This window comes from Chelmon rostratus, chromosome 23 (genome assembly GCF_017976325.1).
Source record: "Chelmon rostratus isolate fCheRos1 chromosome 23, fCheRos1.pri, whole genome shotgun sequence".
In the NCBI taxonomy this organism is placed as follows: Eukaryota; Metazoa; Chordata; class Actinopteri; order Chaetodontiformes; family Chaetodontidae; genus Chelmon; species Chelmon rostratus.
This window is the reverse complement of record NC_055680.1, coordinates 8,388,108-8,676,465: the sequence shown is the minus strand read 5'-3', so window position 1 is coordinate 8,676,465 and position 288,358 is coordinate 8,388,108. Positions and strand designations below refer to the sequence as shown.

The window sequence follows — 288,358 nt, the reverse complement described above, 5'->3', positions numbered from 1 at the left end:
AGCTAGGTAACATCTGTCATGGACTTTTATTTGAACATTGCTACAATATTTTTTTTTCTGTCTCTCCAGCAAAGACATGTTATCTAACAGGGGTCACGGTGAGGTCCTTTGCCTGGTGCTGGGAGAGGAAGTATCAAAGCAGCTAGTCTGGCAGAGTGCCCTCAGGCCCCCTGTGTACCACTCTGACTGTCTGATCCAGCCAAAGAACATGGCCCCTCAAAGGGAATTTGGGTTCATATCCAGGCCCCGTTGGCTTTGAGCTAACAGTGCTAATGAAACAATAAAGACCCTGAATGAACTCTGGCAGATTTAAAAGTTGGAACATATGAGGACTAATGAAAGAAAGGAAAATTCCATAAACCTATTAGGGTCAATCAGGCCATAATGTGATGTCAATGAATTGTGCTGCAATCATTTTGAGATATTAACAGGAGCGAGCAAAAATGCATATTTAGAAACAGGTCTCTCGGTGGGGGCTGGTGTGGAGCTTAGCCAAGTTAGCAGGGTGGGTGTGATTTACAAGGCCTGAGACAGACAACAGCTGACTAACAGGACAAGGAAGAGAGTGAGTGGCTGAGGACCATCTGTGATGTGTCAGCATCCCCTCCTTTTTTTCCCTGTGCTCTCTCAGAGCATTAGTGGCTAAATCCTTTGTGCTGGCATGCAATTACGCCGGGGTCAGACTCCAGACTCCAGATCCCCTCCACAACACTATTGCATTTTTAAGCCGCTAAGTCCATGTGGCAATTCACAATTTGATGACGCTGATCTGCAATGTTGGCAAGCAAGCGTAACAATATCATTCTCGCAAACAAAAAAGGGATGCAGTTTACAATGCTTTCTTCTGAGAAAATCCCCTCATCTTTACGGTCACGTGTGCTGTTGCCAAGAGAAAGCCAGAAGGAGAAAGCAGCTGGATAACAAAACAGCAAGGAGGCCGTGTTGTTGGGTTGCAAGACTGCCTGTTACTGTTGAAATCAAAAGATTGTTCAGCTATCAAATAATCGCTATGATTCCATCCAGTTCTTCAGGTTCAGAGTCTGGCTGAAAACATTCATTTCTGTGGAATTTTGGGATCACTGCTACAGCTGGGAACGCCAGCAAAACAGATGTACTCAAGGTGTCCTGCTGTTTACATGGCCTACTGCACTTGCCTGGGAAACCGTCCATGTACTGTGATTGCATGGATTAGGCTGTGGTTCAGTGGCATTTAATGTACTATTTAAACTGCACCAAGCGGTGTGCAATAAAATTTCACTGACATTCCCATGCTAAGTGGAAAGCATAAAGCCAAGGTGCTAAATGGGATAAAAGAAAGTGCATTTGTCTCATATGCATACATATCTGTTTCCATTTGCTCAATGTGTGAGCAGCTGTGCTGTGTGTGCGACTATATATCCATCTTTTAAACACTTTTTGAGTATAAAGACACTCTACTCATGTAAATCACCTGTCTCTAATCTTATTTTAGCATAAAGGATCACTCCGAGGAAGGTCCAAGAGAGGTGCCTGTTGGGGCCAGCTCTTACCCGCTAAAAGTTATGAGTTAAGGCGAACAGAGAAGTGACCTGACTTCATTTCAATTATTCCAGCTGCCAGAGTGTAAAACTCCCACAGGAAATAGAAAATCTGCCTCTATGCAGACCATGAAAGCAAACACTGCCTGGGGTTTCATAAATCGTACATGCAAAATTTCCTGACAGCCCTTTGAAGTTTTGTTGCTGTGACAAAGACAAAAACAAAAAAACAAAAACTCTACACATTTCAGCTCGAAGGCTGTCAAGTCGAGATTTGTAGTTCTCTGCGTTCTGCTGTCTGGGGTACTTCAAATTCCCGAACTACGTGGGAAGAAAGAATGCAAAAAATGTCAAGTTTTCAACAATTTGATCTGTCAGTGGCTGGAACTCCAGAAAAGTCATCATAAATTCTTAAAAATCCTTCAGAATAGCCTTTGTTTCTGTGTGTATTGATATGACAGGCATGGGAACATTAACGCAAACCAGAGGTATCACACCAGTCTCTAGCTTGTTGAGTGGCATCAATAGAGGGGCTAAGCTGAGTCTCATCACATCTCTCAACATGCTAGCTCATGGACACACTTTGCAAACAAACACAACGGATAACAAATCCATTAAATCGGATAAAGGATAAAATTCACCATGATCCCCCTTTTTTAAAAATCTTTTTCTGAACTTTGCATCACAAGCATTGTTTCAGATAGGGACACTATCTTAGTACAATCTATGATCATATGGGATTTTATGAATATGAGGGCAAAGTTAAGGAGACAACTCTTCTGTTTATATCATTATAACTTTGAGGATGAGTCCTAACAGCCACTCAAGTGTGTTTCTATGGGCTCTTTATGATGACTGTGGGGGCCAATCAGGACAAATTGAAAAAAAGGTGTGATTTACTGTCAAGATAGCAGGTTGAAGTTCACCGATCTCCTGAGAGCTATGACCTGTCACACTCTTATCGAAAGGATGTTCTGCTGCCATTTTGCTATCATGCAGCACGATGAGATTTATTCACAACAAGGACAAAAGGTTGTCATTAAGTAACTAAGAAGGGCCCCGACCCTAGACGCACCTTCTTTGATGCAACAAACGGTCATAAGAGTGAATGCCTGTGGTCAAAATGTAAACTGAACTCCTCACAACAGCCCGCCCACATCTGTGTGCTTTTAGAAAGGATTTTGGACTTTAATGGACTACTGGAATCTGCTCAGCCTTCTCTGAAACTGCAGCTCAAGCCAGACTACCACTGCTGACTTTAGGCCAAATTGACTTTGGACACATTTACTGCAGCTTGTCAATACAATTTGCAGACAGCTGGGCGTAAATATCCTGTACGGGTTTTAAAATAGCTACTGAAGAATAAACCTCAAAGGACCTCAAAGGCAGGTTCAGGTTTAAAAATTAATTATTTGCCATACAAAAGCATTCAAATTAATCAACACTAACTTAAAATACAGGTGCAGATACTTTCAAAATACAAAAATCTACAGAAATTTTCCAAATCAAAGAGGGGGCAAGTGATTGAATGTGGTTCAATGTTTGATCTGCACACACACATGTCATATCTCCCTAAAGGCACTAGGGGGCAAACTGCCTGAGTGAGTAAATAAAAGCATTACTGCGTGCACTTCATATAAAAATGCAACACTCTACAAACGCCTTTGTACTGAGTCTGGGTTTGTCCAATCGACTCTGAACATCATAACTAATTTATGAGTCTAAATCATTTCAGGGGAAATGCTTTATAAAGAACTGTACAAAAATATATCAAATATGATTTATTGCAGCATTGAATAAATAACCACTCCTGACACGGAAGCATTTGTCGCTTTGCCAGGGATTCTATCACATGAACCGCTCTGCATGTGCAGATGCTCACAGGCAAATGACGAGACCAGCATTCAACACTATGCATTTCTGCTTCGGTTTCCCCAACTCACTGCACTTGTATGAGAGCTATTTTTAACTCTGAATAAAACTAAAAGACAGATACAACTGTAGCGGCTGTTTCTCTGCTGTATTTCATAACTCTTTGGGACCCTGAAATAACTGAAGTGCTACAAAACGGCATTTTCGTTGCATCATGTTTGAATACCACCTTCTGACAGGCCCAGTCATGGCATTTTCTGCCCGGCTGGGCACAGCTGGGTGGCCCCTACATGCTCACTCCTCTCCGCCTCTTATTCAGGATTAACTCAGCGTATTCCTGCTGAGGGAATTAGTGAGGCATTTTTCGAGATATTTGTTAATTTAGAAGATATTTTCTGTGTGCTGATACTGTGTAACACAAGCAAGCATGTGCTAGATAAAGAATGTGAAGGGTGTCCAGGCGACAAACCCCCTAGAGCTATTCATGTCATCTAATCTCCTTCCATCCTGTCTGGAAGATAAAAATAACTGTTAATGCAACTATGCAACATGACTCATATTCTTGTTTTTATACAGATTTTTGTTTCTTACAGAACAGTAGTTATGTCCAAACTGATTCTTCCCCAGATTTTGTATCCCCACTGATCTAAAAGTTGTACTTTCTGGTGCAAGAGGAGATTATTCACTGCATGAATAAAGTCCATGACATTTTGTTTTGTATTTTTTTCCACTATTTCTCATTTTTCCTTTTTTGTGTGAAGGAGGATTTATTCCTGACGATGAAGTTGAAAGTGTTTCACTTAGCATTGAAGGAGATAACCAATATCATTTTGAAAGGCCAGTTTTCTACTTTGGTTGATGTTTCCTTTAACCATGGACATTTCTCTACGTGCTGCGTAACATAAAGTTTACTCAGGAAAAAGGTCAAGGCGAGCCAGTGAGGAACCAACGCACACTTATTTCCATACAGTATCCCTTCAATCAGGCTGTGACCTTAACACTACTGATGGAACAATAAATCAAGGAAATTGCTTAGTACTATCTTAATGTTTCAGATTCTTACAACACACGGAAGTCTACTGGGTCGAGGAAATTTCTTTAATGCCAGGGCCCAGCCTTTGTTAAAGACTAATACTTAAATTTGTGACTTATTTCCACAATGTCACACATAAAAAAATCTATATTTTTTCTGGATTTATATGTGGAAATTACAAAAATCATGGCTCAATATTTTACATTTTGTTATGTTCTAATGAAACCCCTATCCTTCACTAAAGCAAAGTTACTGGTGTGCAGAAATAAGAAATTATGCTAAGTGTGAGAGAGTTGCTTACCAGTGGAAAATGTAGGGTGCAATATGTCAGCATTCAAATCATCACTTCTTCTCTGAGGGAAGTGATCCCTGAAATACAAAATAAATTCAATTACTCATGCATTGTGGATCGCCACAAGATATTTCAGCTTGATCTTTTACCAACCACTTAAAAGTGCTAAGAGGGACCTGTGCTGTGAGCAAAAAAGTGGAAATACTCTCACAACCTCAGTCTAAACATGTACTTCTATCATGAATGGCTTACCGTGGTGTAATCTGATATGAATTCATGCAACATTCTCTTCAGCACATGTACATCTGTTTTTCTTTCCTTTTGCTGTTAGTAATGTTTACTATGTGGCACTATGTGTGGTGTCCTTTTTTTAAGTATCTGCTATCAAATGCATCAAAATGTTGTAATAAGCCAAATGAAAACTGGTGGGAAAAAAACAAAATAATATTCAGAAGTTTCTACATTTTCAGTGGCTTCAGAGTCAGAGTCACAGAACATCTGAACTATATGTTGAAGAATTATTAATCAAAGGAGCACTTTACCAAAATACTTTCAAGAGATAGGCTTGAATAATGCACTAGCAGTTGAGGAAGTCAGCGATCTGCTGGATCTCCCCTTTGAGTACGGGAGCTGTCAGCTAGTGGGGATCATTATCTCCAAACAAGACCTGTACTACAAAGCCAACAAGTGACAGCCCAGCATAATAAGGCTGGTGCATCTGCCTTGTGTGCATTTATGTTAAATGGGTCTTGCTATTCTTAGAACAGTTTGTTTGTAATGTTTAATAATTTAAAAATGGCAGCACTTTTGAGACTCAGATCCTTAAATGAGTCGGGCATGTGATGACAAAGCAAGCATTGTGCCGCAGGCATCACACAGCAAAAATTGTGTGATGATTTCTGCGTCATACTTTGCGGTGCCAAGATTTTGCATCTTGGCTTGTAAAAATCTAGATCTAATGTCCATTTTACCTTGTCAGGTGCAGCTCAGGTATGGGCCGCAGGTCCTTGGAAGAGAGGTTCTCCACCACAGGTGAGTCAAGATTTGCTGAGCCGTTGCTTAGTCTGTCACTACTTTCATAACCAGATTCAGTTCGCTGGATCTTCCAGTTGTCATTCCGGACTTTCAGAGTTGCTGAGCCCTTTGACCGGTCCTTGTCGCTGTAGCCGCCCCGGCCATCTGAGTCCAGGGAGCTCCGGCTGCCGCCAGTTTCGTGCCTCTGCTCATCCTCATAGATAGTCATTAGGCTCTTGGGTTTGCGTTCTTCTCGGCCTCCCCACGTAAAATCTCTGTCCTGCTCTCGGTCACGGGAGGGCGACTGACTACTGGGTCTTCTCCGGGGGCTGTGCTGCCTTCGCTCTTGACTTATCGAATTACCACCGCTGCTGCCACTTAAAACGCTGTCCACATTTAGCGCTTCTCGCATGGGCTTCCACGGGCGGCTGGACCTGCTGCGGCTGTTCCCCCCACTTCCAGGACGCTCTCGGGAGTCTTGGCTGCTGTCAGTATCGTATCCGTTGGAGAGCTGGTCTAATCTCCGGCTGCGGTGACCACTGCTGTTGCTGGGCACGCTCGGCAACACCTGGACCCTCGTGTGAGAGCGAGGGGGCTCATGTGAGGACCGTCCACCAAGGTGAGGTGTTCGCTCAGTCCGACTGGGACCTTTTCCTTGGCTGCTGTACAGCCGAGTTTCCAGGTGTTGTTTGAAGCCATTCTCCGGAGGGGAGGCAGAGCGGGAGTAGGTCCTGTCCTGACCTGGATCTGGTTTTAAACACAGGAAGAGAGCTTAAACTATGAGAACAGCAAAACACACTTTGAACATATGCTTTTAATCAATGATTCAAGACTGTAAAGCTTTACAATATATCCACTTAACTTTCCTCTCCTCTAAACAGCAAATCAAATTTGGTAGCAATTAAACATCTTTTGTTTAAAGAGTGTTGTACACGAGGGAAATATCATTTGATCGCATTTCCTGGTCCTGATGCCAAAAGATAGTGCTAAATTTGACAAAACCAAAAACAGACTTTCATTGACACCAAGACACAAAGCTGTGCTCTCAAGCAAGGTGCAGGTTGGGCAGAAAGTGAGGGAGGGGCATGACAACATCAGGGTTACTGATACTTGTGTCTGCGGATGACAGCGAGGTGTAAATTACGACCGTCAGGAGTCGATTTTCACCCCTCGTGTAAACAGAAGCTAGCCAGCTCACGTACAGACATTCATGCAGATACTGATGATAAAAGGTTCCACTCTGGTGGTGTATTTTGTCTGTACATGCATTTCCAAATGCCATCTGACATGTCTGCACATGATAGTGTGTTACGGATGTGTGTCTGCTACTCCAAGGACACTTCCAGCCATAATAGCCACTTTCAAAATATATGGCCAGACATCCTTCCAGGAAACTGGTGTCAAACTATACATGCGCCCACACACCCTTATTTATCTACAGGGCAGTGACATTTCCGAACAGAGCTCAATTGTCTGCAGAGGTTTTGTTTTAATTTTGTGCAGAAAATCAAAAAGATCATTCTATTAAATTTTCATGGAAAATGTGGTGTTATAGTTGGAAAAAAAGCATCAGTACTCGTACAAGTATTTTTCCATGAAAGTAAACTTGTCTTGTGCGAGTCCTCATTTAATTGGAACTTTCATCTATCTAATGCAATTTAATAACTTTAAGCTGACAATGCTTTAATCAGTGGCTGCATGCTTTGTACTGGAGGAATCTGATCTGTGGCAATGTCATGTTTGAAGGTAGAAAAAGTGAATATAATGCTACATATAACTGTCAGTCCTTGGAAATATGCCCACAAGAGATGGCGCCCCCATTGCTTTGGATTTTGCTGACTGTGCGACAGAGTTAAATCATTTTAAACGTTTTTGCTCGTATATATGATACCGGTGTGCTTTACAGAGTTTCAACAGTACACAAGGCCATGGATCATTTTGGAAAAACAGTAACATGTCTCCATCAGTGAGAGAGATACAGTGAAAGATACATTAAAAATACCCCGGGCTTAACTCACAGTCCAGTATGAGCAGCAAAGTTGCCTAAGCTTTTTTCCTTCCTGGAGAAGACTTTTTAGCCAAGCGCTAGCCAGGCATGAGCCACGCTGCTGTGAATTGTTACATTAACTGTAGTGTCATCTCCAGCGTCACCATTCATCACAGCAACGACACTAGCCTCCTTTAGCCTACTACTATCAATCATAATGAGACGTGAGCTCACTGCTAACACAGGACGCGGCTGTTGACACAGTGGATTGGGGAGCATGTTGCAATTCTCCATAATCCCTTCACTGATACTTAATTGAAAGTAGTGACGAACTAAAAGAGTATTAAAGGAGTGGACCAATCAGCCTACTTATTAGAACCAACACACACACTTGACTTGTGTTTCTCACAAAGGAGGGGACATGTGAAAATAGTGGGAGGAATATGATTTTAAATTCAGCCTATAATTAAATGATACAGCATTCATCACTGTTTTGTTGGATCTGCTTAGTCCACAGTGTATGTTTGTTTGTAAATGCTTCTCTAGACCACAGAGAGGGGAACCAATGGCTCTCAATATGAGAGAGTGGGATGAAGGCAGGCTCCAACAGACGTCAGCACTTAATCCCCTTACTGACACATTGCTCCTGAACTGGCGGTTACATAAGGGCTGGGGAAATAAAAGGCTAGGATTTTTTACCTTAAAGCCTGGTAATTCTCATGTGTGTTTATGTGTGGCGCTGCATGTGCTGTCCACATTTATACATCCACTACCTATCTGCGACCAACCTCTGTAGCGTGACTCCAGCCTCCGTTGACCGCTCCTGTCAGGCTCTCTTCTGGATGGATGCATCCCACGCACCTCTCCTGCTCTCTGGGCAACTTCTCGAGAAATGTCCCTGAAGCGACTCTTGGGATCGCTCGTGCCAATTTTCACTGCAAAACAGAAGAGATATTCCAGCATGTAATTCATGCTGATTTTGTTTTTCAATCTCACTCGAACCTCTGCAGAATCAGGTGGGGACTTCCACCACTGCAGAAACCATGAAAAGTATTTTTGTCTCAGTGTTCATATTGTCACTACATCCTTTTCCTTCTCACTGGTTTCCAACTCCAGTACCCCCCAAGGCACAGAGCAGTTGCTGAGTGTGTAGACAGAGGTGAACTTTACAGAACATCATTGTGCTGTAAAATATTTCCGATGTATATGGTCGATTTTCTGCGACATTAAGGGGAAAGGCAGCAGGGTGAAAACATGGACACACAGAGGCTTCTCTGTCCCGTCTCCAGCAGTCATTCACTTTGAAACGCAATGATCAGTCATGACACTGGAAAACGTGGACATACTATGGTTCTGTTAGCTGTCTGATATTTCAACAGGAATCACTGTGAAGACGTTGACATATTTAAAAAAAAAAACAAAAACATCTACATGTTTTTAAGACTATATTTTTGGGACTGCATAAAAAAATGTGTAGCGATTCACGACATGATGAATCAGAGCTTTGAGGTCAATAGTGGTGCTTCCAGAAGCTCTGAGCATCTCCTGGCATTTTATTGTATTGACATTTGATTTCCCTCCCTACACCACATCTGAAGCAATGAGCTTTCAAGCGAGGGGAAACAATGACACACAGATCTCAAGGACCTTCACAACAATGGGAGGTGGAATAATATCAAAGGAGATGCAAGGTCAACAATATTGTCTGCTCCAACAACATTTTGTTTCTGTCTTTCCAGTAAGGCCATTTGCTTATCTTAACAAATCTCTTCTTCTCAATTTACACTCTCTTCCTTACTTGCACTTAAGCATGTGCAGATTTGGGCAGATTTTTGTGACCTCTCTCTTCAACAAGGGCCCCTAATCCCTTCTGTATTACTAACATGGCCAGATTTAGTTTTACAGCAAAGACATTTAATTATCTCTTCCTCTGCTCGCAATGCCAGATTCGTGCTTGTCACCACTCTCTGTGGACACAAATATTTAGAAATTAAGCAGTCTTTCAAGGCTAAAAACTACAACCACCACATAATATGACACATTTCTCCTATTGCATGTGTTTCTCTCTTGATCACTGCTTCTACAAGCAAATATTGTGTGTTTAAACCGTAGTTTTGTTTAGACAGTTTGTTTGTCATGTTGGAACAATTCGTTTAAAACACTCTAGCATATCGTACACAAATTACAGATTTCCAGCTCCTCAAGACTTGATTAAAAGACTTAAAATTGAAACTTCTGCAGTGTGTTCCTCCACGTCCTGGGTTACAAATCCCTGCATTCTGAACAGATTCATATGTCCTCTCTTACCTGGTCCCCGCCCTCCACTGGTCTGAGCACTGCCCCTGCTGAAGGTTGAAGGGGTCTTCTGTTTGAAAGAGCCTTGACCCAGCAGAGTGTTCAGATTCTCCCTGGTGAGGTCCAGCTTCTTGGGAGCTATAACTGGAGAATCAAAGCCTGCAGAGGAGAAAAACGGACACACAAAACTTTAAATCTTCAAGATATGGCCATACATGCAGGATTGCCTTTTTCCAACAAAGACCGTAAATATGACAAAACACAAATTTGATCCTGACAAATACACAGACTGCACCTGAAACTCTGAAACAGAATGTAAATTACAAAATCCACACATGTTCTCCTTGGTTTTTGCAGGATCATCCAGTTTGGTCCAGCGCCCTGTCAGCTCTGATAGGCAGTGAGCGGCTGCCACAGCTTGGACCTGGGGCACGGCCAGCATGGAGAGTTGGAGGAGGATCTTTAAAGGGGATAAAAACCTCCCCAACCAAACAAATCCAGGGATATATAATCCAAACAGCAGAGATGTTCAGCTGTTGTCACCAACGAATTTTCATTACCGCCTGCAAAGGCAACTAACATGATCTGGGATTTTACACGTCCTATAAAGAGCTGTTTTTTCTTTGCTGGGGTTTCTCTCAATTTGACTGCATTTCATTTCAAGTGATTTGTAAATGAAGCAAATTTTGATTTACAATTAATTAAATGCATGCTGAGGGAGTAAAAGTACGACCTGAGCAAAGCACCAGCATCGCAAGAATTAAAATACTTTACATCAAAAAACATCATGTCTACACGTAAGATTACATTCATCTTAGTTAAACATTTACCTCCAGCTGGGTGAACAGAGGCTAAACTCTGAGCTTGCATTCAACCAGTAGTCCTTCCTCAACTTTCTTCACAGTTCTTCTTTTATTCCACTGACATCCTGCACTATTTTTACGACTACAAAGACTTAAAAAATAAGTGGCTTCACACATCAGCTTCATATTACTGGGTGTTTTACAACATGGCATGATAATTAAAAAGGCCACCTGGGATGAGATTATGGTTCATGAATGCAAAAGAAAAACACAGTACAAATAACCAAGATGGATGCATCTCTAGGGAATTTGCTGTTGTCATTTCAATAGAAGGGCACTAAATCAACACCTCATCTTACTAGATGCAATATGATGCCAACAGAGCATCTACAGTGACACAACTGATGTTAACTCTGATCAGAACGTTTAAATATCATCATGATGACCACCCTTCTTTTTTAGGGTCCTCGTTAAGTAAAAATTGGCACTGTTAAAATAGTGAACGTATACAATACAAAACCAAGACTCTGAACTCTATAAGTTTTCAGTTTTAAAGGAATGTTTCTTTGAAAAAAAATGAAAAAGAGAAAAAAAGGCCAAATTTACACCATTTTTAAATGGCAGAAAATGCAAAAACATAAGTTATTGTTTGATTTTCAAATTTCCAATTAGCAAATCCAAACTTAAAATAGAGATATTCCATCAGGATTACTTCATTCTTCATGTCTCAAAATGCACTAACCAGATCCTGTAAAAAACATAAAAAATGGCGCTCCTCAGCACAACTGGGGTGCCTTGACTGGCCTACAGTTATGTGACAACAATTCAGTGAAAAGTTAACTAAACTGCAGGAGGAGCCAGCAGCCAGGAGGAGAGGACAAGAGATATCATTTGCACAGGCTGTAAAAAAGGAAATATTTCAAGAGCATCAAAAGCCTACAGCATGTGCAGCCCCCAGTTTTTTTCCAGTGTTGGTAACAATTGTGGCCACTTGGAAACGAATACTTATATCTCCTTTTTCTTTTTTGGTACTTTTCTCTTCTGTTTTTTTTTTTTTTTTAGGATTTATGGCTTTATAACTGTGTTATACTGCAGGTAATACATTTCATACTGTACAGTTCAGTACAGTTCTCCCTTCCAGCCATGATTGTGCTGTTTCCATTGCAGTGTGGGACTGACAAATGAAAATGAAAAATGAGCCCACAGTGAGGAAAAATTAGACAGACGCAAAAAAACACACACAAACTGCTTTGGGTTCAGAGGGTTAAAGAAATTCAAACTCAATCATACTTTGCACTTCTCCATTGATTGGGGTCTTGTGTTGAGAATGGTTGCTGTTTTGTCTTGAGGCATCATCTGCGGTGATAGCGCTGCCGTCGGGGTTGGAGTAAAAGAGGAGGAGAGGCTGGAAGTGATCTTTGATACATTTGCTGACCACATCTTTCCACCTGGAGCCGATCTACAGCAGGAGACAAAAATAAGCCGATCAATGCACATGCATGTGAAGATTTCAGCACATTAGACCTCTGCACCTTTACGTGTGACAATACACAAACCCCTCAAAAAAAGATTTAGTGTGAAGATATTAAAGAGGATTTAAAACATTGGCTCTTCCTAATGGAGAATCAAGCGAACCTGGTCTAATTCAATTTATAAAAGGAACCAGACTGTGCATATAACAGGATAATTTGCTTTCTTGCGACCCCATCTGTTTTCATTTTACAAAGAGGTATCACAATTTTTCTGCTGTGCAACTGTGATCTGATATAAAGCATTTTAACTTCTTATGAACTGAGCACTTTGCACTAATACCCAGCTTCAGTGGCATCATGAGAAGGTCACAATCCAAGTCAATCCTGAACTAAAAATTATGCGCCAGCTTTCATGCAATCCACTGGCAACTTCAAAACAAAACCTCACCTTTATTGTGACGGGCTAATTTGTGAATGAATATAACACGCTGAGGCCAAATCACACAATCACATTAGCTTAGCTGTGTAAGGTGCGTGTCTCGCCACAGAGGCACCACAAAGGCAGGCTGCAGGCTAACAGATGCTTGTGTGCTCCTTAATTAAGCAAATGATGGTGGTGGGGGGGGGGGGTGAAGAAGAAGGAGTACAAAGCAACACAAAGGAAACACAACAGAAGGATTGTTGCAGAGATGGATATAATTTTATGTAAAAATAAACAGATTGTGAAGGATGAAGGAATATAAACATGCATGCTTTCTATATGTAAACCACTGCAAAAAAAAGCCCAATGCTTTGCAGCCTTTCACCACAAGGCCGCAATGATCTTTGCATCGACTTGTCTGTTGTATTGGCTCCATCATCTAAATGTAGCCTCTATGTTTTGCCATTACCTAACATTTAATATTGCATCAGTTTTAAATAACAAACAGATACATGTGATTCCTATATCAGGTGTTTAGATTTCTGTCAGCAACAAGAACAAACAATGCCACTCACAACTGTAAAGGCATCTTTGTCACGATTTGGAAGTAACTGTATGTTATCTGTACTTCATCAACAGCATTAAACCGAGAATTTCCTATGCACTGGAAAAGCAGTGATCAGGCTACACTACAGCGGTCAATTAGCAGCTGGGACTTGGGGAGTCACAGAAATGCTGGCAAGTTTCGACCCAGGTATAGACTTGGCAGGCACCACTGAGCACTGTAGCTCCTCCATCTCAGTCGGGGAGGGTGGGTAGACCTGCACACGCAGCACAAGCTGCTGATGGATTGACACAGAGCCAGCCAGCCGCTGCACCACAGTCCCTGAGAAAATTGTGAGGATGTGGTACAAAAGGCATGCTCACATGTGCACACAATGGAAATAAATCCAGTGTTTGGGGAAAAAAAAAAGGAAAGAACAAAAGAACGGATTTACAGCCTATATACACTGTATACACACACAAGCACTAGCCTGCAAAAAAACAAACAAACAAATAAAACCTGTTTCTCATAGACAGATAGCATACACACCTACATATTAGACTTTAGCATTCTCACTGACCCTTCAACTTTAACCAGTGAGGGGATCTGGTTAAGCTTCACATCACTACTGCAGTACACTTGACGGAGTGGGACAACTGCAGTAGAAATGTGGGCAGCTGTTGGGAGGGTTAGCTGACTCTTCAGTGGCATAAAGACTCATCAACCCAGAGGCTCATGAAGCCAATCGATGTGGACCTTATTGGGCAATAAAGAGGCTTGGTGGTGGAGATACGAGACTGGATATTGCGACTCTTTGCTGCTACTTGTATATAAAAAAAAAAAAAACCAAAAACATTTTGTCAACTCAAAACAGCACATTATTATGAACAGAGTTGTCCAGATTTTAAATTTTGGTCGATCTGTACGCCAACAACCTGATGCACAAACTGTGAATATTTTAGAGGAACATTTAAACACCTTCTAGGAACATTCCACTAGAAGTTAGCCCTTTTTTGTTGCAACATGCAATATAGAAAACTGAGATAAAGCCTTTAAATCATTGAGTCCATACACCCCTTCATAAACCCATGAAAACAAAAATGTGTAAGCAGAAGGTGAAGTCTTTGAATTTCTTTAATTGTCTGACATACAATCGAAAATCCAAATTCAAATCACCATGATATATAAGAAAACACAAAAATCATCAAATCCCCATGTTTAAAGGAGCTGGAACCAGTAAATGGGTTTTTTTTTACAACCTGTTTATCTGCTAATTCTTAATTGGCAAATGATTTCAGGATGAGTGCACCCCTTCTCACCTCTTTCACTGTGGCGTCATCAAAGAAGACCCATTTGGAGGACTTGGTGTGGAAGGCGAAGGCACAGTAGTGGCGACTGGAGTAGCAGATCATCCCCACGAGCTGCAGCTCTCCCTTTTTGGCATGCTCATCTGTCACCCTGTAGAAGAGCTGTGTCCACACACAGACACACACAGACACACACAGACACACACAGACACACACACACACAAATATAAATACACTAATGAATTATCAGCATCAACGCGACAGTAAGTGGGCTGGCATGTGAGCGATGTTCATAAGGAGTTGAATCAGTTACTCCATCTGTTTATAGATTAAGGTGTGAAGAAGTGAACTAGCACTGATTTGATAATCAGTGCAAATAATGGCTGGTCATCAGTGCTACCATAGCAGTACTTAACATCTTGACTAATCCCACAGTAGTCCACAGTATTCTTACTGATGGCCTAAATACTAATGTACAGTGGTATCTCCAAATGGAATGTCTTTCATGAATAATGAAAAATATCAGCAAAAAAAGAATAAATGAAATAAATAAAAAGGGTACAGTGAGACAGTCACTGAGTTCTCCCTCCCATGTTTCCTGCACAGCCAGCTTTCTGTCTCCCTCTCACTCTGTCAAACAACAGATTTCAAAGCTAACGATGGGGGTGGAGGGCTCCCTTTAACACTCAATAAAGTCACATGAAAAACCCCCTAATGAATCAAGGCTTTTGTAGCACACTTGTTGGAGGGGCGGCGGACAAATTCTTCTGACGGTATGCTTTGAAACCGTGCGAGAGGGAGCTGTCAAATAAAGGGTTTGAATACTTCAATAAAGAAGTTATGTAATGTGTGGAGTGTATGAGCACTGCCCTGCTCTGAACTACACTGATTGATTTTTTTTTTTTTTTTTTTTTTTTGCTTGTGAAGCTCATCCAGCACAGTGGATGTGAACAGGCTACTGAGGAATATTTAGGAAGTCATGCGCCTATTTTTCCACATGTGAACACTGCAAACAGCCTAACCACATCCATGTGTGTGCAAAGATGGGGTTTCATGGGTAGAAAAGGAGCAACGCCTGCCCACATTTCTGCATGCTTAAGATCAAGAATGTGTGAATATAAACACTGCAACAAAAGCAGTCTTTAACACATGTTTTTTCCCCCCATCTCAGTGACGTCTATCCAGCCCACGGACTATTCCCTCGGACAGGCATGCGCACGCACACACACACGCACACGCACACACACACACACACACAGTCAGGAAAACACAGAGATGAGGGAGGGGCTTTTTGACAAGCTGACCAAGGCCAGCAGGGGCTTTTTGATCAGTGGCGCGGGCCAACTGGGCATTGGGCGTTGACTGCTTACGCAACGGCCCCGACTTACAGAGAAATAAATCCCCACTTTATTTCCCACATATGTTCAATTGCACCAAAATAAACTGACCCTAACACAGCAAAAAAACGAAACGGCAGCTGTGTGAATGTGAAAATTCCAAAAAGGATTCGGAAAACCTGAACTATGTCTGCAGAGAATTTTTTATATCCTGTTGGAAATACTTCATATGAAAAGGTCAATGAAATGTGTGTACATTTAGTCTTGAAAAACGACTTTTTTAATCTTTAATCTGAGAATCGGTGACATTTTCTCTGTATGAAAAACATCCCGTCACTCTGTTGGTTTTCATGTTGGAATTCCACAAACTACAGGACACAAAATAAAATTGGAGGAATTAAAAAAAAGTGCAAAGTGTGAAAATCACATAAAATGTTGACTCACTGCAGAAAGACTGAGATGGGGCCCCAGCGATCGGATAACGTCCTCTGTGAGGTCTGACTGGTCAGAGTCCCAGACGAAGCCTATGGTAACTATCTCTGGGGAGTTCATGAGGACTCGTCTGATCCTGATCCTCTGCCCACAGTTGCTCTGGAAAAGAAAGACACAGAAAAAGGCCAAAGTTTTTGTGAATCCCTACACTTTACTCAACAAAGGATGGAGTCTGTTTGTAGACACAGGCTTCTGCAGGACACTGGACACTCTTTCAGGGAACGTGAACAATGTGTTTATTAAAACACTTTGCACAGGCCACTTACTGGACAGTTGCGAAGGTCCCCAATCGTACTTGCTGCTTGTAACAGTTCCCCAAATGACTCGTGTCTGCGTTGAAGCATCTGTTGACTGAGAAAGAAGAGACGCATTGTCAGCAGGACAGAACAAGTGAGCAAGAGAAAAGGAGACAGAGACAAATAAAGATTAAGGCATGTGGAGAGAAATAAAAACTGTTGTGTGGAATGTCAGCTAAAAAGTTAAGTTATGGCCTTGTGACAAATGTGCAGAGAGCGACATGACAAGCGAAAACAGAGTGAAGCTGTACAGATGACAACAGGGGAAGCAAAGGAAGTTTCATATTGCCTGTGCCCTACCAGAGTGCGGTGGTGGAGACATAATGCACCAGCTCTGTAAACGGCAGTGGGTCGGAGGATGCCCCACAGCTACGGCACACAGACTGCAGAGAGAGTCAGAGACAAAAAAAAAAATCACTCAAAAAAAAAAGTAACAAAAAGAGATACACAGGTGTTATTTCAGCACGCATACCTGCTGTCAAGCACTAATTATCAAGTCAGCATGTCATTTTCCAAAAGAGCGAGATGAGAAATAGTCACAGTAAAAGACCTAAAACCCTTGTTAATTTGTAATGACATGCTTGTCTTGCTGCTTTCCTTGTGCTCAGTTATAAACTGTGGGCTCTGCAGCATCCTTTTAAGTCACCAACTCAAGTGATTGACATTATCAGGCATCCAATTTCCAATTTCATTTAGGAAGTTATCAATCTCCCTCTGACTGGGGCAATACTCATGTAAAGCCCTTGATAATATTTGCTGGATTGGGTGGCCTGAAGTTGAGGTGGAACAAAATCCACTGACTGTGCCCCTAAGGGATTTAGTCCAGAGGCGTATTATCTGTTTGATTCCGAGATAGAACTGGTTTGGGACAGGGACAGAGTCAGTGATGGGCATCACAACCACAGGGAAGGGTGGTGTGTGGGTGGTGTGTGTGTGTGTCTGTGTTGTGCTGGAATTTATGTGTACACCATCTGTGATTTATCTGGTACTGCTGCTGCTGCACTACGGTATCTGACCAGAATCACCCTCCTTATTCCACTGGGGCAACCCAGTATCAAAACATGACGGATTGGATTTCTACTGTCTCAGACAGTGATTCATGCACCTGTCTGTGTTTGTGTGTTTGTGTGTGTGTGTGTGTGTGTTGCTTAATCCTAATATTGGCTCGGGTGGTTAGGCTGTCCACACATTACTGTAGAGGCTGTGCAAACTAACACTCTATGAACCAAAACATTTACAGCAGAAAACAGGAAGGCAAAGTATCAGCCTGAATTTACTTATTTCTAACACCACACTTTTAACAGATGGGCGCAGCAGTAAAAAAAACGAAATAATAACATAATACCATGGCATTTCATATGTTTTCTAACCCCCTACTGACCTGCTCATACAGTGACATGGCAAACTTCTGATGCGTGATGCAAGACTTTGAAGTGCAGGCGTCTGTCTCCTCCGGCACAATGTGCAGGTGGATCCTCTCCAGTATGTTCTCCTATGACACAACAGGACATCGATCAGGTATGGGACAAAATATTTCCAACTCTGTTCCTGTGGAGTTGTCTCTTGACGGAGATATACGCTGATATAAGTATTTCTGAGAGCAAAACTGCAGAACGGTGGCACACACTGTTGCATGCCAAGAGTTCAATTTTAGAAGTCATGTTGTAAACCTGACAGCAGAAGGAATGCATTTAAAGAGACGCTCTACCCCCTTTTAGCTCCCACCTGTTTCTATGGAGTGCTTGTGACTTTATGAAATATTAAGGCTGCAAGGTAGGCCTGCAAAGGTTACAGGCACAACTTCACAGCCTGTTACTCTGACACTGGCAAACTCCTCACATAAATTCTACACCAGCTTGCTGCTGCCAAGGCATTACATGGTGAATGCTCAAGGGCGAAGATCTGTGTGGGATTTTGAGAATTAAGATTGTCTACAAAAGATAGCAATTGTGGCATGCAAGCTTCAGTCTTAGATGTAAAAAGTTATTGTTCAGTTTGTGTGAGGGGGACTTGTCAGAAAAAGAAAAAAAAAAAAAGCACCAAAGTTGTTTTCTGTGCAGCAGATTCATTATGTGGTAGGTTTCAAAATGACTTAATCAGGATGCATCTGTGTTGTCTGGGTATACTGTCATTAAGCAGAAGTGATCAAAATCACAAGAAGAAAATAAATAAATTAAGCTAAAACAAAACATGGTTGAAAAACGAAGGATAAAACATGCTGCAGGACCTGTTTTATATTTGATGGTTCGTGTCAAAATAAAACAAAGGCAAAAAAAGACATGAAAATTACACTGCAATTACACGATCTGGACAAACAATGTGTGCCAAAAAGAGCAGAAAAAATGGAACTGATGTGTAAAAATGATGAAGGACGCATGAAATCGACTTTAAAAAAAGCACAGAAATGATGCGACATAATACGGTAGCACAACACAGAGAGATTCAAACACAACTCCGCCGCTTATATAACCTGTCATGATGATATTTAGCGGCAATGTGGCAGGGGTTGATGGGAGGGACAGAAGCTCTTTCAGTGACCTCGCCGAACAGTTTGTTGCAGTGCATTACCCCGAACTGTGTGGCAGGGTAACACACAAACATACACACACATCCCTCTCTCCATACGCTAGTCTCCCTCCCTCAGGACAGCCGGGTTGCCACAGGAACTTACAAAGCACTCTGCGGCATCGTCCATGAAGCCCAGCTGGAAGCGCTGCTCGTCCTTAAAGGTCTCTGCCAAGGCGTGACGCAGGTTGTCAGAGGGCAGGGCGCGCTCCCGACTGTGCTGGAACTGGGAGAAAATACCCTGGAGAGGAGAACAAGAACTTGATTGCACACAGACAATGGAACATTTTGTTTATTAAAGGCATTTGTGTCACCCTCACCACTCAATACACAGTCTAGACATGTGACCCAAACAGATGCCACATTCATGATGACAAACTTGAATTTTTTAAACATTGGCCCCACCCAGCCCTCCCACAACCTGCAACAGTAAAGAAAATGGGAAAAATAATAAAGACAAGAATTAAAAATAAATAAATATCAAATAATACAAAGATCATACAAGGCAACATGTCAGAAGCACCATTTGCTAGCAGAGATACTGGGCAAGGGAACCCTGAGCATGGTCGCACAAACCAGATTCCATATATTACATAATTGTCGCTCATACAGTGATACACAAACCCACAACTAATTGTGAGGGTAACATATACGTTGCCCCTCCCAACATATACGTATGAGATACAACATAAAAGTTGGGAGGGGCAGACGAAATGAGATGGTAAGGGGTAGAAATATGAAGCAGAAAAATAAAATGCAAAAAGACAAATAAGTGAATTAAGAAATAAAATAAAATTTTGCAAAATTTGCAAGTTGTTTGGAGTCTGTGGCGATAACGTGATTCAGAGCCTTGAGCAGCTCCTCGCCCGAAGGACGTCTCTGAAGGGCATCGAAGAATGATATATGATATATAACAGTTGGCACTTTGTTACAAATTTACCAATTGAACCCCCAAAACGAGTATTTAACTTTCTTAAGCTTGAGAAAAAACATCACATCTTCAAGCCAAGTATAAATGGAACGAGACTGTACAGACTTCAACATAAGAGGAATTCGGCGACGAGCTGGAAAAGTAGTGAAGCAACAATGTCTGCTTGTTTAGAATTTAACGAGACAGAGCCTTGGGGACGGCTGAGACGGCTATTAAAGGGCATGGCTGCGGGTTGATCTCAAGAACATCAGAAAGGGTTTCAAAGATTGCATGCTTTGGATTGTATCCTACCTTTAAAGCACAAAAGATGCATGATTCTCCCAGACAGAAGTGTCCAGGTAGCTGCCTCAAGCTGCGTCTGAAGATGTCCAGCTGCCAAAGTACCTACACAAAGGAAAGAAGAGGAGGTTAGCTCGATTCTTAACTGCAAAACACTGACCTTGACTTAACAGCATTTCTCAGTTATGGCCTAAAACAATAAAGCATAAGAAGAAAGACATTTTTTCAAGCAATTATGTACAAACACTTAACAGGCTTAGATTCTCTGTTACGCATTGTATTTCAGCATCAGGAAAGAGGCTCCAAGGTCATGAGGACGAGGAGTGGGCAAGAGGAACAAGTCCCTCATAGAAACAAAGCCGAAGGTAATGATCATCTTCAACCAGCTCATCGGTTGTCTCACCCTCTGAGTCACAGTCACAGAGAGTGACCTCACTGTGGGGCTGACTGCAATCATGAACTAACTCACCAGGCCAGTATCCCAATAGTCAAAAGCAACCTTCAACTACATTAATAAACTGTTGGGAAGCTGTGACGAATTTAGGCAGTGACTAAGCTTTGAAATTTCTAAATAAATGGAACATGGTGTACAGCTCCTGGAGGGACACAGCAACAAGTGAATAAATAAAGCATGTGCCAAAATAATAGGAGTTAGTTATTCCAGTAAAGACCACCTTAAAATACAATTTTCTGCAATATAAATATGATGCAACAAATACTTATTTTTCTGCCAAACACAATTTTTAGTCAAACTTCTTTTTTCTAGCGAATATAAAGTCAGCTGGTCCAGACATGTTCATTGTCCCCACAGGATGAATCCTACTGGATTCGGTGATCTGGTGACTTTTTTTCTTCGATGCAAATGTTGATACTGGGTCAGCCCGGGTTTTGGGTTTGAGTAAAATATCTTAACAAACAGATGGTTTCCATGAAATGTGGGACTGACATTCATGGCCTCCTCTTGATGAATTTTAAAGGTTGTGGTGGTCTCCAAACCTTTCATCAAGCCACATCAAACTAATTCCAGTCATCATTTACTGTACTTCACTACTTTATACTGGCATACTGATGACAGCATTTAGACCAAAGCACCGCTCTTTTAGCTAGCACGCTGCTAGCATGGGAGCATACTCTCAGTCTAATTTCTTTTTGATAAGAAATAGAGTTTTTGTCTTAAGCTTTATCTTAGATAGGCTGTATGTACTGTATTTTGATGAGGACAAAAGTACAGGAACACAGAAAACAGTAATATAAGACACTCCAAAACAGCACTATACACAGCTGCAATACAACCCGATTTTTAATATGAGATAATTTTAGAAACAGAGTAAGTCAAATTAGAAACTGCAACTCATTGTGGTTCATATTAAATACACCTCCACATACTGACTAATGTAAGTAAACCCATAAAGACGTAATTCTAGTAGGTAAACAACAGAGGGCAGAGGTTTCCTTGATTCCTGCTCACATCCAACATACTTTTAATGCCTTCATTGCTGACTGTATTGACTGACGGCTCATAACGGACAGCTTAATCATTTCAAGAAATGCCACATTAAATCCAACCACAACCAACCAAAGCAACAGGACAGACCTACCTGCACAGCACTGTTGAGGAAGCAGCTGTTCTGGCCCGGCTCGTTCAGCAGTCCTTTGGTTGGGGCCAGAGACAGCATGCTCCCAGGCTGGTACGATTTCCCCAGATTGCCCCCTGGCTTCCTGAAGAACTTGACCCATGCCATTGGATAGTGGGGTCTGCCTTTAGACAGGTTGGATAGCCAGACGACGACAGGTGGGGAGGGTTGTTGGTGCTGGGATCAGATCCCTCTGCCCCTGAAGGAGTGACTCCCCAACAGTCTGGGGCTAAGTTATTCCACGAGCTGCAGCAGCTGCCCTGCTACACATGGGCTTCTAGTCCATTTCTGCACCTCATGTAGAAGGCCCTCTCACTTTTTCTGCTACTTGGTTTTTCCAGGAAAAAAAAAAAAAGTCAACACAGAAAAAACTACAATCCAAGTCTTTGTTTTGGGACGCCTTTGATGATCAGCCGTCGGATACTTCTGATAAGGTGCGTTTTGACTTCGGAGGAAAACGCTGCAGTCATCTTGTAGTCTTGATGGGTCTGCACAAAGCTTCACAGCAGCTTCAGAGGGGCTTGTGTACCCCTGTAAGCAAATTCTGCCACATGGTCCTACTGAAGATATTCAACTGCAGCCAACTGTCCCTCTGAGAGGCTCATCCACAGTAAAGTTTTATCCAGGCTGGACACGGCTGGGCTGTGTAAGAGAAAGACAGAATGAGATTAAATGAGATTTTAGACAACATTATGGAATTTATGATCAGTCACTACTTTTTCTAGTGTGTTAGCACAATTGTTTTATAGTAGGTTTAATCGCTCCTCTTGCTGGACAACATTTTTGTAGTCATTTTATATTAAGTGATTCTGTAACAGAGAAACAAACTGTCCATCTCAGACTACAGTCTTCACATCTGTGCTCATTCTAGATTAGATGTCAACTGGACATTTTAGATATGTAAACAAGGTTTATACATTAACTTTCACAAACACCCTTTGCACTGGAGGCGTGTCAAACTAAAGCTGGCCCGAGGTAAAGTTGCACAGTAACATTCAGGCGGATTCAATTTCACTTTGCTGAACAACAGACAAGAACAGCCAAGAGACATTTAGAAGGAACAAAGATAATTCCTGACTCCACACCACCATATTTTAAGTGCTTTGCAGCTATAGCTCCAGATGAGAGCCCAAACTGAAGTTGCTGGTCAGCAATTTGTGGCTTGAGATTTTAAAATTCCCAGATAAAAATACTGCTTCAAGTCTTTTGTCAGTTTTCCTGGCATTGTCATCCTTTCCAAACTCAAATACAAAAGAGTACTGACCTGACCTAGTTTTAACACAAGAAGAGGAGTGGAGGACATTATAACAAACCACTGAAGATGCAGTTCAATTTCTGAAACGTGCGGCCCATGCAGCTTTAACAACATGGCAAAAAAGACCAACAAAATCTGCGGTAAACATGCAGCGTGCACCGATGAAAGCAGCTCTGAACACAGACAACAGGTTTGATGGATGAATATGTTTGTGCTGAGTAAGGCAGTGGAAGCTGTCTCCAGGTTATTATAACAATGAATGCCCCAAGAGGTGCATATAGTCATGGCCTGAAAGTGTGAATGTTTATTATGATTTTTATAGGATATTCTTTTATGTCATTCTAAATGACAAAAAAAGCAAAGCAGATGTACTTCCAGCAAAAAAAAAACACACAAAGAAGCAACAATGAGCAAGAGTTCCTTGGTGATACACAGTGATTCATTCTCTTTTAGTCTTCAACACCTTAAAAAAAACAACCTCAAAGAAAAAAACCTCAAACATTTTGTTATTCAGGGTGAGAACAAAAAATACTGCCCTACTTTGCACAAACAATGAAACTTCCCTCTTGTGACAGTCTCCAGAAGCGCACAAAGTTTCAGCCAAAACCAGTTGGACGACATTTCCATCCTGGTATTTCAGGAATCCTCGGTGGATGACGATGTCGCAACGCTGAAACTTTACAGCAGGTTAATGGTGCAGCCTGAAGTTTAGTATTTATTTACATGGAGCATTTACAGTCATCTTCACATGATTTAACGAAACATGCTAACGTCTCTGCCTCTGTACTGTGCAACTGGACTCCATAGCAACAGCATTCCAAAGCAATCACTTAAGCTCACCGTTGCTTAAGAGCTGCTGTTTTCGGATTAGTTTCAGGGCTGGAGGGCCGAGTGGAAAACTGTGCACTGCGCCTATACAGCCCACCTTTACCAGTGACAACACATGGCCTGACAAGCTGGAACTATCTCTATGTCCCATCATGAGTCATCTCCACGCCATGTGAACATGTGATGAAATAGGAAAAACCATATCTCTTTAATCCATTATTCTTTAGTAATATGAACAACACTATCATCCTTTATTATTTATTATTATTATTATTATTATTAAGAATCACTCCACAGTTAAAGAATAGCATCTAATTCTATTTTTAAGGGAATACGATGCAGGATTTTTTCTAAAAACACAATGTATAGACTCATGCAAAAGTGTGTGTGTGGGTAGATTTTCTGCCCTCTGCCCACATTTTTGTATTTTCTTCTTATTTTGCTGTGGTCAGGATGTTTCTGGGCTGCAACCTTTGGGCAGTGGGTGTGTAGCCCCCAGCCAATAACTGCACACAGGTGAGGTTGGGCCTTTAATCAGCTAGCAACCAGGTACCAGACCATTAGCAGGCACACATCCAAGAGGAAGCTACAAAAATGGCAGACACAGCGCTGTAAACTGCTTGTTTACAAATAGCAACCAGCAATTCCGGCACAGTATACCTTTAAAGATCTTCCACATCAATTTGCCAGCAAGCAAAAACAATACATACACACGTCCACATTGTTCAACATCAATTTGATGGCACGGACAATGAAGCCAACGCATGTTCTGTACTGTGACATTGCTGACAACAGCGAGAGTCAATACGGCTCTGCCTTTCCGGTCCCAGAAAGTTGATTGCATTATGTTGGTCCACTTGAAAAACTGCCAGCCTCACTTATGTTAAATTTATCTTTGAGTCCGAGCAAAATTGGCACGTGCTGACTACAGTTCAATGACCTAATTTTGAAAGATTATGCTCTGTTGCTTAAGGGCAAAGAGCAACATTTCTCAATTCAAAGAAAAACAATATTATATATTTCCTTTAAACATTTTTGCCTTTCCTTAACAATAACCAACATTACCTTCAATGTCATTGCATTCTCCTTTGTGATAAGATGAAGCCATTGTTGAAGAGAACTCCCGCCCACATCCCAAAGAAATTAAAAAAAACATTCTAGGCTTATCGGATTAAGCATGACACCTTTCGTCTGACAACATCAAGTGATGGGGACCATGTGGTGTTTGCATGGTCGGACTGGCATACATTTTTAGATGTGGACTGGCTGAGTTACAATCCAGAGAGGTGAAAGTGGCACATATCGTACCCAACATGTGAGAAGGAGAGAGTGGTGACTTGGAAAGAGCCATGTTCACTGTCTGCACAGGTGGCCATGCTGATATCAACAGGCCAACGTCTCCAAAACTGAAAACAGATCCTTCATAATTGAGTGCAAGTGCATGCAGCCATGTGAAATATCCACCTCCTTGTTCTCAACCGAGGTGGAGACAATGACTCAACTGGCTGGTCACAACATTGTCAAGGAGCCAGGTTTACGTCACTACTTAATGTAAGCCAACACGGCTGTTGACACCCTTCCGTTTCAAGTCTTGACAGGTTCAGTTTTCTTCAGGCTGATCCAAGTTTGTCCTTATTAAAGCTGAACCCCTAAACAACATGAGCTCATCTTGATAAGATAGTTCTTTGTTTAACACGGGTCTCTGTGGGCCAGTCTCGCAAAGCAAGCAACTTTCTCATGTTCTCTTTGGGTTGTCTGGCTTTAATAAACCTAACATCGGCGATCCAGGATAACACATGGCTCAGATGACAATGGGTTTTTCGATTCTGTTATGACCTCAAGCACATGGAAGAAGCGGGGTTCGGTCGCACGCAACACTGACAGATCAAGAGCCTTGTATTTGACATGAGATAAGATGAAATCATTGATCCCCGTGGGGGAAATTAAGTCATGTCTGCAGCGACAAGGAATATCCAATGAGGTAAAAGAGACTCTTTGCACTCAGTGTTGTAATCATGTCATGAAAATGCTATAATGTCTGAAAATTTAATAAAATTTGGACTCTTGTGGCAGCAGTATTCTTAGTATTACCATGTGCAATTTTTGTAAAAATCTGTGAATTTCTGGCAGTATATTTTTATGGCTATTTTTGCACAGTTATTGCAGCAATGCATACTCTAAATATATATTTTCAACTTTTTTTTTTCTTTCATATAGTCACTTGTATAATATGTACACATATATAGTGAACTTTTATTTTGTATTTTGAATTTCTCTGTTGTTATTTTTCTTTCCAACTGCTATCACATGCAGCTGTAATACCCAAATTTCCCCAGCTGGGGATTAATAAAGTTTTATCTTATCTTATCTTTTTTTACATTATTACATTATCCGTCCAAATTATTGCATCATCAGTTTTGAGAAGGAAAAAAACACCTGAAAGGTATTATATTATTGGTAAAATATTATTACAATACCAGTCAGTGTATTTCATTACATTATTGTTCAGATTATTAGATTATTGGCTTGTATGACATTGTTTAATCAGGTTTTGTGCAAATCTTGTATTTACTACATTTTCAGGGACAATGTTCCAAACAGGTGTTTCTGGAGGATTCCACAGCTTTCCCAGGCTTTTATTGCTCCTGTCCCAACTTGTTCGAAACGTGCGTCAAATTCAGAGTAAGCTGATATTTACAAAAATCAATGATGCTGATGAGGTAAAACATGAAATATATTGTCTTTGTGCTGTTTTCAATTCACTATGTGTCCATGTTGTTTTATAGATGTTATGTTTTACACCGTGTCTCTTTCTTTTTGGGAATCGGGGTTGTCAGGGGGGTCCCCGAATTAGTAGTTGCCATTTTACATGTCAGCTGAAAATGAGTGAAAAAGTAACAAAGCTACAACAATTAACTGTTAGCTACAACATTATTTCTGCTGTTGGTGTAGAGAAGAAAACAAGACTCAATAAAGGTGTTTGTGAACAAAGGTTTGCGTGAATAAGCTAATGGAGCTAATTTTCAGTGTGTAGATATTCCTCCTTTTATTAAATTAAACAGATAATCACAGCACAGTGGGAATACTGTGTATTAACATAATCTAATTTATTCTATGGAACAATTACTGTGTCTAATCACAGAGACATCCTGCAGTCTGTCCACCGGGCCTGCAGTGATGGGGTATTACAGAGCAACAGGCTGCACTGTACAACATGAAAACATGAAAAGAGAGCATATTTTATTTATTACTGATACTGCTGAAAACTGTCTAACTGAAACTCATAAGGAGCCCTATATTTAGAGCAGAGGGGAAAGCTGGTTGCACTGCAACCATCTGTTATATTTCCAATATAGATCAAATTGTCATGGAAAGTGGAGTCTTTGTTCCACTTCAGTGTGATCCAACGAGAATGATGACTGACACAGCTGAGTGGTAAGAAGGTGGTTCTTTTGATATATTTTCTTTTTAATAAATTTTAATTCTAAATAAAAAAATGTTCCTTGCAAGTGTGGTCTGTGGCATTATTTACTGAAACAGTGGAACCTAAATGCTGGAGATAATTTCCATGTTAGCTGGCTAAAATACATTAACTCTGCTTCATGAGACAGACTATATCTTTAGCACTGTACAACAAAGCAACAACACAAGACACATGGAGTAGAATAAAAATCTCAGTGTTACGAAGATAAGTTAATAATAACTTAATTACCAACTTAATGAATAAAGGAAGGTATAATGAAACTCAATAACAATTTAATAACCCTTAATGATGCTGCAAGCTATTTATGTCATTCCCATATGTGTTTCTGTGCCATCACTAAATAATGTCTAACAATTAAAAAAAGGTTCCAGAAGAGCAGCAACATTGATGCCAAACTGCAACTGTCACTATTTACAGACAAAAAACAAAACCAACATCTCTCTCCCTGCATTACTAAAGTCTTGCCAAAAAAATGTAGTGTAGATGTAAGCAAAAGCAAAACAAAAGAAGCGATTTCACTTTTTCTCTCAGGGGCACAAGTACAGGAAGTCCAGTCTTCCTTTATAAACAAAGGCTCACTCAGACTTGTCAAGCAAACTCCAGGATTGACTTTTTTTTTTTTTTTTTTACCCCTCCTTGTCATCTGGAAAATGCTAAGGCTAGCATCTTGGAGCAATCAGGCAAAGAGTGTGTTGTGCATCAGCACCTTGACGAGCTGAAGGGAGTCAGGGAGATGTGGGCATGTTTGGTGTGAAGGCACGGGGAGTCGGATGCTAGAATTTATCTATTAGCGATCTGCTGATGGATAGCCTCATTGAGAATGATTCAATTAATCTCCTTTATATGGTAATGAAAACAGCCACTGATGAATCAATTTGTGGGAAATTGAGTCACTCTAATTCAATGTCTATAAAATGTGAACATAGAAACACACCGTGGGAACGGCACGAGGAGAGAAGAAGCATTCTGTGTATGTGTACACAAAGACGCCTTTGAGGGGACAATTTACCACACTAATTAACAATTAATTCTCTCGACATCACAGTTCTTTCAAACACCCCAATCACAAACAATTGCTCATAGATAGCTTTTAAATGAATTTTCATCCATTTTTTCTTGTAAAACATAACAACATCACATGTCCCACAGCACAGTACAACTTCTGGCTCTCTACAACTTCTCAAATTCCAGGAGTTAAATCGAGGTACAGTCTCTTTTTCTCCCTGCAGATCAATACATCTTTTCGTCAAGCTGGCGCATTATCCATCTGCATGACAGCTGAGAGTGTTGCTGTTACTCCTAAACTCCTCAGCTCCCTGTTGATGAATGATTTTCCTCACTGAGGGTTGCGTTCAACAGCATCTCCAACTCCCGTGGGTAGGAAAGTGTTGTGCATCATTTCTTTCACTATTTTTAGCCTTTTTTTTTTTTTTTACTTAAATGAAGCAACAGATTTGTAAATCATAAACTTCTGAGTTTTGTTGAGTCATACTTTGTGTCTTGTAACAGCTGTAAAATGGAACAAATAAAATCTACTCTCACACCTTCACATAAGCAGCCCACACAGACAGTTTTTTTTAATGTAAACCACACGTGAACTTGAACTGCTGGCTGACAACATAATTAGACAGGATATAAAATTAGACTGTTGCTACAGTACAGAAGAAACTCTGTTTTAAGATACAAGATTTTCTGAGCAACTATTCCCATAACAGATAATGTGTGATCCATCAGCTACACCTGAAAATCACCTGGCTGATGTTGAGCCACAGTTTGGGAAAAAAGGAAAAAGTATCCTAATGAATGGAATTAAAATATGCTGAGCAAGGTAACATATATTGTGTTTGTGGGTATTAACTGCATGTTCGAAGGCTGCATTACCCCAACTGCCATACGCACCTGACTGAAATTTACTTCAGTGTTTGTGTCTCCGCCCAGTGAATTTAAAAGCATTTACTGGGACACATAAATGGACGATTGCTGAGATGTTTTTCGAGGTAGCCTTGGGTTTAAAAAAAAAACCCTCTATTTTGGATGCAGTCATGCAAATTTCTGAGAAGTCTGACTCAGATGGTAAATGTAGGAATGAAGTCACATTTTTTATAGAGAAGTTAGCTCTCCCACTCAGACTTCCACTTCATCTGCGTTTTTTTTTTTTATTACAAAGTGGGAAACGTAAGTATCGGACATTAGGACATAAACATTTTTCTCTACATTTCCTCCCCACTGTCAACACCATGTTCTAATTTTCTATGATTTAACACTTTGGCTTGCCACAGTTCTTCTGTCAGCCTGTTTATTTTAATTGGGAGTTGGGGCTGGGCAAACACACAAAAGTCTGAAAATGTACAAAAGCCTGAGCACAAGCAGCCACTGCGTGTACGAGAAGAAGCAATAAAACAAGGCCCGGCATGCTAAAAACCTAGTATAACTGTGAAACTTGACTGTAAAACTCCCTACGGACTGCAGACGTGGTTTAAGGCTTGAGGCAACAATGCAGCGGCGGTTTCCTGTGTGGCCTTCCTGCTCAAAGGCTCGCCGCTTTCCAGCACACGGTCACCGCGCTCAACCCTGTGAAACTGAACAGGTCACCCACACCACGCTGAGTCACCCATTATTCCTCACTGCGTCCAAGAGAGGAAAAAGGAGAACAAAAGCACATGTTCCAGGATCCCATGCTGAATAGAATCTGACTGAAATATAACATCCTCTCCTGTTCTCTAATGATTGCTTCCTTAATGTCGCAACATCTGACAGCAGCTTGCCAGCAAATATCAAGTGTGGTGACCTACAACTCTGTCCCTCCCCCCATTTTCACACTAAATGCAAAGTGGCAAACCCCTGGGTCAGGATTTTCAGCAACTGCCGCAACTTCCATCAAAAGCAGATGAACACATTAGGAAAACTCCTCATAAAAGTACACTTAGTACAAGCTCTCATGCCCGACATGCAAACAAAGAGGTGACAGCAGGGTTACTCTCGAAACTGGTTCTTCAGCATGCCTCCACATTTACTTCACCATGTTTGTCCTGAAGGAAAAGTTCCACAACCATCAACACAAAAGATGAGTGTGCATGGCGTTTCTTAGGGGCAGATGATCTCACTGCTTCATCATCACTGTGCTGATAAGCCTGAGGTCTGCCGCTCAGGGGGTCTTATCACAGGAATGAATTAAAGTGCACAGGGTGCACTGATAGGGCACTGCAAATGAGCTCCTATAAGCTCAATATACAAAAAGAGAGTCCAAAAAAAGAAAACTAGACTAAATGAAAGCTCTCAGTACACTCCAAAACACAACAGGAGACTTGGCAGCTAGCTTAAACTGTGCTTGTTTATCCTGAGGTGACACAACACTATAAAAGATAGAGGAAAGCTGATATTTAGACGGTGGAAAATTACACGAAAAGCATAATTATGAGCCAGTAAACTCATATTTCAACTGAATAAGAAAATAGGGTTGCAACAGAAACTGAACAAGAGAGGAGTAATTTTAGCTAGCTACGTTTTTTAAATATTTCATGAAAAACCGACACATATGAGCTCGCTGTCAAAAACAATGCGACGGCGGACGACTTCCGAAAAACGCCTTAAATAAGTTCACGTTAGATTAAATAAGATCAAAATACAAAACACGGCTTCAGGGGTTTTAAACAGATCCAAACCATATTCTGTGTCTTGACAAGTGCGCTAACGAAGGCTACGAGACCGAGTACAGGCGGCTAAAGCTAGGCCTACCTGGTGTCCGACTTACCTGAGCTCCAGGCGGGGCTCCATTTCCGCCCCACGTACTGCCGCAAAACACACACACCAGGAAAGTTTGAGGAACTGCTTGTGTGAAACTCACATGAAGAGCCACTCACCTACGAGAGAGAAATGACCCCAAAAGTGCGGTAATATCCTCCGGTGAGAGCGAGAGTTGAAGTATTTTGGCTGAGTTTCGGGGGGGAGGAAACTGTGAAGCCGGAGGAGTCGCTGGTGAAAATCTCCTTCGCTAGAAACTAAACCACCGAGCTAAAAAAAAAAACAAAGTCTTGTCTTTCCGGCGCTGCAACTTCACTCTCTCCGGCTGTTGTCGGCTTTCTTTTCTCTCGGAAACCTCACTTCGGACGCAGCAGCCGTCTCTGTCCACTTGCGGTATATTCCGGTCTTTGGAGGCGTGCGGTTCTGCTGCAGTTCGCTGACGCGCGGCGGTAGTGAGCAATGGTCGCTCGGTCGACTTCGGCACCTGAAATACTGGATTAGAGATGTTTTCAGAGCGGAGATGTCAAACCCCGCCTCTTCAACAGTGTATTTACTGCAGTCTGCCATGCTACTGTACACCGCTGCCACAGCGACAGCGCGCACACACTCACACATACACACACTCCAACACTTGCAGAGCGCCAAGTCTGCTGGCAGGCTCGTTAATGTCGCTCCACGCTGCAGCGGTTTGCAGTTTGCAGCCCACTATAATGCCTACTGTTTGTTTACAACAATCCTGCTACAAAACTGCACCACATACATACTTTGAAATTGTTTAAAAGAAGCTCGCCTCTCACAAAAAAAATGGAAAATCACTTAAATTATATTTGGATATTGGTGATAGATATTTTTCGATTTTTTTGCCTGCACCCAGGGATGTAAAACAAGCAGTAAAAGCCAGCGACAAACAATAGAATATCTGCATGCATACATTTGCAAATAAAGTATGCATTGCAGCAGTGTGGTGGCCAATGAGTAAACATGCGTTTAGGGGTGTTAAACATTTACCTGCATGGTTATACCCCAACAATGTGCTGACAGCTATAACGCTGACGCTGATGAAGAGAGTGGAGGAAAGTGATGTAAGGCTCTTGTTGCCCAAACACCATCTGCCTGATCCTGTTATGTAAAGAAAGAGAGATGTACAATTAAAGCGAGAGACTACTGAGTGTAATAGCCCGATCGTGTTTCAAGGCTTGAGGCCCCCAGTGAGCTGGCCACATTTTTATCTGAAAAAACATTAATTTTAATTACATTAATTAAAATAAGTAGTTTGGATCACCTCCACAAGAGGGCATATTATAGTGGATATATGATTATGAGGCCATCAACTATATTTTTGATGTTCCATTCATTTATTTCCAAAAATATCTATACTGCAGGTAGTCACATTTCGCTTATGCCATGACTCTCAGCTATCTTGATTATCAATGAAAAATATAGCCAAACAGCAATTTTGATACAGCCAACATGACTGATTGCATGTTGGCTGTATCAAAATTGCCCCCAAGCGTCATTTTTGCTAATTCCACACTGTTCAAACATTTGACCAATTCATTTGCAACGTCTACCTAATTTAGACTGTTGGAGGAAATTTGTGTCACCTTCTGCAAAACCTTTGAAATAAGTGTAGATGCTGAATTAGATAGAATAATAATCAGCTCTTAAATCAAGCCTGCCAGTTATTCTAACCGGACCGTGTGTCCGACAAGCTTTGTGATAAAGGAAAAACCGCCTGCTTTCCAGCAAAAATCAGTCATGAAGGCTGAGGAAACTGTGTGCAGTGATCGAGTGCGCGGTGAGGGGTCACAATATATCAGTGTGGTCCAGCCTTTCCCCAGGAAGTACTTGAAAGGGTCCATTGAGGAGACAATTTCCCTCTCTGCACATTTCCTCAAGGGACATAATATGCTTCCTTTTGAAATATAAAAAAGTGAAAGAGAGCGGTAATAATCAGTTTGAGTGATGTGAGCCTTGGTGTAAAAGTGTCTAATTTACATTGTAACCTCACACTGACTCACTCCTCTTAAATAACCTAGCAAACTTTAAGGCATTCTGAAGGGTTGGTGTTAAGATTTTTTGGGTTTTTTTTGGTAACTTTTTAGATTTAATTAACAAAAAAGACAGTATTTTGTTATCAGTGTGGTACTCTGAGATCACATCGAGATGATCCACTTTATGATGTTGGACATTCCCACCCTGGCTGTAGGCCTCCTCGCTTTGAAGTGCTGCCACTGAATATACTCCCCATAAATTATGGATCAGACAGCTCAAGCAGATCAGGTCTTTAACAAGTTCCACAAATGTAAACTTTTCTTTTCTGACCTTGGTAGACAGCTTGCAATCCAGCCGCTGAATCAGACAATTTGTGCCCTGTCAGCATTGCTGCCTTACTGTGAGCCAAAAGTCTAAAAATGTCTGTATCATTCCACTGACACATCATCGCCTGGCTGCCATGCACTTTGAATGACTTCTGCAGTCATCTTCTCATTGGCTTTCTGACATGATTTATTCATTTTTGCCCCTTTATGTGTCCACTTCTTTGCTTGTTTTGTTAACTCTGAAAGTATTTCAACCAGATTATCTTGCTGGATGTGACTTTAAGATTAATTAGCGAGACTCTGCCAGCTCTGCAAGGAGACACAGTAAATGTCCCGCTGAGCACCGGTGCCGTTGCCCTGACTTCTCACCTTGAGAAAGCCCCAGTGAACAGCAAGAGATCTGCTGAACACAGTGGATAAACTCAGCTCAAATGACAAACCTGCGCCCTACGTTTGCCTGTGGTGCCCTTTTTTCTGTTTCAACAACAACAACACCAGAACATATCAACTCTGAGCAGCACTTTGAGTGTGCTCTTAATGTATTTTCACTACACACGCTACCAGTGCCTTTTTTCTCTTATAGATAGATTCATTGATGATGTTGATTGGGTCACTGGGCAGCTGTACTCACTGTAACCCAAAGGTTCTGTGCCATTTGAAGGGATATTTTTAGCACTGTTGTCTGGTTTTTCAATCCATACTTACTGTACTCTGTAACCCTGAGACACAATGGCAAAACAGGGAAACAATTTAGAAACTGACTTTGTGATAAGTCTGTCCTTTCAGTGTGCTCTGCAAAATAAACTACACAAGGCTAAAATGTATTAGAAATAAATCAGATAGATCACAAAGCTGGAATCAACTCCTTAAATATTTTCTTACTAACTTAATCTGCTCCTTTCTGAGCCTGGGAAATAATAAATGCCCTAGTTTGTGTACGCGCACGCAAACCCAGATGTGTGTGATACCATGGGAAATGCAAATAATTCAAACGGAACAGCTTGCACAAACGAAAAGTAATGTGAGGACGCAAGTTGTCCTGCACATGCACACAAACAAATATTTGTAACAATACATTTGTGTGTGAGATTGTCAGTCATGGTTCCTCAACTGAAATGAAAACGCCCCTTTTGTCTATTTCTGCAAAAACTGCACAAAGTGGAATAACTGAACAAAGCAGAGCTTGCAATGTTTCCCGTGAACACCATTTGTTGTGTTGCTATTGAATTACAACTAATGAGATAGTGCACAGTAGTGAATGCCCTGTTGTTACATAAGAGATTAGGCATGCTCCAACGCCACGATGGGGGCCATAGGAGGCGACGCCTCTGAAGCAACTCGCGCTATATTTAACCGGGGATTAAAATAAGGTAATGATGAGTTTTGTGGAACGAAACCGCTCCTCAGGTTTCGAAAGAGCGATTAAGTCAACGGGTGTTGGTGAGGACTTTTTGTTCAAGCACATCTGTCATCTGGACATTCATTTCAGTCCAGTCAGATTTCAAAATAAGGGCCTGCAGAAAACATAGCTCAAAGAATCACTGATAAGATGCAACAAAGTAGCTTTTGCATCTTGTCTACATTGTATGTCTCTCACCAGAATGGTATTTGTGTGCTATCATGATGACTTTGCATTACCACAGACACAGCATGGGTGTATTTCATAACACTCTCCTGGAGCAGGTGAGAGATTATGTCCATCCAAGAGGAAAAGATTCAATTTGTGTGCATTTATTTTCCTTTTTGTTCATTTGTAGTAATTCACCTTTTCTTTCTAACCCTGCCGTAGGACTGTGCTCATTGTTTTACTGCAGAAAAGTGGATGACATAAGCATCATTTTTTGGCAACTGCCCGTGTTACATTAATTCTGGAGTGCAGCCAAAGCGGTGACTGTGATATATTTCACTGCTGTGTTTGAGTATCCGTGGTAGCTGCAGCGCACAGGAAAAGCATGCTACCACCTCAGTGCTGTCTGTTAGGGAAAGTAATACCTTTCACTGACTGGAGATAAGACACATTAATTATTCTTTCCCCAGAAACATCATCAAAAATGGACTACTTCCTCCTTATCTCCACATTAAGGACATTTAAAGCTATTTTCTGCACTTTCAAATATTAGATGAGTTTTACCTGTCACCTAAAGGTCTCAGTGTGACAGTTTGTTTGCTCACTGGTTGAGTTGGCAGTTGTAAGTTAATAATTCTTCACTGACTATTAACCAAAGAGAAGAGGTTAACATATATTGACCAGCCAGGAATATAGATGAGCCCCCTGAGGTAAAAGTCAGAGGCTGGATTACTGTGAGAGAGCACAGCTATAATTGGTCTCCAGGGCTTTTGCAAGTAAACAGGAACGCAATTTTGAGTGTTCATTTGTCCAAACAGGCTAATTACTGGCCTAACTGTGTGCACCCTTCCATACTCGGGTCACTACAGTGGTGGCTTTTCGTGTACTACACCACCCTGCACTGGATGTAAATGAGTGCACGTTGCTCAACAATCATTTTCTGTCTTTATTTGTGCAAAAAAAAAGAGAGATTAATTCATGTACTCACCTTGTGATCTCATCCATCTCCCTCACAAACTTACACACAAACGTACTCATCATTGCTTATGGATGAGTGCGTGCGTACGAAGGCATCCACCTTCGCACACCCTGCTGACACTTGATGGATTGAGCATTTTTTCAGAGCGAAGCATAGTTCAACCCACTGCGTCATTTCACCTCATTTCGGGAGAGGAATGTGTGCCCCCGTCCCCCTTCACCTCACCTCGTCGACAACCCGACACCACCCTACTGACCCCTGAGATGCTTTATTTTCACTCATATTTTTAGATATCCCATTGCACTTTTCCTGTGAGAATGCCCACCTGCTGCCCACATCCATCAGGCCAGGCAAGTCCGTCATGTCATTGGATGAGGGAGAACTAAAATGCTGACAGCCATTTATGGATTTTTATGTTGGGTTGGGTCACTTCAACGCAACATCACAAGCAAATACCAGCTTACCAACATTCATGGTAGGAAATCATCTCCCAACTAAAAAAGTATGGATTCCTCAGAGGTCTGTCTGCTAAAACCTTTGAGAGAACTATATGTCTCCGTCTGAGTTCAGCTCATTCAATATATTTGTTTTCTCACCTCGTGCATACTTCAAGCAATCCTTCTGGATTATTGGCTGGTCAGGTGGCTCAACCTTTTAGCAGTTGTCTGTGTCAGCAGCATACTGCACACTCAGTGTTGCAGTGCTGTGTGTGCAGATGGAAACCCGAGGGACTCCAGCTTTAAAACATGACAGTGAATGCAACAGCAGCAGAGTCCATTGTTAACTGCTGATAAAGACGCTGAAAGCCAGCTGCTCAGTTTCAGACTGAGCTGGGTCACAGGGTGCAACAGACGAGATGAATGATGAAATCGAATCGAACTTGACTCTCACCTCTTGCACCTGTTGAACACAAGAAAAAACCCCAGCATGCTCCCATCTTGTCAGGCTTCTTCTTACACAACAAGTGGTCCCTCCAATCTGAGATCCATATCAGGTGTTTGTGTGCTGTTTCTCCCTCATTGCATTGTACTTGAGCTCACTGAGGCTCCACCTCAGTTTCGTCGACGCTCTTATCCACACGGATTGAGAGGGACTAAGCATGACAGGTTTCCTGTTCAGGGACACTGCAAGAGTCGCAAACCTCTCTCATCCAGAGCAAACAGCAGACCTCACAGCCTATAATCCAGTGTCCTGTGCCTACTGTGCCAACGCATGCCAAGCCAAACACGCCTGAGGGGAAACTGGTTGCATTTAGAGACTAATAATCGAATCGTCTGGCTCCCCGACCCTCAGCCTACGCTATTGTCTCTGCCAATAATATTTCCGTTGCTGCATTTTGATAATGGCTACAATCAAAGTTCAAAGAGAGTTCATGCCTGCCCTTGATAAACACTGCTCAATATTGACTGTGGTACTTGGCAGAGCTACTGGCACTGTCGGATGCTGGCCGCTGTACACACCATTCTCCCGAGGAGTCTGGCAGGAGGGATTCAATAGGACTCCAAAAGGGAGTGGCACCGGGAGCCGCACATTCCAAAGGGTCTCCGACAGAGGCGAGGAATGCTGATGGTGGACTCAGTCACATGGCTGAAGGAAAGGCATTTCCTAATTCATTTTTGGAGACAGAGAAGACTTCAGTATTTTTTTTACAAAATCAAACAAATCTCTTCCTCAGGCAAAGCGGTTTTCCAGAGTGGTCAAAGCCAGAGAAGCATTCCCCACGCTCAAACACAGTTCTCGTGAGAACTGCAGTGCAAGTGTTTAGAGCAAACGTTTGGACTTTCATTTCAAATCTGTAGTTATTTGCAGGATTATGTTGCATCTTCTGTACTGTTTATTTTAATTCCACCACTGTGGCTCAAAGTGTGAATAAAACCTTGAAAGACTCACCTGCTGGTGTAAAAGCTTTAATGAAGGCGATATCAAACATGTCCCTGGCAAACAGAAAAACAAAAGACCCTGGTTTATAGGACTAGTTCTGTACAGGAGCACACTGTGTTGATCACATGGTTTGCAAACCAGGCCCATAACTGACTTATCTGATGTCATACTGGATATCTCAGTCATACATCACCCAACCGTGTTATCTAACACACTGTTACAGTGATTGACAACTACACCTAGAGTGGGATCTGACCCCTCCTCACTGAAAGCTCCACTCTGTCCATTAGTGCGTGTCTTGGTATGTGCCCTTCCTCATTTGACCTTTAAAATCAGGGTTCTCGTGACTGCACATCAGTGGTGGAATGTATATATAGTGTCCATTAACTGTACTTGAGAACAACTTTGAGGCAACATTGTACAACAGCTTCACAAATATGAGGATTTCCCGCTTCTCCTTTTTTTGTCATTTTGAATAATTTTTTAGTTTTGGACTGTTGTTTGGACAAAACAAGCGTTGTTAAGGGGTCCCTTGTGACGGCATTTCTCACTATTTTCAATAATTTTACAAACCCAAACAATCAATCGATTGATGCAGAAAATAATCAGAAGATTAATCCATGATAATGACTAGTGGCAGTCTAAAATCAACCAAATACAATAATGTCCTGCTTTTAAGTTATTGCATGAGTAATAATGATCGACAGTCAGAGGGGACATTTTCTGCATTGAGAACTTTTAAGTGCAGTTTCCTCAGTACTTACATTTTATGCCAAACCTGCAGTTACTAGTAGCAACCTAATACTCAAAAAGGTCAAAGCACTTTTAATCTCTGGTCACAGGTGAAATGAGTGGATAAGCGCTTTTGTGGCTTTAACCTTGCAGCAGGTGGACTGAAATGGTCACTGATTACACATAGAGAGGATGATAATGTAAATGGGAAAGTAAAAGAGCTGGAAAAGGGGCTGGGAAATATCTGACCTCCTCCAGTGCCTCAGGTTATCTTCAGCTATTCAAAATATCTCTGTCAGCCAAGAAGCAGCAGTAAGTTTGCAAAAGTAGGTTAATAGACACGTGCGTACAAACATCTCAAACGCGGCCCTTTGACATTACTCATTATCATCAATTAGCACTGCAGCAACAAGCTAGCATGTCAGCTTGATGATACTAGCTGTAGCATGCTGGTGTAATACCAGTTGTTTACTAAATTCTAATCTATTTCCAATGAAGCATAAATGACATAAATAAGTTATAAATTCAAAATATTGCAAATACAAGTACTCAAACACTTCACTGAAGTAAAAGAATGAACTTCTCTCTTCTTTTAGCTGAACTGAAAACACCATTAAACTACTGTGCCTTGTCTGCGCATCTCTTGCAAAACCTGCTGGCAACTTCCAGCCAGTCAAGTCTGTTTGCTTGGGCCTGTTATCACTGAGATAAATTCCTCAGTGCTGTAGTAATAAACATACAGACAGATAAGGAGCGGGCACAGCTCATCAAGCAGCCCTCCCATCAATCCCACTCCTTTGACTGGGCATAGCCAAAAGATGAGAGACACATCAGTCAAGCAGCTCACGTCAGTGAAGCAGATTTGATTTGTCAGGCGGTGTAACCTTGAGGCGTGTTACAGTGGCTCACATGTATCTTTGGCCTCTCACACGATGCGATAAGTGATGGGTTTGCATACGACTATAACACGCAGGCGAAGCATCATTCAAGTGCGCCCTCGGTGTGGCTCAGGCCAACTCACTGTGAAATGATTACCTGAGGGCATGTTGTGGAATACGTTACGGATTGCGTCTTTGTCCAACAACGGAGCATCGACTTTTTTTTTTTTTAGTGGCAGAAAATGAAATTCAAGCAAACAAAATAAAAAAAGCTGACAAAAATAACTTGAATTCTACGCCATTTTATTGAGCAAAAACTTGCATCTGCAAGATAAAATACTCTCATGCACATTGATATACAACAAATTCCATTTATTCCTGCAGTGTCTGTGCCTACTGTACAGGATGATTCATTTATTTTTGAGTTTAGTGCAATAGTCAACATCCCTGGAAAACCAAGAGTGCTACATTCATGGCAACTTGAACCAGCAGCGCCCAACAGGACACTTTCTCCCGCCCTGATTCTGCTTTGACCAAAACATTATGCTGCTCGCCACGGCTACGGAGCAGCAACTAAGTAGACAGCATCTCTGTGTGACCTCATTATGGGTTCAAAGGTCGTCTGACTCAGGGATGAGCGCAGGCTCAAGGGAAATGTTAGGGAGCAAGAGTGGACTGCCCGCTGACACCCACCCCAGAGCAGATCTGTTGAAGGAGGGTCGATTTTCGACTGCGTCCCCCTGGAGCGCGGGGAGGTCCGGGAGCGGTTCCACCTGGAGGGTCTTGATGGGAACAGGTTTGGGTGCCTTGCTGAAGCCACCGAACGGGGTAGCCACCCTGCAGGTGACGGAGTGACAGTGATTTAACAGCAGTCATCATGTGCTTGTGAGAGGGACGGCAGTGACATTTGAAGTGATGCAGCTAATTAAAGCTCAGCAAAGACTTTGACCAGGGGACATATTCTAAGAGATAGCTGTTTTGAGTACATTGTACACTGTAAGTTAGATGAAGGACAGTGAATGTTTTGCTCACTCAGCATTTGTATGCATATAATAAATTAAAGCAGGACTATGTCAAATTTGAACATCAAAAACAATCAACATTAATGAGACAGTTTTCTGACTTCATGAATTACTGTATATATGGTCTAACCTTGACATAAATAACAAATAAATAAAATTGCCACTTGAGTTCACAGTGGTAGCTGTTAACAGAAATGTATACAGGCTCACAAAAACAAAGATTCGTAGTTGTGCTTCTATAAATTTTGCAGCCATTTTTATGTTGTTCATGACTTGCTGGTCCACCTGTAAGACTGTTACCTGTTGAAACTTTTGTATCCTGGCAGGTCTGGTCGGGGCTCCGGTTCGGGCATGCAGGTGATCAGAGTGTCAGCCAAGGTCGGGTCATTGGTGATGGCCTGCTCCCACGGTGAGTGGTAGGACTTTGGCACAGCTGTAGTGTTGAACTTCTCTGGGGGGATGTCTTTCAACGGACCTCCGTATCCTGGGTGGGTTTACAAAGGAGATAGTGATTGAAAATAGGGCTTTCATCTGTCAAATAAACAGGCAATGGTTTTTGGGGTTTTTCAGTTCTTTTAGTGTGCAAAATCTTTTTATCTATGTTTTTCAGTTTTCCTGTATTTTTCTTGTATCAGAGTTGGGCAATTCCCCACACTTGGTTGGTAATGAAGTGAAACTGAACCAAATTCAAAACTATTTCTTAAACAGTAACAAGCAAACATGCTGCCCAAAGAAAGCTGATCCTCCCCTTGATTTCCTTTCGTGTAAAACGATCACAGAGCAGTCAGCTGGTTATGAGTAAGCTTGAGTAGGAGTGCATGCACTTTGCAGATGTCTCGTCATATGATTTCTGGGTCGTGAAGTTAACAAAATTACACTCTTGTTGCCATTTGGAGATTTAAAACACCGCAATGCAACACATGCAATTTAAGCAGTCGTTTTTGTAACATTGATTTCAAGGGCCGAGGTGTGTGATGTCTGTGTGTGTTTGTTACGGCCCATGTTGTGGAGACAAAAATCTGTTTACACAGTCACATTGTGGGGTCCCGCCTTCTTTAAATATAAGGAAGGGTTTTTAGGGTGAAGACTTAGGTTAATGTTAGGGTTAGGGTGAGTCTCCAGGAAATGAATGTAAGTCAATGAAATGTCCTCTGAAGCGATGGAAACGTGACTGTTTGTGTGTGGCCATGTATTACTCATGTTGTGGGGACATAAATCTGTTTACACAGTCATTGTGGGGACAAAACACCCCATAATGTAAATCATCTCAGAAAGAGAGAGATGAGTCAAACCCTTACACTAACCCAAAAACAATAACAGAATCAGTCAGAATGGCATATTTAAACCAAACTGTTAAAATATTAGTAACATTAAATATATCAATACATATTTCTATTGACATGTAACTCTTATCTGATATCAGATCTAACTCAGTCTGAGGGTGCAACATTGCAATACCTTCCACCGTTGTTTTTTTTAGCTCTTGTTAAAGTTCACAGCAAAACAAATCAAGAGGCAGCTTCCCTATGTTTCTGTGTGTGTGTGTGTTCTGTATGTGCATGCCTGCATGTATGTCTCCCCGCGTAGTCTATGTGTGTTGATGGGAGAGGCCTATCCAAAGCACTATCCTTCAAACCCAGTGCTTCACTCAGGGGGGCTTGCAAGCTCAGGCATTGCATAACACGTGGCGTCATGACACGTCCTAACCTCTCACAATGAACAATCCCCCTTCCTGAGTTTATGTTTTGCCCTGAGGAGGAAGCAGGAGAGACCAAACAGACCTGTGGGGAAGTTTACAGATTTTGGGGGGAATCTATTACAAAACATTGTATAAAAGATTTTCTAAGGGCATGGGCGATTGTTCTCTTGTTGGCTGACTGGATATTTTTGTGGGAGAGGACTGTCACACACCCAGCAACCCGACATAGAGATGAAAGCGGGAGCCCAAAAAGCCCTGATAGGACAGAGAGAAAGAGAGGCAGGCTTGCTTATAGCTCATAACAGGTTTTTCACATATACATATAACTAAAGACACATTTCATATTTTTCTGTGCTTTGTTTTGAAAAATGCACAAAAAATTGAAATGCAAACCTACAACAGTACATTTTTAGAAAGATTTAACGCTATTACATCCTATGGTAAAATGTTCATTGACTGCTATAACTTTCCACTCTGTCAGCATATTGTCTGCCAATTAGAATCCAAAGTGTTCACTGTATATCACTACACCCTTGTTAAAACATTTTTCTGCCAGTATAGGAACATGGAACATGCATCCGTTAGTGGATGAGTGTGCTATTTTAAGAGTTCTTACCATTTGATACCTAATGCACTTTGGCCCGATTTCTGTTACAGCTGGAGTGACTTCATTCAGACACCGAAGGGTGGTGGCTGGTCTGGAGCTCCAGAAATAACACCCCACCCCGGTGTAGTCGCACTCATCCCTAAATCAGTATATCGGTTTTGTGTCAACTGGGCAGAACTGAAACATGAGGGAGGATGTGACTGATGGTATCAGTGGCACGAGAGGCAAACAGGAAACACTTCCCGTGGGTAAAACTCAACAATCTTTGAAAAAGATGGTCAAAGCTGATTGTGAACGACCAGTGGTACAAAAAAAAGAGAGGGGAATGAGAGAAAAAGGGGAATGTGGAGGAGCAGACGTGAAACAAAGGGGATGAAGATGGTCGGAGTGAGAAAGGAGGCAGGTGGAGAGAGGGGGAATAAAAACGTGTAATCACATTCTGCCTGAGGCCAACAGATTCCAGGCAAGAAGAAAATGTTTTCCTACACGATCAAAGCCTGCGTGAGTACAAACAATGAAAAACAGTTGAATCCTTATCAAAACACAGCACATCCAGTGCTTTGTGGAGAGCACATCCACACAGTCTATCCACCGTTTCTCATGAGCTGTGCAGTACATTCAGTGTGTTGGTATGTTTCAAAAAACTGCACAGCCAAAGAGGAAGATCAGTCTGCAAAAAGTATACCAAACTCTGCCAAAAGTCTCCAAGATATAACAGTGATAATTGTAGATAAAGAGACTCAGTAGGGTCAGTCATTTGTACAGAGGTCATCTGGTTTGTTGTTCCAACTTTAGCTTTGGAATATCACAGCTGCATGTTTTTTTTGTCCTTAAAATGTTTTGGTGTTCCAGTACATTGTTTTTACCAGCAGGGTCGGAAATTATGTTTGTTTCCTTACCTGCCACTGTGGCAGCCAGTGAACATTTCTACCAGCCAGATTTTTAAGAATGTATTACTATGAGAAAAACCTGTAGGCCATGGTGGCAGATGACCTGCATTTTTTACCTGCCACAAACAACATTTACCCTGTATTTGGCACGTGGCAAGAGCTAATTCCATCCCCTGGGGTTCCCTGGTTGGTGGTGTTACCTACCCGGGGCGATACTGTCTGGATTTGGCACCATTCTCGTATCTGGCGTGTCAGACAGCACTTTAGGTGGTTGGTCGACACCCGAGTCGCTGTCTGTGGCATTCTCGTTTTGAGAAACCATTGCGTTCTAAAGGAAAGATGTAAGAGGTATGTTAATCCTTGAGCCATTGTTGATATAAAAACATTGATTATAGGAGCTTTAAGGATGTTTCATTCATGTTGGCCTCACAAAGACCAACGTGGACATGCTACACTTGATTGATAAAATCATGATGTCAGCTACCAACACAGAGGAGACAAGTCCTGAAAGTGCTCAGAAAAAATGGAACATTGAAGATCAACATTTCCATGACAACTGAGCAAACTACATCTGCTCAGGAGGGTCACATCATGTGATTGAAAGCTCCCACAACAGCTGTTATGGGTAATTGGACCACAAACTGGGCTCTTTTTTTGAAAGAATGGCAAAAATAATCAGCAAATCTTTTTTCCTGACATATTTAGATTTACTAAATCAAAATGTAAAATGTGATTTGCATGCACAGTAAATTGATTTTATATGTTATCCAACAACGATGCAGAAGTAGCAGAAGTGTGTCCATTTTTTCTTTAATATTAGAAACATTGCTTTGTGGGCCGGAGAGAAATGGTACTGAGGTTCTGAGGCCCAAGCATCCAGCTTTCATCCCTCTGAAACATATTTACGATGATCTACTCCAGGACTTCCCCAGGAAATGTTGACAACTAGAAACAAAATCCCTCCGTTGCCCCGAGCGATAAACAAACCAGAGATATGTGAGTCCTTCTCACTTCAAAGATGAGGGGAAAAACTTCCCTGGAGAATAATAATTATTTTATCTACGGACTTCAAGAGGGCAATTAAAAGTAGACAAGGGCAGCACACAACTAAATGAAAGAGGATATAACGAGTGCTGCTGATTAATTTGATATAACAAAGAGATTCATTCAATTTACCTGAGAACTTCAGTGCATAAATTGCTTTATGTGTGACCAGGTCAGGCTATAAGTACTGCTGGGGAAAGAAAATGCAGCGTTGGCACAATGCCCATCTATACACAAAGGGACATTAACACAGCTACTTATGACCAGCTGGAAGACTTTCACAACCACTATTCTGCGCCGCTCCACGTCTGAAGCACGAGTCAAATAAACACTTCAAGCGCTTAATCTTTCCCACATAGTCTTTGTCAGGAAGTAAGGTATTGTGCGAATGTTTTTCATGTGATGGAGGGAAAAGATGTGGGGAAAATGGATGACTGTGCATGATGAAAACACACTCCAGCAGTGTGACAGTGTTACAATAACCCCTTTATCAAAGTGTGTTTAATGGCTGGCTGTATCCATATCAATCAACCCTTAATTTAGCTGTAATTTTAAAAGAAATACTTGAACATTTTGGGAGATACAATTACTTGCTTTCTTCCTGAGAATTAGAGACAAAGATTGACATTACTTTCATGTCTGTATGCTGAATATGGAACGAGGAAGTAAAACAAGTTTTTATTTGATACACTTTGGTTTTTGTACAGATTAAACAAATGAGGGCCTTCAGATGTCCTGGAAGGTGAATATTTTTTACCTATGGGCAGAGCAAGGCTAGCTGTTTGCCCCTTCTTCCAGTCTTTGTGCTCAGCTAACAGTCTCCCATTGGCTCTAGCGCCACACTTTCATGTACATTTCCCATGACAAACTATTTAGACAGAACTGACTTGATAACATGAGCTCTTTCCCAGTGTTTTTCTCTGTGCTCATTCATGCATGATTATTAGATCACAGTCTCTGCTTACATTGAGCTGCTTGTTGTTTTCATTCTGGGTGCTCTCAAAAGTGTACTTTTCTGAGCGTCTCTGGCGCATTTTGAAGAGACGGGAGCCTCGGTTTGAGGCAAAAGACAGCTCCTCCAGCATGATGTCCTTGGGCACGCTCACTTTCTTCCCAAGATCCATCTCTATATCTGGACACAAGGAGACAAACACGAGACTAAAGAGCCTGTGTGTACAATATAACTTGTAAATAATGTCTGACAAGACATATTTGTCTTCTTATTTTCTATACTCCCACCGATCAAACCTCATTGAACACAAATTATATTCACACCCTGCTGGAAAAAGCCCTGCACATGGATTGCTGACTCGGTATTCCTGCCAATATGATGAACGAGGAATTATCTTCCCTCGTAATCCACTCATGTCCAGTGCTTGTTTTGTGGTTAGCGCCGCGTGCTAGCTACTGCATGCTGATCATGGAGATGTCACAGGCCTATATCCAAGTGTGAGACACACAATTTGCCAGAATATCTTTCAGCTGTCACTAGCCTTCAGACCCTCCCAATGCCAGCCACCCAGTTGTCCTCACCCTGAAATAGCGCGTTCAAAGGACAACGACAAAGGGATTAGTTACTTTGGCCCATAAAAGTATTCATTTGCTTATTTATAGTCATAGAAGGGAGGGTTGGCAACTGCTGCAAATGGTGGGCTCACACCCCCTACAAAGTGAATGTGGCAGTGTCCAGTGTATGTGTGTGTCAGGCAGGGTGAGCTGGTGTTTACAGTTACATTAATGTCTGAGAATCAAATGTGCACTTGAAGTTATGGTGCTAAAGCCGTGTCTATGTTTACATGTGTGACAAAAAGAGAACGCAGAGGAGTGAAAGGAGCAGGATGTGAGGAGAAGGAGAGAAGGTGAGATGGAAACAGAAGCAAAGAAAGGATGCAACAGGAGAAAGAGGGAGAAACTGAGAGGTTGGAGGGATTAGAAAACAAGGAAGTGAAGAGGGAATTATGTTGCTACCTTCCTGGCCTTGAACCTCCCTGCAGATTGCTGCCGCCTGCATTTTCCTCTCCCTGGTTGTCATGGTGGAGAACTGTGACATGGCTGCCCCTGGGGAGTCAGGGGGGTGAGGCAAAAAGTCACAGGAGACAGCACACATCAGTACAGCCTGTTCACATTTACAACGAGACACAAAAGCAAGACAGCACGGCTGCATGTTGGCTATCGATTGGCCGACATCAAGCATCCTCACAACACCCACCGAAGCAGATAGAATTTATTGGAGCAGTGAAAAGGGCAAAGTTTGCACATCCCTTTAAATAACCTTGGGCTGCTAAACGCTAAGCACATGCTCTTCAGACGTGGCAACCAGCTGTGTCAGGGGTCTGGGGATCAATGTGTTTGAAATTACCCAAGTGGGCTGAAAGGACACAGATAGAGAACATGGTGCTGTCACAGCAAACACATGAGACAGCAGATGAAACAGCACACGGCGGAAAGTTTACACCGAGATGTCAGTGAACACAGCACAAACGTTTCATTCCAGTCCAACATACTTTTCCCAAAGTTTCTGGATGGAACAAAGGAGCACTTCATAGCAAATGCCGAATGTCTTTTCACCATGCAAATCACTTCATCATTTGGAAATCATTGGTTTCAGCTCAGTAGATAAAAGGCAAGTTAACAGTTTCATTTTAGCTTCAGCAAATAAACTTCAGAATCTTGTAATACGTTTTATATCTTTTTTAATATACTGAGCAAAAGAAGAGGATAAAACATGTATTGTATACTTGCTACCGTTAAAACAGGGTATTCGCTACATAAATTTGTCAAGCTTTAAATCAAAAAGAAGATCACATGCATTTATAAAAACCATATTAACATATAAAAAATAAAGTACATTCAGGCAAGCTGTGAGTGACAGTGAAATGGCGAGAGAACAACCGTTGGTGGTCGTGAGAATCATGCTTGATTCAAAGTGCAAGTGTCATGTTAGAACTGGACAGCACACCTGTGGAGAGCCTTAGTGATGGCTTACCTGTCCTGACGGACCCTCAGGGGGCGGGTTTCCCGTTGTGCCTGTCTCCTCGGGGAAGGAAATCGGAAAGGTGAGAGCTGAGAGGGTCAGACTGGGTGGTGCGACCCGTGTGGGTGCTCGCGCTCCCCGACACTGGGGCTTGTCGTGGGTGGAGGGGGCTGCAGCCTGGCCCGACTGACTGAGCGACTGAATGAGTGGGTGGGTATCAGTTTGTTCTGTTGTCATTGGTATTTAGTTCACAAGCGGAGGGTAGACTAAATTTAGAGCACAGCCACTACTGCTCTCTTTTCCCTCCATCTATCTCTCTCGCTCTGCTCGCATTATTGCAGTAGCTCAGGATGGTCTACATGATTCCCAACCTGGAGTACTTTGTACTGAAGGGTACTTTTGCAGTTACCAAAACAGAATTTCTGATTTCATTAAAAAACAAAGGCCTATATCCACATCTACAGTACAACACCTGAACAAACTCGTGATTAAAAGTGTTGGAAAACGGGTTAGTAAGTGAACAGAAAGAGTTAAATGTTATGAAGAATGGTTGAGACTGAACTGCTGAAATGGTTTAAGATCTAAAAAGTTGACACAGATAGCTAATAGTAATGATAACTTAAAGTGCACAAAGCAATGGGTATGTTTTAGGCTGAAAAGTGTGCTGAAAGTAGGGATGCATTGCTGAAAAAGTTCAAGAGAAATGGTTGAAATAGCAAAAAGTAGTCTAATGAAAAAATAACTGTAATAGTTCACTAAAAAGAATGGATAAATGGCTGAAATTGCTAAAAAGATAGATAGATGATGGAAACAGATAGATGGTTGATAAACACAGCTGAAAGTATGGATAGATAGCTGGAATAAATAAAGTTAATGGATAAACAGTTGAAAAAGGGTCATGGATATCCGTGGTTAAACGTATAAACTGTTGAGATAGCTTGAAATGTAAACAGTTGAAATAGATAGCTGAACGCATTGGATAAATTGTTGAAATAGCTAACAGTAATGGATAAACAGTTTGCTAAAAGTAGGGGATTAAAAGTTGAAACAACTTAAAATAATGGACAGTTATAATACTAAGCTAGAAGTAATGGATCCATGGTTAAACACTGAGCTTCTGCCAATCCAAGTGGTTGTAGCACAAAGGTAAACTTGACCAACCAGCTCTCAACATTAGATCATTTGTATAACATCCAGTAGATATCAACATTGATATTGTTATAAATGGATGAAAATCAACTGACAGTGACGTATTTGGAACATGATGGGTACTTGACTTAGCTGGGAAACACTGGTCTTCATGCTTCACCTACACAAAGAGCAGTAATCTGTTGCAGTCTTGCAACACTGCAAATATACATGAATTAAAAAGCGTCAAAGGCATGAAAACCCTCTTAGAGACCCCTGACAAAGCTTGAACAACAAAAATATAGTCATGTCAGTTGCGATTCCCTTTATCTGCGCTCCAGTATTGCAGTGCACAGCCAACAATAAATATACTCAGTGACATCCGGCATGGGAACATGGCTCCCTCAGGGCCTGCAGACCAATCAGATACTATTTGTTTTAAACACCATCATGTGATACAGAAGAGGCCAAGGCCTAATAGGATTCATTCACCTTGTAACCCAGTTACTATGTTTTAATTGACCTTGCTAAATTAAAATTGCCCCCTGTATATTTCTTCACTTGGTGAAATAGACAAATAAAGTTAGACAGGTTTGGTTTGCAACACGTAGGGCAGGAAAGCATAGAGTTGGATTGTTAAAAGCAGCAGTTCATTGGCACACTGTAATGCCTGGCACAGAGAAAACTATGCCAGGAACCCCACACGCTAAGTGAAATATTTTAAAACTACATGCACTTTTTGATTCACACTCCAGCGTCGCCTTTTTAATAGCATTTGTATCCTGCTCGCATTCTTAAAATCTAAATTAGTCTGGAAATAATTTCTGTTTATCATCTCCCTCACAGCCCCTATCTGTCATTCTCTAATGGTTCAGCTACAGTAGGTACCCACTGTTATTATGTAACTGGTGGTCACCATGGGAACAAGTCCCCACCAACCCCTCCCAACCCCCTCCCCTGGGTACAGCGCGAGAGACAGCACATCATACAAAAAGCTTCATGGGATGGTACAGCAAGCAACAAATGGCCCAGAGCCAAGTATTTCATGCTTGGAATAGAGAGCAAAGAGCACAAACACACGGCGCAAATTGTGAAATAGTGCTATTTGGTTGTATTTATTTTGTAAAATGCTTGATGTGAATCCATATCTGAATTAGTTTGGAACAGAAATTGATTACTGGTGTTGTATTGTGACCATTATAAGTGTTGTCTGAATGGAAGCAATACAGCGTAATTATCACAGATACACCACAGTATGTCAGGATGCTGGGTGAGTCAGCTGAGACACAACACAATGCTGTGTGATCAATCTTATTTATGTTGATGAGACTGCTCGGTGAGAATCGCATTAGGACATTACGTATACTCTGTGGAAACAACAACAGCCTAGCTTTAATCTTCTACAGCAAAATCCCAAACCAAACACAAGCCACAAACCCAATACATGCTGTAAGCAATTCTCCCAGCACCAGCAAACCTGTCACAAACTAAAACAATTTTTTGTACTCATAATCAACATTCCTCAATTTCACTTTTACTCCCAACTACAGCTGAGTCCAAAAAACTTGAGACACTGTGGAAAACATCTTTTTTGTTTTTGTGTAAATACAACATTTAAAGCACATTTAAAACAAGTTGGGACAGGGGCAACAAAAGACTGGTAAAGTTATGGGATGCACCAAAAAACACCTGCTTGGAACATTCCACAGGTAAACCGACATGACTATATGAAGGACATCACTACACGGGCTCAGGAACACTTTGGAAAGCCATTGGTGGAATAGCCTCTACCATGCAAAGTGAAGCATCTGAGATAGACAGACTCAACATGGAAAAGTGCGATGTTTTTGGATTGTTTTTGGAAATCAGGTCTTCTTGGATAAGAAGGAAAAGAACCATCCAGATTGTAATCAGCACAAAACTCAAAAGCGAGCATCTGTGCTGGTATGGAGGCGTGTTCGGTACCCTTGACATGGGTAACCTGCACATTTGTGAAAGCACCATTAATGCTGAAAGGTACATCCAGGTTTTGATGTAACATATGCTGCCATCCAGACAACGTCTCTTTCAGGGACTTATTTTAACAAGACAATGGCAAAGCGCACTCTGCACGTGTTGCAACAGAGTGGCTTCAGGGTAAAAGGTTGCGGGAACTATACTGGCCCGCCTGCTGTCGAGACTTGCCTCCCACTGCAAATGTGTGACACATTATGAAGCACACAATGTGACAACAGATGCCACAGACTGTTGAGAAACTGCAGTTATATATCAAGCAAGAATGGGAAATAATTTCACTTTCAAAACTTTAACAGTTACTGTCCTCAGTTCCTAAACGCTTGCTGAGTGTCGCAAAAAGAAAATGTGATGTAACTCAGTGGTAAACATTCCCCGTCCCAGCTTGTTTGGAACGTGGCATCAAATTCGGAATGAGCGTATGTACAAAAAACAACAAAGTTTGCCAGTTTGAACATAAATATCTTTCTTTTATATTGTATCAAACTGAATGCAGGCAGGAAAAGATTTGCAAATCATTGCATTCTGCTTTTACTTAGATTTTACATTGTTATTGGAATCAGGGTGATAAAACTCCAATATCCTTCTACAAGCTGTTTTGTTGTGCTGGAATGTGACAATTCAAAGGAAATAAGTCTTGGGAAACTATAACGGTCCAAAAAGATGCCCTATTTTCTGCCTCTCATCTTCCCCCTCCCTCTGAGTAATTAACGTCCACATGCTAATGCACTAATTAAAATGCACCTGGTAAGTAAGTGGATTAATCTCACTTATGAGATCTTACATAACGACGTGTCTGCCCACAACATGCCGAGTTATAGCACTAACCTTTCCCCAAGTCTGAAGCCTCACGTCTGATGCATCTCTAATTGTATTCTGACAGTGAAATGATTTCCTGATCTGAGAACACCATCCTCATGGACTGCTGAAAAAAAAAAAAAAAAAAAAAAGCCCATCCTCCCAAAAAAGTGCACAATCACTGCAAGAACCAGCATGCTAGATACGTACATCCACAGCAGAAAATCAAACCAGCATGAACGGCAAATTCACCCACAAGCTGACAACATTTCAGGGGACAATCCCCGCTTGCAACTTACTGTTTGATGGGAAGGTCACCGATTCTTCCTCCTTCTTTGCATCCTCACATATTTCTGTTCTCAGGATGGCATTATTACCTGTTTTGTATATTCTGAAAGGGTCGCTGAACAGTCAACAGCTGCAGTTAACTCCAGATATACTGCTACTCTACATTCTCTTTCCACATATTTTGCACTCAACATGTCAGACTCATTATATCCATGGCCCGGGCCCACTTCAGTGTTTTAACCTAGCTAGAAAGCTGTCAGTTAAATGTTAATGTTAAAGTGATAAACTCGTTTCACATTTGATTACGGCATGCAAAGATCTCATCTAATGTATTTTGAACTAAAGATTTCAGAGCAAAATGTATAAAGCAATTAAAAAAATGATATTAGCAAAAGTGGGAGAAATCCAGCAATCTATCATTCATCAAACAATCATTTATCCAAATGTCCTCTTCATTGTGAGCTAACTCACCATTTTTTTGTTTGTTTAGAGATTGATGAATTAAAAATGCTCTAACTGCACTTGGATGTGTTAAGGAATGGAGTTGGATTTGACTCATTTTAAGGTCACGCAGGTGGAGCTGCATCCTACCGCTTCCAACTCCAAGTGTTGCTGGTGCACACAGACTTGTAAGTTTGTTTTCCCAAGGGCCTCTTGTACTCGGTGTAGGACACTGAGGGCCCCACATTCGCTTGTGCTGCAGACCTCTGAGGCTGCCACTGTCTGGGCAGGGACCTGTAACCGGCATTAGAGGCAGGGATGGAGATGGTGCTCCTTGTTGGGGACACAAATGATGGCAGCGGAGCTCGACTCTGACTGCGGCTTTGGCTCTGGCTCCACGTGTGGCTGCCTGTTTTCTGCGGGGCTTGGTAAGAAACCTTGGCCTTCCACTCTACTGGCGGCTCGGGCAGCATTTTGCGCTGGGCTGCCAAGCGGACGTTTGAAGCAAGGGTTTGCTGGAGGTTCTGGAAAGCAAAGGCTTCATCCACCAGGCCCAGGGGATGCCGGGAGGCGGCCTCCCAGGGCGTAATGGGTTTGTGGACCCTCTCCAGCCAGGATGTCTGCCTCAGTGGGGGAGTTTCGGAGGCCCGAGCCGGAGGCTTGGGGGAAGAAGAAGCCGAAGCTGACTTCTGGCCTGTGGATGGTACTCTGGCTGGTGGGGAAAGGGAGTAGCTCCTGCCAAGTGCCTGTAAAGAAAGATCCAGACATGTTTATTTTAGTAAGGGTTCATTTTTGTTTGGCTGACTAGCCCTCAGGCCAAATCAAATCAACTTGGAAAACACTTGGAAATAAAGTAGCTCTTTGTCAACACATTTCTTTTAAGTGCTATAACACGCTAACATTGTATCTCATGTGAAAAACATTCTGTTTTGTTGTGTATAAATATACAAACCATGAAATAGCCAGTAAAATAAATTACTGTTAAAGCTGTTAAAGGCTCTATAAAACTTATTATTTTAAACTTTGTGTGGACTTAATTGTCCATTCCACAGTAAGCCTCCTTAACCCAGTGCTTTAGCATTTGTCCAAACAGAGTGAACAGCCCTCTTATTTCTTAGAACAACTGGCTTATGAGAGAGCATGGGCTTCCCAGAGTAAGCCACATTCAGCTCCTTGACAGTGGATCCACCTTTGCTGGACAGCAATACACAGCAAAGTGCACTTGAGATGGTGAACCTGCTAAAAGACACAAAATTCCCATTCGGATGCCTGGCCAAGGGTTATGTGAGGTGACAAGGCACGTCTGCACCGTTACTTGAGTGTGACTTTAACATTCTGCTGGACATGACAGACATGCAGCAAAATCAGTGCTAGTGCTGCCATCATCTGGTGAAAGATGTGTAAGGTCAGCAGATGACAAGAGGTGGCAAAAACAACAGAGCAGGAGCAAGTGCGGTCATTTAAAAAAAAAAAGGGAAAATGTAGCTGAATGGGTCAAGGGGGAATATATTTTCTGCTGACTCAGGTAGCTGGCCTAAAACACCTGTGGCAGCTTTATCCTGGATTAGGGCAGACACAAGAATCTATGAGTAGATTAGTAGACAGTCTAAGGTCATATTTTCGTTCCACTGAAGCAGATTGCCCAGATGACTATATATCTGCCTCACATTGTTTATGTGTATTACCTAGCTGCCATTCTGCAGAATTTAACATTTAGTATATCTCATAAATGGGGCCAGAGCAGGTTTTTTTGAGTTGGTGTCTGTGACGGTGTGTATTGAGACTGATGCTCAAAATAGTCTACATGTGCACAAGTGTTATGGCTCTGTTTATCTAGATTTATGGTAAGGTTTTCTTTGGGGTCCTAGCTCTATCAGTAATATTTGTAGAGTGGAAGGTAGGTTGAACTATATGTAGAACATCTGTCCGGCCTTATTCTGAATAAAACTTAGACAATGTATAGCATTAAGTACCAACGTTTAGTTGTTTCAGCATACATTTACCATTAATGTGTGGTCTTTGAACTTACAGAAAATTCCCCTTTTTGCATAAATAAGATGTTTAAACTGATTTCTGTCTGAATAATACAACCATTTAAATGCAAATTGTGTTCAGAGGGCATTGGGAAAACAAGTAGTGCCGAGATAGAGATGCATTTATAAGCCATAGCAATCAAAACCTACAGAAATCTACCAGCTAAAGACACCATTTGCTATTAAAACTTCCACTTAACAAGTCACAACCTTTTCTGAAAATGCATGACACACCATGGATATACATTTCAGCAGGGGCCCACTCACTTGACCTGCAGAATTATCCGATGAGGTCGCCTGTATTCAGTGAAGTCACCGATCTAATAATACCCTTCACAAATGCATCATCAGGTGGTCATGCAGCAGGAATGTGCTTCACAAGCATTCACCTCAATCGCTGTAAAAGTAGGTGATTTGGATAATGAGGTGTTTCTGGCTGATGTTTACAGGCTCTTTACATCTTTATATATTTGATGGTGCTTGCACACAAACTGACTGATCCCTAGCTGAAATGTTTGCCTGAGCAAATACAGAAAAACTTTGTAATTATTTATAGTGCAAGTGGAGGGGTGGTGAAGATCAGCAAGATGGAAAGAAAAGAGACTAGAAATAGAAGAAACCCAAAAAGCATGCTCAAAGGACAAAAGAAAGGAAAGCCAAACAAGGATGAAAGACATTTTAATGGCACTGCAGTGAATCATACAGAAAGTGCACTATGAAGAAAAACACACAAAGGAAAAGGAAAAAGAAAAGAACATGAAGAACAAAAGCAGCCCTGTACCAAAAAATATATTTGTGAAGATCACCAGGCTGGTTGTCCTTTCAATAAATCTCTTTTGTTAATCATTTATCATCTATTTATATGAAACAAAAGCAGGAGAAGATGCGTGGAAGAGTGAAACTAGTAGAGTGAGCAATGTTATATAGTTTCTGTTATCAGAAAAAGGACTTTTTATATCCTTTGATAAAGTGGTTTCAGTGACTTAAGGTGAAATTTAAGCCTACTATCTCTGGACCTCTGCACTCCCTCCCATGAGGCAGTTTAAATATAGTTGCGAACATGATGCAACAGCTGTTAAAAAGCTTAAAATAAAATCAACCCACTGAAGTAGGCGCTCTGGAAAAGACACTGAGGAAAGCCACTGAAGAATAAAGTGTCTCTTAATCAAACATTTGAAATTCAAGCAAGGCAGTGTTTGCTGTTGCTATGTATGTATTCCTGTATTCTCCAGCCTTCACTTGAAACTCCAGAGTTGTTACATAATCTCTGCACTTATGACATCGACATTGCAAATTTAGCCTTCTGCTTGGTATCATTACACCCCACAGACCCCGACCTCTTTCCTCACTACTTAATGTTTATTTTTACTTTATTCATTTCATTGATTTATTTTCATTCAACTTGTATTTTAGCTGTTTTTGTTTGTTTTTATCAAATAAGACACATTTCACATTTTCTTCTTTTAAAAAATCAACTTCCTATTATCACTGTCACATTTTTATCTCACTCCTTTATGACTGAACATCATGCTCCCCTACATTCTTATACTGCCACCAACTTTAGATTCATTTACTTAAAATTAGATTAATTTCTAATTATTTTCCATATGCATCATTTCCTGTGAACATGTCAAAACGCACATGCTTTAAAAAGATATGCATTTTGACATGTTCACATGGCTCATTTTCTTAAGCTGTTTGTGATGCCATTTGCATCAGCTCGAAAAACTTTGAAAACCTTCAGAGTGGGTAGAGGTGACAAGAGTCATTGCAACAGCAAGTTTATATGCTCAAAATAGTCCACTTGGCAGTGGCCTGCAAGAGCACCAACCCTTTGACTCAAGCAGACACTAAGCATGTCATGAATCTACACCAGGATCACTCTTCGTCAACTGCCGTGGGCTTCCACACCTGAGCAGAGCTCTTTTTAGCTGTAAATTTAGGTTTAGGAGCAGCTACAGTGTTGCCACCTGATGCAGATTCAGGTCTTGCAGCTACAGGAAAACTAGGTGCAACGTAGCTACTGGGAGGCTGTGGCTGGTAAGGTATTGAGGGAGTTGCCAAATAGGGAGGGCTGTTGGCTGGTTGGTAAGGGACCTGCGTTGCCTGTTGGTAGGGAGGGTTTGGAGACTGAGGAGCTTGGGGATGATAAGCAGGTGGGGCAGGTTGCTGATACTGTTGGTTATATACTTGCTGGTAAGGACCACCAGGAGGCTGCTGATAAGGGTTGGAAGGAGGAGGATAAACTGGATTTTGCTGATAGTGGCCATCATGCATCATAGGCTGCATGGGCATTCCATAGGCTTGCTGGGGATATGGGGCATTAAATGGTACAGCTGGCTGGACAGGGGGTATTTGCTCATATCTAATTGGTTGGTTTTCGACAGGAGGGTTAGGAGGAGGTGAACAATTGGGCTTAGGTGCAGGGGGCTTGGCAGCCTCTGCTGCTGGGCCAAAGGTAAAGAGTGAGGAATTGAGTTGATAAGGTTGATGCTTCATAACATCTATAACATTGAGGGGTTTAGGGGCAGGTTTTTGCTTCTCTTTGTCTTTTTTCTTGGCTTTAATTGAAGGACTACTTGGAGGGGGCTGCTTTGTTGCTGCTGGGGGATAAGAAGGAGACTGAATAGGATTATATGCCCGTGAAGGTGGAGCACGTACGTTTGGTGTATATTTCCATTCATTTGGTAAGGAAGCAGTTGGCGATGTTGACCGGCTCTCCTTGTTTGCTTGCACAGTCTCAGAGTCCACAACAAACTTCTCCATACGAGACTGCCTCTTGGCAAACATATCAGCTCCTTTCCCTCTGACGGCTGGCATCTCAAAAGCTGAACCTGGGGATGATGGGTTTAAGACAGTGGCCATTGGGTTGATGGGTGATGAAGCTCTTTGACTAATAGTAAAAGAGTGCATTCGCTGTGGTGGGGGTGGAGGGGCCCGGTTTTGTGGCGCATTTTGCGGTGGATGCCAAGGTTTTGGAGATGGATTTGTGTTCACCATTGACGTGGAAACATTCACAGGTGTTTGCTGTGACTGTGGTGCCCAAGTATTCACAGGTGTCTGAGGCTGTGCCTGAGCTGAAGGCCATGTATTCATTGGGGGCTGTGGCGAAGTCTTTGAAGTCGATTGTTGCCAATTTGGCTGTGGTGTGGGCTGGGGTGGAACTGGTTGAGCCCAAGGTGGTTGATGTTGGGCCTGATTTTGCTCTTGGGCCCAAGAACTCATGGGATGCTGACCATGTTCTGAAGGGTGCTGGGTCCATGAAGGTTGGGACTGAGCCTGGGCAGGAACTGGCGCCCATGGATTCAAATTGGCTTGGGGTTGTGCAGGAGGTTGGGCTTGGGCTGCTTGGATCCAAGGTGGCTGGACTTGGGCTTGAGTTTGTGACGGAGGCCATGCATTAATTGAGGGTTGCTGTTGAGGCTGAGCAGAGACCCAAGGTGGTTGAGGCTGACCTGGTGCTTGTGCCTGTGGCCATGCTTGTTGTGGAGTCTGATGCGGTGATTGCTGAACCCATGGGGGTTGTTGCTGGGATTCTGGAGGAACCTGCTGAACCCACGGGGGTTGTGCTTCAGATTTTTGCTGGGGTTGTTGCACCCATGGTGGCTGATGCTGAGAGTGCGTTTGTGATGGCTGTGCCCATGGGGCCTGTGGCTGATGCTGCAATGGTTGGTCTTGAGGTTGACCCCAGGTTGGTTGCATTTGCTGCATACTTGGCTGCTCATGAGAGTGTGTCCAGGGTGGCTGTGATTGTGTTTGCTCTTGAGGCTGGGCCCAGGATGGCTGAGCACTTGTCTGGGCTTGTGTGTGCTCTTGAGGCTGATTCCAGGATGGTTGGTTTGGAAGGGTCCAAGTATTTGTAGGGGGTTGAGGCTGTACTTGAGTCTGTGTAGGCTGACTTGTCACCCAAGGTTGTTGTTGTGGGGATTGACTTGGAGGTGGTTCTTGGGGTTGTACTTGAGATGGATGCCAAGAATTGGTAGATGGCTGCTGTTGTGCTTGTGTTTGTGCTGCAGCCCAGCTTGCCACAGGAGCAGGCTCAGGCTGCAGTGTAGAATTCATACGACCATATTCTTCCTGAGCTGTCACTTGCAGATGCTGTTGTTGAGATTCAGGCTCCAGGAGGGGCCATGTGTGCTGCTCCTCTGTGGTATTGCTGGCAGGAACCTCCTGGGGGGCAGGAGGGGGAGAGGGCTCAGGGGCAGGTGCAGGGGTTGGCTCTAGTTCTGGAGCAGGGGTAGATTCTGTAGTGGGGGCTATAGCAGGTGTGGATACACTATTTTCAGCTTGTTGAGGCATGTCCTGGTTGGTCACTTCTATCTGTGGGGACCAAGGAAGAGAATTGGGGTTAATCACCGGCTTCGGAGCCACTGGTGGAGGAGTCTTGTGTTTAACTGCAGACTGGAGGAAATTACACGCCTCAGCCCCAAGGCTAAGGTAGTCTTCTTCAGGTCCTGACTCAAATCCCAACTTCTTATCACTCCTGTTGAGGAGGTTTAGCAATGCTGGGTTAGGTGATACTTTTGGTGCTTCCTTAAAAGTGAACATAGGCTTGCCAGAGGTTCTTTTCCTTGCATCCATCAAAAGGCCAGTTTTAATAGCAGGGGTAGAAATGCGCTCATCCCGGGAAGCTATCTGCTCTCCTTGGCCCACAGAATCATGATTGGTCCCACTCATTGCGGGAGAATAAGGGGTAGCCGCCATGTTTTCGACCAAGAAAGGCTTTGCAGTACGGTTGCTGAAAGAACTCTGCATTTCACTGGTTTGATGCTGCACTGTGCCATTGATGTTTGTAGAGTAGTGCTGCATTTGCTGTTGCGCTTGATGATATTCTTGCTGCTGCTGATACATTTGCTGTTGCTGATAATGCTGCTGTTCATACTGCTGCTGCTGATACTGTTGTTGGTATTGCTGTTGTTGGTAGTTCTGTTGTTGTTCATAGTACTGCTGCTGGTACTCTTGTTGCTGTTGGCTTTGTTGGTGTATATTTACATCCATGTAAGCATGGCCCTCTGTTTTGGACTGCATGTAGGACTGTTCCACTGTCTTCTTTTCAGCTGCTAGTACTCCTTCTACTGGCATCCCATGGCGCCTCAGCTCCTCATGTTCAGCAGAAATCTCATCCATCCTTTGACGCCGTTGGGCAAACATTAGGGCACCCTTGCCCTTGGTTTCAGGCAAACATTCCATCTTTGTTTTGTTGTTCAGGTTCCTTTCAATCTCAAGGAGACCCTTATCCCAGTTGATAGTTAGCACACCTTTGCTACTCTGAGCATTAGTGAGGAAATGCTTGTCTATTTCAGAATCGTTAGGAGCCACAAGGGTAAATTCAACAGTATGGGTTTCTTGTTTGTCGCCTTCGTTTTCTTCGTCCTCTTCGTCACTGTACTCTGGTTCGTCTTCTCCTGTGCCGTAGCTGACAAGTGTGTATTTCTTCGCCCTCTGTCGATGTTTCTTGAACATCAACAACCCCTTGTTGTTGGGGTTGGGCGGAGCAGCCGTAAGAAGGAGAGCAATACGTTTACATTTGGACTTGGCCTCCTTCACCTGCTTCTCAGACAGACTCTCACTACGTCTGAGCCCTGTATAGAGAAGAAAAAGAGAAAGAGAGTCCAGTGTTTAAAATACAGGTTCCTAAAGAGGGGAATCAAAAGCAATCTTTCTCTCGGATGGATTTCACCTGAAATTATCAATATTAATTGCATGTTTTTAAACAAAAATTATTTTTGAACTTTCTTTCCTCCTTTGTCTCCATTAGTAACTGTTTTGTTTGTACCACTCTTTGGTCACTGACTTGAGACAACTTCAAGGCAGTCCTTTTACACTGCATCTGCACTGATAATGTAGATGTAGTTGACTAAATTACTTTTAATAATTAATGTAGAAAGCTGCTTTTAATATGTTCCCATCCTGAATATGAGTCGAAAAGATGAAATTATATTCCATCATATGAACCCCACTTTGGTGTAGCACTCTGAAGAGTAAAAATAGAACTTGCAGACATTACATGGTGAGAGATGGCAAAATTACATTTGAAAACAAAGTTAAGCAAGACACAGAAAAATTTGTTTCAGCATGTAATATTGCACTGGTTTTAAAGATGCATCCCATGTTCTCAGTTAAATCAGAGGCAGAAATGACAACAGACTGACAAACAACGAATACTGTATGCACTGTTTAACTGATCTGAACGCAGAATAAACATGCTGTAAAAAAAGCTATGAACTGGCTCCTTCACATGCAAAGCATTCAAATCTATATATTCTTAGTCCATTCTTAATATTTATCGACCAATAGCTATGTAGTTTTCTTCATTATCAAATTTGTTCATTCAATTGAAGATAAAATGTCAACCCATAAAGCGATCATGAAATTCTCTGACCCATGTCTAATATCCTAAATTGTTCACAGACAATGAACCAAAGAAAGATTAAAGATAGCCTGCATGCAATAAATCCTTATCTGTAAGTTCGCAAGCTGTCCACTTAAAACCTTCTGTTCTTCTTAAATCTGTCACATTTGCCAACACCTTGGCCAATCCGATAATGGACGTTAGACAACAAACCCACTCTCAAAATATCCAACAACTCAAGGCAGTAATAAAATAACACATAGGATTACTTTTTTATATTCCTGCAAGACTAACCTGAAGGTGGAGGAGACAGCGGGAGTGAGCAACGGACTCACTTTTTTAGCTCAGTTAAAGCACCCAGTTTGAAAGGATCAGGTAACGGGCTGGGGGAGCACATGCTGGTGTCTGTCAAAGGGCTACTTCTGCAGGCATCATCAGCGTGCTGGTGTTATATTTATGTCTTCAACACAGCTCGGACGAACGCCTCGGTATCCATATTCATTGCCAAGCCTCTTCAGATGGATAGTTTAAGATGTTTTAAAAAGTGTAGTAGCTTCTCACACATGTTCAATTCATATAGTTTTTAATCTCTTTTTCTTTTGATTCTTCATATGCAGCATTCGTTGACTGTCACCATCGCATCGGCACTGTGCCTCCCAGCTATCACTTTGATTCTGTTGTTATTCAGGTTAGACCCGGATGTATCTGCTTCCATTCAAAGGAATGAGCACCCTCCTCCAACTGCAGTGACAGACACATACTATTTTGAGGAGCGCACACACACTGGACATCAGGCTTTGGAATGCACACATGTTGTTGGCAAATGCAATTTAGTGTTGACCGATTAGCTTGCAGATTCCTCCTCAAAGAATTGATCCTTATTACCCACACACTCACACACAAAGAATGAATGCAGACAAGGACATTACTCCATGGCACAGATGGAAATGGGACATAGGTACTTACTGGCGTGTCTTGCCCGATGCTTGTTGGGTTTGTCTGGATCCCCCTCAGAATCACAGTCCTGCTCTTCTGTTGGTGTTGCCTCTTCTAAGGGAATTCCAAATGAGACAGTAAAAGACCCAGGAAGCCCCTCACAGTGCCCTCCTCCTTCTTCTCCCTCGCTTTGGTATCCAGCACCTCCACTGACCCTGGGGCCTCCCACGCTGAGGATGCCCCTCCCTGCCCCTGATGCTGCAGGCTGCTGCAAAACCACCTCCACCTGCCCCAGCATCAAAGGGGAGCTGAGCACGACTCCGTGCTGCCCAAGCGGCTCTCTGGCAGAGCATGGCACGCTGCTTGACGTCGTGGTGGAGTGGATCGTCTCAGTGGCCTCTCTGTTTGAGAGTTCTCCCTGGATCCCAACAGCATTCCCAAGAGAGGTGCAGCCAACATCGTCTAAGGTTTGCTCTGAGAAGGACACCTGAAGCTCAACCATGTCCCCAGGAGAGAAGCATCGTTGCACTTCTTCATAATTTTCCTGAAAACCAGGTTCCCGGCCTCTCTGATTGCCAGATGAGGGACGATGTAGCTCGGTGCAAAGCAGCTTCGGTCCCTTGGGAAACACTGAGTCGCGGTCCAGCTCCCCACAGCAGGGCTCATCGTGTGACTCAGATATGTAGAGCCCCCTTGGGCTTTGGGACCTGTGCTTTGGGGAGAAGATGTGGAGTGTGGTGCTCTCTAAAGCAGCACCAGAAGAGTCCCTCTGACCAGAGTATGTCTCTTCTGATTCAGAGTCTTCTGGGGGGATGGTGCAGTATCTTTCAAAGGAGAGGGGAGAACAGGAACAAATGAGAGGTGCAAGTGTTATTGAATCGATAACCAATATTTATCATGAATAGCAATAAGTGATAATGTCACCATTCAGTTTTTGGGCCTGTGCATTTAAGGATAAGCGACTTACAGACAAAATATCTACACTGCCTTTTTATCATCTGATTTTTTTTATCATCAAACATTTCTTTCTATTTTCCAGACACAGCGTAAGGCCGGGGTTGGCGTTCACACAAATTGTTTTTGCTCATTAAATTACAATACCATTTGAATGAGCAGTACATCATCACTGAGGAATGGGGCCATTGGATTGTTGAGGATGTAAAGCTCGTCTCCCATTGCTCAAGTTGTCAAAGTAATCAAGTAGATTTAATCTTCATGCAGCAAGCTAAATGAAAGGGCCAGGTCACTGAAGAGGAAAGTAATCACGCTTCAACATCACTCTGCCTAATTTCCACTCTCAAGGTCAGCAAGGAATAGCATAGCAGAATGTCATTAACTCTCACTGCAATTATTGAATTTAAGTCAATTAGACCCCAGTGACTAGTCCATTTGAGTGACATGTCATAATATATTTTGTTGCTGAGGTCATCTGCTTTCCAACTCTACAGAGACAAGATTCTATAGTCATGCAGTCATATAAACAACAATCCTGCACTGTGCTTACATCCCTGTTATAGCACAAAGAACACAATTTCAGACAAGAAGAAAAGAACTATAGATTTAATACTTTAGGTTTGACTTTAATATGCCTTCAAAACAGCTGTATATTACTCTGCAGTTTAAGTGTGGGCACATTAAGGCATATGCAGCAATATTTGAGGACATGTCACCCTGATAAACACACTGCCAGTGCCCACTGAGTAATGGCTGAGCAGCTGCATGTCAATCAAGACCTAAATGTGTAGCACACTGGCCAAGCCAGTTGGAAGGTCAGCGTAGCTGACACACATTAACTCACCAATACACACAGAGACATAGATGCACATATCTGCACAGGCAGTCAGTTGTTCACTGAACGATGCAAAAGGGCACAGGTCATAAAACAACATGCTATCTAAATGCTAATACAGTGGAGCAACAATCATTTAGCATTGTCCAAGGACATACAGTACTGCATGGCTCAGTTGTCATAATGCTTAGATATTGAGAGTTACTGAATGTACAGACAGATTTTCAAGCCTGGTGTTGTGTTTGCGTCGTGTTTTCTACAAGTCACAGATTTTCTATGGCTACAATGCCACCATCATTAATTTAACAGGCCATAAATGGTGCTACCTTTTCACAAGGAGCTGCAGACAGTCGATTGACGTGTCGATGAGCGCAAAGGCTCGTAAAAGGGTGAGATCAGCACACGGCTCTCCGTTGAGTGACACCACCTCATCTCCTTCCTGCACTCCAGCCAGGAAGGCACGGCCCCCTTCTTCGACCTGTGAAAGACAAAATCTTCATGAGAAAAACTAGACAAATATATATTACATGCTGGGTCAGTGTCCATTATCAGCATAGGTAAACTCCTCACTAAGTATCACCATGAGGTAACACTATAACCAGCTGCCAGTGACACAAAAAACACAAATGGAACCCACAGATAAAGATCAACACAGTGGGGATGCCCCAGGTGTGAGCATGTCGCTATAACCTTCGCAAACAGCCGAGCTATCGCAGTGCTTCTATTTAAAGGAAGTCAAAATAAATCATCTTTAAGATGTTGTCAGTTGCGAGGAAGGTCATAATAGAGAAACTTCTTCCCTGGGTCAATGTCACAAACATTTTTAGGCTATAAAAAGAAGCAAAAATACATGATGCCTCCTCATGAGAATAATATGAGAAAAATCTTTTTCCATAAATACAAGAGTCAGCCTGCAAATTATATTAATGAAAGCAAAAGAGAGGAAGACTGTAAATAAACAGTGGTTTAGCACAAAGCTAAGTGCAATGTCAAGGGTCTCTACAGATAAAATAAGGCTGGCTTTGATTGCTGAATATGTCATACCCTTCAACGTGTATGAAGTTCAAGCCAGGCCAAAGCGAAGTACACCAAAAGTGAATCAGGTGAAAACACGTGTTCAGACTGGCTCATTAGTATTTGAGACATATTAAATGAAGATATGGAGGATGAGGTCTTTTCCCAAAACTAACCAGAAACACCTGGAAATGAATAGAAGAGTATATGATCAATAAGTCACTGTAGAGTCAAGCAGCAGTTTGCACAGTTCACTTTTCAAAGTACAACCAGTGCCACTGACATTGAAGACATGGATTAGGTATACCTTGTATTTTAGCCACGCAGCTGCATATTGTTGCTGTCGGCCAGCTCTGTGCTGAACCATTTAAAAGGCACCTCTTTACACAGTTAAACTAATGACTGATGGTTTGGTTCCCTTGTAATTGGTTCTTGAGGCCCATAAAATGGTTCATTAATAAGAGGATTTAATAAGGAGAAATACCCCATAAATTTTGCACAAAAGGCCACTTATACAGCTCGGGGAATAAATGAGTCCTTCAGTACCATGCAATTAGAGGATATGCTCTCAGGAAATATGTTAACATATTTTGTTCTTGAGATTGGTAATCACTTCATGTACCAATACTTTTTGGGCACCATGACAGCTCAAGTTTAATTCTTGTTGTGTATAATCTCGCTCTCTCTCTCCTAAAGTCAAAAAGTCATCATCTTAAATATTCTTAAAATATTGGAAGGGATAATGTTCCATAACTCAATTTCATTCACTGTAACAAGGCCATGTGTCTTTGTTTTGGCTAATTCCCCAAAGGATTAATTTACAAATATACACAGCAATGTTTCTGATAGATCAGAGTCAATACAGGCTAACCCTTGATGATACTGAAAATGAGTAAATGACCAGTTTGCCATCAATAATGACAATGCCCTTTTATTGCCAGGCCAGCATTCACTTCAAGTTGATTTACTTCATCACACCATCGCTAAACAAAAACAGCCTCCTAGGTTTCTTATATATTAAAGTTACTGTGACCCAGAAAGCCCTACTGGCAAGCAGCAGACACATAAATTGTGGAACTGGAAAGAGCTCAGAGCTCAGGCATTTCAATACTGTGGTTATCCATCTCCATGTTTATTTTAACAGCACAACACACGGAAAGTCTGTGTTGCTCTCTCATGTGGTCCAGTCATGGGGCTAATGCACCAGAAAACTGAATGTTGAGTGCGTGGGGATATCACAACAAACAGTCCTTTCCACTCTCTTCTACTTTCTTGATGGAAATATTTAAAAACTGGAATCAATTCTTGCATCTCTGCGGACATGTGTCTCAACTCGAGATATATGCAGTAAAACAATTTTATCACTAGATGGCGCCGTGCACACATACATCTTTTACTGCTGAGGGAAGAGAAGGAGAATCCCTGCATGTCCATAACATCAGAGTTGGCAAAGACCGTCAGAAAGAATGTCCAAAAAAACAAGCAAAAAAAAACATTTGTGCACCAAATGCAGCGGACAGATTTTGCATTAGAACCCATCCTGATTCAACACTTCATCATCTGTCTCACATACCTTTGATGCTTGTTGACTTTTGTTCCATGACTAGCATTTCAAAGGCACACGCAAAGTTAATTTGCTCTATTTTTTGCATCCATCTAAAGCACATGCTCCAACATATACAACAAGGTGAACTAGCATACCTGCTTGTACAGAACCTTAAACACATAAGAATGAGTCTAGCATAAGCAACACCACTGGCAATAGAATGGGCCTACTTTGCTGTATATACAAAGTATTTTATCATTTACTTTATAGAGCTGGTAGCTTTCAGACAAAGCCCTTCTGAGTTTTAAGAGTTAACAGAGTGCAAACAGGCCCTATAAGGCAGCCAGTGTGGCTGCCTATTGGGGACTCACTCCTCACAACAGGGAGGATGGTTTGTGTGGAACGCCACAGCAACCGCTCCTGCTCCAAAAAAGGAGGGGAAACATTTGTCGTTGTCTCTCCTCGCAACGCAAAGGTACACAGACAGCCAGGCAACGTTCAAAGGAGGCAGATAGCGTCTCAGTCCTGTTTGTCCTATGCTGCTTGGAAAGAGAAACACAGCCTGGAGTAACTGTGCAGGAAAGGATAACAAATAAATGCTACAGTAGGTATCAGAAGAGAGGAACATAAACAGCGCTGGCCTTTTATTTCCTCAAATAAAGTGCTTTCCAAAAACACACTCTGCCCTGATAAGGAGTATTTATGTCATCATGTGGGGCCACAGTTAGACAGCAGTATATAGACATGTTATCTTCGGTTGCCCATTTTCAAATTATCTCTTTAATAGGCTTAAACACAAGAGAAAATCACAGGAAACACAGGGCTGCATAATGCGCCCACATAGCTCCCAGCAATTCCTGCCCTTCACAGCTTTAAGCAATTACGTTTTTACATTTCAGGAAAATATTTTCCAGCTGCCATGCAGGTAGCACTCACACCGTGCAGGAGGATGATCGGACTTCATTCACTCATCTGCTCCTCTTTGTCTTAGAGGGGAGGTGGAGAAACATTTCTGGAGCGAGAGAGTTCAGTACTTCAAAAGTTTATGACATTTATTTGTTAGGGAGCATTTAAAGAAAGAAATTTTCACTGTTTAGCTTCTGGCTAATTCTGATCTGCATTCCCTGGGCATACTACTAATGCAATTAATACAAATAAAAACTTCAAAGTACAAACATACATTCCCGCCTGCTGCCAGCTTATTGCAAAAACATTGTGTTACGCTGAATTACATTCTATTTGGGTGTTTCGACAACATTTCCAGATCACTTAATTCATTCTTTACTTTAATTTGAGCTGAGGCAACTTTGCTCAAACCTTACCTAACTCTGATTTTATGAAATGGATTTATTTTGGAAAGAAGCCCACATTATGTAAACACTACATTAAAATTACAAGTTAATATGATTCATAAATGGCTGAAGGCACAGATGTTCACTGTCACTTCTGTCTCGACAGAAATCGACACATTTTTAAGATAAAATGAAGGATTAAGTGTTCCTTTATGACTTTGTATTATAAATATATCATTAAAAATAACTTTTTGGTTCGCTGATAAGTACTCCAGATGAAAACAAGGCTTATCACATGACAGGTGACAGTTTGGAGATTCATGGTTTTCACAGGACAGTGATGCCTTTTTATCATATTTGCAATACTATACATCCATATGCATACAAATCACAATGTCACTATTACTATACATTATCCTTTTTTTCCCTCCATAATCTGCTGAATCACAACCAAGACCAGCTGGGCCTCACTTTGGGAAAGAACATTCACAGCCAGGTACAACTCAAGTCCATGTCATCAAAATATGAAGCCGTTGGAGTGTTGGCCTTAATTTATTGAGATTATGTGAGATAAAAAAGGGGAACAAAATGAGCACAGTCATCATCTGAGGTCACTGCTTTCTCCCAGCACCAGGATTTAGATGTTTTGCTGAAAAAAAAAGCAATGCCAAAAACTCCAGTGAGAGGGAAAGGGAGCTGTGAAGCACTTTGTTTACTCGGGCAAAACGGCACTGAATGAATGCAGCAGCCGCATTTTGCTGATTGCTTGGCAGCTTAATAAGGTTCCTATGGTGCGCTATTAGGACTGAGGCATCTGCAACAAGAGCCCTTTTTGCTCTGCGAAGGGTAAGATAACCCTGATGAAAGGTCCAGCTATGACTGTAATTTAATGGAATGAGGAAAATATTTGGATATGTTCTTATTAGACTCTGAAAAGCCTCAGACTTGCATTAAGACTTCAGATTTTTTTGTTGTTCATTGCTCCATAACTGATCTGATGCATGTTGACATTCCACATACCATGATGGCATATCTTAGTAGGCAGCAAGCCAAAACCTCCTGTTCAGTTTGTTAGGCTTCAAGACATTTCTTTTTTGGAGTACCTGCTGAGTATTAGTCTTTTTTTGCCAAGTTATCCAAAACAACCATTATGCTGTTACCATAGCTGTGATTTGGTGTATTTGTGGGTCAGGACTTGTAAAATTTTGTATTCTGCAGTTTCTGTAGCTTTAAAAATAAAGTGACCTCATCAACTTTGTACTCAGGCCAGGACTCCAAATGAGAAGAAAAATACTGCCCTCCCTTATATGGAAAGAACCTTTTTAGAGTGGATGCCCCATGCCCTTCCACTGTACTGCCTGTCAGTACACTGAACAATCACTTTCTCTCAAGAAACAAAACACAGTTTCCACTACACTCAACAGAAGCTTGAAGAAAAACACATTTTATCTGACGCAGGAGAGCCTCGAGGTTAAGAGTATTTGTCATGATCTTGGTATGTTTGCTTTTTTGACTTTTAACTAACAGACTTGGCTCTCTGTCCTTCCTACAAGAAGAGTTTGGAGGTATGTTTAGAGTTATGCCTTCCAGATGAGGTGGACTAAAACTCCCAGATGTCCAAGTCGGAGGCATATGCATCATATGTAGCGACTTCACTGTAACAGGCCAACACTTAAATGCATTGAATCACAAGCACCTCATGCAGCACATGAAAACACTTACTCAAAACTTGACAGTTCAGTTTCTAGAGAAAACTGGAACAGGTGGTAGAAGTTGGGGGCATTACCCCATGTGGAGACTTTCACAGTTGTTTTCCTGACTAAACTCATGGTTTGTGCTAATTTTGGTTTAGCATTTTGTAACAGTTGTGTTGGCTCTTGCTCAATAGTTTTTCCATACAGTGTATAGACTTTGTGGGGGGTTGTATAAATGAAATTTAGCATGCTTGGAAAGTTTCTGTAGACTGAGAGGAATTTGTTTGTGTAAAAACTTTGATTGGATCTCAAAGACATCTGTTGCTCACATTTGAGTCCTTTTTGTCCTTTGTTTATGTATTTTAACACAACGTATGTTAACATCTTCAACAGAGACCTACAGTATAAGGGTGTGAAATGATTCTCACTGATTTTATGCTTTTATTCCAACCAATCACATCATGATAAGTTATTTAGTCTCTTAAAATCAACTAGCCAGATGTTTATGGGCTAATTTGAAGCTTTAGTGGATGTGTATCCACTTGCTCAATTATAAGACAGGATTTCATGCCAGCAAATGTGGAAATAATATGTCTATTCATTCAAAAATCACAATAAATTCACAAATGAACTTCAGAATTGTGGCTTTAATTGTTTGAAACGAGCTAAGCGCTCGTCATTCAAATGATCTATTGATGCTTCCAGAGTGCCTTCTTCTGCTGGAGCTTTGATGTGGTAGGAATGCAGCTGAAGAGAAACATTTACGTTTTCTCTACATGGAGGATGAGCTGATGAAGGATCCGTGCAGCCTGAGTACTTCCGAACATGCATTGCTATACCATATATAGACTGTCAGCAGCTCTTCAGAGTAAAGCCACCTGGCTTTACCTCTCTCAGTGCACATTTCCATCACAACTATCTGTACTTCATTACATACTGCATTAGTCTGACATTTCTACTTGAGCATTTTATATATCCAAATGTCTTTGAAGGCGAATCTGACAAGAGTGATTATATGAGGAGCAACCTGGAATAAAACATCAATTTGGAGTTTATTCTATCATCTATTCACAAATTCTCATGAATTGTAGAAGTACGTTACTGTAGGCCTACTGAAGCACAGTATCAGTGACTCTGCAATATCTGGTGATATAATGCACAGAATGAATGGAACATGCAAAGTCCTGGAGATAAGCTATTGTACAGTGCATAAAGTGAATGAATATATGCACTTCAAAAAGCAAACAGAAAGCAAACAGTGTGTGTCAGAAGGATACTATCAGAGGGCCTATCAGGTTTATTGCCAAACTATCAGGATAAACAAATATTATGGAGCCAGAGTGATTATAGCATAACCTATAATTTGCCTAACCTCATTTCTGTCATTTATTTCAGTGTTCTTTTCAAGGGATATCTGCACGGTCATAGCTTAGTGTTCGCTGACTTTTCTTTTTGTTCTTCTGCATGTTCCTGCATTACGCACGCACCTTTCCCTCTCCGGGTTGGTGACTCGTCTGAATTACGCTTTGCTCTCTCGCTTTCAGTCTTCCTGAGTGATAACAGATCGCACTGGCCTCAGCTTCACACTCTCCCTTGGCCTTGACCATATAAGGGTCCCGAGGAATCTCGCACCAAAACACGGCCAACGCACACAAAAATGCAGCGACACGCACCGCTCCGAAGAAATCCTCTCCCACCAGTTTGTCCAACGTTTTCAAAACTCTTTTTTTATTTTTGGAACTCTGAATTCCTCAACAAAACTCATTAAAAACTGATACCATAGAAATGGAATTTGTAATCCAAACTGGGTAATTTCTAAGATCTCCACAGTAAAATGAATATAACGTTCATTAGGCTTTGTCAGGACCAAACATCTGACATTATCGTGTTAGATCTCAAATTAACACCTTATATTAATACATCAACACCTAATATGAGGACAGACAGATACCTGGGAGACTAGGAAAGGTCTGTAGGTGTCCCCCTCTCCCTCTCTCAGGCTGAATCCCCAGGGCGCACCACCACGCAGCGTCACGCAGATGTAATCCCCGGTGCCCATGCTGCGCACAGCTCCTCAGCCAAACCTCGCGATCATCGAGCCGTCAGCCGGACCAGCCGCACTTTGTAGAAACCACCTCCACCGCACCGCTGTATAATCCCCATCACCATGAGTTCTGCCTGAGTCCAGCCCGCTCCAGAGACGTCACGGCGCACGGACCCGCCTGCAGGCGTTGCATGCAACTGGTTGGTGAATGCTTGGACTATTTTACTCCATGTCTGCCTGAGCAACATCATCACAATTCTTCAACTTCAGCAGAAAAAAAGCCATAAAAGCCATAAAAACCCTGATAAATACTCCAAAGAGCAAATCCATGAGAGCTATAACCTTTAATTTAAAGATGTAACATGTTATTGTGCATTAATGCAGGTACAGCTACAATTCTTATCTGTGCTTGTTATCTCTATTAGCTGAGTGGTTTGGTTTTATAATGACTCCGATAGAGTGAGTGTGCTTTTTCTTAAGTGGCATCACTGTAGAGTAAACTACTATCAGGACCTAGGCGTCCAAATTAACTTAATTATTCAATTACATATCATGTAGCCTAGTAGTTTCCTCTCACTACAGAATGATCTAATGTTAGTTTCAGAGATTGCAAAAAAGCAGATTTAAAGATACTGAGCATCTCATCAATAATAATACGATTTAATTTGTGTGTAAATGTAGAATGTGATTTCTTCCACGGGTAGTCTCATATCCTCAAATTTTCAGGGACTATATCCGACTGGTATCTACATTCTTGGTCAGTACAATATGGGCTATAGGTTTTGTAACCATCTGACTTCTCCTGTCATTTGCCTTATCAATAGATTTGAATAATTCTGGTGTCAGTTTCTTCTGTTTGTCCTCATCGTTTTATCATAACAGAGAGTGATAACTGCTCTGCTCAGGGCTCAGGTGGTGATGAAACATTTGTGTTATCGGGGCCGCACAGGTCCACATCCCCTGTGCTGACGTGTATGGGTTCCCTCTCTTTCACGCATGCGCACAGCGCCTGACACGACTCACAGCCCCATCAAGGTAGCTGAAGACACCCCGGCCAAAGCCAGAAATTCAACTATACACTCTTCAACATAAAAGCATATTAGAATGCTTTTGCGCAAATACCTGGGTGTCCACAATGTCAAAATTGCTTTTCTAAGTCCTCAAAAACTAGTCCTGATAATTGGGTAGTGTGTTTGTGTGATTCGTATTGTGTAATAACATTTAATCGCCGTTTATGCCTTTATTTTGACATGGGCAGCCGGAAGCATCGTCTCTTTTCTCCGCATCGATCGACCCTGGTGATTTTCGCCGCGTCGCAAGCGTAGCGACCGGTGCTCTAGTGGAGTTTGACGTGGCACTCTGCTTTCACTGACGGCAACACAGTGAAGAGGACTCAGCCCGATATCCAGGTAAAGACCGTCAGGACAGTATTTATAAATGTTGCTTATACAAATGTGTGGTCCTGTGTCAGACACGTCTCTATTTAACGGTATTTGCGTTAGAAGTGAACGCGCCTCTGGTGTAAAGGAAAAGTTTGTTGTAATTTCCGCGTAGCTAGCAAGATGTTTTCTATCAACATGCGATCAACACTGAACGAGGAGCCGCGCTGTCATGTTACTACACTATTTTGAAAAGGTGTTTAGCTGTGCTATGAGCAAAATATTAAATTACAAAGAGGACAACGTGTGTGTCCGTTTAGCTAGACGTAAACTGATGGACGACAGGGATGCTCAGATGTTTAGCCATCATAACGGTCTTTGACGTGGCAATTCTCGGGAAGTGGCAGATACAGTTAGCTGTTTAACTGAACAGTTAACCACGGCTAGTTCATTTTCTTTGGGCTTTTTGTGTGGCTAAAATGTGTTAAATGTGTTTGTTATGTAGTAATAAAGCGCTTTCACGGAGTTGTCAGCGCGCAGCTGTTTTTGTGGACCCAGCTGTGCCGAAGTTGGACTTGTTTTAAAAGGTTTGACACCCTGAAAAAGTCTACGGGCCCATTGCTTTTATAACACATCATTTACTGCGGAAGACAGCAAAACCCATGAACAGCCTTTAGGCCACAACACAGAAAGTGAAATGGTGCAGTTGACTCCATGTGTTTTTGAAATGGCCTTAAGTACAGGCCTGTAGGAGTGATCATATAGCCACAATTATGCGAATGTGAGGGCAAACACTGCAAACTAACTAACCCTACTTCATTAACTGTCAATTAGTGTAGTTCTGACAGCAAAACAAACTCATGCAGTCACTTCAAGATCATATTAGCAAGGATAGGCCTGCCTTATCTCTCTTGAAGCAATATCAAAGGTCCATGTGACAGGAGTGTTGATGATTGCATGAGGTCAAATATCAGTTGTTGTTGGTGTGGTTTTGTAAACATGCTAGATTTATGAAAGAAATAGATTTAAGAGTTACATTTAAAGGGTGGATGCAAACTGTCCAAAAATGGCAGGTTTTCACTAGGAATATTTGTTTACATCTGACAGCAGACTACCTACAGAATAAAAAAGGTTTGTAAAAATTGTAAAAATTATGCAAACTTTAAACATTCTTCTTTCAATTTAACAGGTTGTCAAGACTCATTCATCTTGGCATGAAAAGACAGTAACAGTCATCAACATGAGTCAACAGGGTTATGTTGCGGCACCCCCGTACTCCCAGGCCCAGCCAGGGATGGGGGGCTACCAAGGTGGATTTGGGACTGGCCCTGCACAGCCCCTCTACGGGCATTATGGGGGACCACCCCAAGCATTCGCCGCCCCGCCAACGGGTAAAGGACTTCTAATCTTATATTTGGATTTATTTTCAAATAGGGCTGCAACTAATGACTATTTTCATTGTCTGTTAATCAGCTGATTGTTTTCTCTCTAAATCGATTTGTTGTTTGGTCTAAAAAAAGTCAGAAAGCGGTGAAAAATGTTGATCAGCTTTTCCCAAAGCCCAAGAGGACATCCCCAAATGCCTTCTCTTGTCTACAACCCAAAGATATTCAGCTTACTATCATAGAGCAGAAAATAAAGCAGAAAATATCCACATTTAAGAGGCTAGAATCAGAGAAATTGTACTTTTTTTTCCTAAAAAATTGCTCAAACCAATTAATTGACTATGAAAATTGTTAGCAAATTAATATGATATTTGACAACTAATCGATTAATGGACTCATTGTTGCAGCTCTATTCTTAAATAACATGGTTGTTAGGCTTCCATGTAAAAAGTTCAGTCTTGCCACTGAGCAAGTTCAATCAAATGTAGCAACAAGTGCCCTTTCTCCACAACAACAATAGGAGCTCACATTTCCCAGGCTTTCAGTTTTGAAGTTTCCTGTTTTGGGCGACATCAAAATTCTCAGATAACAGGCCTCAAGTGAGTGCTTTGCAGAATATGAGTAATGGCTGCTAACATGTATTGTATTTGTATTATATTCTTCATTATATTTTATCTGTCATGGAGATCGTAATTCAGGTGCTATACCACACGTTATATGCCAGTGGCACAAGCAAAGACCCTGTAGCTTTATTTGCTTTATTTTAAATGTCACTAAAATTTGGCAACAGACTTTACTTTGTCTGAATATACTGTGCAAAAGTTTGGATCTACAATCATACAGTGAAAAAACAAACATACTGCATATACACTGCTGACATGGTGTCTGTTATTCACTGTAGCTATGATGAAATCACCAGTTTCTTCTGCTGCCGGCATGCCTCCACCTCCAGTGTCCACTCAGTACAATCCAAATATCCAGCAGAATGGCGCACACCCACAAAGGTAACAATCTTCACTAACAGCAACTGTTTGGCACCTCTAATTTTCTCTCTGAAATCAACATAAGGAGATTATGAATGTGCAAATGTCATATTTGAAATACACAAAGAAAGATATGCACAGATGATGATTCATAAGAGGGCACTATTATTTTTTGCTGTCTCTTTTTTAAGTGAAAAGTTTTTTAATCAGCAGGGATGAGATGCACTGAATGAGATGCAACGATTCACACCATGTTGGCAAAATTTCATACTGCATGTTAAACACATCGTGAGGCCACACTGTACCTGCTGTGAATTAATAGCTGTTATATTCTTTAGATACCCCGCTCCACCAGCTGCTTCTGCTGCTTATGGGCAACCTCCGCAGTCTCCATACAACACCATGGCCTCTCCGGCCCCGCCTCCAACTCAGCAGCTCACCAATCAGATGAGTGCTATGAACTTGGGCAACTATGGTAAGTTTTCTATACTTGTTACAAATCACAGCAGACAAGTAATTGTTTTTATTGATTGTAGTATTTCAGTGGAAGAAATTATATTGGGATTAGAAAAATGTCAGCCAGAATATACTCACCAGATTGTATTTCTTCATTTCATTTCTTTATTGTGTAGCCCCAGGTCCCATGCAGAGCCCTCCTCCCCCATCGAGCTCTGTAGCCCAGCAGCCTTTCCAAACATCCCCTCCTCCAGCAATGGGCCAGCCACAGATGCCTCCAGGCATGCAGTCACCCCCAGCAACCATGCCAATGGCGGGCCCACCAATGGGAGGCCCACAAATGGCAGGCCCTCCAATGGCAGGCATGGGTAGACCCTTCCCCGGACCACCTCCTCCAGGCCCTGGAGGTTTCCAGCAGCCTAGTCTCGGAGGTGCTGGTCCACCAGGATATCCACAGCAAGCAGGTAGCTGTGACGCTGTAAATAAAACAATGTTCAGCTCCCACCAGTCAAAAGATGGACCTGAAAGGGATATTACATCTTTTTTGACATGAGATTATATAAGTTACTTACTCGTACTGTTACTGATACATGGTCATTAGCTCAGTGTGTGGATTCTGTGGTCAGAGGAGTCTTCTGCTCGACAGACAGAAATTAACAACAGCAAATGGAGGAAGTAAATCAAAAGATTTTAATATATCAACCACAACACAGTAAAAAAACTGTGTCACAGAACAATTTAGTTTGTTGAACATTTCTGTAATACATAAGAACGTGGCAGAAGAATCAGTCTTTGCAAGTAATTAGATTAGCAGTTAGATTAGAATTTATTGTAAGGTTTGGGACTCTGCTTCACCCAAATCTGTCTCTTCACATTGCAGCCAATAAATATAATTTAATAGCCGGCATATACTGTTTTAATGTACAGGTCAGTTTGGGGGACAAATGGCTGGGCCCCAGCCAGGCATGCCAGGGGCCTTCCCTGGAGCAGCAGCCGGACTGGCTGGACCACCTCAGAAGAAACTGGACCCTGACTCTATCCCCAGCACAGTGAGTAGATGACTAATCCTCTTCTGACTGCATACCTTCACAGACCAGCACACCACATATGTCATTCCACATTTTCTCTCCTGAACCAGCAGCTTATTAATTGCCAAAAAAGTGTCCGGCAAATGCATGTGCATCTTTTCTTTTGAGTATTTTCAGTGATGTTGTTAGTTCTATGGTGGGTAATGTAAAAGGTTTAGGCCAACTAGGATTACAGAAACATGCTTGGAGATATTTGTCCTCACATTTAGGCATATAATCAAGCAAAAGCAGCCATAAACTTGATGAACATTGCATGATTTCTTTGCCATGTAGTAAAGCTGTCACTATTAACTCTTGAGGAGTCAGATTGTACTGTAATGCATAACTTTTCTGCTTTAGACCCAGGTGATTGAGGATGACAAAGCAAAGCAAGGGGGGCAGGTCTTCAACACAAACATTAGAGGACAGGTTCCACCTCTGGTCACGACTGACTTCACAGTCCAGGACCAAGGTAACTCGAAATCCCCTGTTTAACTAATTTATTTATTTTCAATATGTACAGTGTACTTGCTTCGGTTGACGACAACAGATTCAAATTTCTATTTCATTTGTGGTTTGCACTTCATAATTTATCAGCCTTTGCCTGTGTAGACTTTCCTTGATAATTTTAATGACTGACTTCTGATGTCTGGTAATGGTAAATTAAACATAGAGAATAACAGTCCACTTTTCTTTCTCAGAGAGTGGTAACCTTCTTTTTGCTAATCCCAGGCAATGCCAGTCCCAGGTTCATACGTTGCACCAGCTACACTCTACCCTGCACCACCGATCTGGCCAAACAGTGCCAAGTGCCCCTGGCTTCCATCATTAAACCCTTTGCCAGTTTGCCAAAGAATGAGGTAAGTCACTTGAAGCCAGTTGCCCTATCTGAAAACAAAAGTTCAAATAATGTCAACAATACATAATTACCTGCTAAGACTGAACAGATTCGTAGCAGCTTGGTTGTGAAAAAGCACATTTTCCTCATCCAACTCATGCAGGGAATAATAAACGCTAATGCATACCACCGTCTCCCACAGACTGAGAATTTATTTGTGGTGGTCAGCCTTGTGTTGGGAAGCATCCATCACTTGAGTAGGCTGTGATACAGTGTTGTGTGCAGAGTTCTGATTTTCTTCCCGCTCTGTGTGTTTACACATTAACTCATGCTAATATTTTCGGCCAATCTGCACTTTTCGCATGTTGATGCGATTGCAAATCATGCAATACAAAAAATCGTTGTGGCTGCACCTACATTCTGTAAATGGGATACTGGCATGTGAAAAAATTAATCCTACACCAAAGCTCTGTCCAAGTCATCTCAAGAATGACTCATGAAACTTACATGCATACAAGACGCATGTGTTTTTCTGCATTAGGAACTCCCAAGTATTGCATTTCTAATGGTTTTTGTTATGTTTTCCTATTTGAATCACAGTTTTAGATATCAGGGTTAAAAACAGCTGTAGCCTTAATTGTGATTTCTGACTGTAGCATGTACCTACAGGATAGAGATCGGTACATTTGCTTTGATTTTATTTATTGATTATTAAAAAAGAAAAGTAAATTTGGGGCAGTAGAAGATGCAACTACCAAAGGTGCTTTATTTCTCTGTGTACTAGAAAACTTCATTTGTCCTGTGAATGACCTCCTTTTGGATCATATGTGATCCAAGAATCCTCAGATATTTCCTCCCTCCACCCGACTTGTCCCAGGCACCAGTTGGCCTTTTTAGGCAATGTTAGCTTTCTCTCATCTGACTTTAGGCTAATTAGCCAATGTCAGACGTGCAGAGACCACTGAAGAAGAAAGGAGGTTTATACAAAAGGGATTAAACTTGAGTGTATTGCACTGTCGGTTGTGATTGCATCTAGTGCAACGTGGTGCATGATCACGCTACAATTAAACCAGAATAGTAAAACTTAAACCACGCTCTGAGTTTGTTCATAGGTCAGAGGAGTGTGCTGTTCCGTTTGGATGCTATATGCATTGTTTTGTCAGCCAACAGATTTTGTTCTCTGCACTGGGTAAACAGCCCTAAGATAACATAAACACTTTCACTCTCCATCCTGAAGTCTCCAGTCTAATAATAAACCTGCCTGCTGCTTTGTCTGCATGTGTTTCATGGTAGTTGAGTTCATTAGAAGCAAACGTTTTAGATTAATGTTGCGCCAAAGCCTGCATACAGTACTCAGTGACTGTGCTGTAGTATGTGTATTAAACAGCTTCAGGCTCAGCATTTACATTCCACGACAGTGAAATGTTCTGTATATGAAGGTGCAGTGTGTATTCTTTGGGTGCCATGGAATCGGTACAGTATGTTCAAGAGTGTGGTACAAGTACAGTAAATATTGCATGGCTGAAAACATGGGCAACAACGAAGCGAATGTAGGCACGTTATCCTCATTCTCTAAAAAATGAAAAAAAAAAACATTATCCATATGTTGTATATGATCCATGCTTTTCTGAAAACAATGAAGACCGTCGTGAAGGTCTTATAGTTGTTAAAGATGTTGATTTCCTTCTGAGGAACACAGTTATGTGATTTTTTTTTTTTTTAATTGAGGAACGTTTGTTGAAAACCTGATCATAATGTCTGTGTGTGTCCCTGTGTAGACTCCTCTATATGTTGTGAACCATGGCGAGACGGGCCCGATCCGCTGCAACCGATGCAAGGCCTACATGTGTCCCTATATGCAGTTTATTGATGGAGGGCGTCGCTACCAGTGTGGTTTCTGCAACTGTGTCAATGAAGGTACTGCACAATTAAAAAATCCTTAACATGACAAGCGGCCAGCACAACGATACATCATACTAACTTAAGAAATCAAAAAGAAAAAGAAAACGGGAGCATTGAACTACAACCCTGATTCCAAAAAAGTTGGGACGCTGGTTAAAACATTAAAAAAACAGCATGCAAACGAACTGTGTTCACTGACAGTTTTACAAAGTGCTCCTGAGCCCATTTAGTAATATCCTTTACACAATCATGTGTTTCACAAAGTGGTAAACCTCGCTTCAACATTTAAACATTAAATATATTCTCTCTGTAATGAGTGTAAAAAGGATTAGCAAATTATCACATTCTGTTTTTTATGTTTTACACACTGGCCCAACCAGTGGAATCAGGGTTGTATGAATATAATGTGCACAGATCTATATTCAGTTGTATTTCTTTGTCTTACCAGTGCCAGTCTTCTATTTCCAACATCTGGACCACATGGGCCGGAGGGTGGACTTCTACGAGAGGCCTGAGCTTTCCCTGGGGTCCTATGAGTTTGTAGCCACCATGGATTACTGCAAGGTACAGAACAACTACTAAAGCTCTGTCAAGTGCAACTCAGTACACATGATACAGAGTGGATGAAGGAAGAGACAAGAGACAGGCACTTAAATTCAGGGATTTGTTTGCTGGTGAGAAGTTTATGTATCGATAAGTTGTCACTGAAGTCTGATCATGTATGGTATTTTTCAGCACCCTACATTATTCATCACAACCTGACTATATTAAAACTGAAGCACAGGAAGTGGTCAGCTCAGTTTTCTACGGGTGCTTTTGCCTGATTAGTGCGTTTTATTTGGGCTGGTGTGAAAGCTGTCAATCAGTCCCTGCGGCGGACCAAACAACCGGACAGAGACCCTTGAGAGGAGAAGGTCTTAGTCTGATCCGAAACAAAGAGTGGAATAATTTGTTTGTGTTGAGAACGTGATCCGACCTTGATCTAATCCAACTACTAGGCGTACACTGCAAGATTGTGTGAAGATTTTCCCGTAGCCAGGCATGTTCTGCATGGCGGGATGCAGATTAGCAAATTTAATACTTGCTAGCAACCAGCCCAGGAATGAATTGAGATTGGACTTGGACTGATACAACGCAGAATGTTGGATTCGGCTGGTGGACCTTCTTCCTGTGTTCATGTTCCTGCTCATGCCCCAGACACATCTGACCACTGAGTGAAGTGACGTTCTCATGCGGTTTTAGTGCTGCATTTTGGCTCGCTTGGATTTTTCTCTGTGAAAAGAAAAGTTCACCAACATATCGACTGATTTAGAGCGTCGCAAACATAATAGGTTTGAAAACTCTTTAAAAAAAAACAGCGATACCAATCAGCTGCATGTCCCCATGGAGGCTGTGGCTGTTGAGAACAACTTTAGAGGGTCAGATTAAGCTGGCAAAGTTGAGTCACTCCACTGGCCTACTTCTGCTCTGTTTATTAAGACTTGGAAACAACCTCTGCAGGCCCGCTATTAAACAAAAGCCTGCAAGGTGAGTGTCTTGCCATGGGTTATAACTGTGGAAACATAACAATGTCTAACTGTCAGTCCCCCTCACACACACCCCATTGCCCTCCTTTCAGGAATTCTTTATGGACGTGGTTATAAGCTAGCAGAAATGGAAGACATATCTGGTATTAGAGATCTAATAAGAGAAATGGAAGGTGGATGGCATCAGGGTCTTATGATTAAGACCTTAAATTAGAGGATACAGTACTGAAAATAATAATTTGTTGCTCAGGACTCGTTAGTTCAAGAGCTTACGTTTGCCTAAGGAATATTTTTCTCATTTCCTTTTGAAATTAGGTATTTTATGCTTCATTCCTGTCAGGCCATGTTAGCCTGGAAAGATTTTAAAATAGCAACTAACTCATTTCACCTGCTGCCTTCTTCTCACACAGAACAACAAGCCCCCGAACCCTCCTGCCTACATCTTTATGATTGACGTGTCCTACAACAACATTAAAAGTGGGCTGGTGAAACTGATATGTGATGAGCTGAAGACTCTGCTGGAGAATCTGCCCAGGTACACACAAGAAATCAGAAAAACATACACACTCCCGCTGCACAGGGACAAATATAACATGTATAATCTGTTAATCGTCTCGAATGCTGTTATTACGGTTCAAATCCAACATATGGCTTGCCAAAAAAGGACTTCCCTCAAGTCTTCAATGCCAAGCCAACTATTTGTTCTCATCAACTGAATATTTGTGCATGAAGTTTTGCAAATGCTGGGTATCGGTTAGGGAGGGCGCCAAGCCTGCCAAAAATGGAAAGTATTATCATGCAGGCTCTCGTCTTTGACAGGCATCCAAAACAAAAAGCTTTGTTGTGCAGACAACACTGGTTTTGTGGTAAGCATGACTCCGGAAGTCAGCTCTTGATTTATCACAGAGGAGAGGATGATTTACTCCAACCCTGCTTACTTAAAATAACTTGGAAATGTTCTTTTCCTCTCTCCACCTCATTAGGTCCAGCAGCAATATATCCATATTTGTCTGCTGCCATGACATCATCCTTAAAACACTTAAAGCGTACTCCAGATAAGCCACCTCTTCAGCCGTGTTCGAATCTTCACTTTTGTTTTACAGGCAGTAGATTAAAGCATTTGCATACCCAGCATTTTTATAAGGTTCATGTAAGTCTGCAGTATTTTCTAAAATGCATGTTTAATTCACTCAGGATAAAGCTAGAGCCTAGTTTAAATAAATGCAGATGTAGACAAAGACATTTTATCATCACTGGTATTTTTTAATCACCGTCTTGCATGAGAAAGAACAAAATAAACCCCTCCACACTGAATCTGTTATTTCCAACAGCACCTGTGACTAATGTTCGGAGAGGAGCTGCTGTTGACTAATTGCATATTTACTTTAACTGGTCTGAGCCACATTACATGTTCCTTCGAGTGTCTGGGTGATATAAGAAGAGAGTCAGTGAGGGCAGTGTCAGTAAAGAATGCTTTGAAATGACTGTGATGATGGAAGGTTTTGATGTATGGTTTTGGTTCAAGCTAGCTACCAGTTCCACACCCGGACTCAGAGTGTTCTGGGAAACATCAGCGGTTTTCATGTCTTTATTTCTTCAAGTGGCACTTATCTGCAAGTCAAAAAACATTTGTTGCTGACGTTTTATTTCATAAGTCAGAGATTTTCCAGGAAAGGACTCTAGGATTTGAGACTAATTAAAGATTTAAGACCGCACTTTCAATGAATTGCTAGTTTAACATCAAGAGTCTTTTAGTCCGTGCACAGGAGGTCAGCTGAGCCTGCAAAAATGTGAAATTTATCTTTAGATAACCATACAATTAAACATATATAAAGGCTAAAGTTTCAAATAATAAATGGATTTATATTTACTTTGGTTTAAATGAAGCTGTTCTTTCAAGGAAATTAGTATTTTCCTTATAAGTAGTACACATACACAAAGCTCTTTCCAAAAAATTTCAGAAGAAATTATGCAGCACGTTGACTCTAATCCAAACTAAATTAACAGACATGACTCACAAGTAAATGGCTTCAGTTGTTTGCTTCAGCGACCAACATTTACTTGGACTTTGTAAACCTGCAGCGGCAGATTCTTTCCTCTTCCTGTGGATCGCCACTCAGGACATTTGCTTCACTATAATAAACAAGTCCATCTTGGATGTTACTCCGCTCTTTGATGAACGTTGATACTCGGTCATTTGACGTGGTTGGGAAATGGCCCGTATATTTGGTGAAATGGTGCTTGAGTGGGATGGGCATCCCGAAGAAAAGTGCCAATTTAACCAAGTTATTTGAGTAACAGCATTTGTGCTTCTAGAAGGGCGCTGTTAAGGTGGTCTTAGACATATACAAAAGGCCCAGAAATGCAGAGACATGACAGCAAGCACAAACGCATCTTTGACACGTCGGACAAATTTTTTTTTATACACTGCACACATGCAGCCATTGTCAGTAACAATGAACCACTAGACGCATCCTGGAACTCACTGACGCTCGTTCTCCCTCGCCAGAGAGGAAGGTGCGGAGAGCTCTGCGATTAAGGTCGGCTTTGTCACCTACAACAAGGTCCTCCACTTCTACAACGTGAAGAGCGCTCTGGCTCAGCCTCAGATGATGGTTGTGTCAGACACGGCTGAGATGTTTGTCCCGCTGCTCGACGGCTTCCTCGTCAACTACCAGGAATCGAAGGCCGTGATCTCCAAGTAAGATGCAACCTTTCGTGAATTAGTGGAAGGACTGGCCCATGCATTAGAGGGAGAATTAGGCATGTTTACTCCACAAATACATCAATGTTTATTTTTAAATCAGTGGACGGGAAACTCTTTAATAATGTTAACATGGCTTCCATTGAATATTTCAAGAATAGTCTTTCTTGAAGTGAAAACCAAAGCTTGACTAGGACAAAACACTGAATCAATACTGAGTCTTTTACTTAAAACTACCAGGCCATAATGCTGTCCCTCTCCTCTCCAGCCTCCTGGACCAGATCCCTGACATGTTTGCAGACACCAACGAGAGCGAAACGGTCTTTGCCCCTGTCATCCAGGCCGGCGTGGAGGCATTCAAGGTGAGCCACAGTGTGACATCTGTCAACATGAAGTGGGAGAGGAGGGGCCTTCTGCTACCTCTCTGGGTCATGTGCACGGCTGCCATAGGCTTGGATGGAGACCATTCCAATGTCATTAGCACAATTGGAAGCCACGTTTGATTGGCAGCATTGCCTTCAATCGAACGTGCTGGTGTCTTTTAGTTTTTACCTCGATACTCATCGACAAAATGCAACCGCCGCCACGAGATGATTTCAGTTTGTCAAAATATTTCAAATGTGTCGCTGAACTCGTTCAACCTATCAACTCAGCAAAGTTTCTTTTTTCTCTGCCTGATATGTTTGTGTTTACTTTGAAGTCCAACAAACTTTCCCAGTGATATGAGGTCAGTCTTTTGGCGCACAGGAAAGGAAAAGTTCACACACAGCTTCCCTTTAATTGGAAGCAGTCGTGACATTACACAACAGCAAAGAGTCTGAGACTTATTTATTTGCTCGTGCTGATTCATGTTCATATTTTCATTTTGGGTATTGCTTCAATCTCTAACTTTTCTTTATCAGTTTATTTTGCCACACAGGGGAGCACTCTGTAAATAAATCTGATCCTCTGCAGGAGTGGGAATCTGCACCGTGTGACCTCATGATTTCACTGTGAAGCAATAAACAACGCGTCAGGAAGGAGCACGCTACACACCTTCGTGTGATCGTTCTTTTTAAGATCTTTTCTCGCTCTCATCACTCTCTCCCCTCCAGGCAGCAGAATGTAGCGGAAAGCTCTTCATCTTCCACTCCTCCATGCCAACCGCCGAGGCTCCCGGTAAACTGAAGAACAGGGATGACAAAAAGCTGGTCAACACTGAGAAAGAGAAGGTGAGTCCAGGCCTTACCTGCAGCAAGCACTGGAATTTGATTTTTCTGTACGATTTTAAAAAAGCACAACTGCATTTCATACCAAGTCAATGCCTTGTTTGTCCCGCAGACCCTGTTCCAGCCTCAGAAAGCAGTGTACGAGCAGCTGTCTAAGGAGTGTGTGGCACAGGGCTGCTGCGTGGATCTCTTCCTCTTCCCCAGCCAGTACGTGGACTTGGCAACCATGGCTGATGTCCCATCGCACACCGGAGGCTCCGTCTACAAGTACAACAACTTCCAGGTGCGACATTGTGCATTCAAACCTGTTTACAGGCCTCTCATTGCCCACACAACGATTCTACAAGCAGACACATAAAAGATATGGACAATATGCTCGTTTTTATTTCTTGTCATTACACGGAGAAGTCATAATTTAACACAGGCAGCCTAATAAAAGCTAGTTGTATCCACATGATGACTTTGGCGCAGTACCCACAGTCTATTATAGACCTGTCCCATAGGAATGGTGGAACAAGCATGGGAAAATGCCCCAAACTGTACAATCACACCACATACTGAGGCAGTACAATCCACTTTCACACACATGGTGAAAACCTACACTGAAATACTTACCTAACAGCACAACACAGGCATTAAACATGACAGTGTCTGTGAGCTACAGCATTTTATCCTTCCATAAAAACTGATTTAGTGTTCGTTCATTTTTTACTTTTTCCCTAACCGACGTTTTAGTAAATCAACTCTTGGTATTAGATGAAACGTCTTGTGTTAAGGTGCATTTATGAGTCCCCAGGCTGCTTTGCATTGTCATGGGGCCAAATTGTGACAACACTGCCATCTGCTGGATGAAGCTCAAATAATATTCACGGCTGATGTCCTTGATGTTGTCAGGTGGAGACCGACGGGGAGCATTTCCTGAGAGATCTGAGGAAAGACGTGCAGAAGAACATCGGATTTGATACCATCATGCGTGTTCGTACCAGTACGGGTAAGACAGAGTACATGACATACCCAAGACTATCCATGTGCTACAAGGAGGTACCTCTCAGTATTTTACACTTTTGTGCGTGTGTTCCCTAAGGCTTCAGAGCCACAGACTTCTTCGGAGCCATCCATATGAACAACACCACAGACATAGAGATGGCAGCTGTGGACTGCGACAAGGCTGTGACCGTAGAGTTGAAGCACGACGACACGCTCAGTGAGGAGACTGGGGCGCTCATGCAGGTATGTGCCTTTTAAAAATGCTCATTTTGTCTTGTTTGGATTGAATCCCAGAGGCTGGGTGATAACTTATGTTTGCACTCTGTTTCCCAGTGTGCCTTGCTGTACACCACCATCAACGGGCAGCGACGTCTCCGCATCCACAACCTCAGCCTGAACTGCAGCTCGCAGCTGTCTGAGCTGTACAAGAGCTGCGAGACCGACTCACTCATCAACTTCTTCGCCAAATCAGGTGTCCTTCTTTACGATAGTGTCTCCAGTTTATCTTTGATTTAAAGTTTGCACTCGACGCACAGATTAGTTCACTGTAGCCAAACGCATAAAAGATGTATTTTTCCTCCCGTGATGTATGAACAGTCCCTTATTTCAGGAAGGAGTCATTCCATACAGTCAGCTCTTTATTTGGGGTGTAATGGAGTGCAGACGTAGCCTGCTGATGTACTGCAGTGTCATCCTGACCTTTGCTGAATTCACCCCATGCATCACTCAATAATCTACTCATGCTCACAGACTTATGAGTAAAAGCAGAATGAGTTGTGGGAATAAGGACCACATGTTTCACATAAAACACATGAGCTTTTCTGTAATCTGCACATAGCGAGCACATCACTTGAGTACAGCTCGATGAACTGACCTTCAGTTGCCTTCTTTCATCGTTCATCCTTTGTGTTTTACTCCCGGACTTATCCTGAGCCGCCGATTAGGACCCCGTGCTCCCCTCCTTTTAACCAACCTTTTCTCATGCCCACTCAGCTTACCGCGCCATATTGAACCAACCTCTCAAGAATGTGAGGGAGATCCTGGTCAACCAGACAGCCCACATGCTGGCCTGCTACAGGAAGAACTGTGCCAGCCCCTCCGCTGCCAGCCAGGTCAGCGCAGGACAGCATCTGGAATGAAATGTGTTGAATTTAAGCTTTTGATTTCGTCCGCAACGATTTTACTGTGCCGTCTCTAAACCTTTTCACGCCTGCATCCACATGCAGCTGATCCTGCCTGACGCCATGAAGGTGTTTCCAGTCTACATGAACAGCCTCATGAAAACCGCTCCCTTGGTCGGCAGCACGGAGCTCTCGACAGATGACAGAGCGCATCAGAGGCTGTCGGTCATGGCCATGGGGGTGGAGGACACACAGCTGCTGCTCTACCCACGCCTCATCCCGCTGGTAGGGGCACGCACGCACGCACACACACAGTACATTGCTGAGATAAATCCACTCCAAGTTACAAAAGTTATATGGTTTAAAGAAAAGAATTTGTGTAACTTACTTAAATGACTGCACATGCTTTTTGAACCTGCCCATCTCAATGGGAACGCTGCAATCTGCTTCATGCGTTCTCATTTCTTTCAGCACAACATGGACGTGAGCAGCGAGGCCCCACCTGCTCCGCTGCGCTGCTCGGAGGAGCGTCTGACAGACGCTGGCATGTTCCTGCTGGAGAACGGCCACTCCATGTTTCTGTGGCTGGGCCAAGCGAGCCCGCCAGACCTCATCCAGAGCATCTTTAACCTGCCCTCGCTCGCCCACCTGCAAGGACACATGGTCAGAATAACAGCACTCCGACCTCAGCATATTTCGAAACCAAACGAAACAGTATCTGTTTTTAGAGGCGTTATTTTGTTACCTCTGTGGTGCCTGGAGGCATTACAGCATGCTCAGAGAATGTCTGAATGTCTGGGTGTTTACTTAGGCAATATGTCAAAAGTCCACTTTTTAGAAATAGACACTTCTTAACTCAGGAAAGTCTGAATATGGAATAAAATGTTACATCTGACCATGATTTGATCTAACATGAATTATTTGATACATCCAGATATTAGACCAGTTGAACCTGTAAAATGAGTTCAAACATTAATTTTCAAGGCAGAGCTCAAACGACACTTCAGCATGTGCTACAGGCACACAGGAGAAGAAAGCAGAGCAGAAATGTGTCAGAGCAGGCACACAGCAAGGAGAAGGAACAGCTTAATTTAACGAAATCTCAACTTTGAAAATCAAGGCTGTTTTTTTTTCCCATCCTCAAATCAGGACATCATGCTGCAGCATTGTTCTTTCATGCCTCTACGTGTTCTTATCAAGGCTTATTTTAGACTAAACCAGCTTTCCAATTGTGTTTTTCAGCCCGCTCTGCCAGAACTGGACAACCCATTGTCAAAGAAGGTGCGATCCATCATCAGCGGCCTGCTTGAAAAGAGGCCGAACTCCATGAAGGTAAGATCTCAAGAGCAGCCAAACCAAACGATTTAATGCTGCAGATAACATGTAATTGAAGCCAAATGCTGCGCGGCGTTGAATGATCTCTCCCTCTAGTGGGGCAGTTAAATAACTGCGCCCTCCAAACTCATGCGACAGCCTCCTTTAATATGTGTGACTGCCATGTTGCTCTATAAACCAGCTAATCATAGCCCAGCTCTACAATGTAAATCTACAATTACTGTATAAAAGGCTAAAATGTGTAAAAGTTGAAAACAGAACACTTTTTTTTTGGAAGAAACTTTATAATTTAACTGTTGTTGGTACGTTTCATTCGTGTTATTTAGCTCTAGAATCACATTTATTACTCTAAATCCATAGAGGACCTTGTTTCTAATGAAGCAGTCTGAACAATCATTAGTCACATGTCAGTGTGTCAACAGCAGCATGAAGGTCTGTGTGTACGTGGGACACAGCTAGCACAATGTAAAACAACTAGTAACTAGCATTTGTACAGGAAACAGATCACATTTGCTTACTTTTTCCCCCTCTCAGCTCCAAATCGTGAGGCAGAAGGACAAACCAGAGATGCTGTTCCGTCAGTTCCTGGTGGAGGATAAAAGCCTGCACGGTGGAGCTTCCTACATGGACTTCCTTTGCTACGTTCACCGAGAGATCAGGCAGCTGCTCACTTAACCCGCGACGCTTGGCCTCGGCTTCCCTTCCCCGACCGGCCTGGGAGAAACGCGACATCTATCTAACGGACCACGCACAAATCTCACAGGGTCAGTCTCACTCTGCTCCATTTGAATTCTTTAGGACGGTCCACAGAAAGAAACTTGTGCGAGTTTGACAAAGACAGAGGAAGAATGGAGTGACCAGGAGGAGCCGTTTGAGATTTAATCCTGAGAGTCCAAAGCTGCCTTTCTGACCCGCTTTAGATAACACACAGTATGATCTTCAAATAACCACTTGTCAGATGAGGAACTTCCAAGTAAAACTGGAGACATGAAGTGGACAACACATCCAACATGTCCCACAGATACGTGTGTGTGAAGAACTGTGGAGACCGGAATGACATCAGTGTCTGAGGCTGGAACGCATTTTGGCACAAGGCCCACTGGCACAAGCAATACAGCATATTTCTCCACTGTGCAAGCCTTTTTTTCATTTCTCTTTGTAGATTAAGTGTCAAGACAAGGGGTTATTTGTGGGCAATACTGTAGATGTTGACTTTGAAACTCAAAAATGTCCGCCCGTCTTTGTTATACGTAAGTTTCTCCCATGAAAACTACATATGTAAGGAGTCTCAGTAACTCATTTTAAAATCTTAACTTCTTTTTTAAACAAGCTCAAAAGAAATTTTACAGTATTTAAACAGCATACATATAGAGGTTTCTACATTTTATCACACTTTTGCTGCCCAAGTGGAAAATGTACTAAAATAAACATTTCAATGATGTATCCACATTATCAGGTACTTCATAATTTAGCAGAAACTGTCCTTTTTCAAAGGAGGTAATGGCACATCCAACTATCTCAGATTTTTCTCTTCAGTCATGAAAAGAAGATCCGGCACACTGCCTGTACTCAGCATCACAATTCACTGATCGTACCAACGTTGCATCAAGAGTGTTCGTCACGGGAGTTAAACACGCTAGGCAAAGGTGCGGGGGGACCAAATCATGAGTATGATCAGTCGGTTGTGATGCTGAGCAAGAGCAGTGTGCGGGATCTTCTTTTGGTAAATAAAATAAAATCTGCTGCTGCCACAACTGAATTCATGCAGTGCATTTGTGTGACACATGCTCCCAACAGAAAAAAACAATCAGATTCTTTGAGCATTTACAGCAGAGATTTGATTTTCACACTGTGCAGTGATGCAGAAAACATTTTGTTTGGTGTTCTGAGATTAAAATGAAATGAACACAGCTGTTGCTCTGCATAGAAAACAGGGACCAACTTGTGTGTCCTGATGGAAAAAACTTTATTTTTCTACACGACACGAGTCAGAATAGGAACTGGAAAGGGATGCTTCAAGGAGACTTATTTAAAAGGTTTAGGGACCAAATATGCAGCTTCTCTCTAAAACGGCCACACAACAATCCAACAAGGGAAAAAAAAATATCTCGTAACTCGTCGGACTGATTCAATTTCACAGATCGGGCTTGTGCCAGGACAGCTGTAAAATGAGCAGTTACGACTGGATCATCAGAGTTTGTCAGCAGACTGTTGGTGAGGAAGAACTCGCTGCTCAACCCAAATTCAGTCAAATCTTGTCACTTTAATAACTGTAGACAAAATCGTCTGTAGTGATATGTAACATTTCAGTCTTGAGTTTCAGAACAGTAACAGCATCAAACTGTAATGCGTTGCTGGTTTTTGTCGAGGTAATTGCTTCTGTATAATTCATGTACACATCTGTACGATTTTGTGTTCGTGTGACCTACAAAAAGTCTTTTTGTACATGAAATACACAACTTGTGTTTTCAAAATATTACCATCTGCCTTAAGTTGATATTATAGTTGTTGAAAAAAAATCTTAAAATATATATGTGCTCGAGGTTTATGGCTGATTTCAATCTTTTTGGTTTGTATGCAAACATATCTCAGGTTATTTGAGTACCTTCGTGTTTTAAGTTGGAACAAGTGATTTCAATTAAACTGGAAAGCTGGACGGCTGTTTTTTTGAGCACACTTATAGAAATTCATGATGGGCCATGTGTATTTTATTCCAAACCCTCAACAAATTTTGTCTGAATTAAATTCTTGACATAACTTTTGTTGCTCATTTTATTTCGCCATGACAAATACATTTAGTTCACAAGTACAGAAAATTTATCAAAGAATTGAACAAGTTCTTTTTAAATGTGAATGTTTGTCCAAACACTCAACACAGAAAACCCTCTGACCTTTCTCAAGAAAACCTGTTCCATGTAAAACCCTTATTGGTTGAACTTAACAAAATGCACATTCAGTCTGCTGATTGGTGGTCATCTTCCTGTCTATTGCACCGTATCGAAGATTCAATTCGGATCATTTACAAGTACACAAGAATTATTTTAGATTCAAGCACAAACAAACAATAAAATCAATATAGGAACAGCAGACTGTGTTAATTTGGTTGTTTGACAAGCTTTAATCCTCTTGGAGAGGTATTTTTGTCCTAGTCTGTGTTGTCCTCTTGTCACCATGAGGGGGTGCCAGATGACACTTCTTCAGTCAGAGAAGATCCAGAATAATCTGCTCATGTTGGACAACGAGCTACTTCTGACCCTAACGAACAGAAACTGGTTGATAGAAAAAAGATATACTAAATATATAGTTGGTTTGTCTCTGCAGCCGCCGGAACTCTTCATGAAGCATTTTATGCCAATCAAAGCGATTCAGACATGTATTGTAAAATCTCATCGAACACTTGTGGAGATACAACTTCAGTTGTTCTCAATTTAATTATGGAATCAAATGTTTTAATACACCTTCTCAATTCAAGACATTCAGAAAAGATCCTCAATTAATATGAATTTCAGAATTAACAAGCTGAAAATCAATAATGTCAAGCAATGGTGATGTTTATGAAACACAGAATCTGTGCCACTGTCGTGCTCTGCAGCCTTTTAAGTGTATTAAGCCATTTAGCACAAATCTGGAAGTTTGGGGTGTACAGTTTATCTTTCACTTCTGTCAGAGATTGCTGACTTTGGGGCTGTGGATATTATTTACAGAAATGTAGAGATGTTTAGAAGTCGGTGATGTTGCAAAAATTTTGTTTTCCCACATCTCGTCAGTGACTTTTCACATCACATCACATTTTCATTTCACATCATCTTTCTGAGTCGTCAGCTGAACATAAACATTTTACAAACAGGAAGGCACACAAAACACAAATCAAGGGAAAAATGGCCGGTTTGATGCTTTTCTTGATGAAAATATACACATTATCCCCAATAACATGAGTGAAAAGAAAACAACTAAGAAAAATGTGCTATTTTCTTTACTAAATGAATAAATGAGCAACATATGAGATTTTTACATTTGTGGCTGCAACTGCCAGTAATACAGTGTAGTACTGTATGAAAGAAAAACACGCTAAACTGTCAAACGCTGCAGAATATTCACCCAAAATCAGCCACTTCTCAAGAATGCAGCTGGTTTGACGGACACTTCCTGAATCCAACAACCAAGTCTTTGTGAAAAAGAAGAGAAAGTCATGTTGCAACACTCAATAACTTACTTACATAATGTCCAGATACTCCTCTCAGTGATCCAGTGGTTTCCAACAAGCAAGAGGAAGTCAGTGAGTGACACTTCTACCCAGCATGCCATGTGTTTGCTCACGTCTGGGGCCAAGCAATGCTTTAATTACAGACAGCAGGAACCAATCAGGCTGCAGAGGCGTCGCCCAGATGACGGGACAAGGAGGAAAACAGCAGGAAGCGTGTTAGCCCACCACCCAACAATGATGAGTACAATACAAAGTTACAGTGTTTGTATCGACAGCCAAGCCCCACCGCCCCGCCTGATTAAAAACTGTGAATTATGAACAAATCTAAAAGACCTGAAATTCACCCGAGAGCAAACTTTCATTTAATACTGTACAATGGACAATCTTTTGTACAATGACCATAATACCATATAAATAACCTCAAGCCCTGCTCTTGGTGTAAACTCCTGAACAGTGCTGTAAGAACAAAAATAAAAACATACTGATAGATGGTGTACTTTACAGGGAATACACATACACAGGGTTAAATGAAATACACTGAAAGCAGCATTTATCTCATGACAAAGATATCGTCGCCTAATGTTATACTCGTGGTAAATATATAGCTACCTGTGTGCTTCTGTAGACAAACCATCGATATTATGGTCCGGTTTTGACATCAATACAATCCTTGTGTTGTCTCAATCTAGTTGGCAAGTAAACATGAACAAAGTTGAAAAGTTTCTTATCTTTATCTGTCGTATATACAATTGAAAATGGGACAATGGATGTGTGTTTTCTTTCTCTAAATGCGTCCTTCAAAGAGCAAAAAGACAGACCACAAGAGTGAACTACGTCAGGGTAAGAACACTCTGGAACTGAGAGCCAATCTGGAATGTCGAAACAGAGGTGTCAGATATTTATATATATTTTTTGATGCTGTAAAAAGTCACAGTGATTTCACTTGGCAGTAAATAAATAAAAGTCAAGGCTGCAACAGAGATAGAAGGAAGTGGTCTAAGCCCTCCTTCATCAGAAATGTCTTTTTTTCAGCTGTGTGTTTATAATGCCGGCGCCTCGGAGGCTAACACGGTTTGCAGAACAAATAGAAAGACACTCCAGAGACAGGTGGCGGAAATCAACCTTGAAGTGAAGATGTTTTCATTTTGAAACGACAAACTCTCCTCTCCTGTCTATTTGTGTTCATGCAATGCAATTCTGCTGATTCAATTACATGTTCAAAAGGGAAATCATTCCAGAGTGTTCGCACCGTACAGCCTACTCCTACTTGTGGCCCACAGTAATGAACAACATTTTATCTATGGTCAGAAGTCTGCATAGCGCACTGTACACAGTATGAGTCCAAGTCAGTTGTTGGGCCAAGCTAAAGATGATGTTCTCTTCCAAAGCCTCCGCAGCCAGCCAAAAGTTAAAGAACATTTTCAAAGAGGTGCATTGATCGCATGATGTTTTCATCCTGTGCACAAACAGAAAACAATGTAATGAGAAAATGCAACGTGTGCCAGCCGTCGTGAAAGAGATGTGTCGGGATATCCAGCTTACATTTTGGCAGCAGTCGATGAACTCGTCTATGGTTACCACTCCGTCTTTATTTTTATCCATCTTCTGTTGGAGACGGAGAGAAGGGGAGACGACAAAGATGAAGATAAAGACGGTTTTCTAAAGCCTGTTTACTGTGACTGACGGATGCTGCCGGCGACACACTTGCCTGAAAGAACACTTCTACATGCTGACGAGGCGTCTCCTCTTTGAGGACAGGGTAAGTGCATTTTCCCATCATGTCGTAGATGGCCTTCATGATGTCTAGCATCTCCTGCGAAACGCAGAAAAGGGTCAGTTCACCTGAATTACAAAAAAAAAAAAAAAAAAACCCATTCCATTCTAACATGCCAAACTATAAAACTAGGAGGGTTAACATGTCAAACATGATTTCACTTAAAGAGCATGTTAGCACTGTCACTGTGAGCATTGTTAGCAGCTGACACTGCTTCACAGACGCACCTCTTTAGTGATATATCCATCTTTATTGATATCATACAGGTTGAAAGCCCAGTTCAGTTTCTCCTGGATTGTGCCTCGCAGGAGGATAGAAAGGCCCATAACAAAATCCTGCAGTGAAAACAAGACTCACTGAGTAATTGTACAAAACATACATTTAAAAACCAGCCCTGTGTGAGCAACAACACTCGAGAACCAAGTCGATCAACAAAAACACAAAGAAACATCAGTGCACCTTTAAAACAGGAAGTATTTCAGATGATTTCACAGAGCTTTTCTGCGAGGGTACCGTGTCAGGTATTAATAAGGAGGAAATGATGAAACAGCAAGTGCGCAGACACCATAAATCAAAAATACCTCGTTATTCAAAGGATTTGCCGACTCATAATCTGATCCAGCCCTCTGGGAATACACGCAGTTTTGAACAGAATGGACTCGCACATGAGCCAGTGAGGCTCTTATTTGGCATAATGACAGCTTTTCTGTCCAAATAAGGAAATATACAGCCTTCATGAATATTAATCACATGCTGATAGCGTCTCAAAGTAGGCTTGGGCTAAATTAAAATCACTGGGGCTGCAGGTTATGTAAGACTCCAGAGGAATGCCTCCGGGCTCTGCAGGGTCGAAGCTTTAAAAATGTTAAGTTTGATAGTTTTGGAGGAGATACGCTTACGTGTACGAAATTGCTGACATCGCTGATACACACACATATATTTATACATATATAGTTAGTTGTGAATATGGAGGCTGATTTACTTTAGGCATCAGCGTGTAGCAATGGGAAACACATGCAGCCATGCACCTGATGCTTTGTGACACTTTGCTTACCTCAAAACTCACAGAGCCATTGTGATCTGTGTCAAATGCATTGAACAGGAAATGTGCGTACGTTGAAGCATCTATAAAGAGAAGAAACACACACACAAAATTCAAAAAAACACCCGCCCTGATTCTCAATCAGCAGCAGCGGCAACGCCTCCTGCAAACAAGACAATGGTTCAAAAGGAAGGTTATTTCGTTCTTCTGAGCAGCTTCAAAGAAGAAATGCTCGCCGGGATGATTTTTCTTCTTTCATGATAAGAGAGGAGAACAATACGCTTCGAGCTAAGAGTGTTATCATTGTTTCCTGCGTGGTGAGCCATTACATGTGCTGGTCTGCCTCTCCTCTCTCTGAACAGATGCATCAAAGCCGGCTAATGTTGTCTCTCTTGTTCCTCGGGTAGAATCTTTGCATAACGGCTGCATCTCCCCCCCACCACACTCACGTTGTCTTAAACAGAAGTTTAACTTAAAGCGCTCTGGACTTGGTGCAATCTTTGTAAATACAATTGTGACGGACTGAAAGGCAGGACGCAGCTGTAAGAGGAGAGACAAGCCACAAAAACAAAGCAGTGGGCTCCTATGATAGTAATAACATGGCACAAACCTCCTTGTGGGAAGAACTGTGAGTAGATGTCTTTAAAGGTTTCCTCGTTCACAACGCCGCTGGGGCACTCCTGAAAGACACAACGCAATTGGACAGGCCATTCAGCATCTGTATTAAAGACCCCCCTGCTACTGCTTTAAATCTGAGTTTAAGACAACTCACAAAACTTAAACAAGCGTGACTGAAACTTGACACCTCCGGTGCACAGATGGCACTGAAAAGTCCATTCTCAGAGCAGGAGGAGACGCACTGGTCCAGTGGTTGAACTTTTAAAATAAAGAGCAGCTTAATGGCATGTGAGAATCTTGCTTTTGCTGCCCTCTGGTGGTTAGACTTGTTACCTTGCTTCAGTGATGTGTCACTGCACTGGCTTCACTTTTGTGTGTGGTTAAAGGTGCAGCAGCCCTGACATTTTCAACCAATAAAACCCTGCTTTTCAGTTTGATGTGAAGTTTAACTCAAAGTTAATAAATTTGTTGGAAGTTCATCTCTGGATGATTTTATTCAACTGTCGACTGAGGAAAGTTGCCTGAACGCCGGCGTTTTCTTCCATCAAGGATTCGTCCTTTTCATTTTTGCTACCTTGCCCATTTTTTTATGCAATAAATAAAGACTCATTGAAATCTGGTGATATTCAAACTGCAAACCATCCAAGCCTCAATAGATATCTTGTCCACAGCTATTCAAAGTCACCCACCTGTGGCTGTCTGGTAACATTCGGTGGAAAAGGCTGAATACGCTTACATAACACCACAGAGACGGATGCCTTTGTCTCTTTTAAAAGAAAAGGGCCGACCAAAGACTTGGTGGATGACCTCGCTCGGAGCAGCTCGGTGATAGAGGCGGCCAGTTTTGCAGGTTCAATTTCTGCTTGGTGTGGGGCTGCACGCCGCACACTCTGGCAGGATATTGAATTTTTGGAACAGAGGAAATGCGCCACCGATACAGACAATTTCCAAACCAGGGGGCACGTGTGTCTCCGGGTTTTCTGTACAACAAAACAAACAATGGCCGCAGCGACGGTGGCAGCAGGAAATCAAAGATAAGAAACAGACGGTGCACGAGGTGGATCCAATAACATGAACACCTGTACGTCTGCATCTGCACCTTAAACATTTCAAACAATTTCATGAACCTGTTTCACTTTTGTTAAACTCCAGTCGAGTGAGCCACAGCCTGTTATTTGTCTCATTTCTCTGGGACGATGGGATGTGACAGACACACGAAAGTGTGAGCTACCTAGTAAGGGTGACAGGGTACACTGGTTCCCGCCTTCCCGTCTGATCAGCCACTTCGGGAAGCAGAGCTGCGGCTGATGAAACCTGGCTGCTTTGCTTCAAACGGGCTCCTTGTGTTTCAAGCTGAGAGGATGCTGCAAGGTTGTCTGCATGAGTCCCCTGACACTCTCTGTTGTCTCACAGACACAGGTACATATCTCGCGGGGTGAGGTGAGGTCAAGAATTGTGGGGAACTTAGTGAGACAGAATGAGCACAAATCTGCCTCCATGTTGTCGTTCTCGTGACCTAATTTATTGAAGTCTGAGACTGTGGAGCGTGCGGCGCTGTTCATGTTCAACTACGAATCCAAATGATGAAGCACGTGGAAGACGGCCTCTCTGTGGCCAAGCAGCATCTGAATGATACTGCTGACTGTGGCATGGACTGAAAAAAACAATTCAAGTTGTTTGAAATTCTTGAATATTATTGTGCAATGGGGTTTGACAAGCATTTTCTCTGGAGGGTGTGTCCGAGGTGCTACCCAATCAGCAACAATGCATAAACTCAGAGCTTGCACAACAGGGAGTTCAATGCACTGCTGTTTCCATTTGAATAAATGTTTCTCTACGTTTTGTCAGTGCTGAACGCGGCAAAGCGGCCTGCAAGTTAAGAGCCAAAAACTCGACCAGTTAATCAGTTTTCATTGACATTTTGGGATAATGACAGAGGAAAACCATGAGGCCGTTGGGAATATCTGCATTTTCCTCAGGATTTTCAAAAATGATGTCGAAAACGTTGACAGGACTAAAATGACAGTATATTATATATAATGATGACCTTTCATGGCCATGGTCACAACTCATGAACTCAGAGCTTTAAGGGGGTTTAAAGGGGGCGGCGTTCATATGGACTCTTCATGTGAACATGGTAAACACACCCCCATTTTAAGGCAACAATGTTTTAATTAACTGAAAACAAGAATCGCCATGTTTCTACAGGAGCCCAGAATGGACAAACCACACACTAGCTCCCTTTCTGTAGCGACAGTAGATGCACTTGGAGGGTCGGGCGAGGCGAGGGCTTCCACTGTGCAGCTTCACCGCTCGGTGCCACTGAATCCTACACGCCGCTCTTTAACACGACTTCTCCAGCTGTGAAAATAACCTCCTCCTCCAGACTGACATGAGAGCGGTATCAAGCTTCTCATCTTCCTCTCAGCAAGCGAATAAGAGTATTTCCAGAAAAGATTCTGTTGAGTATCTTGGTCGACTAAACAAAGCTGCTGCACAGCATCTGGGTACATTTGATGCGGACAGTGTTACTCTGTTGTTTAGAAGAGCCTCCATTAATTAGAGCATTGTTTATGTTCTCCTACATTGCAGCGAATGGGTTGTCAACAGTCAACCTTTTATTAAATAGTGCAGGCAAATGTCATGTAATTAAGTACCTAAAGTGAGGAGGGGCAGATTTTTAAAATTTTTTCACCTTGCTTGTAGAGTCTGTGCAGGCCTGTATGTATGTGTGTGTGTCACAGATGGGCAATTACAGCTGTCAACGCTAATAACACACTGATTAGGTGTGACACTAATATACGAATGGCTGTGTTCCAAGTCAGTTTCTTCCTCTAACCTCGCTAACTCATCATCACAAACCTGAAGGAAAACTAAAGGTCAGGAAAACTTTGTGATTGCTGGACTGAGTCTCGCACCGACGGCAGGATTCATTGGCTCGTATTTTATCGCCTCTTTTCAGCCTCATGGTGACATTGGCGAGGGAGGCAGTTCTTCAATTGAGAATGAAGCCAGCGTGTTATCTAGTTATCATCACGTACAACTCAGTGCCTCTGCAATTCAATTTAAAGTTCAGTGAAACAGTTAGACTCACTTGATGCCTGAACTGCCTAAAGGTCCCATCAGGATAAACTCTGATGCTGCTCAGCTAGAAGTCAGGACCTCACTTACACACTGTTCTTTACACAAGCTATTACTACTGAGCTGTTGGGAAAGCTGCTTCCTCGATATTTGTATTTTTGCATCAGTGATGCAAAAGATGAATAAATTGCCACATTAAGGACATTAAATCATTTATGTTTGGATATCTTATATTTAGAATGTTTGGAAGTTTGCCAAAGAAATGTAATCTGTGAAGATGTTCTCCCAGTGGTTTACTTTCCACATCTCATCTCACATTTTTGGATACTCATTTCTTTTTTAAGTGCAGGTTTAACAGACATTTCTAAGGTCACATTTCCCTGTTTTTATATTCTAATATAAATCTATTACAGGAAGAATGGTATTCCAGTTAAGGATGCACTGATACCACTTTTTTCAGACCAAGTACAACTACTTACATTTGGGTACTTGCCAATACAAGTACTTAATACCATTAAAGTTTTAATATGCTGAGCACACACACACACAAACACACACAAAAGTACAGTCGCAGTGCAGTAACCGTCAAGCGTCTCTTGACAGCTGCAGCTAAGGTTCCCTTCACTGTTTTGATGACATGGTCCTCGTCTGTTTCTCTGGTCAAAAGTCTCTGAAGCACAGCAGGAATCACACCTGATGCCAAAGCATCAGAGAGCTCACTTTTCCTTAACTCCTCAAGCAGAGCCAGAACAGATGGAGCTTTCTCATGGTGTCCATTGATGAGCGATGAGATTGTCTGGGAGGCAGCTCATATTCTGACCCAAATAATCCTGCAGCCCGCTTCGGCTCGATCAGAGAACGTTTGGTTCTACACTTCCTGTCATGTGGCTCTAGTACTTTGAGAAGACGATGGAATCCCATATTATCTACAGCTGATGGCTGGTCATCAGGAGCTGTTATTTTTCCCTCCTTAAGGTTGTCTCGGGACATTTCCTCTCCCAATGCTGCAGAGTTGGTTGTTGCTGTTTCTTGCTGCTAGCTTTGGCAAACTCCTTGAACGCTGCGTTCCGTTGGTTCTTCAGATGTTTTATTGTTAAATTAGCTATTTTTCACCTCTTCTCCTGACAATTTAGCAGAGCATAGTTTGCCAAGTGCTGAAGCATGGTGTCGGCCCTGATACCCAATACTGGTATGAGTGTCGGTATATCCCTAATTCTAGTAGTCCTCCTCATTGTTTATTCCTATTCTCCCACAGCCCCGCATCATCCCTTCATTCAACCTCACTAGTAGTAGAAGATACCAATAAAGATGTCAAAGCTAATGTGTCTAACCGTTTAGAGTCCCAAGAGTCACTAAATATAATGATGAAAGGGCAGTTCTTAATTTTAGTCCCATATTTTTCAAACATATTCTCAAAATACTCCTGCCAAACATGGTACAACTTTGAGCATAAATGAGAATGTGACAGAAGCTGCATGGAGATGTGTGACATCTGTCACATCTGGAAACGTTAAAGACATTCAGAATTTTGAAAAATGGACTTTAAAGTGTCGGACACTTGTATGGGTCTTTTCGATGCCCCTTTTCCACCCTCTCTCTGCTAATTCTACGGCCAGCTCCTGTTCCCTCTCCACCCTTGTTTTTCTCCATGACTATCCATCTAGTGATGACAGCTGATGGTAGATCTTGGACATCAGTAACCTCTGTTCTGGGTTCAGCTCAAGAGGATCTTCCCAGGGTTGTTCAGGAGGCTTCGAGGGGTAGTTTGAGAAAGAGGGAAATTGCAAAATGTAGGACCTGAATATAGCAGAATAGGTGGGTTGCTGGCAGTCCAAATTCAGCAGAAAACTGCATAATTGGAGAAGACATTATTTTTGTATATATCTTGAAAACTATTTCTGCCTTTTCTTGCCATTGCAGAAAAACAGTATGTGTGTGCTTGATGGGTTGAATTATTCTTCATTCAAGGTGTCCTTGAGGAAGCTGACAGGGAATTTGAAGTGGTAGCTTAATTGATATCAGATCAGAAGGTCGGATCTCTCTACCTGATTATCTGTGGAGCCAGAGGGGTTGAGTGTCATCTCCCATTCTTTCACTGGGGTTTTTCATATCTGTATTTTCTTTTATCTCCATCTAAATCAAAACTGAACTAATGGGCAATTGGAAAAATAGAAGCAGTATGTTATGTATAACGGTAACAAATAAGGGTGTCATTTTCCACTTGCCCTTTCACATTGTTCCATTTTACAGTGCCAATCCCATTAGACGGAGTGAGAGGTCAGAAAATGTATTTGTATTCATTTGATATGCTTGTAGAATTTGTTCACCCATGATAATAAAATCAAAAACACAAACTGTGAAATTCCTTTCTGAGACTGGCGAACCGAGACGGCAATAAGCAGTGCGGGGAATGAAATAAACCTGTGAGCAGAGGCGTCATTGCTGATGGAATAGAGACTGTGAGATCTTAATCTAATGCCCGAGGCAATGCCCCTGACTGTGAACTGCGAAAGCCCAGCAGATTGAGTAAGGATGGGAGGACAATATCGTAATATTTCCTGTAATCTGGGGTCATTGTATGTATCAAACAATGGGTTCTCTCATACCTTGACTTCAACACGGTGACCTTTGCTCAAATTCCACCTTAAGAGCCAGACCCAGACCCAGAGGTCTTGTTTTGGTCGCTGCTACACATATTGCTGGATCTAAGACAAAGCTCCACTTTGACCACCTGCACTTCAAGTGAATGACAAGTTTGTTGTCAAGACAAATGACCTCATCCTGCCACCTGCATTAAAGACATCTGATTTGCTCTGAAACCCTGGACGACAAGGACAAAAGGCTAAATCTCTCATCTGGGGAACCATGCCAGCTTCAATTAGTCTGGCTGGCCTTAAAAGCTCGCATTTATTCTGCCAATATCACTGGATTGGGGCAAGAAAGAGATGAGCTGTTTGACCCTGGCAGTTAAAAAATGAGCTCTGTGATGGACTCAGTGATGGACAAAAGCTGTTTAGTACTTGTAGTTTAAGTGCCATGATTTTATCTCTTTGTCTGATTTGGATAGCAGCATCTGTCTAATGACAAAGCAGTGATGAAAACTTCTAAACATAAATGAAAAGGAGGTTTATCCTGAGCACATGATAGAACTGTAACCTGTTAATAAAGTTAAGAGTCTGCAGCTGTGCTAGTGACTCCGTGAGGCCTGTACTCAGGCCCACCAGTGCTTTGAGCTAAATGCTAACATCAAGCATGGCAACATGCTCAGAAGGACAATGTTAGCGTGCTGATGTTTAGCAGGTATCATGTTTACCGTGTCCACCACCTTAGCTAAGTGTATGAGCATGCTAACATTAGCCAATAAGCATTATAAAAAAGTACAGCTGAGACTGTTGGGAATGCCTTTAGTTTTGCAGGTACTTGGCCATAAATTACAGCATTGGACAAACTGAACTTTTGACCTGATGGTGGCACTAGATGGAAAGTCAGGGGGAATCACCAAAGGTGTTAGAATTCATCCTGAGGGGAACATTAATGTGTCTACCAAGTTTCCTGGCAATCCATTTAAGAGTTGTTCAGTCATAGTATTGCAAAAATGTCAAAGTCAGGGGATCACAGAAGTCATTACAATTTATTCTCTCGGCACCCTTAATGTCTGGACAAAACTTCATGGCAGCTCGTCCAACTGTTGTTTAAAATCTAAAAAGTCAGCCTCATGGTAGCGTCTAACCTGTCTAACAATCACACCACAAAAACAGAATTAAATCACTTTTTTTATATTATTACTTGTGCTGCTCTATTCGTTTAACACATTTCATATTTACAGTTGTGATTTATTTGTTAAATGTTTAATGCTTTGGGAAATACTTGGCAAAGAGTTGGAGACAAGTCTGTCCAACATTGTGGACCAATCCATCTTGTAGTAGCTGAGATATTTCACTGGATTAGTGTGAAATTGTGGTGCTGGAGAAAAAGCCAAAGTCCAACAGGATTCATCCTCTGGGCACCATGAATGTCTGTCCAGACTTTTATGGTGATCAGTCCAATAGTTGTTGACATTTCAGGCTGGATCAAAGTGGCAGACCGACTGACTGACAGTGCCATCCCAAGAGCCGTGCTGCTAGTGTGGCTAAAAAAAAAATGCAAAATATGTAATGTAATGTTTTTTTTTTAATAAAAAAAAGCTGGGAGGGTGTCTATAAACATATGCAATATTCTCTCCCTCAGTGTCAGAGGAAGTCAGGCAGAGTGTGCGGCACAAATTAAAGGCCTCATTAGTACACTTCTTACCTCTTACTCTGTCTCAAGTGGAAGCGGACTAATGGGCAGGCTTTGCAGGGACCTGACTGGAGCACAGTGCAGGCTCAACAGGAAACTGAAGCCCCATGGGAATTTCACTATCACAGGACTCTTGCTATCCTCCTCTCTTTCACTGCCAGACAATTTGGGTTGAGTTAATTCTGGGTCATCTCATTACGCCTCACACCAGAGGTGACAATGAAGTGAGGTGGTTTCATATGGGCTGCTCTGGAGGACTCTGACCTGATTGCTCATCAGTAATCTTCCACGATGTGCTCGAGAAATGACCTAATTATCCTTGGCACAGTGAACAATGCACAGAAATTTAAATTCTCTGTCGTAAGCACAATTGGATTGATAACAAGATGTACATGATTCAGCAAAATACCATTCCTCAGATGCTTGATGATTACTTTACTGCCTCACAAGCAGAGTGGACGCTGAATAGCAATGAGAACTAGAAGGAAGCGGAGCTGTAGAAATACCCCTTCCAACTATAAAAGGACGGAAAAAAGAATAAAATAAATGAAATCAAAGGAAAACATGTTTTTTGATGTCTGAGAGAGAGAGATGTCCAAGAGAGAACAAAGCCCACTGAACTGTACATTATGTATGGTGGGGAGGCAGCCTGGTGACCTCGTCACTTACATTCTTGAAGCCGCGGTAGAGGATCTGCAGCTCCTTGCGGGAGAAACGTGTCTGGGCTTCAAGCTGTTCCAGGCCCTCGGGGCGGTGGCGGACTGCAGATAGTTCAAGCTCATCTTCAACGCTGTCTGGAGAGGAGGAGGAAGAAGGTCAGATGTGAACAGAAGCTGGTGAGAGTCCTTGCAAAACAGCATTTTCGTGGACAGAATTTGAAATAAACCTTCAATTCCAATATCAGCAAGAGCTACACAAAAAAGCCTAGACATCTGCACTTACTTCCAACGTGCCACATTTTGGCATGAAATGGGCACAAATTCAGAAAAGAAAAGAAAATCCATTCAAGTGATTCAGTTTTATAAAGCCTCTTTTGTCTTCTTTATATCAGGTTCTTTGCAAATATTACTTCACAGAACCAAACAAAAATGTGAATGTCTTCTTCTCTACACCAAACACAACAGCGGTGGTAATTAGTGTTATTGCAACCCCAGAACAAAGTCCTCGTAGTGGAGAGCCTCTTCATGAAAGAGGGTAACTGAACCCTGTGAAACTTTTTAATGGGCCTGTAATGATGGCAGATGCTGTCTTGGCCCTGTCACCGACTGCACTGTGCTCGCAGCGCAGCATTTCAGACTCATCTTGTTGGCGCAAGGCCTCTCATATACCTGAAGTGTGACACGGTGTCTAAATGCCTCATTAGCTTCAAAGGTCTTATTGTGGCCCACAGCCAAAAGACCAGGTCTTCTGAAAGACCACACTTAACCTGCTGCTGCTAATGCTGTGTGTTCACAGGTCAAGTTACTGATAGACTATAAAGAAATAAAACTGCTGTTTGATCTCATTCTCATTATCAAATCAGTCCAGAAGATGTGGATGTATAGCTGCTTTATTACTGTTACTGCCTATTTTAATATCACACATCCAATATCATATTTGTATGTTCAGCACATGAATATGATGCATATATTCTGCAACATGCACATATGTTTTTCAACTGTGACAAAATTACTGGATGAAGTAAAGAACATTTTAACAGCAAACAGGGTTTGGGGAAAAATAACTAAATACTCTAATCTATTTATATCATTCCAAATCACACATTCAACAAGTATTCTTTTCACTTCTTCAGCTTGAAAACCGAAATGTTCAATGTGACATCTGAACTCCAGCTCAAGCAAATGTTAAGACTGAAGCCAATATTGAGTGTATGCCCCCATACCAAGAAAGGAAGGTAATTTTAGACAACAACAAACAAATCATCACAGAGAGAGACAGACACAGAGCCTTGGAAGAGCCACTTGCTTTGATTACTGGAGGATGGCTTTTTGGCTGTGGAGCATGGAAAGAGCCTCATGAGCCGAGCTCTCACCCCGCGCCTGTGGACAATCTGAGGGTAACCTGGGAAATACAGCATTAGGTATTACGGTTACCCAGGCAACGAACAGCCTCGGTACATTCTGGGGAAACTGGACATGCAAGAGGCGAGGGTCTCTTAAACTTCACACGGACACAAGACTACTTCACGGCTGCTTCTTCAGGACAACAACACATCATCTTTGGCCGACTTGAAAATGCCAGAAAAGATGATTATACAATGAGATGTACAGTAAGTAAACTGAAACACAGTCATCCGATACAAACACTCATAACTAGTTCTGAATGAACATGAAGTGAAGTTTTATGACCTAAATTACAAAATATGTGAGCAGTTGATATTTAAGCATCCAGCTCGAAGCACCGGTGTGCCTGAGTGCAGCCTCAGAGAGCTGCTGGCATGGCTCTGGACTGACAGAGTGATGAATTCACATCACAGATTACATTTGTTTCGTGAAACTGTCGGCAGGCACAGCGGCATTTAGTCTTAATGCAAATATGAGCATGCTGCTAAGCTCACAATGACAGTGCTGATATGTTGATGCTTACCATGTCCTTAAATGTAGCATGCTAACATTAATTAACACAACACACAAAGCACATATGAGGCTGCTGGAAATGTCAGGTTTTGCCAGAATATGGCAAATTAAAATTTTGATATAATGACAGCATTGGATGAAAGGATAGGGAACTACCCGAGTCACTAGTCATGAGGGAACCACGAATGGCTGCACAACATCAAGTAGATGTTGAGACATTTTACTGGACACATGAAAATTTTGACATGTTGGTGACACTAGTTGAGCAGTCAGGAGATCACCAAAGTCATGAGGATTCACACTCTGGGGACTGCTAATGTGTGTACAAAATTTCGTGGCAGTCCAACCAACAGTCTTTCAGATATTTCAAACTGAGCCAGTTGGTGTATGGGCAATCCATCCACAGAAGCACACTGCTAACATGGCTAAAAATATAGGTCTGGATTTCATTCACAGACAATTGATTAGTATGCATTTAGGCAAAAATAAGTGCAAGAGGAGTTCCCTCTTTTGCTTTTCTGTGTGTATCTTTATTAGTAAAGTATAAGTTCAAGGCTGCCTGAACATTGCAAAGCTGCAAGTCACCTCCATCTGGTTCACTGGGTTACATTACTTATTAACAAGTTGCCTAACACATTGTAGGTCATCAGCGTAAGAGACATGCTGTGAAAATGATATGGAGCATGTGACCTCACGTCAGGAGCAATTTAATACCTCATGAGGTGTCAACTCTTTTCACACATGGCCAAGCATGCTCCTTGACAAAAGTGTGTCCTGTCAGTGTTACAAAGGTAGCTTGGCGCAAGTGGCCTATCCAAGGTTTAAAATGATGGCCACAATACAGAAAAAAACGCTCTTATGTTATACGCAGCAACATAGTTAGTCAGAAAGTCTTCAACTAATAAGTTCACAGCCTTGCCTAAAAGCGCAAAAGCCCATTTCCCCTCCTGCTCCAGGCTATGCTGAAAAATTTAGTGTGAGGTTTGATGGCAGCAGTGGGCGTGAGGACGAGCTCTCGAGAGCTGCAAACCATTTGTCAATCACGCCTGCACTCAATTAATTTCAAGGCTGCGATCACAGGTGAAAAAATAAAACCGGAGGTAGAGCTCACGGTATGTTTATGACCAGCCAAACTCACGTCAAGATGGCCTCTGGGAGTTGTAAGAGGTCTCTATAAACCTGGGCTGTAAAGGGACGAAGGGGTAACAATTACATCATTGAATAAAGGCTGTGAAAATTGCATCGTAAATCTGCAACCTGGTCTGGCAAAATCACGGTGGTCGAGCAGAACATTGGCTGCGAGCAAAAAGAGGGGCTCAGCTGAACACTAGGAGAAGAACGATGCCTGAGAAGGGTTGTTGTGTGTGAGCGTAGGTCAGTTCAATAAGTAGGAATGTCCCCAGAGATTTACAAAACCAATACCAGAACAGATCAATATATACTAATCTTTTCATATTGAGTATATGAAACAGTTCAAATTCTTATTTTTTGCACTTGCTTTTGTCAAAAACACCTTCCTGTTGGGGATCACCAAAATGACTACAGTTCATCCTATGGAGGACATATATGTGACAATCAATCCAACATTTCATCCTCTTGGCACCTTGTCTGTACAAAATGTAATGGCAGCCTATCCAACAGTACACCACAAAAGTGATTACTATCTACTTTATGTGTGGGCTAAATGTTACATTCTGTGAGAAAATGCTCAGCAAAAAGTTTGAGGCAAAAGCTCGACCAAACCTGACCTCAACATTTCCTACCATTTCAAAACCTTGCCAGGCGCTTTTGCGCCGAGCTGGCACGGACCCCTGACAGAAAGGCTGCGAAGCTAAAATCCCATCTCAGCCTTCTTCCCCTCAGAGAGTTAAACACAGCACAGATACAGAGCAGATGGCTAAAAGCTCTTGGCTCAGATCTGGCCACAATGTACACAATGGCGCACAACTAAGTTCTCATAAAAACACTGTTGATTCTGTTCAGCCTTGCTGTCAGCTGAAGGCCAGTTCACGTTGCCCTCTATAAAGCCACAATAACTTTGAGCTTTAGAGGGTGAAGAGACACAGTGAAGCGCTCATCTGTTCTTGTTGACTGCCTGACAGTTCCTTCCTTCCTGAATGGGGAGGAAACATCAAAGTGCCCTCACTGAGGTTGAACTAGACAGATACTGCTTTTGCTCGTGATATTGGTCTTGACAGCAAGCTGGCGTTATTTGGAAGCATGACTGTACAACACGGAGACGTCTTTTCCTAGCTTGGAGCTCAAGGACAATGTGGTGGGCTCCGGTGCATTCTTCAGCACCTGAGCAACGAGAGAGTTTGGGATGTAGTGCAAACGTTATGACTGAAAGAGCGAAATCAGACGAACCGAAAGCACGACTGTTGGTGAAAAGCTGAGCGAACATGAAGGCAGTTCAAGCTGAGCAGAGTGTGAGTGACAGAGGGCTTAATCAGGCAGGAAAAGAGCATGCAGTCACGGCTGTCTGATTAATGTTTGCCCTTTCGGTTTATTGACAAAATGGATCTGGCGCTTGAATATGTGTGTGATAATGTAGAGAGCGGCTCATGCTGCTGCCCTTACCCAAAGGTCAAAGGTACGAAAAATAAAAAAATAAAAAAACATCAATGGGTTGTCCTGAAGAATCAAGTACATCAACATGGAGGGTTCGAGAATCTACATATCTTAATTATGCATTCATTACATGCACACACACAGTCATGCCACACTTTTGCCTTCCTTGAAAGAAAAAAACACTGCGTAGCAGCTTGTTGAGTGACAGCTGCTATAAAGCCAAGTTGTTGCGGACTGAAGACTCATCAGAAATGTAACTCATCGGCACAATGCTGCTTTGGCCATTTTAGCCTGCGGAAATGCAAGAGAATAAGACAGAACGCCCTGTGGAGGGTTATAAACAAAGAATGCCTCAGCAAAATGTAATTACCCCGGAACATTGTGGAACAAGCTTTGTGGACTATAGCCATAAAATGATCGACTACGCTGCATCTCCTTCCTCAATGAGCTGACAAAGCCGCAAAAATACGTGAAATATGAATGTGAGAATATTACCCCACCGAAATGAGTCTGGACTGATCAATCATGGCTCAGCTGCTTCACTCCCTCAAGGTTTGTGATTCAGGAGTCATTTGTTTCAAAGGTAAAGTCAAATTAGAGGGTAAAACCTCACCAGCCCTAAATCAGTTGGATCCATAAACCGTAAAAGAGTGGCTAATAAGTATTTGATAAATCTGCCTTGTATACAAACTGAACGTCTTGTACTTGACCACGGATGGCTGCTTGGCATCAATAAATCTGGGGTCAATTCTTGTGCTGAAGCGCCCAATTTGATGAACGGTGCTGCTGAGCTTGCTGCTTCTTTGTTGTGGCATGAGGGTGTATGTTCAGTGAGTGCAACACAGAGGCAAATGGCCTCGGGGTCCACATGAGACTGATGAATTTAATACAGTAAGTGCAAAAGCCCCTTACTCAGTATGGGAGTCAAATTAAGATTATTCAGTGGCTCTATGATGGGGAAAGTTTAGGTTTAATCTGTGTGAAATTGGCCGAGATCAGGCATTGACTGAATTCACTGGGCCATGCTTTTTATTTCATCACTGTCTTTTTCTTGCTTTGTCGTTAGAAGCCCGAACGACATCAGGCTAAAATAGTGTCATCACATCTGCGTGTGTGAAACTAGCTCCATGTGTCTTCTCTCAAGAGCTTCTGTTTGTGTGTGTTTCTGTGTGTGCCTGAGACGAGGTCTTAACCTGTACAATTTAGCTCCAGCTCCTCGCCGTCCCATCAGCACCGCAGCACCAAGAAGGCGGGGCTCACAAAAGTAGGCCGCTACTCCCGGGGAACACAACGCCATCCTCTGACCGTTTACGTGATAGTGTTACCGGCAACAGCGGGCAGGGTGTGAGCTTTTACAGCTGCAGCAGTGGTCTGAGGACCTTCAGCCAAGCTCGGACAGTGGCTCTGTGTTACAGTTGATGGCTGACTTAGTCTAATTGAACGCGTGTCAGTGACCTCTCTTCGTTTCACTTGATGCTTAGAATAGAAAGGCCTGTTTCCACACAGGTAATGAAAACCCCTTTAAATAATGAAAAAGCTAAAGCATAGCTCTTTTTGGTTTTCAAAACATTACCCATAATGCCCCCATCGTTCACTATTCCTCCGTGCATACCGATATCCTCAGAGACACACTAACCCAATTATTTTTGTTGATCCAAGAGTCTGCAGCCATGCTAGCTGCACTGTAAGGCTTTATCATTTATTTAGCAATGTCTCGCTTTGAGCTAAATGCTAGCATCAGCACGCTAACATGCTCACAAAACATTGCTAACATGTTGATGTTTGGCAATGTTTACCACATCCGCTATCTTGGCTTAACGAGCTAGCACGTTAACAGTTGCTAATCAGCATTACACATCACGCCACGCAGGTAGCGAAACATGAGCCATTTAACCTTAAAACACTCGCGACAGTAGAATTATTCGATGTAAAGCAACATAACATAGTGTAACTGGAGGAGGGACAAGATAAACCCTTTGATTCAATCACACTTGGACATCATTAATATTCCTTGTAATCAAAATTTGTAACAGCTGCATAGTCTTTGATGCATATACACTGCATTCATAAATAAAATATAGGCAGACCAAGGCATGAGTCCAAATCATTTGCTAGAAAAGCTGACAATGGCACAAACACTTCGTAGTCAGGATCGGTTTTTAATCATGTTAGAAGCTGCATGCGTCCACATAACCAGAGTTTATTTTCTGGAACACTGGCAAAAACATGACACAAGATGCATAATAATAAGCATTTAAACATTCAATCTCTTTTTTTACTATGCTAGAATTGAAAGTGGGAGTCTGTAAGAACCGGAAGCAAGAAGCAGAATCAGTGAAGGCACAACACGTGAAATATAGCACTGTGTTTATTAGACACTGACACTGATGGCCTAACCATGTGTAAACGAACCATGATCTTCATCAAAATGCTGTTATTACAAGTTAGCGTATCATTGTTGGACATGTCACATAAATAAGGTTTACACAGAGGCAGTAAATCACTGATGACCTGATGGGAACCTCCAGTCCCCACTCTTCACATCGATAAGCTCCCACTGTTGATGATCTTATCTCAATCCGAGCTCACTCCTAATATAGCCCGTTTTTAGTCCTGGCAGTACAACACAGAACAATCAACCACCAATCCTCGGGTATCGAGTTCATCACAAGGCTGCGCCGTGTCTACTGCTGTCCATTTAAGGGCAAAATATGTAAACAGAGTCACAAAACAGGTATGGATGATTGTCTCAGCAGACAAAAGCAGCATTAGTTATGATCAAACATGATCAAAAAATGACTTTCAGGCTTTATAATGACAGTAGTACTTAATATCTTCCAATGTGTTTCACTGGAGTGGGAAATTTTGGATATACATATTCTGCCACTGTCTAAATTGGAAGGCAATGAATGATATCGTGAGAGCAGCATCTCTTTGCCTCAGATTCTCATCTCACTGCTCCCATAAACAGACGTTTTCACTGTCTGTGCAGAAAGTAATTGGAGGCGTGTGGGGTCTGGTGGAATATCGTGAACCTATACTGGAGCATGTTAAGAAAAGCAGGTGATACCATGCGAAGGGGAGAAGACACTTGGCTGTTTACACAGAGCAATATAACACCAATCGGGAAAAGTATGTAAAGAAAGTCACACAGCTGGTTTGGATGATTGCAATGGCAGACAAAAGCAGCATAAGTTGGACATGATCAGATGGTTACTTCCAGGCTTTCAGCTGACAGCAGCATTCAATGTCTCAGGGAAATTCAAATGGGAATTTAAATTCTTTGGCTTCAGTTCGATTTTATCACTGCTTTAGGCAAAGTATAATCAGTCGACACTTTCTGGGACATTTCCAGTCCCTTCTGTGAATGGTTTTATCTGGCAGTGGACACCAGTGCTGTCCTCCATCTTTCTGCATCTTAATGTGACTCTTTGGATGAGGTTCAAAGCGGTTCCTTGTTCAGAAGTTATGAATTACTCTGCAGAGGACTGGAGCTCACTGTGTTTGTGATTCACTATGATACTGGGTCAGTGAACTGTATCACGACTCCCAGCCAACACATGATACCAACATACCACGAGCAGCGTATTCCCCAAAGTTACACAGAGCTACAAGAGCCAGGGTTTGACATACTCTGTGTTTGCACCGTGTCCAAAGTAGACGGATAGAACAACTGATCTCTTCCAGGGAAATGTCTTACTCCATTGGGAGTTCACTACAAACTATCTTTTTGCATTAAAGCTGATTTCAATGAAGAGTTGAACTGTTTTTGATGTAGTTCTTTCTCTGTGCTCTCTCTGTCTATCTTATGGACACTGCCAGGAAGACTGCTTATTACGTTCTCGGTTCAGATCTCCCATTAGCTTCCACAAAGTGGTCACTAGTCTCCCTGGGGTCCACACAAAAAAAAAAAAACCGAGAATCACATCATCAATAAGACAAGAAAATGCAAATGCCCATGTAAAGATCTTGACTGAGATGTTTTATCTTATGACATATGCTATCAAGGAATATTCTGACATGTTTACTGTACTCACACCAGGTATTAAAGTGAGTGGGTCCCAGGTGTTAATCTCTTAACACCTTAATCTGTTGCCTGTAGATCTCGAGACAGATGGCTTCGAAGCATCAAAGCCAAAAATAGGGAATCACTGCCTCTTTCAAAAGCAAAAAGTAAAACAATTTCATTGAAACCGCAGAGTTAATTAATAACAACTTAAAACATAACAAAAAGTTTAATTGCATGACATTTAGTTTGAAGATAATGACTGGGGACTGGCTATGCATGCTGGTCAATACCTCTTTCGACTTTGAGTGTAAACTCTCCCATCTTTCTAAAGGTCAGATCAGTATTAGCAATGGTATCACACTGTCATGTGGTCAATTACACAAATGCAAAAGCAAAATCCTTTTGGGCAAATTAAATCTGAGGCAATCAGCAAGAGCCAGGGGACATGAGGCTACTCAAACCAAATATTTATTGGGTCAGTGGGCAGACAGCAGGTTCACTTTAACACCTCCTTGCAGTGTTTAAGTCCCAAGGCTGCATGTTGTTTTTGAGCTAAATAGGGACAAATGTGACAGACACTTGGCAGCTAGCAATTAACTGAAATTACACCCAGCGAGACGGGGGACGAGGACAACAGACGAGCAGGGTCTGGCAGCCTGGCCAGTGGTGGATTTTATCCATGTTGGCATAATTCCAAGAATAAAAAAAAAATAATAATAAAAGAGTTACGCCAACGCTACTGGCATAAGCTTCTACCCAGCAGAATATTTAATTGTCATAAGTGTTGTGTGGATATTTTGATTTATTGCTTTTATTAATGCGATACTTTCCACAGCTCAGAGGGATGCTTTCAGTGTGCTTCTCTGGAGTGGGAAATTTTGGATATACAAACTCTGCAACTCTGTCTAACTTGTCTAAATTGGAAGGCAATGAGTATTATTGTGAGTTCAGCATTTTTTGCCTCAGGTTCTCAGTTTTACTTGCTCACATTAACTTTTAAAATTTTCATTGTATGTGTAGAAAGTAATTGGAGGTAATTACATTCAATGGAAGCATATTGCAACTGAGAAGCTTCATTGGAGCAAACCAAAAACATCCCTAACTATACCTCCCTATTAGAGGAAACTACTTTAAAGAACTATACAGGAATAAACATTATATTCAGATTTTATGACTTACTTCTATCTGGGTCCCTTGAGTCTTCCAAAGCTAAACTTGGAGTTTGGAGAAAAGATTTAAAGGGAGATATTTCATCTGATGAGTGGGGAGATGCTTGCAAGCTCAAACCCAAACAGAAAATACCTGTCTTAAGCTTTTGCAATATAATTGGCTGATGTGCACATACATTACTGCAGAAAAGCGAAATAATTTCAATAGTATTATCCTAGATTTGTGTTTTTTAAATGTGGAATATCAAAGGGAACATTTTCCATTGTGTTTGGGAGTGTGATAAGAAAACAAAGTTCTAGGAAGAGATTTTATCAATACAATCAGCAATGGAGCTCAAGGTTTTCTTACAAGGTTGTTATCCAAAACAACACGATATGGAGAAGTCTTTTTAGATCTATGTCTGTTAGAAGCAAAATGGATGATAGCACATGGAAAGATGTAAATACATGAAGTACTGGTAAATACGGTCTGCAAGTGTGTCCTCAAAAAAAATTACCTATTCTCTCAAGGGAAAAAGAGCTATTTAAAAATGATGGGGCCTGTTTGTTGGGTCAGCTGAGGGAATTTAGCAGGATGGAAGCCTAGCACACCTTGCTTCGTGGTTTTATTTCTATCCATTAAATTCTGAATGTATCTTATTTTATATTTCTCTTGTGTACGTTTGTATATTGATGTAGCAATGCATAATTTCTGTTTCTTGCAAAACTAAAAATGAAAGTATTAATAGAAGGAATTGGACGTGGGTGGGTTCTGGTGGAATATCGTGAACCTTCAAGAAGCATATTAAAAAGCTGGTGATACCGTCACCCCTCCCCCAGAATAAAAATCCCAATGTGCCAACTTTTATTAAGTGAGTGAACTGCAAAAAGGTGAATGAAGTGCAAAAACAAATGCATATCCGGATCTGCCTGAGGACAGAAGATAAAATGTCTAGCTCCTTTGCAAAGGCTGACTTTGCCTTTCCTGAGGTGTAATGAATTCCCTTTTGCAGCACCAAATATTTTCTAATGCTCCAAAACAAATTACAGCCGACATCCAGAATGCCAGAGCTGCCAACAGGACATCTGCTGATTACAATTCTGCTTTTGCAAGTGTTAGATCTGCAGATCCAAGTCAATAAAACAAAAGTAATTCAAACACAGGCCCCACTGTGTGGAAAGGCTCATTTTATATCAGATAAATCACATGGACGATGAGGGAGGCTGATACAGATCTGCCATTTGTTCCCATTTGGTGTGCCCAAATACAAATAAGCCCTAAGGTTGGAGTCGGGGAGAGCGATATGTCATTCCTGTTATTCAATAAAACAGCCTCCAGTATCTTATGGCAGGCAGTGGAATCGACTTAGGAGGATTAAGAAGGCAGGTTCACTGCATGGCCTGTCTTAAAACCTAAGCCAATTGGGCACATTACTAAAACCGCAAAGACCAACTGTGTCCAACAATCCTGAATAAAAAAACACTGTTTTGCATTTTTAAATCTTTCTGACACATGAATTTACTCATCCTGGGACATGACATCAGGTTTTTTTGCTTTATCGCCAATGATGGAAGGCAAATCCAAATAAATCCAGTCCAAGATGACTGAGAATAGATTTGTCTCAACAACCAAATGGACCCAAGCGTTAATTATTCTGCTCAGGTTTGCTACTGCAAGACAGAAGGCAAAGTAGCAGAAGCTACAGTCGATCTTTACTGGCAAAAAGAACACATTAGCCATCACTTTCTGCCATTAGTGCAATTTTCTACAATATGCTTTGGCTTATGCACTTACAGTCGTTATAATCAGTTAAAACAAGCCAACTTGAGTTTAAGAAATGTCAGCAGCTTTACGTCTCGGAGGCAAATTTTTCAGCCTTAAGATGGACACGGAAAAAAATGCTGTCTTTTGCTGTTCTGAACTGAGTCTGACCGACTGGACCGCCGGAGACTGGATGCCAAGGTTCTTTATGAGTGAGAGTGAGCGATCACACAGGCCATAATGACACACTGTCAGAGGGCCGAGGCATTTACTGGAATCAGGGGGAAAGAGAAGTCCATGCTTTTAATTGCAATCATTTGTCACTTGGAGGTGTTTCAATAATAGTCCGTCTCAGAAATCCTTGCTCATTTGAAGGAAGGACCCTCTGCCCCTTTCTACTCCAATCATTCTCAATACTATCAGGTGGGAAAAGGGAAGAAACTTTATCACACTTCAGCTTCAGAGTTTAGAGCGTTCACGGCAAAGAAAAAAAAAGATACTCGAAGAGAAGAGTGTCTTTATGACTCATTTCCAAGTGAGTCATCCGTATCCCAGTCCCTGACAGGAAACTCACACTAATGCCACCAGTCACCCAAGAAAAGTGCATTAATGGATTTTATTCTGACACGATGTTCACTGTTTATATTCCACATAAACATCCTGAGATCCAGAAACAACCTCATGAACTTAAATCTAACTTTCTCAATATACAGTAGCTCGGCCATAAGACTGACAAAATATTCAAAAGGCGGCAAGACGCCATCTGTTGCGATTTCAGACAGCGGGCAAAAATCACCAAAAGCAAAATTGGCTTGAAGGCTTGATTACCTTTTAACTTACCGTACTTTATTACTTCTAAGACAAAGAGGCTTTTTAGTTTACTGTTGCAATGAAAAGATGCTGGCCAGTTTTGTGGCAGAATGATTTATGGTGTGCAATAACAGCCAGCTTCATTAAAACAAGTGATAAAGTGTGCTAATGATGTTTTTTCTTTTATTGTTGACTTTATAATGTAGATCTTCTTTCATTATCTGGGAAAATGATACTATGTGTACTATGTGTTAAGACTGGCTGGCTTCACTGCTGATGGTGTTTGATATTTTATCAGACTCTGCAAATTAAAAGTGCGCTCTTCACAGTTAATGGTTTCAATATACTATGTAAGTCACTGGTAATGAGATTAACCATAGATTCAAGTCAGCACTTTCCATCCCCGTGTCCCAGTTCTCTTAACATTACTGCACCCAACTGATGAAGTTTGCAGGACGACCAGGCTATTTCCACCGCTTCTCTTTCATCCTTTATTATTTTACTCTATATTCTAAAATGGATCCACATTAGCTTCCACTAAGTGGTCTCTGGAAGTGTTATCCCCAATCAGAAGAGTGAATGAATGAACTCTTGTGTTTTGGGTAGCGTCAGAAACAAAGCAGTCCGTTCTATCTAGAATGGACGATAAAGCCTGGTTCAGTCCAGCTGAAAAAAGGCAATATTTGTAACTAGCTATATTCTTTGCAAGGAACTACTACATTATGCATAAGAACCTATGTCCTTGTTGCTGGATTCATGTGGCAACATGATTATTCGCTTTGTTGGCTAATTAAAGTCATGAATGTGCCTACTGGTTGTATAACCTTGATTGAAAAATAAATATCACATGTGCAGCCTCAAAGCTCTAGAGATTTATCATAGACTGATTTTCATTCTTTTGATAACAACACTTGAGCTTAAACTATGCAACGTTTTCCTTTAATAAGTCCCTCACAATCTGCATAGTCAAATAGCACTGTGGTTCACATCATGAGAGCATATTGTATTCAGGCTTAATAACATTTGAGTATACCACAAGCTGGTGCTTTGGAGATGCTGTACATTATACTGCATCCCTGCACTGCTATGGTAAAGAGCTCATTTAATTAAATACATCTTTAGGAATACAATCTGCCTACTGCTCTCTCTTCTACAAGGAGCCTTTAAGCATCGCAATCATCCGTATCAGATCCTTGGCTCAGACGTATCCTTCATCCTCCTCATATCAGAATTTATTATCTGTGATGTTTTCATCAAAATTGATTGCCTGAGTGATACTTGTCCTTGCTTTCCTGACTCAAATTGAAAGGCAGGGTCATCTTACTTCCAATAAGCTCCTCTGCCGTGCCCTTCTTCTTCATCCCTCTAAAAGACACCAGAGGGACTTACAACTTAGGACGCTCAGGCAAAGGTTAAGTCAATCATGTCACTGCTCTAAATAGATAACATGGCAGATGGCCAGACGATAATTGGGCCAGTTGATTGTTGTCCTTTTCATAGATTGGTAAATTGATGAAGAATTATTGCTCGCAAGGGAGCTGCTCGCAAAACATCTCACACTTTACTACCTGTAGCAGAGTTATTGTTTCCATATTCTTATTTTTTAAATCCTGCATGCTTGCTTGAGTAATAATAAGATTTATTTCCCCATTGCACATCGCCAATTAAATGAACTGCACAGATATTAAATGCCATCATCTGAAATAATGTAAAAGATGCTAAACAATTCTGCTGACTCAACCCTGATGATGGATGTGTGACTCAACTAAGAAAACAATCCCATAAAGATGCAGCGCAGTTTATATCACTTCCATAAACCGATGTGTGTGTCCTGGACATGTACACACTTCTGCACTTAACAAAATGAAGAACACACTTCAGTATTTGACAGTGTGTCAAATCATTCACCGGTGGCCTACTTTAAACAACACTATAAATACCTGAGAAATGAAGACTTAAAGACCACTATGAGTAACGCCGTCAGCCTCGGACTCCTGGCCTGGCACAGCTTTATACCCACATGATGTGATTATCAATGGCAGGCACATCAGAACTGCTAGATCACAACTGAATGCCAACAAACAACAGCAGAAAGGTCATTCATAATTTTGCATCATGAAAAATTCAACAGGCTTGTTTGCTTTTTAAAAGTCTCAGTCTACAAACTCAAAGCCGCACCACTTACCCTGACCTAGCAGCATTCCATCAGTGACTGATAGTCCTTAACAACTAACTTATACCTTTACAGGGATATTAACGTGCAGACCAAATTTTATGACAATCCACACAAAAGCAGGTTAGACATGTTAATTCATAACTACAAATGTCTACTTCATGGTGGGACCAGAGGAAAAGTCAGGGGTTCATCAAAGTCATTGAGATCATTTATCCTTGTAGGAACCATGAAGTCTGCGCCAAATCCATGGAAATCCATCTGATAGTTGGGATATTTCAGTCTGAACTGGTTTGACCAACCCACCAGCTCAGCCATTCCTAGAACCCCACCGCTGGCGTAACTAAAAATGGTTGAAATTATGAACAAGGGTGGAAAATAAGCCAATTTAATCGAACAACCAACATTATGGATCTGTTCCCAAGCTAAAAATACTTAAAATCAGGAATTTCAATTAGTCCTCTAAATCCTCTATCACAGCAGCTGACTTGATGTCACTACACCAATATATCTGTTGACATTGTAAATTTCGACAAAATCTCTTGACAAAAATGACAGGGATGTTTTCTTTTGGGTTCATGAAACAAACTAAAAAAGTAAAAATCAAAGGGTGTCTCTAATTTGATGCAAAAATCATAGAAAATCAATTATCTTCATAAAATTGTCCCTCTCATTGCTACAGTGATCTGACACTTCCAGACACATCAAAGGTAAAGATATTGTGGTAAAAAGTGTTTGTCATCTCATGGTGCAAATCCTAGAAACCCATATAATTCAACTGTCAGTAGCTACGACCACTGACACCTAACGAGAAGTTTCACTAATCTGGACCAAAATGATGATGCAGAGTTTTGGTTATAGTATTCTCCAGACAAATTATATATAAGGTCTGGCTTAACCGGAATGGTCTGTACATATACCTCAAACGTATTTCATGGTTCAGCTCAGACTCTCACGTGCCAACCTGTTGAGCCACAACAGCTGTGAGCTGCTAATTACTATAAGTGAAAGTGGACAATCGGCAGCAAAACCGACCCAGGTCAATGCTGACACTAACTCTGTCTGCTGCCAGGCCATAAATCCAAATCAAGGACACGGAGAACACGAGAGCTTTGTTAGATGGGGATCGCTGAACACTCTCGCCTGTTAATGGCAAACGGTGGGTCCAAATTGCCACAGCGTCCCATCCCTGATCGAGTAATGGTGTACTTGTGTGTGTGTGATTAAGGGGTATGGAGTTGGGATTGGGGGGATGTTGTGTACGGCTGAACCAGAGAATTATTTATCACAGTGTGACACACTGATTAATCTGTATCCTATGAGGCTTTGCTCAGCATTTTGCACTAATGGCTCTGTGTTGAGCGTAAAAATGTACATACAGTATGTGTGAAAAGGATCAGGGCGTGTGTGTGTGTGTGTGTGTGTGCATGAGGGAAACAAAAATATGTTCCTTGTTATGCTGCAATGTATCCAAGCAAATCAGACAAGGAAATGTGAAGATAAATTACAACAATTTTCTGCGAAAGCAATCGAATTTCTAGCAAGAGGGCTCTATATAATTTTACTAGCCAAGTTGAGTCTACAGCTGCAGTGAAATTCTAAAGCTAGCCTTGGGATAGATGGCAGGAATGCATGCACACGTCATTCCAGCCACATTCATAATTAAACTGAAAGTTGCTACCAATACGCTGCTTGCCAGGCCTTGCTGCCTTGCTCAGTACAATGGTCTGGTGATTGTGCATGGGCTGATGCAATGCTCTTGTTATATTTCTCCAACATGGAAGCAAGCCAGTGGCAGGGAGAGGCTGTTCATAAACGATTTTTCCCAGGTCTGAATCCTCCCAATCTGCAACAGAAGAGATCAGAGCATGCAGTCCCTGCAGACCAGACGTGGCCCCTTCCGCTTGCAATGTGTGGTCTGCTACAACTTGATCTTAAACATAGCTTTCAGTTCCTCTTTGCTGGCAGCTGATGCTACAGTAAAGAGCGGGACAGTGTTCAATACTGTACATCGAAAGCACGCTCTCAGCTCGCCTTCCGCTCTGCAACTGGAAAGTTGCCAGTTCAAATCTGCAGCCCAGCTGAGAAACTCCCTCAGCATTTACCACACAGAGGCTTTTAAAGCAAGACCTTTATCCCCCAGATGCCTCAGTGGAGCTGCTCAGGTGGCCGGCAGTAGAAGGATGTGATCGTACTGGGCAGCTCCCAGCTGTGAACATGTCTGACTGTATGAATGTTAAGCAGAGCGTGCATGCTCCGTGAAACACCTCCCTTGAGGTTTTTATGAAAATAAGGGGTGAAAAACAAACATTTTTAGTTATTTCAGAAGGCGACAGCTGCAAAAAGGGATTTGTGTTTCAAAAATGTAAACAAAGGTAATTCTTGTGACTGTTGGGTTTATGTAATAAGAAGGCAATGCAATAGCTCAGTGGTTAAGTCATTTCACAGCAAGAAGGTCCTGAATTCAGATCTCAGCCCTGGCTTCATTCATTAAACAATTAGCAGATGGACAGAGAATTGATTGTTTAAGTTTGATCTGACAGCAATGACAATACTTTGCTGGTTAGGGCTTCTGAAATTCAATGATTTACTGCTGCCCCTTTTTTATTGCTGGAAAATAAATAGTTTTGGGTTTTGAATTGATCATTGAGGCAAACATGCAGCTTCATGTTTGCCAACTTGGTGGATGTCAACTTGGGCTCTGGGAAATTGCAACAGTTTTCACTATTTTCTAACTCTTTATAGACTGAAAGATTAATGAATCAGAAAAATAACTAACCGATAACTCAATAATCAAAACAATAGTTAAGATGTCGCTCCGGAGGAGTTTGCATTAAAGCAGAATCGTTTTGTCAATTGCCCTGCAACTGACTTTATGGTCGATTCATCATTATTTTCATCAAAAATTCCAAAGATTTGCTGGTTTCTTCCTTCAGCATAAGTATGTAATGAGTCTCTTTGTCATATATGATAGTAGTTGATATTGCACAGCTGGTAGGTTAAAACAAGAAAAAAAGGAACTTTTACTCATTGAATAATCAACAAAGTAATCATCAGATAAATGGATGATGAAAATAATTGTTTTTGTTGACCTAGTGTCCATATTCATTCTGCCTATGCATGGGTCCACTTCAGAAGTTCAGTTCAGTTTCCTCCCACCCCAAAATACATGAGGCTGACAAAATTTCCAAGTCTCTGCATTACCCACATCAGTAAATGTCAGGGTTCATATGTTTGAAAAGACCTTTGATCTCTCATTTTCAAGACCATTTGCCTTATTTTCAATCTCTTTTGCTCTGTTTCTCTTCCACGCCCCCCACCCTCTCCTGAACATGAATTCAAACACATGCACAGCATCAATAACTGTATTGACTGCCTGCCAGGTACCCCAGGCTCAGACAGCAGATATTCTGTAAGTAATTACACTCTGAGACACCTGTGTGGAATACAGATCACATCGGCTGGCAAACAGCGCTGGTTTGACATCTGTATCGTCTCACCGTGGAAAATGATCAATATCATGTCGGCTGCATTTGTTAATGCAGAGCGAGGAGAAAACAAGTTTGATCTTGTCGCTGTTTATGAAGTATGTAAATTGTGACGCTGAGCATGGGCTTTACTGTCCCCTCAAATGAAAACACAGCTCCCTGCGCCTTCAAAATAACACAACCACAGACTCTAACACCTCTGTGCTCCATCTAAACACCTCTCTCAGGCCAAGTCAGTTTTTTCCAGCTGCCCACTATAACACGTTATCACGGTTTCTTATCGTCTTCCTGAACATGCATACCAAATTGGGCAAAGAATTGATTTTCCTAATTAGAAAATAAGGTGTGTTTATTCAACAGACGTCTGATGGATGGGCTGCTTTTGAACTCAAACTGCTTACTATGCTGCTCTACTTTATTTAATGAGACGACTGCAGCAGATCCAAGCTAAACAGTTTATTTAGGCCTGACATAGTCTGTGCTTAGTGAGCCTGACTGTGCTCTTACTTAGAGGAGAATGATGGGTTTGCCTCGACTGCACAATGAGAAGCATATATGTGAAGAAGTTAACACATTTCTAAACTATGCTCACAAAAACAGAGGAACCACCCCCACAAACCCAGAACAAATGAACTCAGATGGTTGAAAATGACAGAAACTCTCATTTCTCAGCTCTAGAAATTCAGTCAGAACTTGCCTCTCAAGTCCTCCAATCTTTCTGAACTGACACATTTTCCCTGCTCAGGATCGTCCTCCCTCCAGTCACATCACAAGATCACGCCTATTTCTGTCACATTTTCTGTTTTCCTAACTTCAATGCATAAGACAAGACAGCCTGTTTGCTTTCCTGCCTCGGTATGGTGACCTCAATTAAGTTTTCAAATTGCTGTCTTAGAAACTTCAAATGTGTTTCAAGAGTTCCAGCGACCGAAGAGTAACCCTGACATGCCAGCTGGAAACTGAAGGGACGGATTGAAAATGCAATTGCAATTTTCACAACACATTATCTGTAAGCAAGCAATTCTTTATTCCAGCTGAGACTTCTGTTTTTCTTTGCCGTCTTTTTGCTTATATTCTGTCTCTCTCTTCCTCAAGTTCTGTCAGCGTCTTACCCTCTGAGAAGCTGATGAGCCCCAGGAGGTGCAGCAGCTTGATTGAGGCGAACACCAGCACCACGATGCCCACCGTCTGCAACCCCTCCGTCTCCCAGATCGCGCTCAGCATTGCTCCGCCCTCGGCCCACTCCACGCCACCATACCCTGACCCGTACCCGGAGCCCGAGCCCGAGCCGGCCTCCTCGCCCTCGGGACCGCCGCCAGGACCAGCGCTCCCACCCGGCCCTGCACTCCAGTTCCCCTGCACCCACTCCAGCGCTACACCGGCCCACACGCACGGGCCGGGCGCCTCCTGGCACCCGCCTACTGCCCGTTCGCTCCCTAGATCCAGTCTGAGTAAGGTTAAGATCGGGTGAGGTTCAGAGCAAGAAATATTGGCCTCAGGTTTGAGAGGAGCCCGAAGTAGTGAAGGATCTCTCAGAACTTAGAAAAGCTGCCTCAAAGAGGGGTAAAGTCCACACATGATGATCTCAATGCTCCTTCTTCTTTTTCTTTCCTCTCCTCGCAAAAATGAGGAGACACGTGAAAGCAGTGGAAACTCTGCTCTTCCCTGACAGTTTGTGGCTCTCCCTCGCTCTTTCAGGCGCACTGACTGCCTCGCTGCAAAGTAAAGGCAGGGAAGATGAGAGGGAGTGGATATGAGTGAGGGAGCGAGGAGGGAGGGGAGATGAGACAGAAGCAGAGGGGAGGTGTGGTGCTACAGCGCTACAGAAGATGCACAACCTCCCGTGAGCTCCACATGCTCACGTTAACTTCAGACACGAAGAAACAAATCCTAAAATGCTAATACTGCCCTAAATGACAGCAGAGGATTTGTCAATGCCAGTCAGTTTTGAGATATTGTGTGTATGTTTGTGATAGACACTATTACTGTGTTTAGACATGTCATTAAATAATGAAAATGGCACTATTTCCAAGCTATTGAGAGGACTGGAGTTAAAGACGATGAGGAAAGAAAGAGGGAAAAAAATAATTCTCAGAAAAGCAGGATGGATGACCAAAAAATAGCTTTCCTATAAGGCGTTCACAGTAATCTACTTTAATAAAGCAGACAAAATAAATCTCTTGTGCTTCAGACTAGTGTTGAGAAGAGGCTTTTTCATGGTCATTTTTTTAAAAAAAGTTAAATCTATGAGAAAACCCCAATTCTTCCACACAAAAAACAGTAAATGGAAGTAGAGTGGGGATAGAGAATGTGTTGTGTCACAGCAAAAAAAAATTAAAAACTATTAAAAAATATCCACCTACGTGACTGTTAATGCTGCCTTGTCCAGGCTTCTAAAGCTGAGCATGGAAGGGTTTGATGGCTAACAGGAATAGAGGAGGGAATATGTCTCAGTGGTCTTTTCACACACTGTAATAGAGAGAAAGTGAGTGGAAAAATAGCATTGATCGACTCCACTTCATTAAATGCAACCTCTTGTTTTCAAGGGGAGTTTGATTCCACTGAGATGTAACGGACTCATGAAGCGAACAAACAAAGTGTGAATGTGTGTGTGTATGTGTGTGTGAGGTGGATTTGTGTAGTCAGTGTTTGCAGAGGAGTGAGTGAAGACACCACCATCTACTGTCCCTGTGTAGTCATAGTCATTATTATCCACCAACAGATTATTTCTTTACAAATCTGTAGAAAACAGTGCCTGGGATGGCCGACTTTCATTTACAAAAACAGAATTTAAATAAGCCGTCCATGACCGCACTCAACATCACATGATTAACCACAAGCTCAAAGCATCCAAAAACACAATTTAAAGCTGATGATTTTTTTTCAGGCATTTGCAGCTCTAAACAGAGCAAATATCCTCTGATGTGTTTTTTCTGCTTTTATTCCATCTACAATGAAGTCATATATCACTGATGTAAATGCACAAAGCCACCTTAATTACAATCATCACAGCAGTGAATTATATTAGCGCTGCAAAGGAAACAGTCACTCACCACTTACTCAACTGCCCTATGATGTTCAATAAGACGCAGTTTATTCCAGTGATGGAAAGAAATCACATGTAGTCATTTACATTTAGTCCATCTGCTGCTGCCCTTTTCTGAGCAACACAGAATGGAAAATAAGGGAATTTTGCTTTAAAAAAAATCTTGGTGAATAATTTAGCATGATGCCGTTTGAAAAAAGAAAATAATATTCAACAGACACATCTAACTTAATCTGGATGGCCCCCGGCCATGAGAGGTATCATTGTTATGTGAATCTCATCCACACAGAAAGAGAAGAATACACACTGAAAATAAGACTGCATGGACTGGATGGTAGGAAATATGACCGGGGGGGCTAAAGGGTAATTTGTACTCTACATAATAACATAGGACGGTGAGCGTTCGTGTTGTTCTTAAAATAGAATTACAGAAAAAAGTGCATCTTGAGAGAATATCGTGATGCATGCTTCCTGGTTGGTGAATTAGCCTGTTTATTAGCTTGTTCCAGTAAGAATGACTGCAGAGTCTAATTTTTTTCCCAAGGCACCACTGTGAATGGGACTGCTGTTGCATTCAGTCCACATTAGTCTACAGATTCACTTTGTTGTTTGGGGGATCAACCAGGAAAACATAATTTCACCATAAAATTGCCAAATTGTCCAAACTACAGGTGAAGGGATAGCACATGAAACAATAACGCTGCTATAAACAGTATTTTTGTGCCAACAATTGTAAAAGTTGTCGCTTGTAGTGATAAACCCCCATAAAAATGATCAGACTCTGCAGTCCCCCTCTAGTCTTCAGAGCCTTTTAACACTTTTCGACTCACTGTTTTGGTTTTCCAGCCCACAACTTTGCTGTTTTGGCTCAGCCTCATCTCTTTCATTAATGTTGTTTTGCAGCAAGAAAAAAAAAACAAAAAAACCTTAGACCCCACTGAACATTACCTGTCCAGCAGCAAACAACACATAGAGAAAGCTAGCAACTAGAAACACAACTCCAAATGAATGCTAATGTTGCTCCGTGTGAAAATAAAACAGGTAACTGTTTGGTAATAAGTCAGTGCTGGGTTTACAGCTCATTTCTGCTGCCCCCAAGTGGCTAAAAAAACAGTTATTGCAGGCTTCAGTACTTGTGATAGTGTCGAGAGAACAATCAATCAAAATGCTCAATGGAATAAAACCTATTTTCAAATGGTATTGTAGAAGCATAGTAAGTGAATCAAAGTTAATAACAAACCCCCTTGAGGAAGAATTGCTGGTTCGGTTAAAAGCATTACCCAGATGTCATGTACAGTGCAGCATATTGAGTGTAAGCTGACCTAGCTGCTGGATGCTTCGGTGACTCTTGAGCTGCACCATCCAGCTCACAGCAGTGCTGCCAACATGTAGGCACTGGCACTACATCAATGAAGCCACAGTCACATGTGGCCACTGAAGCCACATGTGCAGTGGCCAAGTTTCACAAAGCCAGGGGGATGTATTGCCTCAGGCGTTACTCTGCCAAGGCCTGGCTCTCATAACGGTCCCTGGTAGACTGATGGTTAATAAAACATGTAGGAATGATTGACCAATCCTAACCTGTCTCCAGCATAGAGATACTATATCCAACCAATAAATCATTGAAGCAATGAGGGTGGAGGTGAGAGGGTGAGACACATGAGAAAAAAGTGTGGGGGTGGGGGTTTTCTGCCACAGAGCATCCGTCCACATATTACTGGAGCAATGATGCTATCAATGCTGCTGACGGGTAAATATTACACTCCACATCCTGCTCCATTAATGTCACAAATTCTGGACAATCGCCACTGTAACACTGTTACAGCATGGCAGCCTGACAGATGGAGAAGCTAAAAATTCAGCATTTATGGATCTGACAAGACTATTTTGTTTTTGGTAGATTCAAATTACAAAACGATTTTGTATTCAAATTGGAAAAAGGAAATGGGAGCTGTAGCGTGTTGACATTGAATGATGAGAAACAGAGATTTGAGGAAAAATGGCCTTTGAATGAGGTTACATAGAGGGCGACTGAGAACACTGATAATTCAATGATATTTGCCACTGGTACAACCAGAATACACAGACTAGGTAAGGCTTGTTTTCAGTCTAGAGGACTGCTGCAAATGCCTTTTGCTGTGTCATAATACATATCATAAAATGGCAAAAACTGCTGAAAAGACAAGTCTAAGCTTTATCATACTCATGAGGAATCCTACCAAATCTTCAGTACAGATAGACCTAACGTGAGAAGATACTTGGCATAATTCTGCCAGTGCCCTTAAAAGCGCCAAGCCAGTACCCAACCCTGCTGAAAGGTAGTGACGTTGTGCAATATCTACAAAGGCATTCAGTATATGTTAATTCCTGTTCTCTTTCTCTTCAGTAAAACCTGCCTGTTTCCGGAGCTATTGGAAACATACTTGAATGTTCAGAGAGTGAAGAGAAAAACACCTTATTTTAAGTGAAAAAGAAAATGAAAAGAAATGCAAAGAAACGTCTTGCAGTCATTATGTGACCATTTTGCTCTTCTAAGGATAGATTTGCTTTGTGAGAGCGAGTTAACTCGTTTCAGACAGTGCTTTTAACTCTCACCTGCAATAATTCCATCAACTGTCTCAACTTCACTTCTCAAAATTAAACATGAATGAAATGATGAGGAGACATAAGTCCCAAATGATAAATACGATCAGAATAATAGTCAGACCCATGTTGTCATACATGTATAGTTGAGTCTTTGCCTACTGTTTACTAATCTAATACTAATTAGTAAAAATGCCCTTCTGAAGGGTTAGCATTTTCTGCATTGCTGCATAATCTCGGACAAATATGCCAATAACTTTATCATTTCTTGGGAACTTTTGATGGTGACACAAAAAACAAAAATGAAACATCCAATCACTTGGTGACTCAAATCACGACATACCATCACGTCTTCACTGAAGGTGTTTCACAAAGACCAACCTCTGGCAGGTGTTATCTCTGGCTGATCTAAGTCTGAAATGTCAAGCCGCACTGAGGTCTGGCATATCACCGTCTCTGCAGTCCAAATACAGTCTCTGTGTAATGAACAGGATAAGTCTGAGTGACAAACCTGCCAGCCTTTTTGTTCCTCTGCCCCTGTAGACTGATGGTCATTGATCTTGGGAAAGATTATGTACTTTTCTCACTCATCGCTGCCACCTGTCTCGCCACTTTCAATCCTCAGTATTCGCAAGAGGAGGATCTTATCACTGCTTGTCTGGGCAGAGTGAACACGGAGGACACGACCAACAGTACAGATCATTGAATCAATCTCACCAGCAGTACTTATGTTCAATATAATGTTTATAGAAAGGAAAAAACGAACTGAAAATCCACAGATTATATGCAAGTCTAAAATGCTCCCCTATGCACACTGTAGTTAACGGCGAGGACAATTCCCTCCAAACTGCTTAGACTATCAGGTGTAGAACAGTCAATTGTGATAAAACAAAATTGAACACCACAGGTGCACGAGGAATTTAAATGAGTCTTTTCCTGAGAATGTAACAACCTTTTTTTCACACAGCGACAAATGTCGCTTACTAAACAGCCCCCCCAGCCAAAATTTCCATTAAGTACTGAACAAGTGTTATCTTTCTTGAGGCACACAGGGAGCTTCTGCGAAAGTACGAGAGCAGGAGAGGGGAGCTGGCTGCGATGTCATCAATCAAAGCAACGGCGGATCAGTGGACGGGCGAAGAAAGCGTAGATGGGATCGTCCCACTGATTACAGATCAGCTTAGGGTACAAGTGGGGGATATAATTAGGCGACACCTGCAGCGATTTGCTCAGGCATGCAAAGCGGCATTAGTGTTTGGGTTGTGTTTTCCAAGGCACATTAAAATGAGGCTGTCATATTTACTGAAGCAGCACCTGTGAAGGGGAAGGCAATTATAAGCTGTGAACCGGGGCAACCCTCAGTGAAGCAGCATGTGCAATCAACCATGGACTGCCATGGGGTGACTCTGATATTGAAGACTTACTTTGTGGACTCAGGATAACGCTGGCTTACTCTGCCAAGTTTGTGTGTGTGTGTGTGCATGCATGCATTTATGGGAATTGGCAATTTTCGACCCTCCAACCTCTATATTAGAAGGTATCGACAAGTATGACTCAGCTATTTCAGCTTCACAATGCCGATATTATTAAGTCCAGTCGAATGTTACATATTATAATATTTACATTGAAATGTGTATTTGCAGATCCTGTGGTGATGTCTCATCATTCAAGGTCTGCTGGGTAGTAAACATATGAGTTTGCCCTCTCTGTGCTGATCATTTTCCCATCTGAATTAGTTTTATTCAGTCGAGTTCACCCATTTGTTAAGTTAAGAACGTGTCCTGTGAAAGACCCAAATTTCAAAAGCGATGGGCCTGTTCAGGATATGCACTGAAAATACATGATTTTAACCCTTCGTGGGATTTCACAACAAATGTGCCAGCGTGGGAATTTAGTTGACACAACTAATAAACGAATCATTCAGTTGATCCACAGAAAATTAATCTGCAACTTTTAGGATACATCAGTGTTCAAAATACGAAACAATCTCTGATTTCAGCTTCTCAGAAGAAAGGTTTTTTTCTCTTCTTTGTCTCATGTGAAAGTGAATATTTTCTGGTTTTAGGCTGTTAGTCTGACATAAGAAGCAATTTAAAGATGTGACTTTGAGCTTTAAGAAATTAGGAAAAAAAAGTATTTTCGAGCATTTTAGAGATAATTAAACAATTAGTTGAGAAAATTACTGCTAGATTAATAATTATAGAAATGATTGTTAGTTGCAGCTGTTAGTTAATAACTGCAGGAATAAAAGCAATACACAAAGTTTCTGCCAGATTTTGCACCCCCATGTAAACAACATTACATTGTGTTACAGAATTGAAACCATAGGATCTGGTCAGAAAAAAAGTTTAGTGGCTTCAATGTTGTGTAAACAGGGTTATATAACCACACAAGATGGACTGCAAACTGAAGAAATCAACAGCCTGGAGAGAAGTGATAAAGCAGCTTTGTATTTGTATCTTAAAATTACAGTGAAAGTCCAGTATGGCTTCTCCTAAGGCATGTTCACCTTCTTCAGTGAATGCCATTCGTTTTCACAAGACATGCCTCCTCTCTACAGCAGGACCACTAGATTTGTATCAACTCGATTCATTCCAGACGATTAGTTCTCGTGTAAAATGGAAAGGTCAATGGGATTGTCTGCGAATGGACAGTACCACAATGCTCAGGGCAGCGTGCTGGAGCTGATAACATTGACCTGCTTTTCTCCGTGTCTTAGCCGTATTAGCTCCGGCACGGCTATCTTGCATCTCACTGTGGACAACATGCAGAGGCAAAGAGCGGGACACGGTTTGCCTTTGCAAGGCCAGCCTGTCATCTGATTTATGGCGCGCTATCCTTCAAGCCGCAGAGTGCCAGTCAAATTGAACTTCAAGTGCACAGGTCAACAAGCAATATGCATTAGCTGGAACAGTAAAAATAAAGAAGACAAGGGGGACATAAAATGGCAGACAGAGCACGGAGCAGCTGGAGCCACTGTCCAGAGGGTGAGATATGACGAGCATAGCTCAACAGAGAGGAACGGACACTGAGAGGAAATCAATGCGGGTGGTTATTTCTTTAACGAATCATGAATTTGGGTATAAAAGTGTTGAAGCCATATGTCAGAATGAGGGCTTCTGCTTGGTCAACATGAGAACCATGAAGAAGTGATTAGTAGTGTGTTCATTTATTACAACAATATTAAGTGCACGGTTGGGGATTAAGTCAAAGCACATGCAATATCAATGCAAATGCCTCGTTCATTTTCCAGGCTTATTGAAAACACATATCATGTAACTCTAACTCTATTAAGCGGTGAATCAAACGACTCTCCGCAACATTTGTAGTACTGCTGAGTTGGCAAACCAAAGAGACCCGAATTTGATCCATCAAACCTCAGCGAAAACATGAGTGAATACTGGACTCGCATTCAACAGGTAGGAAGACTGAGGACTCCACTGGGAGCTTATTCTGTTCCAGCTTGATGTGTAAGGCAGGTATTCTCAAACACGTTAGCTTCAAGCACCCTCCGGTGGGACATCGTTGCGTTTTTAAAACAGGGGCCCACTGATAAAACACAGTGCTAGTAAGGGTCAAAAACCCCTCCTTTAATAGGTAATGGCATAAGACACAGGCAAATGAAAACACCTTGATGATAAATGGCAGCAATCTTTCATCCTGCATTGTGAGAACAGGATTGTACATTTCCTCCTATCTATAAGTAGAAAAGCAGATCCACAAAAGCAACTCACTGGAAACAGGCAACCAAGCTGACTCTTGGCCTGCCTTAAATTTGATCTTAAGTGATGATAAAATCTAATCTCATATCTAAAATTTACACTACCACAAGGTATAAACAAAATCATAATCCTCCACTTAACTGCATCCTGATTTGCAATTATGAAAGAATAAAAACAATTTACTTTTACCCTTCAAGCCAGGATAAACAGTAAACTCACGAAGAATATAATGAAAAAATTTTCATTATTAACAGGGCTGCTTAATATGCCAAGCAAGGAAAATTCCTGAAGCAACCTCTGGTTGACGTGTTAATAATCTCCCTCCACTAAATATTATGGTATTCAATGCAGCTTCATTTCTGGGTAATTGGGTGGAGACATCCCTTTCCCACAGAATTAAATGAGAGTTGTTTTGTTCATAGATTTATGAAGCGGATCAGATGGGACTTGGCAGCAGAGGAAAACACATGTTTTAATGACCCGAAAGAGAAAAACGTGACTTAGCATCATATTGATATCTTCAATTGAAATGTACTCAGTCCTGTGGCAGAGGTGGCTGAAGCTACCTTGGAGCAATTTTCTGAAATCCAAAGCACATGTAAATACCAAGGCTGAAATCAAAGCAACTGAACGGATTCGTTGTCATTTAGAGAAATTGATTAAATTGATTTTTTATGTCATGTGAAAAAGTTGGTAATGACAATGACATAGTATGGGGTGGTAACACAATTAGCCCTTTCTAAACCTAAATACATAACCGACAGTCTAATAGTAGTACTCTCTAGTTTCATAACAGTGAGAGCAGTTACGCCAAAGCTCGCAAAAATAAATAGCAGCATATTTTTGTGTGGTGGGTGTTACATTGCGAGGTGGCAAAATAATGGGTGAGAATCCTGCCCGAATGAAGAAACTGAGAGAACACCCAAAACAGAAGTCTCCATTTTTCCATGAGCTCATCTCTGAAGCACAAGTCAAAGTAAGTTCCTGTAAGACCCTCATTTAAATTTGCCTGTTATCAGTGCATGACAAATAGCATTATGATTTGATCGTATCAAATGTCTGTGCACAAAGAAAATGAAGAAGTGGGTGCTTAAAGCAGAGGAGACTTGTTTTAGAGAAATGCATAATCTGATCTATATTAAATGCTGAACTATTAAACTTTTCCTTTTTTTTAGGGAAATGGGATAATAGCGGAAGTAAGTTAGATGGAAATAAAGAAAAACAAAACTACTCCCACCACGGTTTTATGGTTGAGACGATAACAGCTTCAAAGCAAAGCAAGGCAGTGCAAACAGGAGCGACTGTACAGGCTCCATAATCAACACTGTGGCTTTACTGTACACAGCTCAACAGTTCCAACTCAAGTGTTTTTCAATCACAGCAGAAAACAATCTGCCCTTTTATACAAGAGCCTGAAACAAATTGCAGCACCGTACGTGTGGACTCGGAAAATCAGTCACTAGTTGCTGCCTTATCATTGCTGTGATTGATGATAGGGTAAAGCTAATGCCTGTGGAAACACCACAAACAGTGTTTAATTCAGTGGAAAGCTATGAAGCATAACATTATGCCTGTAATACCTGTCTGACACTCCAGGCCATTATCAAAAATTATAATAGAGTTTTTAATACTCCTCCACTGAATAATATCCAACTAATTTATTTAGAATGTAAAAAGGAGGCAATAAAGCACACATTAGCATGCTAACATGAAAATGAATTATATTGCAAATATTAAAAAAACAGATTTTTAACTCCACATACGAATGCACAAACGTGCCGTTTCATAACAAGAACAAAGGCGAAATTCCCATTTGTCAAGTTAATTTAACCTGCTCGATTCAAGCACTTCAAGGCTTTTGTACTTTAGATACTAATGACTGCTGAAATGTACATTATAATTGTCACATCATCTCTATAATGTCGGAACTTTTACCAAATTAGCTTTAACCTTTTGTACTGTGGCAGGGCATGTCATTCTTTACCTGCCAAGTGAGAAAGGGCCTTTGAAAGCCCGTCAAAGGAGCGAGCAAGTTCACAAGGATGGATCAGTCTCAGCTTACAAATATTTTAAAAGCGAGCAATTAGGAAGGGATATGCCATTTTTAACTGCAGTGACCAGAGACTGAACCTTTGCCCCTTAGCAGCTTTTAAGATGCCGGCTCAGACGAAGTCAAGGCCTCATACTCCTGCAGCCGTCCTTTTGCAAGTTAATTTCACTGCAGCTTTTGCTTTGCAAATTGCCTTAAACACATTTCGTGATTTGCTGGTTCTATTTTCATGGTTCATTGTAAGCTGATGTTCTGCAGAGCCACACAATTCGTTTTTACTGGTTGAAAAGCACTCAGTTAAAAGTGTAATATAACTTAACATTGCCCCGAACAACCACTGCCCAATCATCAAATATGTGTGAATATTGGAGAGCGGTTTAAACTATTTGCAGGATTTCGGACAAAACTAATTAATCTTCACAGAACTGTTGTGTTTTCATTTGCTTTTAGTACCTGACAGAAAAAAAACTGGCTTTGTTTCAATACAACACTCTCAGTTTGTGACAGTGAGCTTTGGTTCCCTCTGCTGGCATGTCTGCCAACTCTCACATACAGTTCAAGGCTCAAACTTTAAACTCATACACTTAAACAGGCAGAGAACCAGAACATAGTAGTTTTTTCTACTTTCCCAACTTGACAAACGTACCCTTTAGCTCAAAGACTAACAAAAGAATCACTTTTAACAAACTTGACTTCTGATGTCATACCACTTCTCATACTACTATCAATGTACGCTGACATAATCATGAATAATATAATCTAGTATATAACATATTCTGGCATTTTATTTTTTTGGTAGGTTCTCTGGCAAATAAAACTATTGCAACATGTTGATTATTATCCATAAAGGACAAAACAAACAAAACACACATCAACAAGATAGATGTCTAAAAGCCAAAGAAGCTGGCCTGCCATGAATTTAGCCCCTTCATGTCCTTCAACCACAGTACAGTACTGTATGTGTAGCTTACTCCAAGACATCACAAGCTGAAAAGCACTCATGTGCTTTAAGAGACCGTCTGAGCAAATAATATTATTATGCAAACACAATTTTACCCCATTGTTCATTCATAGTGAAAAATATTAGGCTCCTCTGCATCCACAAAACATGCTTTTTGTGATAAACAGGAATGTGAAATTTGAGCGTACTGCTGCAGCCATGCACAGTTTAGGTCTCTCTTCAAATCATCAAATATGTCTCCCTTCATAGTTTGAACTGGATTTATATTCTCGCTCACTTACAGTTTTCTGCTTACTAACACAAAATCATTTGCCATGTTGAATCACAGGTTTTTATCACACCAATGCAGCACACAACGCTTGAGAAAAACACGGTTCGTCTGTTAAAGGTGCACAGGATGTATAGCCTGATCAATAAACATGAGCCAGTCGCTTCAGTGAGGATTCAAAGGAACTAAAACCTCTGACGAAGGAAGATAATGTGTGACAATTTAGCATTTTAAATATACTTTATGATGAGACTGGTGGCATGGAGAGGGCACTGCATTGACAGTTGGACACAAGCATTGGTCTATTTACCCACATATTTGCTGTAAGTTAAATTTTTAAGGAATTAGAGCCAAACAGAATACTGTAAAAACAACATATGTTTTAACAATGTGGAGTGCAGTGCGCAGCATGATTTAGCCAGGTCAGACCAGTTCCTGGATCAACATCCCACTTTGCGCTCCTAGATCAACATTGCAATCAACCAATCAGAGCACTCTGACATCATCGATGTGCTGCTCCTGTGCTTCTTTAAAAATTCCTCTGTGTTTTCACAAAAGGGTAAACTAGGTTTTCCAAATTAAAGTGAGTACAATTGAACAAACCTTAACCCATGTCTTTAATTAATTCATTTTTAATGTTTATAGTCTAGAACCAACCAAGAGCTGTAGCTATATGAGCTGCTGCAGGTTTAGCGAGTTATTGAATGATCGGAATGTTGGTAAAGAAACGCAATGCGGGATGTTGACGCAGGAACACGTCCTACTTGGCTAAATCACGTCAAGTCTAAGGCAATTTACAAGTCAAGTGGTAATGATGTCATAATTGGCCCTGAAAAAGCATGTGTAGTGAAAGACTAATAAAATAAAGTAAAATCATTCCCCTGCCCCTGCAATTTCCAGCTAAAGCGTTGAAATTGTTTGTGCCACCCTGCATGGTACTGTGGTTTTGTCCATTTGTAATTGGAATCATTTGTTACGGCCCTTCCTGGCTGACGAAATCCACACCTTCAGCAGGGGAATAATTTGTGAAAACTGCCACATCAAAGGCTGCTCTATCAGCTGTCACGTCCCCGCACGCTGGTGGCACGCCACCGTCACTCACTGTCACGCCACTAAAGAGAGGCACAGAGGCTGAAAAGAGCCATTTGAGTCCGGCTGTGTTGCAAGTCTATTTTTAACCAAAGCCATCAAATGGGCGAGTACTGCAGAGTAACGAGCAGCCCCTCCACTGTACACATTTGTTGCTTGTTGGATCGTTTTTTTGAAAGACCTGTTTTTCTTAATATATTATGAAAAGCATCTGAAGTACCAAAATACCTTTTTTTTCCATTGTATATAAATATTAAAAAAGACTGCAGTGGACACAATGTATACTGAGCACAGGTGAAAATGAAAAATGCCACTGTAAGCAGGAGAAAAAAACAAATTCCTCCACTAACATTGGGTGCATTTGAAAAGGCTTCTATGAATTCAGAAATACTGCATCCTAACATACAGGCTTCAAGACTGAACATGCAAAATTTCAGTTCAAATAAGCAGTCATGTGGATTCCCAACAGCATCACTTTCCTGATCACTTTTAAGAAAACACAATCAAATTGATTCCAATGTTACTTTCCTCTTCTTTAAAGTATTCTAACACTTCTGCTGAAAAGTAGATAGATAGATAGATAGATATACTTTATTTATCCCAAGCTGGGAAATTGCAGTGCAGCAGCAGCATTACACACAGTGAAATAAGTGAAATAAGTAACTACTAATTAAAATAAGAAATAAGTAACTACTAATTAAAATAAGCAAAGGATATATTTACCAAATATTTTACATCTTTAATCAGAATGGTGATTATAATAGACTTCCTGGCATGGAGCTGATTTAGAAATTAGGAGGCAAATTTCCCAAATGCCAGACATCAATCATCATGTTTTTAATGTAAGAAAGATTAATTAAGGTTTTAATCACATTTCTTCGTCTGGTTGAAGTTTTTGGCAGTGTAATTCATTTGCCACTTGCATCTACTGAACCATTTTTATTTTTGTATTGTTTGAAATCCTTAATTTTAATTCTTTATTAAGGAACAGAGTGGCAAAAATATGTCAGAATTCATGTGCTTTTGCTTTCACATTGTGCATATTGCACGTATTGTCTTCAAATTCAGGAGTTCAGCACTTGTTAACATCACAGGAAAAACAATTAAAGCCATTTAAGCTAAAAAAGAAGACCACCGCCGCCGCCACAGACAAACCACATATCTCAGTCTGTCCTCACACAGACAGCGAGGACCGAAATAGAGGAAAGTGGCTTTAGTGGGATTTTCACTATCCCATGTTTGCATGTTGCCAGTGGGCGTTCATAGAAAAACACTGTTCCGGATTTTACACCAAGAAAACACAACAGTAAAAGACAATAAAGAAGCATGGCTTGAAAGAGAAACATTCATACAGTAACCTCTTAAATTAAGTAAACATTAAAAATACAAGTAAAATAAGCACATATTTCAATTTTAAATTGTCAAACAAGCAACACTAATTTCTTAACCTGGCTGATTGGAAGACGTTTGTTGGCCTCTCACTTGTGAAAACCCAGCCATAAGGCAAACAGCTTGGCAGCCTGCGCAGTAAGTGAAGCATATAAATAACATGCGGTCTTCAGTGCCAGAGAGACCAAACCCCCGAATATTAAATTCACACTTTCGAGGGAAAGAATCAGTCTGGTGCCTTGACAAATCTCCAGTGGGCACAGGTTCAACCATTGTCCTCCGCTGAAAACCAAAACAAAGCTTCATCACGAAGCAACCCGTCCTTCAGTCACTGCAATCAATATGCAGCATTTATGTGAACGCAAATCACTCCACTATTACTTAAGAGTGACAACTTTGTGCCAACTTTTCATCATTAAAACGAGAAACTTCTTCTTCCCTCTTCCTCTCTCAAGCAACTCATTAACACTCACATTTCACCCTTTTCATTCCGAGGTAACAAGAGAAAAGCGAATGCCATCATGGCACTTCGCTGCTCTCCCTGGTTAAGATCCAGGTTCTCAGGGTTCCAGCTGCCGCAGAATTACATTCAGTCCTCTGCTCTCATTTGGATAAACAAGTTAGCCAACCCACAGATGATGCAAGCGTTCACATCCAATCTAATTTCATTCAAATTCAATAAACTTCCCATCAAGGTGGAATCAAAGCGTCAAGAAGATTATTTGATTTAAAGTGAAAGCTTGAAATGACAGTGACACAGTGAAAAATCAAAAGCAACAAGATTAAAATCACAATGTTAGATTGTAATACTTGACCTGCATGAGTCATCCTGACTATTGAGCCAATTAGCAGCAAAACACAGAGATTATTCAATTAAAATAGCTTGAAGGACAGATGCAGAGGCTGCTGAAGACTTGAGTTTGATGAGTGAAAGTTTTATCCTTTTGCAGATGTCCTAAAAAAATACACCATGCTACAAGTTGAATATAAGCATTAAAAGGGAATAATTATTAAGTCAGTAATATAAGTATGTTGACCCTTTTTAAAGCTTACATACAGCTTTTGCCATGATGTATCTTTTCAGGATGTTTGCAAACACATCAGACGAGCAGAACTTTTATGACTCATGGCACATTATCATGTATTTTACCAAAGATGAGAGCAACAGATGGGAATCATGACTAAACATCTCAAGATACATTTTGTCTTAATATATGTTCCACATAAAAATCAACAGATGATAACCGCCCCTGCAGGTGCTTCAGATACAGTCAGCATACAGGCTCAGTAAACTACACTCTGTGGTTTTAAACTTGTGCAACAAGTGGCTGATCGCTGCAAAGAGAAAGACCCCCCCCCATCAGTTCCAAACATGAAAGGAGTTTGCCGTTTCCTTACCGTCATAGCCGGCCGCTAACAAACCAAAGCGCTCCAGCACCTTAACAAAGAGGACCACAACCACCAGCACAGCAATCATTTCCAGTCCCTCCAAGTTCATAGTCAACATGTCGGACCGGTCACAGCCTGCCCATGGCCAAAGACGCAGAACTCAGCATGCAGCACTGCCTGCAGGCCATTTAACTCCACTTAAGAGCCCTGCATCTCTGGGTCTGATGAGAGACCGGCACAAGTCAGAGAGGGAGGGAGGGGGAGAAGAAGCGTGTGGAAGAGAGAGGAAGGAAGGAGGGAGGGGGGAGATGGAGTGGCGAGGATATCGACGAGGGGGCGCGAGGAGGGAATGGAAAAAAGAGGCAAGGAGGAGAGACAGGGGATGAACTTGATCACTGAGACAAAGAGAAAGGGAAATTATGGCCTAACACTAGAAGGAGAGATGGTGGTGATCCACCAGTTGCTGTGACATACTGAGGACTGTCTCGGTTTGGGTGTGTGCAAAGGTCAAACGCATCTAAGCCATGATTTATTCGCTTCTTTGAAACGATGCGAGATAGAAAATCATAATTCACTCAGGATAATTATAATTGTTTTGCACAGACATTCACGGTCCCCAGAGGATGAATTTGAGTGATCCCCTTGACTTTTCCTGAGCATGAGGTTGAAATTTGTGGTTTTGAGTCAAATATCTCTTCACTGTTAGATGGACTGCCGTGAAATGTGGTACACATGTTCACATTCACCCTCTGGAGCCTTTCATGTAGTGCCATCATCAGGTCATATTAAGAATTTTTTCCAATACTACGCTGATGGCGCCCTGAAAAACTAATAAAATCCCATCAGCTGCACTTTGTGTTCAGTGCTGATTATCAGCATGCTAAAAGGCTAAAGATGGTGGGCATGGCAGACACTACTTGGTAAACAAAAGCATATCTATTTCCTGGAATTGTGCGAATTATTTAATCATCTTGTGTATAATGGGTATACATACATTTTTTTTGTCCACTGTGCATTTATATTTTCTGATTAAAATCTTTCTGTATAGCTTTATTTTCTCCTTCCTTGTCTTACAATTCTAACCCCTAACATGAAGCTTTACCCTTGATTAGAGCAAGGAGGCCACTTGTCCTTGGAATATGATTACAAAGGAGCATAGACAATACCTGTGTTAATTAGAGGTCACAACATGTAGGAATTACAGTGTTTCAGCAAATGCTTCGTAAAATAAATCAGATAGCCATTTTGTCTCACACAATACATACACAATTCACAGTATACAAAAGAAGAAATAATGTATGTCTTCAGACATACGGTCTAGCAGTCACGAAACAAAATACTTCACAATTAAGGTTGAATATGGCTGGAAATACAGCTCATCAAAAGCCCTGATTCCTGCCTGAATAATAGCAGCAAATCAATTGCTGTAGTAATTTCACTGACAGAAATAAAGCCTCTCAATCCCTCTGTGAGTCTATGATGTGAAAAGATTTCCAATATTTCCCACCTTTTCAAAAAATACTCTGTTAAGGAGCTAATAACAGGTATGATGGAGTTGGGACATGGCAAAGAAGGTGTGGGCGGACTGATAAGTGTAAAATGTCAGCTGGAGAAATAACCCAGTGAGTGACCTCAACGTCATCCGGACTTAAAATATAGCAGGAAACCCGAAGGGAGAGATGACAAGGGAGAGGTCAGAGAGAAAGACAACACGGCAGAGAAGAAAGGACTCGGAGGTTGGGAGTAGTGCCTGCGGTCAGCAGCAGGTGGCTGGAAAAGAATTCATCTGGTGCTTCCTGATTCTCTCAGTGGATTTCTTTTGTATTTTTTCGACATCCACTGCAAAACACGATAGGGTATTGTATAGGGTATAGTAACGTGTTGATCAGATGGTCATGCAATCCTTCCTCACTGCATCTCATCCTATAGATACCAAAAGAGACATTTCCCTGGTTGAGTGTGACCTGGATGTGTCTTTAAAATGGGCCATGTGAACATATGATATCCGACTGCCAACAGAAGATGAAAGGAGCTTGTGGCTGCTATTAAAATAAAAAAAAGGAAAGAAAAACAAATGAAAAGCTAGACATTTCTTTCATGCAGAGCAATATCCACCACAGCCTCGTACAAAAACACAGGAAGATGATCCTTTGCGTGCTTATCCAGAAAAAGTTTAATCATAATTTCGTTTATGATTAAAAGCTGGCCCGCAGATAAGGTCCCTTGCACAGCCTCTCAGGGATGGAACTGATCTCATATTCATCTTCGCAGCAAAAGGGAATTGTTCGGACAGCGATTTGCCATGGAAACAACCTCTGGGCAGCGCAGGCTATTGGGCAGCTCATTTAGCCCACTATCAGTTACTTTTCTTTATTTGTGGCAGCTGAGCATGAGCCAAATATAGCTGCTGAGTCCTGAGAGATAGAGAGTGAGAGAGAGTGTCTGTGTGTGTGTGTGTATGTGTGTGTGTTGTCTTTGGACACGACAGGACAGACAACTGCGTAGGAAGCTCCTGGAGCAGAGGGGGTGTAAAGGTGAAAAGAAGGTGTGATAGAAGTCTTGCAGGCAAAAGACAAAGCCAGACAGAGAGGAAAATAACTTGCAGGTGTGTTTTCAGTTGAAACAGTGTGAGATTTTACTCTTTGCCATTCACCAGAGCCATGACCTAATCTCCAAGGAACTTTCTCCGCATCTGCTCTCCAATCACCCCGCAACTTTGCATAGGGTGTAATCAAGGGCCTTGGCTAATGGTAATGAAAATAATCGAGGTTTGTGCATGTCATCAGCACACAGTATGCAGTATCAATCAGCGTGTGATTGGTGATGAAAGTAATTGCCGGTGCGGTGCATTGTGGTGTGCTGGTTAAAATCTGGGAGCTGGCGCTTTGCTGTAGGTGGAAGAACGTCTGCAGCACCTGCAAACTGGGTTATAAGAATATCAAATGCGCACTGTATCAGTCCAACATTAAAATAAGTCGGTGAGTCGCTGACACCCATTGAGAATTGTGATAATTATAGTCATGATTATGATAATACTTAAACAATGTAAATAGCGAAGAGTTTAATACATATTAATATTTGAAAGCACACGACCAAAGGTACTTTCTTATTGTGACCAAATCACATTTAATGATGAAATAACAACAATGATTTTATCTTACTAAGTATTGAAGAAGAAGAGAAGAAGTATTCCCTCTGGTGTGTGAAAAGTATACATGTGTAGTACTCTGATTACTACTTAACTACACACAGAGAGGTGACACACTCATAAGCCTATACTCTATGTGCTATTGATGCGGAGAGATGTCAGAGTGATGGGTCACCACAGCGTGGGTGGTTAGGGGTTAGGTGCCTTGCTCGAGGGACTGGAAGTGAACAGGCACCTGTCAAGCTACCAGTCCATCTCTGTATCAACTCGTCCATGCTGGACCCAAACTGGCCACCCTCTGGTCCTTAAGCCGAGTCCTTATGAACTGAACACCTGCCTCTTTCCTTTACTCAATTCAGTCCTCTGATTTTCAATTACATCCTTGCTTGTCTATGGAGACTAAACTACCACCACTGACCATTTCCTGCATCTACTGCACAGAATCCGCATCTGCATGAAGCACAAAATCAGCTGACATTCTGTGGTTGTGGACAATTTCTCAGCAAGCATTCACAATCAGGGAGCAGCCATTTCAATAGCTTCTCCTCCTCCTTCTTATATCTAGGCCTATTTAAATCAAAGTGATTACAACTGTGACTGGTGGGCCTGCAGTTAAAACCTCCTCTTAACATAATTGAAGAAACACAACGGAAGGAAGAATCCATTTCCTCATGTTTAGTTAAGTTACAATTGAATTCTCATCAAAGCGCAGTGTGGCAACACGGCGTTAAAACAAATTAATGTCCTCCATTTGTTGTTGAGAAATTACAGAAGAAGGCCCCGGTAGCCTGTGACCTCCAAATAACATGGCCAATTGCAAATTAATGAGATCTGGGTCTTGCTCAATTCCTAGAAATGGATCGTGGTGCAATGAGTTTGCAGTCAGATTTGTTCTGTAAGACATTTTCTTGGAAAGAGAGTATAACTTCATACAAGGAACTCATATGCAATCAAATCACACATGCTCTTTGTTTTAATAGAACACTATCAAAGGGCATTGAGGGTTCATCTCTGCAAGACAGGTAATAAATGAGGAGTGGAATCTTGCTGTTTGTGTTTCAAGTAATCTGAAAGTGTCTCCGCGGATAAACTGCTTGAATCTGGTGATATTCTGACCACTTTGACAAGGTTTTGATAAATGACAGCGTGACAGAATCCACATTTATTGCCCTGCTTCTGACAGTAAATGATCAGAATTCATTAGATTGACCATGCACATACATACATTGCACTTTGAAATAATTGTATTTCAACCAACATCCGATTCTAGAGGCAACTGTTGATTGTCAAAAGGAATTTTACGCTGACATGTCCTCCTCTGACTGCAAGAAGCTTGTTTGTTTGGTTTTGCTGCCATCAAGTGGAAACAGCAAGAAACAACGAGTCAAAGCTCAGTTGGAAACAGTTGGAAGAAATGAAGGAACGCAAGCAGAAAGCAGACTGAATCCTGTGAATAGAAGCAAACCTGAAACAACTCTTTGCCACTAATTTTTACATTTGTTTTCATTATTAGTGCATTCAAACACTGGCTACATGTTGAGTGACATTATACGATTTACTTTAAAGTTTACTTGACAAAATTTGACTTTACATTTTGGGTACCATTAGACTACTTGCCCCTTTGTGCATTCTGCACTGGACCAATAAAAACTGTAGCTTTAATTACTAACATGCTATAATGTGATCAATATGTTGTTACTTGATAAATACCCTCACATGGTCTGTAAACAATACAGTTTACTGCCATTCAGTCACACTACTGATCCACACCGTCAACAATGCAGTGAGGAAGGAGGTGTTAAAGTGAACCAGGACTGCAACCCAGGGCGACGCTGCTGTGGCTGCTCTGCAGATATCAGCCTGACCAACTCCGAGCCACATCACTGTCTATACATGGCTAAACCCACTTCTCCGCACCTGCGAAGCATCTCTCAGCAGGATGCTGCTCATTAATCCAGTTCTAAGTCAGCCCTCTTAATACTGGTCACTGTGCCTTGTGGGACTGGAGTGATTAATTTCACAGAGCAAACTGCCGCACTGAGTGACGCGCCATGATGGGAAGCCCAAAACAAGCTCGCAGCTCAAAAGCCAACTGACGTGGCTTCGCTTTTCAATTTATATGCTAATTTAGAGAACTGAGAAACCAATACAGTGTAATGACACAGTGACTTTGAAATGCGCTGAGATTACATGTTACTGATAACAAAGGGAAAAAAGAAACCTAGAGGGAACTTGGAGCTGCATAGGTGACCCAGGTGTGAGAGGCGCCTTAGTACATTTGCATATAAGAGAATATGGAAAACTAAAGTGTTTTACATGCCATGTGGCTTACTCAACCAATGACTTTTTCTGCTCATGGAAGAAAAAAATCCATTTAATTCAAGATAATGTTCCAGTAGGAGACTATAGAGTCACCCATACACCTTTTTAAAATGCAAGGAAAGCCCTATAATCAAGACCACGTTGGAAAGTGGAAGTGCTGCTCTGCGGTCAATAGCTGCTCAGAGTAACTCATGAAAGACAACTAAGTTCTGAACATTATGTACCCTATATTAATGACCACCGGGAATTATTCAGTCCTTCACAGGACTGTATTACTGTGATATGGATCAATTGACTCGCACCTGATGTGAGATGGGAGTGCTAAAGAACCATGTGCATGCTAAATGTTCTCTCAAATCTGTCACATTGTGATGTCTACCCGGCACTTCTGAGCAAGATGAGTAGTTCTGTGAAAAATATTGCATGTGACAGATGGGTTGGAAATATTTAACGAGATCGATTCGAAGTGCTGTGGACATATGGTCCTTTGACGCCGAGATTTTCTATGAATGCAGTCCGTTCAGTAAAAACTGTTTTTGAGGCTAAAGAAGACCAGGATTAGTCAAAGATTTTGTCTGAAAGATGCTGTTTCTGTTGCCAAACCGGTGCTGGAGCCAAGAGAGAAAGTTGACTGGAGTTTAAAAATATTTCTTTGCTGCCATACTATTCAGCTCGGGCATGTAAAGCTCAGAGATCACCTGTTTAAAGAACATGTACGTCAGCTCTGAATGTTTGCGTTTTCAGCAGAAACAGAAACGGTCTTGTTTTTCACGCGATCAGATTTGGCTATGAGCGATCATGGTGACTGGTGGCACGGCTACCCCCAAAAATGACAGCTGCTCTCCCTGTGGTCGGCCGAAGTCCACGCTCGGTTCTGTAAACACCAGAAGGCCTGGAAGGAGACGGGGCCAGCAACAAGAACCACAGCGGACATCTTCATCACCTCATGTGTTAATGTCATGAGGAATAAGCTCAAGAAAAGATATCTCAGCATAGATCTCAACTCAGTTTACATTAATTATTAGCTGGGGACGAGAACCAATGGTGCTTTTATTCTGGAACAACCTCTTGAATAAAGTTCAGTGTGGTTTTTGTAGTCTTTTCAGTCACTGAAAGGCACCAAAAACAGCATCAACATTGATTTACCAGTTGGTAGCCTGAGTCACAGTTGATGTTTTGCTGCTTTCATTCGAGCAGCTCTACCTCTGAGTGCACCTATCTCACTCCTACACAAACACTGCTCATAACAGCTCCCGACAGCATAAACAGGCAAGACATTTCAAATAATAATGACGGAAACCAAAACAAGGCCAAAGACATCAGCGAGCGCGACCATAATGACAATGGCACGTCTCATATCCTTGGGACATTTGGAACACGTGGGAACACTCAAAGCCGGGCTGGGTGAGTTTGAAAAGGATTTGGAGGGCAAAGTTCCTGTGGGTGCTTATTGGACCATCATCTCTTGTCATGTAGATGAGTGCAGCTATGAAAATTGATAGAAGGCATTAGAGTGGGTAGTGGAGTAGCACTAGGGTCTCTCAGACAGAGCATGTTTTATCATTTTGTCCTCATCTAAAGAGCACTACATCAGTATGTTCCATGATTTGGTAGAAATTTCAATACAAAACCTGTTTTGAGCTGGACTTGCACAATAAACTCATTGAATTTCACCTTCTTTGAGGATGTGTTACAGTTTTTGCTGCAAGTCTATATTAGCACTGAAATGCAACAACTAATAGGGCTAACAATTATTTTCATTATCAACTCATTTTTTGATAGTTCCTTCATTTAACAGACTGTTCAGTCAACAGAAAGTGAGAAATGCCCACCAGGACCCCAAGGTAACAACTTCAAATATCTTTTTTTGACCGACCAACAGTCCAAAACTGAAAAATATACATCTTACAATGATGATAAAAAAAGCAGCAAATGTTCATCGTAGAGAAACTGTAACCAGCAAATGTTTGTCTTGTTCTTTTGATAAGTGACTTAAACGATAAACTAATTAGCAAAATTGCTGCTGATTAATGCAAACGAATCTAATAACTAATCAGTGAATCTGCTCAATCGAGCGTTCACTGAATTTCTGAATTTCTCCTCTGAAGACCGATGGTCCAATCATAGCTCAGCAACCGTGACTTGGCACAGCTGGCCTCCATGCAGAAGTGAGGTGGATGGGGCTGTAAAAGGAGCAATGGGCCCACTTGGCATTTAAAGAGTTTGGAGGATGTTTTCTTTTTTAGCCTTTAAACACTAAGAAATAGATTGAACAGTGTGTTCATCTGCTCTGTAAGCTGCAAATGTTAGCATGGCTGTCTGCAGTAGAAACTAAACCAGCGTTTCTTCCAAGGTCAAGGGGCATTTCACCAGGTAGCGACATTTGAGGGGCTGGAAGTGACATGAAAAAATGTGTTCGCAATAGCAGATCCACTGTGTAGTATTTCTCTAGCTAACTGTGTGGAAGCTGATAACGGATGCTTTATCAAGGTGTTGGCTAATGCTAGTGGCCCTGTCTGTCTTTGGATTGAATTTGGGGATAGACTTACACTCTGAGATAGCATTATGCCCGTCAAACACATCGGTTAGCCCTCATCCTAATAGCTTTTCTCAACTAATGTTACAAGTAAAACGTAATGTTTGAAAAGAGGAACAATAAAGTGTTAATCTAACCTCTTGCTTGACCGAGTGTGTAAGCAAAGTCGCCGAACAGGGTCATGTTACTGTGTGTCATGTCCTTAAATAACAGCTCTCTTAGCAGGATTCTTGTTTGAAAATTAGTCAGCTGGAATCAATAATAAAACACAGCATTAAATATCAGCTTACTAGCTAATTATAGCGAGCTACCTTGATCGCCCCCTGGTGGCTGAATGCAATAAGCCCCGCCCCCTCCATGTTAGTGGATTAAAAAAAAAAAAGTCAAATACATTTTTCCCAAAGAAGGTTTCTGTCATAACTGACAGCTAACCCTCACCCACGACTATGCCGGGTGGGTGTTTCAGCAGCACTTCAATATTGCGGCTGTGCAGGCTCTGGCTCCAAACGATGTCACCAGCACAAGATGGCAGCGCCTGTATCCCGGATATTTTGCCTTCATTTCTGTTCAGTGGGAGGAAGTGCAGACGCGTCGTCCATCTTTACTTACAGCCGCTGGTTCAGACGCTCAAATTGAACAGCGCCAGCAGTCTGCTTTTGTTCTCCTCTCTTAGAAACCAAGGACCAATTTTCTCAAACATTTAAATGAATTTGCCATTTCTAAACGAGATATGTGCTGTGTGACAATGGAAAGCTTGACAGGTGTAGCCACGATAATGGATCTGTCAATTCTTTGAGAACTAATTACCATTCTTAGGCAATCATCAACCACAAACTGCTGTGAAGTCCTATATTTCTCAAACAATTTAATCTGCTTTACCTGAAGACAATACATGTTCGGTGAACACACATGAACTACGAAGCTGCAGTGCAGAATGGTACAGTGCGTGTGTAGTGTCTTTTGTAAGACTGTGTGTATCTGAATCCTATATTCTCCTTTCTAGGTCCCTGTGAAATGTGCTTACAGTGCGCACAACTGCCTACTCTGTGATCTATTGCTTGAGAGAGTTACAAAGAGTCCCTCATTCATTTTGCTTTCAAGCTCTCTCGCAATACCCCAATGAAATATGACTTACTGCACTTCAAGTGTCATCCGTTCTGTCTCTCTCCCACTACATCACTAAATATAACATCTAACAGTTATTTTCCGCTGGCCACCCACTAAATATTTCATTGTTCTTTAATAAAGACCGGACTTCCTTGTCTTTTGTTCCAGTGACAAGCTGTGACGGGGAGGCTGATCAGCACATTATCGCAGGGACAGACAGAGATGTAACATAAGCTTGTGTGACTGTGTTGGCAGAGAGTCGATGTGGCATGCTGCGCGTGTGTGCTGCCACTGTAAAATCAATATTGGGAAAAGCAAATGGAAAAAGTCAAGCAAGTTTGCGGAGTTCCGACTGAAATGTTCACCAAAAGGTGGCCGATTTCAAGTCAATTTCATGGACTGCTGGGGTGGCAACATGAATTTAGATGGGAGTATGGAGGAAACAGCAGATTAAATGGGAACTTTGCGGACCCACAAGTCCAAAGCACACACAGGGACTGATGCTGAGCATTCTCAAACACAGAAAGAACAATTTATCTGTGCACGTATTCTAATAATTCCACTGGCTGAAGAGCAACAGAAAGAAAGATTAAAAATCTTTTCAAAATCAGTTTAGCTGCTAACACGAAAGAAATGGATCAAATTTAACTGTGTCCCCCCCTTCCCATCAAACCTACCTCTCGTCTTGCTTCTTTGTTTCGGCTGAAGAGAGAAGATGACCATTAAAGCCCCCATGATGCCCTCCAGACTCTCTCGCTTAGTGATCTGGAAGTCCTGCTAGGTTTCACACACACTTTCACTCCCACACTAGAATGGCTTGAGAGTGAAAATAGAGGGGGGGTAAAACCCACAAAGAGATGCTGGAGAGCCTTACATGAAAAATGAAGTATTCGGTCCAAACTTCCCTTTATATTCACCCTAGCTAGGTGGGCAGCACAAAGAGCAGTAGGAGTGGGAGTAAAACATGCGTGCCTCTGTTGAGTTTTGAATTTTGACGCGCATGCTCCGCGACCCCCTCCCTTCCCCTACTTTCCCGCTCTGAAGTGAGAGCTTGTTAGCTGATCTCTACTCTGCAAAAGCTACTCTGTACCAGTTGAGCACCTCGATTAATTGAGCACTCGGAGATGGAGCCAGCAACATGCTGGGGAGAGCGGTACTGCCGCTCCTCTCTCATCACAAGGGGGAGGGAGAGATTGGAGCAAGGCAAAAGAGCCCATGCTGGAGATGACCATTCCTTACTAGCTGCCTTTTAACTACATCTCCTGCTGGGGACGAGAGGACAGAGCCATGCTGTGTCCACTACAGAGTAAGAGCTGAGAGCTCAGGCTGGCAGTGGCTGCTGAAAATATCATGTACAAGCAATCCCTGGCGAGCATCTTCCGTGATGCTGATGAGCCATTTTATAAACACATTTGTGAGAGAAGCGGGACATTCCTGTGGTAATATCAACATGATCTGTAATTTAAACAGGTCTTCAAATCACCAGATGATAACTGAAATTATATTACTCTCATTTCACAACGGGCTTTCTGTCCGTCGAGTCCCAGAAGACATTTCAGTTTTCAATACTCACTTTATCCGTCTGATTTATAAGATAAATGCTGTCAGTCGTATATGTAGCCAAGAGACATTAAACAATAAATAGAAAGAGGAATGGCAGGTTGACCCCCTCCAACCTCTGGAAACATACAGCAACACTGGATTTTATGTAAGAAAGAATTACACCATACTGATTCAGAAAATCCCCGCTTCCATCTCATCAGACAACCTATGAAAAAATGTGATTGCCTCTTCAGAGTTGATCCTCCGACTTCGGGGAAGATCCTCCGGATTATGGAGAAAGTCTGGGGATAAGAATCATGGCAAGGCCCACATAAAAAAATAAAAAATGCAGCAGTGCTTGCCTGATGTGACACATCAAAAGATGAAAACAGAATGAAAAATACTTTGGAGCCACCCACACGCAATTCATTTCATGAACTGCATGACGGCAGTCCAATTCAGCAACGGAACAGCGAATCACTGCCATCAAGTGCCAATTAGTTCCCACTCCGTTGACCTGCTTCCTGTCGGGCCCTGCTTTGTTGCTCCGAAGCCTCCCACAGATGTCAGACAGAAGGTAAGGTACACACTGTGGGGCAGGCTCTGTAAACTGTGCGCATATGAAAACTGTGTCAACAAAAACCCACACACACAAAGGCGTGAACGAGGCCATTCTGAAGGTCGAGGACCTTTAAATCACCAGTGTGCACCCTATGGTAAACTGATAATTGGATTCTCCAAAAGGACGGACCAGCACTGGGTACAATTACTTCAGCGTGACACCAGCATTGTAACACTAACAACCACTTTGAAATGAATCCCTTACTGAGGCAAAATAATATCAGTGAGCAACAGTTGTGCATCTGTTCCTGTGCCAAAACACTTTCAGCGTACGCATACTTTATAGCTGCATCAGTAATCCTGGGTTTTTATTCAAAGTTCGGTGAGTGAGAAAAATACTCCTATCACTCGACGGTCATTTGTCTTTGGACTAAGAATCGACAGCCATGCTAGCGGCTCTGTGAGGCTGCAGTGGCGTTTTGAGCTCAATGCTAACGTCAACATGCTAACACGCTCACAATGACAATGCTGACATTCTGATGCTCAGCAGGTTCTGAAAGCTCACCATGTTCACACTGTTAGTTTCATGTGTTTAGCTCGGAGCACAAAGTACATCTGAGTCTGATGGTAATCTGTATGCACCTACTGCCCGAGACAATTCCAACTCAGGGGCACTGAGAATTAAAGGTCTAAAAACAGCACTCATACAAAAGGGACTGTCATATTTCAACAAATATGGCATCAGAACAATTTCAAACAAGGTATAATAACCAGAAATCGATGCACTGAGGTGTTAACTGTCCACCAAAATCAGTTGATCAGTTGCAAAATCATGTAACACCTGCTGTCGTGTAAGAAATTGTGCTTGAAGGGGAACTCTGAGGTTGTATAAAACCTAGTGTGGCTCAAGAGGGAGCTTGGTGAAATCTGAATAATTGCCTCAAGGCACTTGAATCAGCATCAGTTGGGGCTGAAGACTCCTTACTTTGAAAACAAAAAGCATCTGGGGGTGTGGAGTTAGAAAGAGGTGCCCATAAGCCCACTCCTCATATCTGCTTTATATCATAGCTCAGGGTTACATGAGCCACTGCTGGCATGACACAACCAAACCTTGTGGCATTGTGGGTAATGTAGACGCCATGTTATGACCAGAAAGAAAAACTTGTGGAACAAAAAAAGATGAAATCTCTGGTTCTGCTGCATTGATACAGGTTTTAAACCATCCTTCATGAAGTTAACAGTATTATGGGAGTGCAATGCTCAATCAGTGGAGTTCTTGCTGTAAAATCTGAGTGAGATGATGTGGACAAAAGCGACTAAAATAGTCAGTTATGTTGCCGACCTGTTCATCAACATGTCGCACAGTGAATGAAAGTTACATTGTGGCTGTAACCACCAGCAGAACAACACATGATGTAAATGTCTTCATCCAGCCGTACGCATGCATATGGAAAGGAACCTCAGCTGGAGACCGGAGCTAAATGAAGTTGTCCCAGACATAAGTGGAAATGCGAGAAGGTGACAAAAGCATCGCTACTTAGCATGACCCCTGAAGCTGTTGCCCCAGTTTGGTTGGTCCAAATCAGTTGAGCATGGCTTTTCAAAGGGTAGCCTAATTATGTAGGGGCAGTAATGACTTTTCATTAAATTAAGACACTCCAGAGAATAGGGCAGAATAATCAAATGTCTCTGGGGTAAATCATCTCCACACATACAGAGGCTTATTCCACACCACTTGCAGAAAACTATCTAAAAATCTGATTAACTACATGGGATTTGAGAGAGGAACTGCAATGGCAGCCCAAGCGTTTTATAATTGATAGTGAAGTTGAATTTAAGTGCAGAGAGAAAAATGACACAGAGATCGTCAATAACAATTAGGCCTTGTCATTTCGAGTACCAGTGTTCAACACATCACATAAACATCTGTTAGAAAAAGTAAATGCTTGTACAGCTGAAGCACTATAAGTGCTCTGCTGCCCACAGACCTCCTACGTACTTGAGGTGGCTGTCCATTATCCAGAGTGGAGGGCTTCATGCCTTCTATTTTCTTCCACCCATCATAACCTGTCTTCTTGCTCTTTTTCTTATTAATCAATGTGATGCTATACAGAGCACTTCATTAAAAGGCTGTTATTCTGTAGGTGTTTGTGACTCAGACTGGCGAGTTGCCCCCACTGTCTTCTGAACGAATGGCGTGCAAAGGCAAATGGAAATGTAGTAGAGCAATCGCCGCAGGAAGCTTGTGAACGGCAGCTGATGATGAATCAGACAAGTTCAGCTGTGCAGTGGTGGCTCGAGGTTTGTGCAGGACATTACTGATGCTGATGGCGTTGGAACAAATCTTTTGAAAGCTATTCTTGACAGTTATTCCTTTTCAGTGTTAAGTTTCGCCTTTGTCCGCTTTCTTACAAGCACAAGGTACCAGAGTGCTGCGTGGAAAAGAGCACAAAGTGCAGGGAACCGAACTCACTTTGAGGGCCCGTGGAGCGCTCTCAAGCCAAAGTGCAATTTTTTTTCAACAGTCAACCAGTATCAGCTATTCTATCACCCATTCACAAGACATCTCTGTCAGATCTCACAAATGCTAATTCTAACATATCCTAATCTAATCCTCAGTAAATAACCATCATCACAAATGTTTTGAGCAAGTGAAACCAGGAAACAAGGAGTATGTACATCCCTGATTCCAAAATAAAGTTGGACGCTGTGTGTACATCATAAATAAAACAGAATGTGATGACTTGCTAATCCTTTTTGACATATAATCAATTGAAAACAGTACAAAGACAATATATTTAATTTTTTTTACCTCATTAATGTCATTGATTTTTGTAAATAGCTGCTTATTCTGAAATTGATGCAGCAACACGTTTCAAGTTGGGACAGGAGCAACAAAAGACTGGAACGCTCCTGTTTGGAACATTCCACAGGTAAACAGGTTGATTGGTAACAGGTGATAGCATCATTGGGCGATTGGGTATGACAGGGGCATCCTGGAAAGGCTCAGCCGATCACATGCAAGGATGGAGCGAGGTTCAACACTTTGTGAACACGACTGTATAAAGGATGTTACTACATGAGCTCAGGAACACTTTGTGAAACTAGTTTTCGTTTGACTGCATTCTGTATTTATTCTCATTTTACACAGCGTCACAGCTTTTTTGAGTTAGGGTTGTAAATGAAAAGCAAAGCAGATTCATACTGTCTTGTGGAAATATCTCTGAGTAAGAGCTGCAATATTAATCGCCTTCCCAATTAATGGACTGACCACAAATTAATCAACAAGAACTTTTTATGGAAAAAAAGTGAACAATTTATTCAACATTATTCAATATTTACTCCATCCAGTTTTGCAATTGTGCATGGCTGCTGGTTATTCTTATATGATCATGTACCATTTATATTCAGCATGTTATGATTAGGTAAGATGAAATGAAAACAAACATGCACCTTGTTTATTGTCTGTTATCTTTGGCCAAATTTGGAAATAATTTTCTTGGCATACTATAGATTTTTCACATGGCTGGGCATGTTAATATAAACCCACGACTATGTGTTTCTGCAATGGCCCAGTTTCTCCACAAGGGCAGTTTAATCTCTCTGGGAACAGTATTTATATTGTCCACTAAGTGGCAGCAAAACAACATGAAGTCCATATATCTGACTGCTTTTGCATTTTCAGAGAATCTCAACATGGTTATTGTTCTCTACTTTATGTACGTATGACAGACAGGACAAGCAGTTCTGCTTTAAAAAACATCATTTTACAGCTACATCTAATCAGTACAGAATCTATGTAATGCAAAAAAAGAGCTTATGTCCCTGGACTACAACATCAACAACATATGCAACAACATCTGTTCCTATCTGTTTCAGTGTTCCATCAGTGCCTTTTAGAGTGACACATACAAGCAAGAGAGCCGACACCTGATCAATAAAGCTAATGTGGGAGCTTGTTCTTTTAAAGACAGGAGGAGCTCCTGTCCATTGATTAATTAAGTGCCAGGAACTGACACAAATGCTCTGATTAATCTGTGTCACATTATCCCACCATAGCAAGCAGACACTGATGACCATCTTAATGGCTGCTGACAAGCAACTCCTGATATGTGACCAGATTTATTGTGAGTGAGTAATGTTGTCCGCCAGCAAATGCTGTTAAACCTGGACAACAATGATTTACGAGTGAGCAGCTTCTAGGTTATCAAAGTGTACATGGCTCCTCTCTTCACATACCACTGCAGTACAGTTGTGATGTACTATTATCTGCAGCAGTGATATTATGGTTCTGCTGTGCAGCTGGTGAATGACTGCATGTACCCTGTAGACAATGCTGAAGGAACAGACCTACTGCAGTACAACACAAAGATCCAAACCAGGTACAGCAGTGAGGCATCAATGTGTTCAACACACACCAATAAACACACACAGGAAAAAGGTGGCATGACAATACAGCAAGATACTAGTCTCATTATTTTCCCCCACACAGCAGCACTACACACATCTCAACTCTTTCTTTCAACTGAGTACAGCTTGTTGCACTCATTTAATCATTTCATTTGATCATTTACTGTACAACCCTCACAACAGGATGCAAAAGAGGATTTGCGGGCAAAAAATATCATCCGTATGAGGGTGTAATTGGATACAATGTTTTTCCAAATGTCACAATTTTCAAGTATTTCTTTTTTTTTTTTTTTTTAAGATTTTTGTCACCTTGGGTGCAGAGAAGACAAAGTAAAATATTTCTAATTTCAGGTGTTTTTCTACATTTTAATGACAGCAATTAATGGAAAAATGTTAAGGTTGAGAATGTCGTGTCTGGACAGCAGAGGGCGCAATTACCTTTGCAAAGCAAAAGCAGCACCAGAGCAGTCCTCTACATCTCCAAACATATATCTGCGAAAGGAATCAACCTCAATTTGAGCTGTTTGCTTTACAACAATCTCATGTTATCTTGCCAAATGCAGGCATGACACGATTCCATTTTTCCTATCAAAACAGCATTTAGATCAAAACCACTCTTCCTTTGAACAAGTGTTACATGCAACATGGATAACAAAGAGCAGATGTCCTTTTTTTCCATGACGTAATACAAGGCCTGCCAAAATCACTCTGCAAGGTGTCAGAACTCTTTCCAAAACAAACTACAAATCTTTCATTTTCCGATGTAAATTTGGATGTTTCTGACAGCTTCGCGTTGCAATCCAAACGTGAACAAACATTCGAAGCTGTGACGTCCAGTCTGTTAGCAGTCACTGCTTTCCTGCAGCATTTTCTTGAACATCTCTAAGAACTGCAAGCAAAGCAGTCCTGTTTAAAGAGGAAATTAAACGTAAAGAGCAAAGGAAAATGGTTCACATTAGGCATTTCAGCAGCAATTCATCAAATAAGACAAAAAGTGAAAACTGTTAATGAATAGCGCTTTTCCCTGCATGAGGGAAAGATGCTGAAAGAGCATTCCAGGAAATTGTATTCTCTGCAACAGTATATTGGATTTACATTATGCCATAAGCACTTTTTTTGAATGCTAATAATGGACGTGCGGAAAAGTGGTCATTGATTCTCGTACAGCTTTGGAAAAAAAAACAACACAAAAGCAGTTTTTAAGACTCACTCTAAAACAAGTGTATTTCAGCTGCAGTTGGCAAAGGAAGGCTCAACAACCACATGCTCATTTTGGAAAGAATCTGCAACCTGCTGTTTGGAATTAGGGATCAATTAAGGACGGTTTTTAGAGGACATAAGACACGCAGTTGGCACAGAGGTTGTCATGAGGCATATTTTCAAAGTCATGCTGCAGCAGTAGGGGATGATGAGTGGGAGAGCCTGCAAATGCAAGCTTCTGTGTACAGTTAACGTCACGTATGAAGGATGGCAGCAGCAACAATGACGCAACAATAAAAACGTCTGTCAGTATATTCACACTCAGCACTTTATTTTTCCTGCACAGTCACAAAAGCGTCTGCCGTCACCATTATGTGCAGCACACCTCCGTCTGCAAAGCTGCCGTCATCCGGAGATTGGTTTCACCACAATATGTTTCTGCAGCGATGACGGGCTACGCTACCTGCCCAGATGGTCTGAATCAGCGGGCATCAGCCCACGTGGTGCGTACCGCATCCAACTGCCATCAATCACAGACAAATACCGTCCAGTGAAAAGGTTATTTCCCTTCAAATGGTGGCACAAAAACAAAAGCCTTTATTTCCGCAACTGGGCCAAGCAGGGCAGCTCAGCCACTTTTATGTTTACTGAATCCCAGTGAATCCACTATTTGTTTGGCACCATATCTTGGCTAATGAAATATTTCTTGTCCACAATGTCCAACGAGGTAGCACAGTTGTTTGGGGACATCTAGAATAAATAATGAGGATGCTTTGCAAGCCTGGTTTTGCAGACCTTTGTTGTGCACCATTAATTTATAAGAGATGTCGCTTTCTTGTGATACTGTATGTATACAATTAAATTCTACGTGCCTGCATGTATTTGCCTTTTTCTTGCATTTGCATGTTATTTTTTCTTCCCTTTTCTTTGAACGATTGCTGACTATAAAAGGAAAAAGGTGCATGACTCAGCACTACGTTTAGTGTTGCATCCAAGTACAGAACTTTCCTCAAGCCATAATAAAAGCTGAGGAGCTGGCCAGAGTCATAATTTAAATCAAGTTGCTCTGACACTCCATGAGGCGGATCCAGAAAATTCAGTATGACAGAGGCACAGTTGAAAACGAATAAGTTCTCTTTACTGCAGTATGACTGCAGACAAGAGACAACGCACAGATTTTGAATCTCACATCCTGCACCGGTGGTTCTTGTCCAGCATGGATGCCAGCCAAGCAGTCACAGTCGGGCGTGAGTCTCAATGGCACCCGCTCGAGTCGATCTGTCATTAGCACAGCCCCACCTGCTGCCATCATGCACCCCGTAGGCCGAGCCTGTGTCACATTCTTTTATTACACCCTGACATGTAGCTGCTGAACGTGTGACACTGAGCCCACTGTTACAGATCAGTGCTCACCCAGCCGTACCGGACGTCAAAAAAGTGTCCAACCTGACAGCTAAAAATGACAATGGCACTGCAAGACTGGCGTTTTTCTGCTCAATCAGGTGTGAAATCCATCAGGCTGCACCAAAACATATCAAAATTCTTACAGAGCAGCAACAAATAATAAATCTGCACAGATGGCAGGAAGGACATGACAATTCTGGCTTTCTCGTCCCAAACCAAAACCATTCTCACTTCTTAACACAGGGGATGTTGCATTACGGCAGTGTAATGAGCAGCGTTCACTCTGAATCATAACTCCTCACACCCGATTCATCTCCAAACACAAAAACTATGAACCTTGTGCTGAGATGTGAGGATGAACCCAATAAAACCTTCCGTGGTACAGTACGCAGTGCTATGATTGCCGCTGTTATCTGGGGGCACAAATGTCGCTAAATAAGCAATCTGGATGATAGATGAAAACATAATTTAATGCTCCTTTGAATCTGACTGCTCCTAAACCCCAGCAGCAATAAAATTACTCCTCATTCCACTTCATTTTCGCAATATTGTGTACTGTACATTATCATTCAACACACCATCCAAGCCAATTCTGCTCCGCTTCAGATGGCACGGGAGCAGTTTAGTCCTCTGCATGAGAAATTTCTACTGAGCTCTAAAACATATTATTAAATATGCACAGTTTAATCAGCTTGCTCGGTTTCAGTCACATATCTTGTTCAGCTGATAGAGTGGGGATTTAACCGGAATGTAAGGTCATGAAGGAGAATGAGCACAGCAGTGGTCCCTGCAAATAAAGAATTTGTAATGAGGCTTTAATAGTACTTGTGCTCCACTGGAGGAAAAAAAAAAAAAGCAAAGTAAAAACACTTACCAATAAGTTCTGTTTTGGTCTGATTGAAAGCATAGACTTTTCATTTTAGAAGTACGCAACCAGTGGGAAAGTTTTACATTAAAAAAAAATCACACTACTGTAACACAGCATGACTCAGGTCGGAACACAAATGAAACATGTGCTGCCATGAAGGTGTGTACAAGGTAGTAGGCCTGAGGACCTAAATGCAGAAACAAAGGCAGAAGAAGTCGAAGAAGAAAGACTTCACTACATTTATGTTCAAATGAACAGGCTTATAGTTAAAGACAGGGAGACAGCCCAAACAATCAAACAAGCCAAGATGGGGAATTGGTCAGAACACGTGGGGGCGTGACGAGATAACGACACAAAAATGCGAAATACTCAGCTGTGAATATTTCAGATCACACTATTCATATCGGCAGTGATGCCGACAGTGTGTGTGTGTGTGTGTGTGTGTGTGTGTGTGTGTGTGTGTGTGACTTTCGTGCATGTGTTTGCGCGTACTTGTGGCCCGTCTCTGCCCTGCTCCTCTGCCAGCCGTGGAGAGACTGCAGCCTGCAGGGCCATGTGGAACTCATTTAACAGGAGAGCAGAGGAGGCTGAGTGTGCAGAAGGCGTATGAGAGTGGAGAGGGAAGGGAGGCTGAGGGCTTCGCTTGCCCTCGAAAACAGGCAGGCAGGGAGACGAGCGGCAGGCGAAGATATGGGAAACAGACAGGGAGGCAGAGCGGATGATGCAGACACTCTCCCTGAGGACGTGCTTTGGGAGCTCTGCCTGCTCTTTGCCTGTGCACAGAGTGACAGGAAACACAATCAACAGGGCCGCCATTGTCGTTAGACGTTGTGATGTGACGTCCACTCTGCACAATGTGATTGGTTGATGCCTTTATTCACAGTGCAAAAACTCTGAAAAATTTACCTTTTTCTGAAAAAACAGATTAATCAAATTAGATGTCCTCCAGCGAGTGAAGGCCTTCTTGTCAAAACTGACACTGATATGCACTGAAGGACTGATGAGATAATGAGAGACAAGGGCATCAGTGAACAGGTGAGCAGGTGGATGCTGGACAGGTCCGGAAAGTGCATCAGAAATGCACAGGCATGGGGGGCGCCCCTGGAGCTCGCCTCACTCATCAATCTTTTGTGGTGTAATACTAAATTGCTGGACTACCCCTTCAAAGTGACATTCTTCCCAAACAGCTGCCACTGTGGCTACAAGTTACAATGACTTAATGCTAAAATAAGCTAAAGTGCTAAGCTACTGCAACAGTAGCACAAGCAGAAAACAGTCATAAAATATGTAAACTCACTCAGTTATGTGCGCTCTCACAAGATTATTTACTTAAACGTTTGCTAGCATTAGCCACCATAAGCTACTGGTCATACCAGACCATGTAAGGCTGTAGCAGCAAATTCCCTGAGTGTACTGAATTGACAGAAGGTGCATTTTCCTGCTTATGAATTGAGTGAGTATATGTTCCTGCGTGCATACTGGTGTTTTTACTGTGCAAGACTAGAGAAATTCAACTGTGTGACCTTGGATGGACAAACCTTGAGCATGCTGAGGTCACAATCAGTACCATGAATGACATATTCATCCACTGCCTCAGGCCACCATCTCATCTAAAATCTATCAGGCTGGTTCTGATGACAGCCCATCACCGACAGTGACAAGCGATACACTAACCGTGTCAATGATGCTAACACTGCAGCGGCACTCAAGCCCCGCCCGACAAGCACCAGCTCCTTATTAATAAACCAGAGAGTGGAGGGGAAACCCTTTTCCCTGGGTAAATGGCGAGGCATGTTGCGAGCCATCTTCTCACACAGCCCGTAACCAAACGCTTTCTGTGCCTGCAGCTAGGGTAACACTGAAGTATCACCTTGTCTCTTTTGCTTGCCACATCAAGGCCAGATTACGTGCCAGTGCTGGGAAGTTGCAGCATGCATTTCATCATGTTGTGCTAGAATTCAGTTCACTTTCAGCAGCAGAGAAAAATAATGATGGTGTTTGGTGGAAACAGTCTTATCAACTGCAGGAAGGAGAGCAAATGATTAAAATGTGAACAGCAGCAGGGTAAAATTAGATTAGAGGAGTATTCCTTGAAAAAAATATGTGTTTACTGTCTAATTTAAAATCTGAACTCAAGCCAACATCTTTTGGTCATTAATCCTTGTAGATTGGTAGGGGATAGAAGATTCTGTCTTTGTTTTATGCCTCTCCAAATCAAGTCTGCTTGTATTAAAATACTTTAATCCTGATGGTTCCCTGCATCTTTCATCAGAAACTTGAAGCCAATCAATATGTACAATCTTCAAGCTGTCTTCAGTATCAACCAACCTCACACAAAATGTTCAACTCCCACAGGCGTGCACCTTCAGGATTGTGTTATGCATGCTGGAAGACTGCACCACTGTTAGTTTCTGATGCCTTTATGTTCCATTGTCATGGCACTAATGTGGCTACTCTGCATGACTGAAACAAAGCCTGAACACTGCTGGCCACAGATTGTCTTTCAAGTGAATGCTACAGTCCTGTCAGGCAAATTCAGTTGCACACACTTCGCACCGACAGCGGGGAACAAACGCCATGATTAATGCTGGTGTCTCTCAACACACTGAGATAAAGGAAGGACAATTGCTTCTCTAGCAAACGCGGTGTAGATATCAGCAGTGGTGGGAGTCGGGGTGGATGCGGAGAGGGCAAGAAACAGCCAAATGGCAGTTTCCTCTGTGGCTTAGGCTGGATCAGTTGTTAGCTTTTCGGCTTTTGACCTTTCAAAGCAAACCAATGTCTACTTGTGCTCCCTTGTCTCAGATACACATTTAAAGGAAGACCCCAAAGTTTTCAAATGTTAAATGTTAGCTTAACAAATGCGGCAATAGAAGAATTAGGAAAATTACCTACAATTGGCACTATAAAGTCCCATTTTAGTCAGTGCCAGCTTTAGTGATTTTTTAATTTTTATTTTTAACAGAAAAATGCTTTTTCATTTTCATCCTGTATCTCGCCTCAACCTCAGATTTCTAATGAGACCTTGCAACCCCTTGAGGGTCACGATCTCCAGGTTAAGAAGCCACCAGCTTGGATGAAACAAGGTTATATACACTCAAGCTGTGTAGCCAAACACTGTTCAAACCAACAAAACTTATTTTAAATTCTGGGGGAAATCAAAAATATCTCCATTAAATGAAAATCTCCATAAGATAATGCACGAGGCATCTTGAATATTTCCATCTGATGGAACAGTGCAGCCATAAAAAACATGAGGAGCCTTGGATATTTTACTCAGCATCAACAGCATGTGCTGCAGCTTCAAGCAAGAGTTGGCACAAGTTGATGAAGAATAGGATACTGTCAGACATAAAATGAGAGGAGAAAACTGAATGTGAATGGGAAAACTCAACTTAAATGCAATGGCAGATTTCTATCAAAGAAAAAAATGTTCATTTCAGTGTACACAGTCTAATCAATTAGGCAACTAAAAAAGAGTGAAAATCCAATTACTTTTCATGATGGTTGATTTAGTTACAACACAACAGTACACACAGTTTCTCTCATCTGCATTGGCCTCAATATGTTTTCTCAAGTTCAATGTCAAGATAGCTCTATAACCTTTAAATCTACCTCCCTTGACCTTTCACCCTACAGGAGCTAAGTCCAGAACCAGCTCATCCATGGTGCACATAACAGAACTCGGTAGAGTTCCTGCTCATAAAAATTACATGGAGTTAACTTGACAGGCAGAAATGGTTGTCTGAATTATGCATGGCATGGTAAATACTGAGCTCTGACAGTATACTCCCTCCTCACATGTTTCAGGTCAATGTAAGACGGGCATAAAACACTGAATGCTCCCCTGAGGGAAGGCAGGTAATGGCACAGAAATCATTTGAAGAAGAAGTCAGGTGCACAACGGCACCGCTATATTTATGCTGGCAGCTGTGTTTGTTCATGACATGTTAAGAGTTGGGCCTTTTTTTTAAGTGATGCAGTCATGACTCGTTAACAATCCATATGTGGGTGTGAGGGAGCATGTGGTGAGAGCCATTATAAAAATGACACGGTTTACCAATTTGTCAATTTGTGTGAGTCAACCAGAGATGAAATACTGAGGGGGGTGTCAAGGCACAGGACCAGAGGGCCCTTAGGAGCTAGAACCTGTGTTGTTTTGATCAGAGTCTTTCAATATTGACAATCAACTTCAAAACAACTACATGGAGATGCAAAACTATAAAGAGACCTCAAACGACTACAGGGATGCTCAAAATGACTAAAAGAGACATAACGACTCAAGGAGACAAAAAGACTACAAAGAGATTCAAAATAATCGTATGAAAATGCAAAGCAGCTGCAAATATAACCAAGACAACTGCAAAAAGATGAAAAATGAATGCAAAGAGGCATAAAATATGCAAAAAGAGCTGAAAAACGACTACATGGAGATGCAAAACAACTATAAAGAGACACAAAATGACTACAAATCACAAAACTTTTCAGTATTTCTTTTAGTCTGGGGGTCTTGCTCTTATGTCGGACGGGCTGGAGGCCTTTTACTTGTCTGTGCCCAGGAGCTCATTGTCAAATAATCCGTCCATAGAATCAACTGATTTCTTCATGGCATGCCAGTTTCTCCCCCTGTCAAGCTCCCCTTCACTGATACTTGTCAGGCTGGTGCAGTTTCTGAATCGTGTGGTCCTGCCTCTGTGGTGCCATCAAATGAATGTAACAAACACACACACTCACACATGGACACACTGTACTCCTCCTCTACTTCCACCCACCAACTGTATATGACAAAGACAGCAGGTGAATACAGCCCAGCATTTCTACACTCACCTGAGGGAGGAATTCATTTTCCAAGCCAGGGACCAGAGCATTGTTGGCCGTGACAGCACTTGTTCGGTGGGAGGCTTTTCATGGTTTCAGTATTAAATCAAAACACAATGCTGGAAAGCAGCCCATTTCTCTGCAATTACACAACTAATTTCGATTATGCTATTTGCTGGAGTCAATTACCGTAACCCACTCTGCAGGTTTACAAGCCTCAGTGCAGTTTTAATGTGAGGCCACCTCACATTGCGGGACAAGGGAACGCTGCTAAAGTGTTAATACGTCCATTTTCAGGGAACAGGAATATTTAGTTAGGCCAAATTTCCCATGCCGTTGTGCAACCACACAAACGCTGACTGCGCATCAACCCAAGGTGAGTTTTCCACACAGAGCTCAGATATGTATGTGCGTTGGGTAAGAGATAAATGGTTGAGGATCTTTTAATGTAGTTAGGGACTTCTGCCCTGTGTCATCCATCATTGATATAGGATGAACATCAGTCTGTAAGGACTGCCATGGCCTGAGCTCAGATCCCATTATTATTATTCTCTGCTCTCCAGGAATGATAAGAGGGAACAACCAGGGTTCAGACACAGGTAGAAACTGTGTGTAAAATTTTTCCAATTAATCTATGAAATGTCTACGAAACTAAAATGTGAGAGAAGAACAAAAAATGCAGATCTCTCAGAACCAAAGGTGACAAATTCTAATTGTTTTGTCCAGGCAGGAGTCCAAAGGCCAAATATATTCAATTAACATGTACAAAATAAGAGAAAAGCAGCAAAACCTCACAACTGAGAAACTGGAACCATTGATTCATTTTCTGTTGAGAACTGGTTCATCATTTCAGTACAAACACAATGATTTGTTTTGTTAATACATTGATTTTGTTGCATTCACTAAAGGCAACTGGGTGACTTCACCAAACTACAAATTAAAGTGACTAATTTGCTCAATTAAAATGGCTGATTTGTGACCAAGTCCAAGACTTTGCATTGACTTGTTCACTCCAGCAAATACAGTGTTACTGGAGTTGTCACCTGTGTGTTTCCAATTGATTTCCTCTGTTTTTCTTTCTTCATTTCCAGGCTGAATTGATGGAATTTGTGTATTTACAATACACGAGTGCACAGGCTTACAACCAAGACAGAGTGTCTGCTCATATTTCATACTTAAAACCGCCATCTATAAGCTCCCCCCCCATCTGGTGTGGGGTGTCAGGAAAAAGACACACAGAGCTCAAGTCACAGTGAGTATAGAGACATTAGCTTGCGGCGCAGTTTGACAGCAGCTCAACAGCAATTTGAATTTTCACAAGTTCGATAATGTACTTCTCGTATATTGCAGCCGTGAGCAGGCAGCCCTTCAACTGGAGGAATCCCTGTTATGGCAGGTGTCTGCACTGCTGAAATATCCTCGAGGAAAGCACCGAATCCCCACCAGCCGCAGTGACGTTGTATTAAAGTCGTCCTGACATGCATGAAGTATCACAGCAATTCCTATTCTTAACTGTGATTAACATTTCATCACGTCTCGGTCACCTGCCGTGCTGAACCAGTGCACAAAGGGTTAAAGTCTGCAACAAACAGTGCAGGCTCGGCAAGCATCATAAAATTACATTTCATGGTCAAGCTGTGGCGTCACTGTGCTGCTCTGTATCTGGGTTCGGGGTCAATAGAGGATCGATGAATGTAATCTCGCATCTTCATAGCCCAGCAACAGAAATGGACCAAATTCACTCGATAACATGTAAGAATTTAATAGATGCAGTCTGTGTCTGATTCCTACGTGGTAGGCCTTTTAGCATGGTGGCAAGGATTTTAATCTGATGGAACAACGCGCACCAATTATTTCACATCACAACTTTTAGCACGTTTGAATGTGTGAACAAGTAGAAATACATGTGCACACAGATATTTCTGTCTGAGTGCATACAGCAGAACACAGAGAAGATCTCTGGGTGTCTTTGTTTGCAGCTGAGCGACTGCACATAAAGCTCAATTACATTTGGTCTTCTAAATGTAGTTGAGGCTCCTGAATTTTGTCATGGCTTTTAATCAATGGATAAAAATTAATTGAGAGTGATACAATCTGTTAAAACATTGAACTATTCTGCCTGTCTCCCTATTCATTTTCATATTTAAAATTAATAAATCTTGCAGATTTGCGCTCGGTTGGACTCATTTAAACCTGATTTTGACATCAACGTTTCATATTTAACTTTACACAGCTGAGTTTCAACAGACTATTTCACAACAAGCCTGGATTTACACCAAACTCCCACCTCTGAAAGGATCCTTGATAACAAAATCTCCTTTATCGCCTGCAGGATTGTAAACCTTTAAGCTTAGTCAGGAACGCGCTCCATTTCATTGTTGCCCTCAGACATGGCTTACGCATCAATTATTCACATTCTTCCATTTGCCAGAAGTGGGGAATTGAATTTTAACCCAATAAAATCCTGGCACGACACAAATCATCAGTGATTCATAGCTCAAGTTATACACTGGGTAAACAGTAGGCGCAAAAAGGCGAAAGCCAAGTTGTTCGTAAGTTTGTTTGTACAAAACAGCAGAGAGACAAAAGACGGGAAAATATGAAACAATAATGAGAACACAACTGTCTCGATAGTGAACATGAAGCCCGTGTGTTTTGTATTCATAGTTGATGCGTGGGGCTCTTGACGAGTGGAGTCATGCTGAGGTCATGAATAAGACATCAGCAGAGGCACTTTCAATAATCTCATACATAAACTGAATGTAATAATACAACATGGGTTCAACTTAACTGCAGTGAGGAAACTAAACAGCCTGACTGTGTTGATGTAACCAGACTGAAAGCAGACCCTTTCTTATTAATATTCAAGGAAATTGATGTTTTTCTCAAAACATTCGTGAACCACATGCAACAGATAGCATCTGAATATTAAAGCCCAGCATTGACTGTGTTGATGACAGCGCGCAGGTGCATTGTGACAGCCCACACATGCACAAGTCCCCTTGAAATTCACAGTACAAGTAGTTTTGCACTGTTCTGCCAAAGCACATGCACCAGCAGCAGCAGCCTTAGTGACACGAGCCCACTCACGAGCCCAGTGAAAGGCACTCTAAAGCCTCTGCAGTGACCACCTGCTGTGGAAAAAATACCCCGGCGGTCCTGGGTTAACAGAGGAAACAAGCGGCTGCACATGGGGATATCATAAAATGGCATTATAAAAATCAAGCAAAGCAGAGTCAACAAACATGCATGTGCTACAGGTTTACACAAAGGAATCAATATAAATCAACTTTCAGTGCCCTTCCCGTCACTTATTTTGATAGCCCATTATGTCACTACGGTTGAGTGATCAGACTTGCAAAGTCGGGGGCAATCAGTATTAGCATAGGTTATACCCATGCAAGGGTTATAAAACAGTGGTAGGCAATCAGAGCAGCAGCGCGTGAGGTGACTACATAGCGAGGCTGCAGGAAGACGTTCTTCTCCTCCTGTCTGGGTCAGTCATTATGGGACTAAAACTACATTTATGGTGTGCTTTAATTGTCTAACAACCCAAATTCAGCTAATCCGCTTATGGTAATGTATGCCATTGGTGTCTCTTTTTGATTTTTTAACTTGCCATTTGGGACTGAAAAAGGAACTGCTATACTACATAGAGGGGGAATAACACCCTACCTGCAGTTCTGGTGCACTTAGCCGAAGGACATTTCAAGCTGCCTGCCTTTTCATATCAAATATTTTCCTTTTGAACCTTTCTCTTTCTCATTACTCCAGAGATTTACCCACCCAGCTAGAGAGTCTATTTTAGCATGTCCCAGCTTGCAATGGTCAGATTCGCTGAGCACATTGATCGTTTTGTTAAAGGACAAGTAATTGTGGGCGAGTGGTGTGCCCTGATTGCCTCTGGGCTTCTTCAAGACCAATTTGTCAGGTTGTCAATTGAGGGCCAGGGCTTAGTACTCAGTGTGAGGCGGTGACGGAGCCTGGCGGGAAATGTGATCTCCTTGTGACGCTCCCTGCTTGTCTGTTTATGTGAGTTTACTTGCTGATGAGTGGGTGCTTAATAATTAGACTGCTTTAGTTGAGTTTGTAGTGTGGCTGGCTGTTGTTGTTTTCGAGCGTAACATTTCAGATGGGACTCAGCCCCTGTAGTCACAGGGATACAAAGGTTTTTCTTTTTCTGAAATAATTTGGTTAATGCATTTGGCAGCTGTGGGAATGTAAGTTTCAAGTGTAATATCGTCAACTAGAACACACCAAGGGTAGATTTCCCAGTTTGAGCACCACGAAAACATAAAAACAACAGATCCTCTTCTGCAATGGCTTTATTTATTCCCCATGATCCTGGGAGAATTAACACCTTCGCTCGACCAAGCAAATCTCTGAATCAGCATAACCTCCTGAAAGCATCATTCAATATGCCAGATCTTTTCAACACGCGGACACCACGAACAATCCATAACAAGCCCATCTGTTTCAAGCTAAATGTAATTTCACACATTCCCATTGGCATTTTTCTCCAATAGATACGGCACATTGTGAATGTGTTCTTCAGTGTCGCGGCACCTACACCAACACATCCTGAGAAAACCTCCAATCACCACAACACATACATAGCACCTTTAGCAGAGCAATCATCACCTCTAGTGTGTCTTCACTTTTTAAAGCGTTTTTCCGATGGTTGCTCGGGGCTTTGGATTTAGCCAGCCATTACAGAACAAGGCCCATTTTTCACATGTAACAGGGTCCTCCATTAAACATGAACCTGGAGGTACTACCATTTAGCCTGGCGCCATCACTTACGCAAACCAGCGACAGATACTAGAAGAGCTGAGACACAATGGAAAAAGTAAAGCTTGAGAGGGAAAGAGAGCGACAAATAGAAACAGAACAAAGAACAGATTTAAAGCTGTTCACATTCAGCCTCTGGCATCCTGCACCTAAAAGGATGAATCTGAAGGGAAGCTAATTACTCTCAACCATGGCTTTCTCAATGCAAGATGCTATGGCACACTTCTCAGAGGCCTAAATTGTTCTGCAACTTTTGGTCTGGTGTGCTCTGAGGATTGATTCATTATAATAATCAATTTCTGCACTGTACCGTTTGCCACAGCTCAAAACACAGATTGCATGCCAATGTTCCAGGTTAGCGGTTCAAAACTTACACTGTGTGTTCATTTCATTTGGCTTTAAAGCTGCAGTAGTGAATATTTCTATACAAAAAGTGGACAAAAATTAGTATGTGGAACTTGAAATGTGTCACTCATGAATTCGAACACAGATATTTATGATCAAACTCTGCAATTCCACTTGACCAATCGTTTTAGGCTTCCTGCACCTACCGAGTTACCGTCCCCGCTCTCATCAATCCCACTTCCAACCACAGCAGGCAGCTGGTCTCAGTCAAACAGCTCTGATAAACCCACAGTAATGGATCTGCCCAGCAACAACAGACACACCAAGTTAATAACTAGCATGGTGGAGCATTCAGCCGCTACTGTGATAAGTTAGTGAAGACCAAAATAGAGCTAAACGGAGCGTTATATCCCCCAGTGTAAATAGGCAACTGTTTGCAAACACATTCGCCATATCGGCTTTGTACTGTGATAATATGTCAGTGTTGTTTATCTAAAATACAAGACATTCTTGAATGGAAAATGGCATTTGAGCAAATATCATGATACTCTTTGTCTCTTTTCCCAGAAGATAACATGAAATCCTTTGCTGGGCTCCAAATCTATGGAAATAGCGAGTATATGCTGCAGTGTATCATCATGTAATAACAGATTTAAGGACAAGCAGTCACGAGTGACTAATCCTTTTCATAATAGCTTATCAAAACCCATGAGTGTCTGATTACACAGACAATGCCAGTGTGAAACATGGCAGAGAAATCTAGCCTCCTACTGTACCATAGTGAAACCCTACACCACTACCCCTGCATGACAGACAGTATCAGCCTCCCTAAGAGAGCCTTGTGTTTGATGGCACTTTCCATCAGCACATTGTGGAGTACACTGCTTCAGCTGCAGCCCTTGAGAGAACACTGGCACCCAATATTTGCCCTTTACTTATGAAGTCATAGCTCATCAGACAGCCGAAGTGAAGTGACAAGACTCTAAATCAGAAAGCTCATGAAAAGTTAAAGTGGACCAAAAAGGGCGCTCTGAGGTGGGACACATTAAAAGTGGGCAAGTATGCTAATTTGATTGAACTGGGATTCTACCTTACACAATTAAGAATTTTACAATAAGGCCTAGATATAATAGAGCACCCCAATCCTGATATCATTACAGCAGGGCTAATATTATGCAGCAGACACATGCAGATATGCCCGCAATACTCTACAATTTGTTATAAAGTTGGCTCCAGCAGAATATTATATATACAAAAATGGAACTTATTAATGTTTTGCAGTGTAAGTGAAATGTAATCTCAAAGATAGATGAGTTCATGCTGTGGTATTATAGTAATGAGGAATGCACTTTAAAAAAGCCCCTATTTGCTACTTGGTTGATACCCTACTGCTCAAGTCTAATTTCTTTTAAATTGCTCTTTAATGGCAGCATACAGACAACACAGTGGCCCACATGTTGGCCTCTCTCCGAGATCAAACCAAGGGTTAGATATATTCACATGAGGCCCAATCAGGCAATCTGCACATGCTATGGGTATATGCATGCTTGCATTGATGAGCATCCACTAAAATGATGCAATTAATCACAAAGGGTCGATGTACGGCATTCACTTTCTATCCTACCACATAGTGACATCAAGCCCATTCATCTTCTGCATTATTTCAGACAGCCTAGCGCATATATCCAGAAATTAAATGTCAAAAAGCAGTTTAATGGTTGGAATTCGATTCTCTCTTCCCAGGACTTAATGTTACTAAATGTCTCCGGAAATGAAATCAGTCATCCGTAGCCTGTCTTTGTTACAAAACATAGTGGAAGCTCAATTAGTTGCATTTTTGAATCTGGTTAGTGTAGAAACTCACTTTGCCACTGAGTATGTGCATATCAGCAAACAATGCCCGAACAATCATGTGATATCAAGATAAGAGCATGTAGGAGAAGTGTGTCTACTTAAAGTATATACACAAATTAATTTCATTCACGTTTTTAGAAGAAACACATTCAGGCAATGAGTCAGAAACATCACATTTATCTGTTTACTTTGAACATTATATACTGCATTTACTTGTTCTTGTCATGACCCGTGCCATGCACGGCGGTTTTGTTTAGTTTTCCTCTTGATGTTTTGCCTTATTCAGTTTGTAAGTGTTCATTGTAGTGTTCTTTGTTCATGTTCGTTTCTCTGTTCTACTCTGTGTATTCCTTATGTCTCATAGTCATGCCATGTTTTATGTTTGACATCTGTATTGTCTTAGTCTGTACCCTTGCCCTGTCTTGTTTGTATTTTGTTAAGTTCCCCATTGTGTCTTGTCTTGCCTGGTTTTGGTTACTTCCTGTTTTATTTTGAAGGTTCATGTTATGTGTCTTTTGTTACTTTACTTCCTGTGTTTTCCCTCCCATGTGATTGTCTGATCGTTTCCACCTGTGTGTCATTAGTGTTTGCCCCTAGTGTATTTAAGTCCATGTCTTCCCTTTGTCCTTGTCGGGTCGTTGTCTGAGAAACCTTAGTCAAAGTCATAGTCTGTGTTCTTGTTATTATTCTTGCCATAGTCCCATAGTGAGTGTTTGTTGTGTGGTTTCTTTGTCATGTCCGAGTCTGGTCTCACGTAAGTGTTTCTGTGCTGTGTTATCTTTGTTCACGTCTGTGTCGTGTTTCATGTGTATGTCTCCTTGGTTTGCTCTTGTCCTTTGTTTCAGTCCATGTAAGTGAGTTTACTTTGTTCATGTCCAGGTCTTGATTTATGTAGTGTTCCCCGCCCTCAGTATTGTCCTGTCGTGCGTGTTATTTGTTTGAACGTGCATAACTTAGTTTCTGTTTTCTTTTCATAGTTTTGTAGCTTGCCGATTTGTTTTCCTCGATAAAGAGAGATTTTGTGTTTGAGTACTTTTGTTGTTAGAATCTTGTTTCATTCTGTTTTTAAGAGTGAACTTTGAGTTGAAAGCTTTTCTTACCTAGTTCTGTTTGTTGCATATCATAGCTTTTGTGTTTTCCTCCTTCGGAAGCGTTTTCTGTTCTTTATTTTATTTAGTTTATTCCTAGTCATGTCTATAGTCTTCCCACAGTTTATGTAATTGAGTTTCTTGTCTTGTCGTAGTTCCGCCAGGTTTTGTGTTAGTGTTTTTTCAGTTGCTCAGTGTTTCCCTGTGTAGCCTTTGTTGTGTGTTTAGCCCTTAGAATTTGTGTTAGTTCCCATAGTTGTGTCTTTAGTGTGATTAATAAATTTGTTAATTTAAATCTTGTGCATCCCTTGGTTTGTCTGTGTTCATGTCCTTCCATGTCCTGATTGAGTTTTCCTTTTATTGTGTTGTCCATAGTCTTGCCCTGTGTGTTAGTGAGTTCCTTGTGTTGCCCAAGTCTTGTCTCGTTGTGTTGCATGTTATTGTTAATCCATAGTCTACGTCCCCTTTGTTAGTCTGCATTTGGGTTCTACCCTTAGTTCCCCTCTTAGTTTCCCTCCTAGATTCCCCTTAAGTCCCCACCTTCCTGACAGTTCTCTATCTGGATCTTCTAAACACGTGAACTTACCACCATGAGCAGGAAATATAGGACTATATTTTTTTTTCGGTCTCTCAGCTGTGAGTCTGAGTTGCGAGTAGTCACAGTCATATAACATGATTATAAAGCCAAACTCTTGAACTGACCCTGAAGGCCTGTTTAAGCCAAAGCCCTGAATTTTGCTGAAACTTATCTTCTGCCTCAGTAGATAAAGTTTAATCTCAAGATGGGGACACTTTGGGACTGCTTCCGTTCGAATGATGCACTGCAAATGGTGCATCACAGCATCTAGCACACAGATCTGGGAATGTAATGCAACCTTGCTTATTCATTTACTTCTACGTGTCTGACTGTAGGTCTCGATCATAGCTTCACGCCGTTATATTTAAGAATCTCTCTTGATTTCATTTCAGTGTGCATGAGTCTCTGCACGCACACATACAGGGCTGCAAAATAAACATTCTTATTGTGGTTGTATTCAGATTTAATTGTCATTTAATGTTTGTTTGTTAGAAATTGTCAAGAGGAGAAGTTAAAGGAGCTAAAATTAATTAAAAGCAGTGTTTTTCCTTTCTTGTCTGTCAAAGCTGGCATGGGCGAATGTTTGGCTTCTCAGTGCCACCTCAGAGAGTAGTTTTTCTGGCTCCTTCCCTGGCATCGACTGATACATTTCACAAAGGACAGGAATGGACATACAGGAAGCAAATATTGCTTTGTCTGCATCTCTATTTACAGCTTTTCCATCTCCACTCCACCGACTCCACTCTATTTACTCGAGCAAGGCTCAGATTACACTTTTTCTTTGCCCACAAACAGGAAGCTGTTTTTATTGTCCGTAAGAGATTAGAACTGCACACTACAGGGAAGGAATCCCCGGGCTGAACAAGAACAACACCTCTGCCTGCCACTTTCGCTGTGTACATTCTGTTTGCCCTGTTTTAATGAACATCCTGCTGTCACAATTTTCCAGAAAAATTCTGGGTGCTTCCTCATGGCCTTATCAACTGTGATGCAGGGTTTTGGCACCTGACTTGTCTTTAAACTAAAGGGTCTTTTAGTCAAACCGGCCTTCCTGGATTGCATTTCATCGTCTCACTGGAAAGTGTCCCAACATAATCAGCTGCGTTTTATAGATGCCACAGCAGTTATTGTCATAGACCAAGCTACAAATACCTGCTTGTTTACACTGTCCTCAAGCTGTCTGACCTGACAGACCAGGGGCTGGCCTGATGTGACCTGGTTAAAGTAGGTTGGTTACGCCATCTAAAATACATTGTACACACTAGGTTTTGCCCTTTTGTTGTTGGGCAGAAAACCTGCAGCTTTGCATCCAAATGGGAGTTTATTTTCAGAATGCCCTATCCCCTACAAAAGGGGGTTATAGAAATTATGTGACCAGTCAAATCAATGCTAATCCATCAATCATTGAATCCAACCAAACCCTGATCCAAACAATAAATCATGCTAATAATAATGAAATCATAGTATTCAACAATGACATATAACTGTACATACGTTCCTATAAATCCAACTAGGATTGGTTTAAACAGAAAAACAGATCAGAGGAAAAGGCACAGATTTCCTTTGGGTCCACAGTTAAATCACAGAAAACGGCAGCAGGAGGAAAAATAGGGCGAAGAACCTGGAAGGAGGGACAAGAGCAAAAGGGTGATCCATCCTTATTAGGAGCAAATCTAACATACCAAGCAGCCAGTCAGAGGCAATAGAAGGGTCAGTGTGATCTGTGGATACGCCTTTGCCATACTGGCCGAAGTTCAGCGACTGCTGAGGCAGACATACTGTAAACGGCAAACACAAATACCTTTTCCTCTGTCGCTTTGCATTTAAATTGAATTTGCGGTGGTTCCGGTGGTGCGTGGAAAATGCAGGAGAATGAAGAGAAATTCTAAATGACACCTTGCATCCACTGAGGATGCTCTGTTGCTCGCCGTGCCATACACCACCTCCTGTAGCTCTCTGCGACATTCGCGCGTTGAGCTGCAACCGTTTAATCTGAGATATTTTGCTGTGTCATTCCTAAAGGAAAACAGCTTGGCAACCTATCTTACCCTCTTCAACAATGAGATTCTGTCAGGTGTCTCTTGAAGTTTTGCTAAAATTCTAGCAAAAAGCACTGACTGGAATTGGCTGCTAATCATTACAAAAGACATTGCCAGTGGTTTATGAAGTCGTAAATCAGCAAAATGACCAAACTAATTCATCATGGTTTCCAAACTCCGCCGTGCAAGGATTTGAAGTTTATCTTCCTGTCTACTCCCACACAGATTTGAGACTCCCAGACAAAATCATGACTCAAGATGCAGCATGTGTGGAGCTGCATTATCTTTTTAACGTCAGATATATTTACAACATGCATGACTGATGAAAAAATGGCTGTTTGGAATATAAGAACTTATGCTGATTTTGAGGGGTGCAATTGGATATGAAAAGATTTCATGAACCACTGGATTCAGTTGGCATAGCTGGAAAATGATCGCATCTACCTTTTTTAATCACTAATTAAATGCACCCAGTGAAAGTGACACAAACCAAAAACACAACCAACAGGTGCATGCTGTGTTTGGCCAAATGCTCAAATGCTCAGAGTGGATCCTCCAGTGGTGGCTTCTACATTTTCTACATTGCTGAGGAACTTCTTCCATCAGTGAGGTGTGTGAGGCCTTTATACGGTTTCTGACCATTTTTGTCACAGCTGTGGCTGCAGGGCCTCATTCAGCTCAAAATGTTTGACCCTCAGTGTGACAGAGTTTGAGAGGACTGGTTATAATGTGAACTGGTAAAGCAAAGAAGCTGAATCATGAGCTGATTGTTGAGGACTCTGAAGGCTCGGAGAGTGATGCTCAGGTAAGTACATAACAACTACAGAGACATCAACAACCGCTGCATTGCCTAGCAACATAGAATTGTGTGTGCGTGCTACGCATGTGTGAATACTGTGAAAATGAAAGTCCACTCCAGTGCCACCCTCTTGTCAGGACATCTTGCCCTCTCATGCATCAGTTGTTTGTTTTTTGGTGTTGTTCTTTTTTGGCGCTGTCTCTCCCAAACCACAAAACTTTAAGTAAATGCAGTACAAACTGCTGCTCACTGCTGCATGCCTTTAAGATAACAAAGATAACAAATATGACAGGCTGAACTTTGGGGAAATGTGTATGAAATGACAATGATTTATCTGGAGTATTTCAATTTGATACAGTGACGCAGACATAAAAACATCTTGACTTGGGAGAACAATCTCCACTGAAGGTTCATTCCCTTGAATGTTCCAGAGCTTTGCTTTCTAGTCAAGAATGAACTTTTTAGCATACATATACACTCTAAATACTGACACTACACCCACCTTACAAGTTCTAATGAAGCAGGCAACAGTTAGGCTACAAAGCATTAGTCTTGCTCCAGCCAATTCATCAATTAATTTGTGCCTTTGGAGGCATTTGAGCTCCTATGTTACGCTTTAACAGTGATCAGTGTTAGACAAACCAGAGCCCTCCTGTTTACACCTGCCTGTGTTGACACAGAGTTAGTCAGATAAGTAATGGGGCCAAGGGTGGATCTGTCTCCAGAATGATGGAGAAGGAGCTCCATTTTCTGCATGGCTGTCCATGACGGGCTGCGCAGGAGAGAATGAATGATTATACCAGTTTACAACAGAGGTGTGGGTAGCTGATGGGGAAATGCACCTGGGCTCAATCTTGGCCATGACTCCCACAGACCAGGCTGTATCGTGTAGCTGGGTTGTAGTGTCCTTGACTTATAGCTTAGCTTATGGAATCAAAATCATGGACTGAGTGCTGAGGATGGGCAGCAACATTCTGGTCACACAACAGCACTTCATCCTCTGGACCCTGCACCGCCCACAAGCTACAGCTGAAATGTACCACTGCAATACAACTTGGCTGAAATCGACCTTTCTGACAATGAACATGCAGCTATCTTAGACCACAGTACCTCAGATTCCAATAGCCCTGTGGTATATCTAACAGCAAGGGCTGAAAGGTGCACGTAATCCCTCCATGGGACTGTATATACAGTGTGTGTGTGTGTGTGAGGGAGAAAGTGTACATGCTCTTTTGTGAGCTCTTACTCCAATGTGAGAAACAAACCTTCCCCACAGTGAGTGGGGACAGGTTGTAATTAAGAAGTAACACTATTTACCCTCCCTGCCTTGATATACGGTGCTAACACACATTCAGTTTTCCTGATACAGTGCACTTCATTAACTTGGCTGTTAAAACACTCCCAGAAATAATAGGTTTTGTACAAGTTTATTAATACCTGTCCAGAACTGTTGAAATGCAATGAACAACAACAGCCTCCCAAGTGATAATTTGACCAACATCACAGCCTGACAGATAATTTGGTCACAAGTAACAGAATGCACCAACGCACTGCTCCACACCAAAAATGTCAAAAACTACAGTTTGCAGTCATCTATATCCTGCCTCTTGTCCAACATTTCATAGCCTCAGTTTATTCAGCCGCTTGACATTTTGCGCAAACCTCCGCTTTCGGTGTGGGAGATTGATCCATTTGAAATTTCAATTTGCAACCAATCAAAGACGACATGGAAAACCATTTGAGAACTGCCATTTTCATCTCACACAGCGGCCGAGGAAAATGAAATATGAAAAAGAAGGAATGCAGAGGCCCAGATCCCATGGGACCACACTCACAAAAGACTCAATAAAACATGATGTGTTCAAGAGTTTCCACTTTCAGCACTTTCTTGGACCATCATCACTAGGGACACTAAAAACATGGGTGATTCTGGCCTGGTCAAAAAGTCTCATTATCTGAACGCATATTAATGACACTGAGTTCTTTTTTGTTTTCCTTGCACCTCCACTCCAACCCTCAAAGGTGTATTGAGTCTCCTTTTGTTGGCAGGGAGCTGGAGTAGGGCTGCGGTCCCAGTAATTGCCAGCTAACGGTGCGTGGAGAGGACATTGTCTCTCGTATCGCAGAACGTCTGGGGCAGAGGGTTCACTTTTTGTGAAAACGCAGCCAGTTGCACGGCGCATAGCACAGACAGTTTGAAACAAAAAGCCTCTACGGGACCTTAAAATTAAGTGATTACAAGTGTGAGAGAGGAGATAAAGTTGAGTAGGCGAGGGGAGAAAGCCGGAAACAGCAAGCAGGGTAATATGGACAGTGAAGAGAAGAGCGACCAAAGGGAGGAGAGGTGATAGCAGAGGGGGGAGAACTTTTTAATTTGATTTAACAGCAGTAATGATGACTTGAGGGGGAGTTGGAGCAGATAGCAAAAGTGCTGGGGTAATAGAACAATTCTCGGCGGTGATAACAACAATGAGCAAAGAAAACAAATCCAAACCAAACAAATTAAGTCTCCCCTTAATTGTCTCGATCTTAAAGGGCACAGTCTTGTTTTGACAGATCTTTTGTGCGGTTTGGCTTTGGTCTGCTGAGGTCGCCTCTTTCCTCTTAATATCTATCTAAATCATGAAAACAGTGTACCGATGATTCTGTTGTTTTTTTGTTCTTTTCACCAACCCACAGGGGTGAATTTCCTGCTGGATTCAACTAAGTAATATCTCACACACAGCAGCTTTGTAACCCAACCATGCTCTCCAAACTAAAAATAACCCAGTCATTTTTTCCACTCAGAAGGACTCTCGTTCACAAACATTAGCGCAAATGGGAAAACTGATTACGCGGGCTAGCAAGGGTGAATTTAAATGGACAGTGGCATGGAATAACCACAGGGCAATGTAGAAGGCAAATATAGAAAGATGAGGGGACATCAAGCCCAGGCAACCCGAAGAGTGACTGGTGGATGTTGTGGTGGTGACTTAGAGCCGATCGATAAAAGCACAAAAAAACATCATCAACATTTTTGCTAATGTATCAGTGCATCTGTTGAAGCTCCAATTTAAGGAAACTACATTACCATCTACTCCACATTCTCAATTTGATTAAAGCAGAAATGCAATTGTGGAAATCAAGGCCAGTTCAATCATCATCAGGAGTACGACACAGCCTGTGCAAACAGTTGTATAGTGTCCTCTGTGGTGCTGGAGGGAGCTCTCTTAAGTCTAAAAAAAATAACCCTGATTATTGGACCACTAATTCTTTTTGCAAAAGCAGGAGGGTCCAATGGACACAGTCAAGTTGCATCATGGGAAATGTAGGATCCGGTGTTTTTGGAGCTTGAACTAGGGACTTAGGCCACATTCAGACCGACTTTAGCCCGAGACGAAAAAATGCAGTGACAGTCCAAACACAAAAATACGCAGGGTGGTCTGGCTGACTGAAACGAGTGAGGCTTTGTGGTGGCCAATCAAATACGTGCACGCACATTCTTGGTCTGCTTTTTACCTCACAATTGTTGCAATGCAAGAGAAAGTAATTGCTACTGTGAAAACCTGTCTCCAAGTATTATGGAAAATTGTTTTTGCGTCTGATAAGCCTCAAAAACTCATGTCTTACCAGAGTAACAGGACCCCATCCTAGTTGCCCTCTGCATTGCTTTTGGTCTGAACACCCACTAAAAGTCACGATATGTTTTTGATTTGCATTTGATTTTGATCATTCATTCTCTGATTTCACCAAACTCCAGAAGAACAACTATAAATCGCGTCAACTTTCTTTTAATTTGGCTCACACATTCCTCTCAGTAAGTGGAAGAGGAGTGTGTCGGATTTGAGGGCGTACAGTACACAAAAACTGACTAGAGTCCCCTGACAGACAAAGCTTTAATCACTCTTTTCAACTGAGAGGGTGACATTACTTTGACAAGCTCATCATTACCTAATTATTCATTTTACATCTCGTAATTAATAACAAGGTGCGGAATTGCAGAGATGGTGAGTGACAGGGATTTCTCTGCATTCACCGCAAGAAAGGTGTTAAAATGACTGCGTTGACATTGTGTCTAGGGTCTTTTGGGGACTTCCATAGAGCAGAAGTGATGATGGAGGGACCCAGAGCTTATTCAACCTTGCAATAATTTATGTGCCGCCACTTCCAAATCGTGACCTCAACAATAGAATGGTCAAAGAATATTTTCACTCTGGTTTTACAAAGACTTGTACACCAAACTAGATGGTGACATTAATTTTCCACTACAGTGAGCACCCTCTCCCTCTCCTCCTTTACATAACACTGGGCCAGATTGTTTTGCAATACTTGAACAGGCACTGACAGCCCATCACTCCTTTTCAGTCGGGAAAAGGACCAGCCAGGGGTTTAGCTACAGTACGACAACAGCCAGTTCCGATAATTCTCGTAACGTCGCCAAGCACCGTGTGTGCTGACCGGCCGAGCCAAAGAATCCATGCTGCTCTCGCGTTGGAAAGCAACACAGCAGCAGAAACCAGAAACCAGGAGAAGGCAGGGACACCGTGAAACAAAGAGAAGTGAACTGGGCCGGCCAGGAAGCTGATATGGATAGAGATATCACAATCAAATGTCTTCTTTCTCCCCGCGCCAAAGGCACTGAACCTTGAGAAAGGGGTCATGGAGAAAGGTCATAGTGCAAGGTTAAAAGAAAGCCGTTACCGGGTAACACTGATACTTGTTCTTCTTTTTCCATTATGTAAGAGGCTTGGCAGAGACGCTTTGATGTTCTGGATCACGATGACATCCTAATCTGTTGCTTCAAGACAGGCCGTGTAAGACATCTTGTTAAGCTACGATACTTATATGACTGTATTCCCTTACTCTGCAGTGACAGAAACAACACAGTGTGGTCTCCTCGCACACATACTGTATGTGAAAATATTATGAAAATCCAGTAATCAAAAGGTACACAGGATTGAGCTGTCAACAAATCCTCTGAATTCAACTGCACAATGAAATTGTTAAAAAACACGACAGACTTCCAAATTGTGAAAATTAATATTTCATTGTGAAAAAAAGCCGCAACTGGTGATGATGGCTCAACACTGAAAGATGAACCAAGAAGTTTTTGGTGAGCTTCATCTTGTATCTGTTGAGTTTGAAAGCCGTGTGTTTAACGATGATAAAACGACTGGTTCTGTCAATGGAGTCTGGTGGCTTTGGCAAGAAGACAGTTTCTGGTTAATAAAAAAGCATCTACTTTTTAACAAAAAGGTGTCTCTGTGGGGATCCTTTCCATAATGTTGTCAGACAATAACAAACTGAGTCTGTCAGTGGCAAAAACAAACGCTTTTAGTGCATGTACATTGATGGCATCCTTATGCTCGGATTACATCGCAGCCCATTTCTCAGCTGCCGGCTACAGCGCTCTCAGTCAATACTGGACCAATTTCAATGTCAGAACCGGCACCATTTTTTTGCCAAAAAGAAACTCTGCACACAACACTTTCAATGATTGAAAATGAAATGTAGGTCAGGCTGAAATGAGCAAATCATTCAACAACATCTTGTAATGATGGCAGAGCTCACAACCCAACTCGGCCAAAAAGAGCGATTTCCACTCACAGCAATCTAAAAAGCGCCGTTTGGAAATACTTCAGATTTTGGTCAGGACACACCACCATAACATATTGATAACATATCAATTATAAATCATTCTTTGTTCATTCATCTACTCAAAGGAGGTGAGAGACAAAGAGGAAAGAAGCTTTACAGCACAGGACAGTGTTTCATTTGTTTATTTCGAAATGTGTAGGCATGTCGATCTTTCAAAAGACGTGTCCATGTTTAAATAAATATACCGATACTCGTAGGATGTCTCTTGTTTTATTGGCTTTCCCTCTTATAGACACAGTGTGAGGAAACAGACAATCGAATCTTTGAACCAATGTTTTTCTCTTAGAAGGAATGACGTCATGTTTGGTCAATGTTGACAGTCCTGCATGGGATTTACCTAACATGGCTTTTTCTCAAAGGAGGTTTTGAGTACAAAGAGTCCATGCTGTTAAATTGTAGAGTTATCCAAGTTTTGCTTCTGCAGTTGAAAGTCAACTGATATTTCTTGTCATCTAATGCCCGCTTTTGCTTGCAGTCTTTTTTGGTCTCTCTGATTCCCGGTTCAAAGATTTCTGTCAGAATCTCACTTAACAGGTGGACAGGAAATAAATGGACCAAATTTGAGTGCAGATGATTTTGGATTATATCTTCTATACAAGGACTTAACACATAATAACATTGCCAGCAAACTGCAACGAAGCAATTAAGTCTTACAAAGTAAGAACACAAAACATCAAACTTTAGACCACGATGCACATAGACGCTAGACAGGTGAATGAGGCAGATGCCATGTTAGCTCACTGGGTGTGAAAGGAAACATTATGCAACATGGTTAGCCATCTGTTATTGTTGTGCCTGTCCAAACATCACAGGAGAAATGCTCTGCTACAAGGGAAAGCATACTACTTTTTGAAAAAATAATTGTTTTTGGACATTGTGTTAAAATTAAGAGAAAAGCTCTAAACCTTTTCTTCAAAGCTCTAAAAAAATTTCCAATTAAACAGTGAAATGTTCCCTTGGTTGTTTTGCTCCATCTTAATATTTCTAGGCACTCTGCAGAGGTGGCAAAGACCCATAAACATTAGAATAGGCTCTTAAAAGCAAGGTTATGCCGTTTCTTTATTAGCAACGAAGCTATGGACTTCTAAAACTTCTTATAATAAATGTCTGCATGCGAGAGCCATGCATACTCCACACTATACATCACAACAACAGTGTCTACGCTAAATCTACAGCTGATAAAGTTAAAAAAAAAAACAAAAACAGTGCTTAATAGCGACTCTTCTCTTGCCATTCAGACATGATGCCAACCTGTCTGTGGATATCAAATATTCAGTGTTTGGTCAGGGATTATGGGCTTTGAATGTGCTGTCCTCGTGGGACAGGTGGAACATGACCTGCTAATAGCCATCAGGAAACCAAAGAGAGGGAAACAAAGACGGGCCCTCGCGTCATTGGGCAGGCCCCCACATGAGCTACATGCTGAAAAGTCACGGAGTGCAGATTTTTGACAGTATTGTCTGATGGCCATGGACTGGATAAGGACTTCCACATTGTAACTCACAAAGGCAACGTGAACAGGACATTTTATATTCTTTGATTCTGGTTTCTTTGGCACCAGATAAGACCTTCCTTTCAATTTATAATTACTGCAGGACTTCAGAAGCCTAAAAACGTTTTCAGTAATTCAAGAAATATTCTACGAATTATTCTCAGCAGTCGATGAAAAGGTTTATTTAAAGGTCATTTATCAGACAGTGATGATTTCTAGTTTTTTGGACTGCGTTGACCTTGACTTCTCACTAACAAAGGAGAACCATCGAAGGAACCGTCCCATTGTCAGTTGAGCCAGACTGTTTTGCTGGCCCAGGACAAGCTGGGACAACACCGTCTCTAAGATGACCTTTGAGCGCTTCAGAGAAGCTGGCAGCTGGCAAAAAAATATGAGAAACTATGCAGGTGTCTCTCTGCCTGCCCTGTTGCCAGTGCAGTCCTGACCCAGACAAGGTGTCTAACTCAGCTGTCAGTTCAACTAAGGGCTGGATTTTCAGATAATATTGAATATAAAAAATCGTAGGACCAAGCATTAGAGGGAAACAAACAAAGAAAATCCCACTGAGTTGACTTAGCAGCAAAAAAAAAAAACATCTTGAAAGGGAAGAAAGAAACGCTTGTTTGGCATTTACCGCAGCCCTTCGCACCCAACATATAAGCGTTTGAAAGCTCGGTGACATTAAATTCAGCACTGTTCCATTTTTAAGAACACAGCCAAGGAAATATTCATCTACACCAAACACAAAAATAACTGCAGTGTTCAATCAAAGTACTGGAAATTGATACAAGTAGCTTTGATCGCGCAAAGAAAAGTCACGGCAGGCAAACTTTTACCGGTTGTTATAAAAAGTGAGTGCAGGGGTTGAGAGGGCATGTGCTGTGATATGCTTGGACTCCTGATGAGAATAAAAGGATGCTGCATTATAGAAGCTGAGACGCCCGACAGCTTAACACAACATGCAAACTGTGAAGGTGTGGTGAAAAGATTCCAAGAAGCATCGCATGGCAGATTTAGCGTGCACTACAATGCAATCACGTTGAATGGAGGTGGGAAAGATATGTTTAAAGCAGTATCACTGCACAACTAAGGCTATTGACTACATGACAAACAGGCATTGAAAATGTGTCGCTTAAAAGTAAGACGCATCAATCACCCGGCTTTTGGACATCGAAATGATCCTGATGAACACTCTGCTCGACCAGGCCGCTCTCCCTGCTCTTCTGTCACAGAGGCCGTGCTGCAAATGTTGGAACAGATGAAGATTTCCCCTTGTGGAAGCTACAAATACATTCTTGCTTTTCCAATGTATTGAATATGTGCTGACGCTGCCGTTTGAATTTATGACCTGGAAGACTGTGCATCTGTGATTTGTTTTCCCCGCTTTTGTTTTCGACGGCTGGAAAATTCAAGGCCTACTGGGCAGCAGTGGTGGCATGAATATGAATGGTGGCCAGTTTCTCCGCTGTATCTCTAAAACAGCTGCTGTGCAAGTGCGGTAAGTCTGTTTTGATCAATAAACGATTCCCTGTGCTCACTGAGGACATCAAATTAACTCTCAGCGGATTATAACATCAAATATTGCCGTGCCGAGGATATTAATGTCAAAAAGACCTTGTTCACAGATATATAGAGAACAAGCCCGTGTGGACAAAAACCATCCATGACATCATCGATTATGTATTGTACAGCACAATCTGCCCAGGCTTGTTCTGTTACATCATGCACATAACCCTCAACCTTACACTATGTGTTTGTGCTGGCCTTGGCTACAACATGATCAATGAAGCAATGACTGTGAGGCTGTTCTAGCACGATGAACATCTCAATTAAAATCCCATGGTCTGCTAACTGACACCATCTATCATCCTCTTCCCCCGGTCACCCAAATATGGCTGAGCCAGCTTCGGTCTGGTCAAATTCCATTTATATTAATCTGCAGCACAGGCTGCGTAAGACAAGTTAATATAGTGTGTTTAGAGAGAAATGGATCCACTTAAGTGGAATGAACGACTAATAATGGGTTTCGGAATTTTATGTGTCATGTCATTCTCTGTTTTTTGGACAAAGAGTTTGCAGTTACATGATGTGTCGCAACATTTATAAACTAAGGTCATGCCTTGCAGATATGCTGACCAATGTGGTTTTTGAGAACATCATCTTATGTTGTCCAAAGATGGAAAACAGGCTACAGTCCTGCCGGTTTCCCACTAGGACTCTGGAAAATGAAATTCAATCAATACAAGTCTGGTTTAATACAATTCAACTTATGCAACATTTATCACTGGGCTGACTGAATGTATATATCCAACACCCGAGTATAGAGGCTAACGTGTATCCATATTTCATGATTATGGAGATCTTTCTTGTCCTGAGGTCGATTAAAAAAAAAAGCAACCAAACCAATATTCTTCAGACAGTGTAGTCAATAAAAAAGAATGTTTCTCTTACTCAGCACACCCACAGAAATTGAGCTTTGTCCAAGGGGAAATATGTCCAGCCCTGTATTTAACACAATCAATAATTAATAAGTACTGACACTGGCAATAAAGACCACAATTTTGCACCCAAACAAGCACTGTAGCCTATGGGTGCAGGAGAGAGCAATGACACATTTTTATTAACCAAAATTCTGAGGACACCGAAAGAAATTATGACACACGAATACACTCTAATCATGTTATGACCAAGTGGGAACTGCACTGTGACCTAAATGACCTGCTGGTAGCTATGGAAACCAACACTTTCTTCTGGCAGATACAGTAGATGGTATCTCCCATGAGTCTATATTTATCGGTATGATTGGAAAGCTGAAGCCATCAACACGTTTTATAGGGCAGCCCAGCTATGGAGAGACTCATCCATAGCTGCCTCCCATCCTCCATACTTGTTCTCTCTGTCTCTAAGGTCAAGGAGAAAGTAGAAAGTAGGCCATGGCTGAATGGAAATATTCTCTACTGGATGTGAACAGCCTCATTTTAAAGTCCACATAAAACAAATTGAAGGAACCACTGCTGGGAAAAATATTGCAATGATGTTGGGATTCATTTGCATGTTCATGTAGCACCTCTCTGGGGCTTAGCACCATCTCACTCACACGGCATGATAATCAACAACTTACTCGAAGCTTAGTTAATGCACGACTGAGACAGGAGCCACGCAAGGCAAGGGTGCCAATGTATGCTACTCGTGCAGTCACGTCTGCATAAGAAAAAGCACACAATGCACTGTGGGTCCAAAGATAAGGAATCGCAACACAGTCTTAACACTGCAAAAAAAAAATTAAAAAAGCAACAACATGAGGGGAAATGTTACATAAAATAAGCACTTTCCAAGATCTTTAAAACGAGTAAAAGTATGTAGCCTCAAAGATCCCCAGGTATGTTAAAAGTAGAGCAGCCAGACTTAAAACAAGCACATTAATGTGGACAATTCTGATTTCAACGAAGCAATTTTGTACTTGTCAGCGTTGATCAAACAGCTTTGTAGTTTCCAGTTTCTCAAAAGGACTGACAGTATCTCAGTGGCAAGTAAGAATATCAATCTCTAGGGTCTATAATTAAAGAAAAAAACAAGTGAAATGCGTCTTGCCAGGCAAAAAACAAGCAAACATATTTCATTTTACTTGATTTCGCTTTTTGCAGAGTGATGTCATGTAAATATTCCTCAGCACCAGTTTGATGCACACCAGCAATATGTGCCAGTGCATGCTATCAGTGATAACCTTTATCCTGTATCCAACTCTTCATGAAGTAATCTGCTGGTAATCCACTATAATCCTAGATTTAATCTTGTTAATACCATTGATTCACTATCTGTCTTATTAGAAACGCTCTTGGTGTTTGTGAACCCGGAACAAAAGGGAAAGCAAAATCTATTAAGCTTTGTTGCATGATGCAGGAGCAGAAATAGTGATGAAAATTGCTGAATGCGTACAGATCATGCAACAACTTCTGCTTTTTTTGTGATTTCAGAAGAATTCAGCATCAGAATGCCGCTCTGCATTATTTTTTAACGCTATTGTCACATATTTAATGAACAAAAGTAGAAGTTAGGCGCTGATAATACTCATAACAGATGTGAAAAAGAAAATGAGACTTCATAATATAAACAAAACCTTCAAGATAGTTAAAATTATTAAGGGGACTGCGATAATGCTTAAATACATGAAATGATGCTTTCAACAGCTCAGCTCAGCTGTTTGATCACACTTATTTTCGTGATTTTGTGATTTCACCTTTATCTCTAGTCATAGTCTGTCTTTGTGTAGTTCACACTACAAATACACACACACACTCACACAAATTATGATGCAGAGTAGGCAATAAATTCAAGCCCATTCTGGAAATCCTCACAATGCTCTAGCAGGGTTCACATGCATAAATGTATACACAACCGAAACACTGAGAGACACTGACGGTCTGCAAGTGTTCCAGCAGAGCCCTGCGTGTCAAATGTTAACTCTGCAAAGAGCCACTTTTATCAAAACATGAATCGAGTGGAGGAGTTGAGCAAACTGCCAAAAGGAGAACACAAAAATCTCTGCAGATTTAAGAGGCGTACATGGAAACGCAGATCCGCCTCTCAAAGTCCACCTGGAGCCTTACCGGTGTTGAGCGTCCCCGTGACGAGTCTGAACAGGTACTGTGCGAACTTGAAGATCTCTCGTTTGCACCTTTTCCTGCAGCTCATCTTTGCTCCTGGGAGGCTGGGGGGCGGGGGCGGGGGGCTTTGAAGTGTCAGCTCAAAAAGGAGAACTCTGGCTTCAGGGTTAAAATAAACAAATAAATAAATCCAAGGAAGAGTTTTACTTTGAGAAAGTCCCACGACAGGGCGAGTGTCCTCTTCTCTCCTGCACTCCTCTGGCGGTGTCAGCGTGGCCCTTGTGTCTGCGTGTGGCGGGAGTGATGATCATGAGTGAGTGGAGAGCACAGAGGGGGGCTCGTCTTGCGCGTGTGTGGCTGTGTGTGTGTGTGTGTATGTGCCCGGACTCCTCTGCTGCACGGCTCCAGGGTGAGACACAGGGATGGTTTGTCAGGTCATTAATATTTGCTTACCGGCGGTTTACCTCTTGCTCTCTGGGGAAGGGTGGGGGGATTGTCTCAGTCTCTCTTTTTTTTTCTTCCTCCAACTCTCACGCCTTCTCTTCTGACTTTTCCTGCAACTCTGCTGGACAAACGAGCTCCGGCTCTTCTGCTGGGTTACTACAGACTACTCTTTTGGCTTCACAATACAGTGGTTATCCAATGAGTCTCTCCCAGACACACAAACAAACACACGCTCCCACACTTGATCTCGTAGTGCGCCTGCTGCTCTGCTCTACTCAGCACCATCTGTGGATGTTTTACACTCACTGACGGTTGCCATGGAGGCGTGGCCTGATTGGCCCAAGAGGAGGAGGAGGAGGAGGAGGAGAAGAAGAGAGACAGAAAGCACACAAAGAGGAGGAGGAGAGAAATAAAGGAGAATTAAGGGGAAAGTGTCCACCAATGAATCAGCATTGACAGTACATTATGGGCCTGGCGCATCATGTGTAATTGAACGTTAAAACAGTGAATGACAGTAATGGACGACTTTAATGGCACACCACGATAAGAGAAGTGGTTGACGGAGTGATAAATACACTTAAAAAATAAAAAAGTCCAGAGAGAGAAATAGGGGTAGTGAGGAAAGCTGCTCGGCGCTGGTCGGTGAGATTTCCTACAACAAAATGTCAAGGTGAGTATTAATAATGACTGACAGCCTAAGACCAGCGCCTGCGATGACATTCAGACGAGCTAAGTGCATCATCTTCTTCACTAATTAGCCCATACTGTACCTCAATTGCACTCATCTATCAATGCCAAGCTCTCCCATCTGAAAAGCATGTCATTAACTCAAACCTTTAACTGTTTCCAGGCGTGCTACTGCAGTAGATTTGCTTAAGAAAACACTGATGGCACATTTTGTCATTATTACACGTCTATCGGGCTGACAGGCGCGGGTGTGAAATACGATTGGCCCTAAATCTGCTCTGAAACGGAGGTTGATATTCCACAGGTCACTCAGGAGAAAGGCAGGTCTATTTTGGTGAATCCTGCTCTGTGTAGAGTCTTTGCAGACTTTGACCTTGGAGTACTGGTCTCTCACACACACACACACACACACACACACAGAGGAACGAGCAACAAGGGGATTGTTCCACAGGCAGGAATAAAAAGTGTGCTTGGAGAAAAATAAAGATTCAAGGACTTGAAGTATGGTGTGAAACTTCTTAGTGGGTCAGAGCAGCACAGAAAACTGGTACACTGTCTCAATTAGGTGAATAATTTACAAGGTACCTGTGGGGCGTAGCAGTGCCTTGGTGACATGACTTGCTTTCGTAGGCTTTGGCAGGGGACGTGACAGACTAATTTAAATAGAAAATGACTTTTAAAATTGTTTTGTGGTCCCTAAAGAAGGGTTGCTTTTTTAAATTGACCGCTGGCTAAGCCCTGCCCTCTTGGTTACTGTTGCTGCGTCTGTCATCGCATAAGCTGTTTACAACGGTAGCAGGAGCAAATTTACCAGAAATGTTCAGCAGTTTATGACAAACTAGCGAGCTAATCATCTTTTGCGTCATGAAATGGCTGAAAACTCTGTGTCACACTGACTCGTTTTGAAACATCCCCGTAAAAGGGTATTACATAAGCACTTGATGGCTATATATGATGTAAAAAACCAAGGCTAAAGCTGCATGTAGCATCTAACATCAGTAACATCTTACATCAGTAACAACAGAAGCTAAACTAATCCATTCCCTCCACTTCATCGCTTGTGTTTTTGGTTTTGGGAAGGATTTAAAAAGGGCATGACCCTCCAAACTCTGTAGCTGCAGAGTATTGCTCTTACTGGAGCACCATGCACACTGTTGTTTATGGTTGCTAGGCTTATTATTGGTGAATTGCTGTTAAAGAGGTGGGCTTAACAAATGGCTACTTGTTGCTCTCTGAAGAGAAAACTCTTTCTTCTACAGATATGGCTTCTACAGCTGTTGCTACAGACAGTTTTACATACCAACAAACAATTATGATACACGTGCAATCCCCAAGTCTGTGTTTATGTCTACAGTTGGTCCATATTTGCAAGGCCCGCCCACCCACTGACCTCCTGAGAACACATGAGTACAACACGTGTGCAGCTCCGTCACCTGTCATCTACTGTAGCTCCTGGTTTCCATTTCTATCCGTGTTTCCGATAAACAGACACGCCCATGAGATCGTCTGGGAGCTGCTACACTTGAGTATTTTCAGGTCACGCGATGCGCGCACTTCTCAGTGTCCGTGACAAAATGAGTTCAAAGAGGTTTTCCACCTCACTGTCTCTGAGGTGAACAGATGGCCTGTAGCTCACATTTGCGATCGACAAACACTGACCAAAACATCATCATTCAGGTACACTCATTGCTGGCAAACACAACATTTCACAAGCCTTCAAATAACTCACAGATCATCCTCAAGGCCTCCCCACCCTCCTGTTGAGTGTGTGATGCGTGGAACAAATCAGCACATTCCAAGCCCATATACAGTCAGGAAAATCTCTCAACATGAGTCACGTTCACCTTAATGAGCGTGGTCAAGGCAAAAAAGTGATATGGAAGCCAGGGTCAATAAAAACACAAAAGCTGAAATCTTGAGGGATGTGCAGGTACGGGTAAGACAAAAAACATGGTGAACAAAGAAGGTTTATACTATCAGAAGGTTTGTGGCACAAAATCCAACTCTAAAACTTCCATGGAAATACTATGTATTCTATGTATAAGAATTCATACTGCACATGTCATGAATACTAATTTACTTACTTTTCCAGTCGACCCTCTGGGCATTTGAACAAAACAGAGGAATTCAAAGTCTCAAGCTACAGTAGGCTAATTTTACATTACACGACTGTATCTGCAGCCGTCAGGGTCCTATTCAAATACTTGTCTTCTTCAACTGAGAATATAATGTTCACTCCTGAAGCCTTGATGCAGAATGGTTTGTCTTGACACTCTGTTTTTAAGTACCCTTGAGTCCACCAGAAGAGCTCACCTGATGAAGTGTGGACAGATTTCACCTGTGTTTCCGCAAAGGGGAACGGAAATCAAAGCAGTGCACCATTTAATATTAACAATATCACTTTGGCCTCACGGCCCCTGAGCTCAGTTGACCGGATAAGATAGAGAGTGGGAAGGTGACTCGGCTCTTCTACCATTTTACAAACACAAAAAAAGAAAAAGAAGCAGATGATCTTCAGTGATCTTCACCCCCCATCATATAGAATATAAAGTAAATTTTTCTTTCTTCCCAGACTTTGATGGAACATGCGCTTTTTCATGCTGCACCCTGCAGCACTGACAGGACTAACAAGAAATAGGCTCCATCCACGGAGAAGTTGGCAGATATATTGATCTACATAGAAAACAGTAACTGTGCAGGTGCCCGGGGGTGAGAGCCTCCATTACCATGAGAGCGCTCCCCCTCCCGACTGTGTGAAAGCAGCTTGATCGGCTGTAAAACTGCCGGGAGCGGCTCGTCATCAAACATGGGAGCACAATTTACGACCGTAGACTTCCTTTTGCGAGATGTATGCATGCTAAACAGCAGTAAAATGTCACTGACATTAAATCCACAAACGCGAGCTCGACCGTGACGCGAAGCACATCTGGAGAGACGAACGCTGAACCACCTTTGAATCTTTAGAATGGAAGTGGATGATACATCTCCATCAGGGCAGGTCACAAACTGGTAGCTTTGGAGAATGTGGCCACTAAATTGAACATCAAGAGCTGAGCCACAATCTATAAAGCAGCCATCTGCAGTGGAGTGTGCTTCACTGCGCTGGATAAGTGCACCAACTACTCACGTTTTCCTGCCTTACAATATCCAGAAAAAGCTTCCGAAAGCCGTTGAGTAGAGCAGAACAATGTCTGTCAACTGGCTGTATATCATAGGTTGCTGGTGCCTCATGAATTATTAAGTTTTGTATTTTAGAAAAACTTTTTTCTGTCAATACAAGAGTCACAACACAGGAAACTCATCAGCAGCAAAGCTCCAAAAGTCTGCTTCAGTAAACCCTGCCGGCACAGTATCTGCAGACTATCATTAGACAAGCACTGACTGTAATGTCTTCCAGGACCCGAACATATCACTGAAAACCAGCATGCACACAGATTAGCAATATCTGCAGGACTCAGTAGCAACAGTCAGCTTAGCTGAGTTTTGGTAAACAAGGCAAACGCCAATATGCCATCGGCACAGCACACGAACCTCTAAGGGAACAGAAATCCAAGGAAACAACCAGCCATTCGGTTTTGTTTGAGTGTGTGTTTTATTTTTCTCTCTACCTATTACTTTGCAACAAAGAAGAACTTCAATATGTTCATATGCTAAAGTTTGATATCTTATCAAAGTTGAAAAGATAACCTGCAACTTGCAATTAATTTCATTATCAGCTAATCTGCAAATTCTTTTCTCGATTAATCACTTAATTGTTTGGTCAAAAATCACATAATCACAATCATTAGGTCTTTGGATTTCTTGCTTTGTGACATCAGCAGTCCCAAATCCAAAAATATTCATTTTACAATCACATTAAATAGAGAAAAGCTGCGAATCCTCACATTGGAGAAGCAGATTTGTGAACATGTTTGCCATCCGTTGTACTTAATAAATGACTATTCAATTACCAATTATCTAAATAGTTTAATATTCTGCTGATTGACTAATCAAGTAATCAACTCTTGATGTAGCTCTAACCTTGAAACGGATTACATTTGACACCTATTCTGTAACATTTATATTACATTACTAAATTAGGGCTGCAGCGTTTATCTTCATTTTCGGAAAATACGTTTACTATTTTCATGATAAACCGATTGATCATTTCATCTGTAAAATGTCAAACACTAGTGAAAAACTGTTCATCATAATTCTGCAGAGCACAAGGTTTTGTCTGAGCAATGGTCCAGAACTGTAACAAAAAAAAAAAATCCTCACATTTTACAAACCGGCCACAAAGAGTGTTACGCAGTTTGTTCAATTACTTCAATGATTAACTGACAAAATTGTTGTTTCTGTCAATTAACAAGCCAAAAAGCAAAAAGCAACATTATACATGTCTAAAATAGCGAACTTCCACCTCTGTCTGTGATCTGGAAGAAAAACAGTTAATCTTGCATTAATCATAAAGGCAACGCCGTCATGATCACAGAGGCCAACATGAATCCCCACACTACGATAAAGGACATTCTGCAGAGTACAAGACATAAAAAAACTGGGAGGAGACTATAACTGCAGTATCCATTCTGTTTACCGTTTTATATAGGAATAAATCTTCAGAGACTGCCTGCATTAACACTTCTACTGCAGCTGATTTCAAGAGTAAGGGGAGAAATAACTGGAAACAGCAGATATACTGTAGAATAAGGGAGATGCATTCAATTTCAGATGGAACAGTTAAGTCTGGGCTCTCTGCCCAGAGTTGCTTACTGAATACACCATTTCATGAGCATCAAAAGATGAGGTGGTAATATGATGCATCATTGCCAAACATGCACAATGACAGCAAAATGGGACATTTCCAGAGCAGAGAGGCAGACAGTCAAAGAACAAAATAATAAGTAAACAAATAAAACGCTTGAACATGCACAGACTGTGCTTTCGTGACGATCTCTAAATCCATATCACTTCAGCAGAGGCAGTAAAAACCTGGGTCACCTGCTGCAAGATGAAATTAAACACATCTTTCAGCACCTGGCCTCAAATGACCGCAATGCTTTATCAACATTAAGTAGAGCTTTTTTTAAGCATCCTCTCGTAAAAGGAAAAGATGAGTGAGCGGTGGGGTTTCTCATTTGTGCCTGGCTCATACTTTCTGTCAGGGTGAACCCAATAAAGTCAGGGCATGGATGCAGTGAGGCTCCTCTTTTCTTCACATCGTGTTTATAGTTTTGCTCCAAGGCATGATACAGCTGCCAAAGTTTAAGATCTGTCAGTGGTCCAAAATGTAAAAGGATGGTCTTCTAGACTAAATGGCTTGAAACACTGGGTCTAGATTGTGCAACCAAAAGGGAACAAAGAGAAGAGCCCTGCCTCTGGAGATGCAGGACAGTTCAGAGCTGTCAAGCCAAAGGGCTGCTATAGTAACCTTTATGAACAGATAAAGCACACAGATGCTGTCATTAGGAAAAAGGCTGATCGATTTTGTTAAGCCGCCATTAAGAAAAAGGTTAGTCGATTTTGCGAAGAGCATATTAGAAGAAAAACAACAATGTCTGAGGGGATCTTTTACCCTAGTGATGATAAAGTGGCCCCATGACACACAAGATTACTGCTGGCAGATTAAGTTAGCATTTTGGGAAATAAGGTGAAAGCTGAACTCGCAACAAACCAAAGAAGGGTTCACGTTTGAGGCTGTCTGGGCTGCAAACAAGATAAATACCAACAACCAATCAATGAGCAGTGATAGATAATCATTTCTTCTTGCTGACCAAGACTAACTCAGCAAAAGGACAACATCTTAAGTGTACTGCTGCTCAGGTATTACCACATTCATTTATTTTTAATGAATGTGCAGTTCATAAAGCTTCTTTAAGTGCAAAAAAGAAATAAAATAGAGCTGTAACGAATAACTATTTTCACTATTGATTAATCTGCTGGCAATTTTCTCCACCATTAATCATTTTTCCCTAGAACATGTCAAAAAATAGTGAAAAAAAACGACCATTATGATTTCCTGGAGTCAAAGGTGATGTTCCCAAATTGCTTGTTTTTTGTGACCAAAACACTAACGACTAACGACTAACTAAGTGTATCGACTAACACTGTAAGATATTCAGTTTAGTACGATGAATGACAGCGAAAAGCAGCAAATCCTCGCACATAAGAAGCTGGGACCAGCAAATTAGTTAAAATACTGTTGTCAATCAATCACCTGGAATTGCTTGCCAGAAAAGTTTAATTTTGGTCTGACAGCTGAGAGGACTACTCTGTATACTTTAATTTTCTTTCAGACTTTTAGGCTGCAGAAAGTCCGAGATGTTATTTTGTCTGAAAGCTTTGCAAAAAAAAAAAAAAAAAAAAAAAAAGCTTTGTGGATGGAGAACAAAATGCTGTGCAGTGGTTCAACCAGACAGCTGAAAAGGCAGAACGAGACAAAGATACCTCTGAGCAAAAGTTAAATAACAAGATAACAAATCAGCGGTCGCTGGCAAAAGAAACTGGAAGCTGAGCATAAAAATTTGTGCAGACTTAAATAGAAACAGGTTCCTGTTTCAGCATCAAGTGCACAATAATGCCGATTACAATCTGGAATTAACAGGTGTGTTGCTTTAGCAAAGCTATTCTTAACAGAAACAGACGGTTAGTCTGAGGTTAGCACTCCTGGAAATGGAGAACAGAATATTTGAACCATTTAAACCAGAGGGCCCAAAGAAAAACATCAATATAACAGGTGATTCTAAACTTTGGATCAGTTGTGTATATAAACAAATACAAAAACAGCTCTGAAGACTCGGTGGTCAACAGTGCAGAGAAAACATGCACATAAACTGGGTAGCTGTGACTCTTAAGTGTACTGTTGTTAATTGTGTGGTTGCAAACATATTGATGGTTGATTCAAAAGGCAGAAAAATCATTCAAGGATTAATGGTGTTGAAGTGGTGGGAGGACAAAAAATCAAAGCTTTTGCCATTCCATTAGCTTACTTACAAGTACCACCAATAAATACTACACTACACAACATGCTCAAACAGTTTCGTACTGATACCATGTTGTGGAATTCTGATTTGTACACGTATACTGCAGTGTATGAAGCATAAACATACAGTATGAGTTTACTATTACTCCACACATCACCTTTAGAACCTGATAACCCAATGAGACTTGTCCTGAACAACGTGGTAAAAGAGGCCATCGGCTGTCTTTGAGGGAAAACCTCTGGTCACAACCATTTGGAGCCAAGTACAACAATTCAGTGCTGATCCTGAAACACAAGGTGAACGGTAGCTGTGACAATGCAGGGTGTCGCTGCAGATAAGAGTCGGGTCGATATCGGAGGACAGTAATGAATTGCTTATGACATCAGTGTACTAATGTTAGCACAAGTGCTCCCTTAGGGCACTGCTGAAAAGCATATGGGATGCCTCCTCACATTAAAATCCATTTTCCCGCTTTGTATGCGCTTTGCAGACCTCTCAGACACAGCGTGTGTGTACAACAGAATAATGGATTGTCATACTGAACATATGGCTGGTTTGAAATTGTGCTTTGTCTAAATGCTGATCAGGATGCCCACTGCAGTCCGTCCTCATTGGCATTCACTGCCATTCTTTCGAATAAGAAGGAGCTTGTTTTGAAAGGTCATTACGGAAAACTGATATAATCCCCTTCATTATAAATCTGCTGATGGGATACTTGAATACATGAAGCCTGAAATGCAATCTCACTTTCCTCCCTGTGAGAACACAGCACTGTATATCTGTCATTACTACTCGGGTGCACAAGCCACGTTTTATCTGCGCTACACTATCTTGCCGGGGCTATTTGCAGAGATGAAGGCTCTCAAAACACTGATAAGGGTGGCTCGCATTTTATGTCCCTTCACATAGAGTTGAGAAGGGGCCTGGAATGGATAAACTCTTACATTCTGAGAAACTTTAGCCCAACACAAGAAGAGCTTGATGGACAGATAAATGCTTTATTTCTCCCTGCTTTGTTTTAATTGCACGATCCGAAATGGTGGAATTGACTTCCAGCTCTTTTTCAGGGGGCATTAGGTCTTGTATTAATGCCTGCTGACAGAAGCTGCTTTCACACTGCAAGCTTTAATTCTTAGTTCTGATGTACTGTTGAGATCTAATTTTTTTTTATGAATTCAGTGTGGCCAATATCTAACACCAATCTGAAAAAGGTTACATGCCCATAATCAACCATGAATGCTTCTTTTGTTGAAGTCTTTGGATGTTTGCACCAATCCCCAAGGCTCTTAAGTTTTGCAATGACATTGCAGCCACATTTACCTGTTATCCTGTTCAGCCATTTCTTGTTACATGCTTTCAAACACGGACCGACTATAATGGCTGCTTTGAATTTAGCTTGAGGCATTTCTCTAAATCTTTATGAGGTCCAGCACCTTATTATCCCTCCACTGAACACTGTCCTTCATGCTCACTAGCACTGCCAACACTCTGTATGTTAGACCCACACTATGGCATCATGACAAAGAAGAGTGCCGAGGGAACATTCAAGTTGTATGAATTCTAATATGGCTTTTTAGATTGCCCATGCATCTGATTTGTAATCGCGTGTGAAAGTGGATCAAATTAGTGTTGAAAATGTTAGATGTTTTCTTTGTCATGACATCACTAAAAAATGCGATCTGTGATAGATAAGGGGAAAAAAATATTTGGACCACTTCAGCAGAACAGAGCAGCAGCAAAGCCTGGTGCATCTCAAGCACCGTCATTAAGGCAGCTCTTCACCTCTGGCTCTAACCCAAAGACAGCTCTGCCTACATCTGTTAGCAGAGCAGGTGACCTTCTGTCTAATGGGTGGGCTTATCAAACAGTAAAGGATGCTGGATATTTTATAATGTGAGGGCAAAGAAGTTAATGCATGGGGCCCCTATAGCTGGATAATGCATGCAGGTTACCCGACTGTGAACATCACTGATTGGTGATTCTAATGCTTGAAAGTTTCACCCAGTGCAGCTAGGCAGTTAGTGTTGGTGAGCACTCTTGAATCGATGTGGTGTGTTGTTAGCACATATGTTAAGCAGGCTAGCAAAACATTCCAAGGGACAATGAATTGAAGAAACTCAGTGGTTACAATGATTCTACTTCATGTTATCTACACATGTGGCGTAGCTGAGTATGTCATGACGCATCAGAGTCCAGGAACAGGAATTCTGGCAGCTAAGCTACCACATTATAAAACAAACAGGATTTGCAGATTTGACATTTAATGCCTTCACCATTACATGCAATTTCCAGTATTTTCTGACGACTTTTCGACACAGCAATTAATTAATCAATCAATAAAATAACCTGCTGAACAAAACTGGATTTGTTCTTGTTTTTTACACAAAAGAAATATAAAGTTTGAAGTCTCAACTGGCTCCTGGTACAGAAACTGCACTGGACAATAAGGCACTAAAAATTCCTACTACTGTTCACATACATATACAGTGTGTCCCAATCCAATCACACTCACATGCTGACATTCACCCCTGTATTTTGTCAAAGTTGACTCCAATTGTAGGGCCCATAATAGTAACAACAAAATTTGTATATTAAAATTAATTTGCAAAATTTTTGTGCATGTGAATTTAGATGGGAAAGTATTTAAGATCAGAAAATAAATAAGTCAGTAAGTCTGACTGTGTGTCGACTTCCTACTAGTCCTTGTTTAACTGATATATGCATTGAGTGTGCAATCTTGATACTGTTTTAAATCTAATTTTCTGTTACTAAAAAAAATTAACTAAAACCAGGCAGCCCATAATAACGCAGGGAACCTTGTCAAAGATCAAGAAATACACGGAGCAAGAAAGCACCAGGTTTTTCAGTGATGCCACTGCAGAAGTATTTAAATGAACTCTACGTTACAGCAGACGGAAAGGGACTTCATGACAGCAGCACAGAGAAAAGAGACTGGATCAGCAAGCCATGAGGCTTCCATCTGTTCCATGAACAGTAAGTGAGAAGACAAACATAAGAGCAAAAGGAAGCCCCCAGATGTCGACTAAGGCTGAACGGTATGCAGAAAAGAAAGAAAGATCACGTTGTGATTATTTTGACAGATATTGCAATAACGATGAATCACGATTTTTGCTGGGGTCTGTACAAAACGAGCTTGTATCCCTCACGTCTTGAGGACAAAATCTGTAGGCTGGGGCATCTGTGCAGCCTCACAATGCTTCATTTATAATGGTACATTGTGACATATTTTACTTTTATCAGAAAATTGCACCTTCTGCGATATTGCACTCGGCCATTCTGAAATTTCGCGAATATTTCAATTAATTGCTCAGTCTTACTCCAACACCCACTATACACAGCCAGGAACACCAGTTGGCATGTTCATAGCGTAAAGCCAGCTTTGAATCTCACAGATCTGTAAACCTCAGTTACAGACTCTGGCCCTCTTCCTTAGATTTTAGGTGGCACCTTGGGATCTTTTGTAAGATTATTCAAGACATTTAAGATCTGCCTGAGTATATTTCTGACACTGAAGGGTCGTGAGAACAAGGAAGAGAGAATAAAAAAGGGGGAAAGTAGAAAGAAGTCACAATATATCTGAGTAATGAACATATCAAGCCCAGGGACGGTAATGAAGTTCATTCTCTCCTCCTCAACCTCATTGCTCAGTGTGATTGAGTGAGGGGTCAGCGTTCGATTTCACCGAGAGCAAAAACAATAAGGATCTGGAAAGCGTCAGTCCCCCACATTTACTGTTCCTCGGGCCAGCCGGGTCTTTAAACATGATGGCACTGAAGACACAGACATCATGAATCTCAAACCATTTTTTGGAGGTGACTGAATGGGGAAAAGGGGGCAGAGTGTGTCACCAGGGAAATGTAGATGGCATTTAAATGATAGATTTCTACTGTGGAGTTCTGCTTCTTTTTAAATGTAGTTGGTTCAGTATTGAATGTCTCAAAACATCTGTTTTTTGATTTGCTCAGTTCTCTGAGACTATTTCTGTTACAAGGACATAATGGCCGGAATTTCTGGCCCATTTAACAATTTATTGGTCACATACAGGATTATTAAGAACACAGTCCTGTCATCTGGCAATTCATTTTGAATCTGCAATGTGTGCTCTCATATTGCAAAACACAATTTAAACCAACATAACTTCCATATAAAATACTCTCTATATCAAGGAAGAATATGAGGCAGCTAGAAATATTGTTTTGGGAATAATTATGAGACAAAATACAAAAAAATTAGACATAGTACAAAAGGGTAACATACTGAACTACAGAAAAATCCATGGCATGTCTGGTTGACTTGAAATCTGTCTTGAGTTACAACATACTGACAAGAAAACAATGCATTTGTTTTGCCCATGAGTGACAATATGATGAATTGTGCCACATGAGGACACAGCTTTATCTCCATATTTTTATTTCCAGGCTGGAAATGCTCAAAATGTTGTTGATAGTGTGGAATCAGATGCAAATCTTGTGCAAATCTTGGGTTTGAATAAAATCACAGATTTTCTAGGGCATCGATCTTGATATGCTGGCCAGGCACTCTGCATGCAGATCGGTCTGGAAGCTGCATCAAACGCCTTTTCCTCCATAGACATAGAGACGTGTCATTCTCCCAAGATTTGGACTATGCTTGTTTAAAATACTGTTAGTTTGATACATCTTTAAATAACTGCATCATTCTTGTTGTATACGATAATCATACGGGAGTTGGTTATGTAAATCTCTCTTAGTAGGAGCCAATCTGTCTTTCCTCAGTCTCAGAGGTGCACTGAATGTGAGGCAAGCCGAGGTGTAGCCTCCTTGTTAACATGCTGATGTAAACCAGCAAAGACCAACGCACATTCACAGGATTTATATCATCTTGAGCACAGCCAGGAAAATGTCTCTATTTTATTTGACTTTTTCCCCTTGCAAATTCCTTAAAAACAGATTCTTCCACAAACACCTGAAATCGCTGAACCGAAGAATGGACTGAGCATTTGGATGGAGTGTGAACATTAATCCTGACACACTAAATCATTGATAAGAGCTATTGTGTGCTGGAGCAAATTCACCAAGGCCACCTCTGGTTGGCTCACTAATAATGTGGCAGAGGTAGCCCTGATCTTTGGTGGAGGGGAGAAAAAATATGAGGCTGGAGATTGGGTTTACTGCTGTGTGGCCGCTTTTTATTTCATAATTCAGAGCTAACCCATAAAGGTCTTCTAACTGCCATTGTTATAGACCATGCAGAGAGTGTAGCAACTGAGGGAGCACTTAAAAATAAGTAAAGGCAGAATTACACTGCAGAACATAACCAGACTTAACCCTGTCTAACAGGACAAGTCAGTGTTGACAACAAATGCAGTAGAGGATGTTATCCTAATTCACCCTTTTACCAAGACCAAGACTTTACAGCCAAGTAAGTTGGTCGACGCAGTGGTGCTTTGAGCTAAATGCTAACATCAACAGTGCAAACATGGAGATCTTTAGTGGGAAATGTTTTGCTAAATCACAATTTTAGTTTAGTGTGATATCATGTAATCATATGCAAATGTGATGCTGATGGGAATATCATTAGTACTGGAAAAACCAAAAATATGACCTGATGATGACATGAGGAAAAGTCAGTTATTAGTTTTCCTTGAGAAAACATGAATGTCGGTAACAAATTTCATTTCCATCCAAATGTTGCTGAAATATTTCATTAAAACCAAAATCAACCTCATGGTGGCGCCATATGAAACATCAGTGGATGACCAAAGTTATTAAGATACATCCTCTGGGGGTCATGAATGTACAATATTTTACACAACACATCTAGTAGATGTTCAGATATTTCACTGGATAAGTCTAAACTTGCTGGTGGTCCTATCATGCCGTGTTTACACTGAAGGGTAGGGCCATGCTCAACTTGACTCAAAAGTTGTGGATAATACCTGGAAAACCAAATCCAGAAAAGACAAAAAAAACAGCTATCGATAGAACTCACCAATGTTCATTAGGCGACAAAACTAACCCCATGGTAGCGCTACAGAAGATCGGGGTTCATCCTCTGGAGAGTGTCTGTACGAAACTTTATGGCAATCCATCCAACAGTTAAGATATTTCTGGACAAAAGTAGCTGACTGACCAGCCAAAAGATATTTCCATCCAAACAGCTGATTTAAAAACATGAATACTTATACACTGCAAAGACTTTATTGTTTATAATAAAAAAAATGGACTCATTAAAATTCCACATAAAACACATGTTTTTTTAAAAAAGCCTACATGTACTTGAATAATTGCTTAGGATCAAAGAGGGAGGCTCATTGTTTCATACACTCTCCACAGTTATCTCATGAGACCTATTTAATTGGAGATCCTTCTAATAGGGCAGCATGTACCTTAAGGGGACGATTAGGGTTTTTTTATAATCTCAAAACTTTTCTGTTATCATTACTGAACAGAAGATGTTAATTAATTTTAATGATTTCATTATCAGTATTTGTGCTCAGTTGATGTAAATATTCAAACTTCATTTACAGTAACTCACAGCCGTGTTGAAGTCAGGTCCCAGGAGCCAGAAAATATTTTACACTCAGCGTAGCATTAGAAATGGCATTTGCGAGAGAAATGTGGCCAAGCATGCTCCATATTATTACAGTAATCAAACTCAGAGGCCATGTACAGTCGTTCCGGCATGAAATAACCTTGTTCAATATTAAATTATTCAGTTGCTCTTAAATCACCAGTAAAGTAATACAAACTCCCCTGGGAACAATTAGGATTTGGTGTATGGTTGCCTCTATTATTAACCAGCCCAGAGCAAAGACACACTGAGCAAATCCAAGTGGCAACCTCTCACGACTGTGGGAGAATTACCTTCTTCTCCAACACAAGCTGGGACATTATTTTTTCCATGAAAAATCCCCCACAGATAGCAGCCCTGGTATATTCTTGTCCTGAAGATGTGAAATACATTCTATAGTAGTGTAGGCTTATGGAAACATCATTATACAAATGAATCAACTGAAAGGTGTTCTGGGAAATGGGAAATCCCCCCTTTTGCATCTTAAATGACACTTAAATGACGGCGCACCGATAAAGACCATAAAGTGCAAAAAGACAGGACAGAAATATACTGCATTTAAAATATAACATCCTCATCTCATCAACTAACTTTTAATTTACTTATTCTGCAGCTGCACATAAAGGCTTCATTTGAACCTTTTAACACTGGGGGGCACAACACTACTCTCTCTTGCAAAAAGCTATTTACTGAATGACTGCCTTGAAGATGAGAAAAATAAAACAATTTAGTAGCTGCCATGGGAATAGGAAGATTACACCCACCACCATGCAGTACAAATGATCATTAGCACTGTAATTACTGGGAGGCCATCACGTTTGAAATTCATCAGTAGAAGTGGATTGCCAGTAAGCACTCCTACAAGTACGAGGAAATGCATCACGAGGGGATTATGTGGTGGGCTAATGTCCTCTGTTTTACAAAAAGGTGCCATTGTCTCTACTAGCTGTTCCTGGAAAAGAGTTCATTTTTCTTTGTAAACAATTGTGGATCATTCAACACTGTTTGCATGCAATGTATGATGATGCACTGAATGTTACTAATATAAACAATCTATTTGAGGATCTAAGAGTCCTTTTAATGATTTAAAGATGCTGAACATTTTGCGTAAATTCAGGCATGCACACTACAGTCTCAGTGTGATGAAAAAGTACTATTACTCCATAATAGGTGCTGTTACTTAAGCGGGTTCCATAATGTCAAACACACAGCAAGAACTCATGCGCACAATTTATTCTGGCGAGTGACTCTGTTAGTGTTAAGACGGAGTTAACTGTCATAACAAAGCGTATATTTTGCCATGCTAAAAAGCTCTGCAGGCCAGCTGAGAGCCTTCTCTTTTCCATGACCTCATTTTGTTTGGTTTGTTGCAGGAGGCCTGGTGTGGTTTGTTGACCTAATTTCTGCAGGGTGCGCATCTGCTGATAGACCGACATGCACAAACTACAATAGTCACTTAAGAAGGATAGGCCTCGCCCACTGGGAGCACTGATACTCCTGGTTTTTCCCCTCAAGTGACAGAAAAATGGGCCTACTGCCATTAGTGGAGCAGCAAATATAGAGGTTGCCCTTAATGTGTAGGTGAGAAATTCCCAACCTTGTTCTCTGTGAAAGTAAGAAAACCCAGAAGTGCCATTTAAAAAGAATGGCCTGGATTTGATCAATCTACCAAGGAACTAATAAGACACCAATTTCCAGTTGTACAGCAAGAAAGGGACCTTCACGATGACATAAAGGTGAGCTTTCTTTCACACTTAGTTTTATGACAGCATAAGAAATGTAATTCTCCAAGGTCGGGCGAGACGCAGCCACTGGCTGGTGTTTCAAGGGAAACTGATCAAGTTTGTTTCAGTCTGACTAAAAGCTTTACTGTATGTCCGACACAGGGCTCAGTATCTTTTGAAATTTGTAAATTTCTTCCAGCACCGTATTTAGAGGAATACAAATAAGTATTCTATAAAACCCTCTTTTGCCACAGTTCTCTACTTTGATTAACATTGAAATATCAAGAATTATTGGATGGGCTGCAAAGCATTTTGTCAGCATTCATGGTCCCCAGAGGATGAAGATTATCGACTTTGATGAACTGGTTCCACTTCACTGACTACAAATCATATTCACTTTAGGGCCGCCATGACGTTCACATTTTTAGTGAAATAGCCATAACTACTAGACTGATTTCCATTAAATTTGCTACAAACATTCATGCTCCCTTCGGGATACATTGTGATGACGTTGGTGGTCTCCTCAAGTTTCATCCAAAACCACTGTCCGGTCAAAACTTTAACTCGTCCAATACCTGCAAAACCACAAACACTCCCATCAGCATCTGCTGTTAAGTGATAATTAGCAAATGTTAGCATGTTAATCTGAGGTAAACATATAGTAGCAACCATTATACCTGCTAAACATTGCAATTGTCACTGTAAGCATGTTAGCTTGCTGATGTTGGCATTGAGCTCAATGCACAGCGGTGCCTAAGCAGAGCTTCTACGACCTGCTGGTATGTTTGTAAAATAACTTAGATCAAATCATCCTCAAAATGAGGAGGAACATCCCAATGTTTTGGGAAAGGCTTGTATAAGGGGTACTGCAGTGGCTTGGTTACTGTCAAACGTGTCCAGGTTTATCAGTCTGGCTGCTGCAGACTCCAGCCTTTTCAACAGATTCCTGCTCGTGTCTCAGAGGAGCAGGTTTCCTTTCTGTTGCAGCCTGCCAGCTTCGAGCTATAAAATGAAACTTTTCTCTGGCATTTCGGACAGTGCTCCCACCTTCAGCCATCTGTCTCTGTCTCTATTCCTGTGCATGGGCCGTCCTTATCTATTCCTTCCACTCTTTCTCCCGCTAATTACTCTCCCCCTTTCTCTCTCGACTTCTCTATTGTCTCACATGTCTCCCTCCCTGTCTTCTATTCTTCACCTTCCACCGTGTATCTGCTCACAGATGTCCCTCTTGGCCTCAGTGGTCTGCATTACTGGGCTTGAGAGGTTGCTTCCACTTGCACAGTAAGTCTCACAGGCTCAACTGCAGGGTATTGGCACATAAAGGACTTTCAAACAGTTTAAACTGTGCCGGTATTTAAATGCAAACAGCATTAAATCCACCTAGAAGGCAGGACTTCCTCAAAGCCTCCTAGAATGTGACTTGCATTTTGTACAACTTGTGATTTAGTCTGTCTTGCTTTTTTGTTTTTACTAATGAAGTCCGGTAACAGTAAGAGCTTTCCATTTGTATCAGTGTGTACATCGGAGTAAAGGACAGATAGTGAGGAGACACGCACAGGTGAGCCTGTCTCCTCTGTTACCGCGGTGGTGATTTGCCTTCCTAATGAGGTTACAAAGTTACCGTCATTTAATTATTCATGTTGGTCTGACTCTGGAGTGCAAAGCAAATATTTATTTTTAAAAAGAAAGAGCTGCAATTAGGGCTTAAGAAAGCACACTCTATCAACTGGGAGGCAAACAACGGTAAAACAAACTACAAGCCACGCTCTGGTGCAATGACCGAATCCTTTTTTGAATACTGAATCAATACAGCCACCAGAACTTGTGCTTCCTAATGGATGGGTTTTACTACAGTATTATTGGCGCTCATTTAAAAATCATTATCTCAATTAGAAAGCTGTAAATGTCAAATATATTCCTGCCATTGACCTGCGTTTAGCCGCTATCTTTACAAAGGCAAAAATGAAGCACATTAAAGCTCCATAGCATCCTGAATTCACTTTCATTGGAGAAAAACTGCACTCTCATTTGAATCCTGTTGCTTGTTAACCATGGTAACTTATTCAAACTGAATAATTAATCGACTGTTTTCTGCACAGCTTTGATGTGACTTGAACATCACAAATAACCATTATTTTTAAGTCTGTAACTGAAAAACTGAACACTACTTCATAGGTTTTTCCAGTAAAATGCCAATTAAGCAGCATGCCAATCACATTTGCAGTAAAACCAAACAACTCCAAAATTATAATCTGCTTTTCATTTAATATTACAAGATGGCATGTCAATAATGACATTTTTTCATTGTGCAATCCTAAAACACAGCCTAAGCAGTGAGCACCCTGTCATCTGGGACCAATCTGTCGACAGGTGCATTGTTGGATGGCAGTTTCACTGGAATGCTCCCAGTAGTACTTCAATCTTATTTCTGTTGCTTCCCACAATGACAGGTTGATGCAGCCATCTGGGACAGTGACCACACCTTGTGCTAGACTTGTCAGTAAAATGTCATATGACATGTTTGTCATGGCAAAAGGCTGCATTACAGTTAACGTAAGGTTCAAAATAGATTGTGATGGAGAGAGCCGAAGCTAATCTGTAGTATCGCCAATTGAAGTAAGGTATTACTGATCTAATCAGCAACAAAAAGCTTTGGCGTAGGCATTTTCAATCTTTTTTCATAAGGAACCAACCATGCCAGCTGTCAAAAACACTGGGTTATTTTAATTAGGAAATGTTCATTCAAGTACAAATGCTACAGCTTAGTTTAAAATGACTTGACTCAACGCGTTAAAATATCCAGAAATACCTAATTACACAAGGCCTGAGACGCTTAACCTTCACGTTGAACATTAAATACATCACACCTTATTAGAGATTATCTCAGGCGGGAATATGAATGAACTTGCATGGTCTTTCAGGCCTGGCAGTGAACCCCTGCCTGCTGCTTGGATGCTGCCTGACAAACAGCCAGGGGACATAAATTAGACCGTGACAGGGACAGGTGTGTTAGAGCCGAGTGACACAGACACAAGAAAGTCATTTCTGCCCCGCGGCAGCCAAAGGCTTACGAGGTTTCACTGTACCGAGTATCAATCAGGAGGGCCTATTTATAGAGGGCCCGGGCCTCTGCTAGAATACAAACACTTGACTGAAGTAGGTTACCAGCATACAGCTGTCTCACCAGCAGACAAGAGGACAGAGGAGGACGTGTGAGGAAAAGAAGGTGGCCAGGTTAACGATAAGTTATGCAGAAGCAGTTGAAGATTAATGACATTCACAACTTTGCACCAACTTTTTCCAGACTAATGTTGTAGTCTGTCGCTAGATAAGGAGCTTTGATGTCTCCACGGTGTCTTTCCTGCTCCATTAAACAGGGATAAAAAGTCACCTGTTGGAAAATACTTCACTGTTGATCATCAGATTTTCTTGGCTGCAACAAGGTGCTCTTGTTCCATCAGTCATTAATCTCTTCATACTTTTTTTTAATTAAAATCCACCACCAAGAGCCAAGGAGACACATTTAGTTTTCTTGTTTTGTCTGACCAACTGTTCAAAAAGCCCAAAGACATTCAGCTGAGACAACAGTCTCACTTTAAGGTTAGGGCTGGCCCATAAAACAATCTCGATAGGGGGTTATGATAAAATTTCTGTCAATAACGATTTTTGTATTGGACAGTTTTACTCAATATGGATGGATGTAACAGCTTATCACACAGGAGAAATAAACCCAACAACAGTCACAGACTCTGCTGCCTCGCTCCTCTCTGTGTCGCTGCCTGTTGGGGTTGAGCTCGTCTATACACAGAGGAGATACCAGTGTAACATCAGAGCAGAGACCACAGTGGAGGGGATAAAACAGACTTCAGGATATATCTATATGCAGTAAATATAATATGACAATGCTAATTCTCCATCAGTGCAGCAAAAGGGAGACAGTATGATCAGTTTACCAAACACCTGTCCAACAATGAGAACACAAACTTGCAGAAATGTGACGTCTTTGGCCACTCTGCCTTCAGTGACAATCTGCTGCAGCACCCGCTTTGTTAAAGACAACCTTACGCTTTGCTGTATTGTTGAAAGTGCATCCATGTTATCCTCCAAAGCTGAGGAAATTGTTGACAAAAAGTAAAATCTGCCGTCAGTCGATACAACCAAGATGCAAAACACAAGAAATCTTTATCATCACCGGTAAAGGTACCAGCAACCACAACATTATTTCAGTAAGTTACAAGGCAAGCTAACTTCTATTGTTTTGTCAAGGCAAATGAAGCATGTTTGAAATATTAAATGTTTATATTTTATTCAATACATATTTTAATCATAAAATCTATTCCAAGCAAAGCCAGGTTTGTTCATCTATTTTTGTATATCAAAAAATTATATTCTAAAGATTAACTAATAAACCCTCTGGTACTTCAGGCTTCAGTCATTATCAGGAAACTCTTCAAACTCAAAATTGTGATTAATATTGATACTGATCAACAAGGAAAAAGTTATCATTTGCCAAATCACCAAATACAGCCATACTTATTCAATCTTATAACATAATATTTATCAGCACATGGAGTTTGCCCAGTTGCCATTGAACTGTGGAGGTTACTTCTTCTTTTTGCTGTTTTTTTCCTTCCAGAGTGCCTGTTTTTCTGATAAAAATAATCTGATATGATCAGCTGTAAAATTTGAAAGGTGAGACTTTATCTCGACTGTTGTTCCTAAAGGGTGAAGATAAACTTTAAACTTCGGCAGTGGTAAGGGTTTGGTGATATCATGGTGATTTCATCAGGGTGATCTCAGTGTGAGGGTCTGATAAAAGATGTAATGTAATTGGATTGTGGGTATTCGGTTCCAGTGATTTTGGAACGAGCAGGTACACACTTAACGCCCCTTTTTATTGTTGCAGCATCACTGCGGAAGTGCGACAGTTGAAATGAGTCTAGAGGGACTAAAAATCAGGACCTGGTCTAAATTGCTGGAATATTCCTTTAATCGGTTAGTCAGTGAGCAGAAAATCTATCAGTTATCATTATTATTAATAACTTATTTCGAAGCAAAAATGTCAACAATTGATTGGTTTCCGCTCCTAAAATATGAAAATATGCTGGTTTTCTTAGTCTGCTTTCAGAGTAAATGGAATGCCATTGGGGTAGGAATAGAAAATGAAAATAATCATTTGTTGCAGTCATATTTTCATTTTATAACTGAATTCAACAATTAATTGAATGGTTTACTGATTTTCTGTTGACCAACTACTTGTTTGAGGACTGAAGCGGTGCGTGGGCTCACATGTGGCTCCCTCTGAGAAACAACGAGCGGCCAAGTCTATGGAAAAACACCTGCATGTGGCAGCAAATACATATTTAATGATGTGTAGAATGAGTTCCTGGTATAGCTCGGACAAAAGGACCCGGCTTGGTTACAGTGATGACCAGCGTGCGGTCACGTGTTGAAGCACCCCGTTAGCTGTATCCAATGGACAGGGCTGGAGTGTGTGTCATTGTCTGTCAACAGGCTACTTGAAGGTGTTTTACAAACAACATGGATCACTGGGGTCGCCTATTCTCTGGCTAATCCCTGGCTATTAGCTGCTAATCCCTGTTTATCAACAGCGGCGTGTGGGTTGTGGCCAAGTCTGAGAAACAGAATGCAAGGCTCACCGTTGTGTGACATAATGGAAAGTGCTTCGAGAACCACGTGTGCTGCAGATGGGTGATATCTGAGCCATTTATAGAATTGTTATAGAGAGTATTAACTGCATTGCGCAATGACCATCAGAAAGCTTTTGTGCTGTTAATAAGGCAGCTATAATTCTAAACTTATTTTCTACACTGGCAACATTAATCTTAATAGAGGTAAAAATGCACCAATAGGTACAGTGTTTGTACGCTACATTTCATTGAATATAATAGAATATGCAAGATCACGAGCATGCAGAGATGTGAAACACACTGACCACCGCATTTCAACAAATTCATGATTGTCTTCTCTGAGTGCAGGAGTTGTAAATGATGTGCAGTATTTTCTCTCTGGCTGTCACCGGTAGTAGCTAGCGCAATGAATAAGATTAATATCAGGGAGAGGTATCACTGCTGGATTCTTCCCCCCTCACTATCTAGCAACCATTTTTACGACATATGAATCAAATAAATGACAACAGTTAGGACATGTCTGCATCACAGGCAGCCAGCAGTCCCTGGGCAATCGCTCTTCTTCCCCTCTCCTCCGAACTGAGAGGCTACATGCTGCGTCAACTTCCCCTCTAATCCATCATTGCCTTTTTCCATTTCCACCTTTCATCTACAGAGGCCTGCACTCTTGACCAAGTGGGAAAATAGATTAAAATGGAAAGCAAGTTGCTTTTCCAACAGCAGACATATGATCTAAACCTACTGGCCAATTTGTGATTCTGATTGGCGGAAGAAGAAAAAAAAATCCTTCCCACTGCACTCATCAAGGACATGCACCCCAGGAAGCTCTTAATGATATTTAACATTTTCTCCAAAATAGATCATCATGGTGACTGGTATTTCTTCTCAAGGTTTAAGGGTCCTTTTAGCAATGCTTCGCACCATGGTGTCGGACTGCTGCATGTAGTCTCACACAGCGAGCAAGCTCTCAGCAATTAATTCAAATCAGTGAGGAGAACCAGTGGGATTTAGACATGAAGTTATCACAAAGACATCCTGATGTGTGTAGAATTAAAAAAGCTGCAGGTTTTTAGTCAGACGACAAAAACGCAGCAAGGAACACATGCAACACTGAATTTATAGCTTCCTCGTGGGGATTCATTAGTGTTGACTTGCTCAAAACATTACATAAATCAATTTTCAGGCTATTTCTGTGCTCCTTGAAGGACATGACCCTGGCATGCAGCCTCAAGGTGGTGGGATTCTGCTGCTTATAGTTTCAATCAGGAAAGCCAGGGAGAGCAGTGGAGCATACAAGTGGATATATATAAGAAGAAACTGGGAAACAGCAACCCAGATTGCATGTCTAAAACTATGTTGATCTGGCACAGATTCGAGAGAAGCATTGGCCAGAGAGTGTAAATGTGTGCTGGCTAAGGTAGGAATTAAATGGCACTGCATTGCATGTTTTCCAGTGAGCAACGTAGTAGCTGCCAGAATCAATGCATGTAGCATTTTATCTTGAACAGTGAAACAAAAGATATCAAAAAGGAAAAGAAACAAACAGTCCTCAATCAGACTGCGAGCCAAGCATCCATGAATGCTTGTGGTAATATTTTAATACTATGCCACCTTGCCACTACCAGCAAAGAGACACATCTCAGTTATATTGAGTGCATTTGAGGGTACTGAGTTACTACTGCAGTGCAGTGCATTGACTGAATTTATGACAGTATAACCACCTGAGTTTTAAAAGGCACGTGACATATTCAGGGGGGAGAGCCATCTTGCAGGGTTGTTGTATTAGATTTTATTGGACTGTACTGGTGTTGATATTGTGCCCACGCTTGCACATAAGCCAGGTAAACAACTGCAGCACGCTGCATTAATAAAAATCAACATTTGTCATATTTAAATGGCCTACAAGCTTAGTGTATTTCAGGTGCTGCTGCAGCAAATGATGTGCATGTTCAATTATGCATACTATGTAATATTGCCATCACCAAATGAAATTGTTCACTTTTTGGCAAAATTGTATCTTATTCAAGGCACTGCTATTAAACTGCTTTGAATGCAGCAAACACTACATCACGATAGCCATTAATTTATTCTGTAGCTTGCTGCCCTCTCCTGGCAGAAAAGATGAGGTACAGTGTTGGCTTTCTACCATAAACTGTCAACTAAACATAAACATAAACTATTTAAATTATAGTAAAATTATATTAAGGGGGACACAAATTGCAATATATTCTGAATAAATTAAAATAAAACTCAACTTAATACATCAGGGCAATTCAATAGTTGTGAGTTTGATTCGAGCAGTAAGCAATAACAGGATGTGGAGAAAAAAGTAATTTTTCTATGATATAACCGTAAATTATAAACTGGTTACATAGAATTCTGATCCAAAAACAGGCCAGAAACATTTCGGGACATATAAGACTCCATGTCATTTTTGGCCTTATTGCTTGAAACTACTGACCCATTTGAGTACGTCATAGAGACAGCGGGAGTTTGTAAAATGCTCCCTCAGAGCAGACGTCTGTCCCATGGGCACAACATGAGGCTGGTGTATTTCAAGAAACACCTGCTTTAGTGAGCGTGCTCATTTTCTGGAGACTGCTCCAACATCCGGAGGGGACAACTGCCACCTGGCAGGTTTATCGTGTGAACGTCTGCATGCTGGGAGGTTATTCTGGGCAACACCAAGGGAAAATGTTATTAGTTCGAGACAACACCTAATGACGAAAACACCTACGAACACACTAAGGTAGGAGAGGAGGCTTAAAATACAAAATGACTGTTATGTTATTGTTCCTATTTTCATTTGTGAGCTCTGATTCATGGTTTTCTTGATGAGTATATTTAACACAGACATTAGACAAGGAAAAAACAGTCAGGGTTTGGAAAGTGGAAGTTCAATTTCATACCATAATAAAGTTAGGAAACTCCACTGCTGCAATGCTATTGGAAAAAGTTATTGTCATTCTTAGTGCAATATACTGCTGCGTTCCTGGTTCAGCTACCTCCAGCTACAGCTTAAGGCAGTATGAAAATGCAACCTACCCTGGGATGGAGGCAGCATGTTTCCAATGAAGAGGGAGCAGTGAAAGGAATGAAAGTCTGAACAAATGCTCTGCCTAATTCAAAATGTGCTTGACAGAAACACCTGGGTCCTGGTGTGGCTCCAGCTGTGGCTGCCAGCACGCATGTTATTACAGGGATAGATTGAGATGACAACTGTGCAGGTGTACACACTTGCACGCATACAGACACACAAAACAGGGGCTAACCCAGGGCTAAAAACAAGAAGAAACTACACTGATTATGAGATCAAGAATCTGCACCTGCCCCTACCTAATCAACACAGAATGAGAAAAGCTCTCTTTTTTCTGCAAAAGGTGAATATGCATCATCTCTCATTTCTTATTCATGAAAAGAACAGCTGTTTTGGAGTCTTTCTGTTGTTTTCCCCCTGCACAAAAATCTTCACTGCAGATGTCATTTAGTCTCAACAGACATTCATGACTGTTTAACAGCACCCTAAATCATACCAAAACACAACACATTTATCTGACAAGGCATATCAATGTGGAACAGCACCTGCCAATTACAGAAAGCTCCAGGAATTATGGTAATGCTTGACATGTCACTGAGCTACAACACATCCAGGTGTGACTAATAAAGAGCAAAAATGACAACAGATAAGGAAATAAACTTTTTACTGTGGCAAAAAATAAACACTCAATATATAACCGAAAAAGCTTTTCTGTCATTACCAATGCTTTTCCAACAATGAAGTGCATGTATCAATATGCACGAAAGCCAAAGAGCTTTGCCTTAAGGTAATATGTGGCGTAGAAAGACATAATTTCATGTTTTATGATATGTCCATACCTCCAGTTTCTGGGCATAAATACCAAACTGAATGACAAATTATTTTACAAGGGTCAGCATGTTTTTCATGCCAGCATCTAATATAAGCTCTCAAAAATCTGCTATTCATAATAAAAAACAAGCAAACAAACAAACATGTATTTCAATGATTTCCTTATTTCAGAAAGGGGGCTTAATTCCAGCTCTGGTGTTTCTAAATGTGACCTAATGGCCCTTTCGATGATTTCCCTCTGTATTCTACTGCTTGATATGTTGCCTGTTCCACTCGCAACGAAATGTAGCATAAATTCTGTTTTATACGGCTATATGGCCATTGTGAATAAATAACCCATGGAGTAATCGATACCAATACAGGTTGAAGGTGAATGAATTTACTGGAGCTGTCAACTGTGACTCGTGGTGCAACGCTGTTCTGATCATTTTTCACTGCTGAAAAATCATAAATTCTGTTGTTCCTATAAGGTGAAAGGATGACTGATCAATACTTCATTAATATCTTTTAAATGTTGGTGACAGCCAGTGTTTTTTGGACTGAGCACATTCTGCACTCTGGTGCTTTTGTTCCAGTTCGCCCAGTCAAATCTCAGCTTAATAGCACATTTAATGGGTGTATTGTGTTACTGTTAAATTCAATCTCAAATATGTGTAATCAGCTTATACTCAGTCGTTACTGCAGTCCTCTTCCAGTGCACAGTGTACTTCTAACATTCCCTGGACATGTATCTGGAACTCAGTTATTCTTCTTTGACGACTTTCTCTTCACTGTGTTTTGTGTAACTTATTGTTTCCTAAACTGACTTTCAGTGCAGTAAATGCTATTTCCCCCTTGTTTTTGTATCAAATGATGTGATGAATACATTATAGACCCTGTGTTCATTTTTTTTGCCCCCATCAATCCACCCTGGACATAATATTGCCAAGCTCACAGGCACCATCCGGTCTATAAAACAAATACATAAATTCTGTACTTTGCCTTGCAAAATGTTCTTTTCCTTTGTAAAACGCTGATATTTTACTAGTGTTGGTTTTACAGTCCCCTCTGCTATCTCAGCATTGACCACACACAGCCATAAAAACACAGCTGTTCCCTTTTTTTGCTGCAAAGAACACATCTTCTTTACATGCTCACTCGGAAGCCACTTCAGTCTCTCACTCTCAATGTGAAGGTACCCGTCTTTTCATTATTTCAAAAGACACCAGATGTTATGACTAGTCAAAGCATTCCATCTTGATTTTTGTTCATCTTTTGCAACTCATTTTCATCAGGTAGTGTCTTGAGATGTGGACTAACTCTGACTCAACGAAGAGGCTGACAACCAATTATCTTACAGTATGAATGAAAGGCAGTTAAATCACACACATGGAGTGAAGAACACCGCATTGATTCTGCATAGCTTTTATATGTACCCATAAAGCTGTGTTTTTTGTACCTTTAGGGTTTGGGGAGGCCCATGTGATGATGCGCCGCACCAGGCAGCAGTTGAGCAGGACTTTCTTGCTGAAGCCATGGTCTTTGCGGAAATGCTGCAGGTCCTCCCTCCACTGGGTCCTCTTGGTTGGTGAGCACATGGCTGGAACGTCTCTATTTTGAAATACAGCGTTGCATGATTTGCAAGTAAATCCTGTACAGATACAGGCCTCATCATACGGCCACTTCTGAAAGGTCCGTGAGTTCGCAGGAAATGTAATTCTAAACGCGATTATTATTAGCCTCATAATTCAAATGATGACCCCTTAACATCCTCTGGTAAACATTCAAACACAAACAGCTACAGCCTCACGCTCATGGTACAGCATGCAAAACAAACTGTTTCAAGTTCAGGAAATACACCTGAGAACATATGTTAATTAGGGATGTTTTTTGCCCCCAGTTATGCATGGCCATAATAAATGCAAGACATTTCAGCGTGCCCTTTTGGAACTGAGAATGCTTGTCTTTTTCAAGAAGGCACGTTATTCTTCTGGCTATTCAAGGATCCACGATGGTAAAAGTAAATACTTCAAGCAGACAGACTTGCCATGCAATGATCCCTTGCCCATTATCTGCCTTACTCTAACAGATTTTCAAATGAAACAAACAAATATCCGGATTGTCTCGAGATCACTATCCCTGGGTCAAACATATAAGACTTTATGACACTACTAAATAAAACATGAACTCAAGATACCCTACCTCATTCAGTACTATGTTTACAATGCCCCTGAAGGTCCCATTTCAAGAGCAGAAGTTTCAGACATCAACAGATGACACATCATGCAGCTGCTCTGACTGGAGGGCTTTTGGTTTGCTCTCAGGATCGCAAATTTATATCCTCCAACGCACAGAATTTGAGGTCCTAACTGTTATCACTTGTCCCTCTGAGCATAAACTTACCTTGCAGGCTCAAGCACGATCTGCACGCTCTCTCTGCTTCCTCGGTCTGCAAGTGATCCTCAGGTTTCACGCAAGCACTGTCCCTTTCCTGAGCTGATCAACAGAGTGTGAAAGGGGTTGGGAGGAGGAGGAGGAGGAGGAGGAGGAGGAAGGGGAGAGTGAGGATCGCTCTGTGAAGCAGAGAGAGTGAATGAGTGAGAGAGAGGATTGCTGGAAGACACGATGTCTCTTGGTTCAAGTTAGAGGACCTTGTTTGTGCATTTTTTATTGAAGTATGAGAGGAAGAGGAGAGAGTCAAAGATGTCGGTTGCACTGCATTCACAGCGGATCCCTTTGATCATCCTCCTTGAGCCTCTTAAAACACATGAAAGCCTTTAACACACACCCACACACACACATACTTAACATACCCACTCCCTCAACAAGATCAGTGTCACAATCAGAAAAATCTACAGTTTCATTTTGTGAACATCAAGGTTGCAGAACTACTCGGTTAGGGAAGCGCTTTTTTATTCGCTTTTTGGTACTGACTGAAATTCAGCTGACACTAAATGCCTCGTCACATTCGTAGCATTGTCTACTTATGTGTTACATTTTGTTTTACACAGTTAAGAAATCAATGTTTAGGGCAGTCCAGACATTGTCATTGAAAACAAAGATCGCAGTTTCTTTTCGACAGTGAGGCACACAGGTTAGTTATTAAATCAGCTCATGGGAAAGTCAGTAGTTTTGCAGGTATCTGACAAATTAAAAATCTGACTTAATAATAGCAGGGACCATAGATTTTCCTTCCGACAGTCTGGACCAAACTGGTGTCCAATGTTGCTGTGCCCAAAAGTGAAACCCAGAATTAGGAGCTGTTCTATTTTCACCATCATTTTTGTCACCAGTTGTTTCATTTCACTTTGGCATCTATAAATCGGTTTCCAAAAAGAGCCAAAAATGAAAATCGTGAATCAAACACACCCCTACACAAAGACCATTCTTTCAGAAAGAAAGAACACAACATCTGAGTACAGCAAGCAGAAGGAAAAGTGGAAAAGAAGTTCAGAAAAAAAAAAAAAAGCCTTTTTCACCGTCACATTGTTTGCAGCCTCAGCAGTTTCCAGGATGGCAGCAGTGAGAAAGACCTACAGATGTGGCAAAAGTTCAAGCACCATGTCAGCATGCCAACACTCTGCTGGGATGTGAATGAGAAACATCCCTAAAACTCCCAGCTCTAGGAGCATCGACCTGCTGCTGTCCCTGCCCGTTGTTGTCTGTGTGCACTAAATTTTATTTTAATCATTTTGATTAACAAGTCAGCCTTTTAATGTCAATGAGATTTTTTACAGATAAAAATGATGTGGCAGATCAGTCCAACTGGAGGGCATGTGAAGGCTGATTTTCACACCCCTTTCAAAATTATGCACTAAAGTGTATGGTTAAAGATGATATACTACAGCACAGCCATTACCCCATACACTTTACTACCAGAAATTTATTACCACAGTGTTAATGTCTTCCAGAATATGTCAGCAGTGTAATTTTTGTCAGCACTGCTCAAAGCAATCTTTTTATTCATGCTATGAGATACAGTAAGTGTCCTAAATTTACATGCATCATATGCAAATGCTTTGTCCCCGGTCATCAGCCAAACGGGCTTAAGCTCACATTTAAATGCACATAATATTAACTACCATGCAGTGATAGATGGTTATGCTTAAGGGGAGACAGCAAAGCTAAATCTAATTGTTTCCCCTGAGATGAGCAAGGCATATTCTGTACCTGAGAAGACAAAGGGGGGCCCTGGACAGAGAGCTGGGAATAGAGCCATCCTTTCCCAGCAGGCTGAGACACACGCCTGATTGAAAAGGGCTAACAGATTGGTCGCAGTGTAACCGTATGATATGGATTCTGTGGTGACACTTAAGTGAGCACAGCCCAAGGTACGTCCACATCTTGAAGGAGAGGGGGCTTGAAAGCTTTGTCCCCCAGTATATTGAATAATTCATATGTAAGAAGCCATTGCTGGTAATTGATATTCAAGGCCACCTCAGTCGAGTACTAGTTAACTCCAGGGGCCAGGACTTCTGAGTCAAGACCAGGTTTCTTAAGAGTTTATTGAAGCTACTATTATCAATATATTGATATCAACAATGGATTAAATGACTCCATATATGTAAAGTGGGAAGTGTTGGGAACAGTGTGTTAGTGTAATTCCACTACTTTTAGTATGTACTACTTACTCACATTAAATTACGCAATTTCCATTACTGAAATTTAAATGGGCTTATTACTTTTGTATTACGTGAAAATAGCGGACAACTGCAGAGTACAGCAGACAAAAGCAGCCTATTCCCTTGATTTTCCAGTTCATGATCTGATGTCACCCGACCTTATGGTCAGAGATGCACTGATCGATCAGCCGGAGACCGGAATCGGCCAGCTTTCAGCATGATCGGCCATGTCTGGTGACTGGTCGATCAGTGTCAAATATACCTGAATGTGTACCGGTCAAATGTAAACACATGAGGCCCGCCCCCCTGAAAGAAAAACAAAATATCATTACATTACTATCATTATACTGTATTTACGTTTACCTTAATTACGTGCATTTGCTTTATTTCGGCTCAGTCTGAGAGTCTTTACTGCATAATGCTGTCATTTATGGTTGCGCTTTCTGAGAGCTTTCTCTCCTCTCCTTTGCTGTCTGTTTATGTGTGTGTTTCACTGAGGGTGGGGCTTCACCTGTCCACACACACACGCACAGAGGGATGTTACTCAAGTCAACGACAAGGTGTGTTGTTATATAGATATGCTGCACATGTTTTCTTTCAGGAAAGTAAGACAGATGTTAGTGGGATATATTGCAATTCATTTTCAGTTTCAGGATTTTAGCTCTTTTTCCTCACCTGGAGCACTTTATTTTGAGATTTGTTTGAGTGATAGTGAGAGAATAAGGTCCTGTATCCTGGTGCGGCTTTGGAGAGAATGAAACGTTATTTCTTAGTTTGTAACATACAATTGAATTTGTTAAAAAAAAACAACAAAAAATCAGACTCGGGAAAAAATTGGGAAATTGGAACGGCCAAAAAGATTGCAACTAATGATCTCTACTTACTCGCAAGACAGCTTTTTTTTTTCATGTAATGTTTCTAATATAAACTTGGATTCATCAGATTTTTATTTAATAACTACTGTAGCATCATGTTCGTCTTCTGCCAAATCCAATTGTTGAACCAAGACAATAAAAGTGTAGCTTACAGGTAGGAACACTAGTCATTGCTACCCTCTGGTGGTCAGGAGTATTAATAACTCGTAAAGATACAGTGACAATGGGTACAAGGATGGGTGATCAAATTTCAACATTGTCTCATCCCACACTGCGCCACAGCAGTATTAAAATAATATAACTGTGTGTATTAATATGAGAATTCAAGCGGACATTTAAACGGTGACACAAAAGGTATTTTCCTGACTAATTTCTTTCCTATGTAGTACTTGGTAAAGTGGTTAAATTATTTTTGAGAGAAGTGACTAGTATCTGATTCTAATTTCGAATTTTCAGGAACACGCACAACACTGGAAAGGGGTCACTTGTAGCTACAAACCCACGATCATTTCAGCACACTGGTTTTATGACCGGCAATTATGACATGCTTTCACTACTAACAGTGCCATTCCAGGCGCAGCATTCAGCTGTTTTCAATATGTGACCCCACTATACATGACTTATCAAGCACCAAACAGCAGACAGACAAGGCTAGCTACTAGCTGGTGAACATAGTGGAGCATTTAGAAGATAAAGAGCCAGATACCTTTCTCATGACTTGCTGGGGACTAAAAAGGAGCTCAAAGGAGAGTATATATTGTATCATATATCATGACCCCAGATGAATGCTTATGTTACTCTGTACGCACTGGATAGGTAAACAGGAAACTGATAACCTGTTTGCGCTATCACATTACAAGGTAACAACAACTCAATGCAGTGGTAATCAATTAATGCAGGCTTTAGGCTCAACAAAAATGCAGCTGAAGGAGCTCTGTGCATCCCAATTCCCAAATAATGCACAAGAACTAAATTATAAATAATTAGATAATGAACAACATTTACAAACAGCACTGGAAAACTGAGTACACTGTATTGCTCAGGACAGTGCGTGTTTCATGGAAGACATTTTACTTGTCATAGCAGGAGAGGCAAAGGTGTAACTTCTAACACTAACAATGGTTCCATCAAGTCTCCCAGTAAGCCATGATTGAGAGCTAAGAGTTGTGGTTTTTCTGCTATAACATGTTGTAATAATACCAGTAAAATAGGTTCAAGAGCAGGAATCGTCCAACATCAGGAAAATCAGACTAATTAGTGTTTTTAATATAGTGTAAGTCTACTTCCTGTGTATCTGATGATTTGAATGCCATGACTGCCTTTTTCTGGGAGGAAATCAACCTATTATATCTACAACACAGCCTTTTAGAAGTCAGGCGAAGGTACAAGTTAACAAGATCAAGCTTTTTCTGCAACCCCCTACAGTTACACAGTTATTCAAGCATTCAACAAATCTTGACTGTTGCTGGGGGGTGGGTGGATTAGTCTTCCCATCCAATCACTCTCAGCTACGATTAGCTGCCCTGCACAAGTCAATCCATGAATAATGACTGAAATGCAATCCACATACATTAGCTGCTGAACGCAGACCTTTAGGTGTGATGTGGCCTGTGTATTACGATGGAGCTTGTGGATCCCTTGCACACTTAACTCTTCATTGCTCTGCTAATACAGGCACCGATCGACTATGTCAGAGGGAATTTGCTGTAATGTATTTTGAAATCAGTTCAGACAGCCTTCTCACATGGAATGGACTTACAGTTTACAGTTATTTGATATTACAAATATGTACAGATCTAGTACTGTGTGTGGGATGGGCACCAACTGCCATGTAGTTATCAAAGAACAAAACAATCTCTCCAATGAAATGTATCAACAGACCATCAACAACATTGGCAGTGAGTAACAGTAACTACAATGTAAACGGCAGAACAGGAGCTCAGCATTTGAGTTACAATAGTTTTTAAATGCATAGATGAAAACTATGTGTGCATTGATGAGTTACAGAATGATGCTACTGCTCGACTCTTAGGGATAGAGTAAGGGGCTCAGACATCTGGAGGGAGCTTGGAGTCAAGCTGCTGCTTCTTTGCATCAAAAGGAGCCAGTCAAGGAGGTTCGGGCATCTGATCAGGATGCCTCCTGGGCATTTCCCTTTGGAGGCTTTCTGGGCACGTCCAACTGGTAGGAGATCCTGGTGTAGACCCAAAACATGCTGGAGAGATTATATATATATATCATCTGGCATGGAAATGCCTTTGGATCTACAAAGAGGTGTTTGTTGGGGAGACAGAAGTCTGAACTACATTGCTGAGTATGCTGCCACTGTGACCTGGCCATGGCTAATGGGCAGAAGATGGATGGATGGATGGATACTTCTACAACCCAGATTCCAAAAAAGTTGGAACACTTTTTTGGAATCTAAAACAGAATGCAGTCATTTACAAACAAACTGTGTTATCAACCAACAGTTTTACTAAGTGTTCCTGAGCCCTGGTAGTAATATCCTTTATACAATCAACATGATACCATTACCTGTTACCAATGACCTTCTTTTTTGTTTCTCCTGTCCCAACTTGTTTGAAACATGTTGCTGGTATCAAATTCAGAGTTATCATATACTGTATTTAGAAAACTCAATGAGGCTGATGAGGTAAAACAAATATATTGTCTTTGCACTGCTTTCAATTAAGCACATGCAAAAAAGAATTAGCAAATTATCACATTCTGTTTTATTTTCTTTTACACAGTGTCCCAACTTTTTGGAATTGGGGTTGTCGCCAAGAGGACACCACCCCAAATGAGGCAACATCACAACGGAAAATATGTGCAAAACTAATTCAGCCTATAACACTCAAACATGAGTTATATGTTTACCACTGTTTCATATCAACAGCATCAAAACACACCTGTCACAGTGGCAAACAACAACCAAAAGAAAAATATATTCAGCAACAAAGAAAATAATTCACAATACCAGAGCACCTTCTATTCACAGCAACATGGCTGCAGCATTCGCACAGAAACTAGCAATAAGCACATGCCCACAGGTAACTAATAGTACCAAGCAAACATACACCAACTAAAGAAAGCCAAATCATCTACGCACAATAGGCTCATTAGCACAAGCAGCAAACACTTTGCTTGGTGAAGCAAAGAAGTGATCCCCTAGTGCCTCAGCGAGCTTTGCACAAGTTTAGTAGACTTGCTGTGGTCCCAGGCTGCCAGCACAGACAGGAAAGCTCGCTTGAAGTGCCATTTGAGGCAGCAGCAGCAGCAAGAAGCAAAGCACAAAATCGATTTTATTCCTTCTCAAAATCGTCCTGAATTGATGGTACAATTGTTGGCAGGGAAGCTCGCTCATAAAATTTTACATGAACAGCAGCAGCAGTACAACAGAGTTAAATGCAAAAAAGTGGGCAGAGTACTGATAACTGAATATGGATTTTTTGTGGGGTTTTTTAGGTGTAGGTTTTTCTTAGTTTTTTCTAACGTGTTCCTCTGTTAAATATATTGATTGATTACGTCAGGAGCCTTTTGGTGATATGCACTGTCTTCGGTAACAAATGGCTGAGATGATCATTACTTTGGCTTGGATGGCGACTGTGCATGAAGAAAAAATGCAGGTGAAAAATTATTTTCATCACACACATGGAAGCAAAGGCACTGCTCCATCGTGAAGCCACACACACAAACTTCACCTTTTACTGAATAACTGAGAGCATTATCATGTCATTTCCATTTTGCCACAGGTCATTTCTGAGTAAAGTCCCTTAGAAAGGTCTCATTTTCTAAATTTACATCCTTTGTTGTGCTTTTGCATTAAAATATGCTGCCCTTTCAAAGAAGCAAACACATTGAATAAATACAAAAGATTTTTACGGGATTTCCAAGTTCTGCTGTCAGTGATGTTTCTGCAGATTTTTAAAACTTGGATCTTACTTTCCTACTTTCACTTAATTGCTGGCTTGTTTACAACCGGTCTGTTTTTGCAAACAATCAAGTTTCCTGCCTCATCAGAGTTAGTATAGCTTTGGCTGCGTTTCCAGATCTGAGCAATTTGGAGGGTACCGTGCCATCATAACCGTTAGAAAATATGGACAAACATCTGAAAATAAAATCCAAGTTGTACTAAAACTTGAAGGATCTTTGAAGAACATCGTGTTCTTGAAAGGGTGGAAGTCTCTTTTTAAAAAAAACATGAACAAGCATCAAACATCAACATTTTAACTGGTGCTACAGGGTGCCAAGATGCAAACTTTTTAACAAAATATGTGTTTGGGATGTGTCTAATTACCAGCAGTCCAATGCAGTCCAATCCAGAACCAGCAAACCATTGCACCTTGCAGAACTTCACACACATTTACGTCCTCTGTCCCTTTCAGGCCAACTGCGACTCTTGTCTTTTCAGTACTGTAGGGGGTGATTTTGGGAAAGCTTAAGGAATATTAACAACCCTGCTGTCTCAGTATAAAGTGATGGAAGACACACATTTAAGACAACAGACTCATTTGAACCAAGCCCTGCATTTCCATAAAGCTTTACAAGGATAATGCAATAGCCCATTACAGAAGCCATTACCCGTAGCAAAGGAGGTTGCCGCCCAGCAGCATCAGCAACATAACATGAATTCAGCCCTTTTATTTTTTGAATGTTCTCCACCACATTAGTTAAGTGGAGCTCACTAATTGCCTTTACTACTCAAGTGTAATGTTAGCGCTTTGGGATGTAGCAGTTGAGTGGAGCCTCCTATAGGTTAAATCTTTTGGAAATCACAACATTAATTTAGGCCTACACGTAACCATTGTAGTGTAAGAGGGTTTAATGAAATCTATTGTGCATGAGATACTTTAAATTATATGTTCATGATATGAAGGCTGAAAAGATGAGTGGACTGGAGCCAGTAAGAAGCAAAATCAGAACATTTTCCTTACTGCAATGTTTATTGCAGTATACAGCTAAACCTGTGCACTCATATATGGCCTACTGCCGCTACAGTGTGCTAACTGGATTTGTTCTTGTGATACTGACTTGTATGAATTGGCTGCATGCTCCAATTACATTATAAGCATGGGAAGTTCCCAATTATCACTCATTTACTTAAAATTCAGTTTTTTTCTGGCCTGTGAAGTCTCATTTTTGTCTCTTTTGTTTTGTCTTGTCAAAATAGCATAAATACATTAAATATTCCAAAACAAAGAAGCTCCTTCGTCTTCTAAATTTCTTTAAATTATTGCCTCATCCCTGCCCATCCCTAACACACACACACACACACACACACACACAGCAGAACCCTGTAAAAGATGCTGTCACGAGTTGGAGCCATAAATCAGAGTGCTCATTATTCTCTGTTGCAATAGCTTGAAATGAGCTGCTGCTTTCGATGCCATCTTTCCCTCCCCGCTCCAATGTCACGGTGGTCAGAAACCCTGTAGTTCAGTGTTAGCGGGTCAGTTGGTAGTCACAGCAGTGCCAGACAGACGATGCATTGAGCTATGTGCATCTCTCTGCTTTCCTCCAACACACACACACACGCATTCTAACCCTTCCCAATTTCCCACACACCCACAACGACCTTGTCCTCCAAAGTGGCGGCTAATATTAGCAAAATGCATGAGGGGAAACAACCCTGTGGATTGAATAAACTGCAATGCAGTATTTAAAGATGGGAAATGGAGGCTCATGTCAGTGTCACATTATGTATCAGTACATTCCGGATCGGTTTTCTTTCTCATTTCGAAACATGAGCGCTCCATAATGGCGGAAACAGTGGTCGTTCACTTATTTACTTAAGATGACGTGAAATCGATACAATCACCTCTTGAACCACGCCTGTGCAATCTGAGAGGAGGGAGAACATACTGGCAACTAGAAAGCCGAGATCAGTGTCAGATTTACAGGAGTAAAGGTGTCTATAACTTCTTTATATAACCATGTACTATGAGAAGCTTCTCTCCTTGCCTGGATGTATGTCCTGCAGCCCCAGAATGCAACTGGTTTATTAAAAATATTAACAGCTTCATTTGCAAAGGCTAATCAAAAGGTCAGACAAGATAATGAAAAATGGGCTGCGATACCCACCCAACAAACTTGCTGATACAATTATGTGTCAATCACAACACTTGTTCATTATCATGCTTTAATTATGCACCAGTATTAATTATTACTTGAATACCAGTTCAGCACTTTTTTTAATGGGCAACTCAGCACAATGAAAATGAATAGTGCAGACAGTGCAGCAGTCCACTCTCACACTTCTCCCTCTTCCACTTGTTAAAGGGATTGACATTATGGCATTCTATGAAAAAAAGTATGAGAAATTCAATACACAGAACATACTGCAAAGAAAAAGCTGGATGTGTAGACACAAGCACACATCTTTCAATATGCACTTTCAGACAAACAAAAAATCTGAGACACACAAACACATCTCCAGAGACACGTGTACAACCTTTTACCACTTTCCTGCCCACTGCGGTTGTGTGTCGTTTTCTGAGTCAATGTGTTGGAATGCCTCCATAAATTATTCAGCCGCAGCGCCTGCTATCTGAAGATAACAGTGGCTCTTTATCGGTCAGCATGTACAGAGACTCTGCACTGGTGACTATACAAGCACCTAGAGGCATCCGGGGCACCTTCTGTGTAAGGATGTGTGTCATTGTGGCAGTGAAGCATACAAAAGAATATAGCCTATCTGGAGGTTTATGTTGTAAGGTCACTTTCATTTTCTCTGGGGATACTCTCATTTTCAGCTCATCAAAAAAGGCTTTTTTGCCACCATATAACGAGTAAAGTAGAACAGACTAAAGATCAGGAAGGCTACCAGCCATCTATATGTTATATTATCTGGACAAAGGCAGACCAGACAGAGGCACAACAAAAAAAAAAAGAAAGTACTTACTGAACTGACAAGTACTGACTGACAAGTACTTCATGGGAATCATAAAACAAGGGTCTCCATATTGCCATATAATCACATAATGACCTGGGCTGCATTTAACTATGTAGAAATATTTTGTTTAATATAAAAAAAATAAAAGCTCAGCAAGAGCTGAGACAATTAGTTGATTATTTTAGTCAGTGATTCAACTATTCTAATCTTTGATTCATCATCTTAAAGTCCTTTTTGAATCAATTTTTGAAGCATTCTAAAAACATTTTCCATCTTCTTAATTGTGAATATTTTCTAGTTTTCTTAATCTTCCATGATAATAAACTGCATAAATTTGGATTTTGGTGTGGTGAACTGAACAAACAATCCAAATACATCAACTTGGGCTCTGGGAAACTGTGATGGGCATTTTCCACTAAATGTTAACATTTTATAGATCTACTTATTTTCACAAGTACATAATATAAGTCAAAATCATTTTCTTACATGTTTGGCCACAATCGTGCACCGGACATGCGCAGACAGACATCTGTCCTAATGTCCACACACATTAAGATATAACAGCTAAAAAGGCGTCCTGAGACTCTTGTGTAATGTCAATACAAATAAAATAGGTGAACAAATAACACAAGACACAGTGCAAAGGCATCTACTGTATGCACGCTTGTAGCTTAGCAATTAGGTGTGTGAAAAGCTCATCTTTACAACTGGGACACTATGTTCTCTGTATCACCACTTGGTGTCAGCCTTGCACATTGCATGAATACCACAATGACCACAGAACGGATAAATTCCTGCCATGGTTTTCAAGGTTGAATGTTAGTTGACATAACACTGAAAAACATCTCCTGATAATTACTTAAGCCACAGAAGATAAGCCTATTGACAGTTGTTCTACACAAACAGCTGTTATATTTCCAATCTATTTTCAGGTCTAAAAAGACTGGCATATGGCTCTTGTGTTGTGTGCTTGACATGTCATAATCTCCCATCGGAATGACACATATGTTTACTATTGTGTAGTCTATATTAAGCGATGGCAGTACCCTGTAGTAGTTGGACTTTTGGAGGGACTAAAGGCCAAAATAGGCTTTTGAACCCACCCCGCTGGGATGAGAAGAAAGACAGACGGACCCTCCAGTTGGCCAGTCGTGCCAGGCCTGCCTCCACATATGGCCTGTATGATGTTCAGCTCTGACACCATTTCATCAAGGACTCCTTGGAAAAACCCATCTCACGAGAACATATGGCTGATTCTTCAGTGTTAGTTCCATTACTCTTTTTTATGAGGCACAGCAGAGGGAAAGGTTTGGGGTGTGAATTGTGACAAAGTTCACAAGTTGGAACTGATTTCAAAAGCACATAGTAATGCACGGTTTGTGCTTATTTGTTGAATGATAATAATTCAGGCACAGTGATAAATACAAATGATTTCTAATTTGCACAGGTAAGATTTAAAGTACAGGGGTATTATATCTCAAAGAAACAAAACAGTAAAAAGATGATGCGGAAAATGACAGCTAACCTTCATAACAGTGGAAAAACAGTCAACAGCAGGATCCATATAGTCATAGGGGAATAAACAAATTAAATTGTCTTAATGAAAAAAATTAGTCATGGAGAAAGCAAAAATATTCAGAAAAGCAAGGTCACCAACATCAATTCATCTTTGAGTGCTGATTATTCTATGAATTTGTACGGTGCTCGAGCCAAAGACAGCATGCACTTGAAAGGCAGGTAAGAGGCAGGTAACACCTATGAGGTTGCCAGCCCATCACAGGGCCAAGGACAAATACACAGACAAAAAGACATGCTTATCACTAGTTATCAGTTTTTGTTCTGCTACATTTTCCTTTTTTGTCATCTTGTCTGGTTGGTGGGCATCACATGTGCAACTTCCTAAGTATGGGACGTAGAGTAGCAAGCCACCCTGCCAGCCTAAAATAACAATAAGTACAGACCACATCAACTGTCAATGCTGAAACGTGTGATAAAATGTAAACGACTTACTTAAAAATAGATGGACAGTTCATCTTTCTTCCAGTCTGTTCAATTTTGGCTTTTTAAAAAAATGTAAGAAACTTCTTGACAGGTTCGTCAGTTCACTGCATGTCTATATTAAAACATATTAGCATACAAAACAAGAAGCAAATCCTGCATAGCAGACCTTTCATTCACGTAAACTCCTTTACTGTCAGAGTGACAGCAAAGAACGTCATTAAATATCTATAAAGACGTATAAAACAACTAATGAAATTTTAATGAGGCATAGTTAGCCCAAGTTATGAGAAACTTCAGTCTTGAACCATGTAATGATGTGTGCAAAGAGAAGTCAATGATCGTTCACTTGACTCACACAAAATACTGTTCTTCTGAGTTGCTTTGTGTGGAAATAGAGCTTGACTCTGACAAACCACTTGAATTTTAGGACAAAAGGGTAACAAACATCACATGGCCAAAGTCCCTTGTCTTTTCTGTTATTTTTCCAGGCACCAGGGAATGCGGTTTATCCTCAATATGACCTTGGCACAAACAAAGACAGACACATTTGCAAGCTGAGGCCAAGCCTTGCCACTCAGTTGGCATCCACTGTTTGGCACTCTATCCAAGGAAGTCAAATGGAGTGAATCTGTGGCATAAACAAGCCTGCGGGTGGAAATATAAACATGAAAGAAGACTTCAGCAATCATAAACAAGCACCTTATGTTTTGCTGTCCCAACAGTTATAGCCACAGCAACTGTGCGTTGACCCTCCCTCCACGAGTTTCGCTTCTACATCCAAATCAGTCACCCTCTGTTCATCCATCACTGTTTTACTCCACCTCTCCCTCCCTGTCCCCTGCATCCTGCATCCTCACCCTATTATCTTCCCTCCCCGTCTCCTTCCCTCATTCTTCTCTGGCCTGAGTCCCAAGGCAGATGGTCCAAGCAAGCAGATGCTCCCCACCCAGTTTCATGAAGGGAAAAACAAAGGCTGGGTCCAAAGCAAACAGAATCTGCTGGAGGGTGCCCAGGAGATGGGCAGGGAAGTTCATGGTACAATTAATCCTTGATTTGACCAAGTACTGGCTTCTTTTAATCGACAGGTAGAGAGAAACCACACAGGTGGTCACCAAAAAAAAATCTACCAACTACAAAGACTTCTATCCGGGTTCCATCTTGATGTTAATGAGTACACTTGACTTCACAGCAGTTGGTATGTCATTAAGACCTTCTGATGTGCCAGATCTGACTATTTAATAAGTCAAACTGTCCAATTTTTAATCTATCTATCTATCTATCTATCTATCTATCTATCTATCTATCTATCTATCTATCTATCTATCTATCGAGTGAAGTAAATGTAGGCAAACAGATCCCAAAAATAAGTGATTCTCCAATTTCTTGCAAACCCTGAAAAGATTTTGCTTCATCAAGAGGTGCAAAGCAAGACTGGGTAGAGTCACACAATTAATTCTGTAATTTCCATAATTGACAAAAAAAAGCATCTAAGCATGATGTCACTCTTTTATGAAGCTGCTACTTGCTAAAAATGCCAGTACCTAAAAACAATATGTGGTCCAATTCTGAGTCTCCCAAAGTTGCTTTTAAATGGGTTCATCAGAATAGTCTTTCCTTCAAATCCAGCGCACTGTAATTTATTCTGATAACAAATAAAACAGCATATCTTTTGCAGGAACAAAGACAGATGAGCTTTCAGATCGGTGATCCTGTGCTGCATGCTGTCAAAACTTTCCTCTGAAAAGCTAAAACACACCATTCTGCCGTCTGACAGATTTGGAGCAGTTTCAGATCGCAGCGTCACTCTGATCGCAGGACCCCTGGCTGACAGATGCTGAGAAAACACACACACACCACATGTGGTCAGTTCCCGACACCATCAAAGCTCAAAGATGACATTTAACAGCAGACAAAGTACACTGAAACATCCCACAGCCATTATCACCATACTCTATATACTATATTTTTCTAGTGTCATCTGGGGACAATCATGTCACCAAACCAAACCAAAGTTCAATCAAGATAGTGGCTGTTTTTGTACAGTCACTGTCAAACAAATGATGCAGATTTGTATTTCAACTGACCCACGAGACTTTCAACTCTTCACTTTATGGCTGCACTTGTCCCCACTGGTGTACCAACATTGCATGTATTATGACTGACGGTAATCTGCAAAGTTTTTCATTTATTAAATAGTTCTGTTGGAAAATATTATGCATGTAGCAGGCCAAACATAAGCCAGAGTAATTAAATGCAAATCAGAGTAAATGAAGAACTGATTCAACAGCAATGAGGTAATGCCTCATGGTAACATTTTTACTGTTTATGTTTTATTGCTTAATGTTGTTCAACGCTGTTCAAGGGCCTGGATATTCAACACCAGGCATAATTAGCAATGATAATTCATACCGACACAAAGGAAAAGAGGACATTCATCACCTCAAGCCCACAATGGACAGCCGGTTCGCAAGTATTTCTGTGCAAAAGACGGAGCTAGCCGTGGTGCTGAAAGCTGCTCATTCAGAACAATAAACCTTATGGGGCTGCATTTCATATATCGCCTTTTTGAAACTCAGGGATAAGGTACTAAAAGAGAGAAATGTCTAGGGGAGCCTCTGGCAGACACCGACAGAAGTTGCAATGGTGATCGGAGAGAGCTCCAAGGCACTGATGCAAAGAGCCAGTGCACCAAGGAAGCAGCTCTTGGGAGGATCAACTCATGGCTGGGTGGCTGTAGCATTTTTGTGGGTGATCGTTACGTTTTTAAGATTTCCCTGGGGAAACTGTGGTGCGCTAGGCCACTGGGGACAAAGTGGTGAGGGCTTAGTGGGCGGGGAAAGAGAAAAGGATGAAGAGCTGAGAAAAATGAGCTTGAGTGACTTGCTGCCAGAGGCAAACTGGTGAAACCCCCACAAACTTTAAGACCACAAATTCTACTTAACAGCCATTTGTGTTTTAAAATAAGATGCCTCTGCTCAGAGAATAGCAATCAATGTCCTTCAATAATAAAACACCTACTAGTTTAAATTCTAATACTGCAGCGTCCTGCAGCGAAGAAATTACAGACAGCTGAGACTAACAGTCAGATCGATGTCTTCACCACAACTAATGACTTATTCTGGTTAAAATCTGAACATTATGTTCTGTGTCCACGTCCATGCTCTGGATTATTCAGCCCCTTTCAAAGCATTTATCAAAGCCTGCATCTCCTCATTAGTTGCTATGCATTTCACTATTTAATAGCAGTTATTTTAGCAGGTGCATACAATATTGTTTCCCATTCTTTATGCTGTGCGTAAGGGCTGTCGATGGGAAATCAAAATTACAGAGACATAACTGAATAAAACATTTGCTGAGGGAGTATTAATTCAAGAGGAAGACCTCTCGACAGCTCAAATCCGTTTAAAACCTCGAATGTATGAGTCTTATCCTCAACAAAGGATAATTAGAAGTCAATTAGGTGTGCAAACAAACATTAACCTGAGCCAGGAATGATGAGCAGTTAACTGCTCTTCTGGCTCTGAGGAGCCTGAGGGGAAACCTATGGACTATAACTGAGTGATCATTATTCTGGATGCCAGCCAAGTACTGTGGAGGGGGGAACCCAGGAGAGGACTTGAGCTACTGAATCCATCATGGTCGTTGTTTTACTGATGCCCCTGTGCCGTTGTACTCACATTCAATTATCATAAGGGTGTACAAAAGTTTTGCGTGTACAAATTGTAGTCACGGTGGCTGGTAAGCATGAATATTCATTACAACAGGGATTTCTAAACCTTACCAACCCAAACAAATATTTTAATTTCACCGCAAGTAAAATCATTCAGCAGAAACTGCAAGAGTGAAAAACAAACATGGCTGCTGCCCAGTTGTATTTCTGACAAACTGGCCATAGTCGCCCACATAAAAGACTATCAACCAACCATATTTTCATCTCAAGAGAAGGCAAAAGTCAGACATGAGTAGCAAAGACAAAAAAAACGTTAGCATCTGACGTTGCAGAAGCATGCAAGCTAAACTTTGGCCCACGCCAAACTCCATTTGAGTTTACCAATTTAAGGTTGCCTTTCAATAAATACTCACTATAAAGAGAGTAGAGTATAAATGTATAATGCCGACAGAGAATGAGTGGTGTTGCCAATCACCCGTCAATCACTCACATACAATTTGAACTTTTTACAACTGAATTAAATTGCTAGCTATCGCTATCAACAGTTTATGTTGGTGTAACGTTAGCGTGAACGTTGGGATGACAAGAAGCCAACCGTTCACATTTAAGAAGTAGAACAGTTCTAAAAACAAAAAAAATGTCTTTGACCGGCATTTATTACAAGCCGAATCGAAGTGTGGTCCTGTATTCACACAAAATTTAAGTTATACTGCATCAGGTTTGATTTTTATTTTTTTTGACCGAAAAGCAAGGCAATATTAAATTGTAATTCTTCCGCTCTGAGTTTTGACTGACGTTTTCTCCATGCATGACCGAACAGAGCAAACCACTAAATCACCAAATTGGCGGTGAACGCGCCAAAACATGCGACCACTGTCCTACCAGGTGACGAAACAGCCGCATCCACCCGGGCAGAAATGGTCTCCACTCTCTTCGCGTCCATAGTTTTTTTTCTCCCGTGGTTGCACTTTTGTTCGATAGAGGCTCGGTCGTTTCAGCTACAGGAGCTCGTCGGCGCTCACTTGTAAGCGGCTGGTACTAGTTGCTGCTCATCCAACTCCTCAAGTTTCGCAGGGAGGGAGAGCGCTGGTATGCTGCACGTGCGCGTGGTTCTCGGCGGGCGCGCGCAGAAGCGGGTGAGTGCGTGCGTGCGTGAGTGGTGATGGCGTGTCTGTGTGGTCTCAGCGTTGTCGATGAGAGAAATGCCTTTGGCTGTCAATGATTCATGGTGTGTGCAGCCGAAACGATTGGTCAATTAACCGATTAATTGATTGGATGTTAATTGACAACAATTTAGATAATCGATTGTTTGCCACGTATGAACAAAAATGCCAAATAATGTGAAGATTTGCTTCTCTGTTTTAATGATTGTAAATTTAAAAATGTTAATTACTGTTTGGAACAAAACAAGCAGTTCAGACCTTGCACTCTGGGAACTTGTGATGGGGATTTTAAACAATCTAAAAAATAATCAGAAGATCAATTAATCATGAAAATAACAGATAGTTGCAGCCCTTATTATGTTTGCCAAGTATATACAAGAATTGGACTGCTGACATGGACACATGGTGTTTTGTTTTGTTTTTTCTTCTTTTGTGTCTTTAGGATTTTCTCACATTAATTCTTGGCATTTCTGATTTACTGTGCACATCTTTTGTTATATGTGTGTGGACCCGTCCACATATTTTGTGTACTTTTAGTCAAGGGCTGTTTTTCATGATTTGGGCTAACCACAGTTTGTGTCTCTCATGGATCACTACACTATATTATATCACTACATTATACATCAGAGGCACAATCTGTGACTTGGGTGGGGCTAAACCCCTTCATTTCAATTGAGGGAAATGCAAAAGGCTGCAGTAAACAGTGCTGCCTTTAGACAAAAACAAGACTTTCAACTTAGTGGCAACAGTTTGGGGAAGGCTCTTTCCTGTTGCCTCCACAGGGCCCTGACCTCAACCCCATCCCAACACATTTGGAATGACATTGAACACTGACTGTGAGCCAGGCCTTATCACCCAACAGTGCATGACCTCTGCTGTGGCTGAATGGAAGATAAATCCCTGCAGCAAGGTTCCAAAAACTTGTGGAAATCCTTCCCAGAAGAGTGAAGGAGTAATGTTCTGGTGTCTGCATACTTGTGTGCACATATTTTTTCAGACCTGATGGACAAATTTTTGTTCTGTCGTATCTAAGAATTGCACTCTGCACATAAAATAACTATAAGTGTGCAATGTAGCATTTCCATCCACAGGCACAAACTGAATTAATGGTGTCTCTGTTACAGTGTGGCTTGTTTGGCACGACATGGGCTGCATTAAACTTATAAGAAGTGGATCCCAAAGTATGGTTCATGGACCAGCAGAGGTCTTAAACCATGTTTTCATCATCAATCTCTCCACTTTCCCTACTCACCACAGACAGCTACATAATTCTGCAGTAAGTCAAAACACTTACGGATGCTGCCTGATCAAATGGGAGTCTGCAGACAAATACCTACTGTGCACAGCGCCTGGTGGAATCCGCACACATTCAATGCACAGTATCTCTCTCACTCCATTTTTCTCCATCTTGCATGGAAACAAACTGCAGCATAAACAATATATCAGCTGCTGGACAGAACACGATGTCTGCAAAGAGTCAAGAATCAAGCAAGCCCACTGCAGCCAAAACACAGCCCACGATGAACAGATAAACCCAGAATAAACCAGACCTCCTCTTAGCAAGCCAAAACTGTCAGCTATTTTGAAGATTAGAGCATTTTTAACAGCGTAGCACATCTGGTTCATGAAGGAGAGTTTAAAAGGATTGTTTGACTGTCTCCCAAGAATACCACAAAGGATGGAATTTTGTGTCTCACTGTAAAACACACAGTTCAGTTCAACAACAGACAGATTTAGACAAATCACAAAACAGGGCGCCATTTACTCGGCTGCTATTATGGGAAATTGCTGACACTTCTCGGAATCAGGAGCTTCTCCCTTCAACTATTTCGATGGGTGTTAGAGCAAGTACCTGCTTTGAACAATGGTGTGATGAATATTTTTAGACACATTTATTTCTGTACAATCCATGAATCATGTTCAGCTGATAAAAAGGAAAGTATGGGCCCGGTGCTCAAGTGCTCCACGCAGCTGATATGGATTTCTGAAGATGTATGACAACAAAAAGGAATCCAGGAGCCATTGTGATCCATCAAGACAGTCGTTGGTCAAGATGAAAGGTGCATATAAACCACAGTTTGCCTGGTGGTTGATGTATTGTCTATTTGCCCTGTACGCATATTTCTGTTCAAAACATTTAATCAAATCTGAAAACCACTGAGAGATTTATTACCAGGTGTTGCCCTAAAACTTGTCTAGTCCTTACAGCGAGGCTATTCAACTTTAATAAATGCTGATATTAAATGCTAAAACATACTGTAACAATAACACAAGCAGAGAGGAGTGATAAAGTCAATGGACTGACTCAGTACTGGCAGTTACAGAGCAATATCTGTGCAGGCCTAAAGCTAGCTAGCATTAGCCCCCATCTGCTACGAGCAGACTAAGTATGGCTGTAGCAGCAAAAAGCCTGAGTTTGTTGAATTCAGCAAGGGTGTGATGTGTTGCTTGAATTAAACTTTTCATTTGTAAGAGTAAGAATGGGATGTTTCTATCTTTAAAAGCTACTTTGACATTTCCATTCTAGCTGTTAGCAGTACAGTCTGAGCAGCATCCTGTTTTATTATAGCTTGTGATTTTTTTTTTTTTTTTTTTTGCACCAGTTTAACCTGTACAAAAAAATCAATTATAAAAATGGCAGTACTGCAAACTTTTTCCCCTGTTTCCACATTTTTGCTACGCTAAGCTAACCGACTGCTCTCTAACTATTGCTTAAAGCCTAAAATGGATTGATTTTGTATGTTGCCAAAACGACAAACACATGTTTTTAAGGTTTTGCTGTCAAGGTGTGTTCGTGGATCATGAAAAATCTCCCTGTGGCATCACAAAACAAAATAACCCCTTCAAACCAAATATGTCAGAGAAAATCTCTTCACATTTGTGCAGCATTTGGAAACCTCCATCCACGCACAGCCTCTTCTAAGCCCTCTAGCGTGCAGACGAGACAAATGCATTCCAACAGACAGCCTTCAATTTCTGAGATGTGTGTGTGAGCGAGGGCTACTGTTTGCAGCTGTCACCGTGAACAATGACTGATGCCGTTTTTGAGGTGGCTATAAATAACGGCGCACCTGGACAGAAAAATGAAGCCAAAATCTGCTCAGACAGACTGGCACAGGTAGATGGATGGCAGTGTGAGGGCATTAATGAGACCACAAGTCCGCCAACACATGGGGATGAGAGCTCTGCAGATGGCTTGATGTCATCATTATATGACAGTGTGTGTACGTGTGCTCATAACTTTATGAAACAACATGGAAAATGACATGAGAGAGTGACTGAACCCCACTTTCCCTCATACATTTTGGAATGATTGGGGGAAAAGTTCCTTTGATTTTATTTTTGTAAAAAAAATATATATATATGATTTTAACATCCATTAGTTCAAGTCCAGGCTTCTTGAAGTTTAACTTTGGAAAAACTCTCAATACACATACACACACACACATTCAAGCCTGGTTCTGATCTAACGATATCAAACCAGTAGCCGAGCCATCTTCTCCTCGCACTGCCCCCACCCCCACCCGAGAGATCACGAAATGAGCATCTATTTCTGTCCCCCTCTCTGATGGTGCCCAAAGTTTAATCATGATATATTTTGGTTTGCTCAAGGTCTCCACGATGTGCTTAATGAGGAGCCTGTGCAGATATTAGAGTTTCATCACTTCGATTCGTCTAAACATGCAGTTGAAAAATGAACATAATATCTTCATCAAACACACTGCAGGAGTCTGGAAATTACTGCGGGGTTATGGACAAACTTTTTTGTGCTACACAATACATGATAACAGTCAATTGTGAGGTGGAGACTGTGGCTGATTTTGCAGTCTTGTGTAATTTAACAAAATGAAATTGCAATCTCCCACCGGTGACAGGCAGATACCTGATTTGCGCAACCATTATTTAAGGTGGCACTTGTAGCCAGCTCTTCTGCCTTTGGACACCTTAGTCAGTTTGAATAAAATAAGACAGAAAGGTGAAGCATTCATCTTATTCAGGCACAAGACTGAATGTCACAAAGGCCATCTCAGAGCCCATTAATGCACTGTTACCAAAGATTGTAACAGAAGGAGGTAATGGGCTCTGTATCTCTCTGGTTTTGTCTTGTCATGGGACAGTCAATGAGAGCTTGAACTTCAGCGACACAGTGGCTAAACAGAGAGGGAGCATGTGATAATCCACATTTCACACACCCCCCCCCAAAACAAAGGACCTTTTTACAGGGGTGCCCATGAGCTTTGACCATTAGTCACTGTGAAAACCTAAAGACAGGTCTGAAACACACTCCCTTCTCTTCAGAATAACCTGCATTTACCATCAGTTTTAATCATTTCCAGGTTTTCCACTTTCACTTATTTGAATCAAGCACATAACTTGGACAGGAAAGTTTCCCTCTTGCAGATTCAGTTTCCCTAAATTGCCTCTTTAGCATTATCAGCATAAAAACCAAGTTGGCATCGCAGAATGCAAATTTGCAGACAGTCACATGCTTTGGCTTCACTGAGGATGTGACTAAGCCATTTTTCAGGAAATTATGAGCAAATATGTCTGATGAAAAAAAGCAATTAATAATGTCATAGTATCCCAGTAGTGTGAAGGACAGTTGGCGGTTTCTGCTTAGCAATCATGCACCTGTCTTAAAAAGAAAGTTGTGCAGTCTTATGTAACTGTATGTGTTGAATGTCTCAGTGCTTCAATGCAAACATTTGCAAAAGCCCCGACCTTAGCTTAAACACAGCCTGCATACTGATGGGACTTTGCCTCATTCGCAAGTATTTAAATAAAGTCCACATAACCGACATAAATCCACCAATTATCTCTGCAGACAGCTGCCTGACAGTGACGGCGATCATCACAAACCCTGGATGCTAATTAATGCTTTAATCTATATGTCAGGCCTGGGAGGTTTTTGGGTGATTAGCAGCACTGCAGGTGAAAATATTTTGGTTCCTCTGGACAGCGAGAGCCACCTAATTACAATCAGCACAGTCAGATGGCTTCACTTTCTAGAAAGTATCAATCTTCATTCCAGCAGCAAGCTTCCACAACAGAACCAGATGCTTCCTCCAGGCGCCACAAGCAGCGATTGGAAAATGTAAACAACACATCACTTGTCTGACGTCGGCCGTCCCCGAGCCTCCTGGTAAAGGAATTGTGCTCAGATATGCTCCACAGAGCGCACTAAGTAGAAACTGGGTGGAAAATTATAAGGGACATCGTGGAAGGAATCATCATTGCATCTGAAAATAGACTGTTTCTCGGCAACTGATGCTTTGGGTGTCTGAACACGAGTCTCTCATCTCTGATTTATTATTCCTGAGATGTTTGATCTGACCCCAAGACTTCTGAATGAGACTAAGAAAAGATCTAAATGACTTCATTTGTTTTATCTTAATTTAGTATCGATTTCTGCCCAAGGTGTCCCTGTGATCTTAAAGCTGAGATACTATCAGTTCATTTGCCTTGATGAGCTTTTCCCCACCCGCACCGCACAAACATCCTCCGATTGTCATTCCTGCCTCGCTGACAACCTTAGATGAACTTAATAACAGATGGCAGTGCTAAAGAACCTCAGCAATTATTTGAAGATCGCTCTTTCATGCCTGGAGGGAATCAGTGAGGCTGCCACTAATCAAGGCATAACTGCTCTCTACATAATTCAAAAGTCTTATTATAATTTGTCACATCCAAGATGGCTGGGCAATATATCTTTGCCTGGGTGAAATATGTGTTTTATTAATACGCCATTAATGAAAAATTGGAGCTATTGGAGCTTTGCTGTTTCTGCTTCCTCTGTGACTGGGATGATCCAGAGACAGCAATTACTGATCATTTCTTAATTAGGGAAAATGCTGGAAATATTTTGCAGTATGACCTTCAAAATTTCAAGATGGTTTGCAAGACCACAGACTTGACATCTTGAATAGATAGGACATCCCATATTTAATAATATATATGCATTGGTGAGGAAACATAGGTGTATTTACTGTGCTGAAGCACAATTTTGAGATACTTGTACTTGACTGTTTCCAGTAGTCCTACGTCACGACATTTCAGAGGGAAATATTGAACTTTGTACTCCACTACATTTCACTCCATACACTACATCCACCACATACACCATGATAGCTGTGGTTACGCGTTATCTTCAGTGGTCAAAGTAAAGTAAAAGCACCAATACAATAATGTAAAAATGCTCCATTAAATGTAAAAGTGCATTCATTTAAAAGCCCATTTGAACAAAAGGTAAAGAAGAATTATCAGCAAAATATATCTCAAGTACCAAAAATGAAAAGACTCACCCGATAGTAAAATGTCCAGCAACCAATACATTATTCAGTGTCTTACATTAGATTAATACTGATGCAACAATGTATATGCAGCATGTTATTATTGTATCTGGTTAAGGTGGTAGTAGTTATGACTCCATTTTTTTTAAACTACTGATGAATAGTTGAGTGCAGTGGTCCCCAACCTCGGGGTCAGGCCCCCTCCAGTGGGTCACAAGATAAATCTCAAGGGTCCTGAGATGGGGTGCAAAAGAAGTAGAAAAAAACAGTCCTGCACTAACTTGCATTAATATTTTGGACTCCATGAGTACTTTTTACTTTTCATCTATTTTTATGAGAATACTCATGTACTTATTTCAGCATAATTTTGAAGGCAGGGCTTTTACTTGTAATGGAGGTTTTTTACATTGTTGTCTTAGTACTTCAACTTAAGGATCTGACTACTTCTTCCATCATTGTTCACCTATCCTAAAACCATACAAATGCAGAGAACTGACTCACTGTCAGACTTCAACAATCCGTGGCTGCTGACACAACCACCAAGTCAGAAACACGGCATTCACCCGGCAGAGAGTCATACTAATCCATTGTCAGAGCACTCAGCAGTCAAATCGCACTTTGTGTCTGTTATATGCTCTCTCCCCAGCAGCGGTGTCAAGCTGCGAGCGGGACTCCGGTTCAGCTGTTGGCTCTGGAGCAGATGCAGAATGGAGAGAGGTGTGAGAGGAAGAAGATCCACTCCTCTCATTATCCTTTCTTCTCATGGCGGCTTCACTTGCCCTGCGAGTAAGCTGTCAATCACAGCCAGGGCATCAAGTCAGCAGGAGCCCAGAACGTAGGGTGCACTCATCAAATCTGTCAGCAGGCGGGAAGAAAACACCTATAGAGCCCAGAGCCACAGCAGCCAGGTGCAATTAAAGCGCTGCTCCTCTGTGGAGAAAGGAACCCGAAGCCACCTGAAGGTCAGCGAAAAACCCAATTACCAGCTTGTCATATATTGTCAGCAAGAGTAATTCTTGGAAACAAAACAGCTTGGACTCACCTTTGCACTGGCTGCAGAGGCCCAAGACGAGATTGTGGGAGTTATCACAAGAATAAAAAAACATTCAATTAGGTAAAAGGAACTTTTGGTTTTATTATTGTTGGGGCAAACTAGAGAATGGAGACAAAACCCCTGGGGTAAGGGGATGCACAGGGCAGCTCAGACCATGCAGTTTCATGTACAGAACTCTTAAATGGAATAAAAATGGTTTGGATTAAAAGTTACAAAAATAGACCATTTACAAAAACATATCTACAAAGACAGTTCAGTGGCAGTAATGATTTGATTGTACATTCACAAAAATGTACGATCGAAGAACAAAAAAAAAAAAAAAAAAAAAGAAATTTCACAGTTTAGAGGCGAGGGCGTATCACGATGCAGTCTTTGGGACGGAAACTGTCGCTACACAGTAGTTTCATGTTTCCACAAGCCAGTCTTTACACAGGCTGCACTCTCTGTGCTGATTAAAGGCACTGGCTGTCCATTCTCTTTTAGCGTGCCGCCATTTTGAGTTACGAGGTTGAGCCCGTATGACTTGGGTTGGCTTTCTAGCTCGGTGCTGCTGGGTTGCTTTGCAGGACCAGAGTCTTTACTTGAGCCCGACGTGGCGCCTGCAGCCTCCCGCTCAGTCTCCACAGTCACCAATGACCCGTTCCCCAGGACGCTGCCACCTCCTTTGTCTGCGTAGCGGGAGCGGCGTGGCAGGCTCGCGCTGTCGCTGCTGTCCTGCTGCAGCTGGCTCTGGTGCCGCTCTCTGTAGGCCATGTAGGCCGCCCGCCGACTGTTGCGTGCCGCCATGTCATAATGATGGTGCCGCCTGTGGGGGGCGCTCTGCACGCTGCCGTCCACGCTGGTGGGGACGTCGTAGGCGTACTCTCGCAACACAGTCAGCCGACTCGCCCTGTGCGCTCGCGCTCTGTTTTTGTGATGCCTGCTCGGGGGTCCGTTAGTGACAGCTGTTGGATTGTTGATGTTGTTCACTGGGCGGAACTGCACCTCGACTGGCATTACGTGCATTTTAATTTCATTGTCTAGTGAATGCTCAGTCAGGCTGTTGTCCAAAACGGCAGCACCGTTGGCTGTCGCCGGTGCCGAGGCGGACTTGCACTGAGCCGCCTCTGCGTGCAGGTTGGTCAGCTTGCTGCCATGGGTGGAGTTGCGCACGCTGGGGGCGCTCTTGTTTGTGTAAGAAGAGTCTGCGCTGCTGTGGCCACACTTTGTTGACTCTCCGTCTGCCTTGTCAGCAGAGCCTGCTGTGGATGTCATTGCCACGCCTGACTGCGGCAGAAGGACATCCTCCTGGGCAGAGTAGGCGCGTCTCCCAGAGCAGCAAGCCTGGGACCAGTAGCGCCTCATATCCTGCCTGTTGACACAGTGATGCGCCACCATGAACGCCCCCAGCGCCAGTGCGGCCACTCCAAACAGGCAGGTGAAAGCTAAGTCAAAGGGGTGGTCCTGGGACACAGCCATGGCCCCGAACACCCAGAGTGCCGCATAGAGCCCCAACGCCCCTGCTGCCCCCATCAGCTGCGCGGCGAAGGTGTGCTCATTTTCCAAAGCCGACAGGGGCGCCGTGTGGGGAGCGGACACTATGGAGGACGACGCCTCGTGAGACTGGAGCTGCAGAGTGAGGGGGTGGCACTGGCTGCTGGGACCATCCGCCCCAGGCTCGATGTTCGCTGAAGCCAGGTGTTGCTGCTCTTCGATCGGTTCCTTGAACTCGTAACGGCGTTCAGGGTGGCGCCGCAACTGGAGCAGGATGCTGAGGAAGTACATGCAGTCCACAAAGATGATGAATCCCACTGGGCCATAAAAAGCCCCGATGCTGGGCTCCCATGCCATCCAGCAACTAGAGGGAGAAGAGGCAGACAAGACCAATCAAACATTCCATACAGAACAAGATAATAGATGTGGCTTTTCCGATTCTTGAAGTGTTTTCCCCCAATTATATCAAAATAATCTCTTAGCAATAACTTCAATTATATAAGACTTCCTAAAAGTTGAAATGACTCTTTGAAAACTTTCGAATTTTTACACAAACTGTCCCATTACATTTCATAACACAGGCAGGCTTCATCTTGCTTGCGAGAAATTAATTAAACTCCAAAGACTTCAGACAGATACGGGTCCAGATTTCTCAATTAGTCAGCCACGTTGCACAATCTAAACAGCTGCCACTGTGTGGGGGGTGGGGGGGGTGGGGGGGGGGGGGGGTCGGCGGTGCTCGCTGTAAACTGGCAGCAGTTGCTTGTTGCTTGGATGCACACACCATTAATAGGCCTCCATAATCAGAACTTCAGGGAATAAACTTTTCCTCCCCTCATAAAAAATATCCATTATTTACTAAAGCAATGCAGTGCGGCTGGTCGATAACTAAAACCATCTCCTCCTGAGGACAGAATGTAAAAGATCTCTTGGGCCTGGATGCTTCTTTATTAAACGCTGTAGTCCAGAGAAAAATGACACAGCATTACCATGAGCACATCCTGAGGGATGGTATCTTTAATTGCTTTCTATACAGGGACTACTTACTATGGTGCATTGGTGCGGCTGCCGTAGTTTTTGATGTTGGCTGCTGCAGTGATCCCGCACACAATGATGGGAATCCCTCCGCCGATTAAGTAGAACCTTTTCGGAGAAAGCACAGAGACATTGTTTTGCTTTAGTCTTTCTCTTTGCAGGATGTCAAGTGGGCATGAGCTGGGCGCTGAGGTCCAGTGGTACTTCAGGCCTCTACACTGACACCATGTGGCAGCTTCACCAGCAGCAAACATGGCTACTCATAACAATAGAAAGCACAATAACATGTCAACCTAACCTGTGACGATGTAGTAGAGCTTGTCATGCAGTGCGTGTATTATTTGTGTAAAAGTACACCCATCGTAAGCCTGGGCCACATCATAAATTTTGCCTGACAAAGATAGGTGGTACAGATGGGAAGAAGCAAAACCACACACCACCTGATTACACCTTAACATCCTCCCAGAAACATTCATGTATTTGCTCTGAACAGGTAGAAACTTAAGTGTTATTAATGTTATTAGTTACAACCCTAATACACACATCTGTAGCGTAAGAGTGCTGGTATCATACCTCAGCATGGGCCGCGGTGGTGGCGGCGGTTCGTCCAGCTCTTCATAGCGCTTGGCCTTGCGCGTCACCTGTTTGTAAATGTTGCGTGCGGTCACGCCCACCCACAGGGCGGTAGCCAGGGTTGAATAGTGCAGCAAGATGCCCACCTAGAAGACGTCGCACCATTATACACATATGACATTGACTGAAGCGAGAGGAATGCAATCAATCGCCTTCATCAGAATGACAGAACACCCCCCTTGTTTAGTTTCACCAATAAAAATAAAAATGATGGGCTCCAGTGCATCGGAGCATTTTGAATGGCACGATGATCCTTGAGCAATTTTGTACTGAGTATGTCATCATGAACCTGAGTTGAAAAATCACCTTGTGAGATATATGTCTTTATGTCAGAGGGGATTAAATAAATAAACAAAAAGTTCTCTGCCAAGATTCTTCATCCAGGTACCTGGCGCAATGAAAAATGAATAAGTAATGTGTCTCAGTACAGCACACCATGAGGGGAGGTGCAGGATTGCCTCGAGCCATGGAAACGATCGACTGTATCTTTCTATGTATTTTTTACTGTGTTTCCACAAGTTTTATGAGCAGAGTGAATTTAGCCAAAGGCAATTTTTTCCATGTTTTTTTTCCCTTGAAAACATCCGCAGCACTTGTTCATTTTCGTCTGCTGACTATTAGTGAGGAGGAAAGCATTCGCAGTAGCGGTGCTGGAGCTGCGTGGGTGGGGTTGTACTCACTGCTTGGCAGACGCTTGCGTATCGCGTCTGGTTTATGCCACCAACGAAGACCCCGCAGGTGAGGGAGATGTGGAAGCAGAGGTTGACCAACATGTGCCAAAACTTGCGGCTCACACGGACAGACCTGGAGTCACAGAATTAAAATAGAAAAAAAAAACTGCTGACACTGATCTGGATGATGACAGTTTTGCTTTTACCCCACCAGGGCTGGCCAATATTGTGGGGATGACACTAACGTTACATAACAAAAGCAAGATAGCAACTAAAAAAAATAACATGAATATGATGAATAATGATTTTCCTATCGAGCAGAAATTAATGGGGGCTTGGGGCAAAAATAAAGAATCAGCAAAACAATAATGGCTGGAAGCAACAATAATCTCTTACCTGTGATGGTAGATGTAGCTGATGATAATAGTGAGCAGGCAGAGAAGTAGTATGATAGCAGTTGCGTAGATGACCGGGTGCAGTGGCTGGATGCTGGGAGAGAAGTACTCCACACTGCTGAGGTCCTGCAAGACAGAGGAAGAAGTAAATCCTCAGTTTTAGGTAATAATGCTATGTCACATCACAACACTTCCAAGAGCTACATATAGTGCTGATAGACAAGTACAAAGTGCCACATAATTGAAATTCATCATGCATGTCATAAAACTAACGTGACGGATAACTGAGCCTACCATCAGGAGGCCATAGTTGCCAAGAGAGTTGCAGGATATGGTGGTGAAGTTGTCATGATGGCCCAGGATGTGGCAGCCGTCGCTCTGCCATCCTCCGTGGCCTCCCACCAGGCTGAAGTTCCAGGAGGCGGACACAGCGTCTGAGCCGCGGGCAAACCGCCGCAGGGTGATGTTGACGGGCGTCCTCAGGACATGCAGGGACATACCGTCTGACAGGAAACACAGGCAGGTTTGTGTTTCATTGTGTGGTAATGTGTCCTAATTGAGCTGAATGGCTGTTTGGTTGTTGTTGTTTTGGTTGCTTTGCGGGTGCTTTATGTGCCAGAGTATTTTCAGACTTCTCATCTCTTGATTAAAAAAAAACAAAAAAAACATTGTGACTCACCAATCTTGGCCATGATGACAGGGGTGGCCACACTCCTCCTCTTCCCACCATCAGCCAGCTGGGACGAGTTGCCGGTGGAGGGAAAAAACTTGCCGTTGCGGAAGCCCAGTAGATGGAGTTTGTAGACCGTGTCCTCCGCCTGCCCAGGGAGTGCAGCCTGAGTGAAGATAGACTGAGGAAGCTGCAGGGAAGCCTCCACAATGGTGCTCTACAGGGACGAAAGATCCAATAAAGTCAAATTTCCAGCCATTTCACATTTTTACAATTGATCTGTTTTTGTTTTTTTTGCCCACATTAAGCATTTCAGAATTCTGTTTTATGTGCTTCAAAGATGCTTTCAGCAAAACAACCTCTGAACAGACTCTGGTGGATGCTGACCTTGTGAAGGATGCTGGAGAAGGAGCTGGTTGTGTTGCATTTGAAGGTGAGTTGGCGGTCCTGCCCGGGCGTGCGCTCCGGGCTGGGCCTCTGGAACAACATGCAGGTCATGCCGTTCCAGTCACTGGCCCTGACAGCGTGAGCCTCCAGTGCGATGTTGGGGGATGTCTGGAAGGGCAACACGAAGAGTGAAATATGATTCAATAAAAAAAGAAAATGTTGCAGTGTAATTTGACACAGGGGTCCTCCTCGGGTAGGAGATATATATCATAGAGTTGTTGATGGGACTGACCAGGGAGAAGGCCTGTGCTGTGGCCAGACGGTAGACTGCAATCTTCTGGAGGCACGTGATGATGCGGGAGCAGGCCATGGCTTCACGCTGAGCCATCCAGAGCACCCTCTCATCGGCCAGCATCAAGTTACTGGCCATGCTTACCATCACCTCACCCAGCTGGGAGACAAGGAGAATTTGGACACGAGTGAACACACGCATCGATAGCTGGGAAATGCATGACACTGACTTGGAAAGGTTGCCGCTACAGCTTCTGTGAGCCGAAAACATTGACTCTTAAAAGATGTAGCCGTGGCTCAACAGCTCATTTTCTTAATTACCTGAGTGGAAACATAAGAAGTGAACGTGTTCACCCAGCATCTTGTTTGTATCAAAACAGCACTATCAAACAGCACTAAACACATGCTTGAGGGAGATACTTGACTCTGTGAAGCTACGTGACGACTGGAAGCACATTTCAAGCACAGTGTCGCCCAACGAAACTTTAATACGCTTAAACTATGGCGCTTCTTGCCTACAGGGGTTATGACATTTGAAAACTTTTCTTCTTCTTGTTGGCCTACAGCTGTGCCGAACGTCGTGACAAGACATGTTTTCTCATTAAGCTACATGACAACAAACAGCTGTTCAGCATTAATCTATTTGTCCTTAAAAGGGGTAATACGCCAAATGCATGCATCACATTCTACTTTGAGGGGAAACTTGTAAAAAAGCACAATCCCAATTCCAAAAAAGTTGGGATGCTCTGTGGAACATAAATAAAAACAGAATGTGATAATTTGCTAATCGAAAACAATACGAAGATGATATATTTAATGTTTTACCTCAGAAGCTTCATTGATTTTTGCAAATATCTGCTTATTCTGAATTTGATGCTCCAACACATTGCAAACAAGTTGGGACAGGAGCAACAAAAGACTGGGAAAGATGTGGAACGCTCCAAAAACACCTGTTTGGATCATTCCACAGGTAAACAGGTTGATTGGTAACAGGTGATAGTATCATGATTGGGTATGAAAGGAGCATCCTGGAAAGGCTCAGTCGTTCACAAGTGAGGATGGAGCGAGGTTCACCACTGTGTGAACACATGATTGTATAAATAATGTTACTCCATGAGCTCAGGAAAACTTCGTAAAAGTAAATGCAGTTAGCTTGAAAATGATTGCACAACTTTTTTGGAATAGGGGTTTTAAAAAGTGCTTCATTCTGATTTTTGGTTTGGTGTTGGGTTGGAAATGTGAATAAGTAAGTGCACTTACATCTTTAAACCTCTCGACAAACTTGCCAATCTTCTCAATCATCTCAGCCACAAAGATAATGTCCATCTTATCTGAGAAGTTGGCAGCGTCGATCGTGCAGACCAGCAGGCGCCGAGCCCTGGCCACCACGTTGCTCTCATTCAGAGGCATCTAGAGGAAAGATGCAGAGACAGAGAATCAGTCTGTTTGTCTTGAAATGGTCCAAGCAAAGAGGGACAAGCAGAAAAGATAAGAGGAACTTAGTGGAGTGAGTTAACATAGCAACAATGAAAAAGAGAGGAAAAAAGTGAATGAGGTTATCGGGCAGGAAAGATACAGACCTGGTTGATGACATACAGAAATCTTGTGACATCTTTCTGAAACTGGCAGCGGGAGTAGTCCTCCTCCGCCCACACCCCCTTGCGATCGCAGTAGCGCCACGCCCGCTGCTCTTCGCCTGAGCTGCCCGAGTATGTGCCTGCGCTGGATGGCAGTCTGGTGCAGGGGAGGTAGGCTCTGATCCCTGCCAGGGTGCGCGGCCACCTGGAAAGGGCCGAACAGATCTCAGTCCTGCTGCTTGCAGTCCTCATTAACTGATACAGGCAATGTCCTTGTTTCCTCCCAACTTTATGTCATATTAGCAATAATGTGTGAGACATCAATAGCATCAGAGTAATGCAACCATTGCTGCCTAAGTAAAACAGTAATTTACATGTTTAACCACAAGGGGGGGCCAAAGTGCTTGACATGACTGCATGCTGCACGAACAACATAATGGTTCATACATTTATTTACTTTTTGAGAATGGATGTATATATATATTAATGTGTATAATTTGGCTAATTACAAGGTCAGACTAACAAATAAAAACCCTTGTTGCATGAAACAGAAAATTCAGGCTGTTTCATTGGAAAGAGTTGCACAGGTGTCTTTGAGCTCTGTGTCTGGTTATGCGTGCAGACACTTACTTGAACTCTCCTTTGTTGTTGGCGACGCGTTCAGGGGCACAATACTTTGCAGAACTCTCCAACACCACAATATGGACAGTCCTGGTGGTGTTGCCCCTGCTCGTCCTGACCCGGCACTCCCAGTTCCCAGTAAAACCAGGCTGAATGTTTGAGATGGTCAACGCGCTGATGGGAGACATGAAGGAGAAATGAGCACATTTCACTGAGCCTGATGTTGAACATTAAGAGCTAGACAGAGCTGAGCTGTCCTGAAGGAAAATTCAGCTAAAGCTAAAAGTCATTAATGATATTCAAAAGCCCGAGAATAAACTGAACTGAAAAGACGATCCTGTCTGAATGATCACAGTACGACCTGAGGTTAGCAAAAACATGAATGTACTCACCTAGCAATAAGAGAGCAGTTCTGCACCATGTGCTTTTCAATGAAGATGCCTTGGGCGGCGTCCGGCTTGACCATGCGGCCATTCTGGTACCAGAGCACCTGCATGTCCTCGGCCACGAAGGAGGCCTGACACTGGAACGGCAGGCTGTCCCCCTGAAAGACGACCTGACGCTGGGACGGAGTCAGCTGGAAGGAGGGCAGCTCGAGTGGAGCATCTAAGGGGAACCACACAGATGTTAGCAAGAGAGTCAGGTTGTCATTTCTCACCGAAAAATAAAAATGTTATTCGGTTCATATCTGTCACAAGTAATCTTTAATTCCATTACTTTAGACACAATGCCTTTTTGTTTCACTTTTGGCACTTGTTGGACACACAGGGAAACTAAAACAGCGCCTTGAATTCTGGGTATTTGTCATTCATGTCAGGCCACAGCTCCTGCTCGATCTGTGCCATGTATTTCATAATCCCTCACTGTGATGAGTGCCAAACTGATAAGACATGAGCAAGTACAAACAAAGGCAGCATTGGCCTGGGCAGCCCTTCTCTTATCTCCCGTGTCATTGCACAAGCCCCTATTCCCCAGACACCAGCAGCCTCTGATACCCAAACAGAGAAATTAAAGAGACAGTGTTCCATTTTTGTGTTACAATCTGTGTCACAGCTCAACGTGACTCATTCCAACATGTCTGGACAAATGACACATCACATGGTGTCACTGACACGATGAATGATTTGGAGTGTTCAAAGGAATGCTTTTGCATGCCATCAAATCTACAAAGGCGCAAGCGTTTCTGCAAATGTTTTTGCTCAGGTGTGCGTGTCCCTACCACAGGTGAGGAGCTCTGGCCTGATGGAGGTAATGACCTGGCCCTGGAGAGACTGGGGGTAGGAGCACTTGGTGTTCTTGACAACGAAGTTCCTCTCTTTGATCCAACGCAGCAGCCACAGAAGGTTGCAGTCGCAGAGCAGGTAGGGGGTCTGAAACTCCCTGTGGATATAAAGAAGCACACAGGAACAGGTAAAATGGTGAGGCTCTGTCAAATATCAAGTCAAGTCACAAAAAGCCTGACTTGCCTGATGGAAAAACACCAATTTTTCTGCCGTATTTTATGCCTTGAACACCATTTGTTAGAAAGTTTTGATCATCATCATGTCACTGCACAGCAACATGCACCTTATCATACTTACAATGACTTCAGAGACACCAAGCTGTCAAAGGTCCCCTGAGCCAATGAAGAGAACATGTTCCCTGAAAGGTTTCTGGGAAAAAAAATGATGGAAAATCATTTATTCCGGTCTGCTACTAAGACATGATTGTATAAATGCCTGCTTTGGCGCACAATTGACACATTCATAAAAATTCTCATGACTTACAGTCTGATCAGACTGGTGAGGCCTGTGAAGATGTCTACTTTGAGACAGCCGATGCTGTTGTTGGACAAGTCTCTGTAGAACACAAAGAAAAAGAAAGCTTCAGGTTTATTTCTTCAGCATTTCATAAATAAGACAGTATGACAGCTACAATAGCCTAAACGGCCATCAATTAGTGGGCTGCATTATGATTTCCAACAAGATAAGCCGTGAAAATCAGACTGTATGCTCAGAAAAACTGATAAATGGAGAAAAGCTTAAGTTGTTGAGATAAGGCCGAGCAGGATTTTTCTAAAGAAAGGGCCAAGTCCAACAGAGGCAGGTTGAGGCAAAGGTTGAGCCCAAAAAAATTCAGCTGACAGGTTTACAACTTTGAAGCTGATTTTAGCTAATGTCTATGTGTGCCTCCGGGGAAACCTACACATCAAAGGTAACACTCTGGGAGATGATGAATCGCCTATGATTAATGTCAAACATGTCAAAAGTGTGTGTTTCTCCTCTGTATGTGACCTGACATGATGTCTCTGGCGAGCATCAGATCGAAGTGTCTGAGACTCCAGACTAGTGCAGGACTTAACACAGACGAGGCTGATCCCACCTCTGTGAGTTGCGCCCAACGTGCAAACATTTAGAAAGAGCTGCGAAGAGAAAATATTGACTGGAGGCTCCAGGTAAACTTAAGTAAACCATCTTCTGATACAGTGGTTCTGCACCCGTGGAATGGGACCCCAAGGCACACACCCCACAAGCACAGCGCATGAGTCCCACAATTAAGTTGTTCTTTTACACATTGAGTGTTGTTGGAGTTTTTATTCTTAAATGTGGCTTTTTTTATTGTGAAAGAACGGATAATTTCACTTCTTCAGACATCTAGAAAACTATTGAGATGAAGCAATCTGAGAGGAGAACAAGTACTCAAATCTTTTATTTCCCTCCTTTTTTATGAGCTAAGAAAATTGTATAAGATTTTAATAACTAGTCATTATGTAAATAATATGTATTCTTCTAATTTATTTCATATTTTTGGCCACTTGGCCGCTGCAGAATAACACTGACATATTGAACAAGCTGATCATTTCCACAGTGAACTGAATAGAAACAGCACATGTGTGGGTCACAGAACCAAAACAACGAGCTAAAAGACACCAAAATGCTCCAAAAGAGCTGAGAGAAAAAGTCAGGTGATATTTTTCTGAGTTTGTCTCTACAACCAGCATGTTTCACAATACACAGTCATTTGATATATCGTTGGAAAAAAAACCTTTATTAGTGTAGCTTTAAAATTGCTAAAAGCCAAACATAAAAAGCTTTGATAAATTGCCAACATGGTAACTATCCAACAACTGGATTTTTGGCTCTTTACATTCCCACAGAGATAACATTTAAAGCAACCAAGGTTCAAAGTCACAGCACCTTCACATTCGCTGTCACACATATTCCACTGTGAATGATCCAATCATTGAAAAGTGCCAAGTAAAGAAACAAGAGCCGGGGAGAGAAGACAGATCATTACCTCAACCCACCAGCTAAACTGTATCCTGGGGTGCTCGAGGAATGTGATACTGACACAAAGTGATACCTGGAAAATGACTGTCAGGCATTTGCTAACATCCGAGCATTTATGTAATTATTGGTGTTGGTCCTTAAGGTACCAGCTGGGGAATTTACTGTGTGAGGTTATTAGTTCCACTTGGAAGAGGAGAAAAAGCTGCCTTTTGCAGGCTTGCCAATTTGAGCATTGTGTGTCAGGGGAAGGATAACACAGTAGAAGTGAAGGGGTGGAGGGAGGGGGCCCCCCTAGCTAAAGGCAAATTTTCATCTCACTTTATCGCCCAGATTCAAATACTAGAGTTACAGCTCCAGCAAGGGACCGAAGACAAGCTGGTGAATAATACTGTTACGACTTTATCATTATACGTAATTCATTCAGAATTATGCTAAATAAATCCACATCTCACTGATTTTTCTTTTTCTAGCTCTGCACCCATTACTGACTGGTGTCTCTACTGTCCATCTGCTTTGATTAGTCGACGAGCATTCATTACCAAAGACTGATCTTAAATACGTCTGTCAACTACAGGCATGCAGCACATTAACAGCATAGCAGTGTTTCGGTGCAGTGCTTCAGTTGTTGCAAATGATACAAGGAGCAGAGGCAAAAATAGCCGGATGTGATTAGGCTTCAGCAGGGGCTGCTCAGCTGTTGGTGGAATGCAGAGTGAAAAGGGCTGAGGCCAGAGACATCCATGTGGTTTGAGTTTTGCATGTTGTGTTTGCATATATTTGTAGGGGTAAAACCGTGTGGAACATGTGTGTGAACTGTGTGTAAAGTGAAGTAAGGGACACACTTGTATTTGTGGGTGTGACCAACAGTGCACCCGAACTCCCAGCACGAATGAAGAAACCCGGACAAGTGGGACCAGCTGACCATTTCTGGTTAGTCCTGTTGTAATAGTGCAAGTGGCAAGTTCTTCATATATCAATACATATATACTTATAAATCCAGGGAAGGGTTTGTTGCATGCATCAAGTTTTTGATGTTGAAAATGTCTAAAGGAAAGTAGATTGAAACGAATGGTGAAGATATATGTGTGGGCAGGAAAGGCAGGTATTTTTCAGACAAATGACTGACCCAAATTCTATAATATAGATTAAATTTAAATGCTGTCCACCCTTCTTAAAATTCAAGGTATTTTTGATTTGTTCTGCATTTCACATTAGATAGTGAACTTTTAAACCCCATAGTGAATAACCTTACAGACATGACATTTCAAATGTATCACCTTTTGTGTGGACACGGTGAAAGTGCCTTGTTCAACGCCTCGTTAAGGACTGAGAATAGTTGGATTTATGGTCAACACAAGGGGTTAACAGGAGACCTGCCGTAAAAACCTCTGACGTAGTTTGCGGTTTAGAGTGCAGTGTTTGATGCACCACTGCAACACGAGATGAATGCATCGTACATGATCAGGCGTATCATGCTTTAATTATATTCCCCCAGTGACTGTGTTAACATTCATTTAGTTTGTGATACACACAACAGCGGGAAAGTCCAACATGTTTCATGACTGAATGTTCCATGAGGTCACGCGGTTTGATTCAGCGTGATTGTGCGTGGGGGTCGGGGTGAGTGGAACGTTTGCAGGGGAGATGGCGTTCCTTGATGTGTGCACGTGGAAGGGAGGAGAAAACGGAGCCTTTTTTTAAACGTGCCTCATGTTCGCTTCTTTGCTTTGAACAATAACCGACTGGCACGAGAAACAGAAGCAACTACAGCGTAACTACTGAGCCTACGCACATCGCTGCGGTCAGTACAGCACATAAGTACACATGACGCTCAAGTGTGTCTCAACAAGCTCTACCAAACCCCCCTTTTTTCCAACGTGCTATGAAAATCTGACTCACAAACTTTGCTTATTACAACTAAACTAACAACTCTTAACTTTGAGTGTGTCAATGAGAGTAAAGTCTCATTTGTTGAACACATATTATCCAAACTCCTGCTCTCTTCTCTTTAAATGTCCCCGACACTGATCTGTGACAAGACACATACGATAATTCGTTCCTCCAAATGGCACGTCTTGCAATGAGAATTCAACTAATGAAGCAATACTGAGGGTGGAGGTAGACACACAGATGGAGGGAGATCAAAGACTGGCTCGAGTAGAGTTAACAATGAGGACAAACAAAAAGGAAGAGAAGACTGTGCCAAAGGTATGTCGATTAAATTTGACATAAATTCTGGTAAAAATCTACGTTTATGGACTTCTTGCTGCAAATTAACTTCACTCTCATTTTCCAAAGACTGGGGAAAAAAGTAGGGTGGATGTGTCGTGATGGATGCCAACTCTTGATGTAGGGCTTCTGTGTTTACATTCCCAGGGTCCAGCACTACCTCATCGTCTCCTTCACTGTTCTCCGTTCTGTGCTCCCTCCCTTTCACAGTCGAGTGAGTGACAACTACCCTTTGAAATGAACTGAGACGTTTGGTGGGGCCAATTAAACGTTGTTGCCCTCGGGCAAAACCAAACTGTAGTCTGGGACAAACCAGGACAGTCTTCATGAATAGCTTGTGTGTGCGGGGTGATGGTTTTGATATGCAGAGGACCTACAGGCAGGCATGAATCCATCTGAGGGTGGCATGAATATGCATTGAGGACGAGGGGGGGCGGGGAGGAGGCCAGGCCTGAGCCAAGGAGCTGACTGCCTTCCTGTCTCGCTCTTATTGCTCCGCAGCAGCAGCCAAGCTCAAGTTTGTGTTGGCAGTGGCTGGGTGCTGTCGGACGAGTCCAATTCATGCTGTGTTCTTGCTCTCTCTCATGTGCGCATGCACACACACACAAGCAATGCACAAAGACAAACACACAACTGCACACTTACACACAGTTTCTTTCTGACCTACCGCACTCACACACCACATATCCCAGATGGACTAGCTTTGTGTAATCTCTGCATATCAAAATTATCATCACATGATATTCACATACACCACACACACACATTTATATAGCCGCCTCCTTTTTTTAAAATTGTGTGAAAGCATATAAGGCCTGGTTGCTGTCTGCAGTGGTGTCTGGCAGTGGGCCAGACAAAACAAGGCAGTAGAAATAGACTGCTGCCTGACCATGCTCCCTTATGGACAATGGATGGACTCTGGACTTGCTAGGACGTGCGCGGCACATTGCATCGACAGATACAAACCAACAGCTGCTTGAAACACAATATATGCAACGAGAGTCATGCTGAAAGCAGTGAAGCAGTCTCTGATCAAATGCTGTTCAAACTAACACAACCCACACTGTTGAGGAATTTGCAAAATCTTTCAAAAGCACAAACAGTTCTAACAATTTAAAACACCACAGGAAAATGACTTTCAATAGTTTAACAACAGCAACAAGAGCGGTGACACACAATATCTATAATCCGCTGTTCTCACACGGCCAAAAATGACCACACACACACCACATTAAAGAGACAGTGAGGCTACAGAAGCTCCACCACCACGACTACTCACAGTTTTTTGAGAGCCGGCAATCCAAGGAAAGCTCCCGGTTCAATGCGACTGATCATGTTACTCCGCAGGTCCCTGTAGCACAAAAAAAAAAACAACAGAGTTGAGAATTTTAGGTCATGAGCTCTTCAAACAGCAACAAAACAATCATGCTGCAGTCATTGGCTGATTATTTTTCAAACAACAAAAAACCAATCTGCTGATCATTTTTATCATTTAAGTCATTTTTTAAAAGCCAAAAATGGGAAAGGTTCACTTGTTTCAGTTCTTCACATGTTAATATTTCTGGCTGTCTTAAGCTTCCCTGAGACTTAACTAAATACCTTTGTGTTTTGGGATGTTGGTTAGACAAAAGCAGACACCTGAAAATGTCACCATCTGCTTTAGTAACTTGTGTTGTGCGTGTTCAGCCTCTTTCGTGAATTATTCTACTTCATATTGTTAGATTAATTGATAGTCAAAGTTATAACAGCTGCATAGGATGGGATTCCCACCAATTATGCACTTCACATTTATTTTACCTTCTTACAAATAAAAGTTATGAAATATTAGCAGACAGGGGTTCAGTATTCTGCAGACTGACCCTTAAATATCCTAATTACATGAAAACCACTTTCACCACTGGACCTGAAATTAACATTTCAGTTTGCAGGCATCAACACAGCAGGGAAGTAAAAGTGGCGAGGAAAGACTTGGATTACGATCCTTAAAGTATAATGATACAAGCTCACTGTCGGCCATGATAATACTGCAACAACATACACAATGGAGGGTATCTTGCACATGCACGCATTTCTTTTTCTATGTAATTGGAACACCCAGACCTCTACAATCCTCACCCATGATCATTGCAACACAGCTGCCGTCACTGACAGCCTGACCCTCGAAAGCTCCTCTCTCGCTCTCCCCCCATCCCCAATACATGCATGCACAGACACACACTCTCAGACCTCGCTCTCCTGAGGTTCAAAGCCTTGTGGTCACAGAATTCCTGTGGTGCTCACCTGCGCTGGCACTGCCTAGTCACTCATTACAGCGGAGGTTCAGGAGGCTTTCTAGTCGCCACCTGAACCCATACAAAGAGCCTCTGGGTAACTCTGCCTGTTTGATGTCGAGGACCTGTCATCTGAAGGCGGGTAGGTGCCCATAGATAAGTCATACACAAAAAAAATCTACTGCTTGTTAAAGCTTTTGATGTGAGAGAGCAGACTTGGCCTCTCTGTGCAGGAGTGTTGAGAGAAAAATGAGAATGCAAGACAAAGAATTGAAAAATATCCCTCTGCTCTACTACTCAACTAATTCTCCTGTTGCTGAAGCTAATGTACGTTCATGTAAACTTTGCTTTTAGTTGCAGTTGTTACAGTTGAGGGAAGGCACGACACAAACACCATCAGCAATCCTCTCCTGTGGGCAAACACAAGGCAACTGACTGACGAGTCAAGAGAAAAGTTTGACTCACTGGTCATATGTGCAAGCCACAAAATTAGGTTCAGACAAATGACTGAGAACAACGTAACCACCAATACTGTTGACATTCTGACATGTATACGCATGTATGTTCATCCAACATCAGAATTACATTTACTTTAAAAGTAAATTTTAAAGCAATTTTAATAAAAGTAACTTTATAAGCTCCAATGTTCAGAAGGCTATCTAAAAAAAGCTTTAACTGATGCTAAAGGACAGAGTTACTGAATGATATCTGCAGGTGGTCTTCACAGTTCAGCCATCAGTCACACTGGGAAACCTGTATAACTGCCCGGTGGAACCACGAGTACTAATGACAAAAAAAGAGCACTGTAGCTCTCTGATATTCTCATACTGGTGGAGGAAATATGGGGAGTCAGAGAGAACCAGCCCATGCTTAACCATCCATAACTGCGCTTCAGATTCCCAAGACCGCTGACCACACATGACCTGGCACCTTTTAAATCTATTTGCAGAAAAAAACGCCAGGTTTTTCTCAACATGCTCAAACTGAAATAGCTTGTGTGTTCCAGAACTGTTCTCGAACTGGCCCCAGACCAGACGGTGGTTTTGCATCTGCTGCCATTTTGAAGGGCACTCACGCAGTCTTCCAGAGGTGTTATTAATAATAATATCAAACCTCAAGTGACAAGGTTAATTGATGTTCATTTTCCAGATTTGTTTTTGGCATCATTCTCTGGTGGAGGGTTGCGTATAGATGGAGGGTTCCTGGCATGACGCTGACATTCCCTAACTGAGGTTGTTAAACAAGCCTCCAGTTAAACAGCTCCTTGTTAACAGATAGCAAGTACGAGAGAACCTGTAAAAAAGATATCTTTCTCAACTGTTAAACAAGACCACGTAACTTCTGAAAGAAGTACAAACCCGTCTTCTGCTTACAAATAACACCCTGATTTCACAGGCAGGAAGACGCCCATACTCAGTTCAATACAATCAGTTATTCTGCTGTCACAGTCTCACAGTCTGGCAAGTTTTGGTGTCTAGTATGAGCAAACTTGAGCATTTACCATCATCCTGCAATTGTCACTTTTGGACAAAGTGGCTGCTGTTTCGGTAAAAGGTTACACAGGTTCACTTAAAAGCGAGAATATGCAGCTTTTACTTGGCAGTGACCACAGGTAGGAAATACAGGTGAGTGGCACCTTTAATTTCCCATTCTTCGTGAGGAAGAATAACACCACACATGGTTGCATAATTATTCCGCGTATAGATTTGAGAAAGGGTGCATTTGTTCTCTTATGACTTCAACTCTTGATGTGGACAGTCTCACTTTAATCCTGCTGGTTAAGCAAATCAGAGGCTTTCAACAGTGTCCTCCTTTCAAAGGCGCACTAAGTGAAATCAGAATTGCACCATGCATTTGAAACTAACTTTCCACTAATGCCTAACTTGCTTACAGACTTACTTCCACACGGTGCCATTCATGAATAGACAACAATGAATTTTTCAGCAAACTGCACACCAGAGCCGTTATCCTTGCCCTGTTTTCCACAATAAGCATTCCTCCACAGCAGCGGATTTAGTAAGGAATTAGCATGTGACGGTCGCCTTGCTTGGCTCCTATTTCTATGAGGAGAGTGATAATGGGGATTCTGTGTGGCTTATATCCAAGCAGGGGCACCTTTGGCCCTGACAAAACACAGCGGTCTCCACAGTTACTTTGCAATTTCACGCAGAGTGCCGGATAGGCGTAATCGATTCTCTACCCCTCTCTGGCACTCACAGCCAGCTGCTGTCTCAGTCTTCGCGACTGCATACAGGCAGTCCAAATGAGGCAGAGTTTCTTTGTGGGCTGAGGGGGAAAAAGAAGCTGTGAAGGCAGGAGGAGGGAGGGGTGGAAGGCAAGATGGAGAGCCTCAGCGCGTTCAAACAGACTTGAGAGTTTGAGGAGAAAAGGGGGGAGTGTGATTGAAGGTGGGGGGGTGTAGGAGCATTTCAGAGAGGGAGAGGCTTCAGCATGCAGAGCGTGTTTGGGAATCGTAGTGCTGACACCTCTGGCCTTGGCTTGGCCTAATTACAATGACAAAAGCGAGAAGCCATCTAGCAATCTCGCTTCGCTGGTCGAGGGTGGACAGGAGTGGGGTGGGGTCTGTGAGGCACAATGGGAGCTGCTTTTGGAGGTAAACTTGCCTGTGGACTGATGCAACAACAGGCACAACGGACTTTCCAACCAAATCGACTGGCCATTCAGAGACAAAGCACATCAGTGCCTTAAAGGCTTTCTTGGTGGAGAAAGATCAAAGCTTTTTTTTATTTTTTTTTACACATTCAGTACACAGCCTCCTGTTTATCCTCATGGCATGAGCGCTAAAATCTGACCCAATTCAAGAGCTAACAGGGAATTCTGCAAATCCGATATAAAGAGTCAACAGACAGTTGACAGATAAATGTCAACTGGACAAAAGTCACACCGGAGCTTACACAATAAATTATGAACACAAGATGAAAAGAAGAGGAAATACTGCAGGTTCTTCATACTGGGAATGTACAAAATCAAACTTTGCAAGTGTAACTGCAAGCGGCATCTGCAGGGAGAATTAAAGTTTTGGAGTTACTTGTTGTGTTTTTAATAAAAATGATGCAAACCAAAATTGACAAAAAAATGTGTATCAATCTGGAGAAGGTTGCAAAAATCAAGTCTGCCCCAGAAAACAGCAACTCTTTCAGTCTTCTGTGAATATCACAATCAATGAGCATTAGTGATCAATCCTATAATGAAACAATTGGAGACATGCAGTATATGAACTCATACAAGAACAGATGTGGCCAATTTGGCTTCATGTATACCTTCTATATTTCTGGTCTTTTTAACCAGACCAGAAAGAACGACAGGGGGAACATGCCCTTAGAATTCCATATCAATGCAGTCATGTGTTATTGTAGCCTTGGGTAAAAGCACGGCCATTAATGGTCTGGTTATTTTATCTGCATGAAGCCATTCCGGGGTGATAAATCACCCGTGGCCCGTATGTGCGGGCCCAGAGCCATTTTCTTGAAATCTCTATAGGAAGGAAACACAGGTGATGACATTCTATTCTCCAAAGTCAGAGTCACATGACAGGAACGACATCTCTCCACTGTTCAAGGAATCCAAGAAAACATTCACGACTATACCAACAAATGTCTTTGCCATCTTGAACTAAAGTCCTTCTCCTCTCACATAACTCATAACTACTAATACTCGGATTATTTTATCTTGGGGAAGTCATGATGTTGCCTGTATGTTACTCCTCTAAAATGGGCCCCTTTGCCAGAACACCCGAGCTGCTGTATGTTGAGAGTATGTCACCAGGCAGACAACAACCAACCCTTGGGGCTATATCTATATTTAGCCTTTTCTAGTACCATCTCTAGTCTTCTACCATAGACTGATATTCTTTACTGAGGCTAAGTGCTGTGCGGACGCCTACTCATTTTCTATGACCTGGATGTTCCACTGGCGCGAGGCCAATGTGAGTTTAACAAACCTCCGACTCCACGAGCCCAAGCTTCACTTGTGGAGTGATGGATGGTTCCTGCTAATGTGCTGGTAGATACAATATGAAATATTGTGAGGCCCCACCATCGTGGAGCCTATTGGTCATATTTCATAGATACAGCACAGCTATAACTGTCACGATCATGAAATTTTAGCCGATGATTAGTTGTGATATAAATTATTGTCATTAACGATTTAATTGTCTTTTTCTTTTTATGGCACTATTGTATCAGGCAAATAATAGTTTATGACACACGTACCCAATGAAGAAAAAGATGCATTTATTGGTATTGAACTTTGGAAATTCTAAATAAAATTTGCCTTTTAGGCTTTGTCAAGTTTATTTGATGGAACGTGCCTTATTTGTTGCAAAATTTCTAAAATTATCCAGGTTTCCATTCACATGTAGAGTAAATTGTAATTGACAGAAAATCAGCAAAAGAAAATGCAAAAAAATGTGCATTTTCATCCACTACCATTACTCGTTAATTATATGTTAATCACGCTGTGTTGAACTTATAACATACATAAGGTGACAGGCGTAGAGACAACATGCCTGTAAGTGCAGACATATTCGTGCTCTAATGAATCACAAGCAGAAAAGGGAAAATAATAGTAACTTACAGTTTTTCCAATGTAGACAATCCAAAAAAGGATCCATTTCTGAGTTCTTGAATCTTATTGTTGTTTAAAATTCTGTAAAGAGAAAAAAAAAGCATTAGCACAAAGCAACTGTCAAGAATACAGCCACTGCATTTCAATGTACATAACAATTATATTGCATCATTTTTGTTGTGTTAATATAAAAACACATGGTTTGCAATGTCTTTTAATGCACCAATAACACATGTGTGTAACTTTATTTCTGACATATTGTGCTATTGTTGGCAGCTAAAGAGTTTCTGTCAACTTACCACCCAGTCCAATTTAATATTGGCCTCCATTTAATGTTTGTCAAATGGAAAACCAGCCACAGCGCTCGAAAGATCGGCAAGGAATGAGCGTTAATTAAATTGTGGAAGTAGATTCAAAAGGATCTTGTGACGCTTTCTACAACAGGTTCAACGGTGGCACACTGATACTTGTTGACGGGCTACAATATTAAGCGCCACTCTTTGCCCTCCAGCCACAGAATGCTCCTCGCTGCCAGGAAGAGATCAGGAGAACAACAATGTGAACTTTAGCCGAATATTTTCTTTCATGTTAAATTGGCAGCATCTGATCTCTTGAGACGGGTAGCCAAAATGAGATAAAGAGCACTCTTTTAACAGGTCTCATAATCTGATCTGTCGCAATAGTGATACAGCAGTGTATTAATGTAGAAATGTATTCCAGCACAAAGAAGTCCATGTTTCTGATTCTAACACAAAGTCATTTTAAATCGAGCATGATCTGACACAAAATGAATGCACTGCATGCTTTTTCACGACAGTATAGTAAACCAAAACCAATTCAATCTTAAACTGAGGTTATATCTCTTTAAGAAAGCAGTAATTCATCATTTTATAGAACACTACCCAATAAAAACTACATATTAGGAAGAGCTAAGTGTTACATACCAGAGAAATCATACTGACAGCAGACACTAGAGTGCAAAGAAGTGGCCTGAGGCGCTCCTTACATACTGTACCCCCTCAATACGAACAACAGCTACACATCCTGTTGTATCAGCCAATCTGTCATCGTTTTCAATTTTATCACCACAAAAATAAAAGCGAGCTTGAGAAAACCTTCCAGTCCAAGTGTGAATTCTTGATTGCTTCCTCCCTGGCTAATAAAACAGCTTTTATTATCCAGTTTATTCCCCGTGCATTGCACAAGCTGATTCACTGCATACAAAGCTGCAAAGTAAAGCTCCACTTTCTGTGCCCAAGTCCCCGAGAGTTCCTGTCGTTCTCCTGAACTACTCCCAACAGGTCTGGGAAATCAATAGCACCGTTCACTCCCTGCAGAAAACCCAAGCAGGGACTTGCGGTTCGCATATGTTTCAGGCCAGCAAGGAGGGGATGTGGTGGGTGACATACATGCTAGTGGCACCCACAACCCGGGGCCAGATTGGAGTCATTATGGGGTGTTGAGGGGTTGTTTTATTACAGGGTTGGACAGTGGAGACTCATTGGAGATTTGCTGCTTGGCTCCCTGCCGCTCACAGAGTGTGCACACAAACAGTTCCTGTGTTCCACAGACCTCTGAATGCTGAAACTGCAGATGTTGAAACACGGTGATGTACAAGGCTGCAAATCCTATCAGCGCCTGCTTACACGTGATCTGATGATATAAGGCAGAGACGCTGGGCCTCCCAAGACTGTGGTCACAAAAGCCTCATTTATATTGAAGAATAGTTAACATACCAATAGGACACATTTACCATGAGGCCTGTGTGAATTTAGGAATGTGGCACTCAATCCACATAATACAGAGAGCACACAAAAACACCTTACAAAACAATAGAACTGCAGTTAATACCAGTTTGGGGAAGCTCATAATGTTCAGATGACAGTGTTGGCGCCAGAAATTAAGGTGACGACTCTTTCAGTTGAATGCCAATTTGTAGTCAAAGCAGATCAAGCTTATTTATATCGTCCAGGTTCAGCCAAACAGTACATAAGCCACATGACCTTCTCTCCGGGATAGTTGGAATCTGTAATTCGGGCCTGACAATCACCCTTTTTATTTGGCATCGTAAGACAATTCACAGAGGTACAAAGAAGGCACAAATAAATAAATTATGTAACATGGTGAGAGGAAAGTATGGCAAATCATGAAGATATTTGCCAAACAGGAAATGCCTCAGAGCAAAGACGTAGCATGGTAACAAGAAGATCTTCTCCAACATTGACAATAAGTTGCACACAGCACAAACAGGCCTTTCATCTTCACATAAAGTTGTGCAGTTAGGTTTACAGAATAGATTCTGAGTTGAAAACAACACGTCCTGGAAATCAATCGAGTCTGGCTGCATAAATAGACACTTCTAGCCTTGTGAATCTGTCGGGTCGTCAAAATAAATCTGTGAAAGAGCGTTCTCCTGAGAGTCATGAGCCCTTGTCTTTCCCTCCCTTCTTTGCATGCTCAGCCCTCATTCCTTCACTGGCCTTGTCCCTCCCTCTTCCTCATGACAGGAGTGTGACCTTGTTATGTTAGAAACTGCATTGGCTGCGAAAGTGAGTCTTCTTTGCACTGGTGGGAAAGAAAAACTACTGCTGACTGTACTAGCTATATAGGTTCACATAGCAAAGCTTCATATCTGCATATGGCCATTTAACCACCAGCATCTCCACCGGCCTCAGGTCGTCTGTAACGAGACTGTCTGCTTCCTTACTGTCTGTCTCTGGACGTCTGCCTGAGGTCTCCAGGCAAAAGAAGCGGCTATGGAATTTCCTCAGGCTAGGCTTCAAACGACGGAGGAGGGGAGTCTCCCTATCTTGATGCATAGATAAGACCTACTTGGGCTTAAGCCAAGAACAAGCTGCGGGGGGATGTGACCAAATTTCACATCCTGTCTCCTGATACCAATGCCATAAATCTTAAGGAAATTTATGGAAAAGCTGTCTCTGAAACCAGAATTTCTAGTCTGAGTGGGAGAGTAATTCAAAATACATCGGCCTAGATTTCATCTTGCTTTCACAGTGAGTAACTCTTACACTATTGAAGGTAGCCCAGCGTTCTTTTTCACTTCAGAAAATACACCTTTGAAAGCATACGCCCCCGGTTGTAGGCACATTATCCAGAGAGGGACTGAAATGGCCAGCCACTACACACTCCCCTCACAAGCACACAGTGTATTAAGGACAAAGCCAACTGATGCTCTCTCAACACTTTCTTTATGCTCAGGAGGCTTTTAAACAAAGGACTCCCAAGAGCGGAGGGCTGTAACTCTTCAACAGGTTTTCAAATAAGTTTCAGGCTGGAGTTGAGCTCATAAAAACCCTTCTGGAGTGACTTCCTCTGAAGTACAGTGGATGGAAAAGTAGGCCTCAGCTCAGGTGGAAAAGGGAGCTGGTCCAATGGCTGAGGTGCCGTGACTTGCCAAGGCAATTCTTGCAGTTATCCAGCACTTTCTTCTTCAATAGAAGTATGAACATTTTTCTGCATTTGGATTTATTCTGAGAATGGGCACCAAAGGGGAGGATTTTGGATTCATGTGTAACTGAGCTATTATGAAGTCATTAAAAGGGATTCGCTTGCATTGGGGCAAGCTAAAAATGGCACTTGTCATCCAGCTCTTTTTGCCCCTGCATTCTTCTAAGTTGTACAGGAGGCAATGCAATATCCTCTTTCAGCATCCGACAGGCCAAGTCATTAGAGCACGGTATTCACCTTATAGCTCTCTGCCTGAATGGAAAAGCAATCCACTATGCAAACACCAGGATAAAAGCAGATGAGCGGTACAATTAACACAGACAAGAAGGCATTACACAGCCTTAGCTCATGTCTGCGCACTAAACTGAAGTGCTTGTCTGGGATTAAATGAGACTTGGGGCAACCTGGCGAAGTCAAAGCCCAACAGGTCTGCGAAATGAAAGGCTGCGAGTGGACTAAATGTGCAGCTGTCAGTGCCTCGCCTTTGGGATTTTACTTTCTTCTGCAAACACTGCAGAACTACTATGAAAAGCACTGGGGCATTCCTTTTAGACCAATGGCTTGCCTGGAAAGCAACAAAAACAAATCCTCTTAGGACACGCATGACAGCAGGCACCTGTGGTCTTGTTACACGAGGCTCACTTGAAAAGGCTCACAGCATAACGTAGCAGCTTCTCAATGTTGGGAGAATAAACACAAGAGATGACTGGCATAAGGACTCACACATTCCAAACTGATGTGTCTGATTTTCAAGATCTGAAATGTGACAGGAAGCTTCTCCACAAGTCTGACCCGAGGGAAGGGAATTCTCAGGGAAACCAGATGACAATGTAACCCTATTCCAATTTGCTCTGCTGTGAAACAAGACAGTTTACTGCACTCTAATGTCTCATCAAACTTGGGGCGCTTTTCCTGCAGCAAGGGAGGAAATCCCTGCTTTCTTCCTGACATTAATCCTGCGCTGCTCTGCAGAGACCAAAACCAGGTGCGCTTATTTGCTCTGTGCAGCCCAGGTGCTCCTGTGAATGGATCCTGATTACACCAAACAAGACCAGTACAGAAATATGAGCCGGGTGAGCACAGAAAGCTTAAATATAGTCAGTTCCTGTCTGCATGAGTATGTAGGCTGAAACTTAAACAGGTACACAGAAATAAATGCTCATGTCCACACCCATGCAGAGCACGCACACAACCTGATTTATCCTCCAATGTGAGGCAAAGGTTACATTCAAGCCCTCGTATTTTAACCGAGCCCGCACTGACATGGGAGAACAGGCCAGCTGTAAACACATTTGTGTCATTTCCTCTCGGATTACTTCGGCATGCGGTATCATTTGGAGGGCACAAATGCAGGGAATGCATCACTTTTTTTTCTGTCCAGAGAGACATTCAGAGCAGAGCTGCACTGAGGATCGACATGCATTCTATCTCAGGGTTAACTAAAAACGGCAATCATGCACGTCTGGCAAAATAACAGCTACTTGTGTAGCTGCTCGTGTACAGACAGGCGCAGTTAAAATAAAGGACGACGTAAAAGACCCATCACGTGAGAGCGTCTGGGGTAAATTGTTTGGCGTTGAGTCAAAACAATTATCCCGGTGGTTGAATAAGTTCACCAAAGCCTAAAGAGTCGTTGCTCAAAGAAGCGCACTTGTGGTTCAAATCTCTCTCTCTCTCTGTTTTAATGTTGACTGAAAAGCCAGACTTAAAATTTTATCCATTAGATTCCAGATCACTACATTAGCAAAACAGCATTATCCTAAAATGGAGCAGTTTAAAAAGTCAGATCTGACGTTTGCTTTTATTTATTTATTTACTTTTATTTGTAATGATTTTGGCTTAAAGGAGAGGTGAAAATTAAAACTGACAATTTAAAAAAACAAAAACAAAGGAGGGAGGTCTGTCTGCTGACACCAGTTAGCTGCAGGTCTGTTTGTTGTTCGTATCTGGAGAACATACTGTAGCCACAGAAATTCAAAGGACGAGCTACAAAGGGTTCAACATTTCTCTACAAGTCAAAGAACCATGAACCATGCTTCAGTGCACTCCAGTCCAGACCAGCTGTGTCTCGGTCAACCCCACCACAGGACACTGAGTGGCAGGGCTGTTAAACAGGACCGCCACACCTACTGAGAGGACTCACAGATTTTACAAGTCATAAATTGACAACCAAAAACTGTGCAGTAAACATAAATTGCTATTTCATTGCCACTCAAGTCTCAAGGGAACTGTGAGGAGGCTTCCACTTGAACATAGGTCTGTTGTTTTCCTACAGTGGATGACAGCAAATGTCCAGAAACACAAAAGTGGAGACTGGAGTGAATTCCTGAGAGTTGCACCGCTTTCTGTCTGTGCTCTCTAATTACATCCTTCTTGTTCTTTGGAGGCCATCCTCCATGTTACAGTGCTTAAGCTCAGTGCTAAATCATGAGGAGCCTGGCTCAGCCTCCTCCTATCCATCACTGCCAGAACAAGATGACAGAGCCCGAGCTCACGGAACGACATACAGACACAGCAAACACCAGGAATGGGTGCAGGGCTCACTAAATGACATTAGAGCAGACCACAGCTAGAGGAGATCAGCATATTTCAGATTGTATAAATATCAGAGAGGACACTAGGATAATTCCAGACCACAAAGAGGAAGGAAATGGGGATCAGGAGCAAAGTAATTCAACACAGTGAACATTTGTTTATTTTGGTGGTCGTGCAGTTGGTCTGATTTCCTTAGAAGTTGTCCAGTGTGGTGCTTTAAGTGTAGGTGGGAAGCTCCAGTATGAGATTTCACCTCCTGAATCAAAACAGGTAAGTGGTGAAGCTACTTTGGAAGTGCCCTGTGATGCACTCCCACTGACTGACCATAGTGAGGAGGAAACTGTTGTTTAAAAGGGATATTTAGTTTTAAAGAGAGGCATAAAGTCTGTTTTACTGACAAGTCTCTCAGGCTATAACACTCAGTTGAGTGGTTGCCAGGTGTTCAGCTCCACCCAGGCGACAACACACTGGCATAAAATGGATTTTTTTGGCTTCGGTAACTAACAATCCATGACTTTGGAAAGCACTTCAAAGTTATGTACATATGATTTGTGGTAAACGGGTTAAAACATGCACACTCACTTAACTTACCACCCAGTCTGCTCCCTTTCTTTCCCTACCTGGAGTCTATTATTTGCTTTCTACTCCGGCACCCTGCCCTGGTATTCTCACATTTCCCCCCATCGTTCACCACCCCCACCACCACCAGAACGCACAAGTGCACACAGCTTTGAATTTCTGCTTTTTTGCTAGTCAGGTGTGCAGAAACATTTTATGACCTGAGGTCAGGAGGTCATGAACAGGTTTGCAAAGGAAATCCCCTTGTCTACAGTGTGTGTGTGTGTGTGTGTGTGTGTGTGTGTGTGTGTGTGTGTGTGTGTGTGTGTGTGTGTGTGTGTGTGTGTGTGTGTGCTTCATCCTACCAAACTGTGAGGGCAGCCACACAAAGACTAACAACTGCATCAATAACACTGATGGCTCAACCGGTGTCACAGAGGACATACAATCACAACTGCTGCCTCTGAATTAAGAAGTGAACTTTGTTTGTGACCTGAATATTGGTGGCTCATTACCAATCAAGGACCAACTTAGAAATCCATATAATCACTGCATGTGCAAGTGCAACTCCTGGCAAAAATTGAATATACATCAGGCTTACTGATGTGTGTTGCGAGTAAGAAAGTACCTCACAGACTAGATCGAACCCCATCAGAGGGTTTAGATTTCAGCCAAGCCAAAAAAACACCAGTCAACAGCCAATGAGCTCTGACTTCTATGAACAAGCCTCGGAGATATAAGATAAGCGTGTCTGCCAGCACTAATTTAGGAGCCAAAATATCTTCCTGTGTGTGAATCACTCCACTACAGGAAGACAGGTGGTTACTGTTACACGAAGTTCACACCATCACAGTATGGAGGTGTGAAAGAGTCTGACATAGAAGGGATACATGTATATCTTAAGTACAGTTGTCAAACCATATCTCTCTTCTATTGCTTTTTTGTTTGTTTTGCTTTATTTTATAGATGGAAGTTAACCACAACTTTTAAGATAATAAGCCCTATGGAAAACTGCAGTTTTAGTATCACAAAACATGTTTAAGTCTCTGCAGTGATAGAAAATATACTATTTGAAAGTAGACAGCACGGGGATTACAAGTCAAGTCCCTCAGTGGATGATTGTTCCTGAGAACTGCAGACAAGCCGAAATGATTCAAACCTGAGTGTAAAACTGATTTAAAATACATGAACAGCGTGTTTTAATCAGGTGAAATGAAGGCAAAACGCCTATCCCGCGTACTCACAGTGTGACCGTCCTGTTGGGGAAGGAGTCCGGAGGTAACACCTGACGGAGCTCCATGTTGCTGCACACCACTTTCTTGTCGGACGCCAGGCTCTTCCCACCGCTTTTCGGCCGTTCGTCGTACGACTTGCAGTCGGGTGAAAGCGCCGAGCCGCCGCCGCCGCCGCCGCCGAGCAGCAGGATCGCGAACAACTGCAACAGATCCACCCTCATTTTCACACGGCGCGGAAAACCCGCTGCGGCAGCGGCGCCGGAACCAATGTTTTGATACCCAAACGGGGCAGATGCGGAGTTGATAGCGACTAGCTTTGTTACGAAGAGGTGACCTGAAATCCAGACCCCGCTAAAGACAAAAATGAGACCTCTGCCAGTGTCTTGTTCGGCTCAAGTGAGCCTTCCTCCTCCATTTCTCGCAGGGCTTTCCCTTGGCTCGGCCGTCTTCAGTCCGACAGAGGTGTTCTTCTTTGTTCGCCAGACGACTCATTTATATTTCCCTTTCCATCCCGGCGTTTCCTCCAACTCTGCCAAACCACGAATTTCACATGGCGAGTAAAGTCGCTGGTTACAGAACAACTTGTCTGGTTGTTGAGGGGTTTTCTTTGTTGCTCATGGCGTGGGGTCCGGTGAGGCGGCGGCAGTGATCCCAGGTTATCCGCGCTAACTTCTGGAAACGCGTCCGGGCTTTTTTTTTTAAACACCCACTTTAACTTCCCAGGACTCGGGACGACACACACTGAACCGAGCACGAGCGACCAAACTTTCCCCGTCTCTTCATTTCCAGGCACCAACAGGAAATTACTCGGGAAAAAAACACAAAAGCGATAAACGACACCTTTTCAGCGGGGTGTGCCGCAAATGCTCGATAAACAAAGTAAAAAACAACGGGTCACTTGAAAATGAGTATCCAAAGTGGTTGTTTTGAGCCCCACCGCGTCTTTAGACAACATTCAGGGCCAGTTGTGTCCATTGAGAAGTCCTCTTCCCGTGGTCCTGCCCTGGGATCTACTGTTGTCAAGTCCGACGGGGTTCAAACCACATCCGGTCCGAATTTCAGAATAAAACCTGAGCGAAGACTTTTTGTCAACTATCAAGTTGCTGAGTTTAGAGGACATGCTTACAATTGCCTTACCTTTATTCAGGATTCAGTGTGGTAAAGTAACTATACTCACGTACAGCACAAATACATGTTTAAGTCACAGCACTTCACTTGAATATTTTATTTTATTTGGTGTCTAAATCATTTTGGGGTGCAATTATTCTACGCTAGACTGTAGCATGTGTATTTCACCGTCAGAATAAGACACACAATAATATGAAACAATGCATAAAATAGTTAAAATACAGCTTCTCCTTGAACAACTACTGTATACAGTTATCTATTTATTTGTTTACATAAGTAGCCTGCTTTTTATTTTGATACTTTCTGCGCTTTTGTATTGGAACAGGTCTTTTGCTTTTGTTTAGCCACTTTCAAGTAAACAAATGAATGCATAAATAAATTGTTGTAATAACAAATTCGGTATAGTTTGCTCTCCACATAATAGCCATGAAAGATTAAGTCACATGAGAAGCAAAAACCCAAATGTATCCAATAGCTACATGAGGAGGACATGCAGCTTAAGGATTTGTTTGCCATCTGGCAAACAATTCATTTTCTTTGTTATGATCAGGTCGAGTGAGTCATAGAAAACTGGACCAGAGGATAGCACTGAAGTGGTCACAGGCCGGGGAACAAATGGCTTCAGGCTATAATCCTTTCACCTCCACTAGTGTATTAGTTTTCAGGCCCTGTGAGGCTTGACAGACCCTGACAAGTACCCTTTAACCTGTTTTGTTCGCATACAGGATGTCACACGTTGTAATACAGTGGAATAGATGATGTGAACCTGAAACTGATGAATGAGTCCCATCTTACTTATCAGTCTGGTCATCACAGTCACAAGTCATTCCACAGTCTGAAAAGTCTAGAAATCCCATGGCCACACTCCACTTTATTTAATAAATTTAATAAAATTAGGGGTCTTATGCAGTTATAATTACACTTTTGCTGTTTTGTTTTGTTTTGTTTTTTGGTGCTCATTTGATGTCATTTATTTTTGCAAGAACAAAATGCTATGCTGTTCCAATTTTAATAAATTCTGAATGAATGAACAATAAAAACATGATTCAGATGTTATTTTGAACTTGAACATTTTTCGAAATTATTAATGATGAACCCTTCCAATTATTCACTTGTCATATTAACACGTCCGCAGAAAAATGACACGAAACAGTCACAAAGTAAAAGTTGCCGCGGTGCACGGTGTAAACTTTACGTTCACAAACGTGACGACGTTTCACGCATGAGTGGAGGCTCGTGTGCTGCTTTCAAGCGCTACTCGGTAAATCTGGAAATGCCGATACGTGAAAACAACTTGAACTAAAAAAAGAGTAAAAGTAGTTTTGTCTGTTTCTTATTTAGCCACAGTATTCAAATGGTGCAGCGGAACCGGGCACTGTTGTTACAAAAACTAATAATGCAAAGTAGCCTTTGCAGTTTGCAAGACAACATCAAACGTAAACTACTCAGTCCAGCACGGCATGACGGGAAATGTGGGCCGTCGCTGGACCTCAAGCTTTTAGCAAAGTTGATAAGAGGTGTGTGTGGCTGGTTGTGTCCAGAGAGCAGCACAATCTGCTGCCTTTTTATTTGGCATCAACTTCGCGTGTACGCGCGTATTGTCGAAAACTAGACTCGCGGTTAAGTCCGTGAAACACATCTGGAACATGCACGGAGACAGCTGCGGAGATTAAAATAAGAGACTGTTTGTTGCAGACGTGCGAGTAGAAAATGTCTGATAAAGCTTCTCAGTTAAATTCCTGTCATAGCTAATCAAAAGGTAAGCTAACGTTGCCATAGAGACCGGGTTAGAAGGCCGAGGCTATGGTGGCGATAGCGTTGTTACTACAAACCGTAATATATCGTCGAATATAACGCTAGTCGTACCTCTGCGGTTATTTTGATTAAAGTACCGCAAAAGTACTCAATAGTCAATAAGTAACGCACCGCGGGAAGAAACAAACATGTTCCCATGTGGCTTTGCGTGGGGAGCGGCAACTGCTGCGTATCAAATAGAAGGTATGTAAATACACCACGAGATTTAGGAGCATGGTGGGTGAAGTGGACGCTGTCACCAACACCTGTGCAGTCTAATATAATAAATAGCCCTACAACAAAGACCTGAGGTGACTTACTGCTGCCGTTGAGCCTTGAAATTTCTGTTTTTGAAGAAACTGTATTAATGATTTGTTACCTAATGAATGTTTATCCCGGGAGTATTGTTGTTTTACGTGCTCTCTTTTGTGGTGTAACTATATCATTATTGCTATCTGGGGGAAATAGCCTTATATATTAATAATAAAGTCCACTGTGGCTCAAAAATGAGCAGTGTTTAATCTAGTTAATTGAACATGACAGGCTCCACATAGGTTGTATTTCATGCAGAACCTTTGCATTAAACTGCACGTGTCCTGACAGTGTGTTCACTCCCCAGACAAAAGAACACATCAAGACACAAACTACAGCTGCTATTTTCTTTGTCATGTGACTTTAAACAATAACCCATATGGATCTTGACCATTTACCTCTGGAATATCTGACCACTTCATAGACCATATACAGTCTGTGGCCTGCCTTGAGCTTGTTCACAAGTCACACTACTGAAAAACTGGCAAAAAACCAACAGACGATTGCTCACAATAGATGACAAATTCCAGTGACATTAAAACCATAAATCCTGCAGGTGATAAGCCAAAGATACAGCGACAATAAATTCAGTAAAATCCATAGGCACACTTAAAGTCCCAATAGAAACATTACTTTGATTTATTTTTTCTATGTCAACATCTTACCTACTTTTATGAAATGAAACAACCTATTTGTGCTCATTGAGGTGCCTGGCAGGCAGACGGCAAGGGACCGAGTATCTGGGACACATTTTGTCACGAGAAAGGCAGAGTGTTCGGGGAGCAGAATGGAGATGTGGCCTGTAACAGCTACGAGCTATGGGAGAAGGACCTGGAGTGTATCCGGCAGCTTGGACTGACACACTATCGCCTGTCTCTCTCCTGGGCCCGCCTCCTGCCTGATGGGACCACACGACATGTCAATCAAAAAGGTATTTGTATACCCTTGTGAGACCCATGCCACATTTGAATCCAAAACAACTCAATGCAATGAGCTCATATGATGGTTGTTGTGCTGCTTTACCTTACTACTCATTAACAACTGCACTATATACCTGTCCAACAGGTGTGCAGTACTACAACAAGGTGATTGATGATTTGCTGGCCTGCAATGTGTCACCCATGGTCACACTTTACCACTTTGACCTACCTCAAGCTCTCCAAGATCAGGGTGGCTGGAAATCAGCGGGTACGGCGCACACGTTTGACAGCTATGCAAAGTTTTGCTTCCAAACATTTGGTGACCGCGTCAAACTTTGGATCACCATCAACGAGCCCTACGTGTGCGCCAAACTGGGCCATGAAGATGGCGTCCATGCCCCAGGGTTAAAAGAACCGGGGACCGCTGCTTACCTGGTGGGCCACAACATGCTGCGCGCCCACGCCATGGCCTGGCACAGCTACAACTCTTTGTACAGGACGAAGCAGAAGGGTGCGGTGTCTCTGGCCATCAACAGCGACTGGCTTGAGCCATCACGAGCAGGTTGCGCCGAGGATATCGCTGCCACAGAGCGAGACCTCGCATTTACACTGGGGTGGTTTGCTTGGCCTGTGTTTGTAACTGGAGACTATCCAGAAATAATGAGATCGGCCATCGACGCTCAAAGTAAGAAGCTGGGATACGATGGCACCTCAAGACTGCCCAGTTTCTCAAAGGATGAGCCTGCCATTCTGGGCACAGCTGACTTCTTTGCGTTGAACTACTATACGTCTCGTCAAGTGGAGCCAGGAGGAGGTTGTGGAGACATGTTGAGTATGATGAGCGACCGAGACGCAGGCGAAGTTGTGGATCCGTCCTGGCCTATTTGTGGGGTGTCCTGGCTCGCTGTGGTGCCCCGCGGCTTAAGGACACTTCTCAAGTACATTAAGGTAAAACTAGTATTACTGGCTCATCTGTTGGGGTCATTTTCTGTCATGTTTTGCTGAAAATCAGCTCCCAGTCCTCATCAGTACCCCCAAACAAGGCTCAAACACATCCTTTACTTTGACTGTGAGTTCAATCATTTGAAATGTGAAGTCATTTTTCTTTTTCCTCTTGGCATCAAACTGAATTGACCAACAAGAAGACAAATCGCCTTCAACCAAACGAGGAGAACACTGTGACATTTGTTTAGTGTCTTGCTATTGATTTTGTATGCAGTAATCTCCTTTTAACACCTCCAGAAACACATTGATGCTTCATTAGTGCTGTCACATTGAATGAAACAGTTACTTTGCTGAAAGTGTTTGCAATTGCAATTTCCTGCTGTTGTGACTTGTCACAGGCCATTAGCTTGAGCTTGGCACCGTTGAAATGCAGCTAAACGGCACAGTGTAGACCAATCGGTCTCTCCCTGAAGTGCCTGACAGCTGAGATGCCTTGTTTGACAATAATGTTTGCCCCATGACTTTCCAGGACACTTTCAACAACCCAGCCGTCTACATCACAGAGAATGGCTTTTCTCAGGTGGGGCCCCTGCAAATTGAGGATGCACAGCGCTCGGAGTTTTACAAGGACACCATCATGGAGGTGGCTAAAGGTAATGGCTGCACTGGAAAGAAGCAAATAGCCATTAGCAGACAGTAGTAGAGTCCAAGCCAATAGGGCAAATGACAGTGGAAACATTCTACATCATATTTTGTTGTCAGTCCTGCAGCTGCCAATGAATAACTGCCTGACAAACTGTCCTGAGTAAAATGAATGCTGTTCAGAAAGACAGTCAGGTGCACTTTCATCCCTTTTACAATGGGTTTACATTTGCCACTAATCTCGGACGTAAAGATTTGGTTTCTGTTGCGCCAAATGTTTGGAATAATACCTCAGTTTTGTTTTGCACATCACTTTACAACACCCACCATCTGTGCGCTATGGGCAAAGTTTCGTAATTTTCATTTGAATCCTGTTATGGTAGAAACAAAAATCTGGATGTGCACAAGGTTTTTATGGATCCATGAAAACAGAGGAAAACAGTTTTATCAATATTATTTTATTCTCAGTCTGTAAGGCTTCAGAATTATTGCCCCCAAGTAAAGTTGCTTGTTTTGGCACCACCATCTGGCCAGTTTGTGTATCTACATTGCCAGGGATATGGAAAGTTATTGGCTGCAGTCAGGAGCTGGTGTCTGTGGGATGACACTGCAGAAATTCAAGGCAAGATAAAGTAGAAAAATGGTTAGATTACATACACTGTACAGTGTTAAAGACTCTAGATGGAGTTTACATGAGATTAGAGATGCTGCCATTCATGATAGTCATAGAAAACACAGTCTGTGCTTGCCAAGATGCTTGCACGAGCATTAACCTCGGCTTCTGTGCTTTCTGCTTGTTGCTTAAAGTTCATGCTCTTGGTCCGCTTCCGAAACCTTGACAATGATGCTTGTCTCTTTTCAAATCTACATAAGTGGTTTCTGTATTTCCTTGGGCAGCTATTCAAGAAGATGGGGTCAACGTCCGTGGATATTTTGCATGGTCGCTGCTGGACAACTTTGAATGGGCTGACGGATTCAGTGTTCGTTTTGGACTGTTCCATGTGGACTTCACAGACCCAACGCTGAGACGAACCACGTACCAGTCTGGACGGGAGTATGCAAAGATTATCTTGAAATACAAACAAGGTCAATACTGTACCCTCTAGGGACATGGTGAGATTTTTTTTTTGCATTTCCTTGCAATATGTTTTGCAAATTCAGGTGAGCAAAGCCTGCAGAGATTTATCCAAGTAGACTCAAAGCTGTAATTGCTACCAAAGGGATGTTTAAAAAGTACTGAAAGGTGTGAATACTTTTGTGAATGAGAGATTTTTTGATTTTTAATAAATTTCTAAAAATAAAATCTCCAACACAGGAATGTGTGCAAAAAGGGAAGGGATCTAAATCCTTTATGGCGTGACGGTATATACTGTAGCCCTGTATTTTAATTATTCACAGTTGAAGTGTCTTGATATTAAAATGTGTGCAGAATCATTTTATCGATAAAAAGTGGAAAACATCCTTCACAATTTCAAGATCTGAAACGCATTTAAAAAAAAATCTTGTTTAGTCCAAAGATAATCATTTTCATACAACTAAGAACATCTGAAAATCTTCACATTTGAATAATTAAAATAATTTTAGCTCTCAATAAATGACCTGTCCATAGATCTCGCTGTCATCTGAAGAATCTGAGACAGGATGCACTGAATCCCTTGCAAAGTTAAAGCCTCAACATTTTCAGTGGTTTTTGCCATGTGGATCCCCTTTGTGACTGGCCTTCAGGAAAAAAAATGATTCTGAGCAGTTTCCAGGATCTGTGCAACTGTAGTACTTTGGTCCAGTGTCAGATACCTAGTTCTGCCTCCATTCTTGGACCTGACTTGATGAGAATCAGCATTTTGAAAATGCAGCCAGCCCACCTCACTGAGCAAGCAGAGCTTTGAAGATCCTCTCAGAGGAATTAGTGTCTTTACATTTGAAGTCTTTCACAGTTGGTTGGGAAAAGTTGGTGCTTGAAAGTTTTAAAGCTAACCAACTCTGCAACAGGTTGTGGAAATATTTTATGAGCATTTCTTACACTGTAGACTTAGTTAATGTTGTTTAAATGCTGTGATATTCCTATTTTAGAGCAAAACAATGTTCAGAACAACCACTGCTGACATTATTATTGCTGAAGCATGATGTTATTATTGTAAATTGCAAAGTTGTGATTGACAGTGGCTTAAACCAAAGCTCATTCATTGACACTGCCTGCTTGTGAGCTACTGCAGGTTACAGGTACAGAAATAATGAGATGACTTACTCAGGCACACAAAGTGAAACACAGAAACAAGCGCTTGTTGGGGGACAAAAACCACAGAACTAATGTTTGTATGCAACACACTAATCTCCGATACTGCTGGCATGACACACAATCAGTAACTTGTGTAGCAGCGCTGCAAAACAACTTGAATTTAAAAAATGAGGACCTTAACCCTGTCTTAATTTTTTATGTTCTAAATAAACTAGCAGATTTTGCTAGTTATAGATATGAAATTGAAAAGTTAAATTCAGAAAATGATCAGGGGTAAAAGTCCAACAAATAGGTGTACTTGGTTGCCTTAAAATAAACCTGACTTCAGCAGGGGAAGTGAGGACGTGGATGAGGAGTGTTAGGTCGACTCGGTGGAGTGCAAATTAGTATTCTGTCCTGGCAAGTTCCCAGTCAGTCTGTGTGAGGAGGTTTATGGAGAGGGGAGAGCCCCTCACTCAGAGGGCCAGGCCAGCTGTAAGACCAAGCTGCTGCAGCCACTTCACAGGGCTGCAGCAGAGGGATGTGCATGACTGTATTTGTCAGTGAGATCCACCTGTGACAGTGAGAATAATGTGTCTAATATGCAGATACCATGATGAACCTGGGAATACAGCATAATACTTTGCATTGTACTCTGGAAGTTTCAGGCTGACTGGAAGGTTGAAGGTTCCTATGAAACGGTACAATAAATCACACGTTATACAGTCCATTTAGTTATCCCTTTTATATTTGACACAAAACTCCACTCCACCTATCACACTGGAAAGAGTCCATCACAAAAAAAAAGTCAACTCAGTTATTATAATGCCACCAGGCTGCGTAAAGCACACTCCAGTGGACTCAGGAGGGATGCCAGCTGAAAGCAACAGATGTCCTGCCACAGGAAGAGAGCGTAATGCCATTTGTGTTCCACAGACAGCTGTGCAAACTCTCTACTTAAAGAAAAACGGGAACAAGGCGAAAAGCCTTCTGTTGATTCTTTGTGCATACTGCGGTTGAGGTAGGATTACTTATATGGCGTGCTGAACAATGCACTGCAAATTTACAAGGCTGAGGGAGCCATATTGGATATTAGGCTTTGACATGAGTGTGTACAGGTGTGTTTAAAAGAAAGCGAGACACTGCTGATCTTTTCTAGTGTTTTAGGTGCAAGTTTAAGCAAATGCTAATTAAAATCTACTTGATCTCTGCTGTTATCAGTAATCAGTGAACTGGAGGGGGACGATGAGCAGCTTGATGGCAGCTGTTTGTAAGCCTACAGTGCCACCTTGTGGTGTTGAAATGAACTACAGGTTTGAATTCAGCAGCCCAGTGTGTGCACTGCACTTCACACTATGGTGTCAGATGATGTGCTGTTTTGATTAATAAAATGCATCCTGTTGGTTTAACAATAAACAACTAAAGCAGCTCCCTAACCACGATACATCATAGATTTAACACAATTAATATTTATGCTCTGATGTGAAGGAAAATGTCATTTATATTCTGTGTTGGGAGACTGTTTGCATTAATAAGCATGGTGTATCGTGACATCCAGTTGGCTGTGCATACTGTTTTCAACAGATGTGAGTAATACCCTCGTGGCCCTCCTCCATCTATGTCAAGCCGAGTGAGATTCTCCTTTGTCTTATGATGAATAACAAGCTATTGTGGAAACATGAATAATGCCACTGCCGCCCGCATTAGAACTTCTTTGCAGGCTGCTTTGAGCACAGACTTGAACCACAGCTCACACGATTTCAGCTCTAATGAAGTTCGTCTAATATCTGTGGCTCTGTCAGGAGCCGCCGGTGATCTGTAAGTCTCTGCGGGATGATGGCAACTTACTACAAAACAGTAAACATTTAGTCAGCAAATATGCAACTTGTCAGGCGGAGACTCTGGTGGAGAAAAGCCATGTTTTGATAAAAACTTAAAAGCAACAATTGAGAATTCTCTTACCTGTGTCAGAGACAAAATCAGGACAAACGCAGAGAATTTTCCCATGATCCTTCAACGCAGCAAATGGGCAACTGGATTCCCAGATACGAGTTGATTAGTAATTCCGCCAACTGTCTCCCAGTATTGATGGATTCCATCTTCCTCCATCACCGGTTGGAGGTAGCTGCATGGGTGAAAGAGCCGCCGCCGCTGCTGAATTGATTGAATGAAATATGAGCGAGAAGTTACTCTCCACTTAGTGAATGCTGGAATTAGCCATTTGTGGGGGGCTGAGGAATAATATGTGCCTATTGCAGGTTGGAAAGCTTAAAACATTAATTAGCATTTAAATAATTCACTCCTCAAGTTTCTTTAATAGCCCGACGACGAATATTCAACTTCAATTCATTACAGCGGGCAGAATTTATTCTGATTAGGCCGTGATGTAGAAAGTCACCAAAGAAACCATTTCTAAATGTGCTTTCCAATTAAGCGCCAAATATATCATGTGTATAGATAAGTTGCTTTTGACAATGAATTAGTACGTTTAATTGTGACATTCAATCATATTCACTGGCGGAGATTTACCCTGAGGAACATTCTGGCAAATTACCAAGTGGGGCCCATTTGTATTTGACCAAACTTTACTCATTATATTTTGACAGGCACTATGAAATATTCAATAACTGGGAAATTCATTTACTTATTATGAATTAAGGAAATCATTTAGCTGCTGATAAACCATCTATATTGTGAATTATAGGAAAAGCACAATCTGGTGTATCGGCGCAGTGCTTACAGGTGCAAAGGGTACGACTTCTGGCATATAATTACCTTTTTCTATTTACTGATTATCCTCATATGCATATTCCCTGGAGAAATTGTATAATTAGATTGTTGCTTCAATATCAAGATGAGGAGACATCAGCCACTCCCTTCCTCTAGAGCACAGATACAAATCTCTGCTCCCCTTCCTCTCGCTCGCTGTGTCTGGGTTTCGCAGTCGGCCGGTGAGGGACCCCGCGAGAGGCCCAAACCAGCACTCAGCCCGGCTCTTTTCTTTCTTTCTCTTGCGCTTTTTCGCTCACTCTCCGTAGCTCATCATCTTCCCCTCTCCTAATCGCATTGCTCATTTTCCATTGACAAGAGAGTATGAGGAGAGAGGGAGAGAGAGAGAGAGTGAGGGGGGAGAAACAGCACAAACTTTCTAAATCCCATTGACCTACTTCGCCAGACATTTCACTGGGAATTCATATTAGTGCAAAAGAGTTAGAAGAAGAAATGTTTTCTCATCTCCCCACCCCCTCTGTCTTCCTCACAACCCCCTCCTCCTCTCTCTCTTTCAGCTGGAAGCCATTTTCCTCACATCCCATTTGATCCTGTGTGAGCACTACAGTACATTATACAAGTGGATAAACGCCTTACCATGGCATAACCAGCGGTTTGGAGCTCTGTCACCACTTTTGACAGTGGTGTAAGAAGCGTGGCATCAGAGCTATAAAAAGCGCTTTGAAAGACCTCGTCTGTGATTGATGAATTTGGCGGCGGAGACAAGATTGAGGGGGATGAATATTGCTAGGCCTTGAAGACAGGAAGTGGAATTATGACAGACCCATACAGAGAACTAAAGTGGGGAGGCGAAAAGGGAATAAAAAGAGAGAAAGGCAATTCAAATCTTTTTCTTTTAAGTCCCTCCCTGAGGGACTGCAGATGACCCTGCTAACGACTGTTGAAATTCCAACTCCCTTGAGTGTGATGGCGCCGCGTGATGGGAGGGGGTTCGCAGACCTGCCTGAAAAATTGAAAGCTCCTAGAATATTCAGCTAACCCTATGTGCTCAGTTGGGGGGGTGGCGCATGCAGAGATTGGTATTCGGGGTCTCTCTGTGTGTGTGGTGGGTAAGCCCGGCGGTGGTGGCAAGAGAGGAACCCCCCTCCGTGTGCGCGTGTGTGTGGTGGCCAATGAGCCGAGCGCCGGATCTCAGGGGAACAGTGGAAGGAGTGTGAGCGAACGTAAGCGAGGAAGGGACAATTTGTGGAACCTTTAGAACCGGAGTGACTGTGACTGCGATGGCGGTGTAGTTATCAGGCCTGGATCCAAGCGGAGAGACTAATGACGTGGATATAACCTCATGCTCCCAATATGCAAACACAATGTCATCAACAAAGAAAGAGTGAAAAATCCATCTGCTCTCCATCTCCTTTGAAACTTGAGAGACAGAAAATGGTTACCTGTGGGTCTTATCTGGCTGAAAATAATGAAGGGAATGCAGAGGGCAACGCACAGTTTAAGCTTCAATCCACATTTACCTCGGCCTCTCGTGCCCGACTTCAATCAAAAATGTAATGGACGATTCTGGTTTCGTACAGCCTGGTTTTCATTTTTCTGAGTTTTGATCATCGTTCGCCGGGGTGATAATAACGGACAGCGAGATAATTGCTGAGCTCTGGAAATGCACCGTTAACAAGGAATCAGACAGGGCAGGAAACACGAGCAGTCGGGTGATCACGAGCCCGGATCGCCAAACGGAGGCCAGCAGTTAATTATTAGGACTGCTGGGACGAAATTCTTCTCTCCTGATTCGATGCTATAATTTTTCCCACAAACACTAGATCAATGGGAAACTGCTGAATCATACACCTCTGGAGACTGTACGTCATGAGTTATGTTTCCAAAAACAATGCACGTCACATGCCAGCCAGTTTTCCTTCAGCAGCATCACTTGTACTGCGTAGACAAGTGGTAAATGAAATACTTTTTGAAGTAGACTGCTACATTTAGCTGTTCTTGCTCATGAAGCGAGTGCTATAAGAATAATGGACCTTATATCTGCTGCCCTCTCCTGGCACTCAGTGTCTCCACCTCGTGGTTGCACCATACTTAAAAGCCATTGTGAATTTTGGGTTTGAGTTTTGACCGTTTGAGGTTGCTGTAGCTGGTCAGTGTGTAGTGTTGACACTGCAGAGTAGCTGAATGAACTAGCAATGTGAAAGATAATGTTGCTAATTTCAGTTAGCACATTAATAGTGATTCTCATTATGTGCTAGCATCGAGCTAACAGACTAAGCCTAGCTATTTATATATCTATAAAATTGATTCAGGAATCAAAGAATCGATTCAGGAATCATGTTTTGTAGGTTTTAATCGTACACATGGAGTATGTTCAGTTTAGATTTTATTTTCAAATGAAGTGGTTTGTCCCTAACTCCTGAGACAATGTGATTTGGTTATAAAAAGAAGCAGAATTCAATTCTATAATTTAATGAGCAATTTGTGCAGTAATTACCTTGATATTATCAAGTTCTGTCTATGGTGCATTTTTCTGGCATGCTCACAACAGCAGGATACTGATTCTGAGCTGAAGTAGGTCATCCTGATGTGAGATAATCAGCCAGTCATCACCCACTTAGCTACTCTATGGGCGGTTGTGCACGTAACTTTTTTGGTCAGGTACTCAGGTGAGTACCAGGAGATGGCGTTTGGTGAATCTTCCTGGCTGTCCTCCTCGGTGTCCACCTCACTGTCCTCTGCCTCAGCCTCCAGCATGGCAGATGATGAAGATGCACCCTTCAGTCAGCAGCTGGCTTTGGGTCAAATGTCTCTATGACAGGTCAATGTGCATCCGGGCCGAGAGAAGAGAATGCGACAGATGAGATCTGTGCTTAGTTTTTAGTATGCGGGGATGTGAGAATCCTCTCTCATATGCTACGCTGCTCAAAGGCAGTGCAAGAGACAGTTTAACCACCTTGTTGATGTTGGTATAATAATCTGGACTACTTGCATTTACTACTTGGACCAAGTCGGGGAATCCTCTTCTACAACCAGCACATGGCGACCAATTTTGTCATCCAGTCACCCAAACCTGCGTCATGGAAGAGCTTCATGCGCAGTTCGGTCAGCACCAAATTCAATGGATCCAAGCAAGTCCGAGTCCGGTTTTGTGATGTCCTCCAGCCACTGAAGTGGCTTCCCGTTGTTACTTTGTGCAATGCTCTGCATTATCAATAAATGAATAATAATATGAATAATATGCACCTCAATCTCTGCTTCAATCAAGCAAAATCTTTGGCATCGGACGACAGGGCGTGCATGTTCAGTCTTCTACTCTAAAGTAGCCAATGCATGTCATAATCATCACAGTGGATTACTTCACTGGCTCAAACACATGTGTAGACGAGAAATGGTTATTGACGACCGTTGACCATTGCTGCCTGGCAGCTCTGAAACAACTGACGCCATGCATTTCTAAGACTCAGTCCATACAATTATATAATAATAATAAAATACAACTACAATTTTGTGTGTACTTGAGTTTTGAGTGTGTGAGTTGTGAGTTTTTGAAAAATAAAGTTTCAGGTATTTCCTGAAACAACAAGTGGTTCCTTCAGAAAACACCACGGCTCATCTTTGATTAACTGCGAATGCTTTAGGTCCAGGCCATTTCAAGAGAGAGCGGAGGCGTAGGGCGCAGAGCAACAGTGCGCGCGGACTAATTAACTGCAAGTGTTGTACGACATGCTCCCTTCTCACCCGTGTTGTCACTCATGGTTTGAGTGGCGCTAATGAGAGAATTATCTAGCCTCGGACCCTGGTAATGCATTCAAATGAACACCAGCTGACCTGACTTATGAGATGGCTTTTTAATCTCACCACTTAATACCCCCCCCCCCCCCACACTGTTGATCTAAGGGAGAGCGTTAATTGTCTTGGATGACTCAAAGGCCTCTGCTGATATTATGCAGAGAACCTCAGGTGTGCAGGATAAAACAGGTGGATATGGCTTCTAAAGTGTTTCAAAGTGAAAGTGTTTGTATGTGTGTGTGTGTGTGTAAGCCCCTTATCATGAGAACCCAGTTGAGGATTAAGAAGGTTAATAAGGTCATGAGTTTGCAACAAAAATCTGTGACATACAATAGAGCTTTGGCATTGTTGGATTACCATAATCATACTTTGGTGCCCAAACCTGTGACTCGGTTGTTGTGCTCACACTGTTTCTCGATGCAACACAAACGTTCTGCAGGAGGGCGGGTTGGGGGAATTTCATAATTACCTGCTGGTATAACCAATTTAAGCATTTATACTGCAGCAAATAAGCCTGTGTTTCAAATTGGATCAAGGTATTTTCGGTTTGTTGTCTTGCGAGCTGAACTGCGATGGTTTGTTTCAGCCAGGCAGCGCTGAACTTGTGGGCAACATGAGCAATAAGCCCTTTCAAGTGTTTGGGCTGGAGACGTTTTTGTTTTGCCAAGCGCTCGAGGTAACAAATAGCAGATCAGCCAGAGTTCAAGGCTGCTCGCGAAATGGTCGGTGCGTTTCAATGCCTTTTGGGGAGACTTTTATTGTTATAAATCTTGTGGGGTACTCTGAGCGCGGAGGTTTGAGCGACTGTGTTTGTGTGTGCCAGGGAGTCGAACGCAACCTTGGGTCCAGCATCTGCTTGTGTAAACCTGCAAGGTTTGTGCAGGTTTAGAAGGCAAGTGCGCCCTCCCGGCCTGCAACCATCCCACACTTGCAGCATGCAGAAGTGTGTCAGGATAGGGAGGGAAAAAAAACTATTAATGAGTCCAATATGCAAGGTCTTTCCGCCTCCCTGAAGTCATTAGAATCTATATTTTTATATTGTTCACAAGCAGTCAGGATTTGCCTGAACGAGGCACAATTAAAAAGGATTTAATAGGATTGGCTTATTGCTGATTCAAGGAGGTGGTTGCGATACCTTTGGTAGCAATTTCACTCTGCAATGTATATCTTTAAGTGAAAGTATTAACTGAGGAGTAAGCCCTTTGGAGTGTTGTCATCTTGGAGGAAGTAGTGAAAGATACTATGCTCAAACTGCAATAATAACTGGATTAGATAAATTATTATGCCGCTCCTCTTTGTTCCCTGTTCTATGGATAGTCAGGAGCCTGAATTCAACGAGTTTGGATCAGTGCAGACAGTATTGTGACTGCTCTGCATGTGTGATCAAACCTAGTGTCAGAATATTGCTCTAATTATGGCAGGGGAAAAGTTTGTGTTGTGATGACGGGCGCAGACACACAGTATTAAATTACATGTTACTAAGTTGGGTGCATTGTATAGCACATCTTTACATGCAGCTGGTTGACAGCTAATTGTACAGCAGACAATGAAGATCAGTCGGCGTGCTGTGTCGCGTGTGTGGCAGAGTTGCAGCTTTTGTCTCTCTATCGCAGCCCACAGGCCCATTGTCATGCAGTCGCTCAGGTAACAGGCCCAGTCGTCACTCATCTGCCTGATGGCCGCTCCTATCTGCCCTGACGGTGACTGATGATGGCAGTGTGGGATGGGAGTGTGTATGTGTTAACACCAGACAGTGTGTTGTACCAAAGCGGGGTCTGTGGCAGGTAGGCAGGCAGTGAGGGAGGCGAGATGGATACCACCCTGACTGAGGGCTGGGTTAGAGGCCAGTGGGCAGTGCTGCATTCACTGACCGTGCCTGAGAGCAATACAGGGGCTATTCGGCACAGCAGCCAAGCAAGGACAACAGGGTTGGCGAGATGGATCAGTTGTCACATGGGCAGCATGACACTGAAAAGAAAGCTGGAGCTGGTGAGTTGGCACTGTGTCGCTGGATGGCATGGAGGGCTAACAAAAAGATGGTGTGCTTCAAATTCACCATTTGACAGGGAGAATTTTCATACATAGCTTTACTATGTGGTTGTCAAACTGTGGTATAGAGGTCCACTGGGGGGAACCGAGGCACTGCAGGAGGAGAGGGTAAAGTGGAACTGAATGAGTCTGTTTCATGTTGGGACAATAAACAAACGAGAGCGCTTTCTCACTAGCAAGGCCGAGCAAGATTTTTCAAAATGAAACGTTTAGTAGAATGGACCGATTTTTGACTGTTGACATGAACCCCCCCTCCAAAAAAACAGGTGACGCTCAACAAGTTAAGATAATCTGAAAAAGTCGACCTGGCTCAGAATGCCAGTATTGTTTGGCGGTGAAATTGTAGGTTCACGTAAAATCGTTCTCTGCTCACTGCTCTGAAATGACAGATTCTCCTCTTAGCGTCGTTTTGTAATACTCCAAAAAAGCATACAGATGGTATGGAGTGACCCGACCGTGCTATTGCTGCCCGAGACTAAATGAGCACACATACACACACCGAACAGTCACACTGCACTGAAAAAGTTTGAAAATCAAGTAATGCAGTGCAGTAATCATCAGAGTCTTGAGCAGGTATTTGTTCCAGAAGTCTGGAATGTCTTTTTTAGTGGTCGCATGTGTACATATTTGAACAGAAATCCACGTCCATGCACAAGTGGAATGTATGAATGCGTGTACAAGTGTTCTCATGCATCCGCTGTCCGGGAAGATCAATGCGTCCCCATCGATGTTGCCTTGCCCTCTGCACGTGAAGTGAATGGAGGGGGAGGAGGAGGTGGCGAAGGCTGGGAGGAGAGTGGGATGGGAGGCGCGCACTAAATGGATGTGATGCAAATGGCACCAGAGGACATAGGAATCAATTTACCTTATTGAAACAAATGAGAGCAGCTCAGCCATGCCATGGCGTGGGCTTTCTTTTTTTTTTTTTTTGGCCGCCCCCATTGTTATTGTAATTAACCCACCCAACCCAAATCCCTGACCCTCCCTTTCACAAACACAGCCAACCCCCTCAACAACCCTGACGTGCTTGCCTAGGGTCCCTTTTACCCTAATGAAAAAGCCTTAGAGGTGCCCAGGTAAAAATGTAGGTGCCGTAGTGGTGATTCATGGCCCTGTGTGACATGTTAAAAGGCACGGGAGATCTGCCTAGGAAAGCATTTAGGAAAGGGTATTCCATGTACGAGCCAGCACCCCCACTTCAACACACACACACACACACACACACACACACTCAGAATCCCCACCAGTAATGACTTACGGACATCCCCTGCTCCCACCATGCTCTCATTTTTATAAACTCCCCACTCCCCACATTTATGGAATCCCAATAACCAAAATGGACTTCACGTATGGTTGGAATGACCTCTGAGGTAAGTGGCCGGCGCGATGCCTATTTCACAGAGTGATGTGTTATGTCCTATTGAAAATTTGAAAATTCGTTTGTTTAAAGGTAGGCCACATTGACGCCTAAGCTCTAATTCCCCAGCGTGGCATGGGCACTGTATAGGGGTCTTGGGGGACGGATCAATAGTTATAGAGAGCGATGGGGTCACGGTGGAATCGATGCACTGGACAAACGACCTCCCGCTGCCACTCGCCACCTTCCAAGCCGCTTGACACCTGAGGCGATCTTTACTGAAATGTCCTCTGCTGAAATGCCACAGGGCCACGGGCTGCTGAGCAGTCACTCATGCGGGGCTCCCGAATCAAGCGGTGTATGCAAACCGGGTCTGCTGTCATCCACGGTGAAAGGCCTTGGCTCAGCGTTGCTACATAAACAAAACTCATGCACCTGAGAATGTCAATTACTTGCCGCCTGCCCCTTTAGACGGCCCCGTGCTTGATGGCCAAATTGGGATTAATTTGGGGAGGATGGGGGCCAGTGTAGAGGTGACACCGTGTCGTTCCACCCCAGAGAGAGAGAGGGCTGGCTGCTGAATGGAGAACAGAAGCAGCAGGCCGGCTTGATTGTTCCCCCATTACCCTGCACACCGTTTTGCATAAGCGGCAAAAGGCGCTGATGAAAACAAGTGGCGGTTTCAGGTCGAAAGCAGACACCCAGAAAATGAGCTTTTTTTCCCCCTTTCCCTTCTTACCCTTCCGCTGGGCCGCATAATTCAGAAGAGCCATCTTGTGGAAATGTCATCGCGTGGTGCCGGTGGAGCAAGCAGTGTGACAGAATGCTGTAACGCCTCCCAGGCTGGGGCCCTCGCCACGCTTGCCACGCCCGAGTCGGCCTGACCTTGCAGGTGCTGATATATGCAGGCGCGTTGGTGTCAAAAAATGGACAACGGGTGCCTCTTTTTTCCTGGAAGGTTTTTAGCCACCGCCAGCACAACTGTTTCCCCCGATTTGGGTTCATCGAGAGGTGGTGCATGTTTCGAAGACGGGCGGTGTACGTTTATTTGCTTCAGGATATAGATTTCTTCCCTTTTTTTCCTCCTTTTCTTTTTTGAATAGAGGTCAATTCCCCACCGTGCATTCCCTTTTATGCACCCACTCCCTATTCTTCATTCATCTTACCTGCTGACACATCTGACAACACGCTGCTGTATTATCATCTCCCAACCCCCAGCTCTATACCTTCCACAACAACACAGGGCCGCCTCGACTCCTCCACCCCTTCTTTTTCTCCTTTAGAAAACTGATTATAAATGGTCAATTTGAAAATAGACTGGAAAGTCCCCAAGGCTGCTTGCCTTGTCAAATTGAAAAGGGACAAGGACAAGTCAGTCGACTTGCCCCCCATCCGCCGTCCTGATATAGCCGAGGCAGGCATACGAGAGGGAACATAACAAATTCCCCCCGTGCGGCAGGCAAAGCGATGGCGAAGGATGACGAGGGAGGGTGGGGCGGCAGCGAGCTGAGGATCTTCAACATCTAGCCCTCAGCATTTATATCACAAGTCTCCACAAAGAGTCTATGGATCACTCCAGTGGGCTGGTGTTAGCAGTATCAGGAAAAGCCATAGGCTGTCAGGGAGTATGTGCCTTTCATATTTCACTGTAGACAGCCTCCCTTCTCCCGGCCTCACTCACAGCAGCCTTTGAGGATAATATCTTCAAATCTCTCCTTGCCATGCTGAGAGGCTATTTTTAAATAGATATTTATTTCATTCTCTCAATTTTTCCTCCTCCCTCTCCTCTCTGTCCTGCAGGTATGGCTTTACCGCTTGTGACCAGTGGAGAAATCTGCACAAAACAGAGAAATGCTTGTGGCAGGGCAGGTATTTCTGTCAGCACGCATCCACGAGTCTTTTCTGTCTCCATTTTCCCCCTTCAGTTTCTTTTTTCGGGGGAATCTGTCTTGTTTGTGTTTTGTTCTTCCTTCATTACAAACCGATCACACCCTTCCAACTTTACCAAAATGCTACAAACAATGCGAAAACAAAAGACACTGAAGATGAACTTGGTAAAAATTTGCTTTGGCACATCACCCCATTACGCTGAGGTCTCGTCTCATCAACGGAACGAACAAATGCTTGATTTTATGAGTCTCCCAGTGATCTGCACTGACTATTTGTGTTAACAATAAATCCCCTTTCTGATTAATCACACTGGTGAGATGGAAAGCATCCTTTGATAAAGCCGAGATGTCCGTTGCAGCACGATTCATCAGGGAAGACCTTGCAATCAGATGGGACGTGTGCCTTTTCCCCAACACGTATCCCCCTCTCTCTTCAGAATACATTAGAGGAGTGTGAGCGACGGAATCATCAGATACCAGGAGGTGAATTGAAGTGGTCATGAACCTAGTGTCAAACTCAAATAGCTGAATGGCGATAGATAAAACAAACAAGGAACGTGAACCGCTTGCAGAAGGGGGCGAGGAGATGTGCGCCGCGCTGTCGAGAACTTTTACAGATAAGGCCCGCTAGCCCTGCATAGCAATTGGGCTATTATCAAACTTGACCCCCGCTAGAACTGGAGCATATGACCCTAAATTTATGTATTGCATGAACTTTCTCCCCACGTAGCGTGACATGAGGTATGTTTCATGTTGAATTGTGAGCTGTCCTGCGTTCCCCCAGGGTGCACCGTCCTCCTGACCCACTGCAAAAAAAAAAAGAAAAAAAAGAAAAAGGGTAGATAGAAATTTATGAGCTGCGACTTTCCCTTTGGGCTGAATGTTGCTATTAGCAAAATGTGACCATGCTTCAGGTTGAATGCTGTGGGGATGAAATGAACAGAGATGCACAATAAAGCTTGTTCACTCAAGAGCGTTTCACTCTTAGTCCTTCGAGGTGGGCCTCACAAAATGACAGCTTTCCCGTCTGGAGCGGTATTACTTTCATGTTGACCATTGCAGCCACAAGAATATTCGATAAAAACAAGAAGCTGCGGCCTAATGCTCTATTATATCCTCCCTCCTGTATTCCCTCATGATTGTCTCTTGCTCAGTAAGCACATTTGAAGTTGTTGTCTGTTATTTTTTTCCCTTTTTTATCTCATTTCATTCCTCTAACCATGGCTAATAACAGTTTTTCCTATCTTCCCCCATTTCTGGGCTAAGCCGGGTCTTGGAGCTGGCCCTCCGTTTTACAGAGAGGCAGAAAAGTGCTTGGCTAAGCAGAGGAAGGATTCCTCCATTGCTTCTTCAGGTAGTCCCCTCCCTCCCTCCCTGTAGCAGAGATTTCTATCCCAGGCCCTTATTATCACCAAACAAGCACTTTTTGATGATGATAAGTAATAGCCACATCCCTGTGTGTAGGACTCACTTCTCAGGGGAGTACGGAGAGCATGCTGGTCATTTTTCTTGCCTGCTTGGCGCCCAGCGATCCCGGGGAAAATAGGGGCTGCATGGAGGCAGCGGTGATTCTGTGTTTGTGCAGCACTATTCACAGCTCGAGGAATGAGCAGTAGATTGCGTGAGAGTAATGCTTTTTGATGTTTTTCAGTGCATTTAACTGGTTTGGGGAAAAAATACAGAACACCAGACTTATTATAATGCTGATCACTGAAGACAACATATCTCCCAGAAAAATGCAAGCTTAGCCGTCATATTACTGGAAATAGATCAGATGTGGCCTCAGCTCCACATTAAATATTTCAACATTATTCAGGTTTGCAATGTGGCTGTCAAGCACAGTGGTGAATTCCCGATTTGATTGTTATGGAGCAAAAAAACATGGGAGGAACACATCAAAAGAGGTGACGATTTTAGGGGTCAGCGCTTCCCGACAGAAGTTCTGTAGCTCCTAAGTGTAGTTGGGTGTCAGCAGTGTTTGAGGAAGTGGGCACGAGCACAAGTGGACACAAATGAGCAGCATCTCAGGGCCTCCTGGTCCCACAGACGTGCACGACAGTGGTCTGTCAAACTGCGTAGACCAAGCCGAATGCACAGCAGGGGAACTTCCCTCTTCTCAGTTTGGTGGGCAGCTTGTTTATTTCCCCCGCATCTCACTGCCGAACACACCGCGCCAGAATGTCTGTAACTCAGTTGGATTTGTGTGACAGTGATATTATCGCCTGCTCAAGGAGGAAAACAAGGGAAGGGCTGACGAGGGGGCGGCGATGAAAGAGATGGAGATGAAGGTGAAAATTCTGAAAGGAAGTCACGTCTGAAGAGGATTTAAATGCACAGCGAAAAAAAATCATATCAAAGAAGAAATGTGCCAAACACAACTGTTTTTGGACTGAGAGCTGAAGGTTAATGTTTCGGTGGACAGGTTGTCCTTTGTCAGTTTGCCTGCTATAAAAGCTGCGGCCTCGGGTGTGGTCTGCCAAGCACGCCACTCAACAGAAGTGGTATTCAAAGCAGGCGTCCATACCAGTCTGTCAACTGCCCTGTCCCCGAGCCAACGTGGCCTTTGTGGGGTGACGAGTATTGAGGAGAGAGGCAACGATGCTGCTTTCACGCAACCAATCTCTGACAAATTGGTAATATTTCCTGTGCATGCCTTTAAAGTTCAAGGGGATTGAAAGCACTTTGCTCACCAACAGACATCCTGCTTGTCAGATATTTTAAATACACGTGTTTAATGTCTATCTAAGTATATAGCGAAAGAGTGTGTGGTCACATGAAGGTGCTGGCTCTCCCCCATCCTG

The 288,358-nt window shown here is 42.0% G+C and overlaps 7 protein-coding genes across 14 annotated transcripts in view; 2 read left to right on the top strand and 5 right to left on the bottom strand.

Annotated features, from left to right (window-relative positions):
* Positions 1–37,173, bottom strand: part of LOC121626314 (inactive ubiquitin carboxyl-terminal hydrolase 53) — a 39,759-nt gene extending 2,586 nt beyond the window's left edge. For 2 of the 4 annotated variants that reach the window (XM_041964755.1, XM_041964758.1), the window contains exons 1-14: positions 31,519–31,869; positions 22,056–22,733; positions 20,470–20,562; positions 19,354–19,488; positions 18,064–18,174; positions 16,983–17,065; positions 16,653–16,737; positions 16,339–16,485; positions 14,570–14,719; positions 12,104–12,272; positions 10,023–10,169; positions 8,504–8,650; positions 5,686–6,475; positions 4,724–4,791 (exon numbers count right to left, since the gene is read on the bottom strand). In XM_041964755.1, coding sequence (XP_041820689.1) covers positions 4,724–4,791; positions 5,686–6,475; positions 8,504–8,650; positions 10,023–10,169; positions 12,104–12,272; positions 14,570–14,719; positions 16,339–16,485; positions 16,653–16,737; positions 16,983–17,065; positions 18,064–18,174; positions 19,354–19,488; positions 20,470–20,562; positions 22,056–22,199 — 2,269 coding nt within the window. In that variant the 5' untranslated portion in view covers positions 22,200–22,733; positions 31,519–31,869. Of the gene's footprint in view, positions 1–4,723; positions 4,792–5,685; positions 6,476–8,503; positions 8,651–10,022; positions 10,170–12,103; positions 12,273–14,569; positions 14,720–16,338; positions 16,486–16,652; positions 16,738–16,982; positions 17,066–18,063; positions 18,175–19,353; positions 19,489–20,469; positions 20,563–22,055; positions 22,734–31,514; positions 31,870–37,157 lie in introns of those variants that run through there. The other 2 variants (XM_041964757.1, XM_041964756.1) reach the window with 2 other exon arrangements.
* A 2,890-nt stretch (positions 37,174–40,063) lies between these two features.
* LOC121626562 (myozenin-2-like) lies at positions 40,064–49,156 on the bottom strand. Of its 2 annotated transcripts, XM_041965141.1 has the most exons (6): positions 48,006–49,153; positions 46,988–47,077; positions 45,985–46,151; positions 44,180–44,303; positions 41,080–41,263; positions 40,064–40,594 (listed from the first exon to the last, which is right to left on the bottom strand). In XM_041965141.1, the coding sequence occupies exons 2-6, from the start codon at positions 47,067–47,069 to the stop codon at positions 40,369–40,371; spliced, it is 783 nt and encodes a 260-aa protein (XP_041821075.1). In that variant the 5' UTR covers positions 47,070–47,077; positions 48,006–49,153; the 3' UTR covers positions 40,064–40,368. The 2 variants fall into 2 exon arrangements, with proteins under 2 accessions (XP_041821075.1, XP_041821074.1); XM_041965140.1 differs by having other exon boundaries at positions 46,988–49,156.
* A 938-nt stretch (positions 49,157–50,094) lies between these two features.
* On the bottom strand, positions 50,095–71,388 carry LOC121626724 (synaptopodin-2). Of its 2 annotated transcripts, XM_041965390.1 has the most exons (4): positions 71,269–71,388; positions 64,098–64,249; positions 62,013–62,806; positions 55,363–60,276 (listed from the first exon to the last, which is right to left on the bottom strand). In XM_041965390.1, exons 1-4 carry the CDS (start codon positions 71,374–71,376, stop codon positions 56,573–56,575), a joined length of 4,758 nt encoding a protein of 1,585 aa, XP_041821324.1. In that variant the 5' UTR covers positions 71,377–71,388; the 3' UTR covers positions 55,363–56,572. The 2 variants fall into 2 exon arrangements, with proteins under 2 accessions (XP_041821325.1, XP_041821324.1); XM_041965391.1 differs by lacking the exons at positions 64,098–64,249; positions 71,269–71,388 and adding an exon at positions 50,095–53,407 and having other exon boundaries at positions 57,356–60,276; positions 62,013–62,561.
* Positions 71,389–72,677: 1,289 nt separating this feature from the next.
* On the top strand, positions 72,678–91,684 carry sec24d (SEC24 homolog D, COPII coat complex component). Its single transcript, XM_041965451.1, has 23 exons — positions 72,678–72,770; positions 73,930–74,131; positions 75,027–75,129; positions 75,447–75,583; positions 75,741–76,028; positions 76,492–76,613; positions 76,992–77,103; positions 77,364–77,491; positions 79,248–79,386; positions 79,820–79,935; positions 81,308–81,432; positions 83,407–83,598; positions 83,870–83,963; positions 84,696–84,812; positions 84,922–85,092; positions 85,704–85,800; positions 85,894–86,039; positions 86,130–86,268; positions 86,790–86,908; positions 87,023–87,202; positions 87,389–87,580; positions 88,160–88,249; positions 88,787–91,684. Exons 2-23 carry the CDS (start codon positions 73,981–73,983, stop codon positions 88,925–88,927), a joined length of 3,099 nt encoding a protein of 1,032 aa, XP_041821385.1. The 5' UTR covers positions 72,678–72,770; positions 73,930–73,980; the 3' UTR covers positions 88,928–91,684.
* A 2,034-nt stretch (positions 91,685–93,718) lies between these two features.
* Positions 93,719–213,747, bottom strand: kcnip4a (potassium voltage-gated channel interacting protein 4a). Of its 3 annotated transcripts, XM_041964840.1 has the most exons (9): positions 213,717–213,747; positions 212,773–212,924; positions 103,919–104,043; positions 95,883–95,952; positions 95,285–95,355; positions 94,458–94,565; positions 94,165–94,269; positions 93,999–94,061; positions 93,719–93,912 (listed from the first exon to the last, which is right to left on the bottom strand). In XM_041964840.1, exons 2-9 carry the CDS (start codon positions 212,909–212,911, stop codon positions 93,865–93,867), a joined length of 729 nt encoding a protein of 242 aa, XP_041820774.1. In that variant the 5' UTR covers positions 212,912–212,924; positions 213,717–213,747; the 3' UTR covers positions 93,719–93,864. The 3 variants fall into 3 exon arrangements, with proteins under 3 accessions (XP_041820774.1, XP_041820776.1, XP_041820775.1); XM_041964842.1 differs by lacking the exons at positions 212,773–212,924; positions 213,717–213,747 and adding an exon at positions 138,293–138,392; XM_041964841.1 differs by lacking the exons at positions 212,773–212,924; positions 213,717–213,747 and adding an exon at positions 122,899–123,010.
* A 24,194-nt stretch (positions 213,748–237,941) lies between these two features.
* adgra3 (adhesion G protein-coupled receptor A3) lies at positions 237,942–266,779 on the bottom strand. The gene is made up of 19 exons (XM_041965499.1): positions 265,794–266,779; positions 257,998–258,069; positions 252,411–252,482; positions 247,400–247,471; positions 247,214–247,285; positions 246,853–247,013; positions 246,026–246,239; positions 245,643–245,807; positions 245,016–245,217; positions 244,696–244,845; positions 243,437–243,595; positions 243,145–243,312; positions 242,767–242,974; positions 242,382–242,590; positions 242,089–242,213; positions 241,702–241,825; positions 240,962–241,107; positions 240,401–240,496; positions 237,942–239,717 (listed from the first exon to the last, which is right to left on the bottom strand). Exons 1-19 carry the CDS (start codon positions 266,003–266,005, stop codon positions 238,271–238,273), a joined length of 4,074 nt encoding a protein of 1,357 aa, XP_041821433.1. The 5' UTR covers positions 266,006–266,779; the 3' UTR covers positions 237,942–238,270.
* Positions 266,780–268,624: 1,845 nt separating this feature from the next.
* Positions 268,625–272,763, top strand: gba3 (glucosidase, beta, acid 3). Its single transcript, XM_041965487.1, has 5 exons — positions 268,625–268,910; positions 269,725–269,949; positions 270,084–270,886; positions 271,413–271,536; positions 272,423–272,763. Exons 1-5 carry the CDS (start codon positions 268,856–268,858, stop codon positions 272,629–272,631), a joined length of 1,416 nt encoding a protein of 471 aa, XP_041821421.1. The 5' UTR covers positions 268,625–268,855; the 3' UTR covers positions 272,632–272,763.
* The last annotated feature ends 15,595 nt before the right edge of the window (positions 272,764–288,358 follow it).

What these genes read in the sequence shown, in the direction of transcription:
- LOC121626562 (XM_041965140.1), bottom strand. Translation starts at nt 47,213, where the DNA reads ATGCTTGATGTCGGCCAATCGATAGCCAACATGCAGCCGTGCTGTCTT. An exon ending in AAAACAACAAGCAGCTCAAT is followed by an intron (nt 44,304 to 45,984) that starts GTAAGCAGAGAC and finishes TCTTTCCTTTAG; the next exon opens with AACGCAATGGTTTCTCAAAA. An exon ending in GGATACAAAAGTTTCAACAG is followed by an intron (nt 40,595 to 41,079) that starts GTAACAGTCTTA and finishes CGTCACCTGCAG; the next exon opens with GGTGGCTACCCCGTTCGGTG.
- LOC121626724 (XM_041965390.1), bottom strand. Translation starts at nt 71,376, where the DNA reads ATGGGCACCGGGGATTACATCTGCGTGACGCTGCGTGGTGGTGCGCCC. An exon ending in GACCTTTCCTAGTCTCCCAG is followed by an intron (nt 64,250 to 71,268) that starts GTATCTGTCTGT and finishes TGTCTTTCACAG; the next exon opens with GTCGAAGAAGGGGGCCGTGC. An exon ending in GCATCGGGCAAGACACGCCA is followed by an intron (nt 60,277 to 62,012) that starts GTAAGTACCTAT and finishes TTCTCTATACAG; the next exon opens with GGCTCAGACGTAGTGAGAGT.
- sec24d (XM_041965451.1), top strand. Translation starts at nt 73,981, where the DNA reads ATGAGTCAACAGGGTTATGTTGCGGCACCCCCGTACTCCCAGGCCCAG. An exon ending in CTTCACAGTCCAGGACCAAG is followed by an intron (nt 77,104 to 77,363) that starts GTAACTCGAAAT and finishes TGCTAATCCCAG; the next exon opens with GCAATGCCAGTCCCAGGTTC. An exon ending in AGACTGGGGCGCTCATGCAG is followed by an intron (nt 86,040 to 86,129) that starts GTATGTGCCTTT and finishes TCTGTTTCCCAG; the next exon opens with TGTGCCTTGCTGTACACCAC.
- kcnip4a (XM_041964840.1), bottom strand. Translation starts at nt 212,911, where the DNA reads ATGTGCTCACCAACCAAGAGGACCCAGTGGAGGGAGGACCTGCAGCAT. An exon ending in TCTACCGCGGCTTCAAGAAT is followed by an intron (nt 95,953 to 103,918) that starts GTAAGTGACGAG and finishes TGTGTCTTTCAG; the next exon opens with GAGTGCCCCAGCGGCGTTGT. An exon ending in TCATCGACTGCTGCCAAAAT is followed by an intron (nt 93,913 to 93,998) that starts GTAAGCTGGATA and finishes GTTTGTGCACAG; the next exon opens with GATGAAAACATCATGCGATC.
- adgra3 (XM_041965499.1), bottom strand. Translation starts at nt 266,005, where the DNA reads ATGAGGGTGGATCTGTTGCAGTTGTTCGCGATCCTGCTGCTCGGCGGC. An exon ending in AACTGCTCTCTTATTGCTAG is followed by an intron (nt 245,808 to 246,025) that starts GTGAGTACATTC and finishes GTCTCCCATCAG; the next exon opens with CGCGTTGACCATCTCAAACA. An exon ending in AGCCGCACCAATGCACCATA is followed by an intron (nt 239,718 to 240,400) that starts GTAAGTAGTCCC and finishes TTCTCCCTCTAG; the next exon opens with TTGCTGGATGGCATGGGAGC.
- gba3 (XM_041965487.1), top strand. Translation starts at nt 268,856, where the DNA reads ATGTTCCCATGTGGCTTTGCGTGGGGAGCGGCAACTGCTGCGTATCAA. An exon ending in TGCTGCGTATCAAATAGAAG is followed by an intron (nt 268,911 to 269,724) that starts GTATGTAAATAC and finishes GTGCTCATTGAG; the next exon opens with GTGCCTGGCAGGCAGACGGC. An exon ending in ACGACATGTCAATCAAAAAG is followed by an intron (nt 269,950 to 270,083) that starts GTATTTGTATAC and finishes CCTGTCCAACAG; the next exon opens with GTGTGCAGTACTACAACAAG.